Source organism: Schistocerca cancellata, chromosome 7 (assembly GCF_023864275.1).
Source record: "Schistocerca cancellata isolate TAMUIC-IGC-003103 chromosome 7, iqSchCanc2.1, whole genome shotgun sequence".
Lineage (NCBI taxonomy): Eukaryota > Metazoa > Arthropoda > Insecta > Orthoptera > Acrididae > Schistocerca > Schistocerca cancellata.
Genome location: NC_064632.1, coordinates 511,663,057 through 511,951,414, shown reverse-complemented (window position 1 = coordinate 511,951,414; position 288,358 = coordinate 511,663,057).

The window sequence follows — 288,358 nt, the reverse complement described above, 5'->3', positions numbered from 1 at the left end:
GATTATTGCCGCGCCAAAAATAGGCACAGGCCCATTCGACAGCGACAGTTGGGCGCGGAAGCTTAACGGAACGACAATTATAGCCCAGTGTGGCACCTACCGTTTGCAAAATGAGCGCCATTCCCGGCGCGACAAAAATCGTTGACCTTCAGCGGAGAAAATCGCCTAGCGTGGCATTAGCCTCAGAGTACAGGATTCACAGTAGGCCGGAGCAGCTGTGTACACCTTGTGGCGCATTTGACTGCCGTTTGACGGAAGCTATCAGAAGCAGCTCTTTCATACTTTGCAACACATGCCACCCCTATCAGAATAAGAAAGTGATAGACAGCAAAGCACAGTTGAGCGTGGTAGGGGGCGATCCCCGTTACATGCACGCATGGTATGGCTGCAGCAGTAATAGCTGTGTGATTCCTTACTGAACTAACTTCTCGCTCTGCCTTTTATTGTGCTGTACTGAGTATGTTTTTTAGGATCGTAATAGCCTTTTGGTTTAACAAATGCAATGCTGTTCACAATATGGTAGTGTTTCCCTGTTACTTGTTGTTGTTGTTGTTGTGGTCTTCAGTCCTGAGACTGATTTGATGCAGCTCTCCATGCTACTCTGTCCTGTGCAAGCTGCTTCATCTCCCTGTACGTACTGCAACCGACATCTTTCTGAATCTGCTTAGTGTATTCATCTCCTGGTCTCCCTCTACGATTTTTACCCTCCATGCTGCCCTCCAATTCTAAACTGGTGATCCCTCGATGCCTCAGAACATGTTGTACCAACTGATCCCTTCTTCTAGTCAAGTTGTGCCACAAACTCCTCTTCTCCCCAATTCTGTTCAATACTTCTCATTAGTTATGTGATCTACCCATCTAATCTTCAGCATTCTTCTGTAGCACCACATTTCGAAAGCTTCTATTTTCTTCTTGTCCAAACTATTTATCGCCCATGTTTCACTTCCATATATGGCTACACTCCATCCAAATACTCTCAGAAACGACTTCCTGACACTTAAATCTATACACGATGTTGACAAATTTCTCTCCTTCAGAAACACTTTCCTTGCCATTGCCAATCTACATTTTATAACCTCTCTACTTCGACCATCATCACTTATTTTGCTCCCCAAATAGCAAAACTCGTTTACTACTTTAAGTGTCTCATTTCCTAATTTAATTCCCTCAGCATCACCCCCATTTAATTCGACTACATTCCATTATCATCGTTTTGGTTTTGTTGATGTTCATCTTATAACCTCCTTTCAAGACACTGTCCATTCCGTTCAACCACTCTTCCAAGTTCTTTGCTGTCTCTGACAGAATTGCAATGTCATTGGCGGACCTCAAAGTTTTTATTTCTTCTCCAAGGATTTTAATACCTACTCCGAATTTTTCTTTTGTTTCCTTTTCTGCTTGCTCAATATACAGATTGAATAACATTGGGGAGAGGCTACAACACTGTCTCATTCCCTTCCCAACCACTGCTTCCCTTTCATGCCCCTCGATTCTTATAACTGCCATCTGGTTTCTGAACAAATTGTAAATAGCCTTTCGCTCCCTGTGTTTTACCTGTGACACCTTCAGAATTTGGAAGAAAGTATTCCAGTCAACATTGTCAAAAGCTTTCTCTAAGTCTACAAATGCTGTAAACGTAGGTTTACCTTTTTTTAATCTAGCTTCTAAGGTAAGTCGTAGGGTCATTATTACCTCACCTGCTCCAATATTTCTATAGAATCCAAACTGATCTTCCCTGGGGTCGGCTTCTACCAGTTTTTCCATTCGTCTGTAAAGAATTCGATGTAGTATTTTGCTGACGTGACTTATTAAACTGGTAGTTCGGTAATTTTCACATCTGTCAACACCTGCTTTCCTTGGGATTGGAATTATTATATTCTTCTGGACGTCTGATGGTATTTCGCCTGTCTCATACATCTTGCTCACTAGATGGTAGAGTTTTGTCAGGACTGGCTCTCCCAAGGCTGTCAGTAGTTCTAGTGGAATGGTGGCTACTCCCGGGGCCTTGTTTCAACTTAGGTCTTTCAGTGCTCTGTCAAACTCTTCACGCAGTATCACATTTTCCATTTCATCCTCATCTACATCCTCTTCCATTTCCATAATGTTGCCCTGAAGTACATCGCCCTTGTATAGACACTCTGTATACTCCTTCCACCTTTCTGCTTTCCCTTCTTTGTTACTTGTATATCTCAACAATGGCAACAGGAAGCTCACTATCCTTTACACTAACCTGAATGAATCGCGTACTACGCCGTATTCGATACGAAACAGGTGTTAATGTAAATACAATAACCAACAACATTAAAAAAATATATACTGCTTGGTTACTTACCAATCACTTTAGTGTGCCTGTGGAGTGTCATACTTGCACTGAGGAGCATTGCTTAATAATGAAATGAGATTTATTGTGCAATTGCAGTACCCACTATTCAGTCAAAAATACGAGAGATAAATACAGAAATAAAGACGAATTAATGAAAAGGGTAACCGTAACTTTGTTCAGAATGACTTTCTTCCTCGCACTGTCTGGCCTGTCGACCAGCGACTGGAAGTACCAGAGGGCGTATTTTCAGTATTACTCTCTATACTCACTTCAATTTTCCATGTTTCTTAAACACAGATTTCTGTGTAGAGTACAACATTGCTCCAATTCTTTGGCGTTATTTTTGTGATTGCTTTCTCTAAGAGTCTTTGAATTTGTCCCACAAAGAAGCATTTGTTATTTGTTGCCACGTAAAGGTTAATCTGTGAGCAAATCATTTCAATGCCGTTGAAATGACAGTGGTATTCAAAAAATCGCTCTAAGCACCGCAGGATTTAACTTCTGCGGTCTTCAGTCCCCTACAACTTAGAACTACTTAAACCTAACTAACCTAAGGACATCACACACATCCATGCCCGAAGCAGGATTCGAACCTGCGACCGTAGCAGTCGCGCGGTTCCAGACTGAAACGCATAGAACCGCTCGGCGCCAGTGTTATGGTCAGAGCCGAAGAACCCTGTGGCCATATTCTTACATACCCGTCCACAACATGTTCTGAATTTTCACACTGTGGCGTTTCAACAATAAATCAATGTCGGCTTTTTTCGTTGCCATCGTTAGAACTTCATCGTTAATAGTCAAATGGTAGGGAGCATTATCGATTACAATGACAGACAGCCGATTTAAGATTTCCAGTAGTTGCCCCTTGAAACACTTCAGAAAACTACCGTGGTTCATTTTCTCGTAGTACTCGCTCTTTTTCATCGATTTGTAAACCAGGAGACAGTTAGGTACGAAGCTAGATGCAGTCCCTGCGCCCTTTCCCGCGGGAACAGCAGGACTTCCACATATTGTGGCGTCTGTCCAGTCTTTTCTGACGTAGTGACCAGCGTTTATCCAGGTTTCATCGAGTCGCACAGTGTCTTCAAACGGGACTTTAACAATATTTCTCAAAAATCGACAACGCTGCACTACGATGTCACCTCTCTCCATTATAATTTTCCGTCCATTAAATATTTTGTACCGAAAATCGAGGGCTGTGAGAACTGTTAACAGAGACACATTGCTGTTACTGAGTAATTCTGCCACAAGAAAAGAAACACGCACAGCTTTTTTATAGCTGGATGCTCCTTACTCTCTTAATAACCATAGATGTGGCGAAGAAACAGCATTTTGTTGAAAAGTGTGTGTAGTGTGCGTACTGTAAGACCTTCCGTACACACACCATCTGATTATTTGACTTGTCGCTCTAATTAAGTTGTCGAGTGTCAGCAACATGTCTCGTAGTCTTATTGTGATGCGTTTATCTTCTGGCGTTAGGTCAGACGATAGAAATGCCACTTGCACACTTAGAGTAGCAGATTGACGGTGACCAACTTTAAACAGAACTTGAATAATTTTCACACACATTTATTAAAATAATAACAAGCATAAAATTACTTAACTTAATCCTGGATGCTATTTACAATTGTCAATCTGAAGTTCCTTATGTCTTGGTATGTTAATCTTATTCTCACATATTTCTGATACTTGACAAAGTGTCTATACATTTATCTTCATGGCTATATACAGGAATATGATAATCTTATTAGGCGCAGACTGAAACTTGACTATAGACTGGTACAGACTAATGCAGACTGGTACAGACTGGTGCAGACAAATGCAGACTGACTAATCGGAGGTCTGTACACTCGTTATAATACCCTGTGCATTCATGTATCACTGCGCGAGTGTGATCCGTGAGGAGAAAAGGTTCTACGTTAGCAGCGATCTCATTGGCTGCGTTAAATATTAATTCGCTGATCGGCGGAAGCAGAATTTGGTCCATCTCTAAGGCAGCGCCATCTCGTAGAGCGGAGACGGTCGAGCGCTGCGCCTGCGCTGTTGTGCTTAGCGGGGCGCGCTTTAGTGGCAAAGTTGTGTACGCGCTGACTACGCGGAACTATGTACACAACAGTGTGAAAGTGCCTCATTCGTGGTTTTGTTCATCTGTTTTTACTGGGTGTCCACAATCTAGATGAACTGGGCTCTTCCCATTCTGCACAATATTTCTCCTTACAAATTTGCAGCGTTTGCTACCCTTTCGGCTGTCCTCGTCACAGACAATAGAGCTGCAGTATAGTCTCTCTCCTTCTCGAAATGTTTCCGTACGGAGCACAAAAACTCACGCGCCTGACCACGCAAAGCATGGACAGATCACTGAACTTTCCGTCTGGCAGCCACACTTTCTTTTCACGCTTCCACAACAAGCTTCAGACATTCTGTGGCGTAAGGCTAAGCGCAAATTGAGACGCGTACGGCACGTGAGACGCGGCACGACTCTACAGCGTGACGCCCAAGTTCCGCACATGTCGCGCGGGTCCAACGCATATTGACACGCGTACACGTATTTGTACGCGCCGGTTGACGACGCTCTGCGCCGACAGAAACGAAGCACGCGCACACTGTAATCTTTCTCATACGATTATACAGAAACTGTTCAGTAAAAATATTTCATATTTACCTTGCTTGTAGCGTAGCTATGCAAAATTCGATAAGTTTGCAATGAAGTAAAGGGGTCGCTATGATTTTTGGTTCGGTGCGTATTACACCATATGTTGCTGCGTATGACATTTAGCTAACATGTATAATTTTTGTTTAGACTAGGGAGGAGGTCTCTATCTGCCTCCGGTCTCCAGAAAATGGATCCCATGTAGCGCGCTCACTTCCGATCTCACGCCCGCGAGAATGAAATACTCGCAACATCTCTCGTATCTCCTAAACCGCTCGAGACATCGAAACGAAGGTTTGGCAAATGATAGTACACAAGGAGGAGAGTATTTTGCCAATTCGTAAACACACGTAACTTTCTTATTTATGGCTATGTATCAGTACTTATACTTCCCGTTTAGTTTTTTCACTCCAGTGATTGTAATTTTTTAGGAGTTATCGACAGCTAGTGAAACAAGAATTCCCTAATATGAAAATAAACATGAAATTTCTTGTCTTATAATACTACAAACCGACACTATGAGGTTTCTCGTAAGCTCTGGAGCTCTTTGATTACTTATTTAATGAGGCACTCAGTTTCAGAATTCTGTCGCAATAGCTAATATGAGTACGTGCAAATTATACTATGTTTTGGCAAAAGAAGAACGATTAAACCTGCCAACAAGATGTATGTGGCCGTTACTCATAAATGGTGATGCTTCTTCGAATGAGAAAAGGTTAACAACTCACACAAAATTAAATAGCCATTTCTGTTGGAGATTTGGTTGAATCCCCGTAACTCATCGTATTTTTAACACTGAGCGACTGGAACGGAAACTCACCAAAGGATTTTATTCCTTCTCTTTTGATCTGAGCAGTATTAAAATAATGATGAGCGTTCCTTCAGGCGGAATGATGGGCACATGGCGGATGCTGGTTACTCATCTACGGCTTGCCAAACTGGCAATGTGTGATGGCCAATAAAATATTTGTTACTGAGAAAAATAAAGAATTGATCTGTCGCACAACACAATGGTCAGCAGCGGAGGATAATGCGCGTGACAGGAATGCACAAGCTAGCCTTGTGAGCTGGAGTTCGAAAAACATTGTCATGAAAGTATATCTGCCTTTGTCAGCAGAAGATTTCAACAAATTAAATATATCTAATTACCACACTCTTTTAGAATATTCCTACATTCGTAACAATACCGACCATTTTCTTCATTTGTGTAGCCTGTTGTATAATTAGTTTATTAATGCTGATAATGTGCATGTAACAATTGAAATGCTTTTCCTCATCACGGTGGGGCAATTAAAACATTGTTATTTGCGACTAGCTTTTCTAGCTTGCAGTGGACATGTGATGTCCACATGTACATAGTATAATGTCTCTTATTACATCCATATCCAAGTAGCGATAGTGAAACTTAGGTATTTCATACCTTGGACGCTCTTTACCAGAAGCAAAAAGGCGTCATATCTGTGGAAATTACACCTTTTCGACTTTTTGCAACAGATCGTAGAGATACGTCAGCAAAACAGGCAGGAAGTAGATAACCTTCGTCGCTAGGCAATGAAAACCTCGTAACTCAAATTGGTCAAATTTTCCAGGAGAAACAAAAAAGTAATTATAGAAATCACATGGGAACCTGATTAGTCAAATGTAGTGGTTTCTCCTACACAATGTAGATCGGGTCAGTGGTACATAAGACATTATTATGCACTTCAAATTGGAGTTACGAGGTTTTCACAGTTATTCTTTTGGTAGTGATGGAGATAACAGGCATGTAACGACTGTATGGTTAAGAATTGAAATGACTGAATGTTTAATTTGTTTTAAAAAATACGTACTTAAACTTTGCATTATTTGTGTATTATGAGACATCTGTAATGATACATTGTTACAGATATAAAGTAAAATACATAATTTCACATTGATCAAAATATTGGAATCTGTATGTTAATAAATTACAGTGTTTAAAAAATATGGAAACAATTTTTTTAGCTTTAGTTAAACTTTTATTGCTGTAAACGTTTGTGCAGTTTATTAACATTTATTATTGTTACTATTACTGCTACTAACACAATCACATTCATAGGTGGCTGTAGATAAGTTTACTTTCGGCTGCATTTTTTTTTAGGCACAGACATGTTCTCTCATTACAAATGTGAGGCAGTGTGTCATAAAATGAATGCACATCCTTAGGATGGACCAACTTTTGTTGTTGCAAATGCGTAAACTTTTCTGCACTGATCTTTAGTGGTGAACTGTAGAGAGGGGCACTGTAAATGAGTTGGGTATGTTTGACATCCTTCTTGGAAGTGGTTCCCATGTATCGCTGAATTTCAATTTATATTCCATTTTTCCGGAGGGATCATACTTGAGACACCGGATATCAGTCATTGTTGGATCCCCAATTTTGGATCCTGGCCGAATAGACGAATACAACGAGAGTTTATCATAGGACTTGAAAAACGTGTGGCCCAAATAATTGACAACGTAAGGTCTAGGACTTTGTCTTGCAGTAGTACAAACCTGTACATATCCAGCAGGAGAATAAATGTGTCTGTTTTTAACTTCCTTTCTGTGGTGGAGTGCATCGAATCACACTCCATTTGAGTGTGACCTTTCTCCAGAAAGTTTTGCCCTATTTTCATGCCTTTCTGATTGGCGAGGTGAGCATTACTCATGACTGAGTTTCGATTCTGGTACGTGCATCCGTCGCTATAGAAAATAGCTTCTGAATCATTTTCGACGTACGTTTCTATAAAATGCACGAGTATAATGGCAAATTCCGAAGCTGTCAGTCCACCTTCACTCTCCTGCCAAAGGTAACAATAACCATCGTTCCTTTTTAAATCATAGATGGTAAAGTTGTGGACCTTTAGTTTGCTTTTATAATACAGTGCAGATGCTTTTAGTCTGGGTGAAAGCAGAAGTGCTTGAAGGTCCATAGTAAACACTCTAGATGGTCGTAATTTATCATTATTTTTTGCTTCCTTTGCCTCAGTTTTTCGGGCCATATGCAAAGAGTGTTCATTGTCTGAGGTATTGCCTGTCTGGTGAGAACAACAAAGATCGCACTGGTCCTTTTTAGGCGAATATTAGTTAAGATCATTTTCATCGAATACCTCGCAGAACTGTTTGTAAGCAGATGGGATTTTTTCTTGCAAAATTCTATATATTTCCTATGTAGTTCTGATTTACTCTGCCAGTTAGGTTCCAAGTAGTGTTTTGTGGAAGAACGACGGCAGTAATGCGATTCTAGTTTCGGCAACTCTGCAAAAAAATCTGATGCTGATTGTCGTCCACCTGAAACTTTCGTTGGTCTCTCCTGCATTTGAGGCCCTTCTGCAAGCGTTCTTCCTGATGCACTAGATGCCCATGTTCTGACACTACATTCGCCTAAGCACAAAGTATCCAGAAACGTAGTCTTGCAGGCAGTTTTTCTCTGTCTTTCTATTACAAAATTGTAATATAGTGTCTTAGAACAGTGAGATTTATTAGATTCTGAATTATTTATGCGTCTTTTAACTGGAACGTAGTAGACATGGCTTCTAACAAAAACTTTTCTTTCACCACAAGACATATCCTGCCGGAAATGATTAAATATTAGCTGTCTCTGCTATTCTGTAATATCCTTGCAATTCCTATTCCGATTTAAGGAAGAATGTTTAAGAGTACATCGTGGTTTTATTTCCCTCCTACTTCTGCTCATTGTTGGCCTCTTTTTGTCAAACTCATCTTTTTGCATTCCTAAATAATCCTGTCCCCTCATACGTTTTTCTTTCTGCAAACTTTGCAGTGGTTGATTGCTTTTCCTTTCACGGCGCTGCTTAGTATTTTGTACTCCCACATCAACTTCGTCATCGTCGTCTGCCGTGCTGTTGTTACTGCCATGGCCATTTTTGTTTTTATCTGGATCATACACATCACTACTGCCACTTGAGATATCATCCTCGCTGCTTTGTTCGAAAAGACTTTCAAACTCAGAAGTAGAATTCGCCTCTGTATTGGTTTCTTTTTTCGCATTATGTTTAGTGTAAACAATAATGTCATAAATAATATTTAAATAATTTAATCACCTCAGCTTTCAAACAAGGATATTACTCGAAGTTACAACAATATAAACTACGGTTTACCTTCATTTTGTGGCATTTTGTGGCATTTGGTGCAGGACAAGGAGGAACCTAACGAGAATCTTCTTCCGGTGATTTTATACGATATGACCTGTTGTCGGCTTGTTTCACAAGGTGAAGAGTGAATTTACTGTTTTTACCCATAGCTGAAAACAAAGTAGTTACTGTAGAATGCATAGGGCGTAGGATTCTATTAAGTCCTAAAATTAAAACCTCGTATGTACCGAGTGCAGTCTGCCTTACTCACGATGAAAAACTCGTAAATCAACGTTGTATTTAATGAGGTCAGTATTAATTCTGTATATTAAAATACAATACATAAATACCTAGAAATACTAACACGTACCTGTAGCAGTGAAGCAGTGTCGGGTCTGTCAGTCAGAAAGGTTACTATCACATCAAAAAACGTTTTAATCGCGGAGCATGTGTTCGCCCTGCACACTAACAATAGCGATTGACGGAGATGTGACGTTTACAGCACAAACTACATATCGCTGGAGATGTGAGTTTTTCATTATTGCCGCTAGATGGCTACACCGTACAACTCGAAGAAGGAAGGTTTCAAGAGGCTATGTGGCATAATTATCTACATTTAGTAATGGAGTTACGTGGATTTCGTTGTCAGATGGAGTTACGAAGTTTTCATTGCCTGGCGACGCCTTGTTTTACTTTCCTGGCTTGGTTCTAAAACACGTGATTTTATAATATTCCTTACTTCCTTATTCACTACCCTCACGATGAATCGTCTGTCCATTCTTACGATCTGAAAACATTGTGGAGGCAGAAGATATATTCCAAGTGGCTAATGGCTCACCAGTTACTGAACTGTGCATTGCTCTTGACAAAAGAAGAGACAAAAGAAAAGAACTGTATAGTTATTTGTAACTGAAAACTATTACGTACTAACGAAACACTACTCAGTGACAATATAATTCAGTATACCATGAGACTGTTTTACGGACGAGCAATATTTCCATGTGGCGCGCAAATCTGTGCCACATCCACAACGCTGCGCGACCCGGCGCAGGCGCGTGTCTGTCCCATTTGAACCTGAGAAGTTACAAAAACACGTACTGCGCTGCGTCGCCCCGCACGCGCTATACGCTTCTCATTTTGCGCCTAGCCTAAAATAAACTAGCTGCGCAGAGAAACAAACCACACAACGAAACGCATCGCAATGGTTTACGTTACCGGCCGCGAGGGTCGTTTGCAGTTGGTTACAGTCGCCTCTACCTGCAGTAGCAGAGATATTTGACAACGGTGAATGGAACAGCAGGCGCGACCAAGCGTGATCTCTGATTGGCTGTTGCTATGGTAGCAGCCCTGTAAACAGCTAGAGGTCAGTCAGTTTGTTATTGTAGTGAGGTTTCGGCTGCTTTCACAGTGACAGCAGCAGCATACAGGCAACCCGCTCTTGGCTGTGTGGCGCCTCTCGCCGCTGTACGCGCCAGCCATCCGTTGCGGGTTGAATCGCACCTGCAGGACGCCGTTTCCTTTTAGCGAGCAGTGTGTAACGTGTTACAGAGCGCCGGAGTGATCGGCAAAACTGAAACGCTTGCGTGCAGGCCTGTGAAGACGGCTGTCGAAATGTTAGAAGATGGTAGTGTTAGAAGATGGAAATGTCCACAGCGTGCCCATCATGATGGTGCAGAAGCAATAACAGTAACTGAGTATGTTGAAATAAACACCATGGTTCATGATCACGGCAACGAGAATGACTGCGCGCGATATGTCCCCACCATCAAAGAACCAGCATACTCCTATGCATTGCGAATGAAACGGTTCATTGGGACGTCCGTTCATTCGACGCCATCCATAACCCGAAAAGAGGCGAAATTACGACTTGTTAGACCGCACAGCCTGCACTGACTAGTTTCACACTGAAGACATGCAGCTTCATGTGCGACTCAAAGCAATGTCCTTCCGTGTGATATGCGACTCGAAATGTCCAGTGCATGCAGTTCTCATCCCAATGTTTACTCGTAGGCTGGTTCAGATGTACATGGATATACGGACACCAGGTGTTCCTGTCGGGTTTGATATCGTTTGTCATCGGCAGTGCGTGACATCAGTTCTGATCACTGTAGGTTAAGATCCCTTTACGACCATTGTAATCACGCCGTGTGACATGACTGCGAGTGGTACATCATTCTTTGTAAACAGGTAGGTCAGTCCTCGTTGGTACAACGGCATTTCAAGTAGTATAACTTATGCTGTGGTCAGGGGCACATCAAACATTATAGAAAGTTTCTGACGTTCTGTCACGTTTCCACGTGACCCCGACGCAGGTACACAACATGATCTACGTCAGCCGGTGGGGAGGGTCTTGTCCAGTGCCTCATCAACATTTTCTTTTTTTTTCTTTACCTTTTTTTTTGGACAAAAGTATTTATCACTTGCGCCAACCGTATCATATCACAGTAGCAATTACAACCTACGTCATGAATTATGTTCTGGGCGTATTTCAGCCTCTCTTCTCGTCTATAATTTATACCCTCTGCAGCTCTCTCCAGCACCATGGAAGTTATTCAAAATGGTTCAAATGGCTCTAAGCACTATGGGGCTTAACATCGGAGGTCATCAGTCCCCTAGACTTAGAACTACTTAAACCTAACTAACCTAAGGACGTCACACACATCCATGCCCAAGGCAGGATTTGAACCTGCGACCGTAGCAGTGCAATTTATTACCTGGCCTCTTTAAAAGACGTCCTACCATCCTGTCCCTTCTTTTCAGAGTTTTCCATACATTCCTCTTTTCGCTGATTCTCCGGGAGAACCGCCTCTTCCTTACCTTATCAGTCCGTCTCATTTTCAACATACCTGTGTAGCACATATCAAAGGTTTCGACTTTCTTCTGTTCCGGTTATCCGTGAGTCCATGTTTGACTACTGTGCAATGCTGGTCTCCAAATGCACATTCTTAGAACTTTCTGCCGAAATTTAAGACATATGAATGATACTAGTAGACTTCTCTTGGCCAGGAATGCCCTTTTTTGCCTCTGCAAGTCATTTTTTGTGTCTTTTTGCTCCGTCCATCACGGATTATTTTGCTACCTAGGTAGCAGTATTCATTTCCTTCGTGTACTTCGAGACCCCAATGCTGATGTTAAGTATCTCTCTGTTGTTATTTCTGCCTTTATTTCCATTTTTCTTCGATTTACTCTCAATCTGTATTCTGTACTCATTAGATTGTTCATTCCATTCCCCAAATTTTGTAATTCTTCTTCACCGTCACTGTGCAATGCAATGTTATCAGCAAATCTTATCACTGATATCCTTCGCCTTGAATTTTAATTCCACTATTGAACCTTTCTTTTATTTCCATAACTGCTTCAATCCAAGAGCTTCGTTTTTCGTATTCCACTCTTGTTGTTTCAAATGGTTCAAATGGCTCTGAGCACTATGCGACTTAACTTCTGAGGTCATCAGTCGCCTAGAACTTAGAACTAATTAAACCTAACTAACCTAAGGACATCACACACATCCATGCCCGAGGCAGGATTCGAACCTGCGACCGTAGCGGTCGCTCGGCTCCAGACTGTAGCGCCTAGAACCACACGGCCACTCCGGCCGGCTCTTGTTGTTTCCTCTTGGTTCTTGTACGTATTGCATATTACCTTGCAACATTTTACATTGTCGAATGCTTCTTCCAGGTTGACAAATCCTATGAACGTGTAATTATTTTTCTTTAGCTTTGCTTCCCTTATCAACCACAACGTCATAACTGCGTCTCTGTTGCCTTTAGACTTCCTGACGCCAAATTAACTGTCATCTAATACATCCTTAACTTTGTCTTCCATCCTTCTGTATATGATTCTCGTCAACAACTTGGATGCATGAGCTGTTAATCTGTTCGTGATAAAATTCTCGCACTTGTCCGCTCTTGCAGTCTTCGGAAGTGTGTGAATGGTGTTTTTTCCCGAAAGATTGATGTCGTATCGCCAGAGTCATACACTCTAAACACCAACGTCAATAGTCGTTTTGTTGCCACTTCCATAAACGATTTTAGAAATTCTGTTGAAACGTTATCCATCACTTCTGCCTTCTTTGATCCTAAGTCAGCGAAAGACCTTTAAATTCTGATTCTAATATTGGATCATCTACCTCCTCCCTATTGACTCCTCCCCCGCACAGAAGACTTCATTGTACTCTTTCAGACTACCCGCTCTCACGTCTGCACTTAACAGTGGATTTCCCACTGCACTCACACCATCTCCAGCAATCCAAACCGAAATGTCTGCCATTTTAAGGGGGTAGTTAACATGTTCTCCAGTGAGACTTCCGTACGGTCTTAGCTTTATTATCCTAGCCAAGTAATAAGTGCAGTTTTTAATATTTTTGAGTTTTATTTAGAAACAGATTCAATGTTTCCTCCAGCCTCACCCTTGCACGTAGTTAAAATAATGAGATGCCCCCCTCCCAGCTTATAATCTGGGTCAACTCTTTCTAGTTAATTCCCGGCCGGGTTGGGAAGTCTCTCTGCCCGAGGACTGGGTGTTTGTGTTGTCCTCATCATTTCATCATTATCATCAGCATCCTCGTCGTCATTTGTCAGAGTTACTAGATTGTATTGTGAAAAAGAAAGTGGAATGTGTAAAAACTGGGACTTCGCACGGGCGCTGATGACTGCGCAGTTGGGCACCCCACAAATCAAACGTCGTCTTTGTGGCTACCGTGAAGCTCGAGTCATATGTCATACGCAGTGATGGTTACACTCAGAATTCGCAGGTTCTAGACTTACAACTACTTAAACATAACTAACTTAAGAACATCACCCACATCATTGCCCGAGGCAGGATTCGAACCTGCGATCGTAGCAGCAGTGTAGTTCCTGACTGAAGTGCTTAGTCCCGCTCGGGCACCTCGGCCGGCCGTAAAGGTTCATCTAATACAAACTACAGTAGTTAAAAGAAAAACACCGTTCTTTACTTACCTTGTGTACTCCGACGGGTTTCGCCTTACTTTCAAGACATCTTCAGTGGGTGTCAGATCAGCATCTGAATCAATATTTTTAAGCCAATAAACTTTCTCTCAGTTGTTAAATTGGTTGCCAGTTTGCATTTTTCCTTTGCTAAATGTTCAGAACAGTGACCAAAAGGAAACTACAAACTTCCAAGCAGTTTGCTATCTGAGAGAAAGCTGTTTGCCTTAAAAATAGTGAATTAGACGTTGTTCTGCACCCACTGAGGATGCCTCGAAACTAGGCGAAACGCCTTCGTGCGCACAAGATAAATAAAAATGTAAATGTGCAGCTAGCAAAAGGCACTGTTGCGTTGAAGTACTGCAATTTATATACAGATTCTGTGAAAATATTCAACAAAAGAAACTTGTTATTTACCTAATATTTGGCAGTAAGAACACTGGACGAACAAACAAAGTATGCCGTATCAGTGTATGCAAAAGTATCATCCATAGTCTTAATGTAACGGCCACTTAGCTAACACCATCAGCATTACGGTGCTTCAGTTGGAAAGTTCAAGTGAAACAACTACGGTAATTATTCCGCTCGCCGACGATCCTGCACAAAAGAAAAAAAATTTTCCACGGAAATCAGCTTCCAGCTTTTGAGTAAGGTCGTGTAATGCCCCGCTGCCTCCTGGCTGTTGAGCAGGTGCCTCTCTGTTTACTGGCGGTATCTGTCATACTGGCGGCTCCTCAGCCAGTGTTAGGAGGAAACATTTCGCTGGACGCGAGGAGCAGCCGAGGCGACGTGTTTGCTGTGAAGCAGAGAGCGACAGAGTCACCGCAACGGTGTCGGCCCCTTGGAATCAGAGCGAAAGTTCACCGGCGATTATCTCTTCTCCTCCTCGTCCTCGTCCTCCTCCTCCATCCCATTCTCTCTGCCTCCCTATGTTTCCGCGTCGCCGACAGCACTCTCGCCACGGCTGCTCCTCTGCTCTTTGCCACCGCCCGAGTCTCACACCAGCTGTGCTCTCACACAGTCCCTTCTCACATACTTGAGGTTCCACTTTCCTTCTTAGGACTGCCTCTCTCTACACTGCAAGGGCTTTGTACCCTTAGTTTTGTAACAGAGCCTCTCATTCACAATGTATATTCTTAAATCTGTTTCACTTTCCATCCGGAATTGATTTACCAATGCATATTAAATATCTACCGTTTTTATATCCAGTAAATTTATGCTACGTATTAGCTCGGTGCATAACTTCGTAGCGTTTTTGTTTTACACGTTGGCTTTCCGGCTGCGATGTGTTTATTTACCGATTGTCATTTTTTATTTGTAGTTCACTGTCCCCCGCCCCCCCCCCCTCCCACCACCACACAAGAACCATGGGCCATGCCGCTGGTGGGGAGGCTTGCGTGCCTCAGCGATACAGATAGCCGTACCGTAGGTGCAACCACAACGGAGGGGTATCTGTTGAGAGGCCAGACAACCGTGTCGTTCCTGAAGATGGCAGCAGCCTTTTCAGTAGTTGCAGGGGCATCAGTCTGGATGACAGACTGAACTGGCCTTGACTGATCTGGCCTTCCTGTGTTGGTACTGCGAACGGCTGAAAGCCAGGGGAAACTACAGCCGCAATTTTCCCCGAGGGCATGCAGCTTTACTGTATGGTTGAATGCTGATGGCATCCTCTTGGGTAAAATATTCCGGAGGTAAAATAGTCCCCCATTCGGATCTCCGGGCGGGGGAATACTCAAGAGGACGTCGTTATCAGGAGAAAGAAAACTGGCTTTCTACGGATCGGAGCGTGGAATGTCAGATCCCTTAATCGGGCAGGTAGGTTAGAAAAATTAAAAAGGGAAATGGATAGGTTAAAGTTAGATATAATGGGAATTAGTGAAGTTCGGTGGCAGGAGGAACCAGACTTCTGCTCAGGTGAATACAGGGTTATAAATACAAAATCAAATAGAAGTAATGCAGAAGTAGGTTTAGTAACGAATAAAAAAACAGGAGCGCGGGTAAGCTACTACGAACAGCATAGTGAACCCATTATTGTAGCCAAGATAGACAAGAAGCAAACCTACGCTTACCACAGTAGCACAAGTTTATCTATCAACTAGCTCTGCAGACGACGAGGAGATTTAAGAAATGTATGATTAGATAAAAGAAATAATTCAGATAGTGAAGGGAGACGAAAATTTAATAGGAATGCGGGACTAGAATTCTATAGTAGGAACAGGCAGAAAAGGAAAAGTTGTTGGTTAATATGGAATGGGGGTAAGGAATGAAACAGGAAGCCGCCTGGTAGAATTTTGCACAGGGCATAACTTAATCATAGCTAACACTTGGTTTAAAAATCATGAGAGACGGTTGTATACGTGGAAAGATTTGTATAATAGTAAGACAGAAATTTAGGTACCAGATTGTAAATTGTATGACATTTACAGGGACAGATGTGGACTTTGGCCACAATTTATTGGTTCTGAACTGTAGATTAAAACTGAAAAACTGCGAAAAGGTGGGAGTTTTAGGAGATGCGATCTGACAAGAACGGGGGAAAGAAATACAGTAGAAGAAGAATGAGTAACTTTGAGAGAGGAAATAGTGAAAGCAGCGGAAGATGAATTACGTAAAAAGACGAGGGTTAGTAGAAATCTTTGGGTGTCAGACGAGATATTGAACTTAATTGATTAAAGGAGAAAGTATAAAAATGCAGTAAATGAACTGGCAACAGTGAATACAAACGTCTTAAAAATAAGATCGACAGGAAGCGCAAAATGGCTAATCAGGAATGGCTAGAAGACAAATATAAGAATGTAGAGTATGTATCACTAGAGGTAAGATAAGAGGGTTGGAACTTTCATAGTGACAACTATTTCTTTACAGCTCGTACAAAATAGATACCTGTTTCAATGTTTTACTGACCTTCAAATTAGTCATCAGTATTGCGTATAACCCGTTGCCGGCGATGTGGAATTCGTAGGATACTCTTAGCAGTGCCAGTTGTGTTGACAGTTCCAGCGGCGCAGTCTATTGCCCGACGAATTTGTAGCAGTTCTGAAGCGAATGCCGTGAAGTGTTTCCTTCAGTTCAGAAATCGAGTTAAACTTACGAGGGCTTACGTCATAGGAGTTCAGTAGGTGGTATAGCACTTCGCATCCCCATCACTCAAACAAATCAGTAATAGCTTGCACTATACGTGCTTGAGCATTGTCCTGCAAAATGATGGGCAGTCCTGCAGAAAGTGTCATCACTTCTGTCTCTAAGCTGATCGTAGGTTGTGTTTCAGAAATGAACAGCATAGAGACGGAAGTGATGACACTTTCTGAAGGACCTGACCCTCACTTTGCAGGACAATGCTCAAGCACGTACAGTGCAAGCTGTCACTGATTTGTTTGACTGATAGGGCTGCTAAGTGCTATACCACCTACTGCACCCCCTTGACTTAAGCCTTCGTAAGTTCAACACGATTTCTAAACTGAAGCAAACACTTCACGGAATTCGCTTCAGAACTGCTACAAATTCGTTGGGCAATAGACTGCGCCGCTCGAACTGTCAACATAACTGGCACTGCTATGAGTGTCCTATGACTTCCACATCGATGAAACGGGTTATACACAATGCTGGTGCCGGCCGAAGTGGCCGTGCGGTTAAAGGCGCTGCAGTCTGGAACCGCAAACCCGCTACGGTCGCAGGTTCGAATCCTGCCTCGGGCATGGATGTCTGTGATGTCCTTAGGTTAGTAAGGTTTAACTAGTTCTAAGTTCTAGGGGACTAATGACCTCAGCAGTTGAGTCCCATAGTGCTCAGAGCCATTTGAACCATTTGAGCCACAATGCTGGTGACTACTCTAAAGGTCAGTAAAACTTTGAAAATGGTATGTATTTTTTACTAGCTGTCAATAAATAGTTTCCACTATTGAAGTTCCATCCCTCGTAGATATTGACTACAGAAAAATAAAAGAAACCTTTGGAGAAAAGAGAACCACCTGTATGAATATCAAGAGCTCCGGTGGAGAACTAGTTCCAGGCCAAGAAGGACAGGTAGAAAGGTGGAAGGGGTATATAGGGGGTCTATATAAGGGTTGTGCACTTGAGGGCGATATTATGGAGATGGAAAAGGACGTAAATGAAGATGAAATGGGAAGTATGTTACTGCGTGAAGAATGTGACAGGGCACTGAAAGATCTAAGTCGAAATAAGGCCCCGGGAGTAGACAACATTCCACTAGAACTACAGATAGCCTTGGGAGAGCCAGCCATGACATACCTCTACCATCTGGTGAGCAAGATGTATGAGACAGGCGAAGTACCCTCAGAATTCAAAAAGAATGTAATAATGCCAATCCCCGAGGAAGCAGTTATTGACAGGTGTGAAAATTACTGAACTATCAGCTTAATAAGTCACGACTGCAAAATACTAACGCGAATTCTTTACAGACGAATGGAAAAACTGCTGTAAGCTGACCCTGGGGAGGGTCAGTTATGATTTCGTAGAAATGTTGGAACACGTGAGGAAATACTGGCCCTACGACTTATCTTAGGAGATAGCTTAAGGAAAGGCAAACCTACGTTTTTACCATTTGTAGACTTAGAGAAAGCTTTTCACAACGTTGGCTGGAATACTCTAAATTCTGAAGGTGGCAGGGGTCAAATACAGTGAGCGAAAGGCTATTTTAAATTTGTACAGAAACGAGATGGCAGTTATATGAGTCGAAGGGCATGAAAGTTAAGCAGTGGTTGGGGAGGGAGTGAGACAAGATTGTAGCCCATTCCCGATGTTATTCAGTCTGTATACTGAGCAAGCAGTGAAATAAACAAAAGAAACAATCAGTTGTTGTGCTCTTCAGTCCTGAGACTGGTTTGATGCAGCTCTCCATGCTACTCTATCCTGTGCAAGCTTCTTCATCTCCCAGTACCTACTGCAACCAACATCCTTCTGAATCTGCTTAGTGTATTCATCTCTTGGTCTCCCTCTACGATTTTTACCATCCACGCTGCTCTCCAATACTAAATTGGTGATCTCTTGATGCCTCAACACATGTCCTACCAACCGATCCCTTCTTGTAGTCAAGTTGTGCCACAAACTTCAGAGCAGGTATTAAAATCCATGGGGAAGAAATAAAACCTCTGAGGTTCGCCGATGACATTGTAATTCTATCAGAGACAGCAAAGGACCTGGAAGAAGATTTGAACGGATTGGAGGATATGAGATGAACATCAACAAAAGCAAAACAAGGATAATGGGGTGTAGTCGAATTAAATTGGGTGATGCTGAGGGAATTAGATTAGGAAATGAGACACTTAAAGTAGTAGATGAGTTTTGCTATTGTGGGAGAAAAGTAACTGATGATGTTCGGAGTAGAGAGGATATAAAATGAAGACTGGGAATGACAAGGAAAGCGTTTCTGAAGAAGAGAAATTTGTTAACATCGAGTATAGATTTAACTGTCAGAAAGTCTTTTCTCAAAGTGTTCGTATGGAGTGTAGCCAAGTATGGAAGTGAAACATGGACGATAACTACTTTAGATAAGAAGAGAGTAAAAGCTTTCGAAATGTAGTGCTTCAGAAGAATGCTGAACATTAGATGGGTAAATCGCGTAACCACTGTGGAGGTACTGAATAGAATTGGGGAGAAAAGGAATTTGTGCCACAGATTGACTAGAAGAAGGGATCGGTTGGTAGGACATGTTCTGGGGCATCAAGGGATCACCAATTTAGTATTGGAGGGCAGCGTGGAGGGTAAAAATCGTAGAAGGAGGCCAAGACATGAATACACTAAGCAGATTCAGAAGTATGTAGGTTGCGGTAGTTACTTGGAGATGAAGAAGCTTGCGCATGATTGAGTTATATGGAAGGTTGCATCAAACCAGTCTCTGGACTGAAGACCACAACAACAACAGTTCACTGATGCTATTTGATTTTACATATTGTCATTTTATTATTTAGAGACAGCTAGTGGAGCTGTGGACGCTAGAAAATGCAGTGCCAAGTGGAAAAATCGGAACATTCGACATATTGTTCTGAGTTTAGGAGAATGGTGACAGCTGCGGAGCTAGCCAGGAACATTGGCGCCCTGTACGGTGATAATGCTATTGGACAGAGGAAGGGTGTCTCGTTTTAAGGAGGATTGTTTTGGCATTAGTCACTCTCCACGTTCAGGAAGACTTTCTACAGTTGACGAGGAGTGTTTAAATGTGTTGTTCCACACTGATTTACGTCAGTGTACTCGAGAACTTGAGAATGTAATGAACTGTGCTCATTCCACCATCGTGCGATGTTTGCATGCAGTGGCGAGGTTCACATATCGAATGTGTGGTTTCCGAAAGCTCGAAGCCAAAATCACAAAAAGTCGGTGGGTGTCCATATCTACGTTTCTGCTAGTTCAACTGCCTACTGAAAAACACCGACCATTCCTAACCTGTATCGTTGCTTGCAACGAGAAAAGCTGTCTTTATGCTAACATAAGAAAAAGAAAGGAATGGCTGAGCGCAAACAAAGCACCCATAGAAAGACCTTCGCCCAGGCACAAAAGATTATGTTATGCATCTGGTGGAACAGCTACGATGTGGTGTATTACGAATTGCTTCCCCGAGATGTAACCAGCACTGCTGACATTCATTGTCAACGAACTTCCTTTCCGGATGGGAATGCGCTCCGAATATGGTTACAGGAATTCTTCGTGCCAAAACCACTTGATTTCTACAGTGGTGGAATCTAAAAGTTACCCCACCATTGACAGAGTGTTATAAATGGTGACGCACAATATATTATTGATGACTAAAGCCTCTGTTATGCGTATTTGTTGCATTTATTAAACTTACGGCAAAACGCTATGAACTTAGGCGCCAACCTAATACAACAAAAAGGCCACTAATTATCTAGCAGCAGAGCAGTAGAATTCTCTAAGCGTTTATATCTGTTCCTTCTGTTACTTAGTAGACTGCACAGCCAATAAACTATCGGACTAGCGCTTCATACAGAGGCTTTTCTGACTACTTAACACTACACTACTAAACCGTTTTAAAATTTACGTTTGCAGTGGGCACCAATTCGCCTATCTGGTATTGTCATAACAGGATGTGAATCATATCATATGCGTCATACCATTGGAGACCTTATAATTGTAATTAACTAGCGCATAAATTATAAATTATGACTGACTTTACCACGCGGGGTAGCCGCGTAGTCTGAGGTGCCTTGTCACGGCCGCACGGCTGTTCCCATCGGAAGTTCCAGTCTTCCCTCGGTCATGGGTGTGTGTGTCGTAAATTAGCTTCAGTAACATTAAGCAGTGTGTTAGCTTAGGGACCGATGACCTCAGCAGTTTGGTCCCATATGACCTTACCACAAATTTCCAAATGGCTCACTTTGAATAAGATATGAAATAGTAAAATTTACGATAGTTTAGTAACAATACAACATTTTCCCCCTTTATTGTTGTAGGGTTAAAGCTGTTTGACAGCTTTAAGCCATGTATAAAACTTAACCGTCTGATTTAATGACAAATGCAAAGGCCAGTGAAACAATATTTCTTTTATTTTCTTGTCTAGTAGATTTATAATACGGTTTTTGAGAGATGAATCCTTACCTGGCTTCAGTTTCTTTTATCATATAGTTTTGTACCAATGACACATTTACTGAAACAGAAAATTTACAAATCTGGCATAACTGGAATAAATAGGTAACGTCATTTTTAGTAAGAACAAACTCTCTAATAAAGTATAAACGTAAACAACGTTTTACTTACAACTAGGGGACCCACGTGAAACTTTAGCACTTTTATAGTACTAAACAATGACAGTATTTGAAATGAGTGTAGCTGTTGCTGTAAGGGTTGTTGTGGGAAAGAAGAGAAAATATCTTTGAAAGGGATCTGAACGATGTGAAATAATAATCATGAATTTATGATACATTCTTGTTCATACATTTAGTTGCACATCAGTTTGAAAAGAAATGTTCACATAATAATACAGTGCCTCAGTGTAAACGATATTTGAGGTAAGAAAATAATCGTGAAAGTTTTGCTCTTATTGTTCTCTAAGGGATACAAAAATGTTAGCCGCTGCCGTTGCCGTTGAAACCGCTACATACAGTTGTCCGGTAGGAAAGACGGGATTTGGTAAACAGAGTCCTACTGTTTGAAGCGTATTTCCCTGCGACATATCTGTAGTGATCGTAAATGCAATTTTAATAGGCAGTTGTCATCTTCTCGATCGAAAAGTAATGCTTGGACCAGTTTTTCTGTTATATTAAAACAGATTCCCCGGTGTCAGTTATCTGAGCATTAATCGTAAACACGCATAATCACCGACCTAACACAAGAAAGTGTATTTTCTCTGAAAATCAACATGTACAACGGACACAGGTAATGTTGTACCGTAGTGGTCACGGCTATTATCTACGACAATGCTGTACGCAAATTATCCTGTTAATTGGTACTTTAAAACAAATAAAATGATATTTGTAATAAAATAACATCTAAAGGAAATCTCTTATATGTGATTAATAAGTTAATTTTGTAAAATATACGTATGAAGTTGCCCTACGATAGTTAAAAGTATCTTTTAGTTAAAAGTTTCCACAAATAATAAGTTTTAGAGGAAAATCGGTATGCAGTGTGAGAAGCAGAGTAAAAGTCTACCTTCAAAGAGTAGGATTGTAGTTAGCAAATCCTATCTTCACTCTCGGACAACTATGTGAGCTCTTTCAAGGGTGACTAAACGAACTAACATTTCCTGTACGATTAATATGTGCTGAGAAAAATGGTTGTTGACTTGAGAAATAATATATACGATGTAACAATGCATCCACTGGCTTAATTACCTTCCTCTTTCATCCTTAGAGCATTTAAGGAGGATAAATATGCGATAACCGAAGTAATGTGGACATCCGGTGGGCAGTGGACAATGGCTGAAATAGTGGATTTAACAGCAGTTCTCAAGTTTGTTTCGCTATAGACGCTAATTTTTAAAATTCAGCTGAAACAGTGAGTGAGCAACTTGAATCCAAACTACACGGTAATTATGATCTGTGAGTGGAAACCAAGTAAAGAACTACGATATCGTGAGAAACACGGACTGTCATCGTGGATGTCAATTTGCCGTGAGTGATCAACATTGTGCTGCCTATTTGTGCTCAATATAACCAAATGCTGAAATGCTGCGACAATTTTTCGACAACAAATAACGGAACAGGACATTATCAACGCCACTTCACATGGACCATTAATTAATTTGGAACAGAAACTTCGAGATATACGAAGACCAGCTCCCCCATTCTTCGTTCGCGGAACACTTTGGAATCCAGCAACGTGGTAAGAGTTCGCTAAAACACGAAGGTTGTCTGATAAAACGATACGAAATTTTCCTTATTTAAATTTGAGGCGCGATTTGTGTTATAATTATTTTAAAGTTATCCGTGTACCAACAGCCGCTTCTGTCACCAACAAAGCTTATCAACTATGTAATGGGAAGGGTGTCTCATAAAGAATGCAGTTTTTAAATTGAGCACCTCTTTCAATTTTTAGATTGCCGGATGTAAAATTTAAGCGACTGTCATCAGTTGATACTGCGCTTACCAATTATCATTATTAATTGGCATTTATACACTTGTTATCAGCTAAAACGGAACGATATATGATTTTGAAAGTGCATTTTGAGCCGTTCCGAGTCGGTACGTCGAGATACATCTTCCGCATGCCATCTTCGCCTTTAGCGGAGGGCGAAGGAGTGAGTCGCGCGTCTGCAGATGGTGGAGCACAAGTGTGGCACAATGTGTAGTGATTTGAGCCTTGCGATTTCTCTATTGGACGACTAAACTTCTGTATTCCGCCTGGGGCCGCGTGTCCGAGCATGAGTCTTCATCCTGGCGGCTCCGGAGGACGCGGGTTTGCAGAAGCTATTCCCATTGTGGAAGTCCGTGGTTGTGACGCCTTGGTTAAGAGGGAGGCGTGCCGTCTTGGAATTACGTGACGTACCTGAATTCTGTAGAGTGAATTTGGGGACAGCGTGAGCTTCGCAAAGTGTTCCTTTCTATTGTCTTCTCCAGTTCGTCGCCGGCAGCTGATGAGTCTTACCCGCCTTCAAGGATACTGGAACTCTAAAAAATACCTGCCTAATTTCCCTTGGTGCTTAAGGCGCGGTCGTGGCTACGTTGAGCGCGAGTTCAAGAGGCCTACACCTGATTGTACCAACTGCTCGGTTTGTGAGTTTCTGTAATTAGGACATACTATGTTTTTACCTTCTTATGTACCATAGCTTTGTGGACTTTAGTTCAAGTTACCTCATTTATTGCTGTGAGTGGCTATGATGCTTGCTAGTTAATTTCTTAAATCTGGGAGAAAGTGATTCGTGCCAATTGCTTGGTTTTAAGATACTGTCTGCTAATGTAATCGAAGTTCGTTTGCCAACCGTGTGCATCCATCAAAATTTTGTTGATTTTCAGTCCAATATGAGGGTCCCTTGCTATTGGTAAGCCACCGGGCGTTGTGTTGAAACTGAATTGCTGTTGGCAATCGAATCTTCTTATCCCCTTCTTGAGATTTTGGTGTACGTTCAGTAACAAAGCCCGTTTGTTTTAACTGCTATTAACACTGGAGGGCTTGCTTTCTGCAGCTTTATTGGTATGTGGATGTGTAATTACACTCGTAGCCATACGATGTTCAGTTCCGTGACTGAGAGGTTGAAGATAATCTATGATTTCACTATTCGTTGAACTTAAACACCCTTTTTGTTTCCAGTAACACTAGCCGTTACTAACGCTGTTCGCAGAACTGTCTCGATTATCCGGGAGGTTTCTTTGTAATTATGTATTTATTTGAAATGTGCGTGTGTTTCTTTGTGGGGAACTGTATGTAAATATTATGGTCGTTGTTCAAGTTTCCGTTCCTTTCTCCAGTAGTATTGTGCAACATTCTGTGATATCACGCAATTGTAAATCCGTAAACAAGCTGTCAGAAGATACTATATGGTGAATTGCTAAATTGTTTGACACAAATTCTTCTTGTTGTAGCTGTCGTTTTTAAATATAGATACTACACTCCTGGAAATTGAAATAAGAACACCGTGAATTCATTGTCCCAGGAAGGGGAAACTTTATTGACACATTCCTGGGGTCAGATACATCACATGATCACACTGACAGAACCACAGGCACATAGACACAGGCAACAGATCATGCACAATGTCGGCACAAGTACAGTGTATATCCACCTTTCGCAGCAATGCAGGCTGCTATTCTCCCATGGAGACGATCGTAGAGATGCTGGATGTAGTCCTGTGGAACGGCTTGCCATGCCATTTCCACCTGGCGCCTCAGTTGGACCAGCGTTCGTGCTGGACGTGCAGACCGCGTGAGACGACGCTTCATCCAGTCCCAAACATGCTCAATGGGGGACAGATCCGGAGATCTTGCTGGCCAGGGTAGTTGACTTACACCTTCTAGAGCACAATGGGTGGCACGGGATACATGCGGACGTGCATTGTCCTGTTGGAACATCAAGTTCCCTTGCCGGTCTAGGAATGGTAGAACGATGGGTTCGATGACGGTTTGGATGTACCGTGCACTATTCAGTGTCCCCTCGACGATCACCATTGGTGTACGGCCAGTGTAGGAGATCGCTCCCCACACCATGATGCCGGGTGTTGGCCCTGTGTGCCTCGGTCGTATGCAGTCCTGATTGTGGCGCTCACCTGCACGGCGCCAAACACGCATACGACCATCATTGGCACCAAGGCAGAAGCGACTCTCATCGCTGAAGACGACACGTCTCCATTCGTCCCTCCATTCACACCTGTCGCGACACCACTGGAGGCGGGCTGCACGATGTTGGGGCGTGAGCGGAAGACGGCCTAACGGTGTGCGGGACCGTAGCCCAGCTTCATGGAGACGGTTGCGAATGGTCCTCGCCGATACCCCAGGAGCAACAGTGTCCCTAATTTGCTGGGAAGTGGCGGTGCGGTCCCCTACGGCACTGCGTAGGATCCTACGGTCTTGGCGTGCATCCGTGCGTCGCTGCGGTCCGGTCCCAGGTCGACGGGCACGTGCACCTTCCGCCGACCACTGGCGACAACACCGATGTACTGTGGAGACCTCACGCCCCACGTGTTGAGCAATTCGGCGGTACGTCCACCCGGCCTCCCGCATGCCCACTATACGCCCTCGCTCAAAGTCCGTCAACTGCACATACGGTTCACGTCCACGCTGTCGCGGCATGCTACCAGTGTTGCGACTGCGATGGAGCTCCGTATGCCACGGCAAACTGGCTGACACTGACGGCGGCGGTGCACAAATGCTGCGCAGCTAGCGCCATTCGACGGCCAACACCGCGATTCCTGGTGTGTCCGCTGTGCCGTGCGTGTGATCATTGCTTGTACAGCCCTCTCGCAGTGTCCGGAGCAAGTATGGTGGGTCTGACACACCGGTGTCAATGTGTTCTTTTTTCCATTTCCAGGAGTGTATATTAAATTTTTGCATCGCTCTTCTGTCACATAAACGTGTACTAAAACATTTCTATTTGTTAGCGATTGCATGCTTTCTCATTGTAGGAATTGAAACTTAGAGGTAAGTGATTAATTCCTAAGGAACTAGGACAAATTTATTTGCCTCTGTAGTATTTGCTCCCACAACTGTGATAGTTTAGTGAAAAGCTCGTTTTTTTTGTCCCTGAACATAGATATTTTCAGAACCACATACAAAATTTAGGGTTTCCTATGTTTTTAACAGTATAACGCGGGTAAGTGTAACAGTGTATTAATGTCTTACTTGAATGCAAAGCAAACACTGTAGCACATATTTCGAGATGTGCTGATTTATGACATTTAATCACTTCTGAGGCTTGTTGTTGTTGTTGTTCGTGACGTTTTTTTAAGTAATCAGTCAAAGCAAACAGTTTTTTTTTTAAATTGGTTTGATTGATATCGTAGGCATATGTTGTTCAGTAAATACGAGTATTTAGGTCACCAATGATGTTCAACCGGCCGGTCGGAGTGGCCGCGTGGTTCTAGGCTCTACAGTCTGGAAATGCGCGACCGCTACGGTCGCAGGTTCGAATCCTGCCTCGGGCATGGATGTGTGTGTGGTGTCCTTAGGTTAGTTAGGTTTAAGTAGTTCTAAGTCCTAGTGGACTGATGACTTCAGCAGTTAAGTCCCGTAGTGCTCATAGCCATTTGAACCATTTTTTTTATGTTCAACCCTTACTTGAGCCTAGCCCTCCGCCGACTAGGCAACCCCAAGCAGCAGCTGTGTAAAATTTTCGCAGTAGAGCGTGGTCGACTTTGGGTGTAGGAGATTGGTATGGTATTGGACATCAACCGTAGAAGTTTTTTGCATAATTGATGGTTTTAACAAGGCAAGTTTTTGCTTTTTTTCGGTTTTGGTGTTGCATATCCATTGCCTTCCGAATGGAGTCTCAGGCTGTTTGAAAAAGGAACAACTTCAGTATGAATGTAAGATCCGAAGCCCTTTGGATGCTGGGGACGTTTTTGAGTTGAAGCGACTGAAAATGGCGGCGTGTGTTCAGTGCAGGTAGCAGAGGAGATGTGTTGGGTAGGTAAGAGTGATCACACAGCACTGCGCTGGTTCCGTATCCTAACTCGAGGAAAACTTGACAGTTTTGAACGATAGTTTTCTTTCAAATCATGCAGTTTTATTGCATGCACGCTCAAATTTGTCTGCGGAGGATGGAGCGCGATGTCGCAGTTGCTACTGACCCCAGTTGTCAACCTGTTATTGGACAAATCCGCAGCAAAATAATTAGGTTAGAAATTGGTTTGATTAACTTATGGTGCAGAGGCAGCAAGGTTTGTGTGGCGGTAGGCTCCTAGGTTATTGAAGGGAGGCAGTTCTTCCAGGTCCCTGGAGATGGGAGTTGGAGGACGCCCAAGTTCCCTTTGCTGAGTTACCTAATCATTTTTTGCGGGTGTTTCATGGTCTAGGGCGGCTCAGCGTCAATATCCAGGTGGGAGTAGTTGAATTTTTGTGGTTTATTGTGAAGTTAGAGGAGCAAGTTATTGTTTCCCAGCTCTCATGGGAATTTCCAATTGCTGTAACCGTTATCACAAGGGTATTTGTGGGGATAAATGGGGAGGCCCGTAAGGGAGTTGCATGCACGCGTTCTCGGAGAGCGTCTATCGGCCAGAGTTAAGTGACCTTGTTAACGAACATTTCTATTGTGTCCATGATAGTAAGACAGATTGGCTACGTATGTTAATGAGGTGCATACCTCTGCTGTGGCCTTGGTTTGCATCACCCTCAGCAGGAAATTTTTGCCACTAACCCCTAAGATCGGTCAAGAATTTTATTTGCGGAGCGCCCAAGCAATGTGGGACAGATGAGTTAAAAGCAATATGTTAGACATGTGTGACATTAGGATCTGCATCAGTAAACGTTACACTGTACGGAGTAACACGTTTCATATTTTAAGTTGGAAGTGCGAAAATGCATACGTATGCTCCGAAGCTACCAGAATCACCAGCTTCAGCATTGCACAGAAAACTAAAAGGCGCTGCCTATTTTCGTAACAGGTGGCGTGTGGTGCCACAGCCGTTTAGGACATGAAATTGTGTGGTGGAGGTGAAAGAAAATACTTGGGAACTACTAAATGGACTGTCCGCTAGCACTAACACAGAACATAGATAATAAAACTTGGAGACAACCACTGTGTAATGCAAAAATTGTGTAGTAGTACATGCTAAAACTTCCTACTTAATTGGAAACGCCATATATGGGCAGTAAAATATATACAGGCGTGGTAGGACCATACCATATATAGCACAGAACATTGAAGTTGTCCTAAGGAGAGTAAAATGAGAAATAAAACCTGTTTAAAAGCCAAGAGTTGCAAAGTTATGAGGTAGCTGTGTGTAATGCATGAGCTCAGATTATGCAATCTTGCGTAAGTTAAAAGATTTGTAGTGTACCATTAACGAGGTAAAAACATGCAATTATCAAAACCTTTTAGAATATTTCTTACATCTTACAGCCACTGTCAACTGGTTTTTAATGCTCCTTGAACGTCTCCTCCATCATAGTTACTTTTAATTTAAAGACGCGGTGTGCAAACAAATAGAGAGTCTGTTCATGAGACCACCAACAGGCAGTACGATAGCCAATATTTTTATCAACCATACAGAATGTAAATTTTGTAACACCCAATCCATTCATACGGACAGTTTACACGCTTCAAAAGAATTTGTGGAACGGGCATATCAACGTCCTGTATGTTAAATCTATCTTAATACAGGCAAGTCTTACTGCGTGGCTTGAGTCCGTCGATTCCAATGTAGGAAACAGTTAAAACCATTCGCGATCTGTTGGATGTGTTAGACATTAATGGGTCAGGTGACCGCTCAGAAGGAATTGAATACCGATGTCCCATTCCAACCGATGTCCCATTCCATTCTATTGAGGTACACAGAGGGCAGTTGTTATTTGTGGACATTGCGTTCGACCGAGGATGTGCAGTGCGACATCTTAAAGCGGACAAAGTTCAAAAGGCGGTCTGTTTGATCCAGGAAGTGTGTAGACTTTCGGTCGTATTGCTGTAGGTGTCAGTGTCTCTCTCTATGTGTGATCCATAGGTTGTGAACACAGTAGAGGGAGACAGGTCAGTACATAAGGAGAGTTGGACCAGGTCGCCAACACATGACACCTCCACTTGAAGACCGATCCCTGGCTATCTCTTCACCGCCAGAACACTGAAAGGCCAATGGAGCCGCTGAGTCCGATCAGACTATGGTGAACCGATCAGGAGAAAGGACCTTACAACGCAGACATCCTGTTCAACTACTCCAGTTGACACGACTCAGTCTGGCAGCTCGCCATCACTTCTGTTGTTTCCATGTCAACTGACAACTTCGTTACTGGCAAAACGTATATTCACAGGTGGGTCTAGATGTCCTACGATGCTAGGTGATGGCGGTTTTCCTTTTCAACGGCCCGTGGTGATCGTTACATGCTAAATGTTGTTCCGAAATCGACAGGTTCTGTGATGTTGTGGGGAGACTTCAGTGTTGACAGCCATACTAATCTTGTCATTGTAAATGTTTGACTTGTCGCTACGCACTACATCGAACAGATCATGGTGGGTCATTTGATGGCTGCTGCATACGTTCGTGGTCCTGAATTCCTGTTGACGCTAGAGCCCGTTCGGCGGGAGTCAGCTGAGATGTCTTGCGAAACCTGGATACTGAAGTAATGGAATAGCCGCAGATGAGTCCCTACCTGATCTACTTACAGCATGAGCGGCTCATCGCTTGACGGACGTGGTAGTGATCGTCCTGTTCCACTTAAGAGTCCCCAAGACCTCTTAACGGCTCTCGCTGAAGAATTGGTACGGACACCACAGGGTGACCTCCACAGCCCTATTGGATCACGTAGGTGTCAGGGAGTGATAAACGTTCACGGAGAGCATATACGCTACAGAAGCTCTCCAAGTCCAGTGAAAAGCACTGAGGCTAAAGTTTTCGACACTTGTTGCACATTTCCGTTCTTTTTGCGTTAACGATCGAGTACGTAATGATATTTTACTGTCTACTTCATTTTTGAGTGATAAAGGTATCATTTGGCAACTTACCCTTTTCTCAATTATTGCTCATTGGAGAATGGCAGACGCTCAAATTCATGTTCCCCTAATTGTTTTGAGCACTGCAGCGTGCCGCGCGGAGTGGCCGAGCGCTTTGAGGCGCCATGGCACAGACTGAGCGGCCCCTCCCGACGGGGGTTCGAGTCCTCCCTCGGCCATGGGTGTGTGTGTTGTTCTTAGTATAAGTTAGATTAAGTAATGTGTAAGTCTAGGGACCGATGACCTCAGCAGTTTGGTCCCTTAAGAATTCACACACGTATTTTAGTACTTCAATTATGTGGACGACGTTATCCGTATACACAGCAGTACAAGAGAACAGGATATGCAACTCCCACAGGATTTGAACTGTGTACATCCTGAAACAGATTTCGCAATGTAGCATCTGAATAACCTGCCGCGCGGGAGTAGCCGAGCGGTCTAAGGCACTGCAGTCATGGACTGTGCGGCTGGTCCTGGTGGAGGTTCGAGTCCTCCCTCGGGCATGGATGTGTGTGTTTGTCCTTAGGATAATTTACGTTAAGTAGTGTGTAAGCGTAAGGACTGATGACCCATAAGATTTCACACACATTTGAACATTTGAATAAACTGTCTCTTCCATATTTGGACCTAATTATCTCCATACGGGAAACTTGCGCCACTTATGATATCAACACGGAAAACTCAGTCCCCAACGTCATTATGCACAATCCATCTAACAAACCCTAGAGGTATAAAATGGTACCATTTCGCGCCACGTTACAGATACTAAACGATGTGCATTTAAGGGCACAGAACAATGAAAAAAGAAACTTAAAACATTAAATTTCGACTGTACACATTAACGATTGTCCCATACAGGCCATTGTTTCTCTCCGCCAATGTAACAAGGAGTCGTAAGAACGTCAGTTAGAAAGTACCCATACACTCACTGCCAAGAGTAGCCATGTCCAGTGACCATATCCGAGAAGTTAGATAAATGACTGAAGAAATCTGGCTTTGACCCAGATTTCCACATGCCCAGCGGAGTTGGCCGAAAAGACAGACAACGAGGAACTCGCAGCAAAAAATCACACGTGCAGAAGCATATTTACAGACTAAAATGATATGATGGTGATAGTTGATGCTTCAGTCAAACTGAACGCGCGTTTTCTACTTCAAGAAGCGCCAGACGTAAGGAATTCTGAGTTGGACCTAATTAACCATCTCAAGGACTTCAACCACACAACCTCCGATATTGGACAAAAATCTTGATATTCTCCATCTTCAAACCAAAGGAAGAGTCCTGGATCTGCTGGAAGAGCTAGATATCAAAGTAGTCCAGACTGTGCGTCAAATGATCAAACCACGCTCAAACAAAGATCCAGTCTCAAATTTTGCTGCACGCCATGAATCCCCGTCCTTCACTTAGCCCTTCATATCAGAGTAGCTCTTGGACCCTACTTTCTGAATTATTCGCTACAGTTTTGGCCCTTTACAGCTCTCCCTAGTACCTTAGAGCTTGTTTTCTAATGTCATGACAGGTGTCCTATTCTGCAGTCCTTTCTTCTTGTCATTGCTTCCCGTGTATACCTTTCTTTGCCGATTTTGCGGATAGCCTCCTCATTCCTTATCAGTCCAATTAATTTTCAACATTCTTCTGTAGCGCCATATCTCGATTCTCTACCGTTCTGGTTATCCAAATGGTTCAAATGGCTCTGAGCACTATGGGACTCAACTGCTGAGGTCATTAGTCCCCTAGAACTTAGAACTAGTTAAACCTAACTAACCTAAGGACATCACAAACATCCATGCCCGAGGCAGGATTCGAACCTGCGACCGTAGCGGTCTTGCGGTTCCAGACTGCAGCGCCTTTAACCGCACGGCCACTTGGCCGGCCTCTGGTTCTCCCACTGACGGTGATTTACTACCATAAAATGCTCTGCACCAGGCGTACATTTCCAGGAACTTTTTCCTGCGTTCGTTCACAACTGATTTCTCGTGGCCAAGAATAGCCACATTGCCGTTGATTTTCCGCCTTTTGGGTTCTCCACTCTTCATTCTGTAGGGTTACATTGCTTCCAAAGTAGCAGAGTCCTCTTCGTGGCCACCAATTTTGATGTCAAGTCTCGCTATTCTCATTTCGGCTGCTTCTCATTACTTCGATCTTATTCGTGTTTACTGTCAATCTACATTTGTTCTCTTTCGAACATTCCATTTAACAGATCCTCACTTTCAGTGAGGGTAGCAAAGTCATCAACAAATCTTACTGTCGTCCAGACTTTCCCTCAGCATTTTTGTACGTCCCTCTTTCGCATCGATATATTTTCATGTCACCAATAAGTATGATTTCCGTGACTAGTTCAGCTGATGTCAAAAATATCTGTAAGAGCGACAAAATTTCGTAATACCTTGAATATTTCTCTTGTTACCGATAGTTTCTTCGGAGTTGCCTTCGTTATATTTATGTGTAACAGGGTAACATTTGTATTATCCTTTATGGAGGTGTCCACTGCTTTTCACCTAAACGTCAAACGTTCCAAGGACTTCAGCATCATACCTCCCTTCACTCTCATTCTCCCGGGCAATTCTCTTGACCTTAATTTTAAAAAAAATTGATGTGGCTATTGCTGCTGCTGAGTAAGCCTTAAAATCCAATATCTGGTTTCTAAAACCTCGTATGACGAATATGTAATGCAGCTGGAATTACCCATGTCTGTTGTTTTCCATTCTTTTCTTGTGATTCTTGAACCGAGTTTTCGGTATTAGCAGATTGAATTTATTGCTTAACTCAGGTAGTTTTTTTCCTATTTCATTCCTGCTGCCAAACATACATTCTTCTGTAACCATTCTTCTCATACATCTATACGGCGTTCAGCGCATCTATCTGTTTTTGAATATGATTTTCAAATGCTCCGCTCCCAGATCCCAGTCCATTATTTAAGTGCGACCTGGCTGGACAGTACTAATGTCAACGTTGGCTTCAATCGTCTCGTTCAAGCACAATGCCCGGGTTTATCTGTGTATATACCGATGGCTCCAAAATTCCGCAAGAAGAGTGTACAGGCTGCGCTTTTTTCTGCCCTCAGATCCAGATCCGCAAAACATTCAAACTGCCTACGAGCACTTCAATTTTTACGGCGGTGACAGTGGCAGTTTTGGAAGCACTTAAGTTTGTCTCTAGCACTTCCTTCCCCAAGATATTGATAGTATCTGACTCGCAAAGCGTTCTTAAAAACATTCAGTACAGTCGATGGAACAAAACAATCAACAGTTATATCTTGGATGTGATATCTGAATATATTCGCAGCACACGCACGGGCCGGACGATCCATTTGTTGTGGGTACCTTCCCACTCTGGTATCCTTTATAATGATGAAGTTGATGCATTAGCCAAACAAGCGGCAACTTTAGGCACCGTCCTGGATCTGCACCTTCCTTATACAGACTACTTACGTGAAGTCAAGGATCACGCAAGACAACAATGGCAGGAAATGTGGAATGTTTCTCAACAGACAAAAGGCGGTTATTACGCAGTGCTACAACCTCGGATTCCTTCACAGCCGTGGTTCATGAGGACACATCTGGACCGATCCACGATTTCTACCATCATAAGACTCCACTTCAATCATGCCTCTTTCCCACAACATCTACATCGGATCAACGTTTACAGTTCACCAGTATGTGAGTGTGATCCTGAGTCGGAAGCTGATGTCAACCACATCTTATTTATGTGCCCCAGATTTGACCGTGAACGGTTGGTCTTTCTGAAGACATTCCTGAGTATGGGCTACCATCTTCCTTAATCAGCTTCTTCTCTTTTGTGAACTAAAGACGTTCGTCTATATAAAGTGATAGTTAACTTCATCAAGAGTACTGGTTACAATCTGTAGGTTTTAATGGTGTACATAAATTATAAATATGTTTTGCTGATGAAGATATTTCATAATTGGTGTGAATTGTAAGCCAAGACACTTTTAATTATTTTCCAATTCAATTCAATTCAATTTTTAAAACATTATGTACAAAACTGTAACAGTTAAGCTTTTTATTCTTGTAAATATGCATTTCTGTATTTGTTTATTCAATTATGTGTACATTGTCAATATGTGTTGCCGATGGCTAAATTGAGTACACACTCAAAGGCCAAATAAAAAAATAAAAAAATTAAAAAAAATATTCCTTCCCACGCAACCACGTACAGATACCCCACGGTTATTAGATATTCATCTCCTTTTACGTACTGAATAACTATTCAATATCGTCATACACTTTCTCTACCTCTTCATCTTCTATTTGCGACGTCGACGTGGAGACCTGGACTATCATTGTCGGCATTCCTCTACTGTCTAATCCGAGAACCACCCTATCACTGAAATGGTCTATTAGCTCCTTCTCGGTGCTACTTCCCTATTAATAACGAAACCTACTCCCGTCATACCATTTTCTGCAGCTTCAGATATTGTCTGCATTCGTCTGACCTGATACACTTCCTTCCTTTCACTTTACTGACCCCACCATACCAAGATACAGTCTTTTCCTCCCTTTTCAGATTTTTACTAGCGTTCCTACCACCTTTCAGACCACTGACATTCCATGCTCCGACTCGTAGAATGTTATTTTTTCTTCGTTTATTCGATCATTTTCAGTTATTCGTCTCTTCTTTGACAGTACCCTGCCGGAGATCCGAATGGCAATATAAGCCGAAACCTTTTGTCAATGGAGAGATCATACTGACCTTTTACAATTACGGGTCACATGTCCTGTGGGTACATTTGGTGTGTTTTTAGTTCAGTGGTTTCCTTTGCCTTCTGCATTCTTATGCCTTTGATCATTATAGATTTTGGGGCCTATTAAGCAAAATTTCCAAGGCCAAGGGCAAAAACCCGTATTAGCTCCTGCACCCTCTTTAACAAGAACTTTGGAAGAACTAAAATTTCTTGTGTGGGAAGGTTTTGACCACCACTGCTAGTGATCTTTATTGAAAATTGAAGTAGTGACAAGGGTTTGAACACGGAAGCTAGAATGTTTTGATTACTAACAAAAGAAAGATCAACAAATACACGTGGACCTAAACAGTTACGAGTGCCTAATGTAGCTCGGTGGTAAGCCAACGTGCATGTGTCTCAAGATTGGGCAAACTGGTTTACTGTAATACACAGCGTAATATGTCGATGATACACCCACAGATGTACGTATCAACACATCATATCCTGCTGACCGGTTAAAATTGGTGTATCTGAGGTACGGGAAACCCTGCGCTGAAAACGTTAAATATCTTTTAGCGTTTTCATTGTCATACTAGGTTTATATCAGATTGTGGACTCAATATTTGACACCAGTTTTTATTTGTTGTGATTGACACGTTCTCATGTGCTACAACACAGCTGCTAATACGTTTTGATGTCTGCGTGTTTTTAACTTTTTTTGTAATTGACTACAAAACCTTTAGCTTTTTCCAAGTTGTATAATCTATGAGCTCATGTATTACACACACCTAGCTAACGATTTTACCACTCTTGGCTTCCAAGCTGATGTTTCTGTCACATTTCATTATCCTTATGAGAACTAAAAACTGATTTACTATACACGGTGGTCCATTGATCGTGCTCGGCCAAATATCTCACGAAATAAGCGTCAAACGAAAAAACTTCAAAGAACTAAACTTGTCTAGCTTGAAACAGGAAACCAGATGGCGCTATGGTTGGCCCTCTAGATGGCGCTCCCATAGGTCAAACGGATTTCAACTACGTTTTGTTAAATAGGAACCCCCATTTTTATAACATATTCGTGTAGTACGTAAAGAAATATGAATGTTTTAGTTGGACCACTTTTTTCGCTTTGTGATAGATGGCACTGTAATAGTCACAAACATATGGCTCACAATTTTAGACTAGCAGTTGGTAACAGGTAGGGTTTTAAATTAAAATACAGAACGTTGGTACGTTTGAACATTTTATTTCGGTTGTTCCAATGTTATATATGTACCTTTGTGAACTCATGCTGTTACAGCGTGATTACCTGTAAATACCACATTAATGCAATAAATGATCAAAATTATGTCCGTTAACCTCAGTGCATTTGGTAATACGTGTAACGACATTCCTCTCAACAGCGAGCAGTTCACCTTCCGTAACGTTCGCACATGAATTGACAATGAGCTGACACATGTTGTCAGGCGCTGTCGGTGGATCACGATGGCAAATATCCTTCAACTTTCCCCACAGGAAGAAATCCGGAGACCTCAGATCTGGTAAACGTGCAGGCCATGGTATGGTGCTTTGACGACCAATCCACCTGTCATGAAATATGCTATTCAATACCGCTTCGACCGCACGCGACCTATGTGCCGGACATCCATCTTGTTCGAAGTACATCGCCATTCTGTCATGCAATGGAACATCTTGTAGTAACATCTGTAGAACATTACACAGGAAATCAACATACATTGCACCGTTTAGACTGCTATCGATAAAATGGGGGTCAATTATCCTTCCTCCCATAATGCCGCACCATACATTAACCCCCCAAGGTCGCTTATGTTCCACTTGTCGCAGCCATCGTTGATTTTCCGTTGCCCAATAGTGCATATTATGCCGGTTTACGTTACCGCTGTTGGTGAATGATGTTGTGGTGCTTACAATGAATCTTTCACATAATTTGAAATGGGCAGGGAAAAGGCTGGTTGTCCAGAAAATAAATAACAAACTCGTCTGTTGAAAAGGACTATATTTTTGAGGCCATATGTCCTCCAATTAATCTGGTATACATACCATGTCTATAACGTCCAAACGCCGGCCACTGTGGCCGAGAAGTTCTAGGCGCTTCAATTTGGAACCGCGCTGCTGCTACGGTCGCAGGTTCGAATCCTGCTTAGGGCATGGATGTGTATGATGTCCTTAGGTTAGTCAGGTCTAAGTAGTTCTAAGTCTAGGGGACTGATGACCTCAGATGTTAAGTCACGTAGTGCTCAGAGCCATTTGAGCATCTGTCACCAACAGACTCTCCACACCTATCACTCTAGGCCACTCAGTCTCAACCAGAAGCTCATCTGCAACTATCTAAACCCTTGAGAATATAGCGAAGGAGATTGGTTAGTATAGCCCTACTTACAATTATAATTAAGTGTCGTGTGGCAGAGGGACAGGATAGGCTTTCTCGCCTGGCGTAACCACGTCTAAATCAATCATTTTCCCGCGAAGAAAAAACCATTTTTAATTCTTCGCCGTAATTTCGTACTCGATTTTACATATTTCACTTGGCTGCATTGAAGATACTCATTTAGCTTATTACGTCTATGAGGATCGGCTGCCGCCGGCTACATAATCTGCACTCGGCCAACTCATGTCACATTCTCCCTTAAACAAGGGAAATGTACAACTGTTTGTAAACTCTTACCTGTGTATAATGCCAAATACACACATTTCCGCAACAAACGTAATCAAATTACTTATCTTAGCATCAACTGTGACGAACGTTTACACATACTCGGGTCAACTATTAAGAGGATTTTCATATAAAGGTTAAGTATAATTAAACTTTCAAAACACCACTGGTCAGAAAGACGTCAAATTGCAACGGAATATTATCGGAGAAGGGGGAAAACGTATGGCAGAAGAAAAAAATAGTGTGAAAATTGATCAATAGATTGCGCTGTTTGTGTGAGAATACGTAAATGAAAACACCTATCATGAACACGACCCAGTGAAGTTGGTATAAACATGCCGCGTACACGGCTTTTCCTCCTTTCGCGTCTGCGACGTTCGCCATGTTTATCTCAAAGCAGGATGGTGCTCTGCAGGAGGGAAACGCCATGGAACAAAAACATTTAATGACAATTTTACCAATAGCTCGCGCTGTAAGGGTCTGGACGTAAATGGGATCGGCTACAAATAATAGACGATTTTCAATAGAGAGATAACATAGCCAAACGGTAGAAAATATTGTAAAAAATATGTTGTACGACGTTATGGGACCAAACTGCTTAGGTCATCGGTCCCCTAAGCTTACACGTTAAACTAAGTTACGCTATGGACAACACACACACCCATGCCCGAGGGAGGACTCGAACCTCTGATGGGGGGAGCCCAAGTGGACCGTGAAAAAACGCCTGAGACCGCGTGGCTACCCCTGCACCAAATAATTCATTAATACATTTACCTAGAGTTCGACACCTCTATTGATGTATTCATCAGAATGAAAATTTTCATTCTGGTGAAGACATACTTAGAGGAAATTTAGGTACATGTAGTAAACAATTATTTGCAAACGGCTGATTGTGTTATTTCGCCAGTCGACTTGTATACGGTTGCTCAAAGACAGCCATGTTTAGAACTGTAATGACAGATGAATCGCACACCATCCGTACTGTTAACTGATAATGACTGCATAAGTTCGGCAGTCAACAGACGTGGCACTATTAGTTGCGTAACCCAGTCCACAACGGCAAGGTCGTACCACATCGGATGGCAATAACCGATTTTAAATTGTCCTGAGACCAAAACCGGTGTAAATAGCAAAATTACGTCGGATTGTAATTGTAACTGCATGAAAAACAACATAAAAAGCAAAATGACATCGTTCCTTAACCGTCCTGAGGGCATAAACAGCATAAAAAGCAAAATGACACCAGTCTCTAACTGTCGTGAGACTAGAGTAAGACATTTTGAATATGCTGTCACCTCTTTCTGCCACAAGTTAAAATTGGAAATTTGTGGTTAGGTCTGATGGGACCAAACTGCTGAAGTCATCGCTCCCTAAGCTTACGCACTACTTAATCTAACTTAAACTAAGTTACGCTACCGACAACACACACCCATGCCCGAGGGAGAACTCTAACGTCCGGCAGAGGGAGCCACCCGGACCGTGACAAGACGCCTTACACCGCGCAGCTACCCCGCGCGGCTTGCCACAAGTTACAATCGAGAGACAGAATGTCCCACAACAGATCGGAGTGTCTCTTGGGTCAGGTTCCGAATGTATTGCGCGATGTGTGCCTTCAATTCAGCTACCTTCGTAACTGGAGTACTGTACATAACGCCTTTCAGCTAGCCCCAAAGCCGAAAGTCACACGGATTGACATCAGGTGATCTGGACAGCCGTGCTGTAGGCAAAAACAGATGATCGCGTGGCATCGTTCACCGGGTGGCCCCATCCGGGCGAGTTAGTCCTCTGGGTTGCAAGACTTATTTCAGGCGACGCAACATTGGGGATCTTGCGTGTCCGTGATAATGATGAAAGGATGATGAGGACAACACAACACGCAGTCCACGAGCAGAGAAAATCTTCAGCCCGGCCGGGAACCGAACCCTGGCGCCCTGCATGCTAGACAAACACATTACAACTCAGCTTAGCGAGGAGACATTGTGTAGGGAAATAACGGCTGATAATTCTAGCAATTCCGAACCCCCCATACAGCAGCCGTTTCACTAGGTGATCAACGTGCGGACGAGCGCCTTTTTCATAATGATCCTACACACGCACCCACGTTGCTGAGGGGATGGAATGACGCTAGTGCGCAAGAGACTCTCACAGTTTACCAGTGACTGTGCAGGCAACAGGAACCGCAGGACTCGTCGGCTCGATAAAATAGGGCACTACGATAAACGATGCCGTCATACAGTACCGTGCAGTCACCTTTGCTGAATACATCTACATCTACATTTATACTCCGCAAGCCACCCAACGGTGTGTGGCGGAGGGCACTTTCCGTGCCACTGTCATTATCTCCCTTTCCTGTTCCAGTCGCGTATGGTTCGCGGGAAGAACAACTGTCTGAAAGCCTCCGTGCGCGCTCTAATCTCTCTAATTTTACATTCGTGATCTCCTCGGGAGGTATAAGTAGGAGGAAGCAATATATTCGATACCTCATCTAGAAACGCACCCTCTCGAAACCTGGCGAGCAAGCTACACCGCGATGCAGAGCGCCTCTCTTGCAGAGTCTGCCACTTGATTTTGTTAAACATCTCCGTAACGCTATCACGGTTAGCATATAACCCTGTGACGAAACGCGCCGCTCTTCTTTGGATCTTCTCTATCTCTCTCCGATCTGGTACGGATCCCATACTGATGAGCAATACTCAAGTATAGGTCGAACGAGTGATTTGTAAGCCACCTCTTTTGTTGATGGACTACATTTTCTAAGGACTCTCCCAATGAATCTGAACCTGGTACCCGCCTTACCAACAATTAATTTTATATGATCATTCCACTTCAAATCGTTCCGCACGCATACTCCCAGATATTTTCCAGAAGTTACTGCTACCAGGGTTTTTCCGCTATCATATAATCATACAATAAAGGATCCTTCTTTCTATGTATTCTCAATACATTAGATTTGTCTATGTTAAGGGTCAGTTGCCACTCCCTGCACCAAGTGCCTATCCGCTGCAGATCTTCCTGCATTTCGCTACAATTTTCTAATGCTGCAACTTCTCTGTATACTACAGCATCATCCGCGAAAAGCCGCATGGAACTTCCGACACTATCTACTAGGTGATTTATATATATTGTGAGAAGCAATGGTCCCATAACACTCCCCTGTGGCACGCCAGAGGTTACTTCAACGTCTGTAGACGTCTCTCCGTTGATAACAACATGCTGTGTTCTGTTTGCTAAAAACTCTTCAATTCAGCCACACAGCTGGTCTGATATTCCGTAGGCTCTTACTTTGTTTATCACGCGACAGTGCGGAACTGTATCGAACGCCTTCCGGAAGTCAAGAAAAATAGCATCTACCTGGGAGCCTGTATCTAATATTTTCTGGGTCTCATGAACAAATAAAGCGAGTTGGGTCTCACACGATCGCCGTTTCCGGAATCCATGTTGATTCCTACATAGTAGATTCTTGGTTTCCAAAAACGACATGATACTCGAGCAAAAAACATGTTCTAAAATTCTACAACAGATCGACGTCGGAGATATAGGTCTATAGTTTTGCGCATTGCTCGACGACCCTTCTTGAAGACTGGGACTACCTGTGCTCTTTTCCAATCATTTGGAACCTTCCGTTCCTCTAGAGACTTGCGACACACTGCTGTTAGAAGGGGGGTAGGTTCTTTCGCGTACTCTGTGTAGAATCGAATTGGTATCCCGTCAGGTCCAGTGGACTTTCCTCTGTTGAGTGATTCCAGCTGCCTTTCTATTCCTTGGACACTTATTTCGATGTCAGCCAATTTTTCGTTTGTGCGAGGATTTATAGAAGGAACTGCAGTGCGGTCTTCCTCTGTGAAACAGCTTTGGAAAAAGGTGTTTAGTATTTCAGCTTTACGCGTGTCATCCTCTCTTTCAATGCCTTCATCATCCCGGAGTATCTGGATATGCTGTTTCGAGCCACTTACTGATTTAACGTAAGACCAGAACTTCCTAGGATTATCTGTCAAGTCGGTAGATAGAATTTTACTTTCGAATTCACTGAACGCTTCACGCATAGCCCTCCTTACGCTAACTTTGACATCGTTTAGCTTCTGTTTGTCTGAGAGGTTTTGGCTGCGTTTAAACTTGGAGTGAAGCTCTCTTTGCTTTCGCAGTAGTTTCCTAACGTTGTTGTTGTACCACGGTGGTTTTTTCCCGTCCCTGACAGTTTACTCGGCAAGTACCTGTCTAAAACGCAATTAACGATTGCCATGTACTTTTTCCATAAACACTCAACATTGTCAGCGTCGTAACAGAAATTTTCGTTTTGATCTGTTAGGTAGTCTGAAATCTGCCTTCTATTACTCTTGCTAAACAGATAAACCTTCCGCCCTTTTTTTATATTCCTATTAACTTCCATAATCAGTGATGCTGCAACGGCCTTATGATCACTGATTCCCTGTTCTGCACATACAGAGTCGAAAAGTTCGGGTCTGTTTGTTATCAGTAGGTCCAAGATGTTATCTCCACGAGTCGGTTCTCTGTTTAATTGCTCGAGGTAATTTTCGGATAGTGCACTCAGGATAATGTCACTCGATGCTCTGTCCCTACCACCCGTCCTAAACATCTGAGTGTCCCAGTCTACATCTGGTAAATTGAAATCTCCACCTAAGACTATAACATGCTGAGAAAATTTATGTGAAATGTATTCCAAATTATCTCTCAGTTGTTCTGCCACTAATGCTGCTGAGTCGGGAGGTCGGTAAAAGGAGCCAATTATTAACCTGGTGGTAGCAGTTGATATCTGTGTGGATTTTCCGATATCCGTGTTTTGCAGTACTTTGTACTGACATGTCTTTGAAGACGGAAAGGGGCTTCGTCCGTCCACAGAATGTTTCGTGATCAACCATTCTCCACTTCCATGTGAGCAAAAAATTCCAGGTTGAAAGTCTGTCTTGCTGGGAGGTGAGCAGGAAGCAAATCCGGAGCATGGGTGATTTTGTATGGATAGCAATGCAGGATGTTTCGTAGGATTTGATGCAGCGTGCTCGCAGACATGTTCGACGTTCGAGCAATTCTCTGTGCATTGCAAGTCCAGAGATCACCGTTAAACCCCTCCTGCCGTGCTGTGGACACATCTTCGACAGGTGCCGGATCAACTACTTTCCTCCATCTACCACACTGCACTTCAAAAGAACCTGGCTTTTCGAATTCTGTAATCATTTTCTCCAGACTCTTAGCAGACATTGGGCCAATGCCTTCTTTCATCCCCTAGAGTGTCGGGAACATCTGCCAGACTACTGCCGTACATTCACCATTTTTGTAAAAAGTCTCTTACCAGAAGTGCGTGATCCTTCATGGGGACAGACACGTCAGACGACTCGAAAGCAAACTGAGGAACAGCCGTGTGCTGCGTGACTGTTCGGGTGCATATCCTGACGCATACAGTATCATCCATTGGTCCAATTTCCTGATTATTTATTTTTTATTTTCTCTTTATTTATTATTGATAATGCCATGACTCGCCCTTGTAATGGTACTTCAATTACGTAACCAATACGGCACCTCACATCAACCTCTCGATACCAGCAATATTCTACTGTGTTTCTTTAAAATAGTTAACATATTTCTGTGACAACATTCAGATTTGATTTCATTAATGTAGAGGTACTTCGATACATCGATATGTATATATTGCAGTGATATTATTCTTATGTGTATTATTTCTCTTGTCACTATGATCTTTGACGTACTTGTAACTCTGATATTTGGGCGCGGCGTAAGCGGTTATTAGAGAGTCAAGCTTTGGTCGCCATGTTTATGAAATGTGAACTCTAACAGTGAGGAAGATATTTTCAAGTATGTTTTATATTGTGAAGTGATGTTTTGAAACAAGTTACGTGATATTGCAACAAAAGTAATAAAAAGAAGTGTAACTTCAATTCGGAATGCTGATTACTTTTTTACATCGCCATTGTCCTAATTTGCAAAAGTTTAATCTTCAAGAATGGTTTATGAAACACATCTATGAAACTTTTGAATATCGCAGAGTAACACCTAGGCCTCTTTGCATCCGTGCTTGGAATCATCACTACCTAGATTTTCGACGATTGAGCCATGAGTTCGCAACGAGACCAGCGTGGGAAACACGAAAAGATGAGTGCCTAGTTTATCCATTATTTCAAGAAACGACTTTATTAACTGTGCTCTAATGACACCTGCCACATAAAATAACTTTGTTGTTGCCCGAAAATGCAGTATTTAGCAGCGTGAGCAACACTACAATCACAATTAATTTTTTACCTTTGTTGTGGTAGGGTTGTTAGACCCTGCATCAGTAATATGCTGTTCAAATTTAACATCATTCTGAGTAGTCGTCTTCTTTCTACAGCGTTTTCAAACTGGAATATTAATTATGGACATCCTCTACACACAAGCCACTGACGAATCATTTTGTGTCTTCCCTACTTCAGGGAAATGGAAGTTTCCATTACTCTTATACCAAGGGACATCGTTACACTCAAACTTCGTCTTACTTATCTTTCCGCCAACCTGCTAGAAAGTTACAGAAGCCACGTTGGCAACTCCACGTGGTTCATCTTCCGCACACGCCAACGCCCCCGCTGCTCGCCCTTCGGCTTCATCTCTCGCCTTCTGGAACAATAACAAACATGACTGCCTCGTACTCCCTTGAATTCTGCCGCTCCCTTCTCTTTAAAATTCAGATTGAGATGTAACCAAAAATTCACTTTATATGCGACAGCATCAATGAACGGAGATTTTTCCACTGCATCGCTTCAAGCACTGTAAACAGTTGTATTATGATTGGTAATGAGGGTGGGCTGGCGAAGGAAATATTACTGCTACATCTAAGACAGTTCAAATCGCCGCTAGTACCTTTCAGGTTTAGTTTTTCCATTACGTCCCTAAATTACTTATGTCGAATGCCGGGAGGGCTCCATTAAAAGTCACAGCCGACTTCCTTCCTAATGCATCCACCAAGCGAGTATACACTCCATCTCTGATGATCTCTTCATTTGTAACCCCACAGTGTCATAAAAAATTACGGAACCCTCTCTTGTTTAGCCGTCCAAAGTTGTATTCACCCATATCGTTGGGCTTACCGCCAAACTCCTAATGCCACAATATATGACCCTACTTATTCACACCACGTGACTTGCTCGAAGAAGTCTGTCTAGTGAGTACAAAGTGTGGTCCGAAACAGAAATGCAGAACGTAGACATATCTCGCCGATGACAGTATCTTGTAGAATTTTATGAAACATATCGTATGCTACAGTTAGATTGCATCTCTAGAGTGAGATGAAGTCCTACGTAGCGTCGATAATTCCTCTACAGCTCTGTATTAGAGCAGTACACCCAGAGGGCAGAAGAAAGCTGAGTTCGTTCTCACGCTGTTTTTCTTGACTTCCAAAACGCTTTCGGTACAGTTCCTCAGCCACAGCGAATAGACAATTGTGCATACGAAATATTCATATAGTCCGACAGCTGGAATGGAGGCAACCTAGTAAACAGAGCTGGGAGGAGGCATTGCGGATGCGAAGTTATCGTGCGGCCTACATCTAAGCAGTGTAATAGGACCGCTGCAGTACACGTTGTACAGGACGTTTTAGGAAGAAAAGTAAATATTTCAGGAGTTGATCCAGTTTTCTATTGATCATACAGAAACACCAGGTTACAGAGATTTAATTTCGCGTCTTGGTATGTATGAAGTACAACACACTATTCAATTGAAAGAACGTAGTGAACTACTGGACGCAGAATTTCTGCACGTATCGTTGAACCCCATACAAAAATATGGTGAAAATTATGTATGCACAGTCTCTATAAATGATTTAGAATTATAGTATACGAAAACGAGTAAGCAGGACCAAATTGGAACACAGGATAAAAATCCTACTGGTAACGCAAAAAGATATGATGAATCGGCTTTGGTGCAGATGCTGGATACTCTCAATTCAGTTCACTATATATGTGAATTAACAACAAGATATATGCGGTGTCAGTTCTTTTTGACATGTCCGAAAGGACGGACACCAATTTTGAACCAGCAGCCACTGCGAATCAAGACACAACAGATGTTGGATGCGTCTTAACAATGAAATGTTCTTCGAATGTCCTACGTGATCTGTGTGAGAAGCTGCTGATAGGGAACTGAATATTTTCGTAGCTTTGTAAATACCACCTACACAAAACAGGAGAACAGTTTAAAAGAACCTGAGTTGTTCAAATGGTTCAAATGGCTCTGAGCACTATGGGACTTAACTTCTGAGGTCATCAGTCCCATAGACTTAGAACTACTTAAACATAACTAACCTAAAGACATCACACATATCCATGCCCGAGGCAGGATTCGAAACTGCGACCACAGCGGTCGCGCGGTTCCAGACTGAAGCGCCTAGCGGCGCTCGGCCACAGCGGCCGGCGAACCTGAGTTGTGTATTATAGCTGCAAGTATAGATACACCAGTATACAGACACATACAAATGGGAGATACACAGTGACGTACCTTTAGAGTCTGAGCCTTCCATATTCTGCAGAGTTTTCACATGGGAATATAGCTAGTTAACTGAATTTTGCTCTTTTCCTGGCATTCTAAGTACCTGCAACATTATATCAGCGGCCCAGTTTGAGGTTGGCACTGTTGACCAATCCGTACATTAGCCTGTATGTTTCTGTATTGTTGGATGCTAACAAGGTCAAGGCTGGGAGGCTTGTTGTCAGCCTATGGCCAAGAGCCCGAAGATTATTCGCAACGATGATTTTGTGATATGTATTTCGAAGACATTGCGGAAATATATGGATTGGATCTTCTTCCTTTCCGCAAACACATAGGACGGCGACGCTTAGGTTGAGACGATAGAGGAATCTGTTGAACTTCCAGTTATTTAATTTCAGCCACGCTATAATTTTCATGAAGCTCTTTGATGTTGTGCTTTATTATACAATGGTACGCTAGGAAGTGTAGGATGAACTAGTGAGTAACGATTGTCTTTGAGTTTAGATGTCCGCGACCATTGATATTTGTGAAGAGTTCATATTTAATAGTTCCGTACCGAGATGCCTGCTTTGCTAGGGTATCTACTTGTCCATTTACAGGTATAAAGGAGTGCCGTTTCATTCATATCATCACGGAGTTGCAGCAGTTCTTCTGCACCCGAAACACGATGTCGATGGTTGCTGCAACTATGGGGTTGCTACGGTTATTATGATGGGTTCTAATCAGTTGTAGGGATGACATATTAACCAGGGATGACGACTTTTGTATCTCCTGTGTACGTCTATGCGCACAGTGCGGCTTCCAAACTGGCAATCAACTCGGCTGACATAGTAGCAGTAGGTGAATAAAGATTGTCTCGACCTTGTTGTCTGCACTCCACACGTATCGTGATAATCAGACAGGAATTCCATTGCCGTTGTGTTAGTTGAATAGTGATTTTGACATTTTAAACTGGTCCTGGTATCAATATGCAGAGTCGACATATCATATGGCCTGTTGCACTGCGGTATAAGAGGCGTTTTCCACACTGTGCCTTAATGCCTGCATCTCCATACACTCAGCCGCGACGGGGGCAATTTGCTTATTTCTCCAGTATCTTCTGCATGTACAGTAGGATACTCAGTCCCGGATGTATTTAGCAAAGGGCTCATATTCGTCGAAATATAGATGCAGGAGGAATTTCTTGTCGATGAATATTAGTAGGAATGTTTACGGTGGTTCATTCCCTTCAGCCAGTAACGTGTTGCTTGATGTTGACATGAACGTTCTGATAAGTATAGCGAAGGCCTTGGACTGCACAGTGCCGCGTCTTTGGAGCGCGCTATCTGATGCTGATCCGTAGCATAGGCGTCCGTAATTAAAATGTGACCAGTGTAAAGGAATCGCTATCTGCCGATCACAGTCTCGCCATACTCCCGCCAGACCTCTAATGGTATTGCAGACTTTTTCATATCTGATAATAATAGGTCGAGCCCATTTTAGCTCATCACCGATAATCATCCCAAGATATTGAGTTGTTTTCGCAACTGGAGAAGTATATTGTCCCAGTTGCACTGTTTGGGCAAATGGAATCATACGGCGAATAAAGATCATAACAGTAAATTTGCGGTCAGGTAGACCACTCAAGCATCGAAAGAGAGTTTGTGCGCATTTTCAGATGACGGGACTGAAGATTACTGTCTTCGAAATACGGTGATTATTTGTTTGTATTGCATTCTAAAAGCTATACATCTGTATCTAATAAAAGAGGGACACATGCTATATTTGTTGCTTTATTCGAATTAGTTTCTACGAAGACCTTCTAAAATATTTACGTCATGTGATTAGGAAATTGATGTGTCAGACGATACGACGCGGCTGATTGTCAGTAAGTGGAGTAAGTCTCATCTATCACATGTGATTATCTATCCGGAGTCGTATCTGTTGGAGCGACCCTCTAAATCCGAAGGGAGACGCTAGGCGTATGCACTTATTTATTAGAATAACCAAAAGGAATGTAATTCACAGATGAAAGAGATCACTCACAAAACCACTGTCCAGCCATTCCTTAAATACTGTTTGATGGCCGTGGTACCGCGTCATGTTGTACTAGCGAAAGACGTAGAGAGGATTAACGTAAGAGCTGCTACGGTCGTCGCCAGAGGTTCGTTCAATAAGCGTGGGATTGTCATACTGATGGTCTACAGACTATAGTGTGGTGAGCTTGGAGAAAGGCTATCTACGTCTCACGGAGGGCTCTACTCGAATTTAGAGAGCACCTATTCGAATACGACTCAATAAACTTAATTATTTTTTCTGATATGCTTATCTCGTAAAGATCACGGAGGCAAAATAGGAAGAGTTGAGAGACATTCTTTCCACGTTCCAGCAATAGGAAGGAGAGAATGATTATGGGACTAGCAATCGCCGCCACTAAAATTAGGATGGCTTTTGATCTGCAGATACGGATTCAGATGTAAACTCTGCCAAAGGATTATGCGAGAGTAGTAGTGTAGCCCCACCTTTGAAGCGTTTCAAGGATGGTCATTTTGCCCTAAGCGTATTTTTTAGTCGTGCACTTGGCGCCACACATACGTCACTTGTCAACTAACAGACGATTCCACGCTAGCCGTCTATGTTTTCTGGAGCGTTTCGTCTTTGTAGTACGAATCGGCAGCTATGTTTTAAGGGCAAGCGGAAGCTTTGGCTCGTGCCTGCCGACAAGGACTCTGGGTGCGTTTTCATTGCAGGTGGGACGCTTCGTCTAGTTGAAGCACAAAGCATGCCGATTCATGGCACCATGGACCGAGCGATTTACAGTTATATACTCGTGCTTTCGTCATGATCGCATTCGAATAGCAACTCTTCAGCACTGTGGTGAGAGTGCTAGAAACGAAGAGCATTCGTGTTGTATAATAGTTGGTGGAATTCACGAGTGCTTGGTGGTTGTGTATAACAGTGGCCTTTTCGCTTTGAATTTTGCAATCCATGGACGCCTTAGTTCATGCTTTTATCTCTTCAGAAAACGTGGTGATCCGTATCTATTTTTGAATTAAGAAATCCACTACTTAAACTGACTTATGAACTGTTTCTCTCACACGCAAAATAATGTTTGAGAAATTTTTTGCTTTATTTTGTATATTCATGTGCTATGATTTTCTGAGTGGATGTTAAAAGTGTAATCCAATAATTGTAATTCCCATGACGAATAACCTTATTTATATTGTCTTTTGAAACATTATGCTGCATTTATCATACATTTGGCCTTCGCGATTTTATTGACTTGCACCTCTATCTTTTTTCTTGAATTCCACAACGGGTTGCCTACCACCATATGCGAATACATAAAATTAGCAGATTTGCTTCATAAAACCTGCTCCATTCACTTTTATTACTATCTATACAGTGGCTATGATTTATAAGTAAGGAGAACTTGCTACTATCCTCCGTAAGAGCTTTACAGCACTACAGGTATGGCGACGTAAATTCAGTAATCCGAGACACGTGGTGATAGAGTCAACGTCATCAAGAGTTATTTTTTTTTCCGCGGATGAGCTCCTAGCTCTTTTCAGGCTAATAAGTTGTGTAGCTCACAAACGAGAAACAATCTCGTGCCCAAACTAAGCCTATAAAGTCTTATATACACTGAGCTGCTAAAAGTCATCGAACAGCGATATGAACATATACAGATGGTGCTACCATCGGATACACAAGGTATAAAATGACAGAGCTTTGGCTGAGCTATCGTGCATACTCTGCTGACTCACGTGAAAAGGTTTCCGACATCATTATGGATGCAAGACGGGAGTTGACAAACTCTGAACGCTAAATCGTAACCGGAGCTAGACGCACTGGACTCTCCATTTCGGAAATCGCTAGTGAATTCGGTATTCCGAGATACGCAATGTGAAGAGTTTGCCGACGGCCTTAAGGTAACGACAGTGAGCAGCGGCGTTTGCGTACAGTTGTCAGTGTTAACAGACAAACAACACTGTGTGAAATAACCACAGAAATCAATGTCGGAGATACGGCGAACGCATCCGTTAGGACAGAGCGGCAAAATCTGGCGTTAATGGGTTATGGGGGCAGACGACCGACGCGAGTGCCTTTTCTAACAGCACATCACCTGCAGCGACTGTCCAGGGCTCGGGACCATATCGGTTGGACCCAACACGACAGGTGAGACGAGTACCGATTTCAGTCGGTGAGAGCTGCTGGGAGGGTACGAGTGTCGCGCAGGCAATACGAACCATGGACACTGGTTGGCAACAAGGTGTGCAGGCAGGTGGCGGCTCCATAATGGCTTTGGCTGTCCTTACGTAAAATGGACTGGTTCCTCTGGCCCAACTAAACCGATCAAAGGCTATGTTCTCTACTTGAAAACTATTTGGAGCTGATCATCGACTTCATATTCCCAAACAAAAATGGAATTTTTATGGATGACAATGCACTGTGTCACCAGGACACAACTATTCGCAATTGCTTTGAAGAACATACTGAACATTTATAGCGAATGGCATGGCCACTTAGATCGCCGTCATGAATCCCATCGAACGTTTATGGGACGTAATCCCACCCCCATGAACCATGGACCTCGCCGTTAGTGGGCAGGACTGCGTGCCTCGGGGATGCAGATAGCAGTCCGTAGGTGCAATCACAACAGAGGGGTGTCTGTTAAGAGGACAGACAAACGTGTGGTTCCTAAAGAGGGGCAGCAGCCTTTTCAGTAGTTGCAGGGGCAACAGTCTGGATGATTGACTGATCTGGCCTTGCTGTGCTGGTACTGCGAACGCCTGATAGCAAGGGGAAACTACAACCGTAATTTTTCCCGAAGGCTTGCAGCTTTACTGTATGGTTAAACGATGATGGCGTCCTCTTGGGAAAAATATTCCGGAGGTAAAATAGTCCCCCATTCCGATCTCCGGGCGGGGACTACTCAGGAGGACATTGTTATCAGGAGAAAGAAAACTGGCGTTCTACGGATCGGAGCGTGGAATGTCAGATCTCTTAATCGGGCAGGTAGGTTAGAAAATTTAAAAAGGGAATTGGATAGATTAAGGTTAGATATAATGGGAATTGGAGAAATTCGGTAGCAAGAGGAACAAGACTGCTGGTCAGGTGAATACAGTTTATAAATACAAACTCAAATAGGCGTAATGCGTAAGTATAACAATGGATAAAAAATAGGAGTGCGGGTAAGCTAGTACAAACGTCACAGAGAACGCATTATTGTGGCCAAGATAGACACAAAGCGTAGGCCTACCTCAGTAGTACAAGTTTATATGACAACTAGCTCTGCAGATGATGCAGAGATTGATGAAATGTTTGATGAGATAAAAGAAATTATACAGATAGTGAAGGGAGACGAAAATATAATAGTCATCGGTGACTGGAATTCGATGGTAGGAAAAGGAAGAGAAGGAAGAATGGAAGGGGGGTAAGAAATTAAAGCGGAAGCCACCTGGTAGTATTTTGCACAGAGCATTACTTAATCATAGCTATCACTTGATTCAAGAATCATGAAAGAAGCTTGTATACATGGAAGACGCCTGGAGATACTAGAAGGTTTCAGATAGATTATATAATGAAAGACAGAGATTCAGAAACCAGGTTTATATTGTAAGACATTTCCAGTGGCACATGTGGACTCTGACCACAATCTATTGGTTATGAACTGTAGATTAAAACTGAAGAAACTGCAAAAAGGTGGTAATTTAAGGAGATGGGACCTGGATAACCTGACTAAACCAGACGTTGTACAAAGTTTCAGGGAGAGTATAAGGGAACAATTGACAAGAAAGGGGGAAAGAAATACAGTAGAAGAAGAATGGATAGCTCTGAGGGATGAAGTAGTGAAGGCAGCAGCGGATCAAGTAGGTAAAAAGACGAGAGCTAGTAGAAATCCTTGAGTGACAGACGAAATGTTGAATTTAATTGATGAAAGAAGAAAATATAAAAATACAGTAAATGAAGCAGCCAAAAAGGAATACAAACGTCTGAAACATGAGATCGACAGGAAGTGGAAAATGGCTAAGCAGGGATGGCTAGAGCACAAATGTAAGGATGTAGAGGCTTATCTCACTATGGATAAGACAGACACTGCCTACAGGAAAATTAAAGAGATCTTTGGAGAAAAGAGAACCACTTGTATGAATATCAAGAGCTCAGATGGAAACCCAGTTCTAAGCAACGAAGGGAACTCAAGAAGGTGGAAGGAGTATATAGAGGGTCTATAAGGGCGATCTACCTGAGGGCAATATTATGGAAATAAAGATGATGTAGATGAAGATGAAATGGGAGTCATGATACTGCTTGAAGAGTTTGGCAGAGCACTGAAAGACCGAAGTCGAAATAAGGCCCTGGGAGTAGACAATATTCCATTAGAGCTACTGACAGCCTTGGGAGAACCAGGCTTGACAAAACTTTACCATCTGGTGAGCAAGATCTATGAGACAGCCAAAATACCCTCAAACTTCGAGAAGAATATAATAATTACAATCCTAAAGGAAGCAGGTGTTGACAGATGTGAAATTACCCAACTATCAGTTGGTCAATCCATACCAAGTGGTCAAAGAAGAAAATAGTTGGTTGCTTCACTATCTCAGATAAAATTAATATTTGCAGGGTGAATTCCCCAACGTTTAGTAGTCACAAAAATATTTTTTTTTAAAAAGTGAATTGCTTATTGTTTTGAAATATCGGCGTTATTTGTTCCAGGCATCATGCAGCTTTTCGTATCCGCAAGCATCTACGTTTTTTACAATTATGCCGTAGTGGATTATCCTAAGCCTTTCAGATAAAATGCATTTAGTTCAACAAACTCTGGGATACAATTTAACATCATTATCACTTAGCTGAATGTATTCTTTAATATATTTTTAATAGTTCAAATTTGTCACCCACAAATTAAGAAACTCAATTTTTGAACAGTAGTCTTCCAAAGTAAGATTAATTTCTCAGATTCAATGCTTTTTCTGCTATTGCACTGTGTAGTATAGTTCCTTTTTATAGAGTATCAATGGTGAGCAGCTTACACTTAAAAATACACTATTTTAAAAAATGGTTTTTTTTTTCATTTTTTCCCTTTTATGGCCTACAATGTCATTGTTGGTTGACCAAATAAAAATCTGAAAATTTCACTGTTAATAGACCTTTATGATATCAAACATCAGTATAAATTTCAAATTTGAGATTCAATTGGAAGTTATGGAAGAAAGATACGTAAAAAATACGTTTTTTAAAATAAGCGATATCTAGGCTTAGGGAATAAAATACATCAGTTACGGCATATAATTTAACCATATCTATAAGTACTTACTTTTTTTTATTGAAAATAAGCCTACTAAATACATTATATTGTTTTCATGTTAATTGTTTTTAGTACATCGCTGACAGAACATTCGAAAAAATTTTTCACTCAGTTTGGTTGTTAGATTATAATTTCGTGCAGTCACAGTTGTAAATTCCATGGGAGACAGCTTCCTTAGTACATTTTTAAGTGGCATCCAAACTTGATCCCTCACAGTTTTTTTTAAATATGTCCTTGGTCCTGGAGGCTGATAAAATACAACATGTACATCTTGGTTTTGACAGTCAATATTATCAACTTCGCTAGTCCACCACTGTTCATTGTAAACACAAGCCACCATGTCTTTGTTTTGAAGAACCAGTTGTACAAGTTTTTCACTATCAGGTGAAGTTGATGTGATCTTACACTTCAGTAATTTGAGTGAATGGGGTATGAAACAATGAAAAGATCAAGTGCCTTTAATCTTCTGACAAGTGTTGTACCTTTCCTTCAACACATTGTCATAGACTTCTTGTATTTCTTCACATTGTACAAAAACATAGGTAATTCCTTCGTTATTCTTTTCACAGACTTCTAACATATTTTGAGTTTTATGATATGATTGTCATCGGTCCACTGAAGGCTTGCTTCTGTGACAGCTCACTTTGTTGTACCCCTGACACCATCACAAGCATTCTTTCCATGGCATGAAGAGAAAAAGTGTCATTCTACATCAAACCCAAAATCTTCTTTACGAAAGGAGATGTTAATAATTTATTTTTTATATTGACTTGCGGCCCCATCCGAAAAGTAAATCAGTTTTTTTTTTTTGTGGAAGCGTGGTACAGTTCAATGTAGTTTGTTAATTTTAGTTGAAAAATGTCAACTTCTCTAGTGTTGTGTTCCAGGTAGTCACTTATGACACAAAGCTGTGGCTCATTAGTTTATCTTCATCTTTATAATAGAATACAGATGGATGAACTGTGGCCTGTTTGTTTACCCATTGGTGCCCTTGTACTTCATCTTAAACAACAAAGGAATAATCTTCCGAAAAGTCAACAAGAACTAAGCATTCATCAGCTGCCAAGGTTTGCTTTTTGTCTTTCAAAAATTTACTTTGAGCTTTTGCAATAAAATGATGCATTGTCAGATTTTCAAGGTTAGTCACCAACACTTCAAGAAACTCTATTCGTGATTTTATGACCGTCACAATTTCAGTTCTCTCTTGTGTCACCCATTGTTTGTATTTTATATTGTCAGGCATCAAATTTTCTTCTCGGATTCTTCAAACATGTCAAACAAGGCTTGTTTGCCTGGACAAACTTCACATTTTTCCTTGATCATACAATTGTAACTGTCAATGTTGCATACCATAACTTCCAAAACGTCTTTATAGTCTACTCTAAGATTGGCCCCATCTATCATCAACTTTACATTCTGATAATACAAACAAACGCAATTATTATGGGTATCAGATGCCCCTGCAACAGTACACCATCTTGGTCCAAACTCGCAAAAGTTTGATCTTCCAATTTTAATGTCAGGATCTTCGTTTTTAAATCCATTGAATAGTTCATTTAAATTACACAATATTAACCTTTTTTGTCTTTTAAACTTACAACCATTTTCTTTCACAGAAACACAGTCTTTTCTGCCAGACATCAAATGGCTGTTATTGTCATCGTCATAATACTTAGTAACTTTACTGAATGTGTTTTAATCTACCAAATTAGATGCAATTGTCTTTTGTAATACTGGTAAAATTCCCTGTTCTTTTACTAATTGCCTTAACTTAACAAGTAGTTCTAACCTTTAGTCGACACCAAGAATTCGGCAATAAACTGATTATCTTAATTTTATCTTCCTTGTTTGAAGTACTGCATTAAGTTTTTGGTTTTTTCTATCAAATCATCATATTCGGTTGATGAAATTTTAGAACTTCCATCTGTTTTAGTAAAATTGTATTTAGAAATGAAACTTCCAAATTCTTTTTGACTGTAACAGCCACTTTCTCAATTTTTGTATTCAAGGCACTTTGTCTTTTATCTTGACTTAGTTTTCTAATTTTACTAGCAGTCGATATACCCAGGAATTCACAAGCTGTATCTACTGTTTTAATGGTTGCTGATAAGTCACAAAATTCTGTATCTGAAGTTTCACTATCCTTTCTCTTGTGAATTACAAATAACATGTTTGACGCAATGATTTTCCTGGTATGAGATTGACAAAAGGGCTTTTATTTTTAGAATAATGATCCAATGTTATTTCTCACAGACCTTTTGTTATAGGTTTCTTATGTTTCTCAAAAGGGTCCATGCAAGACTGACCAAAAATGTGATTAATTTTTTTAAGTATTTCATTTCATGGTACTTGCATATTGGTTTGACCTATGGGCCGACTCGTAAATAAAACAACACTTTTTCTGCTTCATTGTAATCTTCGACTAAAGTAATGTCTTTAGGATACACTCCATACACACTTTTATGACATGCTTCGTTAATGATAACAGCAACAGAACACTGAGACACCATTTTTCAACTGCACAATTAAAGAACTTCTAGCTAATAAATGTGAGTAGACAATTGTTGGTGTAAGGGGGAAGACAACAGTCAGACTTGTATGGGCTTGTAGATGCAATTGTTAGCATACTGCAACAATTACCACAGCACTGTTTCGACAAATAATCATTAGCTAGTGTAATGGGGTGTGTTACAGTATGCAACTGGTATACTTTATTTGATTAGCCTACCAGATATAGCAGATGTTAGAAAACGTATTTTTGACTTGTGTTTGGAATATTTTTTCAATGACTTCCAACTGAATATCAAAGTTGACAATTATGCTGAAGTTCGATATCATAAAGGTTTATTAACTGTGAAATTTTCAGATTTTTATTTGGTCCACCAACAATGATATTGCAGGCAACAAAATGGAAAAAGTTTAAAAAATAAATTCTTTAAAATAGTGTATTTTTTCAAGTGTAAGCTGTTCACCATTGATACTCTATAAACAGTAACTATACTATACAGAGTAATAGCAAAAAAATATTAAAGCTGAGAAATTAATCTTTCTTTGTCAAACTACCGTTCAAAAACTGAGTTCCTTTAATTTGTGGGTGATAAAACTGAACTATTAAAAATGTATTAAAGAATACATTCAGCTAAGTGATGATGATGTTAATTTGTAGCCCAGAGTGTGTTGAACTAAATGCATTTTATGTGGAAGGCTTAGGACAATCCACTACTGAATCACTGTAAAAAATGTAGATGCTTGCAAATACGAAAAAACGCATGCGGCCTGGAAGAAATATGGCCCCCATTTCAAAATAATAAACAATACATTTTCTTAAAATTTATTTTTTTGTCTACTAAAAATTGGTAAATTCACACAGCAAATATAAATATTTTCTGATATTGTCAAGCAACCAGTGCTGGGTCACTTGGTATGGATTGACCCAGTTTAATAAGTCACGACTGCAAAATACAAACGCGAATTATTTACAGACGAATGGAAAAACTGGTAAAAGCCGACCTCGGGGAAGATCAGTTGGGATTCTGTAGAAATATTAGAGCACGTGAGGCATTACTGACCCTGCGACGTATCTTAGAAGATAGATTAAGGAAAGGAACCTACGATTCGAGCATTTGTTTAATTAGAGACAGGTTTTGACAATGTTGACTGGAATACTCTATTTCAAGTTCTGAAGGTGGCAGGGGTAAAATACAGGGAGCGAAAGGCTATTTACAATTTGTACAGAAAGCAGATGGCAGCTAAAACAGTCGAGAGACATGAAAGGGGAGCAGTGTTTGGGAAGGGAGTGAGACAGGATTGTTGCCTATCCCCGATGTTATTCAATCTGTATGCTGAGCAAGCAGTAAAGGAAACAAAAGAAAAATCGGAGTAGCTATTAAAATCCACGGAGAAGAAATAAAAACTTTAAGGTTCGCCGATGACATTGTAATTCTATCGGAGACAGCAAAGGACTTGGAAGACCTTGAAAGGAGAATTTATGATGAACATCAACAAAAACAAAACGACGATAATGGAATGTAGACGAATTAAGTCGGGTGATGCTGAGGGAATTAGATCAGGAAATGAGAGGCATAAAGTAGTAAATGAGTTTTGCTATTTGGGGAGCAAAATAAATGATGATGCTCGAAGTTGAGAGGATATAAAATGAAGACTGGGAATGGCAAGGAAAGCATTTCTGAAGAAGAAAAATTTGTTCACACCGACTATAAATTTAAGTGTCGGAAAGTCGTTTCTGAAAGTGTTTGTATGGAGTGTAGCCATGTATGGAAGTGAAACATGGACGATAAATAGTTTGGACAAGAAGAGAATAGAAACTTTCGAAATGTGGTGCTACAGAAGAATGCTGAAGATTAGATGGTTAGATCACATAACTAATTAGGAGCTACTGAACAGAATTAGGGAGAAGAGAAATTTGTGTCACAACTTGACTAGAAGAACTGTTCAGTTTTTATGACATATTCTGAGGCATCAAGGGATCACCAATTTAGTATTGGAGGGCAGCGTGGAGGGTAAAAATCGTGACGGGAGACCAAGAGATGAATGCACTAAGCAGATTCAGAAGGATGCAGGTTGCAGTAGGTACTGGGAGATGAAGAAGATTGCACAGGATAGAGCAGCATGGAGAGCTGCATCAAACCAATCTCTGGACTGAAGACCACCACAACAACAAATCGATCGGTCGGTTCGTGCACAAGAACCTGCACCGGAAACACTTTCGCAAACTATGAACGACTCAATATCGCTGCATGAGACTTCTGACGAATTGTTGAGTCCATGCCAGATCAAACTGCTGCACTACGCCAACCAACCAAAAGGAGGTCTAACAAGGTATTAGTAGGTATCCCATGACTTTTTTCACCAGAGGGTATTAAACTTTGAGGAACTTTGAGGGAGAATAGTAGGGTGTTGGCTGTCAACGGATTAATTCAAAGTTGAGAAGTGTTACTTCCAGGTAACCGCTACCCACAAGTCTTTTGCCGTGTTTTTGAATATTTCAAATCCTCCCTAACTTCATTATAGTATATGCCTCTCCGTTACAAATGACGTAATTTGATACTGGACGTACCTATAGTTAAAAAATTCAATGTATTTATCATAGTTTCGAAAATCTTAAGATGTAATTTTGTAACAAGGCACAACTTGATGGGTTAAATCACGATGATAGTTTGATCATGACAATAATAGTTATTATTGGGGCATATTCACTGCATGGGTAGAAACCAGGTTTGCAATCATATTGGAACGCACTGGCTCAGTTTCAAAAGATCGGGTCATCTATATGATACGCCTGTAAACTTGAGTATATTTTAAACTGCAATGTTGCACAAACATCCCCACATATTTTTTGATAGCTCACTGAAACACATTCAATTACGGGCGACCAGATGGCCGCAGGCGTAACATGTTTTCTCGTTGCGACGTAAGGTTCCTGCAGTTCAGGCGGCTAATACACTTCATAAAGCCCGCGTCCGGAATGCGGACCGCATTATTCCGCCTTTTCCTCGCTCTCTTGCGCATTCATGAAACGGAGCACAGCTTTAACAGAGCTACAAGAAAATGCTTAACAAGATGCTGCTACAGCGGGCGTCTCCAAAACTATGCGCAACGGAGTTTGCGAGTAGCACAGTATGCATAAGTAAAGAGCAATGTTTGCGCCGAAAATAAAAAGAGTCGGCAAATAAACTCTGCAGATGTGTTTCAGTTTACCGCGTCATGTAAGTAGGAAAGGAACAATCTCGTCGCACAATGAATGAATCAGGCTGGGATGAAACTGCATGCAGTAAATTGCGGACGGAATTCAGAGTCCACGATGTGGCGCAATAAAACCATGTGATGCAGAAATTACATTTCTATCCTTGTGCTGCATTTGCCTCTCCGTTGCAAATGAGATAATTTGATACTATACGTACGGTAGTTCAACAAATCAGTCACGTAGCTTCGAATATTTTAAGATCAAATTTTGTAACAATGGACGACCTTGATAGGTTAAATTACAGTGCTTGTGTAATCATAAGAATAACAGTTCATGAATAAGACAAACGCTTCCGAAATTAAGTCGAATAAAGATAGGGAAATGTACGTTTACTACCAAAAGTGACAGTTTCCTTCCCCACTCAGCCTCAAGTAAACTAGAAAGTACCAATTAAGAGAATTCTCGTTTACTGTTCCGTCCTATTTGCACATTTTTAACTATATTACATGTTTCGGTCACTCTGAATCATCTTCAGAAACTAAATATGCACCACCTAATATTTTACAAAAAGTAGAAAGACACAATAACTGAACATAAACGTAGACTTTATGTAAGTTGTTGCGTCTACTCAGAACCACATATCAGAGTCCTGTGTTTTGGAGTAGATGTCAGAGTTTTAAATATGTGTATGTTGGAGGAAGGGGAGAGAGGAGCAGATGGGAATTGTAGTGTGGCTTATTGGGAGGAGAGTAGAGAACGCAGAATCTGTGCTAAAATTATGGAAAGTTTATTCGTGTCAAAGTTCTCGCTGAAACACTACCATTGTAGAACAATGGATGGGTAAATGGGAAACGGCATAAAACGGTAAAATTATCTCATGGAGCGAAGGGGGATGAGAGCGTGCAGAGAAGGCTAGGTGGGAGAGGGATAATGGCAGGGATACGATAGGTTTAACAAGAGAGCGTCTTAAACTAAAATTGCAAAAAGGCAGTAATATAAAGAACTTCTGTTAAGTTACCTGAACGTATTCGTAAAACTATAAAATGAGGGTAAAATAGTAGATTACGAAAGTGAAAATAAAACAGCAAAAAATGAATTAGTATCTGAAGATATTCAAAGTGTGAAACATTGTGAATGCATAAAAATACGACTATATAAAGATTTTTTTTGTTAAAGCGTTAAAAGTATAGACCTAGAGCAATGGATGTATATATAGCGAAAGACATAACGATTGTAAAATTACGGAAGTTGTGTTATGTTGAAGATCTAGTACAAAGCCACAGCATCCTTTCATTATCTCTCTATTCCCCACTCCCTTCCCAACCCTCCCTAACTTACTTTGTCCGCTCTCAATTACTCCTCGCTCCTATTTATTTTTTCAACATTTTAATCCCGTTTACGTATTATATACCCACTGTTCTGCACTATTAGCGTTTCAACTAAATTTTTACATAATTAGACGTTCTACGGTTTTAGCACGACTACTGTTGTGAAACTCATGACGTCCATCACGCCCTCTAGGCTTCTTTTCTCCTCCCCCAATCAGTCTCACTCCATTTTCAATTCCCCCTTTTCCTCCTACCTCTAACATACACCTATTTACAACACTGACCGCAGATCCAAAACACAGAACTCTGATACATGGTTCTGAGTAGACATGGCGGGTTGCTGACGAAAGTACTTAAGTAAATTCTACGTTTATATACAATTCTTGGTTTTTCGACTCATTGTAAAATATTAAATGATATATATTTAGTTTTACTTCGACTTAGATCTGAAGATGATCCAGAATGATTCAAAGATGTGATCTAATTAAAAATGTGCAACTGAGACGGAACGATATTTGAAAGTTTCCTGAATTATCTAAACAGATGCTCAATCTCTCAAGACGTTTATGTCGACTATAGTAATAGTTGTCAATTTCTATGAAGGCTCTATGGTCTTGATCTCTTACTTTGGTGGAGCCACAAACCGCAGTCGGCTTTTCACCTCGTCAAGTGGCCCTTCCCACAGCGTTGCGACTTTGGCAGCTTCTTCCTTTGCTCCAAGTATGTGAAGATCCTTGATCACCTGGTCTATCCATCTCATTTTCGGTCTATCTAAAGGCCTCCGCCCTTCGGGTTTCTTCTCTGATACTCCTCGTTACCTTGTTCCTTCCTCTCTTCTATAGACATGTCCAGCCCATCCCTGCCTCCTTGTCTTCACTTCCGCAACAGTACTTGGTTCATTAGGAACCTCCCTGAGATGCCTGTTCTTCTTTTCGTCATTCTTCTCCCTCAAAAATTCGTCCAGATTTATTCCGCAGGATTTTATTTTTGAAAACCTTTATCTTTCTCCCTGTACTTATACCTGTGTTCGATATTTCTGCACCATGTAATAATGCTGTTGTGATTATAGTTTTACATTTCCTGATTTTGTTTCGTCTTAAGAAAAATTTTTATAACAGTAATTTGATGAGCGAATACGACACTTTCGATGCCGCTTTTATCCTTGCTTTTATTTTTTGTTTCTCATCAGTTCTGTTATTTATATACAACTCCCAGATAATCAAACACCTCTGCATCTTCAACACACGTTCATCAATCTGTATGGTTTCCTGCCTTTTTTTCTTGCAATATCTTTCTGTCCTCACGAATTTTGTTTCTTCGTCATTTACCTGTAATTCAGGTCCCTTGCTTTTTGAAAAAGACTTTCTTAAGAGTGTTCCCAGGTTAGCAACCAGGGACGTTGAATAAGACATGCAACAAAGTTCTTGTGTAGGAATGTTGGTTTCATTCAGGATTCATATACGCCATAGTATTTACCATTATTTTTTAATATTATCTCAGTTAAGTGCCACGCCCTTATGCTACCTTACTGGGAGGGCTTCTATGTGCGCATGGTATCATCGCTACTGATGGAAGTGGAAGCAAACGTCTTGCTGCTTTAGTGATCTCCCCATCGTCCACGTACTCCTTCCCGCGGAATGCATCGTTCATAGGCCCAAACGAGTGGATGTGGTAAAGTGCAATACGCGAGCTGTAAGGTGGATGAAGAAGAAAATCAGTCCAATGAAATTTCGTGAGCTCCTTGTGTGAGTCCTTGCGCTATCACGGAGAAGGAAGAGTTCGTTTACATTTTTGTGGTGACGAACAAGCTGAAGTCGTATCTTCAATTTCCTGAGGGTAGCACGATACACTTCATAGTTTCCACTGTTGCGCCACCCCTTCAGAGACCCAGAAACCCGTCACCATGATTTTATCTTTTCCGGTTGAGACTTTGAACATTTTATTGGAGGAGAGGAGGTGTGGTACCGCTTCGTGTATTGCCAATTTTCTTCCAGCTTCAACTGAACCCCGTTTCATCGCTGTGACGATGTCGACAAAAAATTGTCTGCATCAGTCTCGTAACTACTGTCAATTCCGCTCAGATGGTCCTTCGTTGCTCTTTATAGGCTACACATCTTTGAGCACACATCTTTCAACTAGTGAACGTGTGTGTCAACACTACCAACAGAGATATCCAGTTGTGCAGCGAGATGTTTGCGATCCTTCGATCACGTCGAACGACAATGACCGCACGTTCCAACATTACAAGAGTCGCAACTGTTGGCGTTAGACGGGCACGTGGGAGATCGGGAATGTTTGCGCGCCCTTGTTATGGTGATGAGAGACGCGTCGCCCAAAGGCTAACAAAGCTGTTTTTCTGTGCGAGGTCTCGGTACACATTATGTAAGCGCCTGTTAAAATCTGGGATGCTCTGGTTTTCCACTAAAAGAAACTCAATGACTGCTCTATGCTTGGAATGCACATCTGTTATAGACGACATTCTGGAGGCTACGTATATGCCACCCTCTATCTGAACTTCATAAAACTCCACGCTTTTCCAATCGAAACTGGCAGAGAAAAAAATGAGTTGCATTACTTATTAAAAGCCCCTCGTAGACTTTCAACGATTAATGGTACATCATCCGATGGGGCCAATACATTCATCTCCACATATTTTCCCTATCCTTCTGAGTCTTGCAGTGCAACGTTTACAATATTTGTTACCTTCTTTGGTATTCCAAACTCCTGCATCTTCTCTCACAACTTTCCTCTATTTATGCTATCATATTCTTTCGTAAAATCAACAAACAATATTGCCATTGTTTCGTTGTATTCCCAGTATTTTGATAATGCTTAAAAAATCCCGCTCGCTTGACATCTAATATCTCCTTCAAACAGAGTTCCACTCTTTTCTGGAGAATCTTGGAGAACACTTGAAAGACTGTGCTAATTAATGAGATACCTGTTTAATATATGCACTCCTGTTGTTGCTAGTTTTGTCGACTGGTACTCTGAACACTTATTTCCACTCAGATGGCATTCTGTCATCATTCTGAATGATGGTCACGAGTTTCTGTACCTGTTTTTCAATTGTGCTTTTTACGCAGTTCAGTTGTTATTCTGTCTCTGTATGGAGCTTTGTTTTATTTTCATTGTGTCTGCAGCCTCTTTAAATTTTTGTACTTCCATTTTCAACATCTAAAAGGTCCTCAAAATGTTAGTTCCAAATTTACGTACCTTTTGTTCTTTTCAAAACTGTATTGTCATTTTTATCTTTAATGCCACACATGCGTGATATTTATCCTTTTCTGAAGATCCTAATTGAACTGCGACAGTCTCCTGCATTCCCTGCAGCTTTATCCTCTGACTGCGAAGCAAGAATACTTTCTAAAAAATGAAATATCAGGAACATTTACAACGAAACAATACGGCCGCCACTCCAATACTGGAAATTCCACTTTATAACCAATTAGCTATCCCATAATATGACTGGCAAGCGACAGGCAGATTCACTGGAAAAATTCTCAGGAAGTGTAGTACACTCATTTAGGAGGAAACCTGAAAGTCCTTGATCGAACGTTAATATTGCTCGTGACTTAGAGAGCTGTGTCAGAGGGCCTGATAGCGCGTTTCGGCACAGGAGCTCGTTTAGTAAACGCGCAAACGTCACGTGGGTGGTCATACAACTATAGTGACACACAATAAAAAAGAGTCGTTGTGCATCAGTATATGATTCACTGCCAGAATTTCTTGAGCGTATTTTCCTAAAAAATTGAAGAACATACTGCTTCCCCCTACGAATATCTCGTCTCATTCGCGAACGGCACTGTAAAGGGGGTTGATGGGAGTGACATTGGTACACAAAATATCCCCCGCCTCACAGTCAGGGGGATTTCGTGATGCAGATATAGGCATGTATGGGTTGCGTAGTTACCAAACATGCGGGGAACTACGATTACATAAATACTTCAAGTGCATAGGTTTTAATTGGGAACGGGATGGTACACACCAGGGCGTAATGATGGACACTTACTTCAATATTTATTTTACATAGCCTTGTTAACTACACAACTCTATTATCGCTATACGACGTTTATATCATTACAGTCTATCTGGTTCTAATTTGCTCTGTTTCTCTCTTCATTTGAGTCGCATTCCAGTCCGGGTGTACCTCGGTCAGAGCGCATCTTCTGACTCCACATTCGGCGTAGGAGTGATGGTAACAGGCCCGTGTAGCTGTTCTCCTGATCCTCTAGAGCTTCCGGTTGTGCCTTGAAATGAGGTTTTAAGTAGAACAGCTTCCGCCGCTATGACAGCGATGGAACTGGTTTCGTCATTCGAAATTAGCCGTTTCAAATTTTCTTGAGTCTCTGCAGACTCAACATCAATAACGCGATCTGTTTTTGACTCTTCGCTGGGTCGTCATAGTGGTGTCAGGTGAACTGCCTCACAGATAGGTACCATCAGACAAAGCAAAGCAATATTTAACCCATCCAAAGACGTGCCACGAATCGTGTGCTTCGCTAGTGCCCTCGACAAATGTTTCAACGTATTCGTCGTATGAAGTACTGGATACCTTGAGAATTATTTATTATCTCTTCGAATTATATATTCCCGACATTGTTAAGCGTGGTTTCTGTAGGACGTTTTCATTTGTCACGTTGTATGCTAATTTCCCCAATGTTTCACATCTTACTCTGAGTCCACACATATATTATCGATGGTGTGTTCCAAAACCACCAGTAACTGTAGCGGGCCTTTTTAAAAATATTATTATGGGTAACAGGGAGCTGAAAAATTCAAGGAAGGCAAGAAAATTGAGTTTAATCTCCCGTCGACATAGAGATCATTAGAGACGGAGCACAAACTCTGGGTGTATCAAGCACGGGGAAGGTAACCGGCCGTGTCCTTTGAAAGGAACCATTCCGGTATTTACCTACAGAGATTTAGGGAAATAATGAAAATCTAAATCTGAATGGCCAGATGCGGGTTTGACCCGTCGTCCTCCCGGACGCAAGTCCAGTGCGCTGACCAGCGCATGACATCGCTCGGTGGAGGAAGTAGTGTAAGGTTCGAAACACCCTAGAAAAAAGTTACATGCACTAATAATATTAGTGGTGAATAACTTAAATACTCGTACCTAGAAGATAGAATGATCAGATATTTGAAACGTTTATTAACATATATATTACAAAAATAAACACAGCCCATTCAAGTGATGGTACAGGTTAAGACTCTCTATACTGAAGAAAGTTGACCGACCAAATGGCAAGAACTTTCGAGGATTAATGTTACTGGATGCAGACTACATGCTATACTCAAAATTCATTGAAAGACAAATGCGGAAAATTGCTGAAGGCGTCTCAAGGAGAAAAGCAATCAGAATTCAGGAGGGGAAGGAACCATATCAATAAAATAACTAGTTTGATGCAAACTACTGAAAAAAATCGAAGTTAAATAAAGAAAATATTTATATAATCTTCATTTATTTCATTAAATGCTCAGATCGCTTTAAAAGGAACAATCGTCTCGAGATACTTGACATCAGGGGCTTCCCATTACATTTTTAAAAAAGTCACAAAATACTGTATTTATTGCTGGCAAAAGGAATAAAAGAGACAGAGCTTTACCACAGGTTTAAGGCAGTAGTGCAGTTTATCACCTGTGTTTTCTAATATCGTCATAAAGAAAATCATTTTCGAATGTATAACGGAGTTACCGTATAACGATTTCTGTTTTAAAAATCAAAATCGAATAGTTATGATGATCAGGCGGTTATTCCTGACAGTGAGAATAATTACAAAGTGTAATTGTCAGTTGTTAAGGCTCTGAGCTTAGTGTAACTTGCAGATATCGCATAACAAAACAAGGTTGATTGCATTTCATGGGGAACAAATTGTGTCGAAGTTTAAAACAGTTGGAAAGGAACGATAGAAAAAGAGACAGACTTAGCTGCAATACATATATCATACAAAAAATTTATCTGTTATTACATCTTCAAATACGAGACTACGTCGTCATATACTTAAAGTTTACCAGTACATGATGATGTAATCTAATGACAAAGTATGCATGATAAATGATCCGCAGATCAAAATTTGACTGTTATATAAGAACAGAAACGCAATAAAAAAGGAGTGTAAAGCTTACCACAGTAGAAGAGCAAGAAGGCAAACTCAACTTCTGGCTATAACAACGATAAAAAACACAATGATTTCCCCATCTTTTTAATATACAGAAAGCCCACAACAACACAGTAATAAACACAACATCTAACCACCTACATGGTCACAAAGGAACTGACTGATACGTGGGCAACAGACCCGATACGATTCGCTAGTCATTTTTTATTGTCAAACAGATCTAGCCACCATCAAATAGATTTCAATAACAATGATGCAAAAATGCGTGCTTATAAAATTAACATTAAAATAAAACCATATAGATGAGACAAACGAAAAAAAACCGATATCGTCACATAAATACACACACAGAGCCGACACAGACAGAAACGGCAGTAAAAAAATACAAACAGTATGATCACAAGAGAAATGTTTTCAGCGACCAACAACAGTAAATTCACTACCAAAACATAGGAAAAAAGCTGATTTCAAGCATTTCTTGCAAGACGAATAATTCAATACAGAAATATATTCTAAGACTAAAACTAGAACCAATGTCAACTGTCTACGCTCAGTTGCAGAGTTTGTGAGAAAGGTACCTCAGAATGACAGGCAGGACATTGGACCGAAGCTATAAAGAAAAATGGTCATGGGAATATAGTACAGAGTACTAAACAACTGCAGACGAACTTAAACAGGAATGTGGTAGGCCAAGGACAACAGAAAAATAAATAAGCATCATAAGATCAGTGAAAGAGATTCGACAACTTAACAAACTACGTAAAGCACTGAGACATAATAAAGTTATGTTTTATAACTAGGTAAATACCGCAAACAAAACATAATGCAAACTCGTTGAAACATCAGCTGAATGAAAAATAATCCCTTTCTCTCTATTTATCTCTCACTCCCCACCATTTACCTCTACTGTCTCCTCCCGTATCCATCTTATTATCAGCTCACGCTCCCCTAACCTACTTTGCATTCACTGTCAAGCATAGTTAGCCATCATTGACCTCCCCCTCCCCATTTGCTTTCTATTATGTAGATCTTCAACCCGGCCCTCTCTCAACCCAAGGACTCTCATGTTCAGAAGAAACAGAACACCTTGAACGATAGGATGTTCATATTACAGAACATGTACATTAGTACGTTCTCCAGAAATGATTAGCATTGCAGTCACCTCGGTTCAGCATGTGTCCTATTGCCTAGTAGACACAGGGTCTGCCATGAGCCCTGATAACTTGATCCACGCGTGATGGCATTGACGAGTATAAGACGCGAGTCGCATCCTATGGTATAGCCATCCATGCTGCATTAACTTGGTTGCAAAGTTCATCTGCGGTGGTTGGCACTGGGTAACAGCGCTGCACCTGTCGTTTCACCATACGCCACACATTTTCTATTGGTGACAAGTCTGGTGATGTGGAGGGTCGGGGCTAAAGATTGACATCCTGTGACACCAAGAAGGCACGTGTAGAAATGGTGTGGCTACAGGTCGCAGGATGTCATTCACTTAGGTCACACTGGTCACAGAGCCAACTGTGATCTTTGGTAGTACCCGACAGCACCCGATACCATAAAGTGATGTTCCATACGCCATTGCTGTCTAGCATGTTTCTGCACATTCGTCAAAGTTAGGCTGAGAAGTGGACGACGCGCACAAAACCCATCCCTTAACTAACTTCGACGGACTGACGCCCCTGATAGTGTACGATGCGTTTCACTGTTTCACTGTTGCACCAGAGCCGAGGAGGACGCAGATCTTTCCTGCAATGATACTGGGATGAGGTGTCGATCTCGGGTTGGTCTGGGTGGTGTGACGTGACCCGTCTCATCGTGTCCTATACGGATCATTATGAACACACCCGTTGCACTGCCAAAACAATTCGTCCTAGACGAGCAGCAACTTCCCGGATGGATGCACACATTCATGCCAACAATGCGCCCTCTTTCAGACTCACTGGTCTGAAGGTACGGTTCGCGCATACGTCTGAGAGGTATCCTGCACGTCTGCTCAAGTCACACTGATCCATTACCTTCGGTTTACAGCGATAACGAGAGCTGGAGGCACATTTTACCGGTAGGTGGTGTTACACAGCGTTCTCTATGTTGACCTTGAACTCGTGTGCCGGGATGGATCAAATGCCAATCATTTCTGCAGAAGATACTAACATACAACCGAAAACAAAAACTAACAGTTTAGTCGTCAACACCACACACAGACACAAGATTAGTCAGGAGAACGTAAACAGACAGTATAAATGCTGTATGAAACCATATTTCAAGTCAAGAAATGCGTAACGCAGCAAAACAACGAGATCTTAAGCCAAGAACTTTTGTGCCAAAAGCGGAAATGTGCCTAAAATGTGAAATGAGACATTTCTAGATGTAAACCACCAAGAAAGCAATCCGAAATTGTAAATATATTTCCCTTATAGTCCACTGACGGAAACGTATAAGCTAGTACAAATACCTATTTGTAGTTGTTGCAAAGACATACTTTCAATACGCTTAAAAGGTATTGATAAACTAACACAGCCTGGAAAAGTATGACATGAAAGACACGGCACAGTTCTCAACAACTGCTAGACTTCTTACGTTGTTTACACATCTTTAACGCAAGCGGCCAAAGTATACACGACTGAAGAGCCTAAAAATTCAGTTTGTGATCGCAAACACGACTCATGAAATCAGTCGGACCCATGAGATCAATTACGGGCCAGAGACCCAAAATTCACCCATGCGGGTACAGTTTAGGCCTACTCGTGGGGACAGTTGCTATTGCCTTAACCCAAACTATGTGTACCGGAGGCACTGCAATGCGAATGAGATATACTAAAGAGTAAATCTGGTTTCGAAGAGGCAAGGAACCTGGCGCAACTCGTAGATCGTGGAGAACACAAGGTTGTAAGGAAAGTGTCAGAATAAGTGATCACGCACAAGGAACGCGAACAAGCAACGTGAAATGTGGAAGTATACAAGTCAGCATTGCTGCGATGTCAGGATGTTGGTAGACTTGAAAGACTTACTTTTGGAGGAGAAACAGAAGGACCAACCAGATATAAGTAAAGTAACTCCGTGCACGATGCACAGTAGAATATGAATGTTAACCACCGGCCATTAAAATTGCTACACCAAGAAGAAATGCAGATGATAAACGGGTATTTATTGGACAAATGTATTATACTAGAACTGACATGTGATTACATTTTCACGCAATTTGGGTGCATAGATCCTGAGAAGTCAGCACCCAGAACAACCATCTCTGGGCATTGAGTCAAACAGAACTTGGATGACTTGTCCAGGTTCAGCAGCCAATGCAGCTTCAACAGGATACCACAGTTCATCAAGAGTAGTGACTGGCGTGTTGTGACGAGCCAGTTGCTCGGCCACCATTGACCAGACTTTTCAGTTGGTGAGAGATCTGGAGAATGTGCTGGCCAGGGCAACAGTCGAACATTTTCTGTATCCAGAAAGGCCCATACAGGACCTGCAACAGGCGGTCGTGCATTATCCTGCTGAAATGTAGGGTTTCACAGGCATCAAATGAAGGGTAGAGCCACGGGTCGTAACACATCTGAAATGTAACGTCCACTGTTCAAAGAGCCGTCAATGCGAACAAGAGGTGGCCGAGACTTGTAACCAATGGCACCCCGTACTATCACGCTGGGTGATACGCCAGTATGGCGATGACGAATACACGCTTCCAATGTGCGTTCACCGCGATGTCGCCAAACGCAGATGTGACCATCATGATACTGTAAACAGAACCTGGATTCATCCGAAAAAATGACGTTTTGACATTCGTGCATCCAGGTTCGTCGTTGAGTACAGCATCGCAGGCGCTCCTGTCTGTGATGCAGCGTCAAGGGTAACAGCAGTCATGGTCACCGAGCTGATACTCCCTACTGCTGCAAACGTCGTCGAACTGTTCGTGCAGATGGTTGTGTCGTGCAAACGTCCGCATCTGTTGACTCAGGGATCGAGATGTGGCTGCACGATGCGTTACAGCCATGCGGATAAGACGCCTGTCATCTCGACTGCTAGTGATACGAGCCAGTTTGGATCCAGCACGGCGTTCCGTATTACGCTCCTGAACCCACCGATTCCATATGCTGTTAACAGTCACTGGATCTCGACCAACGCGAACAGCAATGTCGCGATACGATAAACCGCAATCGCAATAGGCTACAATCCGACCTTTGTCAAAGTCGGATACGTGATGGTACGCATTTCTCCTATTTACACGAGGCATCACAACAACGTTTCACCAGGCAACGCCGGTCAAGTGCTGTTTGTGTATGAGAAATCGGTTGGAAACTTTCCTCATGCCAGCACGTTGTAGGTGTCGCCACCGGCGCCAGCCTTGTGTGAATGCTCTGAAAAGCTAATCATTTTCATATCACAGCATCTTCTTCCTTTCTGTTAAATTTAGCGTCTGTAGAACGTCATCTTCGTGGTGTAGAAATTTTAAGGCCAGTAGTGTGATATCAGTTTGAACCTAATGTGTACGTGTTGTGTTCGTTGATAATTTGAGCATCAAATTTGTCAACTTGTAGTGCGTACCGTGGTGTTGTTTCACACGACAGTTAATTTTATGATCAGCCAGCCCATGTTTGAATCCAGCTAGAGTTGTAATACAATGCAGCTAGCCTTTTCTTATTCAAGTTGTGGAACAGTTCATTATTTTCGTCTTCAAAAATCTAGAACATTATTTTGTGGGCCAGGTTTCGGATAGCATTTCCATTTATGTTCTTATGTCAGTGAGTCGTTATGAAGCTGTTTTTAGGTGAGAAATTACATCTGTTTTAGAAACTTTTGTAATTATCTTATGAACTTAAATAGCTAATCCAAAATTTCAAATCTGAGGAATGGAAATATTTAGACACTTGATGATGAAATGGCGAAATGAATAATTAAAAAAGAGTTCTTCGATTTAACTTATAACTCTTTTAATTTCCATATTCATGAGTTTTCCCACTCATGTATTCACAGCGGGAGTTTCGCTGTGGGTGGCTGTTCCTGAGATGCCGACTCCGTGCAGTGTAATGCTTCTTTCCTTAGGATCCCGCAGATTTCTTTCCAGGTCTTGATGCATTGTGCTGTTGCGTGTAGATGTTGATAGGAACCCATCAGTTTTGTGTTGTCGAACTCTTGGTTGGCCTTCTCGCTGACATTCAGTGCAGTGGAAGCGTAAGATACGTGCTCGAAAATGACCCAGGGTTTCAATTGGCCCATCGCACAAGTAATAGAAAAGAATACATGCTTTCGTTCTCAATACGTTGAGGCTGTGCACCCCACAAAAATAAAATTTAAAGCAGTTTTTAAAGGCTGTGTCTAGAGTAATCATTAGGAAGATGTGTATCTGTGTTTTCCTTGATTACTTCCATTTTTCATGTTGATCCCATAGACAAATTAGAAGTAGTAATTCCTTGGTGTAGCAAGTGTAATATGGTGTGCGCTTTGTGGGTGACTATCCACGTGGTAGCTGATCCGCTGCAGGCAGGGAAGGGCTTTAAGTCTCGTGCTGTGTTTATTGTTGCGTAGAAATGGTTCGACGCGGTTCTTATGATCAGGCTAGTATCTTTTTATTAGTTTTCCGAACGGCTGTAAACGTCCGTTACAGAATCCTGTGTTCCAGAGTGTCTAGTTCAGTGCACGTGTCGCAGGCGCCTGTCCAAATGACCCGTGGTGCCTCCCAGTTCAATTTTTCATTGGTCGCTATCGTCCTGTTACAAACCTTCTATCATGTGCTGTGGGCTTCTAGTGGTAAGAGACGCATCGAGATATTTGATTCCGTAATATTTTCCATCGGTACTACCGACATTTTGACTCAGTGACATTTTCGAGAGGCGTATCTTTGACCACGTCACAAAGTTTTTTTGCAGTCTTCTCTCCGGAGTTGAGAGCGCTTTCTTTATGTAGTTCTTATGCATGTAGTATTTTCCGAGGTATCTACTTGCAAATGAGGTCTTCGTGTGGTCTATGGGTGGTGATGTGGGCGTACAGAACGAGCTGAAATTCCAAAACTATACATCAGTAACGGAAATGCCTAAACACGATAACGTGATACCGAAGCCATTAAACCTGTCCTATGGAGCAGTAGAAGAAAGTAATTAGTTCGGATGAGTCTTGTTTCACACTGTTTCCAGCTTCTGGTCGAGTTTCCATCGCGAGAGTGAAACAGGGATGGTATTCCGTGGGACAGAGGATTCTTCTGCAAGGTCACAATTACTGCCAAGGATTTTCTGGTCATTCTGGCTGATCAGCTCCATACTATGAAACAATGCTTGTTTCCGAATGGTGATGCTGTGTTCTAACATGGCGGGGCCCCTGTTCACGCAATTCGCATCATCCAGGACTGGTTTTGTGAGCACGAGGATTGTTTTAATCTTCCTATATGATGAGTCACTCCTTCCGACTAAGATTTCTTTTTCAATTTCTTCTCTTTTTTTCCTGTAACCATTTCGCCGTCGCTGCCCTGTACTTTCCATTTATTTCATTCCTAACTGATTTATATTGCCGTATTTCTGTCTTTCACAGAAAATTTTTGTACTTCCTTCGGTCTTCGATCAATTGAAGTACTTTATCTTCTGTTAACTAAGGTTAGTTCGGAGTAAATTCCCTTGTACTTAGGTTTGACTGTCCTACGTCTCTGACAACTGTTTTTAGAGATTTCCTCTCCTCTTCAGCTGAAAGGCCTGTTCTAGTATCCTTTGTCGCATTATCGGGGCATTTAAAGAGTATCTCTTCACTCCTCATTACTTCAGAATTCCACTCCTTCGTCACTGAGTATTCTGGGCGTTTCTCTTAAACGTCACTCCGGTCTTCATCATTAATAAATTGTGATCTGAGTCTTACACTTTACAACCTATCTAGTTTCGGAATCTCATCATGATGCAAGCCAGCTAAAGTCTTCTATTGTCTCCAGGTTTTTGCGCATATACCTCCACCTCCAATGATTCCTGAACAGAGTTTCCAGTGTTATCTTCTGAAATTTATTGCATGACTTAATCATTCTTTCTCTTCTCACATTTGTACTACCAAACCCATATTCTCCAGTAACACATCCTTCTACTCCTTCTCCTACAACCGCATTGCAGTTCTTCATGATTATTAGAGTTTCACCTCACTTTACATACCGAGTTACCCTTTCAATAGCCTCGTATCTGTAGTGTCTAGGAAACCTCCGTTGACGCTGCTATTTAACTCGCTATCATGAAGCTGCTATTGAACTGGGAGTCACCAGCTTATATCCTCTTTACAAAGGTGGCGTAGCTGTCGTATTGTCGTCCTGGAGGGAGGTCCGGCGCATGCCTTTACGCCGTAACAGTATCTTTCTCTATCTGATAATCTTCTGTATGCGACGTCGGTAGGCGTAGCCGAACTATAGTCGGTGTTGATCTGCTGTCGATTCTGATGAGAATAACACTATCACTGAACTGTTCACAGTAGCTCACTCCCTGTCTTACTTTTCTATTCACAACGAACCTACTCTTTATTCTTTTTTAAGCTGCTGTTGGTATTACCCTTATTCATATAAATGAAAAGTTACTTCATTTCCTTCAGGGGAGGCGGATGGGTGCTCTTGGCTTGCTGTAGATTGTAGCCTCCCTGTCGCGGCTCAGCTACTGTTCCCTTAGCCAGCGGCGTCGTAAACCGGGTCACTCACACAAATACAGAACAGCAACGCTTTCTTACCAGGTCAATCAGTGGCGCCGCTGGTGAGTCGCAGAGCGGGCTGTGTGGTTGGGTCTTGTGCCTCTAAATCTAACAGGACACTTCCAGGGTGAGCGTAGCAGATGTAGCAGGTGAGGGGAGACGTCGGTTTCTCGTGTAGCAGTGCTGCGACATCGTGCGGCAACGTTCCTCTCGATATTACGTCTGGCTGTTCCTCTGATGGGTTACGATAGCCGTCTATATATCGCGGTTCAGTCTGCTGCATCCACAACATGTCGGCAGCTTTTTCACACAGCAGCTACTCTACAGCCTCTGTCTGTATAGAAATTTCGATATTTTTTTGCAGTAACCGTGAGCAATATGGGGAAGAAATCAAGTTTAGTTAATGATAAGCTTAAAGTGTTCACATAATTTACCTCCAGATGGCGAGATAAATTGGATTTTATGACTGCTAATATTAGAGAATTGGATGAAGAGCACAGAGAAAAGGCAACGAACCAAAAGGTAACGAATTAATAGCTAATATAAGAAACGTATCTGGAGAATTTAAAGAAACCTTGGAAACTCATCAATTGATAAAAACCTGTTACATTAACTACGCAGGAAAGGTACCTGCTAGTCCACCAGCAGTATCTGAGCATACAAATAACTTTAGTGATGAGGGTAAATCATTTGCTTTCATCAATAGTAGCGTGATAGCGATTAGTTCTGTATCACAATCAACAAAAGCAATAAACCTGAGGCTTTGTTTGCTTAGTACGGATGGGTAAATTTTGCAAATATTATAGTGAATAATAAAAACAGTCAATAATAAGAAGCCTAAGGCAGGTGATAAGGGGTATTGTTATGACGACGAATGGTGATGTTACTATTAAGAATATTCATCATGCACAAAATACTAAGTTGTATGGTATCTCATTATTCATGACCCATGTAAGAGAAACAGATTCTAAGATATCCATAAAGAAGAGATCTGTAGTTAAGAAGAAGCTACCGAGTGACGATTAAATAATAGTAGTTAAATTGATTATATACGATCCAGTAGGAATTGCACATCCGGTTACTTTTTAAAGTTCTTCGAGAAACAATTCTACAACCATTGAACAGAGGTTAAGAGAAATGGGCATATTGTTGCATTTTTAAGAGGAGATGCAATGCAGCGGAATGGGGTGTAAATGGCACTGAGCACTATGGGATTTAAAAACTGTGGTCATCAGTCCCCTACAACTTAGAAGTACTTAAACCTAACTAACCTAAGGACATCACACACATCCATGCCCGAGGCAGGATTCGAACCTGCGACCGTAGCGGTCACGCGGTTCCACACTGAAGCGCCTAGAACCGCACGGCCACACCGGCCGGCGGGGTCTAAATACTTAGATAACTATACGACCTTGGATCAGTTTAAAATAACCTTTGAGAAACAATTTATGTGCCTCAGCGAGGTTAATAGGGTGTTCTAGAGAGAAAACCTTGCTTTGAAAAGTGTTTAATATGTAATGGGAGAGGATCGGTGGCACTGCCTTCCCAGTCTAATTTAAATTCTTCATTACACATCACCAGAATGCCGAAGCTCCCCACGTTCTGTAACAGGACTTCAGCATCGAACGCAAATGGGGGATCCAGCCTGAAACCAAGGTGCCACACTACGTAAGAATAGGTCTCGGCTTCGATCCCCTGACAACACTCGAACTTTCCTCAGTTAGTCATCGCTTCGTTCACCTTTGACAATATTTCTTTATGTGAAAACTGCCAAAATGCACCGTGGTTTGGAATCCACATTAAACTGTAGGTCCAGCAATAAGCGGATAGATAAGTTCTTTTGTCCGAAGAAGGTAACGGCATACTGTCTCCAACAGGCCAATGCCTATAAGTGGGGTTCAAAACAACGTTCCGATTTTACTAAATAGAATGGTGATGAAGATACGAGCCTTTAGGGCAGTATATTCAAGGAAAGTGTGATTACAGGTGGTGATACTAATGTCATATTCTTATTTCAGCATTAGAGAATACTTCCGTGGACGGTAAGGAATATTTAAGGGGAACCTTGAGGAATGAGTACATAGTAAATTAACTATTTTGCGGTTTACCGTCATCGGAAGAAGCAACGTTTATTAGCAGTGTATAGTGTGCACTGGAAGTCTGCTGCTCAGTTGGCAATTTCCAGGTACTAAAGTGGTGGTAGTCCACTGGTCGTCACCGTCCGCTAGTGGGTTTTTCAGCTTTAATAGTAGGCAGTAGATGGTAAGTGTTTCAAAAATATTTTCATTAGGTTTTCGGAAAGTTTTGAGAAAGTATTTGGAAGAATTTTGTTGTTATATGCTTTAACTCAGTATGACCCTGCTTCATACATTTTACAAAGTCAAGTTACCTCCCTATTTTATTAATCAAAGTTTCTATAGAACTGGTGGGTGGTCAGAAAATTTCCTGTCGATAGAGATACAAAAGTGAGAAGTAGGTAAAAAGGGGTGAGCGCCAGTGCACTAAAGCGTTGCTGCATGTTACGCCACCTAATTATTTGGTGGTAATCTACGTATTAAATCAACATTTTCTGGTTGAAAACGAATTTAGGGAGGCGTAAAGCGCTTTAAACTCTGGACTTACTCTATTCCAGCAGTATAAATGGAAAATATCTTACAATAACCGATTCCATCGTAAATAGGATTACATGTTGTTACTTCATTACTATCTGCGGTACATTAGAGTCACCTGCTTATAGGATAAATTTATCTAAAGAAGGAAATGAAGTTAAAGGAATATGTATTCTCGTAATGTAAGAAGTTAGTGGTGTTCGTTTGTTTTCTCAGATGTGGTTATAATTTAGTTGTGATCATTTAAGTTGAATTGCCTTGAGCACGCTTAATGGTTTAACAATAAGACGCTCACAGCTGGTTAAAGGCAACTGTGTACTAGATCACATATCTGTTTTAGAGGGTTTTTTTACTGGGCGAATATCAAATAACGATCTTATTGTGTCGTTAATAAACAGAGAATGCATTTTTAAGTTATTTCTAAAGTAAAATGATAACAAATTCTGAAAATTATAAATAGAAGGGAGACAGCTGTGCAAGTGAGGAGAGGAACTTTTGTATGTGGGTACATGTAAAGATACAGGATGGAATTCATGATTACAGCTCATCTCAGAAAATGATTATGAAGCAATGAATAACCTTGTACAGATACTGTAACCTATGTACAATGTTTAGGGGTGTAAATTTTTCTCATAAACTGGAGTATAACACCATAATGTAGAAAACAATTATCAGTTAATTAGTTCAGCATGGACACTATGTAACGAAGAAAAAAATGAACAAATGTTTTTGAAATAAAAGGTGTTATATAGTTACATGAACTGAATCGTTTTCTGTAAAGAGATTGATTGGGAAGTGGCTAACTATAATGTGGATAAGTGTCAGTGGCACTGAGAATACACAACATGAGTGGTTGTGGAAAAGGAATCGAGACAAACAGGTTGTCCCCAATCACAGATCGTAGAGACTGTAGGAAGGTTATGATAAATAACAATGTAGATAAACGGTATTTTTATTTAACAGGGAGTGTACGACCATCTTCTGGCACTACGAACCTAATCCTTAAGATGAACGGAATATTTTGTGGCTAGCAAATAGAAACTGACGCGGCTGGTAGTGTTGTTGATCCGACTCAGCAGATTAGGCGACTTTACGTCGTCTTAGTGGGGAGGAATGCGACGAATGGCCTAACACGACCATCACTATTCATTGTGAATCCTCGCACACATACTAAGCAATGGAGGCTTCCGTCCACCAGCAGTGCAGAGCAGTTTAGGACGGTCATACACTGAAATCAAATCTATGATCGTCTTTTGCCATTTCCTACGTACCTCTGTATTTCGAAGATTATTTGCTGTAACGGATGCTATGTTTTCCTACCTACATCGAAGTTGTTCCCTTCAACTACTGCAGTGACAAGCTGGCTGAGGTTGGCTTCGGCTTGATAATGGTCTACTGATCAAAACCGATAGCATTGAGCTTTAAAATAAATGAGCATTAAGATAATGAGCTGATGGTCGTCTAAAATGAAATTTTACAATTATTTCGCAGTTGAAATTTCCTGGCAGATTAAAACTGTGTGCCCGACCGAGACTCGAACTCGGGTCCTATGCCTTTCGCGGGCAACTGCTCTACCATCTGAGCTACCGAAGCACGACTCACGCGAGGTCCCCACAGTTTTACTTCTGCCAGTATCTCGTCTCCTACGTTCCAAACTTTACAGAAGCTCTCCTGCGAACCTTGCAGAACTAGCACTCCTGAAAGAAAGGATATTGCAGGGACATGGCTTAGCCACAGCCTGGGGGATGTTTCCAGAATGAGATTTTCACTCTGCAGCGGAGTGTGCGCTGAGGACCGGGCGTGGTCGTGCTTCGGTAGCTCAGTTGGTATAGCACTTGCCCGCGAAAGGCAAAGGTCCCGAGTTCGAGTCTCGGTTTGGCACGCAGTTTTAACCTGCCAGGAAGTTTCATATCAGCGCACACTCCGCTGCAGAGTGAAATTCTCATTCTGGAAACATCCTCCAGGCTGTGGCTAAGCCATGTCTCCGCAATATCCTTTCTTCCAGGAGTGCTAGTTCTGCAAGGTTCGCAGGAGAGCTTCTGTAAAGTTTGGAACGTAGGAGACGAGATACTGACAGAAGTAAAGCAGTGAGGACCGGGCGTGAGTCGTGCTTCGGTAGCTCAGACGGTAGAGCACTTGCCCGCGAAAGGCAAAGGTCTCGAGTTCGAGTCTCGGTCGGGCACGCAGTTTTAACCTGCCAGGAAGTTTCATATCAGCGCACACTCCGCTGCAGAGTGAAAATCTCACTCTGGATATTTCGCAGTTGTAAATCCCCATATCATCACAAAATTAAATATCGTCTTGAGCTGGCACTTCGATCGTTCCAGAACAGAATGCAAACAAGAAGTGAACATTCATATATTCAAAAGTATATAAATTTTTCCATCAGAGATGGCTGGATACTGATTGACTGGAGAGGGGGGTGGGGTTGGGGGCGTGGGAGCAGACTGTAGCCTTGCTTTGAGTGTCAGCTACTTTACTCTCCACCAGCAACATCGCAAACTGCGTGGATCGTTACAAAGACAGAAATCATTGTTATTCCAACCAATAGCACCAATAAATTCTCCTCACTTTCGGCAAGTTCGTCAGCTCAGGATCGATGGTGGATGAGAACCTCCTACAGTCACTTACAATTTATGTGAGGATTAAAAATGAACGTTGATGATCGCATTAGGTGATATGTCACAAATGACAGAACGCAGCCCATCGAATTTGTTGTTTTAAGAGAATGTGGTCATAATTTTATTCTCGGCTGCGACTTCTTGCAGGCAGCACAAACATTCATAGACTGTGCAAGATCAAGACACCAGACTGACGAAGCTATTCCGAGTACATATGACAAAGACTGCTCTGAAGGCTATCTGCCGTTAATGAAATAATCCTGCCATCATTAATGAGATACATCTCAGGCATTAATCGATATTGTTAGTTTAACTGTGAAGCTTTTGTTGATTGTAGGTTCAGCCTCACAAAAAATCCACATGTCAGCGAGCATCATAATTATTTTAAGTGCTCAAGAAAAACTCTGGATGACTAAAGGTATGTGCCGAACCAGTCCACAAAGGGAAAATTGGTCGTACTGTCGAACAGTTGTGCTGTGGCTCCACTACGAAAAACGCAGGAGAGGAAACCGCTGTCAAACTGCCGACAGGATCTGACCTCACCAAGGAACAACGCCGGCAGTTGATAGACATTCTGTGTCAGTTTTCAGATCTGGTGTGGTTAAAAGGCAGCCCAAGCAACCCATGGTAAAACATCACACCAACCCCGGGCACCATCCACCAATTCACCACCTCTCTTATTGAGTGGCGCCACGTGAACAGCTGTTAATCCAAGAGAAGACAATACTTGAAGATGGCGTAACTGGACCTTCAAAGAATCCTTGGTTCTCTCCTGTGGTCATTGTGAGGAATAAGTATAGCACATTGCTCTCTGCCTCGACTACTGATGACTGAACAAAATCAAAAAAGAGATGTCTGCCTATGGCTGCCCATTAATGTCACCCTAACTGTTTGAAAGTAGCAAAATATTTTTCGACTGCGGACATGGAGCGAGTCAAATGGCTCTGAGTCATCAGTCCCATAGAACTTAAAACTACTTAAACCTAAGTAACCTAAGGACATCACACACATCCACGCCCGAGGAAGGATTCGATCCTGCGACCGTAGCGGTCGCGCGGTTCCAGACTGAAGCGCCTAGAGCTGCTCGGCCAACACTGCCGGCTGGAGCGAGTCTACTGCCAAATTGAGTTTCATGAAGCTGATCAGGAGAAACCCTTCCTTAATCGTTCCTCATAGCCTCTATTAGTTTAATGTTATGCCATGTGGATTGAGTAACACTCCAGATAACGTTTGAACGTATGATGGACAATCTGCTTTGACATCTGAAATGGATGGCGTATCTTTCCGATCTGCATGTCGGTATCGTTTTTCCGAAGGCCTTTGAAGAGCATCTGACAGCTGCGTTGAAGTGTTTTCAGACTGTAGGTCTCTACCTGCATACGATTATGTACCTCTTCACAAATAAGAAATAAAAATCTTGGGGCACCTAACTAGTGGCGATGGAGTCTGTCCTCATCCAGAGAAAATAAGGGCAGTCGCAAGTCTTCAGTTTCCTCAGCACATTTGTGATGCAAGAAATTTCGTATTTTGTTTGCACACTACCAGTGATCGATCAAGGACTTGTGTGCGAAGGCATGTCCTTTGCTAGAACTAGAGTTTTTCTCAAACGAGGTTCAAGACTTATATTACTTGTCCTTAAGGAGGCACAAACGTCATGTCAACTCCTCTCATTGTACGACGAGTATGGTGAGACAGAACTTCACTTTTATGCTGGAAGTTATGGAATAGATTAGTTTTAGTGCAAATTTAGGATACTGCCGAACTAGATTAAGTTTGGAAGGTAGGAGACGAAATACTGGCAGATGTAAAGCTGTGAGACCGGGCGTGAGTCGTGCTTCGGTAGCTCAGATGGTATGCCGGCACAGTAGCTCAGCGTGTTCGGTAAGACGATTAGCTGCCCTCTGTAATACGAAAACTGAGTTAATCGATCAACAACGAACTTAAACGGATGTCTTACGACGTCCGTCCCGAGCAGATGGAACGAACTAAAAATAAAATGGTAGAGCACTTGCCCGCGAAAGGCAAAAGTCCCGAGTTCGAGTCACGTTTGGACACAGTTTTAATCTGCCAGGAAGTTTCATACGAATCAGTTTTCATGATATTGTAAATTTGAAAATAAATGTACCTTCAAAAATGTTGAGAAAGTTTAGTGAAGTACTTGCCACTGCTGTCGCTGTGATGTGCACTGTTGCGCCATTTTGATCGCGATTGTTTCGAAAATCAGGACAGCCGTATGCGAATTCGAACCGTCGTCCTCCCGAATGCGAGCCCATTGTGCTAACCACTGCACCACCTCGCTCGGTGACACGTAGCTGGTGCAGTTACTTAATTCTGTGTATTTAATGGAGAACTGTGTGTGAACGAAGGCATTTTAAAGCGAATTTAGAGTCATTTAGAGTCTCTATGTAACACATTACCACTCATTTACATTGTGCAATGTGTATAGCGTGAGAGAGGGCCTACAGTATTTCACCAAGGCTGGAGGGGCATGCTCTACGCTGTAAAATATGTGACATTTGATAGTACTCTCCAGATTCGAAAGCTGCATCTGGCGTAGAAAGCTGTGTCGTCCAGATTATCGTTGATATTGCAAGAGGAACATTATCCTGCACTGATGTGTCACACAATCACAGTATACTGTGTGCCATGTAAGATGTGAATTGAACTAGTTGATAGATTGGCTTGTGTTGTCCAGGTTTTTGAATTCAGTATGACCGCAACGCCAACGCTATGTGCAGGTTATGGAGTCTAGTAGTGGTCAGTGCTGAAACAAACACTGCTGCCATTTCTAATGTGTGACCACGGTGTCACTGCCATGTAGTCGAGTGGTCGAGGTACATACTAAATGGTGTTCACTACAGATAATAGATAAAACTGTTGCAAGGCTTGCCAGATATCAACAACTTCAAAGTGCCATCGGCTTGTGCAGCCATGACTAATACAAACTTCTGCGACAACAGGAATGGTTCTAAGCCCTGAGAGGATGTGATTTAATGATGATCTGAGAAGTGATGCGATCAGCAAATCCCACATTTCTTATTTGACTATTAATATTAAATTCAAAAGTAAAAGAAAACAAAATAACCAGATAAACTTTCTAGCTGTAACAATCAAAAAGCAAAAAAAAAAAAAACATATGTTTGAAGTTTACCTCAAACCCATACCAACCGACGTTATCATCAACCACTCCTCGAACGGCACACACTCACAAAAGTAAGCAGCTTTCAGGCACATACTCCACGGGCTCAACACAATGACAGTCAACAAAGCAAGCTACAAAAAAGAACCTGATGTAATAATGCATACAGTCAAGAACAATGACTACAATAGTAACATAGTCACAATGATAAACATCGAAACTTTAAATAAGAAAAATACAAAACCACAGACAACAACACAGTAGAATCAAACACAATCATGAACATTCAGTAACACAACAACTACACAGAATAACAAGGAAAATATAACAGAAGACAAAGATGGTACACAGTGACATACACAAACAAACTCACACATCAAATCACCAATATTTCCAAAAGACAGGGCTTAAAAATAGCATACACAACAGACAGTTCTGTCCAAAAACACGCACCAAAACCGACAAAAGGCATAGACATGTATCAGAAAGCAGGTATATACCAATTACAGTGTAACACCTGTGATGGCACGTATGTGGGCAAAGGTGTAGAACGTTTGATGTCAGAATACACGAGAGCCTGTAAGAAGGGGCAAACCACTCCACATCTGCAGAACGTCTAAGATAACTCAGCTAAACGACAACTGTACAATAGAAAACATGAAAATAAGTAGGATCAATAATAATAAACAGCTCCTAATCCGGCAATAAAATTACCATACACAAAAAAGCAACACCAATAATAATGCAATGTTTACATTAACAGATAAAATAGTAGAGTAACACACCAACCAGGATTATCATCATAGTGATCTCCAATACCCTTTCCACTCACTGTTGCATGAACACCTCAACCAAACATTTAAACAAAAACTCTAATCAGCTGAACATTCGCGCGCGCGCGCACACACACACACACACACACACACACACACACACACACACACACACAAGATAGGAAGAGAGATATACATAAAGAGAATGCAAATGAACAGACGTAATCTACGATAATGATTGAATCAGAAGAAGTTTCCAGCATATATCTTGTTAGGTTGGCAACACCAAACAGAAACAGACATGAAGTGAACACACAGTAGTTACGATTTTAAATCACACTTTTCGGTAAAGTATTTACTACTAGTGACAGCAGAATAATAGTGCTCTACAGGAATTAGCGCTAAGAACGTGAAAACTGTAAAAATGTTCGTATCGTGAAAGCTTGCTCACGTTTCGTAAGTGAAGTTACAGTGAAACCTCCAGCACATGACCAGATGACAGGAAATGCAGGTGCAAGCCAAAAACTCGAATAAACGTAAGTAATCACTTATTTACATAAACAGCAAGATGAGAACTGTTTTATAATCTACAAATATCGCATACCAAAACAAAATAGTATCATTCTTGATTCGGCTGAAGATGCCTTAAAGAAAATAGGTGAAATGTGTCTGTAGTAGATAAAATACGCTGTAGCAAGAAGAAAGTGGTTTTAATTACGTAATTTTTTATTAATATTTATGAATATATATTTCACCTATGTGGTGTATATTAATTAGAGTGTGCATTTATATGTGTGTGTAATGACTCAGGTATTTACTCTATAGCTGCATACACATGTTAGAGTGCTATATGTGCAATAGTTCTTTATAATTTGTAAACTCGTCGACATGCCAATAGGACAGACTGATGACAAATGAGCACTATTGTTTAAGTTCGGATGAGGTTACTTTCTAGCTATCTGAATTTCACTGCGATTTGACAAAGAATTTTATTCACTGGCACCTCTAACTATAAAGTAATGGAAAAAGGTTTTACCAGGGGGGAGGTAAAGGCCAGCAGAAGAGCTCTGGTGTGGAAGGGGAACCCCAAGGGTAACACAACAGCAGCACTATTCACAACTAAACCTTTTAAAGCAAAATTTATTTAACGATTGGGAAGCTTAATCTGATACAGCAACATTAACTAATTGCATGAATCTATGGTAATGAAATCTTAAAGACAAAAATTTTTTTCCTGCAGATCTCAGTCAGGTTGAACAACCTCAGATACATTTAAAATAATGTTCTCGTAAAAAGTGGATGAAAATGATGCTCTCTTTAAAGAGGGAAAAAATTTTCTTTAACATCTTCTACCATAAACAGCTTTAACAAATCCTTGCTTTACATGTGTATCAATTATTAAGGCAATCAACATCTTGAACTACTACCAACTACCCCAATTCGTACCAAAACTTAAGGCTAACAAATACTCAACATTAGAAAATGATTAAATCTATAACATCTAGAATATCAACAAAAATAAAACCATTAGTCACTTCGTTTCGGAAACAGTCATTTCTCAAGGCACCCACTGGCTAAAGTCGTGAAACGAACCTTGAATAACTGCCTAATAGTAATTTACAGAGACTAAATCGGCATTAAATGAATTCAGAGCACTCACGCAGAATGTAAGGAAGTACTGCTAGGCACACACTTAAATAAAGTTCAGTTTCCAAGTGGCGAGAAAATAAAGCGAGGCACTATAATACAACATTAAACGTAATTACTATAGCACAACTGTTATATTCATAACTTAGTCCATATTGATCAAAATGTTCAAATGTGTGTGAAATCTTATGGGATTTAACTGCTAAGGTCATCAGTCCCTAAGCTTACACACTACTTAATCTAAATTATCCTAAGGACAAACACACACACACATGCCCGAGGGAAGACTCGAACCTCTGCCGGGACCAGCAGCACATTCCATAACTGCAGCGCCCCAGACCGCTCGGCTAATCTCGCGCTGCATAATAATCTAAGGCCAAGGCGCCGATCCGTTCTCCTTCGTCACAGCAGTACTGAAAATACGGTTACTGCTTTGGGCAGTTGGCTTCTTTCATGAGCTGATTGGCCAAAACTATTTGGACCGCCGTCAACAACTTGAATTGCATGTCCAACAACATGGTGGGAAAGAAGACCAACTGCAGGACACGAGGTGTAGTGCTCTGAAATAGACTTAAGTTTATCACACTGTTAAGGAACAATAGTTGGCCACATGGAAAGCTTATATTGCTTAAAGGGGTGCTTGGCATATGAGCACTGACACAAGGTTAAGCTCCTTTATCTGACAAGAATGAAACCTGAATGTATCTAATTACTGTCAGTATGCACCAATAAGTTTGAATATACGTAATTGCAGCAAGCACGACACGGCAAGAGAGCCTTTACAGTTGTGAACACTAACAGACTAGACCCTGCAATTCGGCTGACGAAGCTATACCACAAAGTCACTTGCAGACGTATGGTTGGGCCTATTACATTTGTGACTTCTTCAGCCAGAATACCAGATCCAAGTACTAAACTCCATTCATGAGAAATATTCACAATCAGCTTTCGATCCAACTCGCCACTTTATAAACATTCGTTACACTCAGATTTGTCTGATGTGCAGTAAGGGTCACCGTTTACAAACGCAAAAGTTGCTCCCATAGAGCAGCGTACACAGTGGTATCAATAAACAAGTCAGCAAAGGACACTCGTAGACGACCTATCTTTAACACACTTTTAATCTGCCTGGAAAGTTTCAAATCAGCGCACTCCAAACTGAAGAGCGAAAACTTCGTTTTGTAAACAGCTCCGTTCTGTTTCTAAGTCATGTCTCCCTAAAATCATTTCTTCCAGGATAGCGAGTCCCACAAGGTATGCAGAAGAAAGAAATCTGAAATGTTGGATATGAGGCAGTGCTGGAAGTAAAGCTGAGGGAGTGGGTAATGAGTTGTGCTTGGGTGGCTCAGCTGATAGAGCAAGTACTTCGTCGTGTGAACAGCGAGTGACTGTGAAGGCTATCGACTATAATGCCCTGTGTAAAATTTGTTTCTGAGAGGAGGTTGGATTGTTACAGTTTTCATACAGAAATATTGCTGTTTGCGTTAAATGTGAACCTTCCGTTTCCTCGAGTGCTTTGTGTCATAACTACAGTAAGAACAATTTTGTTGTAATAAATTCAATATCAACGAAGTGTTCTGAAATTTTAAATTGATCGTTAATATAAATTTTTGTACATTATTGATTGTGGAAAGTAAATTACTATCGTTAATAAAATGGCATTCTTGCTTTATACCAACAGACACAGATACTACACACTTATGTAATTCTTCCTCCTATTTTAACACACGAACTTCCTTTTACCGTGAATCTGTGGAGTTCATAAGAAAGTTGACGTTATGCATCGAACTTCCTTCGTTAACAAGTGTTGCTTAACATAAAAGTTTTATCGGTAGGATCAGTATGTAAGCTCGAGTATTTTAATAAATAATACAGACAATTCAGATGTGGAAATAATTAATTGGAGTGTCTATGGAGCTTCTAAATGTGTTACAGAGATCTAACTCTCATTGGTTGTATGTGTTGCTTAAGCAAAAATCTTTGCAGTGGAGCCAATATTCTATTTAAATGCGGAAATAGTTGGTTTACGGGTCTACTGTGATCGCAAAGTGTGTTTTTTGCTAAATATCTTACATATTTCGACAAAAAATACAATTTTAAATTACTGCAGTCAACTAATTTTGATTGTGATCTGTAGTTATACTTGCAAATTATGATAAATAACGAGCATGTTTATGTATGATTTGTGCTCTTCTTTCAAAATCTCCCGGCTGTGTCACTTTCTATGGTAATGTTGTGTCCTAAAACATGTTTCAGTTTATGTGACTCCTTCTTCTCTCCCTTTCTAAAACTAAATTTTAGTTTAAGTGACAGTAACACCTTCTTCCTCCCTTTCTAATATGGTTTCGTTGTAATTGGAAGGAAAATCAGCATTAGCCGTATTTTGATGTTTTATTGTCAGCAAAATCGATTGTCGGTCACTTAGTGACCATCCTCAGTGCTGTAATATGCAATTAAAATTGGTAGGCACTGGTATCAAGCTATAAACACAAGCCTAGAGCGCTCACATTGAGTTTATGTGATCGTTCTAAGCTTTTGGTTATAGCTTTATACGAGTGCCTACCAATTTTAATTGCATATTACAGCACTGAGGATGGTCACTAAGTGACCGACAATCGATTTTGCTGACAATAAAACAACAAAATACGGCCAATGCTGATTTTACTTCCAATTCTATCCACTATTTGGTCGTGGTGCACACAACACGCCATGGTTTGGTTATGTTGTCTGTTTGTGGGTGGGTGGCTGGGTGTGTCTGTGAGTGGTGTTTTACACGGCATATTTTTATAACATATGGGTGCTTTTTAATGACTGATTGTAGAGGCTGTAAACGGGTTACAAAACGCTTTACGAAGCATTAGTACCGATATGATGATTACATTTTTCCAGTCATACAATATTTTGATATCTCCTAAATTCGTGGCGAAAATCAATATGTCATGATAGTACACAACATCAAAATTAATGTCCTTTTCGTATTTACATACCAGTGTTGACACTTATTGATGAGAAAATAATTTATGGGAGCGTGTAACACCATTAGTGCTAAGAAATTACACTCAGAATGGTTGTTTATATGTTGATCCAGTATTTTAGCCAACACGTATTTCCTGCATGGCCAAGTGCCTTTTATCTTTGTATAGCCACTTACACAGAATTGGGGCACGTACATTAGAATTCACCATCAGGTTCTAGATACCAGTGTAATGGATTCGTATGAGTATTGAGACTTGAGGCAAACATTGAACTTTTCGCGTCACTGACATATTTTTGTAGTCCTTTAAACATTAAGTTAACAATACGCACATTTGAAAATCACAGATATGGAAAATAATTAATTTCATATTCCACGGTGCTAACAGAGTGTGGAGCAGCAATGAAACTTTGGACGTTTACAAGTTTAATCATCTGTTGGTAATAGCAAGTAACAGTAGCATAAATTGATTTTATTTCACCTTTTTGTAATTTTTGCGGAACATTATTACAAGTAAAACTCCACTGCGGCAACTATATATTACGATATCCTTAACTACGTTGTACCAGCGAAGCCGCGCGTAGTGGCCGTGTGGTTTGAGGCGACGTGTCAAGGATCGCACAACCCCTCCCGCCGGAGGTTCGAGTCGTCCCTCGGGCATGGGTGGGTGTGTTGTTCTTAGGATACATTAGTTTATGTTAGTTTAAGTAGCGTGTAAGGCTAGGGACCGATGATCTCAACAGTTTGGTCCCTTAGGAATTCACACACATTTGAACATTTTTGTAACGGTAAATCCTACTTTTTACGTATTTATAGAGGTTACGTTAGATATTAGTTCTCATGTTCCATAGCGAGTGATATACACTGACCAGCCAGAACAGTATGTCCACCTTAAGCACAGATAACAGGGGCGATGCGTCATGGCATGGAAGCAATGAGGCCTGGTATGTCACCGGAGGGAGTTGGCACCCATCTGCACACACATTTCACATAATTCCCATAAATTCCGGAGAGGGAGTTTATGTACTCTGAGGCCGCATTCTATCACATCCCATATGTCTTCGATTGGATTCAGATCTGATGAGGTGGGGGCCAGCACATCAAGTGGAACTCACCACTGAGTTCCTCGAACCACTTAATTACACTTCTGGTCTTGTTACATGACGCATTATCTTGTAGGAAAATTCCACTGCCCTCGGAAGAATGATCGTCATGGACGGTTGTACGAGGTCTGCAACCAATCTTCCATATGCCTTGGCCGTCGTAGTACCTTGCACGTACTACACTGGACCCATGGATACCGAAGTGAATGTTTTTCCAAAGCATAATGGAGCCACAGCCAACTAATCTCCATCCCGTAGTACAAGGTGTCAAGGAGATACTCATCTTCAAAGCGACGACTTTGCCCTCGCACCGCCATGATGAAGAAGGTAGAAGGTTTCATCGAACCACCCAACGCTGTGCCACTGCACCAACGTCTAGTGCCCATGTGTCCATTTCAGTCGCAGTTGCCGATGTCGTGGTGTTAACATTGGTACATGCACGGGTCGTCGGCTGTGGAGACTCGTCTTTAGGAGTGTTGTGTGCCTTGTGTGTCAAGACACACTTGCACTCTGCGCAGTGCTAAAGTCTGGTGCTAGTTCCGCCGCAGTTCACCACCTGCCCTGTTTTACCAGTGTGCCCAGTCTATCGTCGTCGACATCTGTAATTAGAGGTGGACACCCCCAACGCACGACATCTAGACATGGTTTCTCCTTGGTTCGGCCACGAGTTGAGGGCACTCACCACAAAACTACCAGAACACCCGAAAAATCTTGCAGTTTGCGAAATGCTCTTGCCAAGCCTCCAGGCCACCGCATCTGCCCTTAGTCGGATTCAAACAGATCGCGCGCCTGCCCATTCTACACGCGAACAGCACGCTCACTGATCCTACATGCGGCATGCGTGTGTGTCTGACTTGCAGTCATTAGTTGCCAGATGACTTTGCTCTCGCCTAAATGGGTTTTTATCGATAGGAGGCAGGTGGTGATAATGTTCTGGCTGATATCGTATAGTTATAATGAAACATATGTGACTGGCGAGACAGTCCATACCAATTTACTGTAGCCAACCATGAAAACATAGCTGATAGTAGCTTTTTGACCTGGCTTCATTTTATGCAGCTGCATTGGAGTTTACGTGTTATTTAACTTCGTGATGACATACTTTAAATGTAAAAATATCACATGTAATTTTTTTAAATGAATTCAGGTCGTTCGAATCTTTTCTATCACCGCCACGATGGAGCTACACCGCTATTGGCCCTTTCGTTTTGATCGCAGCCTAAATACTGATATTTGACGTGAGGAGAGCGACAGGTTACAAACCACAGTTTGGCTAATGCATGACCTTGGATTGTAATTGGCTGTTTTATTTTAATACTAGGTAGTGATTCCCTCTTGAATGGGAAAGCAGAATTAAAGTAGTTCCGTCATCTTCTACTTTGATTGCCTGTTTCAGTTTCAGTACTAGGTTTTAATTGATTCGAAGGGAAAGTGGAAGAGTAGCTGCAGGATAGGAGGCTTAGGGTGCAAAGCACAACTGACCTGTTTCCACTTTTTTGTATTTTTCTGCTTCCTACTGACTTCTGTAGGTCCCCACCACTGCCAGCTTTGACTTCTGAATTTCCCGCCATCAGCTGTCTTGGATTTTTGAGTTTCCCGCCACTACCAATGACTGCAGCACCACGACTGTGGCGATAACTAGCTGCAAAAACGTGAACTGGTGATCGAGGCTCTATAGACTTGCAGACATGCTACTACAGGAGCCCAAGATGTGGGAAAGGTTTTCACCACTCGTTACTAAGTACTCTGTAAAGTGGAGTTTGTGGCGTGAGATTGGAGCATCACAGCCAAACCTCCTAGTTGCGAACGTACCATTTTCTGGCCGCCGTTGTTGTAGTAGGACGTGGCATGCGATGTCATAAATACAAGATGGACTGATGACGGGACACTCTTCTAAGTTTCTGTGCCTGCTAGCCAGTGAGGGGTTTGAAAGTTTCTCGGTCCTCAGCCTCATTTTGTATCAAAGCGGTACACTAGTTGCTTATCAAAACATTATCTAAGAAGTAACTTCCACAGCAAATTTGTAGCTTTTGAAAATGGTATTTAGTAGGTACTTTGACAATAATGCAGCTGCTTCTTGCTACCAGTATAACTATAGTGTAGCGAATCGAATGCAGATCTGTTAAGATTTGAAAACTATTTATTTATCCTGAAGATATGTTCTAGTGAAATTTTTAGACGGTATTACACTGATACTGAATGTAATGTCGAATTTATGAACTGTTCTTCGATATATTTTGACTAAAGTTCAGTCTTGATCACATCATTTATGTTTTAATGATGTAGGTAACCGGTTTCGGTTCTTTTTACAAAACCATCATCAGACCTGTTGATAAATTTTAAGAAATACTAGATACCAATCTTTAAATAAAATGAAAGTGTCTAATGATGTCAAAATTTAACGAGATATAATAAAATTAATTATACCCATGGCTCCCTTAGGATGGTAGGCAGAGCTCTCCTCGCTGCTACGCAGTCAACTGATGGTTATGAGTGCTGAGCACGAGCTTAAATATGCAGAGGCTCCGCCTACTTCCTGTCACACTACTTCACAACTGCCAATCAGCGTTCATAATATGTCGCCATCGTCAAAGTATAAAAGTAGGAAATACACTAATAACATAAAATTAATCCAGTTAAATGTCTGATTAACAGATAGTTAGTATGTGTACAGCTTATTTATATTTTGGATAAAAACAGTGAACTACGATGGGTAATAGTTGTGCCATCTATGGGCAACCTTAATACTATTACAGTGTAAGTTACATCAAAGATGTGAAAGTCATTGGCGTTGTGGTATGTATCTTTGATGTAACTGACACTGTAATAGTATTTAAGTTGCCCATAGAGGGCACAACTATTATACATCGTAGTTCACTGTTTTTATCCAAAATATAAATAAGCTGTACACATACTAACTATCTGTTAATCAGACATTTAAATGAATTAATTTTATGTTATTAGTGTATTTCCTACTTTTATACTTTGACGATGGCGTCATATTATGAACGCTGATTGGCAGTTGTGAAGTAGTGTGACAGGATGTAGGCGGAGCCTCTGCATATTTAAGCTCGTGCTCAGCACTCATAACCATCAGTTGACTGCGTAGCAGCGAGGAGAGCTCCGCCTAACATCCTAAGGGAGTCATGGGTATAATTAATTTTATTATATCTTGTTAAATTTTGACATCAATAGACACTTTCATTTTATTTAAAGATTGGTATCTAGTATTTCTTAAAATTTATCCACAGGTCTGATGATGGTTTTGTAAAAAGAACCGAAACCGGTTACCTATATCATTAAAACATAAATGATGTGATCAAGACTGAACTTTAGTCAAAATATAACAATTAATTGATCACTGTTTTCCAAAAATGTTTACCAATATTGTTCTTCGATAACTTGATTATACCGCTACTTGTTACCCTGTTCCGAAGGATATTTTCATTTTCATAAATTAAACAACGTAGTTCCACGTTTTGCGACTAGTTGAGGCACAAGAGGTCAGAAACTTTGTTGCACTTGCTGGTCAATACCACTGTATGATACACCTCCATGAGTTCACGCTCTTTACGAAATGAACAGCTTCTTCTATCAAATGTCGCGCAGTTTGCTACTACTACAAATTCCCATGCATTCATATCACACTTTCGTATATCTTTAGTCTCTAAGATAAACTATAATCCAAACTAAGCATCTCAAGTTATTCTGTATATCGTTTTGGCACGCGACCTTCTTATTACTACTACTTTAAAAATCTCGGACTGTAACTATGTTTATACCCAATATGGGTTCATACAGTGACCGATTTAGCGTTGAATTCATACAGTGACCGATTTAGTGTTAATAATAAACGCCGGCCGGTGTGGCCGTGCGGTTCCAGGCGCTTCAGTTTGGAGCCGCGTGACCGCTACGGTCGCAGGTTCGAATCCTCCCTCGGGCATGGATGTGTGCCATATCTTTAGGTTCATTAGGTTTAAGTAGTTCTACGTTCTAGGGGACTGATGACCTCAGATGTTGAGTCCCATAGTGCTCAGAGCCATTTGAACCATTTAATAATAAATAAATATCGATGGTGCATCTCTCATTACATTTATGATGAGCACACCAAACACCACCACCAGGCAACGTGCAGATATGTCCATCTCTACAGTCGTAGACGTCATTGCGTCGAAAATACAACTCTGCAATAAATGGTTCCAAGAAAGTTTCTGAAGTTATAAGAGTAAAAATTCTTGTAATGTAAAATATGGTATATTTAAAACATACCTCCTATATTGGTTCAGTTATTACAACTTTACGTTGTAAACTAAAGATGGACGAAACTCTTCCAATGAATTTTTGACATACAGTTCGTTTTCCCACTTTATCATCCTCATGATAAATGCTTCTATTATCATACCGGATAAAATTTTTAGATAGTCTATTACTCTAGCAATTATCGATACACACTGTACTCTGACAGATGCAGGCATTTTCATCGATCCAAATGAATATTGTCTACTATTATTCTGACAACGCTTCATTGCTCTTCATTTGTTCTTTCAGCACATTGGGAAAGACTTCCCTTCGTTACGAAGGTGATCAGGAACAGTTTTGTGAAGAACCTTCACAGTTTCATCACTGTTTACAGTGCACTTACTTTTTGGCAGCGGCTCTTACCAATGCCGACTGACCGGAATTCGATCCTCCAGTATATATATATTTTTATTTTACTTTGCACGTCTGGTTCCGTCAGTCCTAATATAGAAGCGTATCTCCAAGGTCATGGAACAAATCAGTACTTTAAATTACAACAGAAAAGTAATAACAGATAAAATAAAATGTTTATGAATCAAAAGAAACGACAAGCCACAATTTTATGTAAACGCAGTCATCAATATAACACAGGAATCAGCTTAATTTTCTAAAGAACTCCTTGACAGAATAAAAGGAGTTACTCGTGAGGAAAATCTTCAGTTTGGATTTGAAAGCGCTTGTATTACTTCTAACATTTTTGAATTCTTTTGGTAGCTTACAGAAAATGGATGCAGCAGTATAGGGCATACCATTCTGCACAAGACTCACGGAAGTGAGAGCTAAATGTAGTTTGATTCTCTGCCTAGCATTAAATCAGTGAAAGCTGCTAATTCTTGGGAGTAAGCTGATACTGTTAACAATAAACGCCACTAAAGAATATATATATTCAGAGGCCAGCGTCACAATACTCAGCCTGATGAACAGAGGTCGACAGGAGTTTCGCAAACTTACATCACTTATTGCACGAACAGCCCATTCCATTTAAATACAGAAAGTCTAGAGCCCAAATTGTTTACTCAAACCGAGCTTAACAATTTGATTAAGGTTCTGGGCTTAACGAAAGATAGAGCTGATTTGCTTGGCTCTACATTTAAAGAAAAGAAATTATTAGCAGTTGGAGCCAACATAAACATGTATAGAAAGAGAGAGCAGCAATTTTCCAAGTTTTTTCAGCAAGATGGTGATTTAGTGTACTGCTCAGACATTCCCGGTCTCATGAATGAGTTGGGTATTGAATACAAAAAGGAAGACTGGAGGCTGTTTATTCTTCCATCCAAAACTAATTTAAAGGCTGCTTTTATTACACAATGGTAACATGTATGCATCTATACCTGTTGGACATTCTGTATATATGAAAGAAAAGCTATGAAAACCTAGAAATAGTGCTAAATGAAATAGGCTATTCTGCTCATGGCTGGATGATACGTGGCGATCTAAATGTAAAATGCATGCTCCTTGGTCAGCAAGGTGGCTTTCCCAAATTTTCACGTTTCTTGTGTGAATGGGACACTTGGGCTACGGATCAACACTGGTTCAGAAAGAGCTGGCCTTTTAGGGAGTCTTTAAAACCTGGTGAGAAGAGCATTCTACGCAAAAACCTTATAGATCCAAAAATGTACTCCTACCACCTCTACATATAAAGTTAGGCCTAATGAAACATTTTTTAAAGGCTATTCCTGAAGATGGACCATGTTTTAAGTATCTCTGCCAAACGTTCCCTCACCTTTCAGAAACTAACCTAAAAGAAGGCATCTTTCTGGGACCTGATCTTAAATGAGAAAGAAGCATGGTTATGATTCAAGCAATTCGGAAAGTTCTTAGGACATGAAAAAGACCCAGAATATATTTCTATTATAACTACAATGTTAAAGAAGCTTAAAACTTTAGGATGTTTAATGAGCCTGAAAGTTCATTGTTTGAAACAGTCACCTTGATTACTTCCCGGACAATATGGGAGATGTTAATGAGGAGTAAGGAGAGCGTTTTCGCCAGGACATTAAAGTGATAGGACAACGATACCAAGGTGGCTGGAACACCAACATGATGGGGGACTACTGTTGGTTACTTAACCGAGAAGTTCACCAAGCGACTCATCGTAGAAAAAGCTACACAAGAAGCTTCAGAGCAAAAAACAGAAAGAAAATATAAACCAATTGCGGCTGACAAGTGAAACTCGTATTGTTTTAAGTAGCTTACTGTAAATACAAACGATGCTTCTGTTGTAACAAATTGTTTCATTAATTTCCCCATTTACCGTATAACACAGGAGTTTTATACTACATAATAAAAAGCATATTGCTCGAAAACTATGGGTGATACAAAACAACTAATGATATATTTGGTTTTCCTTGGCCTGTGTTATTGGTGATGAAATAAGTTAGGCTTCTCATATCGGACATTTCATTGCCAGATGTGAAGAAGCCTACAATCTCTTGATAGCTACGGATATAGTGGTGCTCTGATCGGTGAACACCAATGTCTTTACGCCGGTCCCCACTAAGACCACACTCTGATTACGGACATCTGTGCTATGGATCAGCTTCAGATAGCACACTCCAAAGATATGCCATTATGCAATACAAAACCTTGCGTATAATTACTTAGACGTTCATGTCAACCTCAACCACCGCATTACTGGCTGAAGCGAATTAACCACTGCTAAAGTTGTGAGGAATATTCCTCTTAATGTCTTATTCCATCGGGAACCGTGTTCACCACGACCGTATTGGCCATACGAAACGTCGACCCTGCAGACTGATGACGGGAGCAGTTGTACGTGTCAAAACCGGGACACAACTAACCCAACGTCAACGGAATTCCTCTCTCTTTCTCATGATGCATGCACGTGTATAGAGAGGGATCCAAGTCTAGTGAAGGTGCTGATAGCACTTATTGGGTACCCTGAAGCAAACAACAAGGCTTATACGAGTTGATTCCACAATCCACTATTATGACAGCCGAGCTGATTACCATTTTGGAAGCCCTACTGTTTGCACAGATGACCACAGCAAACACAACAGTCATCATCTCTGATTGTACGTCAGCCCTATAACTGATCAGAGACCATCGCAATAGCTGTACCAACCCAATAGTTGCAGAAACTGTCAACGTTGGTTTTCGGGTGCAGAGGAACTGCCACAACATCGTGATGGCATGGATGGAAGACAATTTTGGGATACCTGGAAATGAACAAGTAGACGTCCTAGCAAAGCACACACCTCTGCATGAAGCTGCTAAATACGGTAGACTCCCTTTCACAGATACCCATGCTGAGAAATTGGTTGACCTCGGACCTCTAAAATGAAAGGTAGTCACCACGCACTGGTACATCCGACTATTTCTAGAGTATCATGCTATAATAAGGCAAAAACATCAAGGAGTTTCTCGAACATAAAACACGGCTGAAATTTAATCATTGTAATTTCAATAAACACTTCTATCGACTCAAAATGAGGTCTACTCCTCTATGTGCTTGCGGAAAGGAAGAAGATCCAAAGCATATATTTCTATAATATCCTCGGAACACCTGTCACTTAAATGTCCTTGCAATTAATAATCGCCGGCCGCGGTGGCCGTGCGGCTCTGGCGCTGCAGTCCGGAACCGCGGGACTGCTACGGTCGCAGGTTCGAATCCTGCCTCGGGCATGGGTGTGTGTGATGTCCTTAGGTTAGTTAGGTTTAAGTAGTTCTAAGTTCTAGGGGACTTATGACCTAAGATGTTGAGTCTCATAGTGCTCAGAGCCATTTGAGCCAATTAATAATCGGGCTCTGGATCATCATTCCCAAGTCGCCTCCAAACCTTGTTAGCGTCCAAAGATATAGTAATGTATAATCTACTGTACGGGTTCCTTTACAGTGCCAACATCGAGATATAGCTACTTGTGCTGCTAATCTAATGCTCGCGGTACATGTAATGTCAAGGGAAGACCAAAGGACTTTTTACTCTGTCTGCACGTGCAGCTCTGCACAACATGGAACGCTCAGCCTCCAAATGTGTGTCATTATGTAACTCCTATAAGTATGTGTCTGAATACTGGTGTATCTACACGTCTGACTATAATACACTACAGTGACTCTTGTGAAACATTCTCCTGTTCTGTCTAGATGGTGCTTATAGACGTGTATAAATGTTCGGTTCTCTTTCTGCAAGCTTTTGAACAATTCTATCAGGATATACAAAGAACATTTTATTGTTAATTTAGATATATAGCAATTAATGTGGACTGCATAGGGAAGATCCCAAATTTGTACCAACGGTGATTTATTATTTCTTATAGTGTTACCTGTAGGAATTTTATATTATATTTACAGTGTGGATCTCGCGTTCCATTTTCGACTTGTTTATTCTGTTTAGTATACTCTGATTATAAATCTTGTGTTTTGTTGGATCAGTCATTTGTTAATCCTATGAAACTTCTTATGATGGTACATCTTAAAATAATTTCTACCATAAAATGTCAATCCAAATCGTAATATAACTTTTTCTATGTTTAGATGGCTGTATGGGCACTTTTTGGAAGCCAATAAATTAAAAATGAAAAGGAAAAGACAAATAGTCAGACACGAGGGTTTTACACATTATTATTAGTGTATAGACTGTCGTTGATGCATCAATAACAACACTGAAAGAAAAGACGAGTGGAACGAAACGTAGTAATCTTAAAATTTGCGGCATCTGATTTGCCAATGGCATAGTAATAGTGACAGACTTTGAGAAAAAAACTAAATAAAATCCCCATCTGCATCATCATGAGTACCCTGTAGATCCACTAGTTATCCGAAAACTGTCTTGACCAGCTAAATCGACAGCCAACGCGTAATGCAAAATATTTTAGATCTGGTAGCCACGAACAGACGAGACCTCATCGGCGGTGTCAGTGTTCAGACAGGGATTAGTGATCATGATGTTGTCATTACGACTACGGTTACGAAAGTTAAAAAGGCCGTCAAGAAGGCTAGGAGAGTATTCTTACGAGAAAGAGCAGGTAAGCGGTTGTTAGCATCCCACTTAGTAAATGAATCGACTTCATTTACTTCCGGTACGATGGGCGTGTAAGAATTATGGGCAAATTTTAAACTCATTATAAATCACGCATTGGCCAAGTATGTACCGAAAAAGTGGGTTATGGACGGAAAAGACCCACCGTGGTCTAACAGCGCAATTCGGAGAATGCTCAGGAAGCAAAGGCAGTTGCACTCGCGGTACAAGAAAGATCGGGAGAATGAGGACAGGTAAACATTAGTAGAGATTCGTGGTGCTGTAAAAAGAGCGATGCGCGAAGCATTCAACCACTACCACCGTCATACCTTAGCAAAAGATCTTGCTGAAAACCCAAGGCAATTCTGGTCTTACGTAAAATCGGTAAACGGGTCGAACTCTTCCACCCAGTCACTCACTGATCAGTCTGGCCTGGCAACGGAAGACAACAATACGAAAGCTCAAATTTTAAATTTAGCATTTGAGAAATCTTTCATGCAGGAGGGTCGTGCAAACATACCGCCGACTGAGTCTCATACAGATTCCCGCATGGAGGACGTAGTGATAGACTTCCCTGGGGTTGTGAAGCGGCTGAATGGGTTGGAAATAAATAAATCGCTAGGTCCTGATGGGATTCCAATTCGGTTTTACATTGGTTCCTTACTTAGCTCGCATTTATCGTGAATCTCTCGCCCCGTCCCGAGCGACGTGAAAAAAGCGCAGGTGACGCCTGTATATAAGAAGGGTAGAAGGACGGATCCTCAAAATTACCGACCAATATCCTTAACATCGGTTTGTTGCAGGATTCTCGAACTTATTCTCAGTTCGAATATAATGAATTTACTTGAGCCAGAGAAGTTGCTGTCCATGCATCAGTACGGGTTTAGAAAGAATCGCTCCTGCGAAACGCAACTTGCCCTTTTTTCACATGATATCTTGCGAACCATGGATGAAGGGTATCAGACGGATGCCATATTACTTGACTTCCGGAAAGCGTTTGACTCGGTGCGCCAGTGCTGACTCCTAACTAAGGTACGAGCATATGGCATTGGTTCCCAAGTATGTGAGTGGCTCGAAGACTTCTTAAGTAATAAAACCCAGTACGTTGTCCTGGATGGTGCATGTTCATCGGAGGTGAGGGTATCATCTGGAGTGCCCCAGGGAAGTGTGGTAGGTCCGCTGTTGTTTTATATCTACATTAATGATCTTTTGGATACGGTGGACAACAATGTGCGGCTGTTTGCTGATGATGCTGTGGTGTACGGGAAGATGTCGTCGTTGAGTGACTGTAGGAGGATACAAGATGACTTGGACAGGATTTGTGATTAGTGTAAAGAATGGCAACTAATTGTAAATGTAGATAAATGTAAATTATTGCAAATGAATAGGAAAAGAATCCTGTAATGTCTGAATACTCCATTAGTAGTGTAGCGCTTGAACCAGTCACGTCGATTAAATATTTGGGCGTAACATTGCAGAGCGATATGAAGTGGGACTAGCATGTACTGGCAGTTGTGTTGAGGGTGGATAATCGTCTTCGGTTCATTGGTAGAATTTTGAGAACATGTGGTTCATCTGTAAAGGAGACCGCTTATAAAACACTAATACGACCTATTCTTGAGTACTGCTCTTGCGTTTGGGATCCCTATCAGGTAGGGTTGAGGGAGGACATAGAAGCAATTCAGAGGCGGGCTGCTAGATTTGTTACTGGTAGGTATGATCATCAAGCGAGTGTTACGGAAATGCTTCAGGAACTCGGGTGGGAGTCTCTAGAGGAACGGAGGCGTTCTTTTCGTGAATCGCTACTGAGGAAATTTAGAGAACCAGCATTTGATGCTGACTGCAGTACAGTTTTATTGACGCCAACTTACATTTCGCGGAATGACCACAAAGATAAGATAAGAGAGATTAGGGCTCGTACAGAGGCATATAGGCACTCATTTTTCCCTCGTTCTGTTTGGGAGGGGAACAGGGAGAAAATATGCTAATTGTGGTACGAGGTACCCTCCGCCACGCACCGTATAGTGGATTGCGGAGTATGTATGTAGATGTAGATGTAGATTTCCTTTCCTGTTCCACTCGTAAATAGAGGATGGAAAACGACTATCTATATGCCTCCATTTCAATCCTAATTTTTCGTATTTGACTTCGCACTCCTTATTCTAAAAGTATATTGGCGGCGGTGGAATCGTTCTGCAGTGAGCTTCCAATGCCGGTTCATTAAATTTTCTCAATAGTATTCCTCGAAAAGAGCCTCGCCATCCCTCCAGGGATTCCTTTTTGAGCTTCAGATGGATCGCCGTAACAGTCGCTTGTTGTTCGAACCTTCCGGCCTTTGAACTGCTTCGATGTCTCCCTGTAGTCCGACCTGGTGCGGATCCCAAACACTCGAGCAGAACTCAAGAATAGGTCGCACTATTGTCCTGTATGCGGTTTCCTTTACAGATGAGCCACACGTTCCCAAATTTCTCCCAGTAAGTCGAAGTCTACCATTCGCCTTCCCTAACACGAGCCTCACATGCTCGTTCCACTTCATATTGCTTTGCAACGTTACGCCACGTTCTTGATATGACGTGAGCGTGTCAACCACGACACTACTAATCATGTATCCCGACTTTGTGGGGTTCTTTCTTCTCTAATCATCATTAAGTTTAATTTTCTTATATTTAGAGCTAGTTTCATTCAAAATTCTTAGGATCGTAAGTCAGGAGATAACAAAACTAAAATCAGATACAAATTCCAAAAAGACAAAACTCATGGTTATAGACAAAAAGGAGGTGAAGGTAAGACTGTCCTAAGAATAGGCACTGAGAATCTCAAGGAAGTAATGAAATTTCGCTACCTCAGCCTAATGTGATAAAAAATAGTAGATGTATCAGTACCACCGGTCAAGTGTGCATTCTGAAATAAGAAGAACCTTTTCGTGCGAAATACCATCATTTTTCGCATTAATAAACGATCTATAAAGACCTTTGTATTGGACGTCCTGGCAAAAGAGTATGAAACTTGGACGTTAGAGAAACAGGAGAAAGTTCGCGTCGAAACTATGGAGTTCTGGTTCTCGAGGAGAATAGTTACTATTAGCTTGGGTGACGGAAAAACAAATGAGATGTTTCTACAAGAAATAAAAGGAATGAACGTACTGGTGAAAGTTACAGCTCAGCTCGAAGCACAACTCATTTGACGCTTAAGTCAAAGCGTTTTAGAAGTCAGCTTCATAGGGAAGAAAACGAGAGGACCGTCGAGAACTTTGCATTTGAAAAATATGGTGGGATGTTCTTCACACATGGAGACGAAGACGAGCGCTGAAGAGCGGAAGCTGCAACTGCACGGACGATGTTCAGCCTTCTCAAATAAGAAGAAGAAGGTGTTGTTACAGTGAAGTGAACACTTCAGTGCATTCCATCTTATTATAATATTACTTTCTATTTGCGTACAAAAAATATTACAACAAGAATATATGAAGCTCTTCTATCCGTGTTTGCTTACAAACACATTTGTTTTTGGGGAGGGTACGCCGTGAGCAAAATACAATTTTTATCTTTCCTTTATTTCTCAGAGATGTTACACTGAAGTTTCAGCGTCATCAGTGGGCTTTCGTTACCCTTGCATAAAACAGGAACAATGCTGCTTACTGCTTACACAAACATAAATTTTTGTTTTTAAGTTCTACACGGTAGCAGACGAAGAACTGCAAAGAAACCAACTACAATAAATAACATAAAAATCAAAGAATTCCACAGAAAGTGATAACATGGGATATATAGAAAGCTTTAACTATTTTTAAAATTTGTCAATACAGTCTTAAAAACTAAAATTTGTATGTGTGCAAGTAGTAAAGAACATACTTCCTGTTTTATAGAAGGTTATCCAAAGTCCACTGGTGATTCTGAAACTTCAGCGAAAAATGTCTGGGAAATAAGGAAATTATAAAAATTGTCTTCTCAAAGCGAACCCTCTCCAAAGTCAAATCTGTGGATATATTTTTACTAGTTTTAAATGAAACGTTTAGTGTCCGAAATTAGGAATATTTTTAATCGTAAACTGGGCAGCAATGCGGAACAGTGTCAAATATGCCTTACGCTAATCACTTGCTCCAATAATTCTTTGTGGTGACCATACAGCTACTCCACATCCGTAAAGCCTAGGTCGAATTTATTTGAAAATTTTAATGGAATTCAGCAGCAGTTAATTTTCCAGGGAAACTAAACGAATATGTGGCAGCTTACATAGCACCTAATAATCTCTTCACCCATGCTGTCAACGCTACATTGTGCCCCACACTCGACACCAGAATCGTTCAAAATGGTTCAGATGGCTCTGAGCACTATGGGACTTGCTAAGGTCATCAGTCTCCCAGAACTTAGAACTACTTCAACCTAACTAACCTAAGGACATCACACACATCCATGCCCGAGACAGGATTCGAACCTGCGACCGTAGCGGTCGCGCGTTCAGACTATAGCGCCTAGAACCGCTCTGCCACTCCTACCGGCCCAGAAACGTTGTAAAGTTGAACTATCCTTAGGTATACGGAATCAATATACCTGCCCGATGACTTTGACGCAAGGCTTCATCATCAATAATCACGCGTGTGGGCTTCGGAAACACATCCAGTTTTATCTTGGCATTCTGGGTCATAAAATTTTGCCAACACCCTCAGACCTCGAGGAATGTGCTGTACTGTAAAACGCTACGCCACATGTCTGGATTGTGAAGTGAGTGTGGATCCATACGAAGCCCAAAAGGCACAGAGAGTACGGCAGGAAATTTCTGTTGAAGATGTGACTGAAAATGACTGTACTGAGCCAATGAAAAGGGCTAGTGTCAAACGTACCATAAGAAATGGTTCTGATCCTCAGGATAAGGCAAGAGCAAAAAAATTACTATGTACACGAGTATCTAGTAGGGTCATCAGCATGCAGAATGGGGAAGGGACATTAACGCCACGAAATTCGGTTTTTCCATCTGAAACAGGAAAACTCACAATTTCGATTACTCTGCACAAAGTTTCAAATTTCGTTGTGCTTGTGACCACGATAGACAATGCAAAGTCTCATTTCTTCAGTTCACGTGCTGTGCCACAAGTGTTCCGTGAACAGGTTCCTTAGGAAATTTCACAGTGACACGGTAGTGAGGGTATTGCAGCCACCAAAGCCAGCCAGTACTTGTCAAGAAGCTTTCAGGTAAACTGCGCCTTTGTGAGGAGTTCAGGGCAACAGTGGACCCCAACCCCACACACACACACACACATACACACACACACACAGTGATTCATTTCCTTTGCCTCGATGGACTTATAGACCGTTTTGGAGCTGGTCATTGCTTCTCTAAGACTGATTTACGCGACGCCTATCTCCAGACCCCTTTAGACGAAGAGTCACAGCAAGAATTTCTCATTAATATACTCGTGGGACTTTTCTAATTTCTTCGTTTTCCTTTCGGTAGTGGACATGCTACAGCAATTTACCACCGCTGGCTCCAATAAGTAACTGAATCTGTGCCTTCGTGTACGGTTTCTTTAGATGACATAGTGGTACCATGTCGCACATCAGACGAGCCCCTTAGTAACCTGCGCAACCTACTACTAGTATTATCAGAGGCAGGCCTTAAATTCAGCAGAGGTATGTGCTTGCTCTTACAAACGGAGATTGAGTACTTGGGGATCGTAATTAACTCTTGTTTTTATCCGACGCAGTCGCACTTGAGGCCATTTGTGACCCCAGACCCCCAAGGAATGTTACTGAATCACAGTGTTAGGGAAGCTGATGTATTACAACCACTTCATTACGAATGTGCCTCAGCTAGCGGCACCGTTTTGCAACGCCTTCGCCGCCAGAATGTACCCTTTGTATGGTCTCAGCAATGTGACATTGCTTTTAGACAACTCAAAGACGCTTTGCTCAGTGATCGCCTCGTAGTTCATTTTCATCTTACAAACCTGTAATCTTGGCCTTGGCTTTCTCTTCGTACGGCATTGTTGCTGTACTCTCGCTCAGAATTGGTTCTGCTGCCAAATCAGTAGCTTTCGCCTTCAGATTCCTTAACGAAGCTCAGAGCAACTATTTGCAAATAGAACAGAAGGCTTTTATCATGTATGGAGTGAATAAATTTCATCAGTGTTTGTACGGAAGGTCACCTACCACAATCCTTTGCAGCCACTTTCGATCGTGGCCAGGCTCATTCCGAAATACACTGCGCAGAAACTGCAACGCTGGGCTCTCACCTTATTGCACTACCAGTACGAGATAATGTACAGGCCACATCCAAGCATGCGAATGCAGACATGCATACGCGTCTTCGCCGGATGCATAGTTTGAAGATTCAGAAGCATTATATTCCAACATCGATGCACACGACTCAGACACATTGGACCAGTTTCCATCAGAACACTGGAAAATATTCCAGGCCACGGCAGCGGAACTGGACTTCACTCATTTCAGTAGCGCTATGCACACACTGGTTTGCTTCACACTGTGAAACAAATTGTTAGCCCAGTGGTTAGCAGATACTTATCACTTCGGCATGACTTGTCTGTACTAGAATGTATAGGACTGCTAGGCACTAATTCTGAACAATTGCGTCCGTTGATTCCGCTGGTTCTCTACAGACATGTTCTTAGTTTGCTTCATCTGGATCAAAGCGGCATGTCCCCACCAGACAATCAGTTCCTTGACGTTGCACATGGTTTGGCGTGGACTCGCAAATAGAGCAGGTGGAGGCCCAGTGCCATGCTTGTGCAGGACACTGGGCAGACCTTCCTCACCAGTTCTTTGATTGGCCATAGTCTGAAGCGCCATGACACCGTTTGTATCAGGATTTTGCTGGACCCTACTGGAACGCTCAGTGTCTGTCGTCTACACATACAGCAGGTTTTCTTCTGTGGTTCCCACGCACTCTACGACGACAAATCGCTCACATCAATCCTTGCAACACATATTTTTCTTGAAGGTCTACCGGAGTTGGTTGTGACTAACAACAAAGCTAAATTTGTGTCTGTAGAATTTACATTATCGGATTTGAGACCCTGTCCTTGGCTCTTCACCACCATGCTGCATCCATAGGATGCAGTTTCCATTTTTAGATTGGTAGTTCTAGAAAGTTTCTCAGGTGGAGCGTAATGTTCGTTTGGACGTGAACTCTCGCACATAAAACGAAGTTTAGGATTATACTATACAATGAGACAGTTGAGGTTGACTATTGTCATGCACAATCACCATACTTGTGATTATGGGGAACTTCTAAATCCCGCTTGTACCAGGCTGAAGACCACTACAGAATGGATTGTGTTTCTGATGCCTGTGCAAGACTGCTTAGGTATGTGCACTATGACTCGTAGGTTTCTATTCGAGCACTCTGTCAAGGAATATATTTACGTCACTTTGACAATTACTCGTAGTTGTTCAATGCTTTCGCTGCTGTAACAAATCATTTCGTCTCTATTTTCTGTGAATTACGACGCTGATATCACCGTTTCTGCAAGGATATAACACTATTACACTGCAATGTTGTGTCAAACCTCGTAATACGTACAGCCATTTTGTTTAATTTTAGCTTATTGGCAGTCCGAAAATTAACGATGTGGCTGAGGGGTTGATTTTAAATGTATATTTCAGCTGTAGCAACATCAGTATTTTGTAGAATCTCTGAACTCATTTCCAACTGTGAGCCACTAAGTTTCCAAACACAACTACTTCCACATCTACACCTACAAATCTGTATGTTACTGAGAATAACACCTCTTAAATATGTGTTGCGGGATTTCTTTATGATTTATAAGAATTGAGGATGGTCGTATAATGGTGTGCTTACGGTGAATGTCATTCCTTAGACGTTAGGCGTATTTGATGCCTTATTGCTCTTGCAAGAAGTGTGAAATCCTACATGTAATACAACTTAAGTTATGGAGCGATATAGGTGAAACAGTGACAGCAGAATGCACCTATCTCATGAATCGTATACTTTATTTTATTTTTATCATAAACCTCTTTTTCTACAGTTTTTTCACCACAGGGTAACGCTGTATACACCACATTAACCTATATACTGGGAGTAGAGCCAAACCTGTATTCTCAGTGGATTTCCATAGAGGTTGCTGTTCCTCCATCCCTGAATGTACTGGTAAGGCTTGAGGACAGCATGCTACGTTTCGATACTAGATACTAGTTTCATTGCCACTTATGAGCCAGAAAAGTTGGCAGTGTGGGACTTTGACTGCTAAATTGGCGAAAACAACAGCAGCACCATTCAGGAACTGAACCCTATGGCTAAACACAGCTCACGTAGTGATTCGACGGTAGTCTCAGGAAGATTCAAGAGAACAGACAAATACGCAGCCGCCTTCATATGACCAGTTATGTCTTTAGGCGTCCACTGCGGAAAAAAATGAAACCGCAAGCACTATGATGTGCAAAGAAACCGGGCAGTGGAACACGTGGAATTGTAGCGTGATGAGAGGCGTTGGATTATCTTAGCTCTGAATGCAAGATTGGTCTGACAACTGATGCTCATCCAAGAAGACTGAGGAGTAGGCATGCAGTCAAATGGGTTGAACCTGGATAATTTTATATCAGGATCCGTGACAGTATCATATATAGATGTCAGACGCCTTTCATGGAAATAGATGGTAATATGAGGGATCTGTAAAGCTGGGAAAATATTTTCCGAGCTGTTGTTCAACCCAGAAGCCAACATTTTGTCGATGGGTTCGTCTTTCAAGAAGACAATGCTTGAGCACACCAAGCCTACTAGTTATTATAATAGTTAGCTGATGTCTCTGTACATCCGTTTATAATCTCTTGTAAATCATAGCTAGTTGCTGGCACGCACACCGCTCCTCTCAACCTCTAGCTTCAGACCTGCTACCGACTCGCTTCACTTCTCGCTTACTACTGATTCCTACCAACGCTTAAGTGCGTTCTCTCCTGCCAACAATGCTTTCTGGTGCAGACAATATCTGCCCATTACAAAATGTATCAATGCGCGGTCTTTCCCGCTCTTTTCTTAAAATGTACCCATACGCGGTCTCTCCCGCCCTTTTTAAAATTATATCAATTTGCGGTCTCTCTTGTCAACAATATTTTGGTGCAGACATGCCCTGCTACCACAATTATTTCCAACATGACAAATATTAATTATTCCTACTAAATCTTATTAATAAAATATAAAAATCTTTCATAAATTGTGATTTGACAGTAGACAATAGACAATAGAAATATACACGTCTTACAAAATCTGTGATTGGAGTATAGCCATCGGCAGACCGCTGACATGACCTCTGCATCTGTCGCAAACCGTTGGATGCCTAGCAATTTCTTCATGGAGTCAAACAGATAAAACTTCCCGATGCAAGGTCCGGTCTGTGTGTTGGAGACTGGAGCACCTCCTACCCAAATTTGACGATCTTCTCATGAACGGGAATAGCAAAACGGGGGCGAGCACTGTCATGAAGAAGTCTGACACCTTCAGTGTTAATGTAGCGGCATTTGTCAAGAGCGGCACGAAGGAACTCAACCAAAATTTTAATGTAGGCAGCAGTATTCACAGTGGTCTTGTATTCAGCAACACAAGACCAGTAACACAACACGCATATTCCAGAACACTGTCACAAGCACTTTCCTGGCAAAATGAGTGACTGATTTTTTTTCGTACTGGAGGACCAACCTCCACTCCGTAGAGGCCTGCTCGATTTCGAGTGTTAGTGTTAAGCCCACGACTTCTTTCAGAAAATTAGGCCCTTCTGGGGCGTAGCGTGTTAAGTGATTCAAGCTCGTCATGATTCGCTGCCCCTTGTGGTTGTCTGTCAGGCTTTTAGGCACCCAGGGATCATTAACATTAATAAATTTCATTATGTCGTGAACAATATCATATACCGCACCATAGTAAATGTTGAACTGCCACGATAAGGTTCACAACTGCACACGCCGGTCGTTCAAATTTGCTGCCTCATTGGCTCTGACATTGCAGTTACCGCTGTAACCAGCCACTCTGAGCGGGGCGAATCACTAAGGATCACCCGGCCCTCTTCGGAGAATGCACACCACATGGACAGATTGCTACAGTCCATACAGTTGTCCCCACATACGCCTCACACGTATTTACGAATTTCACTCGGTTTATGGCCTTAGGTCCACAAATATGGAACTACACTTCACTGCCCATCGTAAACTGATGAGATTGACATGTGCGCCATGTTTGTTTCGCAGTTCAACTTCTCTCGCTAGAACTGCACATGGAAACAAAGTATGCTCGGCAACGCAAACTTCAATCTACATCGTCGTGGAACTTCATCATTCTAGCTGCAGTACCAGAAGAGAAAACTATTGTGCGTTACTTTCCGATCCTCCATCCTATTTCTGAGAATGTGTATGATCTTATTGAAGGTGAGCGAGTAGAGGAAGAATATACCCCGTAACAGCAAACAGAAATAACTTTACTGTGAAATGGAAACAGAAAAAATAATCAAAATGAAGGCATTAATTTTAATTTTAATAATCATCAGCCTTAGTTGCACCGTTTACCTAGAATTTACCTAGGTTTCAGTCGGGATAACCCAAACTTCTTTAGAATAACAGTAACTACCGTTTTCCATAGTGGACATCGTCAAGCTAAAACTAGAAATCCATAAATTATCGTCAAACTGTAAAAACTCATCTGAAACTGCCTCGGCCCCACTTCGCGACCGCGATACGGCAGCCACGAGTGCTGTACTGGAACTGACCGTAGCGTCATTAGGCCCGCCTAGGCGGATACAATACGTTGAGCCTGCGCATAAACTGTATGATAGTTGTGATTCTTGAGTTTCTCCCGGCGTATTTGATAATCAAAATATCCACGGGTATGCTGCCGGTCTATAGTGTCCAACGGGCACAATATTTCGGCGATCAAACATGTCGCCATCATCAGGTGAACTGACGGACTGAGCTCCTGTGAACGTACCGGCACGGAGATCCGTACGCTATGGCTGCTCAGAGGGAACTGGGTTCGGTCGCGGCGGCGGCCGATTTAAATACCCTCCGCCCGCGGCGCGCTCCCTCCGCCGTCCGCGCCCAGCGCCACGGTCGCGCGGTGGAACAGATTGCGACGGCGTCTGAGATGACGTCGGTGTGATGGCTCTGTCCGCCGTGGTCGTCACAACTATACGTCTGCTCGATTTACTCTTGATTAACCCGATCGCTGGTTCCCAAGCCTTGCTAAGATTATAGCCACAGTCCCGGTTTATGAGGTCGTCATTGGTGCGAATTTCGATGGCCTCTCTAACAACGCTGTCCCAGTATCTCGACGTCTGTACCAGAATCCTCGTGCGGTCAAACTCCATGGCGTGATTTTCCGACAAACGATGTTCAGCGACCGCCGACTTGCTCGGATACATCAGTCGAGTGTGCCTCTGGTGTTCACGGCATCGATCCTCGACGGTACGCATCGTCTGACCAATATACGACTTGCCACATTGACACGGAATCTGGTACACGCCGGCCTTCCTCAAACCGAGGTCATCTTTGGCGCTCCCCACCAGTGCACGAGTTTTATTTGGAGGACAAAACACAGTTCCGACCCGGTGTTTCTTCAGAATGCGGGCGATTTTCCCCGAGAGTGCGCCTGTGTATGGAATAAATGCAGTGCCTACCTCCTCCCTCGTGACTTCATCCATCTCAACAGGTTGTGCTACAGTGGTTGGGCGGAGAGCACGTTGAATCTGCCACTCTGAGTACCCATTTTTTCGAAATACAGTTCTCAGATGTTCCAATTCCTGGGGTAGACTCTCTGCGTCAGAGATAGTGCGCGCCCTATGTACTAGAGTTTTAAGTACCCCATTCCTCTGTGAAGGGTGGTGGCAGCTGTCTGCATGCAAATACAGATCAGTGTGCGTAGCCTTCCGATACACCCCATGACCTAGGGTGCCGTCAGCCCTTCTCTTGACCAAGACGTCAAGGAAAGGTAATTTACCCTCCGTTTCAGTCTCCATAGTGAATTTGATGTTGGGGTGTATGGAGTTTAGATGTGTAAGGAAGTCAAGGAGTTTATCCATACCATGTGGCCAGATGACGAACGTGTCGTCCACGTAACGGAAAAAGCAAGTAGGTTTCCATACGGATGACGACAGGGCTTCCTCCTCGAAGTTCTCCATGTACAAATTCGCTACCACCGGTGAGAGTGGGCTACCCATGGCGACTCCCTCCGTTTGTTCGTAGTATTCTCCATTAAAAAGAAAATACGTGGAAGTCAAGACATGCCTAAAAAGTTCAGTGGTCTTCTCATCAAACTTCTGACTAATCAATTCTAGTGACTCTCGCAGGGGTACCCTCGTAAACAAGGAAACGACATCAAAACTCACCATGATATCTGACTCATCCAACCTGAAGCTATCAAGGCGTTTAACAAAATCCACGGAATTACGGATGTGATGAGGGCATTTACCCACATAAGGACTTAATATTCCCGTCAGGTATTTGGCCAACAAATATGTAGGTGCCCTGATGTTGCTGACAATGGGGCGTAATGGTACCCCCTCTTTGTGAACCTTCGGGAGTCCATATAGTCTAGGCGGTACCGGACCTTGGGGTAACAATTTCTTAGCGTCACCCTCCGGTAAATCTGCGTCTTTGAGAAGCGCCCTCGTCTTGTTCTCCACCTTCTTTGTAGGGTCAACGCTGATCTTCCGGTAGGAATCGTCATTTAGCAGGCTCTGCATCTTATCAGTGTAGTCCTTATGGGAGACAACAACTGTAGCATTGCCTTTGTCAGCTGGTAAGACAACAATTTCAGAGCGCTCCCTCAGATCACGAATGGCCGCCCTCTCTTTACTGCTGATATTTGACTTCATCGGCTTGGATTTCGTCAACGCACGACAGAATCAGCCGAGGAAATACGTCGTGAAACTTGTCACACCGACGTCATCTCAGACGCCGTCGCAATCTGTTCCACCGCGCGACCGTGGCGCTGGGCGCGGACGGCGGAGGGAGCGCGCCGCGGGCGGAGGGTATTTAAATCGGCCGCCGCCGCGACCGAACCCAGTTCCCTCTGAGCAGCCATAGCGTACGGATCTCCGTGCCGGTACGTTCACAGGAGCTCAGTCCGTCAGTTCACCTGATGATGGCGACATGTTTGATCGCCGAAATATTGTGCCCGTTGGACACTATAGACCGGCAGCATACCCGTGGATATTTTGATTGTATGATAGTTACTTGTTGGGACAAGACGCGAACTTAACTCCTGACCTTGAATTTACTAGTAAAGTGAAATACAGGTATAGCTGAGGAGAAGGGCGTATATGTTATCCTGTGCAGAACGTACTTATGAAGTATCCGTTGGTCATGTTATGAGAAAGACATCATGTGCGAACAAGGTGTGGCCTATCTAGAAAAATTTTTTGTGCTTAAGCATGAAGTTTAATCACCTAAAAGGAACTTAGGAGTGGGAAGGATAAAGTAAAGCCAACATCGTCATTATTATGACTAGGTTTAGAAATTTTTAAGACGTAATTGTTAAGAACTTGCTTAGTTATAGTTAAAACGTATGAACATCCTATTGACTTAGCACACAAATGGTACTGATTGAACTTATGAACAAGTCTATATCTGATCTGTAACATCAGGCAATACGGGCCATATAAAATAGATGGTCATTATTCAAGATTACTATATTTGACCTGAAATGGTCTAGAATCAAGTCAAAAACTAATGCACGTGCCTTATTGAGCTTCTTGGCGAAGTTACGGTCATGACTTGCCGAAAACACTATACTAGGGGATAATGTGGCGGCAATGGGGTACTCAATTTGCCTTCACGGAGGTGATCCACACACATACTGTCAAAAACTTTGTTCGGACCACTGCCATCATAATTCGGGCCTGGTAACCACTGCCATTGAACTTAGGGAATGACAGCGGAAGTATGTTTAAAGCTAAAGTGTGACTTGGCGAACATCGCTCCAGTCAACACACTTAAAATAATTAACCGACATTAAAGAACTAGTCTAAACTATGGGAGGATGACGGGAAATGGTTAAATTATTAAATTATTTAATTTTTTGAGAAACTCAAGACTACTGAAGCTATGTTTGCGCATTGCTAGTTGTAAGATTATTGCACGAAGTAAGTCCCATTAGAACGTTTGTAGAACCATTTCATTCAGAATATAATTAACTTTTGCCACCAATATTGCATTTCTAATTATAATCCATCCCAAAAACCATCTACGTAAAACTTTGCAAAATTTTATTGTTGTCAAGAAAAAGTTTAACTATGAATTACGCAACTTGAGTCCAATTAATTAAAGAATAACGTCAGATTTGCTATTAAAGAATAACGTCAGCTTTGGTAATAAATACAGCCACTTATTATGAAAGCCCACCAGCAGATAATAGAATATAGTAAAACAGAGTAAGTATATTCATCTCGCAATTCAATGTAGCAGTCAGATGGCGATCCAGTAACAGTAAAAAAGGTAGGGAACAGTTTTGGGTTATTGCAGATACCGACTGAGGGCCACGACGACGACACATTCTATGTTTCGTCGAAATAATCAGAAAATCACTTTTAATAAGCAGCGATTAAATTTGTATGCGAAGATTGAGAAAGAGAATAAATCTCAAAGGGAAGATTTCATTTGTTATTATTACGCAAGAGATAGAAATGCTAAGGAAAAGTTTCATAGTTTATTGTAAAAGGGAAGGTTTTCATTAACAAAAGAGGTATAGAGGAGACGCGAAGGTTTCACTTGGCGACATCCAATCGGTAAGACTCTTTAGTGAATCTACTGTGAAAATGAATATACTGACTCTGACAATTGTATGAATAAGCTAGTGTTAAGTGGCGCAACGCTTATACTAAACTGTATAACTTTAATTAACAGCCCATCGGCAATTCTGTTTGCTGTACTGATTCTGGGTTGGAAAGTGTTTGTTCAGTGTTGAATCCGCTTTAAACAGTGATATATTTTGTTGCGTGTGCTAATTATAGACAATGTCCCGAAGAATAATTACTCGTTCTCAAAGTGATAAAAGTGTAGAATATTCATTTCACGAATAGACAGAAAAAATACGTGTGAAAAACCCGATAGTGAAACGTTAGGTGAACAGACATTCGAGAGTAGTAATAATATGGAATCTTTTGACGAACAATCAACTTCAGATATGCCAACTGATAATGAGACATTAGTGCAAAATAATTTGTTTTTAAACACAACAGACGCTACACAGCCACAAATTACGCGTAGCAGACTTAATAGTTTCAGTAACGAAACCACTATAATGCAGTCAAACAGTGTGACTCCATTACGTGCCGGAGCAGATTCAAATGGTACACAGCTACACAATCTGCGTAACAGATACCACAGTTTTATTGACAAAAATTCAAAAACACGGAAGAGGTGACATGATTACAATCGTCTGAGGATGTTCAAATGAATACGGATGCACAACCTTTAACAACGAATACAAATACACACAGAAGTCAATCCGAAACGGATCCAATAATGGCATTTTTGCTACAAATGAGGCAAGACATGAATCAAAACTTTAACAGAAGGGCACAGGAATCAGAAGACCTAAAAAACGAAATCATGGCAGAACGCACACACACAGATCAGAAATTAGACGAAATGTACCAAAATCTAAAACAAGAAATCAAAGTAGAATTTCAAGCAGTCGCTGAAAAATCAAATCAAGAATTACACGCCACGATTCAAGAAATAACAGATAAACAAGAAGCATTTGCGGTAAGAAAACGAGAAACAATGACAGAGAACTTTTCTAAACAAAACGCTCACATTGATGAACGTTTTAACAATCACACAGAAAACTGATTGATACGTCACCGCAAACTGGTGCGATCGCACAATAAAGAACGAAAAGAACTATCACAAACAATGAATAAACAGCGACAGGACGACAAAAAGAAAGAGTTTGCTCAAGGAAAAACTTACGTGGACAATCACATACACTCAATTTCAGAAGAAATCGAAACGGTTAAGGAGACAAATATTCAAATACAAGAGAGGCTCACGGAAATGCAGTCACTACAATTGAGGCGAAACCTTCTACACACACTGAAATCCGAGTATTAGGGATAAATTAACAGAAGATTTTCTGACACTAACTGACAAAATGGAACACATAGAAATCAATCAAGACTCAGAAAATTTGAAAGCAGATTTTAGGAAAGTAACCAAAAGTAATCGTAAATTACGAAACGAATTGACAGAAAAGATCAACCAACTCACTACATGAATAGCCCTTTTAGATACTACCAATGACAGTAAATCAGATGACACTACACCAGTCTCAGTTCAACAGATTTATAATAGTAAAGATATGCAAATTACAAATGTGCAACAAACAATAGCAGACCTAGAATCACGTAATAGTTTGTTACATCCGAAAATCGATTCTTTACAGCAAAGGATAGCTGACACACAAGAACCAACTGCAAACAATCAATTCCAACAGAACACACACCATTACGACATGCCTCAGATGCACAATACATATAATATCGGTAGATTTCAGAGAGTAAAAGATCTTAACCAGGCAGAAAGACACATTAATTCATATTCACAACATTACGGAAATAATTACACACAAAGATATGACGGTTTAGACCAAAAGCATTTCCTTTCAGTGAGAAAGTTTAAAACATTTAAAAACGACTGGGCGCAAATACATGCACTGGACTGAATCCAACAATTCAATGCGGCACTCCCACCATCATGGCCAGCTCAACATAAGCTAGAATTTATTATTAGTTTTCTTCCAGGGGAACCAGTGAGAAGAAAGCGACCAACTGCTAGACAGTGTTTTTCAGTAGAAGCATTCCAGGAAGCATTTCTAGCAGCATATTGGTCAGATACCACACAGAATAGCATTAAAGATCTGCTAATTAGTCTGTCAAATTTCGAGAATTCTACTTTCCCAACAATCACACAATTTTTCGAGTATATGGGTGAACAAAACCACCAATACCTCAATGTGCCATACAGTCAATCCGCATTAATACAGCTACGTATTTCAAAAGTCCCCAGAGCGTTAAAAGTGTCATTATTAACAGGCCAGCAAAAGGACAGCGTGTACGCATTTAGAGACATGCTGCAATTGCTAGAGGTACACCAGGCAGATTATGCGTTTGTTAATAAGAACTTTTCACGACATAACGCAAACCAGACAAACAATACTAGTTTTGAGCAAACACGATTTGGCAATAACAATCATAATAAACGCTTTCGCAGCGAAAATGAAAACTTTAATTTAGAATACACACAAGGATTCAATGAACAGCAGTATAATAACAATGTACATTACAATTCAAAACAACAACACAGCCATTCAAATAACACGACACATATACGACAGGAAATGCTGAACCGGTCAAACTTTCACATGACTCATCGCCAAGAAAATGCGACTGTTGCAAACAATTACATGGGTCAGCCGCAAAATACACAAAACGAACAAAGACACCCTTTTCAGAGAAACACGCGTGCCTCGCCGTATAACCACAGTTATGACGACAGAAGGAGAGAAAACGAACACCGACCGCAAAGTACATTCTACAATGATAATTTTCATAGAAATTCAAACAGTGCACAACAACCAAGTTATCGTATGAATGTACCCGACACAAGATTTCATCCGCCATCTACCGCTAATAATCAAAACGGTAGAGCAGTACAGCTCATAGAAAACACACAACACTCCCCAACAGAAATGAAATGTCAGAACAATTATGACTAGAGATAGCCTGTCATGAATCTCTAAATGACGACACTATGGATAAGGACAGAGAAAAGATAACGATAGAGAATGCCATTACATTCGACGACGTGCGAGACACATTGTTACACGAAAAACCGATCGTGCAAGAAATTATATGCCACCCAATATTCCAGATAAATTTAGAGTCACAAAATATTTTAGCAATAATTCATTCAGGCTCACCAATGTGCGTAATCAACGAAGACACATTTAACAGATGCAATAGCGATTATGATTATCCAGTATTCCCGTTACACAAAACTAAAGGTAAGGGAGCATTTCCAAGAAAAAGCATTGAAGTCAAAAGACAGACACAATTAACGTTTGTTTTTGCAGGGCAAACTTTCCACAGCAATTGTTGGATAGTTTCACATTTAACAACTGATATAATATTAGGAATGAATTTTCTCGTACAGTACGACGCCAAGATCGACTTTAAATCGTCATACCTAACATTATAGAAGGAAAACAGTGAAGTGGTAGATTTCAAAACACAGTATCCTCAGAAGAACAAAATATGCACAGGATCGAGATTATTGCAGATTCTAAAGATAACGATTGTTATCTCACACTATACACGAATACACATAATAACGACATGGCAGAGGAACAGGAGTATAATGTATTAGATACAATTACACGCAAGGCTGGAGAGAGTATAGCAGAAGTCGACACAGAACGCACAGAATTAGAAAATATTCTTGTGCAACATAAAACAGTTTTTAACAATGTTCCAGGAACGATGACTGGATTTATGTACAAATTTCAGGTGAAACCACACGAAACTTTCAAAGAAAAACACTATCCAATCCCGCATATATACACAGAAGCAGTTAAGAAAGAGTTACGAGCAATGACTGAACCAGCAGCAAGCCAATATATAAATCCATTACACGTCGTTGAAAAGAAGGATGGATCACGCCGTTTAATTTTAGATTCACGTGAGGTTAATAAAGTAATCATTACAGAAACTGACCGACCACAGACGTTAGAAAAGTTACTGCAAAAGCTTCATGGCACATCTATACATACCACTCTTGATCTCAAATCAGGATTTGGCAAATCCAGTTGAATCCAAATTGCCGAAAGTATACGGCATTCCTTTGCTTTGGTGAATGTTACCAATTTTGTAAACTTCCGTTTGGACTAACAATTTCGTCTGCAGCCTTTATACGAGGCATGAATATAATTCTTCCCAAGGATCTTAAAAACAAAATTACTACATATGTAGATGACATTCTAATCGCAGCAGAAAACTGGGAACAGCACAACCACACCCTTCAACAATTACTGAATACATTCGAGCACAACGATGTAACTATAAACCTCCGTATATCTGAATTTGGAAAAGCCTCAATTAAATTTCTATGCCGTATCATTTCACAAACAGGTATTGCATCAGACTCCGACAAATTGCAAGCATTGAAAGTTATCAACGTGCCAACAAATAAGATGGAACTTCGGAGCTTTATGGGCCTTATTAATTATTTTAGAAAATTCATTCATTATAAAGCATTAGGCACACCCTTGCTATACCAGGTCACAAGTAAAAGCACAATTTGGTCATGGAATGAGGACGCTGAAACTGAATTCGAGAATTTGAAAGAAGCGTTACTAAGGGCACCTTCGTTATCGCATCCTGGCCCAACACAAAACTTTTCCATTGCAACAGATAGTTCAACTACAGCACTAGGAGTACATATTTTCTAGGAAGTAGAGGAGGACGGTAAGACAGTCGTTAAACATATTGCGTTTGCAAGCAGGATACTTTCTCCAGCAGAGCGCAATTACTCTGTAACAGAATTAGAGACGCTATGCGTAGTATGGGTATTTAAGAGATTCCGTCATTATCTATATGGACGACACACCACAGTATATACCGATCACCGAGCAATCCAGTTTTGTTTATCAGCAAAACTTACGCATGATAGATTAAGCCGTTGGAAATTATATCTACAAGAGTACGACTTCACTATTTTACACGTTCCAGGCACGCAGAATATTGTTGCCGACGCACTATCGAGACCTATTCAGCATAAACGACTAGAGAAAGAAAATACCTTCTGCCACAACAACCATAGTATTATGTATATCAAACAAGTAGCTTTCGAAAACTTTATATCATCAGCATTACAGGACATAGAGAGAGAACAGCAGAAAGATGAAACACTAAAAGAGATTGTAAGGCTTTGGCGAGACAAGAGCAACGCAAAAATCAGACATAATTACACTATACATCAAAATATTCTGTTTATTCGCTCGTACCCAGACGGCAACAATTAGCTTTTATGCATTCCACAAGGGATCAGAAACAAATTGATATGGTATACGCACCTAAGCTATGCACATTACGGAGCTAGGAAATGCTTTCTAACTCTTCGACAAAATTGTCACTTCAACAATATGGAAAAACACATTCACAAAATTATAGCATCCTGCAATAGATGTCAGAAAGCTAAATCATCTACAGTATCACGTATTCCACCACTGTATCCAATCATACCGGTTAAGTTAAGACACATGGCAGCAGTAGATCATTTCGGTCAAGTCCCCAGAACAAGTAAAGGTTATAGTTATATTCTAGTAGTCCTAGAACTGACAACCAAATTTGTAACATTTTCTCCACTAAGGAAAGCAACAGATAAATCAGTATCAAGAGCATTTGTAAGAGATTTTTTTATCAATAGTAGGACATGTACAGAAGGTTTTTTTCAGATAACAGACCACAGTTTAGGTCAGACATATGGAAACAAATGTTAGAGAGTAAGAACATAACACCAATTTACATATCAAGGTATCACAGTTCTCCTAACCCGTCAGAAGGAATAATGAAAGAGATCGGGAAACTTTGTAGAATTTATTGTCACAGAAAGCATACAACATGGGACGAATACTTTTCACAGTTTCAGGAAGTAATAAATGCAATACCTAATGAGTCAACGACGATCTCACCAACTGTAATACTGACGAATAAACACCCACCGAATAAACTTACTGAAATCATTACTTTTCCGTAGAAGCGTAGACTTCGTCATTGTGAGATAATAGACATGGCACGAGCGAACATTAAACGAGCTGCAGATCGTCGGAGGAGACAGCAGAAGCAGGTAAGTAGATTACGCAAGTACGAGATTGGCGATTAGGTACTAGTTCGTACCCGTTGTCTGTCGCATAAAGGGAAGAAACGATGCAAAAAATTTGAACTTCTATATGCAGGACCGTACAGAATTCGAAATTTTCCGCACGCTAATGTAGTACACATTGAGACACTCAGAACAAAAAAATCGAGAGGAAACCATCATATGGCAAACATAAAGAAATTCTTAAAATAGAAAAACCTTCTTACAGGGATGCATATAGACCGCGTATAACAATGAGCTTTTTGACACTTTCCAGCAAGCCCGAATACAGTGAGCTACTAATGGGTTATTTACGTGCACAACAGGTCACCTCTATTCGACTGCAGATAAATACACTGAACATTAATAGCAGTCTTAGGAGCGTTCTCACAGGACATTTATTTCACATTATGTAAGGTAAGTGAAGCAATTAACAGGACTACTTTAAATGTAAATGTATAACACGTACAAATAATTTTCATAGAGTAGTAGCAATTAGATGTATTCTTTAACCCGTGCATGCAGCGTTGTTGTCATAGTTCACCAAAATAAACGTAGTTTTAATTATAATATAAGTATTGAATATGGAGAAATGTGGATAAATGCTTTACAGGTCATGCCGATAGCTGACGCGATTTTCCACATGCAGAGAGATGTTGAAGTCATGCCGTGCGCTGACGATTATTAACCATGAATATTTTTGTTATAGGTAATACAGAGAGATATTGAAGTCATGCCGTGCGCTGATGATTATTAACAATGAATGTTTTATAGGCTATGCAGAGAGATGACACGAGGTACAAAGGCGAAAGGAGAATGAAGATGTTAGTATGTAAGGAATATCATTTAGTAATGGTTTATTTTGATAACAGGTGACACAGCGCAGCGCAGCACTACGGATGGAGAAACCACATTAAATTGCTTACTATATGTACTTTGCTATTTGAAAAATTTTTTCTGCGTTGAACATGATATCTTTTACATAGATACATACATAGGAAAAACATATCACAACAAATGTCAGCATACCGATTCGTACTCTACGTAAAATACAAATGTTTTCTCTTAAATAACAATGACGATGTGTGTTACACAAGTCAAACATAATATATAATCGACTGACAATATGACTCGTAACTGACGAACACATTACTGAACACACTGAAGTCACAGAAAGTGACATATTTTGTCATAATGTACTTTCATATTTCAAAAACTGTGAATTCACAACCTGCGAAGTAATGTAACAGTGTCTTTATGTAATTATTTATATGAGCACCAGATTATGATTTATTTAGAGTCACAGAAAGTGACATAGTTTGTATAAAGGTACTTGTCTATTTTATTTAAAATGTTGATGCCTAAATGTACTACTAAATTCCACTTACAGAAATATTTACTTATGTTATTGACTGTCACGTAATGTAATATGTATTGTAGGCTGAATTCACTACAGATGGAAAATGTGTTTTTCATGTAATTGTTTAAAACTATAAACTTTTTCTACAGTCACACAAGGTGACACATTTTGTGCTTTTAAACGTAAAATAAATAATTTTATGAGCACAGAGGAAAGAGATGATGTAGAATTTGGTAATAACGGTATCAACCATATCCGTGAACTTTTTGACAAAATGATTATACCTGTTCCTTAGTTCCTGTGCATCCCATGGTTATCGAGCACAAACAAAGTGAATAGTGAACCACGTTACTTCAATCTACAATGTTTTCTATGAGGTGTCGCCATGCCAAGATGCACACCACAGTCTTGATGTACGTCAATAGCTGCTTGCATACCACGATGCACATCATCACTACTAATGGACAATTGGAGTTGGAACTTGTACCCTATGTACCTGCGGCAACTCAGGCAATTCGATGGTTAAATTAGTATTTGGTTACATTAAAACTATGGATCAAATAGACGACGGAATCACATGGCGAAACCTGGTGTTTTGCTATCTGAGAGAAAGAAATGGACTTTTGAGTGCATTCACAGACAGTTGCCAGTGCTTTGAGCATGCTACCCAATTCCTTTTTTTTCCCTTCCTGGAATATGGTACTAATAGAAGTCAATTTATAATGAAACATAAACTATGTTCAAATTTTTGCCATCCATTACTATTAGAAATATAAATAACTTTTACTACCTGATGTACACTTCCACCTTACTGGCTCATATTATTTGTATATTTTGATGTAGTCTCTTTTGAATATTATTTTTGTTAGACTTACGAAAACAAATTCTTATGGCAGTATATGTATGTGCTTTGCTGAAAGAAATATTCAATCATTAACGTACTTATTACCACACATATTTCTATAATCAAATTTCCTCCATATGTCAAGTCCAAATGACTTAATGACGTAGGAAAATTTTAAGGAAGCCCAGTGGAGGGTTATGTAAGACGTGTATATTTCTATTGTCTATTGTCAAATCACAATTTATGAAAGATGTTTATATTTTATTAATAAGATTAAGTAGGAATAATTAATACTTGTCATGTTGGAAATAATTGTGGTAGCAGGGAATGTCTGCACCAAAGTATTGTTGACGAGAGAAACCGCAAATTGATATAATTTTAAAAAGGGCGGGAGAGACCACGTATGGATACATTTTAAGAAAAGAGCGGGAAAGGCCGCGCATTGATACATTTTGTAATGGCAGCAGGTATTGTCTGCACCAGAAAGCATTGTTGGCAGGGGAGACCGCACTTTAGCGTTGGTAGGAATCAGTAGTAGGCGAGAAGTGAAGCGAGTCTGAAGCTAGACGTTGAGAGGAGCGGTGTGCCTGCCAGCCACTAGCTATGATTTACAAGAGATTATAAACGGATGTACATAGACATCAGCTAACTATTATAATAAGAGGAACTAATATTATTGAATTAATGTTTTGAGAAACTCAAGACTACTGAAGGTATGTTTGCGAATTGATAGTTGTAAGATTATTGTAAAAAATAAGTCCCATTTGAACGTTTGTAAAATCATTTCATTCAGAATATAATTAACTTTTGCCAGCAATATTGCATTTCTAATTATAATCCATCCCAAAAACCATCAACGTAAAACTTTGCAAAATTTTATTGTTGTCAAGAAAAAGTTTAACTATGAATTACGTAACTTCAGTCGAATTAATTAAAGAATAACGTCAGCTTTGCTATTAAAGAATAACGTCAGCTTTGCTATTAAAGAATAACGTCAGCTTTGCTATTAAAGAATAACGTCAGCTTTGCTATTAAAGAATAACGTCAGCTTTGGTAATAAATACAGCCAATTATTATGAAAGCCCACCAGCAGCTAATAGAGTATAGTAAAACAGAGTAAGTATATTCATGTCGCAGTTCGATGTAGCAGTCAGATGGCGATCCAGTAACAGTAAAAAAGGTAGGGAACAGTTTTGGGTTATTGCAGATAACGACTGAGGGCCACGACGACGACACATTCTATGTTCCGTCGAAATAATCAGAAAATCACTTTTAATAAGCGGCAATTAAATTTGTATGCGAAGATTCAGAAAGAGAATAAATTTCAAAGGGAAGATATTATTTGTTATTATTAAGCAAGGGATAGAAATCCTAAGGAAAGGTTTCATAGTTTATTGTAAAAGGGAAGGTTATCATTAAGAAAAAAGGTATAGAGAAGACGGGAAGGTTTCATCTTCAACTGACAGGGCGTATTGAATCTGATACAATGATGGAGATATGTGTGCCCAACGTTGGTGTCTATGTAGAAAAGAAGGTAAAAGATGTAAGTTCGTTTATGATTTGTTTTGTTCTGTCTGTTAAGCTTTTTGATAGTAAATTTATTGCCTACATCCTATCTTCTTTCGTACAAGTGGCGCAAACCTTTCTTGGAGCAATTCAATGAAGACACAGCTGCCGAATATAAAGCAGATTAGGATCACGTGTAGTAGTGCAAAACCAAATGTTAAGCATTTTGTAGCAGTTAGCTGCATTTAGTACCCACGTTCCAGCTTCCTTTAGATGTTACCTTCACCGAGATTTCTACTAAACAAAGCAGTGACAGGGCAACTCGTGACAACCTCTACCACGTGGCCCCTTCCCCCTGTTCCCCCCACTCCTGTTGGCTGTCGCTGCATGAGGTCTGGTAGCGCCATTAGCAACCTCAGCAGGGCCCAGCAGCAGCTGCTTCTAGAGGGACTATAGATGCTCTGGTGCGTCAAGTCTTGCCCAAGCCTAGGGGGGGGGGGGGGGGGACGGAGGGGGTGTGGTTTGATACAGGGTTGTGGGGAAGGGGGTGGAGTCACCGTGGAACACAACGCCCATGCGTCGCTGCGTAGCGGCCAGGCTAGTCAGCCTAACTAATTAAACTCCAGGCCACGGCCGCGTAAGGCGCCTCCCCCAACTGCTGCGCTGCTATAGAAAGTGGGAGTCAAATGAACTGTGGGTGCTCCTCGAGCCACAATTTACAGACGTCATTGAACTGACAACATGTGCTGCAGCTACTACACTGTGGATTCGCCATGGGCCCATACTGCATCTGCATCTGGTAAGTTAAATTATATGGGGAAAAGGAAATACTGACCCTACGACTTATCTTAGAAAATAGATTAAGGAAAGGCAAACCTACGGTTCTAGCATTTGTAGACTAAGAGAAAGCTTTTGTCAATGTGGACTTGAATACTGTTTTTCAAATTTTGAAGGTGGCTGGGGTAAAATACAGAGAGCGAAAGGCTATTTACAATTTGTACAGAAACCAGATGGCAGTTATAAGAGTCGAGGAGCATGAAAGGGAAGTAGTCGTTGTGAAGGGAGTGAGACAGAGCTGACGTTATTCAATCTGCGTATTAAGCAAGCTGTAAAGGAAACAAAAGAAAAATTTGGAGTAGGAATTAAAATCCGTGGAGAAGAAATTAGAACTCTGAGATTCGCCGATGACATTGTAATTCTGTCAGAGACGGGAAAGGACCTGGAAGAGCAGCTGAACGGAATGAACAGTGTCTTGAAGGGCGGATATAAGATGCACATCAACAAAAGCAAAACGAAGATAAAGGAATGCAGTCGAATTAAGTCGTGTGATGGTGAGAGAATTAGATTAGGACATGAGACATTTAAAGTAATAAAGGAGTTCTGCTATTTGGGGTGCAAAACAACCGATGATGGTCGAAGTAGAGAGGATATAAAATGTAGACTGGCAATGGCAAGGAAAGCGTTTCTGAAGAAGATAAATTTGTTTATATGGAGTATACATTTAAGTGTAAGGAAGTAGTTTCTGAAAATATTTGTATGGAGTGTAGCCATGTATGGAAGTGAAACATGGACGATAAATAGTTTGGACAAGAAGAGAATAGAAGCTTTCGAAATGTGGTGCTACAGATGAATGCCGAAGGTTGGATGGGTATATCACATAATTAACGAGGAGGTATTGAATAGAATTGGGGGAGAAGAGATATTTGTGGTAGAACTTGACTAGAAGAAGGGATCGGTTAGTAGGACATATTCTGAGGCATCAAGGGGTCACCAATTTAGTATTGGAGGCCAAAGCGGAGGGTGAAAGTCGTAGAGGGAGACTAAGAGATGAATACACTTAACAGATTCAGAAGGATGTGGGTTGCAGTAGGTTCTGGCAGATGAAGAAGCTTGCACAGGATAGAGTAGCATGGAGAGCTGCATCACACCAGTCTCTGGACTGAAGACCACAACAACAAACATGCGGAAAAGTATACTGACGTGACAAAAGTCATAGGATAGCGATATGCACACATACAAACGGCGTTTGGTATCGCGTACGCAGTGTGTGAAAGGACAGCACATTGGTGGAGCTGTCATTTGTACTCAGGTGATTCATGCGAAAAGATTTCTGAAGTTGTTATGGCTGCACGACAGAAATTAACAGACATTGGAGACAGAATGGTAGTTGGAGCTAAACGCTTGATACATTCCATATCCGAAATCGTTAAGGAATTCAATACTCCGAGATCCACATAGATTTGGCGTTAATGGTATATGGCGGCAGACGACCGCCGCGAGTTCTTCTACCAATTGGACGACATCGCCTGCAGTGTTTCTTCTGGGCTTGTTGCACCCTAGACGACTGGCAAACTTCGCCTGGGCAGATGACTCCCAGAGTTGGTAAGAGTTAATAGCAGCGTTCGAGTGTGTGCAGACTCCACGAATCCCTTGACAAAGTTGTCAACAAGGTACTATACAAGCTGTTGGTGGCCACATAATGGTTTGAGCTGTGTTTACTTGGTATGGACTGTGTCCTCTGGTAGAAAGTATTGAAACTGGTTGTGTTCGGCTACTTGGAGACTACCTGCAGCCATTCGTGGACTTCATGTTCGCAAACAACAGTATCATGTCACTGGGCAACAATTGTTCATAACTTGTCTGAAGAGTCTTCTGGACAGTTCGAGAGAATGATTTGGCCACCCAAATCAACTGACATGAATCCTATCGAACATTTATGGGGTATGATTGAGAGGTCAGTACGTGCATTAAATCCTGCACCGGCAGCACTTTCGCAATAAATGTAAATCTCGTGTGACTAGGGCCTCCCGTCGGGTAGACCGTTCGCCTGGTGCAAGTCTTCGGCGACTTGCGCGTCGATGGGGATGAGATAATGATGATTAGGACAACACAACACCCAGTCCCTGAACGGAGAAAATCTCCGACCCAGCTGGGAAACTTTCGCAATTGTGGACGGCTACAGAGCGTGTGTTCACGCCACGCCGAGTTCATGCACGACGCCGGGCAAAAGGAGCTCCGACACAACATAAGGAGATATCGCACGAATTTTGTCACCTGTGTGTACTGTACAGGATGGTCGCATATACTTACTACGGCATAACCCCATTATTTCACCTCAGCTTTCGAGCCACTTCAAGTGACTGTAGTGTACATCCATGAGCTTTGGGCTGAGAGTGCCCACGATCAAAATATCGGAAGCAATTTGAGCAGTAATCCAGAAACCGAAAACCGTCAGGAGAACAGTGACGAGCTTGCGTATGTTCTCCATCTTTCAGTGACACTGAAAATGAACCGCCTCCTGAGAAGATGTAACATCAGTCTCCAAGCTTCATGGTAAAATACGTGGACTTACGACAGTAGCGAAAGATATTGTAGACCTCACAGCTACCTGTCTACATGGTATATACTATACCATGCGCATGTAGACAATATTACGTCATAGGGACGATATCCATGACGGCATAACGCCAGACTAAATGTAAGAGTTGTGAGGAACTACACTACACAGGAAAATCAGTGGTAGCTAATCAGGATTTTCAAAATGGGAATAAAATGGCACTGGACGTCGTACTCGACATCATTATGTTTAACAGTTTCCGAAATGTCCAAAAAAAGAAACTAGGGAGATTAAAATTTCTGGTAATATTCTCAATAAATTTGGCAGCTTGTACATTAGTGAAAATCAGGTAATATTCGCAATAAATTCGGCAGCTTGAACATTAGTGAAAATCAGGTAATATTCTCAATAAGTGTGGTACCTTTTACATACTGCAGATAGGTAACAAAGAGCGTTAGTTTGTTGGTTGGTTGGTTTTTGTGGGAGGGGACCAAACAGCGATGTCAATGGTCCCATCGGATTAGCGAGGAATGGGGACGGAATTTCGCCACGCTCTTGTAAAGGAACCATCCCGGCATTTGCCTGAAGCGATGTAGGGAAATCACGGAAAACCTAAATCAGAAAATCCGGACGAGGGTTTGAATCGTCGACACCATTAGTGACAGTGAATGTTGTGTACATAAACCACGACTCTGGCAATGCCACACAGGAAACAGTTATTATCTGATGAAAAAGCAAAACTCGATACGTCGAAGTAAATGGGGCTCACTAATAGTCAGATTGTCAAGAAGTAATTGATAATTTCGTTAGATTAGGCGCACAATGTTGACAGAAAGGAAAAATAGCGGGGAAACAGAAAATTATCTGAGCCATAGAAAGGGATACTTTTATGCACAGTAGCACCCACAAACTGTTACTCTTCTCAGCCCTTTGCTGATTTACAGTTGCCAGTAAATGCAGTACCACAAACTTTATTACGTGATAAACGTCTTGTATTCGAGAAACAACTGTAGAAACACGCATTAACACACAAACATAAGCAGGCTAGGTTGGAGTTTACCGAAAAACATCTGTCATGGACTTCAGAATTGGATAAAGTGATCTCTAGTGATGAGAAGAAATTTAATTTAAATGGACCGATTGGATTTCAGTAGTATTGGCATGATCTGAGAACAGAACAGCAGGTAACAGTGACGAGAAATGTTGGTGGTGGAAGTTCGATGATTTGGTCAGCCTTCTGTGACAAGGATGAACCATGTATTGCTTCATTGAACATTATAAAGAATTCTGTGTACACTTAGATGCTAGAAACAGAAATTTATTAGAATATATGAGGATGGGAACGAAAGTCCAATGTTTCGGCAAGATATTCCATCTGTGCATGGTTCTGTAAGAATCAAAATGTCGTTTGAATATAAAGATATCGATGTTTTGTCCTGGCTGCAAGCAGACCGGATTAGAACGCCGTGGAAATCTTTCTAGAATACTTGCAAGACGTGTTTGTCGCAATGGCTGGCAATTTTAGGTCATATGTGAGATGAAAAGAGCGACATGAGAAAAGCGGGCGACAATTTCACTGGAAGAACTATGAACCCTAACAAAATTAGTGCCAATTATTGAAGTAATTTGGAAGAACGGAGTTTGGGCAAAGTACTTACAATGCAATAACACAACAGGACAGTGTGTGCGTTTATAACACTTTCTATCCAGTAAATGCAAACGCCTTATTTTGTTACTCGTGTTATGAAAGAAACTTCATAATTTCGTCAGGATTGTTTATGTCTTATACGTATCTACTACTTTAATAGTAAATAAGATATTTTATGCTTCAGAAATTGCAGTATTACTTTCATGGAAACATCCCTTTATAATGGTTTCCACAACTCTAGTTACTTACTGTGGAACCCAGGTACTGTGTGGTTAAATGTAGCGCGGTGCATGCGGGGCGAAAACATTGCTTTACACGGGGATGAACTAAGATCCAGGAATGTCGCAGTCGGACGATACAGCAAATACATAAGCGACCACTAGATAACGGTCGAGCAACATTCAGCCGATAGTTCATGATACGTGACAGACAGATTTAGCTAGAAGCACGAAGTGGCTTTACAGGGTGTAAGATTCAAATGGCTCTGAGCACTATGGGACTTAACGTCTGAGGTCATCAGTCCCCTAGCAGGGTGTAAGAGAATGGCGTTTTGAAACTTTGGGATGTTGTAGAACATGGGTGGGCAACTAGCATCCCGTGTTCTGAATCCGGTTCATTATCGGTTTCAACCCGTCCCTGGGAAGAAATTTGTGGAAGAGCAGATGAGGCGCTCGCATCATACTCATCCCAGACCGCATTTTCTGACATTTCCGCCGAACATAGGATCCTATCGGGTTTGCAGCTCACATCACAGAGCAGTGAGAGTTTTGGTTACTCCAAGAAAGCCATTTCGCAGCCGACTGATTTGAACGACGAAGAGAGACACACGATTCCAGTCTGCACAATATGTTACAGAAAAAAACCTGCCTATGTGAACAGCCATCAAAAGTATTTTGAACAAATATTTATAAAATATTGTTTTTAAGACATTCACTGTAAAATGCAATAAGTAATGCCACAGAGCGTAAATAAATAAAACCATCTGGAGATGGAGTGAAGATACAATTATTGTGCTCTCAGAAAAGCGTGTTTTGTGGCATAATTTGTTGGCTTGGTGTGTCTGAAGAAGGGTCGCATCGTACCGGTGCGTTACCCCACAAGCATTAACTTCTTTGACGCAATAGTTCTGACTTCACGTGCTAGGAGTGCTGCTGTCGCGTCATGTAACGAGACGGCGCGCGAACTTCAGTACGAATGTGAATCAGACCTGCGCGTCACCAAATGTTGCCTAAGCATGTTGTAGAGGACAAGATTCGGAATAATTGGATATGAGGAACTTGTAGCCGAAAATGGGGAGTAAGGTTTTTCCAGCACCGTGTACTTTCTATTCATTCTGTTGGTTGATTGAAACACCATAATATTGTTGTTTGGAAAACTTTGATTGACAACGACGAACCATGTTTTGTTTGATTCTCTGTAAGATCCTTGGCTGCCCTCTGACAGTATCAAATGCTGCAAACATGCGTCAGGGAGCTGAGGTTCCGTTCCTAATGGTACTGAGTACACAAGAGACTTTACATGTTCACGCCTGCAGGTACCACCAGAGGCGCGCGTTAGACGCGTTCATAAGGGTGTGGGTACGTCCAGTGTCTCACACTATACAAATTTGTTACGTTGAATACACTAATGTATAATGTATTACCTATCAGCCAGGTGCAACAACCGCTGTGAATACAATTTTGTGCGAACCTTCAGAGAGAGATCTTCCTCAACAAATGAGATATCAAATAATAAGTGATTACTTTAGTGTGAAATTATTTTATGTGATCTCCCGTTGTTTTAAAAGAGTGGATTTACGCCATTTTCAAAAAAAAGGTCAATATATTAAAATACACACCTCAACAAAAGTTTGGATTATCATAGGATTTACTACAATGACTTTTTATAGTTTCACAAGTTACGACATTGTCGCGAATTGAACAATGACCCGCATATAGAATAAATTTCATTTAGTTCACCTCTATATTCACAGTTTTTTGTCATCAGACTACCGGTTTCGATCTATAATGATCATCTGTTTTACAAAAAATATGTCCTTGTTACGGTGCACTCATTGAGGGTTGCACGATACTTTATCGACATTATTCCTTCTGAAAACAAGAAATATTTTAGTTAGTTACAAATAAATCATTACAAAACATAAGTGTACATCTTGAAAACAAAAACAGTGAAAATCATTACCTCACCATGGTGACTGTTAGTCTTTAGTGGTGCGTATGCCTTCTCCACACACGAATAAGTTCTACTCTGCGAGGCATACTCTGGATGAGACCTCAAGTTTGTCTTGGGCTATTAGGTTCCACTCCTAAGTGGCAGCTTCAGTGAGATCCTGAAGGTTGTCAGGTGCATTTGCACCTTGTGCATTGCCCACCTTCAGCAGATCCTATACATGCTGTCGCATTCACGTCTGGGGACTGTGCTGGTAAATGCATTCGGTTGTTGTTGCATGTTTGAAGATAACAAACACTGCTAGAGTACTGTGCGGTCTTGGATTCACATCGACAAGGATGAAGTTGTCACCGAGTTCACTGCTGTAGGATCCTACAATCGTCTGAAGTACTTCTTGGATGTATCAGGGACCAGTGAAATTGCCGTAGATGGAAATTAGAGGGGTCCATCATCCCGTCATTAATGCTGCCCAGAACATTACTCTTGTACCTGCAAACGGATGGACTTTCTGAGTGCATCGGCGTTCCTGGTGTCGTCTAAGGCTTCTTCTAACCTTAACACGTCTAGTCTTTGGTCACAAACTAATCCTTGTCTCGTCAGAAACCATGATATTACCCCATTCTGCGATCGTCCAGTGCTGATGTTCAACAGCCCAGGCCCTTCATTCGCGTCGGTTCCGTTGATTAAGTGCAGATTTTCTTATTGGTCTTCTGCGGTGAAGGCCACCTTGATGCATTCTTCTACGCAATATTTGGTCTGAGATACGACTCCTTGTTGCCCAGGAGGAGTCATTACCAATATTTCTGAGAGGTGATGTTGGGCATCTTGTAGCCGACAGTTGGAGGAAACTATCCTACGTTGGTGTTGTCAAACGAGGACATCCACTGCGAGGTCTGTTCTTCACATTTACTTTGTACATGTACTTTCTCCATACCTTAGATGCACCACTTTGAGTGACACGTAACCGATCGGCAACATGCTGTGTATCACTTACTGAAAGTAAAACCACTGTCCTGACTCTATCCAAGTGTTGTATACCTCTAAATGGCATGTTACTGCAGAACTGAACACAAACTGAATGATACCGTTGATGCAGGACTGCTCGTGGAGTGGCGCTCCAGCAGCGGTATGTAAACATGACTGGGGAAGGGCCACAATGCATGCCAGCAGTAAACAGCGCCCAGCACATGGGCTCTGACTGTATAATGAATGAAGTGTTTAGGTCAACGAGATCCATGGTATCGCAAACGATATTTTTGCATTGTATTCCAAACTCTCGTTGAACACTGTAGTAGCCTAGGGCGTTCGAGTACGACCCCTACCCCAGGGCGAGAAACATGAAAGCGGTGCTGCACGCCAAAGAAAAGCATCAATACGTACGCTGTCAAAAAATGGTTCAAATGGTTCTGAACACTATGGGACTCAACTGCTGAGGTCATAAGTCCCCTAGAACTTAGAACTACTTAAACCTAACTAACCTAAGGACATCACACACATCCATGCCCGAAGCAGGATTCGAACCTGCGACCGTAGCGGTCACGCGGTTCCAGACTGTAGCGCCCAGAACCGCACGGCCACTCCGGCCGGCGTACGCTGTCCCACAGTGAGAAACGTAATTCCTAGCACCGGACTGAACATCTTAAATAATTTCTGAGCAAAAGGTCAAAAGGACTCAGGTCAGTGGAGCACCCAAGCTACAGGACTGGTCATCCCCTTCCAATTACTCTCTGCCCGAAGTTCTCAGGTACATCATTGTACTTGTGTGTTTACAGTCTTCCATCAGCAACATCAGTACAACTTCAATGGATGGGTCAGTAACGATACCGTCACCGTCACCAGCTGTGGTGTTCCCGCAACATTCCACGCGGTACGTCACCTGCATTTCACTAGCCACGACGGGCTCTTGAGCTACTGGCGTCAGCGTACTGTATGGTAATAACATTGGAGTCAAAAGAGGCTGCGCTGCCAGAAACTCTCCACACAGGTACGCACACAAAGTTGCAGTTTACTCTAGGTTTTTGTTTTATCCGAAATTTCCTTTTGCTTCTTCCATTTTTCAGACCTCGCATGGATCAGAAGGATTCGTCTGTATGAAATTCTCTATCTATTGATAATGAGCTATCTAACTGTGAGTAGAAGTTATCTCAGTAGGAGGAGTTAACTAAAGCTAGCGAAACAATAGCACGCTCGCCATCATCAACATCATCATCGTCGTCATCATCAGCCATTTGACATATACCACTGGATAAAGGCCCCGTCCAGTCTTGACCATGTGTTACAGTCATCAGCTATTCTCACCCATAAACAAAATTACTTGTTCTACTCTGCAGTTGCACTTTTATACTGCGTTTTGGCTACAAATTTCGGTAGCAAGTTCTATCATCAGGTACTTTGTGGCATTCGCTGTGTTATTCAGTGGTCTGGTATTTAACTAATTTGTAAATGAAAATGATAATCTCATTTTATTACATAGAGTAATTACTAAATAATTTTTCTCCCGGCTAAAGATTTGATCAAGTTGCTAAAGAAATCCAAGTTCACGTCTGTTAAAGTGTTGTCTGTAAGTTGTGTAAGTGTCACTAAATCACAGGTCATACAAAGGATACTATACAACTATGGATAATGATGGAAACAGCTATCTTCAGCAAAATGATCATTAAAACCACCGAATATCAGCCGCGCACAACACTGACGTATGTTACCTGAAACAATATTCTTCGCAACTCGTGCGTAATTAATTTCGGCTCCATACATCAGCTAGAAAACTTTGTTATAACGATCGGGCTATGAGCACTGTTTTTAAAGAACCAATCTGATTCGAATTATTATCATTGAAATGAGTTCGGAACCACCGGTATACATTTATATTTACACATTTGTATTACGTTCGGCATTTATGTCTGCAGAGTTGCGTAATTTGAATTTGCCGCTGAGATAATTGTTAAGATAGCGCAGACAATTGATAGCGAGTTTCTATTGTTAGAGCAAATAAGTGAATATTTCAAATGTTTATTAAACGCTATAAACTATACTTTCATATTGTGCAGTATTTAGACTTCATCAAGCAAACATTTGATTTGTTTCTAAGGAAAACACAGACAAAAACGCGATACAAATCGCTATCATCAATGGCTGCGCTCGTTGCAGCGGAAAGAAATAATTAACACAGATAATGCTTACTGAGAGAGGAATTAAAGTTACAAATAATTATTCACTCATATTTATGATAGTAATAATGAAATCTATTTTCAAGTAACAATTAACAAATAATTACAATTTCTTAACAGACCTCAGTTTGATATGCGTCCGCAACTTACAAAAACCAACAAACAAAAGGTAAAAACAAAGGAAGACAAACGCAGATCATGAAAGGAAATTACAGTTATCATTGTCATTGTATGATACACATCGATATGTCCAATTACATCACAAAATATTATATAAATAATTAATATTTATAAGTTTTCACTGGTTTTTTTATACGTCGAATACATAATGTTTATAACTGTTAGAGGCATAATTTCCTCTCGTCGCACTGTAGCCAAAAATTTATCACGTGGATGTTACAATGCCCCTTGGGCTGAGAAAAAAAATTAGTTTATCTATTGTATATTTTTTTATCAGTCCCCGTAATCGACGTAGATTTGCTACTCTCAAGATGCAACTGTTTACTTTCAATGTTGTATTAGACATGATAAAATTATAGTTGAATCGAGTACTTTAAATGACTTCAGTGACTGTACTATCTCGGAAAATGCTACGGATACTTCCCGGATTAACTTCCCCCCCCCCCCCCCCCACTTTTGGGTTCACTGGACTCGTAAAACCGGGAATAAAACCGTCCAAGGGGCTTCAAGAAAAGACAGACAGCTACTTTTAACAGTCAGACTTGACATGAATATTATAAAATATGCTGGAAAATGCAAATTTATGACTCTGTTGTAAGCACCTGAGATAATGAATGTTTTTTCATGGTGGTATATCATAAAATTTATCGAATGTCATAACAATTTGCTGCTGACGTCGTAAGACCGCCCTCGTGTCGAGCCGTTGGACCGCAGGCAGGTAGTGGCTGCTGCTGGACCGCTCCCGGCCGAGCCGGTGGGGCGTCGGTTGCCGTCTGCTGCATCGTGGTTTGGATCTGCTGCTGGCGAGAAGTCGCGCTGCAGCAGGTCTTGTTTCTCCTTTCCCACGTCCCTCAGTTGAAGATGGGTACATGAAATGTCAAAATATAAGCATCAGTGACAAGATAATTACTATTCTCAGCCTGTGGAAAAGTTCATTAGTGTCCCTTTCACACACGGATGGAATTAGACGTTTTTGGAGTATGTTCTGTATTTTGACACTGTTCAACACAATGTAGTGATTCACATGTAAGTTTATCACAATATGCACATTTTGAACACTGCACCGTTAATCATACAAGTGTCCGTAGTGTGCTTCGTTTACTTAAGCGAAATGTAAATATTTTCGCGACGTGCTGCGTAGCCAACGTTGCATTACTGTTTTGCCGCGCGACTGGCTGTACAGTCTGTCACATTAAATTTGGCACGCGGAGACGCTTCATATCAAACTACTAAATGTCATCAGTTCAAATTAATTATTAATACAGTCAACAGTACTCAACGTTCATAGTGTTGCTGCTAACTTTGACACTGTAAGTAGGCTGTTTATGTTTTCTTTATGTAAGTTTGATGTTTATGTTTTCTTATTGGCAACGTTACGTAGCGCTCTCTGTATGAAAATCACTGGCTGTGCTGTGTGCAGTATGTGGCTAGTTTGCATTGTTGCCTGCCATTGTTGTCATGAACTGCTATAGCTGGATGTGAACAGCAGATTGCGTTGCGCAGTTGGAGGTGAGCCGCCAGCAGTGGTGGACGTGGGGAGAGAGATGGCGTTTACCACCTACTCTTGTACTGAAGAATGAAGAACCTCCGAACAGAATCAGAGAGCTTGTACCTTTCCCGAATACACGTAAACTTCGACACAAAGACATAATTGATTTGGCTCTAAAAAATATAAAATCTGCAGCAGACAAAAGGAGAAAACTACACGGTAAAGCAAATGCAAAGAAATTATATATTGGTCAGAAAGTTCTCATTAAAGCTCATTCATTGTCACATAAGAAGAAACACTTGAGTCACGAATTCTTTCTAGTTTACAATGGACCTTACAGAATCCGACGTATACCACATGATAATTGCGTTGAAGTTGAAACTCTGCGTACTAGGAAGAGTAAAGGTTTACACCACATTTCTCATGTAAAACCATTTATTGAAAGATAATCTGCTTTTTAACTTAGCCTTTGCAATTTTCACTTCACGCTACTTGTACAATTTGTCACACTGAGAAACTGTTAACATGCAACATGCAATATCCACTCAAGAACCAAGAGAACTTATTTAAACAGAAATTACGAATGCATTGTTATTGTGAACAGACGACACAGTGTTATTGTGTGTGTACATTCTTGCTTGTTAGTTGCACGATTACATAACGACTATAAGGCTCACATACTTAGAACATATACTGGTACTGCTAATGAGATTCTAATGCAACATTTTGGTTTACTTGAAAATACATTCTGGATTTAAAGTACTTTCTGTGAGATACCAGATGTGACAGTGGTTAGTCTATGTGACAGCTACACGATTTTATTATGACGCTACTAATGAATGACAATTTACAATGTTGCTTTTGCGATGTTTCTGTTTTATATCTGCACAGTTTTTCTGTATTATTCTGGAAAGTAAAACATGTTTTAGTAGTAACTTTTGTGGTATAGCTACAATGAGACAGCCTTTTCCGTAGCACAACAATACGTTACAGCACAGTAATTTCTTCATCACAACAATAAGCGTAATAAGTATGATATCTATACGCAAAGCATTCCACTTTTGTTTATCATGAGGTAAGTACATTGACTTCTGCAGAACTTAGCTTTCGGAGGACAATAACTACGACACTTCCACAGAGATTATCTTACAGCAAGACACACATTTAGCGCTACAGGACACGTATTTTAGTTATTAATTTTGTACTTAAAACATTTATTTTTAAAGATTTTTGAATTACAAAGAAAGTTTTCCGTGATACATTTCATTCCATTGCTGTAATCTGTAACACCTGAGGGTATAATTACATTAATCCTCAGGGGGGTACACGCCTACTTTGTGTATCATGTGTTTGGCAAGCACAAGGAGCCCTAGCTAATATGGTATTTGCTTATACAACTTTACACATCGGTACCATATTTCTCTAACACATAAATTACACAGCTATCTGATCATTTAACTGAGAGAGACAAATCTTTTTTACTACGTCAGTGACAGATGTTTACGCAATTGCACAGTTGGGTAACTTCACACTTACGAAATTGTATTTTGTCTGTACTGTGTGAACTGTTCATATTTTTTGGTACCATTGTGATACTATGAAAGCTTTGAATGATGTATTTGGTGTGAGATCATGATTTTTAAAGTACGTTTGAGGTAGATGACACTACTGAAATGAGCAGAGAATTTTCTTTAGATTTTGAAACAATTGCAGAAAGCTACGACGTTTTTGAGATTTGACTGAGGTGTTATGGTGTTATTTTTACGATGACTATGTGTATTATGCTGTTGCGGTATGTTTATGATCAATAAGCTGATGCTATATGAGTTATTTGAGTATGCTATGTATCTGTTATGATGAAATATTGAAGAAGTGTCGACGAATAAGGTAAGGAATAATGAGTAGTGGTTAGGGACTCTGGTTTGTGAAAAAGGTTGTTGGAAACCAAGAATCGTACTTTAAGAGTTATGAAATGTATGTAAATGCGTGAATGTATTACAATGCCGACGAAAATTTTTTGGACTCTGTTATGTCAATTGGATTTTGTCTCTACAGATTTGTAACGCAAATTCTTGACCTGTGAAATATTTTTATATGAGACTGTCACTGTAGCGGAAACTGCTGTCGTAAATATTTCCGTAAGAAAGTTAAGTGACCACCTGCACATAATGCGACGTGGGCACCCAGGTGTGTTAGACACCTGGAGAACAAGCCTTTTCAGACGCTCAGGTAGAAAAGAAAGCCATTAGGGTGTGCCAGAGGCACAGGTGGAAGAGAAGGACAAAGAGAGGCCTAGAATCTGTTAATGACATTCCTTTGTAGAGGGCATCGCTAATGCGACACGCTCGTTACTTGAAAACATATGATTTTTGTAATGCGTTGTGGGCACACAGCTGTGTCAAACACATGGAGAATAAGCCATTAGGATGTGCCTTTCATCGCTAATGCGACACCCTCGTTACTTAAAAATTTATGATATTTACTGAAATGCCTAACAAAATGACAAGAAATATTTTTACATCTGCACACCTGATTATGACAAGTGTCTTTCTACGAGAGTTGAGAGCCATTAACTTATGAAATGAAATGTCACATGACTACTGAATGATATTTTTATGCTTTGGTTTGTGTAATTGCTTATTTCATTTGATATCTGGTTTCCAGCTGTGTTGCAGCATTGCTTTTATAAAATGAGATGCATTTGCTAATGTGAACTCTTTCTGTCAACAGATCTATTAAATGATAATTTTGTAATCCACATTCTTTAAAAAAGGAGCACTTGGAAAGGAAAGAACAATAAGAAGTAACTAGTAACAGTAACACTTAATTTTCTTTTCAAGTACATGGTAGTATTTTTTTTACAATCAGTTGTTATGGTGCACCACTTTAATTACATAGACATTAAGATGTGAATATGCATTTCCCTTGTCTGCATTGTTGTTTCCTGTAATATTTTTTCTGCTTGAGCTATGTCATGTTTAGGTATAAGTTGCTGCTGTTTGTCAGGCATAGTGTTACTGAATTTGACTTTGTGTTACTCTTCTAAGCTAGTTTTTCTTGTTTCCTGCATTGCCTTATATTAGTTGTAATATTGCACTTGCTTTGCTAATTTATGCTGCTTGCTTTGCCATTTCTATATTTTGTCATTGATGTTTGTGTTAATTATTTTTTTTTTTGCTGCATTGCCTCGTCCCTTGGTATATATATCTGAGCTCAGTAGATTTAAGTTAGCTTAAGAGGGGGTAGACTATATAAGAAACTGACTATGGAGAATAGGTAAAGAATGCATTGCGAAGAGAGATTTGGGCCCCAATGAGTATTGTACAATCAGAAATAATTATTTTGAAAGAAATATGAATAGAATACAGGAACGAGGTATAGGTAGGATTTTCTTGGAAATAAATGATGAGGTAAGCAATGTGTGAACATATAAATACAGAAAGCATGCATAGATAGAATTTTTTTGGTGCAAACAAAGGATGAAATACGAGGAAAGATATAGGGAATGAAGTTTTGGAGTGGACTGCAGTACCAAATGTTACACTGAAAACAAACCCTGTCCTTTCCTTTGGTGTTATTCCGCTATATGTTTGTGTACCCTTGTGTATTTGTGTTTTTCCTGTCCTTATGTGTTTAGCTGATGACAGCTATGTTGTAGAATTTTTCTAATACTCTGTTATTTACTTTGTAAAGATGCTTAGACTTTATTTATTCTGTTTTGTTTTAATGCTCATGTGTGAAGTTGACGTTTCAAACGTGATTCTGATCTTTTATTTTTGTACTCATGTCATCATTCCTGTAACACTGATGTATCTGTTTATTTCTATTCTTTTGTAAAGCCTGTACTACAAATATTATCTGTATTGTTATGTTTTTAATGAAGTATTTTGTACCTTTGTAATTGTATTCTTATGTTATATAATTGTAATTGACGCCAGTTAATCAAATTAAGTAACTTGAAAGCATTCATTTCACTGCACACATTTCTGTTGGTCATAGTATATGGACAATATGTGAGAAATAGGGACTGATAGTGTTTGCACGTGTGTTACTAATTCAGCAAGGGACTGGATAGCAGCATTGCTGGTTCTAAGGACAATTCCAAAAACTTTGTGAGTGCACAAGTGGTGGTTATGGACTTGCTCTATTATCCGCAAGACTCTTCAATGGTGATTGTGCACCTGCACAGTCGCAACAGATGGCTGCTGGCAATCTCTACCAGGACTACAGTGGGCCTGTCCACACTTTCTACAAGGACTACAGTGGGTCTACACCTCTGGTGGCCCACCAATACCACAATCTCTACCAGGACTACAGTGGGCCTGTCCACACTTTCTACAAGGACTACAGTGGGTCTGCATCTTTGATGGCCCACCAATACAATTATCTCTACAAGGACTACTGTGGGTCTGCACCTCTGGTGGCCCACCAATACAATACTCTCTACCAGGACTGCAGTGGGTCTGCTCAGTGATGACCTACCTACCAATATTCGTCAGAACTTCGAATGACTCTGCTGTGGGTTTGCTCCATTGTGGCCCATTACCTGTCAGCATTTCAAGAGTCAGCACTGTCTTTCCGTTGGAAGGACAACACTACTTCTTCAAGACTGCATGGAATTCCACTACTTCTATGTGCAATTTCTTTTACTAATGAGACATTGTGAAAAACAAAAACTGTAATTACTATTATGATGAACAATCTGGACTGTCTTTATTGACTGTGAAAAAAATTTTAGCTTTTGACCAACATTGTATCAATAAGTGTGTGCATTGGATATCTTTGTTAGTGTAATTATGAAAAATTTTATCAAATCATTATTGGCCACTGGCCAAAAACATTTGTAAAATTTTTTGTGGGGAGCATGGGGGCTATGTAAGTAGGCTGTTTATGTTTTCTTTATGTAAGTTTGATGTTTATGTTTTCTTATTGGCAACGTTACGTAGCGCTCTCTGTATGAAAATCACTGGCTGTGCTGTGTGCAGTATGTGGCTAGTTTGCATTGTTGCCTGCCATTGTTGTCATGAACTGCTATAGCTGGATGTGAACAGCAGATTGCGTTGCGCAGTTGGAGGTGAGCCGCCAGCAGTGGTGGACGTGGGGAGAGAGATGGCGGAGTTTTGATAATCTGTAAGACTGAATGTCAATTATGAATATTAAGGTAAATACATTGTTTGTTCTCTATTAATATCTTTCATTTGCTAACTATCCCTATCAGTAGTTAGTACCTTCAGTGGTTTGAATCTTTTATTTAGCTGGCAGTAGTGGCGCTCGCTGTTTTGCAGTAGCTTGAGTAGCGAAGATTTTTGTGAGGTAAGTGATTTGTAAAAGGTATAGGTTAAAGTTAGTCAGGGCCATTGTTTTGTAGGGGTTATTGAAAGTCAGATTGCGTTGCGCTAAATAATATTGTGTGTCAGGTTAAGCACAGGCTTGTATAATTGTTCTAAGTGGACGTTTCACATGTAAAATTGTTCTAAGGGGACGTTTCAACACTCCAAGAGCGTTCATAAGGTTACGTGATCACAGTTTTTATCACTGTTCATCATTATTCACAATGTAAATCACAGTTCTTCACACGTCCACTAGTTCCTGCGAAACACATCTCACTGTTCTGATTGCTGCCAGTAGTTTTCCAGAGTACTTAACAGACGATCTATATGCAAATGACACTTTTCAAATAATGAGGTCTGGTACACTTGCACATAAGCTCATATTACCATGACTGAATAACAAAATTTAAAATTTTACACTGTCACATAAACATGAGACAATATAAAACTTTCAGAATCTGCTACATTATCTTGACCATGAGATCATTACTGAACTGTCCAGATAACAGAACATTTCCATTTTTATTACAGATACACATATTTATATATTTATATTTTTATTTTTTTATTGGTATTGATTTACCATGTTTTTGGGTCAGATGTCCATGTTCGCTTTATCGAACCGGAATGTTGCTCATAAGAGCATTTTAAATGACTTCGTAACGAAACCGTGTACGTAAATCAGTAAACATTCAGATTTCGCTTCACTAGTGGTGAAAGCAGTTTATTTTATTTTTTATTTATTTATTTTTTTTTTCGCAGTCACACAGCTCACATACCACCAACACTCACTACGTGTGTGGGACTACATGACTCGATCTTACGAAAATATTTTTGTTATATCCATTCTTACACACGGACAAATATATTATTTAAGCATTTTAATCATTTCTATCCTACGTGTAGAAAGGTAAAATTCCTCAGATTTAATGCAACAACACTCAAGTGTTTATCAAGTTATTTATCCCTTTTAGAGTAAAAACACATTATTATAGGGATTCTCTACTCCTTGTTCAAATAATTCAACAACATTACAGTGTAATACTTGACATAAAAGCTTATAAACTAATACATACATAATATTATCAAATTATTACTGCTAATTATTTTACCATAAACATTATATTTACAGTTATGGGGTAGTGCACTTGCTCTTCTGATTGGTCCTTTGTATATTCACTTCGTTTTTCTTAGTCCAGGGGACCGAGTAAGATGCTCTGCAACAGTTCTTGTGCGGATATACTTTCATATTATGTTGGTAATCTTTTATGATTCCAGGGCGTTCAATGAATACTTCGAGGTATCCGGATAATAATTCTGCTAATTGTCTAGCCTCTGAAGCATTAATGCAAGTTGCCTCCTGTACTTTGTCTTCTATTGTTGTGACGATGTCATTCACGTTTTTGGGTCCATCGTTATTTCGATTTTTGTGACACATTTGTGGGTGCCTGTGATCCAACACTAACAACTTCTGTTTGCTGACAGAAAGATTCATTTTTCTCATCAGCGGAAGGTTCGCACCGAACTCCCGATTCCGCATTAATGTTATGGGGCGCTGTTGGTACTTAAGTGCACATGTCCCATGGGCGAGATCAATTACAGCTTCTCTTTCCCAAAGGAACTCAAGACCCAGAAGCACCGGTACTGACAAGTTATCCATTAGTAGGAACGTGCATAATAAGCGATCATTTCCCAAGGAAACTTCCACCTGTGTCTGGTATTTTATACTCTGCGCCTTTTTTCCCAATGCCCCTATAACCTTACAATTTGCAACCGGCAAAATCGACAATCTCGTTATCTCCGATACCTTCTTGAAAAACTGCGTGTTCATAACTGATAGATTCGCACCTATGTCAAGAAGAATAGTAGTTGTTACACCATTTACAGCTCCGGTGACACTTGGATGGATATTTTCCCTTTGTGGCTTATCAGAGACAGCAGGTTCCTGATACAGCTCATCTTCGATCCTGATACCGTATCATGATCCTTTTCTTTTTTTTTTTTTTTTTTTTTTTTTTGTTCTGTCGACCTATTGCCTTCATTGTTGGCCTTGGTCACCTGGCGAAGGGCTACAGGGACCGAAATTAGTTTGTTGGCTTCTAGTGTTTTGTTTTGTTTCCGAAGGTACCTCCACTGTTCTAACATTTTGTGAGTTTTCAGTCGGAGGAGGACTGCTTGGATCCCACCATGGTGTATACTGATTGCTTGGTATAGGTATAGCCTGTACATAATTTATTGGCTGACCTGAATTGATAGAATTTTGCTGCGGCTGCCAATGACTTGGCCCTGGCTGTCGCAATATTCACTGTCACCCCGCATATTTTTAGGCTTGTCTTTATATGGACTGTCTGACCTGTTGTCATTTCGTCTCTTTCGGTTGCTATTATTATTGTTTGGGTTTTCATTGTGGTACGGCCTCCGATTACCATTCGGTTGTTGGTGTTCTTCGGCCTTTTGATAATTACTGTTATTATTATTAGGATAACGAAAATTTTGGTTGTAGGGATTCCTACTACTATTATTATTATTGTATTTTACGTTACTATAAGCTTTACTTTTATTTTTCTTTGGACTACCTTCGCCCCTATTTCCATTATTTCCATTCCATGAATTTTTTCTATTAGGACTATTATTATTGCTGATCACGTCAGAATTTTTTCTGGCGTCTTCTTGCACTAGATCCAGAGAGTCAATTACAGATAGAAATTCTTTCAGATTGGTGTCTGTAACATTAAATAATTTTTCTCTAATATGCATGGGTAATCTAGCTTTTAACACTCGCAATAAGTCTCTGGTGGTTACTGGCTCATCCCAGTACCGGGTCATGTTAATATATTTTTCAAAGTACTTTCTTAAGGAACCTGACTTCGGATTGTACATTTCTGCATTGTAAACAATTTTACGGAGTCGCTCTTGAGTAGACGCTGACCATAATTGATCAAGGAACGCCTTCTCAAAGTCGAAGAAAGTCTTGAAAGTTTTTGCTGCATTTAATGCCCAGAGCGACGCATCACCAGAAATATGTGAAACCACAAACTGTATTTTCTGTTCTTCTGACCATGATTTTGGAAGAACACTTTTGAAGTTTCGAATGAAAACTACCGGATGTATGTTTTTCTTGCTTTCTTCGTTAAATATTCGAAACTGTCTATGCTTAATTAGGCTTTCTTTATGCATCAAAGTAGTTAAGTGCATGGAATTGCTATCATTCGCAGGTGGTGTGGTTACTTTATTACAAGTACATTCTATTCCACTATTATTGTTCCTTGGTGTCACATATTGCTCTGGTGATATCGGTTGATTACCAAAATTTGGTCCTCCTTTTGGTGCATTAAAATTCGCCGTCAGATTATCTGCGATCTTTTCCTTGTCAGTACCAGTGTTGTCATTACTGCATACTGTCAGATTTTCAAAGTTTTGATTTTCAGATCTCAGCACCCTGGCTACTTCTCTTCGGACTTTCTTTCGGATTTCCGAGGGAATGTCCTCCTGCATTGTTTCCACAGCCAAAGCTTTGAATTGGTTCTCTAGTCTATCTACTTCAGTTTGAAGACTATTGACGTGAACTGGAATGTTTGTTAACGGTTCTAATAGTGATTTTACTGCATCGATCTCCCGCTTAAAATGGGTAGTAATAGCATTATCGCGATCGACCAACACTTGATTTATCCTACGGACAATTTCTTTATCTCTTTCCAGAAAAATATTGTTTATATTTTCCATAAATTTCTTTTCCTTTACTTGGTTCCTGAGCTCCTGTTGCTGTTTTTCTATAAGCTTTTCCTGTCTACGTTTTTCCTTTTCCTGTTTCACGCTCCTGTTCTTTAAGCTCGCGTTGTTTTTCACGCTCCTGCTCTTTAATAGTAAACTTTTCAAATAATGTTGTTAGCATATCCTGTATGGACATAGCTTGAGCATGGCTAACTTCTGCCCCGAGCCAAGAAGAAATATTGTCATTAATTCCTAACTGGTTGAATGCAGGAGTGTCAGTTTGTTTTGGCAACTCCTCGGTTTTACTATCTCTTGGGACATCAGTTTCTAAATTATTATTCATAATTAAATTTTCTAATAATTCGACAGAAATCTGGGTAGATGATTCTACCTGAGACTCTGATGTCATCTCTGCATCAGTATGCTCATTCGGTTTATTTTTCTTTTGTTTAACCATTCTATTACCACAATAGCACAGCAAATATATAAATCACTGACAAGCACCAACTGACACAAAATAATCTTATAACTAACACATATACACAAATAACACTCAAAAATATTATTCTCGCAGCCAGAATATTCAATTAATACTACTTATAGCTGCAGGTACTGATTTTGCAATTTTCACGAAACCCCACATCCGGACTGTTATTCGCGACACTGCACAAAAAATCCGTCAGTCGGAGGACGGGCTCTCCAAGGTAATCGCCCTAGTGGAAGGGCTTAGTCAAATATTGTTGTAATGGCGAATGGACCTCCACACCACCACCAGCCCCCTCGGGATCTTGTCACTTGCATTTTTAATGCCAATGGCATAAAACGTATGAAGACGGAATTGAACACCTTCCTCCATGACTATCGTGTGGATGTTTTACTGGTCACAGAAACACACCTGAAACCGGCAGACGATTTCCGCCTTCGCAACATGGTATGTTACCGCTCTGACCGCCACGACCGCCGTGGTGGAGGCACAGCTGTATTCCTCAACAAAGCTCTTGTCCATACCCAAGAGCCCCTCCAGCCAATGGAACACATAGAGGCCACAGCAGTTACCATCTCCACACGCCTTGGTGCCATTACCTTTGCAGCAGCGTATTTGAGCCCAAACAAGCCGCTGCTGGAAGCAGACCTCCGCACATTGTCATCCTTCGACAGGCTCATCATTGGGGCAGATCTCAATGCCAAGCACCCCGCTTGGCATTCTCGCGTGTCTAACCCCAAAGGCCGGCTCCTCCTTGACCTGGAGGATACTTTATCACTATCAGTCTATGGCCCCCACGAACCTACCCATATCCCAGTCCGTACTAACTGCCAGCCAGACGTTCTGGATGTGGCCATCTTCAAAAACATCACCGCTCAGTTTTCACTGGAAGTTCTCCACGAACTGGCCTCTGACCATGAGCCAGTACTCTTGCACCTCACCAATGCTGCCCTTTCATTTGATGTTCGTTCCTCTGCGACCCTCACCAATTGGGACAAGTTTGCCAGGGTACTAAATAACACCACTCGACACGACCTCAATTTGACAACACCGGCCAATATAGTCCGTGCTGTGGACTACCTTACTGCCAAAATACAGAAAGCAGTGAAACTCTCCACCTCCACTGCACCTCGAAATTTAACACCCCTGGACGACTTGTCCCCTCTGTTACGAGAGCTGAAGGTGCAGAAGAACCGCTACCGCCGGAGGTGGAAGCAGTTTCGTGACCCTCAGGACAAACGCCAAATGAAACGCCTCCAACGCGAATTCAGCCACCGGCTCGCCGAATGGAGGTCTGAACAGTGGGAGGACAGGATGTCCACTTTCCTACTCCACCAAAAATCTGACTGGGCTGTCATTCGCACCCTGCGGCGTTCTAAGCCAGCGACTGCTCATCCTATTCGCACAGCAGCGGGCTTGTCTTATGATACCCTGCAAATTGTGGAAACGCTGGCAGATGCGTTCGAGGCCCAAAACCGCCCTCTGGTCCAGGACCTTTCTCCGAACGAATTACAGGAAGAACATGAAGTCATGACAGCTGTTGCTGCTTTCCGCAACCACCCACCCCAGTCTGCTCCCCGTCTTACGTCCATGGCAGAAATACAGCGCATCCTTCGACGGAAACGTGGCCGGTCGGCCCCTGGATTAGACGGAATTTTAAATGAATATCTTTGCCACCTTCCCCGCACACCACTCATCTTGTTCACCAAGATTTTAAACTGTTGTCTCACATCTGGCCTTTTCCCCCCTCAGTGGAAACAAGCCAAGCTGATTGCGATCCCCAAGAGGTTCAAGGACCCTACAGTCCCCACCAACAACAGGCCCATCAGCCTCCTAAACACTATGGCGAAGGTCCTTGAATCTGTGATCCTTCACCGACTTTCCCAACCTCTTGCAGCAGCTGGGACGATCCGTCCTGAACAGTTTGGATTCACTTCGCACCTCTCTGCTGAACTTCAGGTCCTACGGATCACTGAACACATCAGCAAAGGCTTCAACACTGCCAAGTCGACAGCTGCCGTTTTTCTGGACTTGCAAAACGCCTACGACAAAATCTGGCAAGACAACCTCGTACACAAGATGCTGACACAGACCCCTATTCCGGATATTTATGTCAAGATCGTTGATGACTTCCTCCGTGGCAGGACTTTTCTAGTGGCTCAACGGGGAATGCGTTCTGGCATTCGCCAATTGTCGGCAGGCACTCCGCAAGGATCGGTGCTATCTCCCATCCTTTTTAATATCTATGTCAATGATATGCCGGTCATCCCCGAGTGCCACCTTGCACAATACGCTGACGACACAGCACTATACACCACTGGCCGCATTACTGAGGCCGTCGTCGCCCGCCTCCAGCGACAGGTGGACGCCACTATCACCTGGTGCCGGACAAACAAAATAGCTCTCAATGCCGCCAAAACTACGGCAGTTTACTTCACGAAACGGCGCCCAGTCCTCCGCCGCAATATCTCGATTGCAGGTGTACAGGTGCCCTGGTCCCCGACAACCACCTATCTCGGGGTCCAGATGGACCACAAGTTGCTCTTCCACTGTCATGCGGAGTATGTCAATAACAAGGGGCAAAAGCTAACCAGGGCTTTGTACCCGCTCTTTCGTAGTAGGGAACTTAACCTGCAGACCAAACTCCGCATTTACCGAACAGTTATCCTGCCTGCCCTCACGTATGGATCTGCTGCATGGGCCACGATTAGTGTCACCAGGATGCGGACATTGCAGCGCCTACAGAACAAGGTGCTCAGGTGGAGTCTGCACGCCCCGCCACTCACGAGAATTGTCACTCTCCACGAGGAAGCTGATATCGTCCCCCTAAAGACGACCATACGCAACAACGCGCGGCGGCTCTATGAGAAAGTGGATGCCTTGCGGGACACTGTCCATGGGTTACGCCACGTTGGGACCACACTTCCACGCCGCTGGCATCGACATCCGGTTCCCCTAACCATCCTAGAGGAATCGGATTCCGACCATGGCTAACGATAGGTCTGGCACGCCCACCACGGACGCATCATTTGGCGGGACTAGCCCCCATTCTACGTCCAATACTTTCCAATCATACCTGCCCACGTTAGGCTAAATTTTTCTGCCTGACTCATGGAGTACTGTCACCGTCAGAGGGTGGTACGGGACTACAAGTCCCACCGCCACACCTCCAAAGTGAATTGCAGTGACGCAGTCACTGCCCTGTAGATAAATTTACTGCCTCACCAACACAGTTAGACCGCAATAGACCGGTGATGCTGTATTGTAACATATCACAAAAAAAAAAAAAAAAAAAAAAAAAAAAAAAAAAAAAAATTTTGCAAATTATGGTAACGCTGGCAAATGCGTTCGAGGCCCAAAACCGCACTCTGGTCCAGGACCCTTCTCCGAACGAACTACAGGAAGATCATGAAGTCCTGACAGTTGTTGCTGCTTTCCGCAACCGCTCACCCCAGTCTGCTCCCCTTCTTACGTCCATGGCAGAAATTCAGCGCATCCTTCGACGGAAACGTGGAAACCTGGATTAGACGGAATTTTAAATGAACATATTTGCCACCTTCCCCGCACACCACTCATCTTGTTCACCAAGATTTTAAACTGTTGTCTCACATCTGGCCTTTTCCCCCCCCCAAAGGAAACAAGCCAAGCTAATTGCGATCCCCAAGAGGTTCAAGGACCCTACAGTCCCCACCAACAACAGGCCCATCAGCCTCCTAAACACTACGGCGAAGGTCCTTGAATCTGTGATCCTTCACCGACTTTCCCAACCTCTTTCAGCAGCTGGGACGATCCGTCCTGAACAGTTTGGATTCACTTCGCACATCTCTGCTGAACTTAAGGTCCTACGGATCACTGAACACATCAGCAAAGGCTTCAACACTGCCAAGTCGACAGCTGCCGTTTTTCTGGACTTGCAAAACGCCTACGACAAAATCTGGCAAGACAACCTCGTACACAAGATGCTTACACAGACCCCTATACCGGATATTTATGTCAAGATCGTTGATGACTTCCTCCGTGGCAGGACTTTCCTAGTGGCTCAACGGGGAATGCGTTCTGGCATTCGCCAATTGTCGGCAGGCACTCCGCAAGGATCGGTGCTATCTCCCATCCTTTTTAATATCTATGTCAGTGATATGTCGGTCATCCCCGAGTGCCACCTTGCACAATACGCTGACGACACAGCCCTATACACCACTGGCCACATTACTGAGGCCGTCGTTGCCCGCCTCCAGCGACAGGTGGACGCCACTATCACCTAGTGCCGGACAAACAAAATAGCTCTCAATGCCGCCAAAACTACGGCAGTTTACTTCACGAAACGGCGCCCAGTCCTTCGCCGCAATATCTCGATTGCAGGTGTGCAGGTGCCCTGGTCCCCGACAACCACCTATCTCGGGGTCCAGATGGACCACAAAATGCTCTTCCACTGTCATGCGGAGTATGTCACCAACAAGGGGAAAGGCTAACCAGGGCTTTGTACCCGCTCTTTCGCAGTAGGGAACTTAACCTGCATACCAAGCTCCGCAATTACCGAACAGTTATCCTGCCTGCCCTCACGTATGGATCTGCTGCATGGGCCACGATTAGTGTCACCAGGATGCGGACATTGCAGCGCCTACAGAACAAAGTGCTCAGGTGGAGTCTGCACGCCCCGCCACTCACGAGAATTGTCACTCTCCACGAGGAAGATGATATCGTCCCCCTAAAGACGACCATACGCAACAACGCGCGGCGGCTCTATGAGAAAGTGGATGCCTTGCGGGACACTGTCCATGGGTTACGCCACGTTGGGACCACACTTCCACGCCGCTGGCATCGACATCCGGTTCCCCTAACCATCCTAGAGGAATCGGATTCCGACCATGGCTAACGATAGGTCTGGCACGCCCACCACGGACGCATCATTTGGCGGGACTAGCCCCCATTCTACGTCCAATACTTTCCAATCATACCTGCCCACGTTAGGCTAAATTTTTCTGCCTGACTCATGTAGTACTGTCACCGTCAGAGGGTGGTACGGGAATACAAGTCCAACCGCCACACCTCCAAAGTGAATTGCAGTGACGCAGTCACTGCCCTGTGGATAAATTTACTGCCTCACCAACACAGTTAGACCGCAATAGACCGGTGATGCTGTATTGTAACATATCACAAAAAAAAAAAAAAAAAAATATTTTGAATTGAACACGCAGCGAATGTTGTTAGTGTGCTGCTATGTAATTACAGAACATGAACGTCTGTTCCTACCTGTATTGATTGTGAGTGGTGGTGTGCACTGCTTATATGAAGCTACTCGTGTGTCTCGCACCAGACAGATACAGATTCGTACAGCAGTTCGGTAGGAAGATGTAAATGCTTACGAAACAGGTAAATAAACCACGATTAATAGTTTGTTTTGGTACTCTGTACCTGTAATAGATCACAATTACAATTATTGAAATGAATAAATGTGCATTGGTGGCCCCACGTTGGGCGCCAGTTTGGCGTTCGCTGTGTTATTCAGTGGTTTGGTATTTAACTAATTTGTAAATGGAAATGATAATCTTATTTTATTACATTGAGTAATTACTAAATAATTTTTCTCCCGGCTAAAGATTTGATCAAGTTTCTAAAGAAATCCAAGTTAACGTCGTGTTACAGTGTTGTCTGTAAGTTGTGAAGTGTCACTAAATCACAGTTCATACAACGGATTTTATACAACTATGGATAATGATGGAAACAGTTATCTTCAGCAAAATGATCATTAAAACCACCGAATATCAGCCGCGCACAACACTGACGTATGTTACCTGAAACAATATTCTTCGCAACTCGTGCGTAATTAATTTCGGCTCCATACATCAGCTAGAAAACTTTGTTACAACGATCGTGCTATGAGCACTGTTTTTAAAGAACCAATCTGATTCGAATTATTATCATTAAAATGAGTTCGGAACCACCGGTGCACATTTATTTTTACACATTTGTATTAGGTTCGGCATTTATGTCTGCAGAGTTGCGTAATTTGAATTTGCCGCTGAGATAATTGTTAAGATAGCGGCAGACAATTGATAGCGACTTTCTATTGTTAAAGCAAATAAGTAAATATTTAAAATATTTATTAAACGCTATAAACTATACTTTCATATTGTGCAGTATTTAGACTTCATCAAGCAAACATTTGATTTGTTTCTAAGGAAAACTCAGACAAAAACGCGATACAATTCGCTATCATCAATGGCTGCGCTCGTTGCAGCGGAAAGAAATAATTAACACAGATAATGCTTACTGAGAGAGGAATTAAAGTTACAAATAATTATTCACTCATATTTATAATAATAATAATGAACTCTATTTTCAAGTAATAATTAACAAATAATTACAATTTCTTAACAGACCTCAATTTGATATGCGTCCGCAACTTACAAAAGCCAACCAACAAAAGGTAAAAACAATTGAAGACAAACGCAGATCACAAAAGGAAATTACAATTATCATTGTCTTTGTATGATACACAACGATATGTCCAATTACATCAGAAAATATTATATAAATAATTAATATTTATAAGTTTTCCCTGATTTTTTTATACGTCGAAGACATAATGCTTATAACTGTTAGAGGCATAATTTCCTCTCGTCGCACTGTAGCCATAAATTTATTACGTGGATGTTACATGTTCTATGAGCAAAAACTCACAGTACATAGTTAAATTAATACTTCAAGAAGCATTTACAAAATATTTCTTCTCTGCGAAAGCAAATGTATAGCATACAGTGCAACCTTAAAACGTAGGATCCTTGCTTAAGAAGTAAGGCGGCTCCAACTTTAGTAATCATTTACAATATTATTTTCTTCTCTATGCTAGCGAACATTTGGTATACAGTGCAAACTTAGAAAACACTCAGCACCTTGCTCCTTGCGCGCCGCTGTCAAGTCCACTTCCCAAGTATCTAACTTGGCGGTGTGTAACATAACTACGTTGGTGCGTCAGGAACAGCGAGCTGTACTCGAGCTTCGAATTCGAAGAGTTCTTCCAGACATGGAGTACCATCTCCTTCTGCAGGAAAACACCAGACCGTACACAAGCACTGAGTCATCTACAACCACCCGACGGCTCGGGTCCACTGTCATCGATCATGCTCCATACAATCCCGACTTGACCCCATCCGACTTTCATTCGTTTCCAAAAACTTAAAAAAACCACTTAGAGGACTTCGCTTGAATAGTTCTGAAGCTCAGCAAGCAGAGGTAACGTTGTAGCTCCGTCAACAAAGTCAAACATTCTACTGTGAAGAGAAACACTGTTCGTCACCGGGGTGAATAGGTTTGAAAAATTCTCGTAAACATGTAAACATCAAGAATAAGAATTTAGTATGTTAATAAAATCACTCCGTCTTCAGGCCACAAGAGGCCCACAGGGACCATCCGACCGCCGTGTCATCCTCAGCTGAGGATGCGGATAGGAGGGGCGTGTGGGTAGCACACCGCTCTCGCGGTCGTTTTGATGGTTTACTGCGACCGGAGCCGGTACTATTCGGTATAGTAGCTCCTCAATTGACCTCACGAGACTGAGTGCACCCCGAAAAATGGCAACAGGGCATGGCGGCCCGGATTGTCACCTATCCAAGCACCGACCACGCCCGACAGCGCTTAACTTCGGCGATCTGACGGGAACCGGTGGATCCACTGCAGCAAGGCCGTTGCCTGTATGTTAATAAAGCATGTTGTATTTAAAAATCCTTAAGTATTTTCACAGAACAAATTCAGAGGCATTTCTTTTGAGCCCATATACATGGGACACAACAATCTCGTTGTCTCTTCTCCACCTGTGACCACAGTAACGGGCTCTGGTACTTAACGTTCCGGGTTGTTCAGTTGGTTGAAATGTAATCATCAGTCACGTTGCAGTAACTTGGTATTATTTCCCCAATTGATGCAGGTGATAGGAACACTTTATCCTCCATGAGCAAGTAAGCTTCGGCATTCCGATCTTAATGAGACCTTTTTCCGACCTCTGGTATGCTCTACATCTCATAACAATAACGATGTGAATAAAGGTGTTACGGAAAGAGAAACAAGAGTCTTTCATCAGAAGATCTGTTAAGGAATGACTAGTGGAAATCGAACGAACATTACAAAGTCAGAGCAAAAACATCTTCAAAAGTGACTAAAAGGCATATTGGGTATAAATAATGAAACAAAAACGTGAACTCTGTATTGAAAACCGAAGAGATAAAATAACACAGATAAAACTCAGAGCACAGCACACAGCGGAGAAATATTCAACAGCTGAGACTGTAACGGAACAGAACTCATAACTACAAGACAACGAGTTAAATATCAGATTGCGCAGCACCTCTTAAAAAACGTTTAATCGTTGATGCAGAAGTGCAAGGTATCCCTCTGTCATCAAGATATATACTCAAGAGCGTCTGTCTCATATAAAGTCACTGAAGAAGGCTAAATGATTTCTCAAAGCGTTTAGTTCATTGTATTGGAAGCAAAAGTAACAGGGATGGAAATATCGTCTCTGATTGGCTGGCACACACATTTATTATTCGAGATGGTAAGGAGACGAGACCGATCAAGCGAAACAGTTGATTAAAACGACACACAACTGACGGATGGAGGACAGGTCTCACAGTGCCGCTTCACATAATCAGTGAACTCTGCTGCAACGCTTTCGGTTAATAGGTGCACCTCTGTAATGCCTGAGGCAATTTCAGGCAAACTGGGTACATATATCACTTGCAACATGGAAAAAAATACTGTGACAATAATATACCTCTATCACTAACATGTGGCAGATTCCTATTACTTCCATTGTACGAGGCCAGTTCAATAAGTAATGCATCACATTTTTTTTCTGAAACAGGGGTTGTTTTATTCAGCATTGAAATACACCAGGTTATTCCCCAATCGTTTAGCTACACAACACTATTTTTCAACGTAATCTCCATTCAATGCTATGGCCTTACGCCACCTTGAAATGAGGACCTGTATGCCTGCACGGTACCATTCCACTGGTCGATGTCGGAGCCAACGTCGTAATGCATCAATAACTTCTTCATCATCCGCGTAGTGCCTCCCACGGATTGCGTCCTTCATTGGGCCAAACATATGGAAATCCGACGGTGCGAGATCGGGGCTGTAGGGTGCATGAGGAAGAACAGTCCACTGAAGTTTTGTGAGCTCCTCTTGGGTGCGAAGACTTGTGTGAGGTCTTGCGTTGTCATGAAGAAGGAGAAGTTTGTTCAGATTTTTGTGCCTACGAACACGCTGAAGTCGTTTCTTCAATTTCTGAAGAGTAGCACAATACACTTCAGGACACATCTCGAACGAGTGTGTTCGCACGCTCCGCCATTGCAGGAGTCACAGCTGTGCACGGCCGGCTCGCACGCGGGAGATCAGAAGTCTTGCTTGACCTTGCGGCGAAGATGACACACGCTTTGCCCAACGACTCACCGTGCTTTTGTCCACTGCCAGATCACCGTAGACATTCTGCAAGCGCCTATGAATATCTGAGATACCCTGGTTTTCCGCCAAAAGAAACTCGATCACTGCCCGTTGTTTGCAACGCACATCCGTTACAGACGCCATTTTAACAGCTCCGTACAGCGCTGCCACCTGTCGGAAGTCAATGAAACTATACGAGCCGAAGCGGGAATGTTTGAAAATATTCCACAAGAAATTTCCGGTTTTTTCAACCAAAATTGGGCGAGAAAAAAAATGTGTTGCATTACTTATTGAACTGCCCTCGTATAACGTCTTTTCTAATCTTATTAAAGAATCACTGTAATATTACTAAAATTATATGAATATGGCACCATACAACTAACTGTAATAATGGTGTGTGGTGCCAGAATCAGTTATTTTTCCATAGAAACACCAGCAAAGGGGGTATAAGTATTATACATAAGTGTTATATTAAAGCCGGAGAAACACATTTTATCAATCTACGACGTAGTTCTGTGCAGTACAATCAAATATAGATATTGACGAATGAGGACTGATTCCCACCAATAACGTTATTTTACAGGTCTTACGCAAAAGAAGAAACGTACTGAACAGGATTAAATCATACCCTATTAAAGAAATAAGTCATAAGAGGCAAAATTCAAATTTTCAAATGCTCTCAGCTAGAAGAAAAGCTAAAAGGAACAGACCCAATTGCTAAAGCCATAAAAGAGATGCTTGACAGGAAACAAAGTTAGATTCGCGAATTCGAGAATATACCTGGTTTGAATTTGTCAAATTAATGTTTGGAAAAAGGATTAGATGGTTTGGATGTAGATTTTAATTATTGAAACTACACGAAGCAATGGTAAAGAAAGAGTGTGTGTAAATTTAAATTCATAAAATTAAAGAAGTTTTGGTACTAAGATGGTTTCAGTCTTCTTCGCTATACTGCCAAAAGAAAAAGTTCTAAAATGTTTCCTATAATCGTGATGTACATGTGTCTTTCGGAAGTTGTTGTTGTACGGTAGTGGAAAGTCAGTTCCTAGAATCAAGTGCAATTCTTTGAATCATATCTGCGAAACACGACGTCATGATAAAAATATATTTCGTCTTACATGAGATGGAAAGTAAGCAATGTATAGTTAAAGGTTCAACGGCGAGGTTTATTTGACTACTACTCTGAAGAATTTTTTTATCGGCGTTTCCCTTATATTGTCGTCATTAACAAACAAGTGTCTTCGAGACATACAGCGCTTCTAATTAAACAGTTATTACATCAAAGTTTGGCGATCGTCCAACTAGAGCACCCATTATGTACACGGTCGAGGGTAGTTCTTGTCCCGGAACTACACACATGGTGCTGGCAGGTGTACGAGGTGCATTCAAGTTCTAAGGCTTCCGATTTTTTTTCTAATTAACTACTCACCCGAAATCGATGAAACTGGCGTTACTTCTCGACGTAATCTCCCTGCAGACGTATACATTTTTCACAACGCTGACGCCATGATTCCATGACAGCGGCGAAGGCTTCTTTAGGAGTCTGTTTTGACCACTGGAAAATCGCTGAGGCAATAGCAGCACGGCTGGTGAATGTGCGGCCACGGAGAGTGTCTTTCATTGTTGGAAAAAGCCAAAAGTCACTAAGAGCCAGGTCAGGGGAGTAGGGAGCATGAGGAATCACTTCAAAGTTGTTATCACGAAGAAACTGTTGCGCAACGTTAGCTCGATGTGCGGGTGCGTTGTCTTGTTGAAACAGCACATGCGCAGCCCTTCCCGGACGTTTTTGTTGCAGTGCAGGAACGAATTTGTTCTTCAAAACATTTTCGTGGGATGCACCTGTTACCGTAGTGCCCTCTGGAACGCAATGGGTAAGAATTACGCCCTCGCTGTCCCAGAACATGGACACCATAATTTTTTCAGCACTGGCGGTTACCCGAAATTTTTTTGGTGGCGGTGAATCTGTGTGCTTCCATTGAGCTGACTGGCGCTTTGTTTCTGGATTGAAAAATGGCATCCACGTCCCATCCATTGTCACAACCGACGAAAAGAAAGTCCCATTGATGTTGTCGTTGCGCGTCAACATTGCTTGGCAACATGCCACACGGGCAGCCATGTGGTCGTCCGTCAGCATTCGTGGCACCCACCTGGATGACACTTTTCGCATTTTCAGGTCGTCATGCAGGATTGTGTGCACAGAACCCACAGAAATGCCAACTCTGGAGGCGATCTGTCCAACAGTCATTCGGCGATCCCCCAAAACAATTCTCTCCACTTTCTCGATCATGTCGTCAGACCGGCTTGTGCGAGCCCGAGGTTGTTTCGGTTTGTTGCCACACGATGTTCTGCCTTCATTAAACTGTCGCACCCACGAACGCACTTTCGATACATCCATAACTCCATCACCACATGTCTCCTTCAACTGTCGATTAATTTCAATTGGTTTCACACCACGCAAATTCAGAAAACGAATGACTGCATGCTGTTCAAGTAACGAAAACGTCGCCATTTTAAGTATTTAAAACAGTTCTCATTCTAGCCGCTGGCGGTAAAATTCCATCTGCCGTACGGTGCTGCCATCTCTGGGACGTATTGACAATGAACATTTTAAAACAATGCACATATTTCTATCTCTTTCCAGTCCGGAGAAAATAATCGGAGGCCTTAGAACTTGAATTCACCTCGTAACATCCGAGTAAGTAGAAGAAAAATCTACCTTAAGAAAAGAACGTGGAGCATGTTAAGATGTTCTACAAAGAAATGCATATGTTATAAACGAGAAATACCTCTAGCACTGTGAAGTTAACATGGATAGATTAGCAGTTCGCTACATTGGACCAATGGTTAATCTTCATGTCTCTAATGTTCCACTTAACAAATACTGATTAAACAAATGTCGAGTTAGTCGCATTTTAGTCCACTGTATCAAACGACCATGTAAAATTCTGCTTCATAATCATTTTACTTGTAGCATGAAACATTGCAGCGCCTTCTGCCGCATCAAAGATGTGATGAGCAGCATTTGTTTGGGATTACTATTGTTAAAGATGGCGAACACGTATTGGATCATGTGACGACTATATCATGAAGGGCATGCTGTTGTTCTGTTCACTAAGATCACGGTAGAGGAATAGACATTTCTGATCTGATAGTGTATGTCATCAGAGGATGATGAGTTTTAGTACATATGACAGCTGAGGACTGTTCAAGTGCTGCTACGGAAAAAATATGTCACGATCATCCAATGTCGATAACGCTTCATTTCTGGAAATGCTTCCAACGATTAATAGCAGAGTTGTAAATGTTAGGTTGGTTCTTAAGTTCCAAGCGTTTTTTCTATGAGTTTAATAAAAACAGAAGATATACATAATAGAGATCTTAGATATCAGTAGCATAATCTCATTCACTATTCACAAAAATCTGTTAAAGCTGGGGTTCTTTTCTATTCCGCGACAGTAGAAATCACCTGGCTCTGAGGCAAATAATCAGTCGAACCATGTTCGGAACGCATTTTCATCCAGAAGGGAAGTTCCGTGAAGATTTTACGGTAAGAAGCGAAAAAAGTGAAAATTTGTGGGCGCATGATCAGGTGAGTAGGTGGGTACGGAATGACTCCACATCCCAACTCCTGTGTAGTGTATTTTGTCAGTTCAGCAGAATGCGGGCTAGAGTTACCGTGCAGTAGCATCATTTCGCTCAGTCTTCTTGGCCGTTGTTCTTGGAGTGCGTCTGCAAGACGTGTCATATGTTGACAATAAATGCGAGCAGCGGTTGTTACACCTCGTGGAAGCAATTCCTAATACAACGCACCGTCGCTGCTCCATCAAATGCATAACATTATCTTTTATGAATACACGTAGGTCTTTGATTGAACTCGAGCATTCCTTTCTTTTCCTTGTGTTAGCGTAAAGACAACGTTTCTAGTCAACAGTAACTATAAGTATGGGAATGGCCGTTGTTCGCATGCCGATGGATGACGAGCAACCAGAGATGCTGATATGGTTATCCGTTGACATCTGTGATTTAGACTTAGAGCATGCGGTAGCCACACACCCGATTTATGAACCTTCTCCACTGCCTGGAAATGTCGTACGATAGTGGAATGATCAGAGTTAATTACATCTGACAGTTCTCGAGTACGTCATCGAGGATCATTGTGGATTAATACGTGTAAAGGAAGTATTGCCTGAACGTGGAGAGTCACTAACGTCAGAGCGATTCTTCTTAAAATGTAAAACCATTCTCTTGTCTCGGTCTGTCGAATGGCGTTATCCCCGAACGGGACGCAAATGTTTCAGGCTACCTTCGCCTCTGTCTTCCCTCTTGTTGTGTACATAGTTCCGCGTAGTCAGTACCAGTCTGTACGAGTTCTACATTTTGTAAGTAGGCTGTTGATGTTTTCTTATTGGCAACGTTACGTAGCGCTCTGTATGAAAATCACTGGCTGCGCTGTGTGCAGTCTGTGGCTAGTTTGCATTGTTGTCTGCCATTGTAGTGTTGGGCAGCTGGATGTGAACAGCGCGTAGCGTTGCGCAGTTGGAGGTGAGCCGCCAGCAGTGGTGGATGTGGGGAGAGAAATGGCGGAGATTTGAAATTTGTAAGACTGGATGGCATGAACTGCTACATATGTCATGATTATTAAGGTAAATACATTGTTTGTTCTCTATTAAAATCTTTCATTTGCTAACTATGCCTATCAGTAGTTAGTGCCTTCAGTAGTTTAAATCTTTTATTTAGTTGGCAGTAGTGGCTCTCGCTGTATTGCAGTAGTTCGAGTAATGAAGATTTTTGTGAGGTAAGTGATTTGTGAAAGGTATAGGTTAATGTTAGTCAGGGCCATTCTTTTGTAGGGATTTCTGAAAGTCAGATTGCGTTGCACTAAAAATATTGTGTGTCAGTTTAAACATAGTCATGTATAATTGTTCTAAGGGGACGTTTCAATTTGTCTGTACCTGTCTATAGTCAAGTTTCAGTCTGCGCCTAATAAGATTACCATATTCCTGTACATAGCCATGAAGATAAATGTATAGAAACTTTTGTCAGGTATCAGAGATATATGTGAGAATAAGATCAAAGTACCAATAGCAAAGGAACTTCACATTGTCAATTGTAAATAGCATCCAGAACCAAGTTAAGTAATTTTTATGCTTGTTATTACTTTAATAAATGTGTGTGAAAATTAATCAAGTTCTGTTTAAAGTTGGTCACCGTCAATCTGCTACTCTAAGCGTGCCAGTGGCATTTCTATCGTCTGACCTAACGGCAGAAGATAAACACGCCACGATAAGACCGCGAGACATATTGCTGACACTCGCCTACTTCGTTAGAGCGACAAGTCAAATAATCTGATGGTGTGCGTACTGAAGGTCTTACAGTACGTACACCACTCCATTATAAGGCTCAAACAAAAGAATATGACTGAAATGTCTGGATTGATTGGCGACTCCTTAGAGTGTTGTGTGCACAACGACCATATGATAAATAAAATTAGAAGGAAGGTCAGCATTCTCCGCAATTCTGATGATTTATTAAAAGCAAAATCAATTTTAGATCACATAATGATCATGTTCACTGCTGGAAGTTAAACATTTCACATAGCAATCAGTGAATAAAAAAAAAAAGACCACAAATACACCTGAGTGTAAACCAACTGTTGGAAGAACATACCTTTAGCGTACAAATTAAAGCTCGTAGGCATTGGTGTCTAGTTATTAGCAGTTATAGAACCTATGAAACGATCGCAATAACTGAAGCCGCTCTTTACATTCACCTATACAGCAGACCTCGGTGTGACAGGGGCTTGGAACGCCCTCTATGTGACATGTGTCACGTGAACACTTAACATTACTTTGTTTGGCAAGAGATTACCACAAAATACAGAATGTGCACTTGCAACTCATTAATTGAATATATCAAATTTAGAACTGTACATTAAAAAGGCATAGCAAAAAGGAAGGGGGAATGCATATCTTGCCAACACACACTGGCGTGTTATTTTCAAAACAACTTAAAAATACATACAAGGTAAATTATAAGGTGACAGATTACAGGACTAGTGAAAAAGAAAAATATACAACTAACATAACATCAAATATAACAGAATTTGTTACAGCACAGTAACCGCCACCTAGCGTGGAAAGCCAGAGGTGCAAAGTTATTAATTTACGTAAAATATTACGTTGAAACCAAGAATCCAAATAGATAAATAGTGGTGATTGTACAATAAGCCACGATTTAACAGGTTTAAATGTCATTAAACACAATATTCTTTATAAAAAAATTTTAAGGTGTGGACTAACAATTTTTTATCGTATTTAACGACATGATGATATACACACCTCATTCGTCTCGTTCGGACATGTTAACACATTATAACTGTTTCTCAGGCTTAATTACGAAAAATCATCGTAATTATGAAAAGCAAAATAACATAAAAGCACATTGTGGATGCAGAGGCCATTTACCGCGCTCATCAGTAAGAGCTACAGTTACAAATTGCAAAGAATTTGTGATATGTTAGCTAGAGACACAAGTGTACAAAATACGCTAGCCTAGTAGAAATCTCCAGTACCACACCTACTATTTATAGAAAAAATTTCCTTATATGATGCAGGCAGAACTTGGGTATCAGGAAACAGTTTTCTTTTTAAAGTACAAAAGCTTTGTCCCCAAGAAATACATCGGACTCTGGTTATACACTTTTGCACAACCACTGGGTCAGAACCCATCATACATACATTTTCAGTTGATACAACAGAAATGAAAACTCAAATAGTGGCACTGAACTACAAATAAAAACTAACAATCGATAAATAAGCCGACAGCAAGCGGAATACCGACATGCAGAACAAAAACGCTACGAGCCAAGCTAATGTTGTTAGAGTCGATCCGTGTGAAGTGCTTGGCGTTTACACAGGTAGTAGCTTGCTACACATTAAATAATTATCTGTACGGCTGCCCACAGAGGCCCACTGCTTATGTTGCTGAGCGAGTGATAAGCGTACGGCGATTGGTGGATGCGTGGGCACCCGTGGTGGGGTCCCCTTAGCGTGAAGCGGCTTGTATTATGTATACGTCGCGACCGCGACACTGGCTGTGGTGAGGCGGCCAATACCACGAAGAACCATGCACGAGCTAGAAGATGATGATACGTGGCCCTCTCCCCGACAGTGTTTGCTTGTTTGGAAAAAAAAAACTTAGTAATTACTCCTATGGGAGTTGTTTAAGCATTAAATATAGGTTTCACTCGCGCTGATATTGTTTTCTGGTGCGAGCACAAATTCGCCAGTTTTTTTTTTTGAACATTCCTGCCTCATAAATAAAAAATGAGTTGGTGGATGACCTTAGAAACTAGCCGGAACTAGACAACTGAAACACGGCCAGCCTCATTTCTTACCATACGAATAATTATGAGAGAAGTGCCTGCAATAAGAAAGGGGGACCTAAAAGTCTGTTAAAATTTGAAACTTCAATACTTCACAGAGTAATTTAGGTAGAGAGGCTAAAATTTTCACACCTGCTTGAAGCAACAGGGGGTTTCACGGAAACCAAAAGAAAATGCAGAAAATGACCAACAGATGCCGGCCGGGGTGGCCGAGCGGTTCTAGGCGCTACATTCTGGAACCGCGCGACTACTACGGTCCTGCCTCGGGTACGGTGGTGTGTGATGTCCTTAGGTTAGTTAGGTTTAAGTAGTTCTAAGTTCTAGGGGACTGATGACCTCAGAACTGAAGTCCCATAGAGTCATTTGAACCATTTGACCAACATATGGCGCTTCATGTGATACAAAAGAAATAATCCGCAATGCAATTGATTTTTAGTAAAGACGATGTTCTTTACAGAAAATATTCAATATGTCGACCATCAATCATCAACAATACCTTTGCTCGAGGGAGAATATCGTTAAGAGCACAGCACAGCAAATTAGCAGTATGGTGAGAAATAGCCATCGGATGTTGTCGTTTAACGTTCCTAATGATGTCGGACGATCGACATCGACTTCATAGAACCACACTACAAGTAACCACCTGGATTGCTGTTTCGGGACCAGTGAGCTCAAGTATGATGAAAGTAGCAGCTCAGCACGCGCTCCTCACCAAATAAAATGTGCAAGACATGTTTCACACGTGTAGCTGTGTGGGCTGGAGCGCCATCATGGGGTGATTTTTGGAGTATTTGTATAGATGTAGATGTGATGCTTATCTCATCCTACGCGACTTTCAGTTCTTCACTTTTAATTCACAGAGGTGAGGCACATCTCGCAAAGGTGGTAGTACTAGTCCGTGAAGTAAATCTGAAACGCAGCCTTTAAGAATCATGTCAAATTACACAAACACAGACACGAGTACATCCAGACAGATACTTACTAAACAAAACTGAGTATAGCCTGGAGGTGATGACGTTGATAGTATCTCCCTGCTACCGCTAGACTGGACCGGTAGCCAGACTGGTCCTGCGGTGGAGAGGGAAGCCCACATCCATAAGGTGTCAAATGACTCAAAATTGGTTCAAATGGCTCTGAGCACTATGGAACTTAACATCTGTGGTCATCAGTCCCCTAGACTTAGGACTACTTAAACCTAACTAACCTAAGGACATCACACACATCCATGCCCGAGACAGGATTCGGACCTGCGACCGTACCAGCAGCGCGGTTCCAGACTGAAGCGCCTAGAACCGCTCAGTCACACCGGCCGGCCATAAGATGTCAATACTCATACAGAAAAACACGGGACTGACAAAAATCGCGCACATTCAACATACACATCCATCATTAATAATAACGCCTGATGCTTACGTTGTGGTTCTCTGTTGATAAGTGATTTCATCCATTCACCTCCATCGTCATTTGGCGCTTAGTACATTACGACCATATTCTGATATTTTATTCTCCAATTCAGTATCAAGGGCATCTGGAACAAACGCACATCATAAGCACAATATACAAGCGTAAAAAGAATAATTGTACGGAATGAAGACATAATGCTACTACTACCTACACATCCGATTCTCTGCAATCGGAGCGAAACTACAGGAACTTTTTGGTTCAGAACTGCGTCAGAATCACCTTCCCGTTAACAGACTATGAGGGCAGCGATCACTCTGCTATCGAGGAGCGTTACTTCTTATTATTTTCTTATTTTTTTTATGGTTTGTCGAGATGTGTTGTTAGGTTTCATCTTCACATAACGCCATCACTTAACATGTATTTGGTGAATCTCTCTGATACGGCCGTAGGTATACCATTCTCGAAAACAGATGCAAGCAAAATTCTTTGCATGCAGGTATCAAACTGAGATGTTATCCATTTATATTATTTTACATTCTAAGGTAAATAGAATATACTAATCGCCGATTTTTCTGTATACTTTCCTCTGCTGGAATCAAAATGAAATTACAATGTATTTTCTGAGCAAGAACGTTGTCCAAACATGTCTGATATACCACATATCTAGATCTGGTTGCCTTAATAGAGACCTATGTGTTTTACGCAATCATTTTCAGATCTATAAAGCATAAAGAAGAAAGTTTGAGTGATCGTCTATCTGAAATACGTAAGATACACGGAATATAATGGAATTACAAGCGAACATAACATAAAAAATCTTCACTACAGCTGATAGCACATCCCTTTACGCTATGACACTGCAACTGGTGTGCATGTATGGACACCGTCTTAAAAAGCAGGCAATCGAATATCTCTTAGATGGTGCATCGGCTATCGCTGTTACTATGGTGTCACCGCCAGACACCACACTTCCTAGGTGGTAACCTTTAAATCGGCCGCGGTCCGTTAGTATACATCGGACCCGCGTGTCGCCACTATCAGTGATTGCAGACCGAGCACCGCCACACGGCAGGTCTAGAGAGACTTCTTAGCACTCGCCCCAGTTGTACAACCGATTTTGCTAGCGATGGTTCACTGACAAAATACGCTCTCATTTGCCGAGACGATAGTTAGCATAGCCTTCAGCTATGTCATTTGCTGCGACCTAGCAAGGCGCCATATTGAGTTACTATTGATGCTAAATCATGTACCGTCAAGAGCGACGTTCACCATTAATGGATTAAAGTTAAGTATTCCACCAGCTACGTCCGTTTTTTCTAAATTCTAATTTCCTTGTCATGTTCCAGACCTCACGCCAGCCTGCGTGAGCTAAAACGCGTGCCTTTCGGCTTCCTCTAGTAACACGGTGTTTGCTCTCCTGCCAACCACAACAGTTACACGATTGATTAATCCCATAGGAAAGTCCTCCACGTCAGAAAGAGTGAATAGGGTACTAGTCCATCTAAATGAGCAAGTTGACGCATTCGTTTCATACACAAAACATCATAAAATGCAAACTATAAATATGTTAAAACAACACACAACATTTAAATACAAGACGTGTATCAGTAAACATTGCCTGGACGTTGCACGGTGTACTGGTACTCCGTGCACCCACCAAGAGTGGCCTTCTAAGGCGTGCTGCGGGCGTACTCAGTTTCTGTAGAGTGCAGACTGATCAGGAGCGGAAAGCCTCAGTGTTTCTTCCATTTTATGACAGGTAATATCGAATCGCCTACTGCCCATCCTATTTCAGACATCATAAAAGTATCACACTGTCAATGTGATTGGATGAACAGGGAAACGGGCGTTTCCATTAAGGATACGTACGTACTCGGTAGTCCCTCTACTCAGTCTGTCGTTGACTGAAGCCACACGTACCGCTCGCCTGGTGCCACTGCGGCGCTTTTGTCAGACGCCCGCTTTCAACTGATTGCAAATGGACGCTGTGTGCTCGCAACAGCAGGCGCAGCGCCGGCGCTGGTTGACACGTTACGTGGCGCCATCTGCAGCAGACACCCTCTTGCTTAATCGAACGGCAAGTTGCGCGTACATGCTCTACGACCAGTGCAGTGAGTTGGGCGGAAAGGGGGAGGTAATACACGAGAATAGGAATTATTGCCTTAGGAGTTGGTTGAGTCCGAAAAATTTATTTGGTGGTTTCCAGGAACTGACGCCCTTACGTTGCGAGAAACAACGTGATGCGCGGTTTACAGTAAAAAGCGAGTCCGTGATAGGTATCAAGCATAATTATTTAGGCTGGTTGTTTGCACTAGAAACGGTAAATATATAACAAAATTATGAATTAAGTCCAAAAAGCTGCTTCTATTTTCATATGTTTATTTAATCACGACAGGCCTGTTTCAACACTATTTCCATCGTCAGGCGACCTGAAAGTAATGCTTTTATTACACTACTGGCCATTAAAATTGCTACACCACGAAGATGACGTGCTATAGACGCGTAATTTAACCGACAGGAAGAAGATGCGGTGATATGCAAATGATTAGCTTTTCAGAGCATTCACACAAGGTTGGCGACACCTACAATGTGCTGTCGTGAGGAAAGTTTCCAACCGATTTCTCATACACAAACAGCAGTTGACCGGCGTTGCATGGTGAAACGTTGTTGCGATCCCTCGTGTAAGGAGCAGAAATGCGTACCATCACGTTTCCGACTTTGATGAAGGTCCGATTGTAGCCTATCGCGATTGCGGTTTATTGTATCGTCACATAGCTGCTCGCGTTAGTCGAGATCCAATGACTGTTAGCAGAATATGGAATCGATCGATTCAGCAGGGTAATACGGAACGCCGTGCTGGATCCTAACGGCCTCGTATCACTAGCAGTCCAAATGAGAGGCAACTTATCCGCAAGGCTGTAACGGATCGTGCAGCCACGTCTCGATTCCTGAGTCAAAGCGATTGGGACGTTTGTAGGACGGCAACCATCTGCACAAACAGTTCGACGACGTATGCAGCAGCATTGACTAGCTCAGAGACCATGGCTGCGGTTACCCTTGACGCTGCATCACAGACAAGAGCGCCTGCGATGGTGTACTCAAAGACAAACCTGGGTGCACGAATGGCAAAACGTCATTTTTTCGGATGAATTCGGGTTCTGTTTACAGCATTACGATGGTCGCATCGTGTTTGGCGACATCGCGGTGAATGCACATTGGAGGCATGTATTCGTCATCGCCATAATGGCATATCACCCGGCGTGATGGTATGGGGTGCCACTGGTTACCCGTCTCGGTCACCTCTTGTTCGCATTGACGGCACTTTGAACAGTGGACGTTACATTTCAGATGTGTTACGACCCGTGGCTCTACCATTTATTCGATCCCTGAGAAACCCTACATTTCAGCAGTTGCATGTCCTGTACGAGCCTTTCTGGATACAGAAAAAGTTCGACTGCTGCACTGGCCAACTCATTCTCCAGATGTCTCACCAATTCAAAACGTCTGGTCAATGGTGCCCGAGCAACTGGCTCGACACAATACGCCAGTCACTACTCTTGAACTGTGGTATCGCGTTGAAGCTGCATGGGCAGCTGTACCTGTACACGCCACGCAAGCTCTGTTTAACTCAATGCCCAGGCGTATCAAGGCCGTTATTAGGGCGAGAGGTGGTTCTTCTGGGTACTGATTTCTCAGGATCTATGCACCCAAATTGCGTGAAAATATAATCACATGTCAGTCTAGTATAATATATTTGTCCAATGAATCCCCTTTTATCATCTGCATCTTTTCTTGGTGTAGCAATTTTAATCGCCAGTAGTGTATATACTTTTTTTCTAGGACAGATGGTAGTCTACTTGTCATATATGAGATCGACAACCATTCATTTATGGAATTCTTAACTTTCCTATAACATCGCTGGTTAGTCTCCCAAGCGTTTTCCTATACACGACTTCTATCGAGCTGCGGGTCCATTGGAAACAAAATATAACCTAATGACAACAAACAAGTACGAAAACTGGTGGTCGGGTAACGAAGATGAATTAATTGCCCAATAGCAACAGTCATCTCTGGTGATGAAACAAATGTAGGATGTATTTGAGATTCACGAACCTGACAAGAATAAGATTTGAACCTATGAGAACAAGCTCATATTTTTATGATGTTACTATATGCGTCAGGTATTTTTTATAGTAGTTAGAAAAAAATATTTCCATGAAAGTTTTCAGCGTACTGAAATGTACGTGTGTGCATCACATCATCAGAGTATTTCAAAGATGTATTTAATGATTTTTTTAAAATGTTAACTCTCACTCATTGTAACAAAAATTAAATCGCACGAAGACTTTTCCAGACAGTTAATCATTGACATCTAATCAGAATAATTGCCAACATATTCTTCCCAAACCGTTAATTAACGTTCCTTAGTTATTAATCTACAGGAAGTCTTGCACGTAGTTTTGGTCTTCTTGTCATATTTTTGGGGACGGACCTCACATCTCCTAGCTTTCTTCTGCCTTGGTTATTCCACTCCAGTGATGGACCGCACAGCAGATATGATAAGTGAGGGCAAGCGTTTCTTGGTGGTGCAGATTTTTCCTAAGAGCGTCATCATTTACTCAACAATTTGCTTCAGATATTGCAGTCACTTCTTCTGAATCATCACTGTCTACAACTTGCTCAGCACCTTTATTACGGTCACATTCTGACATATTGTTATCACCGTTCTCAGGTTCATTATTTATTCTGTATTCATGTGCGCAATGTTCTACGTAGAGTGTCATGCATTTTTTTTATGTTCGAATCTGCAATTGATTCCCAAAGTTCAGGCTACAGTGTATATTTAATCGCACGAACTGGGTAATTTTTAGCAAGTCACTAGAAGACAACCCCCCCCCCCCCCCCCAAGAACCATGGGCCTTGCCGTTGGTGGGGCGGCTTGCGTGCCTCAACGATATCTCGCCTTGTAACACTAACCAATACAGCCTTGCTGTGCTGGTACTGCGAACGGCTGAAAGCAAGGGGAAACTACCGCCGTAATTTTTCCTGAAGGCATGCAGCTTTACTGTATGATTAAAGTTGGGTAAAATATTCCGGAGGTAAAATAGTCCCCCATTCGGATCTCCGGGCGGGGACTACTCAAGAGGACGTTGTTATCAGGAGAAAGAAAACTGGCGTTCTACGGATCGGAGCGTGGAATGTCGGATCCCTTAATCGGGCAGGTAGGTTAGAACATTTAAAAAGGGAAATGGATAGGTTAAAGTTAGATATAGTGGGATTTAGTGAAGTTCGGTGGCAGTAGGAACAAGTCTTCTGGTCACGCGAATGCAGAGTTATCAATTATTTGCTTGACGTATTCCAATCTCTGTCTTCCTCTACAGTTTTTGCCCTCTACAGCTCCCTCTAGTACCATGGAAGACATTCCCTCATATCTTAGCAGATGTCCTATCAACCTGTCCCTTCTCCTTATCAGTGTTTTCCACATATTCCTTTCTTCTCAGATTCTGCGTAGAACCTCCTCATTCCTTACCTTATCAGTCCACCTAATTTTCAACATTCGTCTATAGCACCATATCTCAAATGCTTCGATTCTTTTCTGTTCCGGTTTTCCCACAGTCCATGTTTCACTACCATACAATGCTGTACTCCAGACATACATCCTCAGAAATTTCTTCCTCAAATTAAGGCCGGTATTTGATATTAATAGACTTCTCTTGGCCAGAAATGCCTTTTTTGCCATAGCGAGTCTACTTTTGATGTCCTCCTTGCTCCGTCCGTCATTGGTTATTTTACTGCCTAGGTAGCAGAATTCCTTCACTTCATTGACTTCGCGACCATCAATCCTGATGTTACGTTTCTCGCTGTTCTCATTTCTACTACTTCTCATTACCTTCGTCTTTCTCTGATTTACTCTTAAACCATACTGTGTATTCATTAGACTGTTCATTCCGTTCAACAGATCATTTAATTCTTCTTCGCTTTCACTCAGGATAGCAATGTCATCAGCGAATCGTATCATTGATATCCTTTCACCTTGAATTTTAATTCCACTCCTGAACCTTTTTTTTATTTCCATCATTGCTTCCTCGATGTACAGATTAAAGAGTAGGGGCGAAAGGCTACAGCCTTGTCTAACACCCTTCTTAATACGAGCACTTCGTTACTGATCGTCCACTCTTATTATTCCCTCTTGGTTGTTGTACATATTGTATATGACCCGTCTCTCCCTATAGCTTACCCCTACTTTTTTCAGAATCTCGAACAGCTTGTACCATTTTATATTGTCGAACGCTTTTTCCAGGTCGACAAATCCTATGAAAGTGTCTTGATTTTTCTTTAGCTTCGCTTCCATTATTATCCGTAACGTCAGAATTGCCTCTCTCGTCCCTTTACTTTTCCTAAAGCCAAACTGATCGTCACATAGCGCATTCTCAATTTTCTTTTCCATTCTTCCGTATATTATTCTTGTAAGCAGCTTCGATGCATGAGGTGTTAAGCTGATTGTCCGGTAATTCTCGCACTTGTCAGCTCTTGCCATCTTCGGAATTGTGTGGATGATGCTTTTCCGAAGTCAGATGGTATATCGCTTACTCATATACTCTACACACCAACGTGAATAGTCGTTTTGTTGCCACTTCCCCCAATGATTTTAGATATTCTGATGGAATGTTATCTATCCCTTCTGCCTCATTTGTCCGTAAGTCCTCCAAAGCTCTTTTAAATTCCGATTCTAATACTGGATCCCCTATCTCTTCTAAATCGACTCCTGTTTCTTCTTCTATCACATCAGACAAATCTTCACCCTCATAGACGCTCTCAATGTATTCTTTCCACCTATCTGCTCTCTCCTCTGCATTTAACAGTGGAATTCCCGTTGCACTCTTAATGTTACCACCGTTGCTTTTAATGTCACCAAAGGTTGTTTTGACTTTCCTGTATGCTGAGTCTGTCCTTCCGACAATCATATCTTTTTCGATCTCTTCACATTTTTCCTGCAGCCATTTCGTCTTAGCTTCGCTGCACTTCCTATTTATTTCATTCCTCAGCGACTTTTATTCCTGTGTTCCTTATTTTCCCGGAACATATTTGTACTTCCTCCTTTCATCAATAAACTGAAGTATTTCTTGTGTTATCCATGGTTTCTTCGCAGCTATCTGCTTTGTACCTATGTTTTCGTTCCCAACTTCTGTGGCGGCCCTTTTTAGAGATGTCCATTCCTCTTCAACTGTACTGCCTACTGCGCTATTCCTTATTGCTGTATATATAGCGTTAGAGAACTTCAAACGTATCTCGTCATTCCTTGGTACTTCCGTATCCCACTTCTTTGCGTATTGATTCTTCCTGACTAATGTCTTGAACTTCAGCCTACTCTTAATCACTACAATATTGTGATCTGAGTCTATATCTGATCCTGGGTACGCCTTAAAATCCAGTATCTGATTTCGGAATCTCTGTCTGACCATGATGTAATCTAATTGAAATCTTCCCGTATCTCCCGGCCTTTTCCAAGTATACCTCCTTCTCTTGTGATTCTTGAACAGGGTATTCGCTATTACTAGCTGAAACTTGTTACAGAACTCAATTAGTCTTTCTCCTCTTTCATCCCTTGTCCCAAGCTCATATTCTCCTGTAACCTTTTCTTCTACTCCTTCCCCTACAACTGCATTCCAGTCGCCCTTGACAATTAGATTTTCGTCCCGCTTTACATACTGCATTACCCTTTCAATATCCTCATACACTTTCTCTATCTGTTCATCTTCAGCTTGCGACGTCGGCACGTATACCTGAACTATCGTTGTCGGTGTTGGTCTGCTATCGATTCTGATTAGAATAACCCGGTCACTGAACTGTTCACAGTAACACACCCTCTGCCCTGCCTTCCTATTCATAACGAATCCTACACCTGTTATACCATTTTCTGCTGCTGTTGATATTACCCGATACTCATCTGACCAGAAATCCTTGTCTTCCTTCCACTTCACTTCACTGACCCCTACTATATCTAGATTGAGCCTTTGCATTTCCCTTTTCAGATTTTCTACTTTCCCTACCACGTTCAAGCTTCTGACATTCCACGTCCCGACTCGTAGAACGTTATCCTTTCGTTGATTATTCAATCTTTTTCTCATGGTAACCTCCCCCTTGGCAGTCCCCTCCCGGAGATCCGAATGGGGGACTATTCCGGAATCTTTTGCCAACGGAGAGATCATCATGACACTTCTTCAATTACAGGCCACATGTCCTGTGAATACACGTTACGTGTCTTTAATGCAGTGGTTTCCATTGCCTTCTGTATCCTCATGTAGTTGATCATTGCTGATTCTTCCGCCTTTAGGGGCAATTTCCCACCCCTAGGACAAGAGTATGCCCTCCGCCCTCTTTGACAAGGCCGTTGGCAGAATGAGGCTGACTCCTTATGCCGGAAGTCTTCGGCCGCCATTGCTGATTATTTATCAAAATTTAGGCAGTGGCGGGGATCCCACCCGGGACCATAGACGTTTTGATTATGAGTCAAAGACGCAACCCCTAGACCACGGTTATAAATACAAAATCAAATAGGGGTAATTCATGAGTCTGTTTAATAATGAATAAATAAATAGGAATGCGGGTAAGCTACTACAAACAGCAGAGTGAACGCATTATTGTGGCCAAGATGGACACGAAACCCACGCCTACTACAGTAGTACAAGTTTATATGCCAGCTAGCTCTGCAGATGACGAAGTAATTGAAGAAATGTATGATGAAATAAAAGAAATTATTCAGATAGTGAAGGGAGACGAAAATTTAATAGTCATGGATGACTGGAATGCAGTAGTAGGAAAAGGGAGTGAAGGAAACGTAGTAGGTGAATATGGATTGGGGCTAAGAAATGAAAGAGGAAGCCGCCTGATAGAATTTTGCACAGAGCACAACTTAATCATAGCTAACACTTGATTCAAGAATCATAAAAGAAGGTTGTATACATGGAAGAAGCCTGGAGATACTGAAAGGTTTCAGATAAATTACATAATGGTAAGACAGAGATTTAGGAACCAGATTTTAAATTGTAAGACATTTCCAGGGGCAGATGTGGACACTGATCACAATCTATTGGTTATGAACTGTACATTAAAACTAAAGACACTACAAAATGGTGGGAATTTAAGGAGATGAAACCTGGATAAACTGAAAAAACCAGAGGTTGTACAGAGTTTCAGGGAGAGTATAAGGGAACAATTGACAGGAATGGGGAAAAGAAATACAGTAGAAGAAGAATGGGTAGCTTTGGGAGATGAAGTAGTGAAGGCAGCAGAGGACCTAGTAGGTAAAAAGACGAGGGCTAGTAGAAATCCTTGGGTAACAGAAGAGATACTGAATTTAATTGATAAAGGAGAAAATATAAAAATGCAGTAAATGAAGCAGGCAAAAAGGAATACAAACGTCTCAGAAACAAGATCGACAGGAAGTGCAAAACGGCTAAGCATGGATAGCTAGAGGACAAATGTAAGGATGTAGAGGGTTATCTCACTAGGGGTAAGATAGATACTGCCCACAGGAAAATTAAAGAGACCTTTGGAGAACAGAGAACCACTTGTATGAATATCAAGAGCTCAGATGGAAACACAGTTCTAAACAAAGAAGGGAAAGCAGAAAGGTGGAGGGAGTATACAGAGGACTTATACAAGGGCAATGTACTTGAGGACAATATTATGGAAATGGAAGAGGATGTAGATGAAGATGAAATTGGAGATACGATACTGCGTGAAGTGTTTGACAGAGCACTGAAAGACCTGAGCCGAAACAAGGCCCCCGGAGTAGACAACATTCCATTGGAACTACTGACAGCCTTGGGAGAGTCACTCCTGACAAAACTCTACCATCTGGTGAGGAAGATGTATGAGACAGGCGAAATACCCTCAGACCTCAAGAACAATATAATTATTCCGATCCCAAAGAAAGCCGGTGCTGACAGATGTGAAAATTACCGAACAATTAGTTCAATAAGTCACGGATGCAAAATACTAACGCGTATTCTCTACAGTCAAATGGAAAAACTGGTAGAAGCTGACATTGGGGAAGATACATTTGGATTCCGTAGAAATGTTGGAACACGTGAGGGAATACTGACCCTACGACTTATCTCAGAAGCTAGATTAAGGAAAGGCAAACCTATGTTTCTAGCATTTGCAGACTTAGAGAAAGCTTTTGACAATGTTGACTCGAATACTCTCTTTCAAATTCTCAAGGTGGCAGGGGTAAAATACAGGGAGCGAAGGGCTATTTACAATTTGTACAGAAACCAGATGGCAGTTATAAGAGTCGAAGGACACGAAAGGGAAGCAGTGGTTGGGAAGGAAGTGAGACAGGGTTGGAGCCTATCCCCGATGTTATTCAATCTGTATATTGAGCAAGTAGTGAAGGAAACAAAAGAAAAATTCGGAGTAGTTATTAAAATCCGTGGAGAAGAAATGAAAACTTTGAGGTTCGCCGATGACATTGTAATTCCGTCGGAGACAGCAAAGGACTAGGAAAAGCAGTTGAATGGAATGGACAGTGTCATGAAAGGAGGGTATAAGATGAACATCAACAAAAGAAAAACGAGGATAATGGAATGTAGTCTAATTAAGTCGGGTGATGCTGCGGGAATTAGATTAGGAAATGAGACACTTAAAGTAGTAAAGGAGTTTTGCTATTTGGGGAGCAAAATAACTGATGATGGTGGAAGTAGAGTGGATATCAATTGTAGACGGGCAATGGCAAGGAATGCTTTTCTGAAGAAGAGAAATTAGTTAACATTGAATATTGATTTAAGTGTCAGGAAGTCGTTTCTTAAAGTATTTGTATGGAGTGTAGCCATGTATGGAAGTGAAACATGGACGATAACTAGTTTGGCCAAGAAGTGAATAGAAGCTTTAGAAATGTGGTGCTACAGAAGAATGCTGAAGATTAGATGGGTAGATCATATAACTAATGAGGTGGTATTGAAGAGGATTGGGGAGAAGAGAAGTTTGTGGCTCAACTTAACTAGAAGAAGGGATCGGTTGGTAGGACATGTTCTGAGGCATCAAGGGATCACCAGTTTAGAATTGGAGGGCAGCGTGGAGGGTAAAAATCGAATAGGGAGACCAAGAGATGAATACACTAAACAGATTCAGAAGGATGTAGGTTGCAGTAGGTACTGGGAGATGAAGAAGCTTGCACAGGATAGAGTAGAATGGAGAGCTGCAACAAACCAGTCTTAGGACTGAAGACCACAACAACAAGAACAACTAGAAGACACAACTTTACTGAAAAAGCAATGCGGGAATCTTGGGAACTAACATATTGTTAGAAGGAGGGACAGTTGGTTGAAAGGTAAATGGAAGGTCACAGTTGTAGACTTTAGCTAACAATTTACCAACATATAAAAATTACAGTGGACTATGTTTCACCCTACGTTTGTGCATACGGGATAGTCTATATGCTATCATAGCAGTCAGTAGGAAATATTCTGATCTTGGATACACTCTGAAGATTGTCTACAGCAAAACTCAGATATAAAGAGTATTCGGCGCTTGATACGTTTACGCTGAGTGTAACTTCACACGCCTTCAATTCTTCATGAAATTAAATTTCCCGTAACAGTTTTACATAATAGTAGTCTCATTTTCGATCTATAATTTGTTTTTGCACGTTATACATATAACTCAAGTCTGTAGACGCTAAAATAATAAATAATATGGCATTCAATCAACGTTTTGTGTCTGAACAAGTGAAGGACAGAAACTGAAATGCCAGTGTCCTTCTGTTACAATTTTTGTCATTGACTATACTTTCATAATAATTAGTTTCTGGAGACTTTCCTAGCAGGGTTACATCTTATAAGCATTGTTATAAGACGAGAGAACTAAATGTATCTTGTTATCTTCATGTAATCAACTAGCCAGTAAAGGCAATTAAGCACAATACATAAGGAAGTTAAGGGAGAAACATTCACTGTGATCCCACAATATTATCTGAAAGTTTCTTCCATAGCAAAGAATGCTGCATAGAAGAAAAAAGCAAAATCGATACCTTGCCGACAAACAAAAGCTGCCTAAAATAAAATTTTCTGCAATTTTAAAAACAAGATCTTACCAATCAACTTTTCATTTGTTGTAAAAAAATTCGGTCTTACATAAAATCAGTCAGTTGATTAAAGTCCAGACTCTTATTATACATGGTGACACTGAAACTGAAGATGAATAAATGGAGATTCAAATACTCCGTTATGTTCGTGGAGGTATGTACCGTCTACGCAACTAAATGAACAGACATACATGACATGGCACCCAGACTGTCAGTCCTGGTTATCATGCCTTCATTTAGTTGCATAGACGATACATACCTCCACGAAATTAAAGCAATTAAAGGAAAACACGGAATACGGATAAAAATGACTCAATTATGTCTTTCTAAATCAAACAAAACTGCATCGTAATCCGCTCTTTCACCCGTTATCAGTATGCGAGAGTGACAGATACGAAAACAAGCAGACGTGGAATTGAAGTACTACAAAAAGCCGATCCGAGAGTAAGATTCTGAATACAAAACACAATATGGTTGTGAAATTTGACTTTTCCTAGAGTAGGAGTGCCCTACTATTCTCAAACCATTAGCCCTAAGTCATTCAGGTATTTGCAATCACCCACAACCCTCCTGCTACCATCCACTCGCCCACCATCACCTACATTGCGCCTAACTAAACTATAGAATGAAACATAATATTCTTTGCACGTATCTGTTTTCAATAATATTTCGTCTTTGTAGATCATTCGTTAAACCACGAATTAATGAGTAAATGAGACAACATGCACTCTCTATTTCTAACAACCTTTTCTATAGAATAATGAAAAAAATTCTCAGTACATCGCAAGTGTTACCTACAACTCCTTATCAGGAAAAAAAGCTAATTATCCACATCCAGGGTAGGCATTTGTTGCAAATTATGTCTCATGCCCACCACTCCTCTCCCTACAGACACTCGCTAAACTTACGCTATACAGTCCGCATCTCGTGGTCGTGCGGTAGCGTTCTCGCTTCCCACGCCCGGGTTCCCGGGTTCGATTCCCGGCGGGGTCAGGGATTTTCTCTGCCTCGTGATGACTGGGTGTTGTGTGCTGTCCTTAGGTTAGTTAGGTTTAAGTAGTTCTAAGTTCTAGGGGACTGATGAGTATAGATGTTAAGTCCCATAGTGCTCAGAGCCATTTGAACCATTTCACGCTATACAGCCCATTAAGAAATTCATCGAAGTTAAAATATGTTTATTACACTTAAATATCTAAATGAGAGCATAAGATAATAGTAACTATGTGTCTACATTGCTGAAAAACCTATACAGTATAGCAATAATAGGAGAAATAATAATAAAAATAATTATTATTATTTCTCTTATTATTATTATACTGTGCAGGTTTTACAGCAATGTAGACACATAGTTCCTATTATCTTGTGCTCTCATGTAGATATTTTACCTGTTGAGAAGTCAATAATGAAGCAACTTCTGGTGCGTTGCAACTCGGAGGAGCCATATTCATGAGGTCTTTAGGAATATGTGGTGTATATGTCCCCCTTTTACTCTCATAGGTGCATGGTACGAACTACGAAATGCTTGTATAGTAGGATTCCCACGGAAGGAAGACATTGGTCGTAGATCGGTTACACAAGCTGTAATCTGCACCATATTCTGCGACGCGCTAATGCCAGTATCTGAAAAAAATTTCATTATTGATAGTCTCTACAACCAGCTTTGCAGTTTCATGTAACGGCGATATTGCTAATCATCTTTTAAAAATACCCTCTAAGACAAAAAATAAATAAAAAATATGTGCAACGAAAGAATTATCCGAAGCCGACGGATATGGTTAATGTGTGAGGACAAACAAATGATAACAGTTTCAGAAAAATTGGATGATTTATTCAAGAAAAAGAGCTTTACAAATTAAGGAAGCAAGTAACGCTTTATGCTTATCCATTACGGATATTTTAGAACCGGGACTGTATATTGAATGTAAATAAGTTGTACACAACTGAAACCAGTCACTTTTTTCAATAATAATGCTTTATTACATGAACCGGTTTCCGAACCTTTTCAGGTTCATCTTCAGATGGTTTCGGGAGGATGCGGGAAGTTACATCATTACTGGTAGTAGCATAATGCTGGGCGCTGGTTCTATGGCAGAAAGATGGGTCACACTTTAATGTATCGACATGACTATAGCTTATCTGTCGATATGGATGTAAATTTAGTTTTTACTTACGGCGACAGTATAGGCGGTGTTTTTCGTATCTGTCGGCCTCCATTTTGATGTCCAGAACACTTTCACACGAACTATATTAGTTCACACTTTGACAGTGACACTTTACCAGCATCCAGCATGCGCTTTACAACTGTTGCTTGTAACAAAGATCTTGACAGATATGGCATAAGACTACTTTGTACAGAGACGTTATTTGTTGTTCTTTACATGTGTTACAGTCAATATAAGGGCAAGTATTTTAATCAGAATGGCGATAACATGAGAGCACAAGATAAAATAAATAAGTGAATTACTACAAGAACAAATTTCAGGTGATCTGATATCTTATTTCTACTTGTATATTACACGCAGTTTTTTAATTTAATATATTTGTTATAGAAATTATCATGTTTGGCATTAACATGAATCCCAAGGAATCAATAATACAGAGTTATTGTATCTGCAGTGAGGTGCAGCTGTCTGTATGACTAGGACCTGTATATTTAAATTAATAACAAATCTTGAGATGAACTGTTGGCTTATTTCTGTTGTTACATTAACAAGACCTGGGGTATTATCAAGAGCAGATTCTGTTTATTTTACCTAAAGGTATATGTATAAGAGTTATAGTGATTGTAATGGATGAAAGCTGTTTGTATGGCTGTACATTTAATATTTAAAAAATCATGACACAAATTCTTTAACTGTTGACTTATTTTTATTCTAACATTAGAGTGATCTGGGATATTGGTAAAGGCAGCTTCTGTTTGTTCCAGCTAGAATTAATATGTATAAAGTACTGATTTATGTTAGCAATGGAGGGCTTTAACATTTAGAGATATGGTACATGTCTTATTCTGTGGTAGTATATTACATTGACACCGGTGTGTTTGGGATGTAAGGAGAGGGAGGGGGTGGGTCATTGTAAGGGGGGGGGGGAGTTTGGGGAGCCGGTGAGGGTTCGTTGGGTGATTACTTGTTTTGAACTAGAAGACCTTCAAAGTTCTGAAGGAAGAATTTGTTTCTCAGTTCAGTTTGATCATTGAGTAGGTAGTCAGATGCTGTATTTGTGTAGACAAATATTTCAGTTTCTTCAAGAAGGTCATGTATTGTGCCTTTGTTGGCAAAATTTAGTATTCGGAGATTCTCTTCTATGTTCTTTGCAGAATGATTGTGTTGGGCAAGATGTGAGGCAAAGCTGGACTTGTTCAGGTTGTTAAGATGGAGTGCATCTATGTGTTCTTTAAATCTTGTTGTGAAGCTTCTACCAGTTTGTCCAATGTAGAAGCTTCGACATGAGTTGCAAGTGTGCTTGTACACACCTGACTTTTGATATTGTTGTATAGTGGTTTTGGTGCTGTGTATGATTTTATTTTGTATTTTGTTGTTGGTGAAGAAACTTATTTTTATGTTGTATGTCTTGAAGAGGTTGGCAATTTGGTGAGAAATCTTCCCTAAGAAAGGCAGGCTAACACGTGAAGCCGGTGAAATTTGTGACGATGAAGTATGTACAGTACACTACTTTGGCTCATTGCACTGCCTCTACCGATGTCACGGGAACTCATGTGTAGGTTCACGGCAACAGCAGCTAACAAACCAACTGCACCTGATTGTCCTGTGATGGGTTTGTTACGGGCCCGTTTGCGTGTACGACCATAAATGTTGCATACAATTGTTTGTAGATGTTTTCAAATGAGCGGTGCGTTGGATGATCTCAGTCTGGGTACCTTTCTGCATACAGCCTGCAAGCTGATGCTGCATTTTGTCTACATTCACCATAGATGAGTATCATCTCTGCCTTTCCAGAGTCAGAATAAACCGTTTTCACATTTCTTACAACACTGTACACACTGTTGTACTTGCGACCTTCTCACGTTCCCACTGTGCGTACTTCTGTTCTTACTTGTGTACAGAACACTATCTCAGACGTCCGGTAACACAGTGTACTACTGATATTCTGAGTACAAGGACTAATACAGACACCGAGACAGCCAAACTCGTAAACATCCTAGGCTTCGTAAACATACTCCTACGGATCTTGTTTGTTACAACACGTGACTGAACGTCTGAGGTTCCAAGCGTCAATTTTGCGTTACAAATTACGCCGAATGTGCTTAACATTTTACAGTGTAACAAACGACATTGATTAAATATTTTTTCTCTTTTCAATTGTGCTAAAAATAATAACAGGTTTCCATTTAAAAAAAACAAAGGTATGTGTTGAAAATCATACTTCCGTGCATTCTCAGTGGTCTGTATTAACCAATTCCACCAGCCCCTCTCCTCACTTTCGGCCTGTGGAATTGTTTATTCAGTGTTCGTTGTGGTCTGGGAGGTGTTTCCAGTGAGAAACACTGTACACATTTATACATGTACATCACATGTACCAACTACCGTCCCAAGTGGATTTAGTTTCTTAACCAAAATACAGTCAACCCCTCCGGTTTTTACCAACGAGAAAAATGAATTTACCTCTCAGAGGGTAATTACCACCAGGATTTGAACCACTGCCCCATTAAAATTCTATAAGTTTACCCATTCAGATGAATGTAAGTTAAAATATTATAAGTGCGAGAAAATATACAGGATGGGTCAGGAGGAATGATATGTGGTTTCCTAACCTCATCCTTCATGCAGCTGTTTGAAAATCGTGGATGTCAGTCCCAGTCCTGCGTCACGAATACTCACATGAGAAGACAACTAAGGCAACATTAGGCTACGTAGTGTTATCTTTACTGCCCATTTAAATGAACGCCGTGCGGTAATTATGACGGCAAACTCGTCGGACCAGTAGTTTTCGATAAACGACTAAATGGAGTACGATATCCTCATTACGAAAAACGCCATGATTCAAGTACAGTTTTATAGCTGCACTGTTTATCTATTAACTCACAGTGGTACAAGTTACATGTCCAGCTCATTTCGGTGTTTTGCCATTGTCTAGGGTACCTGTGAAGATGGTATAATAAGTATAATACTCTTAATGTTCCTTAGGTTCATGTCTACATATGGCACGTTTTGCTTACGTCTTAACTGGTATGACGTTGTCCATACGGCATCTACGACCGTAAATGTCTGTTTTTTTTTGTGAATGTATTTGCGTGATCTTGCTTTTAATTTCATCGACTGTTGGTTCGACTTTTATATATGCTGAGTCAGTTCTTCTGAAGATCATTTCTTTTCCCATTTCTTCACATTCTTCAAATAGCTATTTCGCCTTAGCTTTCCTGAATGTCCTATTTATTCCATTCCTTAACGACTTGTGTTTCTATATTTTTGAATATCCCTGAACATTTTTGTACTTACCTCTTTCATCGATCAACTTTAGAATTTCTTCTGTTACCCATGGTTTATCCGCAGTTACCTTCCCTGTACCTATGTGTTTTTCTTTCTAACTTCCACGATTGCCGTTTTCAGAGCTTTCCATTCCTGTTCAAATGAAATGTCTACTGAGCTATACCTTATCTCAGTATCTATAGGCATGGAGAACTTCAAGCGTGCTTCTTCATTCCTTGGGGCCTCCTTATCACACTTCTTTGCTCATTGATTCTTCTTAACTAATCTCAGCCTACTCTTCATCACTACTACATTGTAATGGTTCAAATGGCTCTGACCAATATGGGACTTAACATCTATGGTCATCAGTCCCCTAGAACTTAGAACTACATAAACCTAACTAACCTAAGGACATCACACAACACCCAGTCATCACGAGACAGAGAAAATGCCTGACCCCGCCGGGAATCGAACCCGGGAACCCGGGCGTGGGAAGCGAACACGCTACCGCACGACCACGAGCTGCGGACCTACATTGTGATCCGAGTGGGTACGCCTTACTGTCCAACATCTGATTTTGGAATCTCTGACTGACCATTATGTACTCTAACTGAAATCTTTCCGTATCTCCCAGCCTTTTCTAAGCATACCTACTCCTCTTGTCATTCTTGAACAGAGTATTCGTTATTACTAGCTGACATTTACTGCAGTACTCAGTCCTTCTCCTCCTAGTACCAAGTCCATATTTTGCCATAACTCTTTCTTCTACTTCTTCCCTTACAACCGCATTCCAGTCTAATAGACTAATAGATTTTCAGCACCCTTTACGTACTGCATTATCCGTTCAGTATCCTCATATATTTTTTCTGTCTCTTATCTTCCACCTGCGGCGTCGGCATGTATGCCTGAATTATCGTTGTCGGTGCTGGTTTACTATCGATTCTGATGAGAAGAAACCTATCACTGAACTGTTCACTGTAACTCATTCTCTGTCCTACCTTTCTACTGAAAACGAATCCTACCCCTGTTACTACATTTTCTGAAGATATTGCTATTACCATCTAGTCATCAGATCAAAAATTCTTGTCTTATTTCCAGTGCATTTTACTGACACCCTCAGGATCTATATTGAGTCTTAACATTTCCTTTTCATATTTTCTAACCTCCCTAAGACGTTTAAGCTTCTTACATTCCACGGCCTGACACGCAGAACGTTATCGTTGCTTTGGTTATTCAATCTTTTTTGAATGATCCCATCCCCTTTGGTAGGCCCCTCCCAGAAGTCTGATTGAGGAACTGTTCCGGAATCTATTGTCAATAGAGAGAATATCTTGAAACTTTTTCAGCTCGAGGCCACGTGCCCTGTGGATACACGTTAAGTGTATTTAATGCAGTGGTTTACAATGTCTTTGGCATCTTCATGTCGTTAATCACTGTTGATGCAACTATGCGTCCAATACAACCCCAGCAATAAATGTTGGAAAATATTAACTAAGAAAATCGTTCCTCAGAGTACCGCCCGGAGACGTAGTGGGACACCGAAGAGCTTCCATATGTAACATGCAGAACAAGTGGAGTTTTCATGGCATTTCACAGAGAGAAGTAGAGCTCCGCCTCTTGAACAAAATAAGCCACTGGGAATACATATTTATAACAAGGATCGAAGGAAAGACATTTGGAACTAAAACCCACATAATTAGCAACAGCTAGTTATTGAATTTTGTGCGACTTTATGAAGACTCTAACCAAATACCGCGAATACCAGTCATGTGCAACTCAGTTTGTTGTCACTCACTAGCTGTAGAAAGCCTCAGATATTGGAACGTATGGGTATGTCTGTTACTATATTTCAGGAATGGCTTCGACAGGTTTGTACCGTCGCTTTAGGCATATCGGTGTGAAAGTGGACATGAGATGTCTTAGTAAAGCATTTCTTATATTGTCAAATACGTCATTTTCAACAGGGAAGTAGAGGCTTCCACCCTGCCTCAGGGAGATGCTTCAGTAGTGTAACTTATCACGATACCTGTAAAGGCCACAACAGATCATTTTTGCAGATTTCTGACACTGTTCTCAGATTACGCTTTTGTTTACAGAGACATAACGTACTTTAAAATAAGAAGAATGACTTTCAGGTTTCCAAGGGTGGTGTGAAGGTGGCATTTCACATTCAACATACATAATCTGTTGCATTTGTTTACTCGTGTAAAGTAAGCAGAAAGATGACACTACTGGAAATAAATTAGTAAAAACATGACACAGTACGTCGGCAATGTTTGAAAGGCCAAAATACAGTATTCGGTTCCATATCTGTTGCATTAAATTTCAGTAATGCAGTTGTTAGATTACAATAATAAAAGTATTTGAAACAGTAAAAACGTTTACTTTTTAAAGGCAAAAGTTTCTTCTACAATATTCAAAATATCTATTACTTCCCTTTGAAAACTTCCCACAGGAGTATGCCCTGATATGCCTAGAAGATTCTACAGCAAATTGGGTTGGAAAGAATTTACTGATATCCGGCAATTATCCCAAAATTTCATAGAATAATCTATGCTTATATGAAAGAGGATAAGTGGCTCTCGGTTGAAGTGTGGATCGCCCGTGAGGCGTATCGAGATAGTCCGTGCAGTTGCGATAACTTTTGTGTCCCGGATGGCGCAGTGGTTACCGCACTTGCCTGGTATGCAGGAATTCCTGGGTTCGAATTCCGGTCCGTTATACATTTTCGTACGTCGCAGCTGATTCCGCTTAATGTCCCTTTGAAGTTGACAGCAGTGATCCTCGTATCCTCGTTCAACTTACGTATAACAGTCGATGCGTCGGGAAAGCTTGGAATGTCGAAAAAATGTGGAGGTTGTCAGAAGAGACAGCGAAAGCAGCACGCGGAATATTAGACTCGCCATCTTCCTCCCAGCCAAAGTCAGCACTGCACCAACCACTCCCACTGTACCAGACGCCTGTGGCTCTACAGGGGTTGGACAAAATTACGGAATCACAGGAGAAATGCATGCTTGAGCATAAGTGCAGATGATGTCTAAGAATACAGATTTTGCTGTTGTGGTAGACCTTGAACGGCACCTGTGCTATGTCTACAGTACTTTGGAAGTGTCACTGGTGGTCGGAACAGTGTTTTGTGCAGTTGTGAGTACATTATGTCGGAGCTAAGTAAATTTTAATAGGGGCAAATTGTTGGTGTTTGTGTATTGGGTGCTTCCGTAGTCAAGTTAGCCAAAGTTTTGATGTTGCAAGACGTACTGTACCAAAGATATATACAGCATATAGGAAATGCGGAAAATCGCCATCCGCTAGGTCATATTGCGCACGACAGTGCGTGTTGAGTAACTGTGCCAGGCGGTCAGCGAAGAAGATTGTAGCCGGCCGTTGTGACCGAGCGGTTCTAGGCCCTTCAGTCCGGAACCGCGCTGCTGCTACGTCTCAGGTTCGAATCCTGCCTCGGGCATGTATATGTGTGGTGTCCTTAGGTTAGTTAGGTTTAAGTAGTTCTAAGTCTAGGGGACTGATGATCTCAGATGTTAAGTCCCACAGTGCTCAGAACCATTTGAATAAGATTGTGAGGAAAAATAGCTGCAAATGTCTCTGCAGAACTGAATGTCACACTCCTGAATTCTGTCTGTGCCAACACAACACGTAGGGAATTCTATTAGAAGGGGACTGCAAGGCCAGCTGGAACTTCAAAAACAATCATCAGTGATGCAAATGTCTGTAACAGGAAAACGTAGTGCCGAAGTCGTAATATTTGGAGTATGGGACAATGGACGAAAATCATTTGGTCCGATGAGTCTTGTTTCAGACTGTTTCCAACATCTGGCCAAAGTTACGTCCCAGCAGTGAAACATGGTGGGCTTTCGGTGATGATATGGGCTGCCATATGACGGTACTCTGTGGCCCCCTGGTTAATCTGCGAGGTCGCTTTTTTCTCAAGAATTATGTGAGCATTTTAACTGATCACGTCCATGGCATCTTCAGTGTTGGCTCCCCATCGTGATGCTGTGTTCCAAGAAGACAGGGCGTCTGTTCACACAGCTCGTATCGTCCAGGACTGATTTTGTCTGTACGAAGATGATACATCGCATCTTCCCTGCGTGCCATACTCGCCAGACCTCAGTGTTATTCAATCTTTGTGGTTCCCTTTTGAGAGAAGGGTGCGTGATGGTACCCACCTCCATCATTCCTGAATTGCCACTATTTTGCAAGACCTATGCTATAAGATTCCCTTGAAAATCATACATGACCTACATCTATCCATCCAGAGATAATTTGCGCCTGTTTCGGTAGACAACCGGGTTTATATTAAGCATTAGGCATGAAAATGTGTTGCATTTTTGGTTTCCTGTACATCAGACACCTCCAAAACATCCACCAGTACAACACGTAGCGGGTAAAGAATATAAACTCTTCTCGACAAAACGCCTTTGACTGAAAGGCGCCGGCCTGAGTGGCCGAGCGGTTCTAGGCGCTGCAGTCTGGAACCGCGCGACCGCAACGGTCGCAGGTTCGAATCCTGCCTCGGGCGTGGCAGTGTGTGATGTCCTTAGGTTAGTTAGTTTTAAGTAGTTCTAAGAGACTGATGACCTCAGAAGTTAAGTCCCATAGTGCTCAGAGCCAATTTAACTGAAAGGACCTCATATCAGTTCCTTCTCAAACCCATATTCATCCCCTCCAGAGGCATAGTTTACACCTAAGTGGTCAGCAATAGTCGTCTTGTTAGTAAAGGCAACCAATCTCCTCTTTGGTCCGCGATCATTGTGAATACTTCGTGTAAAAATCGACTAAGTAATGTAGTACCTGTCTTTATTTACAAGGTCACCTCGGCTACTGCCATCAGATGAAAACCTGGGTGAACTGGTTAGGTGACGTTTTACTGCTACTGGCGCTGAGACTTGTTTTACGAGTTCTTCGTTTCGATTTGATGATGGCAATAGCTGAAACTACATTACCATTAAAGACAAATATTAAGGGAACTTAATTTTATTCTCGAATTAGCAGAAGTCGTCGTTCTCGTTTTCTATGATGGAACCCTCTAATTTGCCCCTTTTGCGATGTGATAGAGAACAAATGTTACTTAGAACCGATTATGTGTTAAGTATTGTGACACCTTAAAAGATTGCCTACTGGCATTTCCACGATGAGTGCAGCTGCAATGTCCTTTTTCTATGCCCAGTCAGTATTCTTCACCTCCTCGAGATACGTGAAAGAGAGTCAATATTTGTTGATTAATAAGTTTATATTAAATTATTAGCATCGGCTAACTACGATGTTTATCTGTTGCCGCAAAAAGATGCTCATTAACAGTTGATACACGGCCGATTCGCGTTTGTAAATGAATTAATAACTTTGATTTGCCTAGCACATATACACCGAATTAAGGTCACAGGGTTCATTTAACACAGCGCGGTATTTTGTCCGTTGAAAATTGTTCCCTTTAATATTACAATGTAATGAAGTATTATTAACGTTATTGTTATTGTTCAGAGATAATCCAATACACGGTTCACTTATGGTGGTACTGTGTAAGAAATCGTAGGACACTACATTTTTCCTTAAGTAGGTTTTTGTTAAAACATTTTTTTTAATATCGTTCAGTACTATGGAGGTCACCCTGGTGCCCGATAATAAATGTCCAAACAGTGTTTGTTGTGGGTTGGCAGGAGAGCCAACACCGGGTACTAGAGGAAGCCGAAAGGCACGCGTTTTAGCTCACGCAGGCTGGCGTGAGGTCTGCAACAGGGCAAAGAAATTAGACTTTAGAAAAACGGACGTAGCTGGTGGAATACATAACTTTAATCCATTAATGATGAGCGTCGCTCTTGACTGTACATAATTCAGTATCAATAGTAACTGGTAATGGCGCCTTACTAGATCGTAGCAAATGACGTAGCTTAAGGCTGTGCTAACTATCGTCTCGGCAAATGAGAGCGTATTTTGTCAGTGAACCATCGCTAGCAAAGTCGGTCGTACAACTGGGGCGAGTGCTAGGAAGTCTCTCTAGACCTGCCGTGTGGCGGCGCTCGGTCTGCAATCACTGATAGTGGCGACACGCGGGTCCGACGTATACTAACGGACCGCGGCCGATTTAAAGGGTACCACCTAGCAAGTGTGGTGTCTGGCGGTGACAACACAGTGTCAATAATTGAAAGTAAAGTTGTGAAACGATGTTAGAATAATAACTTCGCCAACAACTGAAGTTCTGAGATTGGAATTAATGATATCATTCTTTTATCGGTTGAGATGTTCGCTTGATGTTAGCTTCATCTCAGTTCTGACAGGTTTCATATGTTTGACAATAAATTAATCGTACCGATATTTACTAATTGATGAACCCGGCTTCCAGTGAAGTTAACCGTTTCACGCAGTGGCGCATGAACTTAAGAAACTCGAATATTCAAGACACATACGCTAAAAGCTCAGACGCTAAAATGTCAAACGCGAAAGACACCCAGACGCAGAAGACAACCAGACGCTAAAGACGTTAGCAATACGTGCGTTGTGTATATACAGGGTGTGTCACTAACTATTGTCACCAAGAATAACTCAGAAAGCGCGAGAGTAGCTGAAACGTTTGTGGGACAAAAGTTGCTTGGGACAACGGGGACCATAATATGACGGTTTTTTGTTGCTAGGTGTCGCCGCTTGAGAGATATGAAGGTCAACTTTTTTTTTAATGGGATGCTATAGTTCGGTACGTATTTTCTAATAGCGGCTAGCGAGATGAATCCAGTGATGTGTAACAGTAAGGTCTTTGAAGATCAACTAAGGTCACAAAGGTGGCATGAACGTCCATTTACAGAAGGTGTTCGAAGTGATGATCATTAGTATCAACGCAGTGCTGCATTCTTGTCATGGATTGAGTGGTATTCCTTATCATTTCGAAACATATCGAAGCAGATGCTCTGACCATTCTCTATCGCATATCATCAAGCGTAGTTGCAACGTCTTTATAAACCATGTCTTGTACGAATCCCCACAAGGAGAAATCCAGTCGAACGAGTGGGCTACAACATATCTCCTCCGCGTCCTATTCAACGATTTGGGAATTGTCTCTGCAACTCATTTCTAGCCATTAGCGAAAAATGTGCCAGATACCCATCGTGTTGATACCATATTCTGTTCCTTGTTCCTAAAGGTATATCTCCCAATAACAGACCTAAGTTTTCTTGCAGGTATGTGGTGTACGTCCTATCATTAAGATTTCTTTCGATGAAATAGGGGCCTATAATTCTGTCCTCCAGGATCCCACACCATACATTCACCGACCAAGGTTTATGGTGTGCAACTTGCTACAGCCAACATGGATTTTCAGTTGTCCAATAATGCATGTTATGGAAGTTAACATTTCCATGGTTCGTGAATGTAGCCTCGTCAGTAAATAAAATCAAATTAATAAATGTGTCATCCCTCTGAATCTGAAGTTGAGCCCGTCGGCAGAATTCAGTGCGACGCATGCAAGCTGTACCAGTTAGTTCTTGGTGGAGAATGATATGGTAAGGATGATATTTATGGCGATGCATAACACGAAAAACACTACTGTGGCTCATGCTAGATTCCTTTGCAATTTGGCTGCGAACTAAGACAAGTATCTCGAACCACACTGGCAAGTGTACCAATTTCCGTTTCCTCATTAGTAACTTTCGTATCCTGGAAATGTTTTCGATGCGTTAAACATCCATTTCTCAATTTATCACACACATATTTAAATGTACGACGTGTAGGCTGAGTACTTTGAGGATACCTTTCAGCGTATTAGTCTCCAGCTCTCACTGAAGTTCGTTGGCATTATCCGTAAATGAGAAGCATATCGACTTGTTCTTCAAAGGAATACATCATTCACATTCGCTTGATTCGACGATACTAGTCTTACCGTTCCTAATAGTGTTGCATTGCGAAACCGTCGAATGGTCTTTACATCTCAATGGCACGTGAGATGGATACCCCGTATTCGGCCAATTCTTACTATTTGCACGATATACGAGAGAGAATTGTCAGAGCATGTGCTTTGATAAGTGCCGAAGTGATAAGGAATACCACCCAATCCATGATAAGATGATTCCAACACTGCACTGATACCAGCGGTCATCACCTTCTGTAAATGGACGTTCATGCCACGTTTTTGACGTTCGTTCAACTTCAAAGGTCATACTGTTACTGGATTCGTCTCGATATCCGCTATCAGAAAGTAAGTACCAACCTATAGCATCCCATTTAAAAAAAACCAAGTTTTCTTCCGTATCTCTGACGCGACCCCACCTAGCAACAAAAACCGGACGTGATATTATGGCCCCCGTTGTCCCATGCAACATTTGCGCCACAAACTTTTCAGCTACTATCATACTTTCGGAGTTATTCTAGGTGGCAATAGTTAGTGAATCACGCTGTATAGTAGTTGTGAAACAGTAGGGACATTCGTTATAAACTCCTTGTATAAAGCCCCTTGCGACTTTGCGTATAACATTCTATCCCATTGGCACTTATTATTGATTTAATTTTCTCTGGCTTAAAACGGACATTCGTGATTTTATATGGTTCTAACGGCACTTATTATTGATTTAATTTTCTCTGGCTTAAAACGGACATTCGTGATTTTATATGGTTCTAACGGCTCTGAGCACTATGCGACTTACCTTCTGAGGTCATCAGTCGCCTAGAACTTAGAACTAATTAAACCTAACTAACCTAAGGACATCACACACATCCATGCCAGAGGCAGGATTCGAACCTGCGACCGTAGCGGTCGCTCGGCTCCAGACTGTAGCGCCCAGAACCGCACGGCCACTCCGGCCAGCTGATTTTATATGAAATATGGGAATTGTTCATGGCCAATTCGAATAAATTTTAGTTTAAAAAATGACTAGGTACGTAACAATCCGGTTGGTGGGGCACATTCTGGGGCATCAAGGGATCACCAATTTGTTATTGGAGGGCAGCGTGGAGGGTAAAAATCGTAGAGGGAGACCAAGAGGTGAATACACTAAATAGACTCAGAAGGACGTAGGTTGCAGTAGGTACTGGGAGATGAAGAGGCTTGCACAGGATAGAGTAGCATGGAGAGCTGCATCAAAGTAGTCTCAGGACTGAAGACCACAACAACAACAATAACTCGACCATCGCAGGAAGCGAGCCTGTTTGGATAACCACTACTTGTCTATGTTGTAGACTTTGTGGTGAGCCCTTTCCTCCAATGGACAATAATTTTGTTCTTAACTGGAGTGTCAAAAACAGCATACTGGCTCGTTTCGTATATAGCTGATATTTGTGGTCGTTCTTCCTATATTCTCTCGTGAGTGAAGGCGCTCATTTGTATTTTTCTACTGGGTTGTAATTAGCTGACTGACTGGACTCGTATTCATTATTTGTGGTGAACTTGGATTTGGAATTTCGATTTTTATTCCTACTTACCTCGTTACTGGGTAGCATGACTTGGAAGTGTATGCATGCGCGCATTTATCGTTAAAATTTTTCTGTAAGCTACTTTCCTGGTGTATAACTTACTCAGTGCTTGCTAGCCTGATTTTATTTACATACGTATATCTGCATCAAAGATTGGACCTTTTGCTCTGTTCCGTCTCCTTCAGAACTAGTCAAGCCATCTCTTCATTGCCCGTCCGAAATATATTTTACCTCTTGGCTTAGACTGTCTTAGGGCTTTAGTGATTCTTGTATCTGGCATACGGTCTATATGTTCTTTCCATTTTAACTGATATTGTTTTGTTATGTCAATTATTGTTTGCACATGCAGTTCAGCTCAGATGTCATCATTTCTCTTTTTATTTGTCAAACTGTATCGAGCCACCTACCTGAGGAAATTGGCTTCAAATGCTGCTATCCTCTTTTCATAGCTCTTCTTAAAAGTCCAGTTTTCGCATCCATAGAGCAGTGCTGGTATAGTCATAAACTTATAAAACTTTGGTAGAGTACATCTGTGGACTTTTTTTCCAATGTTCTGAATAAATTTCTACAGAAACAATTACATGAGTCTAATTTATTTCGTATTTCATTATAAGCCCTGTATGTAATACGGCACCCTAAGTATTTAAATACGTTAACTTTCTCTATGATCTGCTTGTCAATTTCAGTTTTTACTACCATTGGATGGTGTCCTAAAATGCTAATAATTTTGTGTGTGTTATGGAGAATTTCGGATTGTATTCTTTGTCTATTTTTTTTTTTAACTTGAAGACAGCTTCTTCCAAGTTATTTTCATTCTGACTAATAATTACTTGGTCGTGAGCGAAAAATAGTGTACTAACATCCACATCGTTAATTTTAAAATGTTATATTGTCTGTAACAAAGTTATGGATACGTCGTCGAGATACATCTTACAAAAAGTGGGTGATAGGAGATATCACTCCCTCGCTCCTTGGTTTATTTCAGCCCTATTTTGTCTGCTGCCTGCAATTTTTATTTGCATTTTGTTATACGTATATAAACCGTGCATAGCTCTTATAAGATGAGATGGAATCTCTCTGCTTCTTAAAATTTTCCGCAGAGTGTTTCGATTTACTTTATCAAATGCCTTTTTGGAGTCGGTAAAAGCAAGAAACATTGGTAAATTGAACTCACGGTATTTTTCTATTAATTGTGGCATGGTGAAGATACAGTCCGAACGAGATCTGCCTTTTCGAAAACCATGTTGGGCATCAGGCAGTAGAGTTTCAGCGATTGGCGACAGTCGTTCCGTTAAAACTCTAGCATACAATTTATAACATGAATTCAGAAGGCTAATACCTATGTAGTTCCGACATTCACTTCTGCTTCCTTACTTATAGCACGGCATATCTAGGCTATATTCTATTCTTCAGGTATATAACCAGTTCGCCAGCACATACAAATCGAGTATTCTTATTTTTCAGTTCTTATTTATTGGTGTTCCTTTTTTTTGACAATAATCGAATTTAATTATGCTTGTGTGTGTGAGTGTGTTTTACAAGACAGTTTATCCATTACTTAGTATCTTGTTTTCTGAATTCAAGAGCGAACGCGAAAATGGGCCCCACTATATGCTTTAAATGGTCTTGTGGCTTTCATAAATTCCTCGTACATTTATGGAAGAGGTACGTACTCTTATAATACAGAAGGCAAGTTCATTCCAGTAAATCTGCATTTCTTTTTATTAATTGTTTATCGAACTAGCCATCTGTGTATTTGTTTGTTTGCGGTTTCTGCCCACTGGGCTCGGCTAACTCTTTCTGTATATTTGATCAGCTACAGACGTTGTTTGCTTGCCTGTATCCCCCTGAGGTTAAGTTCTTGCGTTATTTTGGCGTACTATATTTCAGCTGTAGACGATACTGACCAGTGAATATTTATATTTACATTTAGTTTCTCTTATGATTTAATAAATTCCACTTCAATAAATCTGACCAACAACGTCTAGTTAGTGCAGATTTAGTTTGGCCGTTTTCGGCATTCTGTATGTTCTACGCAACTTACCGTGACGTCGTCCTTGTACCTGATGTTTTTGATCAGCCATAGCACTGTTAAGGCTCTCTATGTTTATAAGCGTGTTAGCCTGTCAGTCCTCTGAGGCGTATTTGAACATAAGCGTATAGCCCTATTAAATAATTAGTCATGTGCCTCTTGTACTCTTAATAAGACTTCGTGTAAATACTAAAGAACGTTCACCCATGTATCTCTTGTTTCCATTGCAGCCGGCTGTTGATTCGGTTGTTCTGTATCTGTCTTAAATGTTTTTCAAGTTTTTTGAGTACTGAATTTTTGAGGGGAGAGGCATCTTGTTGCTTAATGAAATTTGTATGTAAAATTTTTTTACTTAAAAGATCTTTGCCGTGGTAGGTGGAATTTATTATTCGGCCTTAAGCCGTTTGTGTCATTGCTAATAGTAATTATTTGTTTCATCAGTTGCTGTTCATGACCTTTAATTGTCTGCCAACGAGTAAAGCCGTATGGGAATTAAGAATTGTAGCCGCAACTGATTACTACTTTGAATTATTTTGATAAGAAAAGGAAGGAGATTTAATTTTAAGTCCTACATCTTGCGTTGATCTGTTTTTTAAAACATTACCTTGCACCCATGCTTTTGAAGAATCGTATTTATCGTTGTAACGAGTCTTGTGTTTAGATGCCTCACTTAAATTGTGTATATTACTAATTGTAAAGTGTTCGATTGTTTTTGATAGTTAACTGCCGTTCAGCTATACACAGTTTTATTACCGCAACACCGTATTACGCTCCTAACATCTCCATACCGCCTCACGTGCATACAGCACACTTGGACAGAAATTCTCAGCACACTGCAGAAATTTCGGAAAGAGCTCACACATGGCAAGGCGCAATACGGTAAACGATGACATTTTCAGTTTCCACAACTACACAAAAAAATTATATTTGTTCCTGTATCTTCTTTGTTTCTGTAAATTACCTAAATTATTGGAGAAGATTGCTGGAACTGTTCCTTTCCGAGGACGCAGCCTAATACTTCCCCCCTTCCCTTCCAATCGAGATTCCTTCTTTAATAACCTCGTTACCGACGGAATATTAACGAGGGCGATTAATATCCTTTTCTTCAAAGGATCCAATTATATATTTCTGAAGCTTATACATAGAAATGATCGTCCATATCCACAATGAAAGTAACCTTATACTGCACTTCCGACCGCGAGAGTCAGTGGTGTCGCTGACGCCGCGCACAATAGTTCTTTCCAGTCGCAAAATGGCTCTGAACACTATGCGACTTAACTTCTAAGGTCATCAGTCCTCTAGAAATTAGAACTAATTAAACCTAACTAACGTAAGGACATCACATACATCCATGCCCGAGGCAGGATTCGAACCGGCGACCGTAGAGGTCGCTCGGTTCCAGACTGTAGCGCCTAGAACCGCACGGCCACTCCGGCCGGCTTTTCCATTCGCAGTTTGACATTTTCGTCGTAAGTATGACTGCTCCTTTATGGAATTGTCAAGATTGCCAGTAGGGTTTAGCGTCGCGTTTGTATTGTTAATAACAACATCCCAGAAGAAATAGGAGGTGGAACTCGGTGGTGGCACACATCCTAATCCTCAAAGGAGATGGGCAATTTTCGTAACATCATTCGCCAGAGGAAAGCGTGATATGTCTTCATCTCATGTGTCACTTACGATGCAGCCCGCGATATTTCTGACAGTTCTATTCGGAAATGTATAGCATCACCTCTTGTCCCCATTCCATTACAAATTTTTCCACCGCCAGTTGTAACGCCGGCCTGTTAATAGCAAATGAGTGTGTGTGGGCTTGGCGAAGGAGGTGCGCAGCTAGACAGAGATCAAAATTCATAACGCAGCGGACTCTCCAGAGCAGAAGTTCAACAGGGAAGTTGGGGGTCTTCTGCTTTGTATGAGTACGCAGTAGTGTGCTAAAGGCTATAAACTAAAGCGTACCCGGCCTATTCCATTCCAATTGAAAGCTCCAACCCACGCTCTCCCTACTTAAATATATTCTACCAGCATGTTATCACCTATATCGCTTCTCTTGACCCTTCCTAGGACTCATCGGGTAATTTTTTCTCATATACGTTGTAACCGCGACCGGAACGGCCGCGGGGTTCCCGAGAACACAGCGCGGTGGGACCAATCGGGAGCGGCCTGCGAACAAGCAAACGAATGGGAAAGGACGGACACGAACAACGACGGACGGCCGAGCAAGACCTTACGAACAACACACAAGAAGCAATGGGTTCACAAGCGACAACCCCACGAATCCAAAACGTCCACTCGTACAGTGAAACAAAGTGATGAAGTAATGGAAACTCGCTGTCTGTAGGCGAGATGTCGATAGACTCACGCGAATATCAGACGGCCTCGCTGAGCGGGAGGTAGGCACGCGCGCAGCCACAGCTTACGGTGCGATGGCTGCAGAGAGGTCTAGTGGTTGTCGAGGTCCATGCCGTGTGGCGCGGCTTGGAAACCCAAGGCGCTCGGTACCAGATCCCTCCCCCCTGAAACTAGCCTAGCGTGTAGGGGCGGAAACGCACCAGACGGAGCCGAGGTGGTCGGCGGATGGGAGAAGATCCTGGCCCCCCAACCGCCGTTGGCGGGGAGAAAGGGACGTCCGAGGTGTCCATGACAGCCGAGCCAGTAGCCAGGGCGGCGGAGGGAGCCGCCGATCCACCTGGGGGGCGGGGAGGGCCGGCGGATAGCCTGCGGGGAGGCAGCAATCGGGGGCAGCGGCGGCAACTCAAGGAATAAGTCTGTACCTGAAGGAGGTAATGGAGGAGGAGCCGGCGGCGGGAGTCCTTCTGGGACATGCGTGCGGAGCTGATTATGATGGCAGCGCTACAACACTTTCGACATCTGCACCGACGTCACACGTCGCTCATGGGCCGCGCCGTGCCGACCGTCGTGGGCGTCCAACCTGACTTGCTCCAGTACATGTGGGCCCACACGGCCGCGCTGGGGGCGTAACGCTGAGAGGACCGGTAGTTGCGGCGGGAGGGGAATGGCATCATCAAATAGAGCACGGTCCGCGGATGTCGCCCATGGAGGAGCTCCGCTGGACTAAATCCGTCAATTTTTCATGGTGCAGTATGTGCTCAAAAAGAGGGTGAGGGCCGACGTGGTTAGAGATGTGTCGACTGCCTTTGTGAACTGTTTTTTAAATGTGCCGACAAGCCTCTCTGAAGCGCCATTGGAGGAAGGGTGGAAAGGTAGGCTGTGGATATGTTTGATACCGTTGGCCTGACAGAAGCCGTGGAAAGAGGATGCCGTGAATTTTGGGCAATTATCGGAGACCTATGTGTGAGGCAGGCCCTCTATGGCGAGAACCTGGGCCAGGGCCATGAGTGTGCCCTCCGTGATGGTGAACGCCATACGGACGACATATGGATATTTGGAGTACGCATCAGAGATAAGTTATCACATGGACCCCAAAAATGTGCCCGCAAAATCGAGATGAATGCGATATCAGGGCCGGCGAGGCACAGGACAGGGTGTGAACGACTGAGGGCGGCTTGCCTGGTGATGCGCACACACAGTGCACGCGCGGACCAGAAAGTCAATATTGCCATCGATGCCGGGCCAATACACGTGCCGGCGAGCCAAAACTTTCATTCAGGACATACCCCAGTGCCTGCAGTGTAACAAACTGAGCCATAGACGCCGCAAATCCCGGGGGATGTCAACCCGATAGGCATCTGATTCCACGGCCGTCAGAAGGACATCATCGACCAGGGAATGCCTGTGGGACAGGTGGCGCCAGGGGCTGAAATCGGTCCGCATCCGACGAGTAATATAGGAGAGCCACCCATGAAACACGTAGCGGAGAACCTGCTGCAAGATAGGGTCTCGGCGTGTAGCCGTGGCAACGTGGGGAGCCATAAGAGGCAGACCGTTCAGTGCATCCTGGCAGGCTGAATCACTGTGAAAGCAGAGGGAGAGATGACAAAGCGTCCGCATTTGCATGGCAGGCGGTGGGTTTATACCGGATGGTGTAAGCATAATTTCGTAAAGATAACGTCTAACGCTGGAGACGTTGAGCCCTCCACTCTGGAAAGTCAGAGTGGGGTCCGAAAAATGTAACCAAGGGCTTATGGTCCGTCAGGACAGTTTCCTTTGCCCCAAAGAGACAAGAGTGAATATTTTGGATGGCGAACACGATCACCAGGACCTCCTTTTCAATCTGGGAGTACTCCCGTTATGCGGGGGTCAACATCTTAGATGCATAAGCGATGGGCTGTTCTGAGCCATCGGCAATCCGATGCGCGAGGACAGCCCCAATGCCGTATGCCGACGCATCAGCCATCAGACCCCATGGGCCTTCCGGAGAGAAGGGAGTAAGGCAAGAGGCGGACTTCAGCATCGTCTTTAAACGGAGAAAAGCCTGGTCACAGGCAGGAGTCCAATCAAAAGGCACTCCTTTGCACGCAAGTGATTGAGGGTTTGAGCAACAAAGGTAGCCTGGGGTAAGAACTTAAGTAATAAGTAACCTTGACCATAAACACCTGGAGTTCAGATAAGTCCGTGGGACGAGGAAGGGCCCCAATGGCCCCGACATTATGACCCGAAGGGCGAATGCCATCTTTGCTAAGCCAGTGGCCTAAGTATTCCACTTCTGGTTGAAAGAAAAAAAAACGTTTGTCCAGCCGACAGTGTAAACCTGTAGATTTCAGATCGTGAAATAAAGCGCTCAGGTTTTGAAAATGTTCCTGGTGGGAACACCCGGTGCCCAAGGTGTAATCCAGATAATTCACGTAGGCGGCGATAGGCTGTGTAAGCTGCTCCAGGAACCGCTGGAAAACGGCAGGCACCGAAGAGGCACCAAATGGAACACACTTGAACTTATACAATCCGAAAGGTGTATTGATAACCAAGATGTTCTGGAAATCAGCATCCAAGGATAACTGGTGGTATGCCTCAGCTAGATCTATCTTTTGTACGTACTCTCCCCCAGAAGGCTTGAAGAGAAGGTCTTCCTATCTGGGAATGGGGTAAGTGTCTATGAGGGACTGAGCGTTGACAGTAGCGCCCAAGTCCCCACACAGCTGAAGGGACCCTTTGGGTTTCCGTATGACCACCAATGGTGTCGCCCAGGCACTGTATGTCACAGTCTCCAGAACGCCAGCGGCATGGAGCCAATCAAGTTCCTGCTTGACTGCCGGCCGTAAGGTGTCGGGAACAGAAAAAACGAGGTTGCGCATCTGGCCGAAGTATGATGTGCCCCTGAAAATCATAAACACATCCGAGAATCGTTGCAAACATCGAAGCAAAAGCAGAGCACAGATTTTCCAAGTCCTGAAAAGGAACGTGCCATGGAAACGACAAAAATTGTTCAAATGGTTCATGCAGTATGGGACTTAACATCTGAGGGCATCAGTCCCCTAGACTTAGAACTATTTAAACCAAACTAACGTAACGACATCACACGCTCCATGCCCGAGGCAGGATTCGAACCTGGACTGAAGCGCCTAGAACCGTTCGGCCACAGTGGCCGTCCCATGGAAACGACCTTAGCTTCATCGTAAATTGGAAAGCCAAACAGTTGAAACGCATCCAGGCCAAAAATATTCGAAGCTTACGGATGGTGGAAGGAAGACAAGGATTTCTGGTCAGATGAGTATCGGGTAATATCAACAGCAGCAGAAAATGGTATAACAGGTGTAGGATTCGTTTTGAATAGGAAGGTAGGGCAGAGGGTGTGTTACTGTGAACGGTTCAGTGACCGGGTTGTTCTAATCATAATCGACAGCAGACCAACACCGACAACGATAGTTCAGGTATACATGCCGACGTCGCAAGTTGAAGATCAACAGATAGAGAAAGTGTATGAGGATAGTGAAAAGGTAATGCAGTACGTAAAGGGGGACGAAAATCTAATAGTCATGGGCGACTGAAATGCAGATGTAGGGGAAGGAGTAGAAGAAAAGATTACAGGAGAATATAGGCTTGGGACAAGGAATGAAAGAGGAGAAAGACTAATTGAATTCTGTAACACGTTTCAACTAGTAATAGCGAATACCCTGTTCAAGAATCACAAGAGGAGGAGGTATACTTGGAAAAGGCCGGGAGATACGGGGAGATTTCAATTAGATTACATCATGGTCAGACAGAGATTCCGAAATCAGATACTGGATTGTAAGGCGTACCCAGGAGCAGATATAGACTCAGATCACAATATAGTAGTGATGAAGAGTAGGCTGAAGTTCAAGACATTAGTCAGGAAGAATCAATACGCAAAGAAGTGGGATACGGAAGTACTACGGAATGACGAGATACGTTTGAAGTTCTCTCACGCTATAGATACAGCAATAAGGAATAGCGCAGAAGGCAGTACAGTTGAAGAGGAATGGACATCTCTAAAAAGGGCCATCACAGAAGTTGGGAAGGAAAACATAGGTACAAAGAAGGTAGCTGCGAAGAAACCATGGGTAACCGAAGAAATACTTCAGTTGATTGATGAAAGGAGGAAGTACAAACATGTTCCGGGAAATTCAGGAATACAGAAATACAAGTCGCTGAGGAATGAAATAAATAGGAAGTGCAGGGAAGCTAAGACGAAATGGCTGCAGGAAAAATGTGAAGACATCGAAAAAGATATGATTGTCGGAAGGACAGACTCAGCATACAGGAAAGTCAAAACAACCTTTGCTGACATTAAAAGCAACGGTGGTAACATTAAGAGGGCAACGGGAATTCCACTGTTAAATGCAGAGGAGAGAGCAGATAGGTGGAAAGAATACATTGAAAGCCTCTATGAGGGTGAAGATATGTCTGATGTGATTCCATCAGAATTTCTAAAATCATTGGGGGAAGTGGCAACAAAACGACTATTCACGTTGGTGTGTAGAATATATGAGTCTGGCAACATACCATCTGACTTTCGGAAAAGCATCATCCACACAAGTCCGAAGACGGCAAGAGCTGACAAGTGCGAGAATTATTGCACAATCAGCTTAACAGCTCATGAATCGAAGCTGATTCCAAGAATAACATACAGAAGAATGGAAAAGAAAATTGAGAATGCGCTAGGTGACGATCAGTTTGGCTTTAGGAAAAGTAAAGGGACGAGAGAGGCAATTCTGACGTTACGGCTAATAATGGAAGCAAGGCTAAAGAAAAATCAAGACACTTTCATAGCATTTGTCGATCTGGAAAAAGCGTTCGACAATTTAAAATGGTGCAAGCTGTTCGAGATTCTGAAAAAAGTAGTGGTAAGCTATAGGGAGAGACGGGTCATATACAATATGTACTACAACCAAGAGGGAATAATAAGAGTGGACGATCAAGAACGAAGTGCTCGTATTAAGAAGGGTGTAAGACAAGACTGTATCCTTTCGCCCCTACTCTTCAATCTGTACATCGAGGAAGCAATGATGGAAATAAAAGAAAGGTTCAGGAGTGGAATTAAAATACAAGGTGAAAGGATATCCATGATACGATTCGCTGATGACATTGCTATCCTGAGTGAAAGTGAAGAAGAATTAAATCATCTGCTAAATGGAATGAACAGTCTAATGAGTACACAGTGTGGTTTGAGAGTAAATCGGAGAAAGACGAAGGTAATGAGAAGTAGTAGAAATGAGAACAGCGAGAAACTTAACATCAGGATTGATGGTCACGAAGTCAATGAAGTTAAGGAATTCTGCTACCTAGGCAGTAAAATAACCAATGACGGACGGAGCAAGGAGGACATCAAAAGTAGAGTCGCTATGGCAAAAAAAGGCATTTCTGGCCAAGAGAAGTCTACTAATATCAAATACCGGCCTTAATTTGAGGAAGAAATTTCTGAGGATGTACGTCTGAAGTACAGCATTGTATGGTAGTGAAACATGGACTGTGGGAAAACCGGAACAGAAGAGAATCGAAGCATTTGAGATGTGGTGCTATAGACGAATGTTGAAAATTAGGTGGACTGATAAGGTAAGGAATGAAAAGGTTCTACGCAGAATCGGAGACGAAAGGAATATGTGGAAAACATTGATAAGGAGAAGGGACAGGATGATAGGACATCTGCTAAGACATGAGGGAATGACTTCCATGGTACTAGAGGGAGCTGTAGAGGGCAAAAACTGTAGAGGAAGACAGAGATTGGAATACGTCAAGCAAATAATTGAGGACGTAGGTTGCAAGTGCTACTCTGAGATGAAGAGGTTAGAACAGGAAAGGAATTCGTGGCGGGCCGCATCAAACCAGTCAGTAGACTGATGACAAAAAAAACTGATGGTCAACGACGAAGGAGGTAAGAAGCTGGGGAACACGTTCGTACGTCGCTCCTAGACGACGAAATGCCCACGAGGGGGAATGGAACCATCTCCCTAGACGGCCAAACGCTGAGAGGAAGGTGTCACCTCAGGAGGGCCCGGTCCCCATATTAATCATGGAGACTGTGGCCCCAGTGTCGACCTGAAAACTGAAATCCTCAGTGAAAAGGCGGAGCGTGAGGAAGAGCTTCCGCACTGACGGGTTCCCCTGTGGGACGACCGATTGCAGAGCATGGACTTTATCTTGAGGCCCAGTTCGGGCTGGTGCGAGTCGAGCGACTACGACAAACCGATTGGATGTGGCCCACCTTGCTACACAGCGTGTACGTTTTCCAGCGGTGCGGACAATGAACTCAAGAATTTGTAGTAAAGCACTCTGGGCAAGATGGCAGTGGGCCGCGCGACCGGCGACAAGGGGCGACCAGAGGTGCCGATGCCATAGAGACGTCGGACGGTATCATGAGGCCCAGGGCAGTACTGGAGTGAGTCCCGACGGCTGTGGTCCCTATCGGCGGGGCCACATCGACTTCGATAGGGCGGAACCCGCCAAGTCGGATCGATCGCCGCCACTTGAGGCTGCGCCATAAGACGCTCGTTAGGCGCTTGAGCAATTTCAAAGGAGTGTGCAATGCAAAGAATCTCTTCCAAGGAGGGGTTATCGAGTTTCAACGCCGCAGTGCGGACCTTAGGATCGGGAACCAGCTGAACCACCATATACCGGATCAGGGAGTCCACATACGAAGCCTTACACTGCTGACTGGAGCACGTAAGATATCATCGATGGCTGAAAGCCTGCAAGTCCGTGACCCAGGAACGATAAAATTGACCAGGCTGTTTATGATACTGGTGGAACTCCAGCCGAGAGGCGACCACACGGTAGCGTTGGGAATAATTGTCAGCAAAAGGCATATCTCCGGGAAAGAGAGAACTACAGGATCGGACAACGGTGCCAAGTCGCGGAGAAGAAAAAACGTGTCTGGCGAGGCGCAAGATAAAAAAAAACAAGGAGTCATCTGTGACTTGAAAAACCGTGAAAAGTTGTTTCAGCCGATGTAAGTCTGTTTCCCAGTCTTCTCTAGCGTCATTAAATGCTGGGAAAGACGGCGGACGTGGGAAAGCATCGGACACCCGAGGAAGCTGTTGTCCATTACCAACCGCTGCGACTGCTGTAAGATGTCTAACTGGAGCTGTTGCTGCTGCATGAGCTGCTACTGTTGCTCCAGAAGACAGGCCGATTTCACTTCCTTGCTATCAACTACCACCATTTACCTCGTCGCCAAAATGTTGTAACCGCGACCGGAACGGTCGTCGGGTTGCCGAGAACGAAGCGCGGCGGGACCAAAATTGAGCAGCTCGTGAACAAACAAACGAAAGGGAAAGGACGGACACGAACAACGACGGACGACCAAGCAAGACCTTAAGAACAGCAACACGTGAAAAGCAACGAGGTCACAAACCTCACGAATCCACAACGTCCACTCGTACACGGAAACAATGAAGTAATGTAAACACGCTGTCTGTAGGGGAGATGTCGATAGACTCACGTGAATATCAGACTGCCTCGCTGAGATTTTTTTTTCTTTATTGTTATTTTAATACCTGAACAATCAGGCTGTCAGCGGCATGCTACGCCGCTCTTCAGCCATAGTGTTGACAATAACAGTACAAGAATGGAGAATGACAATGAACATAGTGACGGGAAAAAAATAGTGGTCACAGATACACAAAAAACACGGAGCCGTTCACACTAGACGATAACGACACTGAAAACACGTTGACACGGCGCACATAACACTAATGAATCCGACGGCACAAGTGAATGTAGAAGCGTGACGGCGGACACTAAAAACACAAAACGACGTCACACACACGAGACACTGATGGTGATGATCTCCGGCACGAAAGTCCACGTAGCGTGTGCGAGTCCGGGGACCTGCCAAGAGGGGAAGAAGGGTGAGGGGGGTGTGGAGAGGGTGGAGAGGGGAGAACAAAGATATCAATGGCTGAGGAGATGGGAGGAGGAGTAGAGGGAGAGGGGAGAGGAGGGAGGTGTGGGGAGAAAGGGAGGAGGGAGGGATGGTGCCCAAAGGAACAGACACAGGAAGAGGGAGGGAGGATCAAAGTTGGTAGGAGGGGTAGAGATGGAGACCCGGTGGGACGTGGGAATACAGGCGCGGCAGCGGGCAGGGGTGGGAGAGGAGGGGTGAGACAAGCGGATGAGGAGGGTCGAGTTTGCGGGAGGTGTACAGGATCCGTATCCTTTCAAGGAAAAGGAGGAGGTGGGATAAGGGGATGAGATCATAAAGGATCCGCGTGAGGGAGGGGAGACAGATGCGACAGGCGAGGCGGAGAGCATGGCGTTCAAGGATTTGTAGGGATTTATAAAAGGTAGGGGCGGCGGACATCCGGGCCGAATGGGCTTAACAAGGGATAGGGCGGATGAGTGATTTATAGGTGTGGAGGATGGTGGAGGGGTCCAGACCCCACGTACGGCCGGAAAGGAACTTGAGAAGACGGAGTCGAGAGCGTGCCTTGGCTTGGACCTCGCTGAGCGGGAGGCATGCTCTTAAATACAGGATAGTGTACGTTGCTATTGGCTGCTGGGACCACGTGCTCCATCGTGGCGGCCTCAAGTTATACGCGGGCCACGAACGCTCGCAGCACGGCTTACGGAGTGATGGCTGCAGAGACCTCTGGTGGTAATTAAGGTCTGCGCCGTCTGGCGCGGAATCGAAACCCGCGGCGCTAGGTACCAGATACGTAATCTCCAATCCCTTACCAACAGAATGTCATCTCAAACCCACAAAATCGTCATTATCATAGATTCGATAGTACATTACCAACATACAGCCAACCCTGAGATATCTCTTTGAAGTGAATCCGTCTGTTCGTTCATCAGTCGAACTTCCTTGTGTGACAAAACAGCATCAGAATTGAATCACTAATAACTACGAGACTAATAATGCGTAAACAATCGTTGAGTCCACAACGGATTGATCATCTCCGAGCGTGCTTGTCGGGCAGTATTTGTGTTTTCTGTAATGTCATCAAACCAGTCTAGGAGCATGCGGGTGACGATTACGAATTACCTTTGTGTAAAGTTACAAACTGGTGTAACATGGAAACGCTTTTAGACAGGACATTTGTTTGGTTGCCTTTGTGAAGAGTTTGTGGAGAACTTCAAGCGTCCAAAGTGAACAATTAAAATATTTGCAGGTGTATCCACTATGTGATCAAAAGTATCTGGAAACCTGGCTGAAAATGACAAGTTTGTGGTGCCCTCCGTCAGTAATGCTGGGTGCTTGAATGTTTCTTGGGGAATGGCTGCCCATTCTTCACGGAGTGCTGCACTGAGGAGAGGTATCGATGTCGGTCGATGAGGCCTAGCACAAAGTCGGCGTTCCAAAACATCCCAAAGGTGTTCTATAAGATTCTGGACAGGACTCTGTGCAGGCCAGTCAACTACAGGGATGTTATTGTCATGTAACCACTCCACCACAGGCCGTGCATTATGAACAGCTGCTCGATCATGGTGAAAGATGCAATCACCATGTCCGAACTGCTCTTCAACAGTGGGAAGCAAGAATAGTGCTTAAAACATCAATGTAGGCCTGTGCTGTGGTAGTGCCACGCAAAACAACAAGAGGTGCAAGCCCCCTCCATGAAAAAAGCGTTCACACCATAACACCACCTCCTCCGAATTTTACTGTTGACACTACACGACGTTGACAGATGAGGTTCACCAGGCATTCGCCATACCCACACCCTGCCATCGGATCGCCACATTGTGTAACGTGATTCGTCACTCCACACAACGTTTTTCCACCGTTCAGTCGTCCAATGTTTCCGCTCCTTACACCAAGCGAGGCTTCGTTTGGCATTCACCGGCGTGATATGTAGCTTATGAGCTGCCACTCGATCGCGAAATCCAAGTTTTCTCACCTCTCGCCTAACTGTCATAGTACTTGCAGTGGATCCTGAGGCAGTATGGAATTCCTGTGTGATGGTTTGGATAGATGTCAGTCTATTACATATTATGATTCTTTTTGACTGGCGGCGGTCTCCGTCAATCAACAGACGAGGTCGGCCTGTACGCTTTTATGCTGCACGTGTCCCTTCACGTTTCCACTTCACTATCAGATCGGAAGCAAAGGATCTAGGGGTTTTTTTTTTTTTTTTTTTTTTTTTTTTTTTTTTTTTTTTTTTTTTGTCATCAGTCTACTGACTGGTTTGATGCGGCCCGCCACGAATTCCTTTCCTGTGCTAACCTCTTCATCTCAGAGTAGCATTTGCAACTACGTCCTCAATTATTTGCTTGACGTATTCCAATCTCTGTCTTCCTCTACAGTTTTTGCCCTCTACAGCTCCCTCTAGTACCATGGAAGTCATTCCCTCATGTCTTAGCAGATGTCCTATCATCCTGTCCCTTCTCCTTATCAATGTTTTCCACATATTCCTTTCGTCTCCGATTCTGCGTAGAACCTTTTCATTCCTTACCTTATCAGTCCACCTAATTTTCAACATTCGTCTATAGCACCACATCTCAAATGCTTCGATTCTCTTCTGTTCCGGTTTTCCCACAGTCCATGTTTCACTACCATACAATGCTGTACTTCAGACGTACATCCTCAGAAATTTTTTCCTCAAATTAAGGCCGGTATTTGATATTAGTAGACTTCTCTTGGCCAGAAATGCCCTTTGCCATAGCGAGTCTCCTTTTGATGTCCTCCTTGCTCCGTCCGTCATTGGTTATTTTACTGCCTAGGTAGCAGAATTCCTTAACTTCGTTGACTTCGTGACCATCAATCCTGATGTTAAGTTTCTCGCTGTTCTCATTTCTACTACTTCTCATTACTTTCGTCTTTCTCCGATTTACTCTTAAACCACACTGTGTACTCATTAGACTGTTCATTCCGTTCAGCAGATGATTTAATTCCTCTTCACTTTCACTGAGGATAGCAATGTCATCAGCGAATCGTATCATTGATATCCTTTCACCTTGTATTTTAATTCCACTCCTGACCCTTTCTTTTATTTCCATCATTGCTTCCTCGATGGTTCAAATGGTTCAAATGGCTCTGAGCACTATGGGACATAACATCTGTGGTCATCAGTCCCCTAGAACTTAAAACTACTTAAACCTAACTAGCCTAAGGACATCACACACATCCATGCCCGAGGCAGGATTCGAACCTGCGTCCGTAGCGGTCACGCGGTTCCAGACTGTAGCGCCTAGAACCACACGGCCAGCTTACGCAATGTACAGATTGAATAGTAGGGGCGAAAGGCTACAGCCTTGTCCAACACCCTTCTTAATACGAGCACTTCGTTCTTGATCGTCCACTCTTATTATTCCCTCTTGGTTGTTGTACATATTGTATATGACCCGTCTCTCCCTATAGCCTACCCCTACTTTTTTCAGAATCTCGAACAGCTTGCACCATTTTATATTGTCGAACGCTTTTTCCAGTTCGACAAATCCTATGAAAGTGTCTTTATTTTTCTTTAGCCTTGCTTCCATTATTAGCCGTAACGTCAGAATTGCCTCTATCGTCCCTTTACTTTTCCTAAAGCCAAACTGTTCGTCACCTAGCGCATTCTCAATTTTATTTTCCATTCTTCTGTATATTATTCTTGTAAGCAGCTTCGATGCATGAGCTGTTAAGCTGATTGTGCAATAATTCTCGCACTTGTCAGCTCTTGCCGTAATCGGAATTGTGTGGATGATGCTTTTCCGAAATTCAGATGGTATATCGCCAGACTCATATATTCTACACACCAACGTGAATAGTCGTTTTGTTGCCACTTCCCCCAATGATTTTAGAAATTCTGATGGAATGTTATCTATCCCTTCTGCCTCATTTGACCGTAAGTCCTCCAAAGCTCTTTTAAATTCCGATTCTAATACTGGATCCCCTATCTCTTCTAAATCGACTCCTGTTTCTTCTTCTATCACATCAGACAAATCTTCATCCTCATAGAGGCTTTCAATGTATTCTTTCCACCTATCTGCTCTCTCCTCTGCATTTAATAATTCCCGATGCGCTCTTAATGTTACCACCGTTCCTTTTAATGTCACCAAAGGTTGTTTTGACTTTCCTGTATGCTGAGTCTGTCCTTCCGACAATCATATCTTTTTCGATGTCTTAACATTTTTCCTACAACCATTTCGTCTTAGCTTCCCTGCACTTCCTATTTATTTCATTCCTCAGCGACTTTTATTTCTGTATTCCTGATTTTCCCGGAACATGTTTGTACTTCCTCCTTTCATCAATCAACTGAAGTATTTCTTCTGTTATCCATGGTTTCTTCGCAGCTACCTTCTTTGTACCTATGTTTTCCTTCCCAACTTCTGTGATGGCCCCTTTTAGAGATGTCCATTCCTCTTCAACTGTACTGCCTACTGCGCTATTCCTTATTGCTGTATCTATAGCGTTAGAGAACTTCAAACGTATCTCGTCATTCCTTAGTATTTCCGTATCCTACTTCTTTGCGTATTGATTCTTCCTGACTAATGACTTGAGCTTCAGCCTACTCTTCATCACTACTATATTGTGATCTGAGTCTATATCTGCTCCTGGGTACGCCTTACATTCCAGTATCTGATTTCGGAATCTCTGTCTGACCATGAGGTAATCTAATTGTAATCTTTCCGTATCTCCTGGCCTTTTCCAAGTATACCTCCTCCTCTTGTGATTCTTGAACAGGGTATTCGCTATTACTAGCTGAAACGTGTTACAGAACTCAATTAGTCTTTCTTCTCTTTCATTCCTTGTCCAAGCCCATATCCTTCTGTAACCGTTTCTTCTACTCCTTCCCCTACAACTGCATTCCAGTCGCCCATGACTATTAGATTTTCGTCCCCCTTTACATACTGCATTACCCTTTCAATATCCTCATACACTTTCTCTATCTGTTCATCTTCAGCTTGCGACGTCGGCATGTATACCTGAACTATCGTTGTCGGTGTTGGTCTGCTGTCGATTCTGATTAGAATAACCCGGTCACTGAACTGTTCACAGTAACACACCCTCTGCCCTACCTCCCTATTCATAACGAATCCTACACCTGTTATACCATTTTCTGCTGCTGTTGATATTACCCGATACTCGTCTCACCAGAAATCCTTGTCTTCCTTCCACTTCACTTCACAGACCCCTACTATATCTAGATTGAGCCTTTGCATTTCCCTTTTCAGATTTTCTAGTTTCCCTACCACGTTCAAGCTTCTGACATTCCACGCCCCGACTCGTAGAATGTTATCCTTTCGTTGATTATTCAATCTTTTTCTCATGGTAACCTCCCCCTTGGCAGTCCCCTCCCGGAAATCAGAATGGGGGACTATTCCGGAATCTTTTGCCAATGGAGAGACCATCATGACACTTCTTCAAATACAGGCCACATATCTTGTGGATACACGTTACGTGTCCTTAATACAGTGGTTTCCATTGCCTTCTGCATCCTCATGCCGTTGATCATTGCTGATTCTTCCGCCTTTAGGGGCAATTTCCCAACCCTAGGACACGAGAGTGCCCTGAACCTCTATCCGATCCTCCGTCCTCTTTGACAAGGCCGTTGGCAGAATGAGGCTGACTTTTTATGCCGGAAGTCTTCGGCCGCCAATGCTGATTATTTATCAAAATTTAGGCAGTGGCGTGAATGGAACCGGGACCGAAGACGTTTTGATTATTAATCAAAGACGCTACCCCTAGACCACGGATACCACTTTTATGAGTATGGAATTCCCGCGTACAGCCGTATGACACAAGTGACACCCAATCACCTGACGACGTTCGAAGTCCGTAAGTTTCGCCGAGCGCACCATTCCACTCTCTCACAATGCGGGGTTAGGGATTTTCTCTGCCTCGTGATGACTGAGTGTTGTGTGCTGTCCTTAGGTTAGTAAGGTTAAGTAGTTCTAAGTTCTAGGGGACTGATGACCATAGCTGTTAAGTCCCATAGTGCTCAGAGCCATTTGAACCATTTTCTCTCACGATGACTAATGACTACTGAGGTCGCTGATATGGAGTACCTGGCATTAGGTAGCAGCACAATGAACCTAATATAAAAAAGGTATGATTTTGGGGGTGTCCAGATACTTTTGATCACATAGTGTAAAGATAATCGCTATTAAATCGAAAGTTACAAAATAATGAGGGATGTCGCCTCATATGATTTGCAAATATCTCAGAAATACGTGGAACGCTAATCACAGGAATATTAGTAGTGAAAGGTATCCATAAAGCTTAATAAGTCCAATGCCAGCGAATGAGAGAGCAACTGCACTGTCGAAATCGAAATGAAAGAAAACGTCACAATGCAACTAAGTAAGTGGCTCATCTGGTATGCAACATTCAGCGACAGTCCGAACTTGAAATTTATCTGTTCTGTGTAATCCTTAAGTACACACATCTCAAGAAGTTACATAAAAACTCACCTGGGTTCAGTTTGACCCAGGAAAAAATTAAGCCGAATATATATGTCTTGTATCAGAAAAAAAAGAGTTGTTATGATTTATGGACTATCCCAGAACATCCACGAATTGAAACAGGATGTAACGTAATTTAATGACACTGTGGTTTATTATGTGGAGAACAATGAAAATGTAACCAAATGCTAAAAATATTCTGTACACCAATATTATAAAGATTTTGTGGTACTTCTGTGCCTCTCACCGTCTTTGACTTATCGTGGCTTTTTCGGTCTGGTTTTTTAATATCAGCCAACAGACAAATAATAATAGATAATGATACTAGTGTGTGATCTGAGTATGTTAATAAAAACTTTGGGCGCTTGCCAATGGTTTTTTGTGTAAGGTCTGTTCATTCTAAGTTTGATTGTGAGTGATTTTTCTGAAATGTTTCTTTATAGGACTTCGTAGATTGAATAATTCCAAAGTTTTGGCTCGTGCTGGTCCATTTGTAACACTTAACCTTTAGCCATGCTAAGATGTTCGATTGGAACAATAGCTTCCAACATAAATGAAACACAAGATTAAATAATATCACTTTACTCACAAAATATTATACTAAATTACATAGACACATTAATTCTGTTGCTGCAAACGCCTAGTGATATTGCAAATATAATAATAGTGGTGTGCCAAATAATTATTTGCAGCGATAGCAGATATGCGTCCCATCAAGACGGATTCAAGAACAAAACAGGTGCTGTCTTCTCGGCAAGACAACTGAACTGCGTAATTATTCTGTTTAATTATTAATGTTTCAACGGATGCACGCCACAATCGATACAACAGCTTATACTAATTAGTTTCTTAAGTAATTCTTATTTATATTTTGAACTTACCTATGTTTTTTCAGTACATCCACGCCTATTTTGCAAATGTGCCTTTAAACATCGGAAACAACCTTATTCTCTCCCTAAAATTGTGGGGAATATAGCTGTTAGCAATCTTATTGACAACACACTTCATGATAAGTTTGCTCACAGATTCGTTCAGAAATATTCCTCTTTGTACCTATTGACTAGTGTTCATCTTGTAAATGACTTATGATTTTAGTGCAGAGACGTTTATAAAGTGAAATAACACAGCATCACCTCCTTTTTCTTCAGTCATGACTATAGTTGTTGCATAGCTGGTCACAAGTGTTTACTTCTCTCTTGGTGCAGTTGTAGAAAGTATCAGTTCCTGGTTTTTATCACCACCTGTCTCTGCATCTACCTAGGTATCACTGTTCGTTGATGATACTAGCACTACAGGGTATGGTTTCCTGGGAACACACGAGACAACTCACATTTCTTTCGTAAAATAAAAAACTTGGACTCACATTCCTGTGTTCACTGGGCTGGAACTCTCCTCTTATGTCCTTGCCCCTTTTGCTGTGCCTTGAGCTCCAGGTTGATGTGTGGTTATACAACCATATACAGAAAAATCAGAAGACCTTGAATGAGTAGAGATAGGACGTTCATATTCACAGGACATGTAGGGATTAGTATGTTCTGCAGAAAGGATTAGCATTTCACCTAAGTTCAGCTTGTATCCTGTTGCCTAGTAGCCACAGGGTCTGCCATGGGCCCTGATTACTTGTTCCAGGCGTGATGGTATCGACGCGTATCAGGCGCGAATGGCATCCTGTGGTATAGCCATCCATGCTGCATTCACCTGGTTCCAAACTTCATCTGTGGTAGTTGGCATTGGGTCACAGCGCTGCATCTTTCGCTTCACAATATCCCACACTTTTTTCGATTTGTGAGAAGTCTGGTGATGAGGTGGGCCAGGGAAAAAAGCCTGTATCCTGAGTGTTCGTGCAGCATCACATGGTCGTGCATTGTGTTGCTGAAGAATGGCATCTGGCGTGTTATACAGAAAGGGTATGGCTGCTTGTTGCAGGATGTCAGTCACGTAGGTCACACTTGTCAAACTGCAGTGGGCACGCACTAACTGTGATTTGCGTTTGTACCAAATACTTTCCCGTACCATAAGGCCTAGATTTGGCGCTGTATATATTGTGCCAATGCAGTCACTCTGACGCCGCTTCCTCTGTCTGCGGCGAACCAAAATGCGGACATCATTTCCAAACAAACAGAACCTGGATTCGTCCGAAAACACTATCTACACCTTTCCCCCGTGATGTCGTTCCATATCACTGGTGATAGTTGTTACAATGTTCCTCTATTGTGCCAAAGCCGAGGAGGAAGCATATATGTCCAGCAATGCCTATCGGAGGTTCTGGGTGGGGCGACCTGACCCATCTCCTCGCGTGAACCATTCTGCACACACCCGTTGCACTCTCGAAACACTTCGTCCCACACGAGCAGCAATTTCCTGGTTGGCTGCATCATATGCTCTCTTTCCAATAACACGCTCTCTATCGAATTCATTGATTTGACGATACAGTTCTCGCAGTCGTCTGCGAGCATCCTAAACGTCTGTTCTAGTCACACTGATCCATTATCTTCGGTTTGTAGTGACAGTGAGAGCCCTAGTAGTTTAGCCCTTGAACTTCGAGGCCGACATCTTTCAAGTGCTAATCATTTCTGCAGAACTAACTAATGTGCGTGTTCTGCGAGTAGGAACGTCCAATCTCCAGTCGTTCAAGGTGTTCTCTTTCTTCAGAACACGACTGCAACATCATACCTTCTACCCGCAGTGCGGCCTTTCTTGCTTAAATTTCTGTTTGTTCCATTTGCCACTGCCAAGAAAAAATTACTCTTTTTAAGTCACCGTTGCGTCACATTAAGCTGCACGTAACGTCGCCATAAGCTGCAGAAATGTCGTAGTCAGTGTCGTGTTCAGTTGTTTCGTCATTGTCTGCATCAAAATCAGAGAATGACCCCACAGAGTCAATATCATCTTCGCGAGATAATTCTGCAGTAATTTCATCGTCAGTCATTTTTTAGGTAAAACTGTAAGGAAAAAAGGAAAGTCATGTCACTTTGCGCTCGACTAAGAGAAGAAAATATGATATAAAAATAAAAAGGGTAAATAGGTTGATTTACTTACGCAGAAAAGAAGAAATACACTTAATTTTAAATCTTGTAGCCTCTGTATTTTATGGCTGAACACACATATTTGAGTCGGACCACCGGTACAGAAACTATGTCACTCTCGTTGTGTCGGACTGGCGATAATGCCAGGGCACCAATAGCGGCTTCGTATAAAACACCCAATAATGGCACTTTGATTTGAAACGATTAAACCAACAATGACTCCGAATACACTATCTGAAAAGGCTCAACAATGAGAGAAAGTACATGCTCCTGGAAAGTTTCAAAACGTCACTTGCCAATGAAATTAACTAAAACAAAAATCTCTCGGGTCATTCTGACCCGAGGCGACTACTTAAGCGGTAACCATTGTATTAGATTCATAATTAAAGTACATATCTAATACGACATACTTATGATTATTTCATTATTTTCTGCCGACGTTTTCACGAAACATTGTGTTCACAGACTTTTTATTTATTGCTATCACTGTGTTTGTACGTATTTCAGTTCTTTTATTGAAAGGTTGAAGAGAAGCAACGTAGCCGGTGCCGCCTCACCCCCCCCCCCTCCCTACTTGGACAATTTAAACTGCAAATAAGTGAATAGGATAAAGATAGGTGAGGCGGTCGTATTTTCTGTGACAGTAAGGCATTTGCTGTACATCTTCCCTTACAATAGACATGCCTTTCGAAGCTGTATAGAGCTGAAGCATGGAGAACGACTTTGGAGTATACTATGAGTTACCATTCACGAATCTAACAGCTTCGAGCAGTGCATTTTTGCCTACAGGAAGAAAACATCAGTTTTCTCAATAGAGTACAAGCCCAGTGATCCTATCCGACAAATTGCCCCAACGCCACGTTGAGAACGTGATATTTGTCGCAGCTTATTAGACATACGATTTTCCTTCTTTCTTTGAATACCTAATTATGATGGATAACGATCAAGAGAGAAAACTCGCTGTAGACAAAGATATCCAGCACTTCGAGCGTCACATTAGTAAGCAAGTGTATGACAATGTTTCTGTGTAATAACTGAAAGAGAGCATAGAAAATTTAAACAGGGTGACGCCTCATCACCTTCAAATTATCCGTCTCACTCTATCCAGCGCGCCTGTCAACATTAAAATTCAAGTTATTCATTATGTACCTTATTTCAGACGTAACATCCTGTGACTCTAAACAACTCAGAAACTTTTTGCCTTCATTTCAACTTAGGATCTCATGCGATAGAAACGCCTTGTCGTATCACAAAGCAAAATGTCGCCTTTGACATGCAAATCCCAAACGGAACTGGAATTCCTCCACATCAAGTTGGAGAGACGTCTGACGTGAAGGAAGAGGAAGTTTGTCCCTAATCACCTCCCTGTTGGAGGAACGGCAACCCTGTAACTAAAGGGTATCGAATGCAGACACACAGACATGCTTAAATTCCATCTCAACAGCTTACTAAATGGGGATGAGTATAAGGAGAGAAGTGTAACTAGGGCAAAAGACAACTGTAGAGAAATTTCAGTGATTTACCTGAGAAAGGAAATACAATGGCTGAGGGTATACACTGCCTCATCAAGGGTAATTTCACTCGTTTGCATCAGATGATTATCTCTTTTCACCGAATTGTAAGAAGGTTCTGTCACTTAAAAATTGTGTTTTAAAGTGAAAATACACTCATTTTAGGATTCCGTACCTCAATCGGCAAAGATGAAACCATTAAGGGATAACTTGGCTATCTGTCTGTCTCTGTCTGACTGTTAACCTCCTTGTTCTCAGGAGTGGGTTGACGTACCAAGTTGAAATTTCATGTTAAGGGCCAAAGTGTCATGGCTGTGTAAAAACTTTAAGGTTATAAGTCAATGTAATCAAAAGATATAGGAATTTATGTCGAACGTTTTACACCCCCAAACTCACTCATCAAAACGACGATTTGGAGACACTCAAGTTTTCGTAGTACAACTACAGAAAAAAAGAAAAAAAAATCCGGAAATTATTAATTAGTAATTATGTCAAACGAAATTTTTTATCATTTGTTTTCCAACTGTCTGTCCGACTGTTAAACCCATTTTTATGAGGAACGGATTGATATATCAAGTTGAAATTTATGTCTTACACTGAGTAATAAGGTCCCTTAGCGTTATAATCCAATGTAACAAAATATACGGCCATTTGCGCCACTTCTCGTTGCCTGCAACCATGATATCTGGCAAAAAACACGAAGTACAGGAGAAACAAAGACAAAAATCATTAATTTTTACTCGTAAAACCTTTGTTTGTGTGTGTGTGTGTGTGTGTGTGTGTGTCTTATTCGACTGTCTGTCTGCCCTTCTGTTAAGATCACTTTTCTCAGAAATTGTTAGGCATTTTCTTGATTCCCGGGATCGTGGAACAATTTCCATGCGAAATTAAGTTTTTATGGAACCCTACGTGCGCTAGTTTTGCTCACACTTATACGGATTTTGTAAAATCATCTCCATCTATCAATTTCATTCTTTTTCATCAACAGTCCTTATAGATTCTCGTTATTGGTATCATACAGGGCGTAGAGGAAGAATTAAAATTACTAGTAGTTACAATGAAAATAGTTATAGCAATGAACATTGTGATAAGTACACTTCCTATAATGTAATGTGCCTATTAAATTTAGGTATCGATATGTTAGACGCAAGGAAAGCAGAAATTGTGAAATAATCAAAAAATCGTATCTAGAATTTTAGAAGACCGATAGCTAATTATGTGGTAAATATCGCATAAAAAGTAACGAGAGTAATTATATAATCCATAAAAAAGGGAGACGGAAGAATAAGAAAAGAAAGAGGCAGAAGGAAAAAAAGCTGAAAAAGTTTTCTTAAGAGGATAAAAAAAATGCTTGATGTTGTAGAGGAAGAAAACGTCGGGGGCATATTAAGAGAGGAACTCGGTCAAAGGTATCAGAGAAAGCCTCATAATAGTCCTGAAACCAGCGTAGTTTTTAATCTTACGCTTTTTACTGTGTTCGATGTTCTAGAGACATATAAATGGTATGCAGACGGGAAAAGATTTAAAGCAACGCATGGAAACAGCAAATCTAGTATTGCAGTTACGGAAAAGCGATGGGTGTTTGATACGAATTTCGAAGTCTAGAGGAGTGGAGTGACAAAATTTATGTTGAGGAACACCGATACTATGAATATATAGTCACTGTATATGCCCTAACTGAGAACAAGAAAGACCAATCTGGTAAAACCATCACATGTCACACACGTATGAAGAGCTAGTATTCATGGCTAATTCGAGTCGCGTAGCTTTCTCAATACCACGTGGTTATGATTAAAGTGCAGCTACTCAGAGAGGTCCAGTGTGGGCTGTCATTATTGTATGGCAGTGAAACTTGGCAGATTATCGAATGCGTTAATTCGGATCCGATTTACGCTGGAAAAAATAGGTTCCAATTTTGGCCAAAAGGTCCGAATCTGGCATTGTGTATGCAAGAAAGACGTATAGCGATTTGCCGTATGTAATGGATTAGGAACGAGATGTGGGTAGAAAATCTCAAACAAGTGACAACTGCATAATGTTGTTTTTATTATTATTTGCCGGGTTCAAGATGTCTTTCGATATGATCACTGGTATGTTGACGAGAGTCTATACTGCACCAGATTTTCTCCTGATGGCCCGAACTGGAATCATTTTTTCTATCTACATACCTCACAGTGATTGTGGTTTTGGTTTACATGTTCAAAAATCCTTATTCTTTCAGCCATTCGTACAATACATCAATGGTGGAGCAGCCGTAACTGTCTCATTATCATGTTCAAAAATCAATTTCCCTTTACTGATCTTCATTCGTTCTCTTTGTATTCTCTACTCTCGATTGCAGATACTAGAAACTGTTTCCTTCTATTCTATATTTTAGACTTCTCCTTGTGTCCCATTGAGACAGGATTGGGTTCTATAACAGAAAATGTAGATCGAGAAACACATACACTGGTGAAGGTTTAATGCTTGTATAGTCTGTTGGAACAATGATTGCACTCAGTATTCTGATACACGTCCAAACAATAGCGTGAAGTACCTACAGGAATTGCAACTAACAGTAAGTCCTGCTTGAACTGTAATGACTGTCTGATAGAAAGCAGGGGGCCGAGTCTGTTACATCTGCACTCATAATTCTATATCAAATAACAGGCTACGGACGTAGACCAAAGATTCTGCAGACTCGAACACTGTAATCAGAACGCTGGATCCCGAAAAAAAAAAAAGAGATTGGAGGCTTCTTGAACTGTAAGGTAACTTCATTTTCATCCATGGCCAGCTAATTATCAGTGTGTCCGATAGACATAACCACCCCTACCATTCTGTGGCTTGTAGCTAGTAGGAATTGCGACTTCCTCACGGAGGACGTCACAGTGCTGCTTGTTAATGCTTCTTCTACTAGTTGTTACCTATTTAAATGAAGATGATATGTTGAAACGTTCCCTTTTGAAGAATTGTATACGGGACTGTGCTTGTACTGACACACAATAGTTTTTAGCGCAACGCAATCTGACTTTCAGAAATCCCTACAAAGGAATGGCCCTGACTAACATTAACCTGTACCTTTCACAAATCACTTACCTCACCAAAAATCTTCGTTACTCGAACTACTGCAATACAGCGAGCGCCACTACTGCCACCTAAATAAAAGATTCAAACTACTGAAGGCACTAACTACTAATAGGCATAGTTAGCAAATGAAAGATCTTAATAGAGAACAAACAATGTATTTACGTTAATAGTCATAATATATATAGCAGTTCATAATATCCATTCTGTACTCAAAAATCCGCCATCTCATTTCCCACATCCACCACTGCTGGCGGCTCACCTCCAACTGCGCAACGCTACGCGCTGTTCACATCCAGCTGCCGCTGCCCAACACTACAATGGCAGACAACAATGCAAACTAGCCACAGACTGCACACAGCACAGCCAGTGATTTTCATACAGAGAGCGATATGTGGCGTTACCAATAAGAAAACCTAAACAGCCTACTTACAATGTTGTGGGCCAATTTCAGCGTGTTTCAGTGTGTATATACTTGTAACGATACGAATTATGGCAGCCACTATTCTGAAGACAAAACAACCCGATCTTAATCGGTTCAACGTTCAAAACAGATAAATCCTAAGTTCTAAACTTTGTAAAAAGTTCGACATTAGTAACTGTATTTTGAAGAGTCAAATGTCTTTTTGTCTTTTTAATTGTGCGACAATAGTAGGAGAACTATCTTAGTTATATTATAAAAAAATGAGGTTCATACCGATAATGGCTCTGAGCACTATGTGACTTAACATCTATGGTCGTCAGTCGCCTAGAACTTAGAACTACTTAAACCTAACTAACATAAGGACAGCACAGAACACCCAGTTATCACGAGGCAGAGAATTCATACCGATACCTCTGTAATGAACACTGTTATGAAGAGAGAACAAACACCATTGACTTTGTCACAATTCATCTGGTATAAACAGAATTAAGTCACCTCAAACTGTTTCGGAAATAACTGAGGTGGACTGCATTGCTCAATTACCCAGAGTAGTATGAACGGGAAACCCACCGACAAATTCTCGGAGGTTCGTGAGGAATATTTTCTCAATATTTTGGTACGAGGGGCACACAGTATCCAGTAGCTCGTTACGGAGTGGTCCGAGCACGGGGCTCACAACCCGAACCACACGCCACTGTTAAGCACTAATGAAGGACTGGGTCCCTTACTTCGATTGCACATAATTCATTAAGGTCAATCCAACATGTTTATTTCAAATAACATAAATGAAGTTACATTTGAATCTGTCTGACATTAAACAGGAATAAAAAAAAATTTCAATATCAGCTGATTTAGTGCGTGAAGCGCGAGTTAAGCCAATAACCACATAAACTAAACAATTCTCCGTAATTCAAAGAAGGAGAAAAACAAAATTGACTCAATGCACCCCACTGACAAACATCCAAAAAACCTTACAAAATCACTGAAGTTGGGAGCAGACATTCACCCGACAGAACACTTCAAAATGAGTTCAATAACACAGCTGCATGCCCCAGAAAACTGCAAGACATTAAATACACTTCATTTGACGAATCACAAATGCTCATTAACATTACGCCACTCCTGTTTAAACTGCAGTGTTCCAAAGAAACAGGCGCTTATTCTGAAAGAACAATATTTTTATATGTTTAAATTACAGCCTTAAGGAATTCCAAAAGATGTCCAATCATTTCTAGGCGGAGGCTGAGCCAGAAACACAGAATGCCACAAAAACATAGTTTTTCTGTTAAATCTTACAGGACACCCGGCAGCAGTAACAGACAAGGGGTCGGCACCCACAAATAACACAGGCTAAGAGTCAGGCTGGGAGCACAACCTACGAGAACTTTTTCACACTATGCTCACCACAAACTGTAGACATTCCGGCAGAACATCCGCTTGCGGTGGCTGCCAGAAGGACGAAGCAACCAACAGGCCCACGCCGTGCTTCTCACACAGGCAACACAATTTGTATAAAAATCTAGGCCACCACCAACTCCGGACTCCCCTCTCACTGCGAGGCTTGGCACAGTTTATATGAAATGCCTTCCAGGCAACCAGTAACCGCCGCAGGAGTTTCACGATTAGCAAACAGCTCCAGCGTAACAGATATCACACATGTGCTTACGCCCGATCCACAACTCCGCCAGTCTCACCGGCCGCCCAAAACCGACTGCCTCTCGCCGTCCCGCGACCCCCAGCCGGAAACGCAAAGATGCTGATACCCGGGGACGCGCCAAAGATAACAAGCCGATCTGGCTCACGGAGTAATAATGTGGTTAATATGTATTCGGATTCTGTGAAAAAGCCACACAATAGTGAAAAAGCATGTAATATGTGGTCATTAAAAAATGGCTCTGAGCACTATGGGACTTAACATCTGTGGTCATCAGTCCCCTAGAACTTAGAACTACTTAAACCTAACTGACCTAAGGACATCACACACATCCATGCCCGAGGCAGGATTCGAACCTGCGACCGTAGTGGTCACGCGGTTCCAGACTGTAGCGCCTAGAACCGCACGGCCACTCCGGCCGGCTGTGGTCATTAAAACGCTCAATAAAAAGCAGAGGGTAATTTAACAACCTTGTATACAGATTCAAAAATACTTTGTGAACTGGTTGCCATCGCAGCGGAAGCAGCTCTGCGTGACATTGTTGGGTCTTTCTTTCATTGCGTTCATGAAGACGCTTACGAGGGATGTGTCGGTTAATTCTTCGTCAGCATCAGTAAAATTCTCCGTATTGTTGTGTGCCACTGTTTTGTACGTATAACATTTCCAGAAAAAACTGATCCGTGACAGAACAGTCCAGCAGTGAATGCAAGCTTGATGTGAACAGTAGAGAGGATATTACTGCTGTCGATATGAAGTACCATTAGTATTTTGTGTAAGTTTAAAACAAGATACACAAGACATACCGTCGACATAGGTCTCACTGCACTACAGATAAAAATGGAGTAATAAACCGGACCAAATACAGTTACCAGTTACTTTGCAATGAGCCACTGAAGGTGATGGGTCTCTTTTACGAAAATATTGAGAAAACATTTCCGAACGACTTCTTAAATTTCGTTTTTGGAATTAGGAGTCACCATGTACATTTTTAACCTCAAACAAGTGATCGCCAAAGTTTTTTGCTCAAGATCCCATACTGAGATTGTGGGGCATCACGTCGGGCCGCAAATGTACAGATTATTGATTGATAGCCTATATAAATTACTATGTTAAGAGCGTTCAATGAACTAGCTACAATAAAGGGCACTGTAAGCTGCCCGCTGGCCAACGAGTACTGATCGAGGAAAGTCGGAACTAATCGGAACACTTTCTGTCGACTGTTGTATGTTTCACACTACTACCACCCTCAGTGACGCAAAATTTGTGGCACTGTAATTGTATGATGTAGTAAGTGAATGATTAACTGATTAATGACAGCAACTGTACATTTTTCAAATGCATCATTCAATATGAGAAGCGATGACAAATGTTAATTCAATGTTTTGTTTTGTATCCCGCCTGGGAGGCGGCTCGTGGGTAGGAACTGGAAAAGGTAATACAAGTCGGTACTGCAAGAAAATGGTTTACTGGTGCAAGAAAGAATACATTACTTTGTACATAGGTGCGGTGCTGAACCGAAGTGTCCTGGCTGGCTGCACCTGATGAAATGGGGGCGAATCTATAGCGATGCTCGTAGACCTCTCTAGCGCCGGCTAGAGGGCACTGTCGTCGGTGTCTGTCCTAGTGCCAACCTAAGCAGTGGCATCGTAAGTATCGACACCACATATAGAATATCATTTTTATTCTACTCACTGCTTCTATCACCACAGTCCTAATTTAATTTCATATTCCTTGCCACAGATGTGCATCATATTTTAAGATGACCCTCTATATAATGTGTGTTCAAGAATCTGTTATTTTGCAAAAACAGACATAATGTCTTATGGGATAACAGCAATCAGTGATTTTATAATGTTACTTAAAATCCGTCTTGATTGCAAATTTTTTTTATTATTCATATGACCGGTTTCGGTTCATTCAGAACCATCTTCAGATCTGATATTTCAGTTACAGGAGTAACCCGTCCAGATCCAGCAACTTTCACATGCTACGTCACATATATGACACATATGTGACATAAAAAAAATTTGCATTCAAAACGGATTTTAAGTAACATAATCTGTTATTTCCATGTCTAAATTTATAGCGTAGCAGTTGGCCGACGCGAGTCGCGCACGCACGTGAGCTCTCGGCTCTGCAGCACAGATAATGAGACACTCCTACTCTCACATTTTCCAACCCTGCAGTGGCCGCGCTATTCACCTCTCTACCCCAGATGTCAGCGGCCAGCTTTACTTATCTACGGTCGAATTCACGAACGTCTATTGAAATTAAGCACATATTAAAATATTACTGTCGCTGTATGTATTTTCGTTTGTTACTTAGCTGGAAAACCGCATTTTTAAGAAAATCTTAACGTTAGTTGAGGCTACTTGATTGGGCTGTTATTTTCTAGATGCATGTCGTTATAAAACACCGATGAGAACCGCAGGCCGCACGAATATTGATGCCGGACACATGCAGCCCGTGGGCTGAAGTTTCAGTTTGACGACCACTGCCTTAGGCGACAGAAACTTCAGTGTAAACCAGGAAGCTAATAAGAGGAGAACATAGACAAATAAACACGAAAAAGCAAAACTAATTTAAAGTAGCTAGTACGAAGTTCTACGGCTGCGGCGTAATGCGGTGACATAAATTCAGCCAGCCTCACAAGAGTAGCAACAGCGGGCGAGTTCCCTGCAGGCGGCGGCGGGAGTTTTCTCTGGCGTCTGGGGGAGACGGCCGTGTCAGCCCGCGCCTCGCTGCAGGCAACCCGCGACACACTGGGACCCGCGCGGCTGAATGCGCGTCATTAGACGTGCGTTGCGCCGGCACTGTGCTGCTTTGTGCCGGACTCTAACAATGCGTGCGCCAGTCCACTGTGCGCGCCGGCCAGCTCTGCTCCACGTGCGTACGACATCTGCCTGCAGCAAGTTCTCAAAAAGCGAACAACTTCGAAGCAAAGAGTCGGCCTTCGGTGCACAAGACACATTCAGAAAAGCGTTCTCTGTTATTTCGACAACAAAGCTGACCCAAAATTTAAATTTTCCACTGAGAGTTATTAATTCACTTTGGTTATATCTTGTTTTGTTCCAGCTTCTGCCACGTAATTCCAACGACAGGATATTTCGTCCCATTTACGCTACTGGCCATTAAAATTGCTGCACCACCAAGATGACGTACTACAGACGCGAAATTTAACTGACAGCAAGAAGATACTATGATATGCAAATGACTAGTTTTTCAGAGCATTCACACAAGGTTGGCGCAGGTGGCGACACCTACAACGTGCTGAGATGAGGAAAGTTTCCAACCGATTTCTCGTAAACAAACAGCAGTTGACCGGCGTTGCCTGGTGAAACGTTGTTGTGATGCCTCATGTAAGGAGGGAAAAGGCGTACCATCACGTTTCGGACTTCGATAAAGGTCGGATTGTAACCTATCACGATTGCGGTTTGTGGTATCGCGACATTACTGCTCGCGTTGGTCGAGATCCAATGACTGTTAGCAGAATATGGAATCGGTGGGTTCAGGAGGGTGATACGGAACACCATGCTGGATCCGAACGACCTCGTATCACCAGCAGTCGAGATGACAGGCATCTTATCCGCATGGCTGTAACGGATCGTGCAGCCACATCTCGATCCCTGAGTCAAGCGATGGGGACGTTTGCAAGACATCAACCATCTGCACGAACAGTTCAACGACGTTCGCAGCAGCATGGACTATCAGCTCGGAGACCATGGCTGCGGTTACTCTTCACGCTGTACCACAGACAGGAGCGCCTGCGATGGTGTACTAAACGACGAACCTGGGTGCACGAATGGCAAAACGTCATTTTTTCGGATGAATCCACGTTATATTTACAGCATCATCATGGTTACATCCGTGTTTGGCGACATCGCGGTGAACGCTCATTGGAAGCGTGTATTCGTCATCGCCATACTGGCGTATCACCTGGCGTGATGATAAGGGGTGTCATTGGTTACACGTCTCGGTCACCTCTTGTTCGCATTGACAGCACTTAGAACAGTGGACTTTACATTTAAGATGTGTTACGACCCGTGGCTCTACCCTTCATTCGATCGCTGCGACACGCTTCATTTCAGCAGGATAATGCACAACCGTATGTTGCATGTCCTGTGCGGGCTTGTCTGGATACAGAAAATTTTCGACTGCTTCCCTGGCCAGCACATTCTCCAGATCTCTCACGAATTGAAAACGTCTGGTCAATGGTGGCCATGCAACTGGCTCGTCACAATACTCCAGTCACTACTCTTGATGAACTGTGGTATCGCGTTGAAGCTGCATGGACAGTTGTACCTGTAAACGCCATCCAAGCTTTGTTTGACTCAATGCCCATGCGTATCAAGGCAGATATTACGCCCAGAGGCGGTTGTTCTGGGTACTGATTTCTCAGGATCTATGCACCCAAATTGCGGGCAAATGTAATCACATGTCAGTTCTAGTATAATATAATTGTCCAATGAATTCCCGTTTATCATCTGCATTTCTTCTTGGTGTAGCAATTTTAATGGCCAGTAGTGTATTATTCTCAATTTTTCTTTCTTACTGTTGACATTATTGCACTCGCATTCCTAATGTCTTACTCTGCGTCAACAGGAATTCGAAATACACCTACAAAATTCATCCAGATACACACTTCAAGCGTGTATAATTTACTTAATAATAAAAAGTGTCTGATAGTGAGATTGGAATCCTGCACGTCATAAATTGCTTTATTTCTAACTTCAAAAAATTTACCACTACTGCACTATCATCTACAACGTGCTCTACAATAATCAAATATATATGTTCGAGTAATTTTGTTTCCGATGAGTTTACGTTACTCACGTATCTAGTCCAACTATAGAAAGCAGGCCTTGTGAAAATGAATGAAAAGTTTCATTCAGTTGCTGAATTTTCTCGTAAATCTATCAGGCTATTAATTATTTACTTCACTCTGCTGTTGGTTAACGCTTTTTTTGTGGCAATCAGAGATGCGAGTACGATGTTAAGGTCTTCCCTAACACAAATTAATTCTAAATTTTCTTACGTGTATGGCACAGATATCATGATTTATTTCTTTAAACAGCGGAGATGTAAGCAACTCTCGTGTTAAGTTGATTAATTCTTCCATTTCTTCTTCGCAGAACGGTTTTACTTTTAGGGTTGATATGCAAACAAACCCCATTTTGTTCCACTTCAGTTTGTTTATTACCAAGCGGTTTTATACTTACTGGGAAGTCATCAAGTGATAATAGACTAGCGTTCGCAAGAGATTCCATTGTGCACAAACAAAAACTGTTTCGTCATGACATTAGATCAGCAAATGCCGGATTGAGTGCTCATCACTGGCATTGTGTATCAAGCTCGTTACAATTGATAGTAGACCATGGAGGGTAGGAAAACTGGAAAAACGGAATCGAACTATTTAGGAATGTTGCTATAGAAAGGCACTAAAAATTAAGTCCACTAATAATTTAGAAATGATGAGCTCCCCCCCAGGATTGGCAATTTAAGGAATATGAGGAAACACTGACTAGCATGATAACATGATAATACAACATTTGTTCAAATATCAGGTAATAATTTCCAAGTAATCAAAAAGTGGTTCAAATGGCTCTGATCACTATGGGACTCAACTTCTAAGGTCATCAGTCCCCTAGAACTTAGAACTACTTAAACCTAACTAACCTAAGGACATCACACACATCCATGCCCGAGGCAGGATTCGAACAGGCGACCGTAGCGGTCGCGCGGTTCCAGACTGTAGCGCCTAGAACCGCTCGGCCACCCTGGCCGGCTCCAAGTAATCCTTCTATGAGTTTGGCACAGGAGAGAATGTCGTTGGGAGTAGCATCAAACCATTCAAAAGACTGATGAGAAAAGGATAACAACGGTGGCTCAGTGTGATACAACTACGTGGGACGTAAGTTAAGAATAAAAGTGGATTAATTACAATTCAAATTGTACATCATTATACATATGTGATATGTCTTTGTTTGCTAATGCATTATACGCGTTGAAAGGATCAAGAGAGAGTGAATGGTTATCAACGATAAGATTCGCTGATGACGTCGCTATCGTCAGTGAAACTGAAGAAGAGTTACAAGACGAGTCGAATGGAATGAACAGTCTAATGAGTACAGAATATGGACTGAGAGTAAATCGAAGAAACGTGAAACTAATGCAGTTTGGGGGAAATGTGAATAGTGAGAAACTTGACACCAAAATTGGGGATCGCCAAGCAGACGAGGTAAAGGAATTCTGCTACCTTGGCCGCAAAATAATCCATGACGGATAGAGCAAGGAGGAAATAAAAACAGAGTAGCACTGGCATGGAGGGCTTTCATGGTCAAGAGAAATCCACCAGTATCAAACATTGGTCTTAATCTGAGGAAGACATTTCTTAGAATGTATGTTTGGAGTACAGGACTTATGGCTGTGAGACATGGCCTGTGGATAAATTACAACAGAAGAGAGCAGAAGTATCTGAGATATGGTATCTGAGATGTGGTGCTACAGAAGAATACTGAAAATTAGCAGGAGTTGTAAGATAAGGATTGAGTAGGTTCTCCACACAATTCGCGAAGGTAGGACTATCCGGAAAACACTGACAAGAAGAAGGGTCAAGGTGATAGGACACCTGTTAAGACATCATGTACGGTACCAGAGGGTACTGCAGAGGGTAAAAATTGGAGAGAAAGGGAGAGTGTGTAATACATGCAACAAATAACTGAGGACACAAGTGCTACTCTGAGATGAAAAGTTTAGTGGTGAGCCACAGGCTGCATCGAAGCACTCAGAAGACCAAATGACTGAAGAAACACAAGTTACTATTAATAGCTATAAACTACCTCGCTCACATTGCACTATAAAGGGCTTGAAAAGTAAAATGAAACGACGTTACAGGCCGCGCAGCGTCTTATCAATAACGTCGTGACCCCTTATCATAATTATGATGTCACAAGCCACAAAGTTTTTCTATGCTGTCACATATGTTGGAAATAAAATAATACAATGGTGAAACAAAAAATCCGTATGTATCTGATATGTTCAATACTAACGATCAGTATTTTCTTTTAAGTACTAAGATTCAACTTCAATTGTGTAAAATGGTGCAATGTTAAGAAAAAAATATTGCCTATGCTTTAAACATTTTCAAAAATTATGTAAGCTTAACTTAATTTGCATAAATTTCCACTATTCATCATAGACACGCACGCGCACGCGCACACACACACAAACACACACACACACACACACACACACACACTGCAAATTATTCTACCTCTTTTCTTTCTCTCCGTTTTCAGATTTTGCTAAAAAAATAGAAAAAAAGGAAAAAAAATCCGTCCAGTACTGTACACGGTCCGGTCAATTTATTGTGACCACTAATTAAGTCACTCACAGACAGCAAGTGGCAGCACTAGCGGTGGAGGGGATACAAAGCGTGTAGGGTGGAAAGAGTGCAGTGGTTCTCGGAATGCGGAAACAGGGCAATTTTTATTGATATCCGGAAGGGCATGATCATTGCCCTTTTGGCCAAGGATGGAAGCATTTCCAAAACTGTTAGGTTTGTAAACTGTTCTCATGCTGCCATGAGTAAAGCAGGGAAAACTGTCGCTATCCAAAAATGGCGCCGAGGCAACAGCCATTGAAGGTAGGGGTGAATTACGGCTGTGGATATGTTTACAGGCGAATAGACGCCCAGATGAACCAAGGGGCTACCAACATTGTCTCCTCAACGACTATTCAGTGAACATTGCTGCGTAAAGGCTTCCCCAGCAAGCGACAGGTTCATTCGACCGTACTGACCGTTGTTCACCGACGACAAAGGTGGAAATTGGCAGGCCAGTACAACAACTGGACGCAAGCTGAAGGGCGATAGGTGCCCTTTTCAAATGAATCGCATTTTATTTTGTATCGGACAGATGGCCGTTGGCGTGTACGGCTTGAAACGCCTAAAAGCAAATATGCTGCAACAATCGAGGGAGCATTATGGTCTGGGGAACGTTTTCGTGATATTGCTTCAATGGTCTCGTCTTTCTGTATGTCACAGTGGGTCGACACATGTATGCAACTACCTTCGGGCATCATGTCCGCCCCTATGTGCAGTTTGTTCTTTCTCGTCACTATGGCATCTACCAGGAGGCCAATGGAACGTGTCACATAGCTTGCGTGGTTCTAATAGCACTAGGATGAGTTTTCCATACTCCCTTGGTCACCAAACTCCCCGGATTTAAACCCAGTCGAAAATCTATGGCACCACCTCGATCGGGTTGTTCGCCCCATGAATCTTCAACAGAGAAATCTAGCGCAGCAGGTCATGCAAATGGAGTCAGCGTGGCTCCAAATCCCTGCCGGTACCTTCCAGAACCTCACTGATTTTCTTCCTGCACATCTGGCAGCGGTATGCACTGGAAAAGATGGTTTGACCGGTGGTACATTAATGTCACTGGGTAGTGTACTCGCACGTGCACTCTCTCTCTTACAAGGTCATACAGGTGTGGCGTGGTTTTATCAAAACCCATTAATTTGTACTACAACTTCGAACTTCGTTTTCTTTTCTTCATATGCACATGCTCACACACACACATATACACACACACAAACACTCACACTCACACACAACTGAGAAACACATTATACTTCTGTGCAAGACTTTGGCTATTGGAGTAAACCTCCTCTGGTCAGCGGTCCAGCGGCTGATCTCATACGAGCTGCAGGCGGTGCATGATAACACATGCCTCTCGTTAGGGAGAAGCCAGTACACAAATGCACATTCTCTCTCTCTCTCTCTCTCTCTCTCTCTCTCTCTCTCTCTCTCTCTCTCTTTTACAAAGTTTGAAACAAACCCGGCCATTTTACAACAGCTTTGTTCCATGCTAAAAGTCGTGGCATGTTATCTTTCAGCGGTTACGATCTTGTTTTGATCTCTTAATCTGTTGAATATGTCTATAAACCAGGGTTGGGATGAAGTCTTTCTCGAAAAATGACAGACATTTTCTAATTCTAATAAAATTACCGACTTTTAATTTTGGTTTCCGTAGATCTACGTTCTTATATTGCTGTACAGAGAAGAGAAAATGGTGCTACTTTTCACATTAACTGTTATGATATTAAATCATTATATTATAACCAGTTTCCCCGCATGAACTTTGCATCCTAAGAGATGCAGTTATATCAGCAAGAATGTTGCGAGTCAGCAACAACAGAAAGATGTCGTCAAAATGAGGTATCAGCAACAAATTATTTCCGTGTATAGTATGTTACACAGAGAGAGAGAGCAGACAAACAATGAACACCTGCCAGTTTTTGTTAAAGTTGAGGAAGGTAAATATTCAACCATGTTACCATTAAGAGTTCTGTTGAATTGCAGCACAACTTAAGCTTTCCAGGTGGTAAGCGACTAGTAATTTATCTTGTGCTTTTTTTCAACAACTTCATGACGTGAGTACTGTAAAATTTCGTACCTAAGTCTGTGTATGTTTCGGAATCCTATTACTTTTTCTGCATGTTTTTCTAAACACATCAGAAACTCCACTATCAGTTTTTGTCCTTAGAGCAGCGACCATTACGTACTTAGAGTACACATCATTTAATGTTAATCGATACGAATATTTATAGACTGAATCGTATTTTGAGTATGCAATCAGGTCAAACCAATCAGCTTGATTATTGTCACAAAATTTTTTCGTGATAACCAGTTTTCTCGCATAAACATTGCATCCTAAGAGATGCCGTTCTTTCAGCAGGAATGTTGCGAGTCAGCAACAACAGAAAGATCTCGTAAGAATGTCGTATCAGCAACACATTATTTCCATGAATAGTATGGTACACAGGGAGAGAGCAGACAAAGAGAAGTACTTTGTATATATATTTTATTATATATGAACTCCATTCTTCAACAACAAGGTCCATGCAGCTCATAGGCGTAAAAAATATAAAAATCGAAAAATAAAAAAAACCTCTTTGATTCTTCAACAACGAAGTCATTCTGCTCATTTCTGTGACATACGAAATCTCGTACATTACAATCGCGCAACCATTGATCCAATAACAACACATTTAATTGGTTCGTTTGAGTTAACACGCATTTTCAGTCAGAACGAATAAAATTAGGGCTGCCCTCGTCCTCAACATTTTGAACGTCAAATTATTGCAAAAAGTCCTTAATCCACTTCAAGTCCATAACGGGGACACAAGGACACAGGGCTCTGGTGCAGTAACTGAGCATAAGCCATTCACTGCCGTCTCCAATTGCACGCTGGGACTGTGCGACCTTCCCCTTTTCTAACGTTTACTCCACTCAACTTTCGGCGTATTCTTCTACGGCAGATCACACTTCTCATAGGGCGAAATTAAAGTAATATTCAACTGCAAACCCAAGCTGGAAAAAAAATTTATTTTAAATTTTTCAAAAATATTAGGGAAAACGATCTAAAAAGTAATTACATTATTCCCTTCCCTTGGGCATTGCTGATTGAAGCTGCCTAATTTATTTACAAACTTTCTTTTAAACTTATATAAAATTTAGTATCTTCACTATCTTGAAAATTTCAAAATTTGCATCTCCTTTACAATGTGTTTCACAAAATTATAAATTATTTGTCGCTGTGGAGAGTGTCACTATCTTGCGTTGTAAATTTTCAGTTAACTTTTTATTTAGCTACAGCAGCTTAGGTTTGGCGTTCATAAATTACTCCCTATGTATTCTATACTAGTCAAGTCCTTAATCAGATAGTGAGAATTTACCAGCGAATACGTTTTCCATCTGTGACTACACTCATATATTCCTCTGTATAAACACGCCACAAATTTTACTTTTCATTTCTGGCGCGAATTATAACGTTATTCAGTAGCAAATATATGACGAAAAAATCATGTGTAACATGTCACTAGGACGAAAATAAATAACATTCAGTTATGATATAGCTAATTACTAAAGCAAATTAAATTAGTTCTAGAAACTAATATATTGCAAACATGATTCTTTACAACTTCAGCACCATGTCCGAGTATCTTCACAAGATAGTGGTTCGCCTTCATACTGGAGCATTCACTCACAGCATTCAGAATTCAGCCAGTAATTGAGAAATGATCCGAAAAAGTAGGCAGTTTATCATTTTAGAATTCTTGCTTTCTGCGTAATAGTTGCTAACAACAATCTAGGAATTTTCAGTGTATTACTCCGTATGCCTCGTGGAATCGTGATTAAAATCAAGTTACTTACATAGTCACTTTTTTCTCCAAATTTCGCGTAAAACACACTCTCGTACGAAACATAATTTTCTCTTGGCTGTAAACACTGAATATTCACCCAAAATATATCTTTTCATCAGAGGCTGGTTTAGTACTATCTGTCTCGACCCCTTCTATGTACCAGTCTCCCTCCAATCACACAGACACAGAAGCTGTACTACGTCACTTTTGAATAAGCAAATCACTCGTTAACCCAGTGAACCACACTATACTCGTATGTCAAATAAGTACGTCAGGGTATAAATAAACACCTTCCTACCACTGGTCTTCTTAAGGAGTCACAATGAACACATGCCAGTCTTTGTTTCAATTGAGGAAGGTAAACTGATTTAACAAGCAATCATGATCACTATACACTAGCATATTCTCTGCATCGTATTATAGTAGGTATCAGTTCTCATCATCAACACATCTACCGAGTGTAGTACGGAACTATGTTCATTCAATTGATCACACACACAACTTTGTGAAAGAATCTAGTGAGCAAACCCTGTACGCCGTGCTGCACTGTGGCCTAAAATTTCCGTAATGTTACATCTTCTGCAATGGTTTCTCAACACCTACCAAATAATTCATTTTTTATGCAGTTGGATTTGTTTCTCCAGTCCATAGACAGCTTTGCTTCAAGTCCTATGATTATTTACTGTGGATATAATACAAGAGTAACATATTTAATATTTTCCGTTTTCGGTTTCTCGTGTATCTCATCTCCACTGAAACAGTTGTGAAGCTCCACTTGTTTCCATTTTCTCCAGTATTCTTCAAAAAATTCTGTTTTTAACTTACATTCAGTGTCATGTTATTTAGCAGTATTAACGCACCACGTTCTTGTTTCTCTTAAAAGTTTTCATGTGATCATATGATGAACCCGATTTTTGACGATCGGTCCCCAACCGAAGCAAAATGTTCTCGATCCAAAATTCCTTATGACAAATATTACCAGCTGGCCCAAAACATAAAAATTAGCTATTAGTAACGTACTCCATTTGTGACCACTCCGCCACAAGATTGTAATCAATACCAGACGTACCCATTTCAGCTTTGGTTAATCTACCATACAGACTACTAAGTGAGTCAAAACTTTTTAACAAGTTGTTCTACAACATTTTTGGCTACATTCACGCTATCAGACATATTCTTTTCCATTTCTTACTTTCAGTGGCAATTTTGCCTCCAAGTTTATCGTGAATGTTTTTATAATTTTACCTACGGTATCAACCTGACTTCCCACTTTTTTCATATTCGGAGGACTTCAGTTAGTATTTGTATGTTATCATTAAATACTCGACACATCTTCTCTTTTAATTTACTTTTCATACCACCAGATTGGCTGGTGTCAATCTGAGACAATCTTTTTTTTCCATTTTTCCGTCAAACAAACGCAAATCGTTTTCCCACATTTGTTTAATTTCGGAAGCTAGACATTTCATTTTTTCATTAATCTCCAATTTCAATTTCTTAAACTTCCCGTATTAAATTATTAATAGTGCTGTAAGTAGGCTGTTTATGTTTTCTTTATGTAAGTAGGCTGTTTATGTTTTCTTATTGGCAACGTTACGTAGCGCTCTACATGAAAATCACTGGCTGTGCTGTGTGCAGTCTGTGGCTAGTTTGCATTGTTGTCTGCCATTGTAGTGTTGGGCAGCGGCAGCTGGATGTGAACAGCGCGTAGCGTTGCGCAGTTGGAGGTGAGCCGCCAGCAGTGGTGGATGTGGGGAGAGAGATGGCGGAGTTTTGAAATTTGTCATGAACTTCTATATATATTATGACTATTAAGGTAAATACATTGTTTGTTCTCTATTAAAATATTTCATTTGCTAACTATCCCTATCAGTAGTTAGTGCCTTCCGTAGTTTGAATCTTTTATTTAGCTGGCAGTAGTGGCGCTCGCTGTATTGCAGTAGTTCGAGTAACGAAGATTTTTGGTGAGGTAAGTGATTTGTGAAAGGTACAGGTTAATGTTAGTCAGGGCCATTCTTTTGTAGGGATTATTGAAATTCAGATTGCGTTGCGCTAAAAAATATTGTGTGTCACTTTAGTGAATGTTTGAGTACGTTCAGCTTTGCTCAGCTGTTTGAAAAGCAAATAGTGTAAGAGGTTTATCAGCACAGTAATTCAGAAATTGTTCAAAGGGGACGTTTCATATGTCGACCCTTAGCCTAGGATACCTCACTGGAATCTTCTGATTTTTTCTTGTAGTTTGTGTAATTAGTGTAGCTTTTGTTTATTGCTAGCGCGTAATTATAGAGAGAATTTCCTGTGTAGTTGTAGTTTTTCGTTGTTGTACACAGTTGTGGCATGCATTTAGATTTGCTCCAAGTATTTCGCAGCTGCGCTTGCAATTAACTACATATTATTTTCAGTGCTATGTTAATGTGTTCTCTTATTTTTGCTCTTCAAATTGTGCTTTTCTGTGTTATCGTGTGAAATATTGTGACAATAATGGCGTGTGAAAAACGTAACACTAGGCTTCAAAGTAAACTGAGAAATAATAGTGACGACGAGCGTAGCTTATCAGCACCACTGTGTAGTGAATTAACAGACATTCGAAGTAGTAATTTGGTAATTGTGCATAGGGAAATGGAGCGGGCGGCAAATAATGGTATAGACAGTGAAACAGGTATTGAACAAGGAAGCATTATCGATCGATCGGTCGGCAACAGCTCCCCTCAGGAATCCGAAATGACAGAACACAATATTGCAAATACTGTAGACTTAGGTTTTTGGTCCTCACCGTTTTCCCAAATGAGTCAAGACACATTTTCTGCTTGTCAAAATGTGAATGCTGCCGGTGAAAACGCACTGCCAAAAAGCATAGAGAAACAGATTCCAGACACTAATACATTATTATTGCAATTAATGCAAAAAATGGAACAAAATCAGAAACAAACACAGCAACAGTTAGACACAATGGAACTAAATCATCAAAAGTTAGACACAATGGAACAAAATCTTCAAAAGTTGGACACAATGGAGCAAAATCTTCAAAAGTTAGACACAATGGAACAACATCAGAGACAAACACAGCAACAGTTAGACGCAATGGAACAAAATCTTCACACCACGCTTGAACAAACACGTGAAGATTTAACTACTGAGTTACATAAAATAGAATCGAAGTGTCAAAAAGCCTGTAATGACGTAAAAACACAAATTTGTGAGCATTTCCAACCTATTTTTTCGCGTTATGAAAATGCATTACAGAATCACGAAGCAGCCATAAAAGAACTGCAAACTATTGTTCATGAAAATCATGAGCCTTGCAAGCTAAAATTGACTCAGTTGCGACTACCGATTCGGTTACGCAACTTGCTAAAACTCAGGAAAACTTAAAGGACACAGTAGAAAGACACATGTAGGAAATTAGTTCATAATCAGAGAAAGTAGCTGAACTTTCGGATCAGCTAAATAATTTATCTACGAAGGTAAATGATAATCTGAATGACACAAAACCGGTAGTCTTTAATGACACAGAAGAGTGCAAACAAATTAGGAAACTGAAACAAAATCTGAATCAAATTAATACGCAACACCAAAGAGAAATCCGGGAAGTACAAGATCAGCTGACACAGGTAATACAAGAATTACGTATTTCAGAGGACACTCGCGCTCCAATACGGGAAGAGGGACATAGAAATACGGAACAGCCACAAAATAATAACACAGGACACTTCGGAAATTATGAAAGAAATTGGCAAGGTACACCGAATTTTGAGATGGAACCGCCGAAAAGACGTAACAATGACCGACATGCGACTCGCCGACATGATGATTTTGACTATAAGCTGTTCATTACTACACGTAAATTCAAAACGTTTAAGAATTCTGCCAACGACATTCATCCACAAACGTGGCTCCATCAATTCTCTCATTGTTTTCCTCCCAACTGGTCATTATAGCACAGATTAGAATTTATGTGTGGCTATTTAGAGAATGAACCAGCTGTAAGAATGCGATCGGTCATTCACGATTGCCACAGTGAAGGAGAATTTTACCATGCCTTCCTCTCAGCATATTGGTCTCAAGCTACACAAGACCGAGTAAAACATAGCATCATAATGATGAAACATTTCGAACAATCTGAATTTTCCAGTCTTGTGAAATATTTTGAAGACATGTTGCACAAGAATCAGTACCTGTCAAACCCATACAGCCCCTCAGAACTCATCCGCATTTGCTTAATCAAATTACCTGAACATTTACGACATATTATTTTGGCAGGACGTTGCAAAGACGACATTGAAGCTTTTAAGGGACTGTTACAAGAACTGGAAATTGACACTGACAATCACGGAACGCGAAAACAGGAGCACAACAATTACAGATCACATCCGTCACAATTCCGTGATGACAGAAATAATATACGACAAGGCTATTCTTTCAATGTAAATCGTGACCGAAACAGACACCACCCGTATGACAACCGTTGGCAGAGTAGTAATAATTACAGGGAAAGATCACCTCTCCACGGTAATGACTATCAGAGACACAATCTGAGAAACAGACAATATGGGAACCAAAATAATTATTATCAACGGAGACAGAATAACTTTAGACGCAACGGTCCAGCACGCAGTTACGACTCAGGGAGAAAGTCTCCACCACATGACCGACAAGAAAGAAACTATGGAATCTACCAACATGACGACAGACGATATGATCGTAACGACAGACCTGAATTGCATCAGAACGGGCGGTGTTTAAACAGGGCTGGGCCCTCTGGCGAACGTGAATTTGTAGAAGTTAGGTCTCCAAATCCCAATAACGATGCGCGCCAACAAAGAGACAATAGGCAATGACTCACACCGCTGGCAGCCTCAAAACGTACTTATGAAACTGACGACGCAGCTGCCGTAGCTAGTAATTACGTAAAAATGGAAGACATTAGGGACATCTTACTCCAGGAACACGACGTAACACGTAACAATATTGCATATCCTGTGATTCACATTACTGTAAATGACGTAAAATTTACGGCAGTACTTGACTCTGGCAGTCCCATTTCAGTAATTAGTGATACAGCTTTTAGCAAGTGCAACAACTCGGACGATTGCCCCACCCTTCCGTTACGTAAGATTAAATTACAAGGTGCAATCTTTGGAAAAAGTGTAGATGTACGCCAACAAACCAACTTAGAATTCTTTTGTCAAAGCCACAGCTTCTTTATGAACTTTATTATTGTTCCATTATTGTCGACGGAAATTATACTGGGAGTAGACTTTTTGAATGAATACAAAGCAATCTTAAGCTTTCACGATGCTGTAATAAGTTTAGAGAAAGAAGGTAAGTCAATAGCTTTGAAATTTGAAGATTGGCTCTCAAACCATGACGAGGAAATTAATCGGCTTTACCTTCTGTTAGACAACAGTTCGGGATTTTCTACGGAGCTAGACACCAACAATCACTCTGCAAGTACTGACAGGGATGATATCGACGGCATATTTGAAATTAATGGGTTAATTCAGAATAAAATTCAAACAATTGAGAATTCTAATGACACTGATGGGCAGGACCTTTTTGAGATTTTACAAGCACATTCCACAGTTCTTACTCACAAAACAAGAACAATCAAGGGATTTCAATACCAATTTAGTGTTCGTGAGCATACTAAATTTTGTGTTAGACCATATGTAATTCCAGCACATTATAGGGACCGTGTTAGAACAGAAATACAACCTATGCTTGACGAGGGCATTATTGAGCCTGCAGTAAGCTCATACAACAATCCGTTACATGTTGTTGAGAAGAAAAATGGATCGATCAGGCTTGTCTTAGATTCGAGACAAATCAATACTATCATTATTCCTGAAACAGACAGGCCGCAGACGATGGAAGAACTTCTTCAAAATTTTAATGGTGTAAATGTGTTGTCTTCCATTGATCTCAGATCCAGCTTTTATCAGTTCGAATTTCATCCAGAATGTAGAAAATACACAGCTTTCCTTTGTTTCAGCGTTTGTTATCAGTTTCGGAAACTTCCTTTTGGTTTGAACATTTCTTCGGCAGCATTCATTCATGGGCTAAATTCCATATTACCTGAGTTCTTAAAATGTCACATCACCTTATATGTGGACGATATTCTGATAGCAGAAGCCTCATGAGAACAACACAATCGCATCCTCAACAGCGTGTTACATATTTTTGCAGAATATGGAATTACAGTTAACTTGGAAAAGTCTGAATTCGGTAGGACAAAGGTGAAGTTTTTGGGACATATTATTTCTTCTGAAGGCATTCAGCCGGATCCTGAAAAGTTAGAAGCAATCAGAGCCATTCCAGTCCCATCCACAAAAAAACAAGTCCGCAGTTTTCTAGGTCTCGTAAATTTTTACCGTAGTTTTCTGAATATGCAAATTCTAGTTACACCAAAACTTTGTTCTCTCACTGGAAAAAATATTATTTGGAACTGGGACGAACAAGCACAGTTGGAATTCAATTCTTTGAAAGAAGCGTTACTTCACGCGCCAATACTAGCTCATCCAGATCTGTCACAAGATTTCTGCCTTAGCACGGATTCTTCTAAAGTCGGTCTTGGTGCCCACATATTTCAAGAAGCCATAGTAAATTACACTACTGTTCAGAAAACCATTGCTTTTGCTAGCCGAGTGCTAACAAAATCTGAAAAAAATTATTCCGTTACTGAATTAGAAGCTTTAGCTAGCGTTTGGGCATTTAACAAATTCCGTTTCTTTCTTTCTGGTAAGCACGTAAAAGTATACAGTGATCATCGTGCATTACAATTTCTTATGTCTTCAAAATTAAATCATGACAGGTTAAAACGTTGGGCATTGTTTCTGCAAGAATTCCGCATCACAATAGTCTACATTCCCGGCAAGGAGAATATTGTTGCGGATGCGGTGTCACGCGCACCGGCTGGGCTTGACAAAAGTAACACAGAAGGCAACCTCGATAAAAATTTCAGTATTCTTTACATTCAGAAAGTCGCCTTTGAAAACTTCATCACCACATCTTTAAAGGACATTGCTCATGAGCAAGATAAAGATCCGATTTGGAAAGACATCAAGAGCAAATGGCATGAAAAGACACACACACAGATTCGGCATTATTATCTGGTTAGAAACAACATACTGTTCAAACGCTGCACTGTTGATGACAAGCTATGGGTACTTTGCATTCCAGACGATTTTGTTAATAAGCTCATTTGGTACATTCATTTCAGCTGTCCACATTTTGGCCCACGAAAATGTTATCATATTCTTCGAACGACTTGTTATTTTAACAATATGGAAAAGAGAATTCGATGAGTCTTGTCTATTTGTAAACTTTGTCAAAAGGCGGAACCATCTACTATCTCACATCGTGCTCCGTTGTTTCCTATTATTCCTTCTAAATTAAAAGAATTTGCTGCTGTTGATCTCTTGGGACCCCTTGTCAGAACATCGAATGGATTTTCGTACGTTCTAGTCGCTGTTGAACTTACTTCAAAATTTGTTTCTTTCACTCCGTTACGTAAAGCCACTGGACGGTCTGTAGCCAACGCCTTTGTTAAAAATTTCTTACATGAAGTTGGACACGTTAGTAAAGTCATTTCAGATAACGGACCGCAATTCAGATCTGCTGTTTGGTCACGCATGCTTCGGAATCATAAAATCAAAGCTGTTTTTATTTCATTGTACTCACCACATTGTAACCCGTCTGAACGGATTATGAAAGAAATCAATAAACTTTGCAGACTTTATTGTCACAGAAATCATCAGCATTGGGGCAGATATTTACACTTATTCCAAAATGTGCTGAATGAAATGCCTCATGATTCCACTGCTTTACCACCTACTCTTGTACTAAAGAATGAAGAACCACTGAACAGAATCAGAGAGCTTGTACCTTTCCCGAATACACGTAAACTTCGACACAAAGACATAATTGATTTGGCTCTTAAAAATATAAAATCTGCAGCAGACAAAAGGAGAAAACTACACGGTAAAGCAAATGCAAAGAAATTATATATTGGTCAGATAGTTCTCACTAAAGCTCATTCACTGTCACATAAGAGGAAACACTTGAGTCACAAATTCTTTCTAGTTTACAATGGACCTTACAGAATCTGATGTATACCACATGATAATTGCGTTGAAGTTGAAACTCTGCGTACTAGGAAGAGTAAAGGTTTACACCACATTTCACATGTAAAACGATTTATTGACAGATAATCTGCTTTTTAACTTAGTCTTTGCAATTTTCACTTCACGCTACTTGTACAATTTGTCACACTGAGAAACTGTTAACATGCAACAATGTTTTGAAGTTCAATATCCACTCAAGAACCAAGAGAACTTATTTAAACAGAAATTAAGAATGCATTGTTATTGTGAACAGACGACACAGTGTTATTGTGTGTGTACATTCTTGCTTGTTGCACGATTACGTAACGACTATAAGGCTCACATACATAGAACGTATACTGGTACTGCTAATGAGATTCTAATGCAACATTTTGGTTTACTTGAAAATACATACTGGATTTAAAGTACTTTCTGTGAGATACCAGATGACACAGTGGTTAGTTTATGTGACAGCTACACGATTTTATCACGACGCTACTAATGTGTGACAATATACAATGTTGCTTTTGTGGTGTATCTGTTTTATATCTGCACAGTTTTTCTGAATTATTCTGGAAAGTAAAACATGTTTTAGTAGTAACTTTTGTGGTATAGCTACAAGGAGACGGCCTCCTTCGTAGCACAACAATACGTTACAGCACAGTACTTTCTTCATCATAACAATAAGCGTAATAACTACCATATCTATACGCAAATCATTTCACTTTTGTGTATCATTGACTTCAGCAGAACTTTGCTTACAGAGAACGATAACTACGACACTTCCACAGAATTATCTTACAGCAAGCACATTTAGCACTACAAGACACGCATTTGAGGGCTTAATTTTGTACTTAAACAATTTATTTTTCAAGATTTTTGAAATACAAAGGTTTTCCGTGACACATTTCATTCCATTGCTGTAATCTGTAACACCTGATGGTATAATTACATTAATCCTCAGGGGGGTACACGTTTACTTTGTGTACCATGTGTTTGGCAAGCACAAGGAGCCCTAGCTAATATGGTATTTGCTTATACAACTTAACACATCGGTACCATATTTCTCTAACACATAAATTACACAGCTATCTGATCATTTAACAGAGAAACAAACATCTTTTTACTACGTCAGTGACACATGTTTACGCAATTACAGAGTTGGATTACTTCACACTTACGAAATTGTATTTTGTCTGTACTTTGTGAACTGTTCATATTTTTTTGGAACCATTGTGATACTATGAGAGCTTTGAATGATGTATTCGGTATGAGATCATGATTTTTAAAGTACGTTTGAGGTAGATGACACTATTGAAATGGGCAGAGAATTTTCTTTAGGTTTTGAAATTATTGGAGGAAGCTACGACGATTTTGAGAGTTGACTGAGGTGTTATGATGTTATTATTACGATGACTATGTGAATTATGCTGTTGCGGTATGTTTATGATCAATAAGCTGATGCTATATGAGTTATTTGATAATGCTACATATCTGTTGTGATGAAATATTGAAGAAGTGTCAACGAATATGTATATATGTAATAAGGTAAGGAATAAGGAGTAGTGGTTAGGGACTCTGATTTATGAAAAGGATGTTGGAAACCAAGAATCGTACTTTAAGAGTTATGAAATGTGTGTGTATATGCGTGAATGTATCACAATGCCGGCGAAAATTTTTTGCACACTGTTATATTCATAGAATTTTGTTTCTAGACATTTGTAACGTAAATTTTCGACCTGTGAAATTTTCATATGAGACTGTCACTGTAGTGGAAACTGGTGTCGTAAATATTTCTGTAAGAAAGTTAAGTGACCACCTGCACGTAATGCGTTGTGGGCACCCAGCTGGGCGACAGTCGCCTGGAAAAAAGCCATTAGCGTGTGCCCCTTTCAGAGGTACAGGTAGAAAAGAAAAAAAAGGGAGGCCATTATCCTAGTTTTTGACATACCTTTGTAGAAAGCACCGCAAAAACGACACGCTTACATCTGCACACCTGATTATGACAAGCGACTTTCTCTAGAATTGAGGGAATTTTTACTGCGTTATGAAATGCCATATGGCTAATGAATGATGTTTCATGCCGTCCTTTGTAAATATTTGTTCATTTTCTTTAATATCTAGTTTCTAGCTGCACTGCAGCATTGGTCAAAATAAAATTTAATATATGTACTAATATAGTTATTTTATGCCTACAGATCCAGTCAATAAGAAATTTATGGTCTACTTCCAAGAAAACGAGGGCACATAAATAGACATTTCCCTTCACAGGAATTGCATAAATAATTTCTTTACGATTTGGTAACTTATCTGCTAAAGTTCTCGTGATGCATCACTCTAGTGTTAAGATGTGACATAGGAATTAGAAATGGCCATTTTAGTGTAATATTTTTTCTGCTTGAGCTATGTCATGTTTAGATATAAGTTTTGTTATTTGGTGCTGCTGTTTGCCAGGCATAATGTTACAGAATTTGACTTTGTATTACGCTGTTAAGCCAGTTTTACTACGGATTTATTTTTCTTGTTTGCTGCACAGTGCCTTATATTTGTTGTAGTATTGCAATTGCTTTGCCAATGTGAATTTTTTTGTCATTGCTGTTTGTGTTAATTATTTTGTGCTGCTGCATTGCCTCGTCCCTTGGTATATATATCTGAGCTCAGTAGATTTAAGTTAGCTTATGAGGGGGTAGACTATATAAGAAACTAACTATGATGAATTGGAAGAAATGCATTAAGAAGCTATAAGAAAAAGGTCTGGCAAAAAAGGAGTGTACAGTGGAAAAAAACTATTTTCGAAAGAGGATGTGAAGAGAATATAGAAAGCATGCTTGGATAGGATTTTTTTAGGTGGAAACAAATGCTGAAATAAGAGGAAAGATCTATGAAATGACGTTTTGGGTTGGACTGCAGTACCAAATGTTACACTGAAAACGGACCCTGTCCTTTCCTTTTGTGTTATCCCACTATGTGTTTGTGTACCCTTGTGTATTTATGTTCTTCCTGTCTCAGTATGTTTATCTGATAAGACTTATGTTGTAGAATTTTTCTAATACTAAGCTCATTCACTATGATGAGGAATACTGTTATCCTCAAATATAATTGGCATTAATAATATGTTATTCACCTTGTAAATATGCTTAGACATTATTTATTCTGTTGTGTTTTAATGCTCATGTGTTAAGTTGATGTTTCAATAATTATTCTGATCTTTTATGTATTTACTTATGTCATAATTCCTGTAACACTGATGTATATGTTATTTCGATTCTTTTGTAAAGCTTGTACTACAAATGTTATCTGTATTGTTATGTTCTTTAATGATGTATTTTGTACCTTTGTAATTGTATTCTCATGTTATAATATTGTAATTGACACCAGTTCCTCAACTTAAGTAACTTGTAACTTCCATTTCACTGCTCACGTTTCTGTTGGTCATAGTATATGGACAATATGTGAGAAGTAGGGACTGTTAGTGTTTGCACGTGTGTTGATAATTCAGCAAGGGACTGGATAACTGCATTGCTGGTTCTAAGGACAATTCCAAAAACTTCATGAGTGTACGAGTGGTGTTTTATGGACTTGCTATATTGTCTGCAAGACTTCTAAGGACAATTCCAAAAACTTTGTGCGTGCACAAGTGGTGGTTTATGGACTTGCTATCTTCTCTGCAAGACTCTTCAATGGTGATTGTGCACCTGCACAGTCACAACAGATGGCTGCTGGCCATCTCTAAAAGGACTACAGTGGGTCTACACCTTTGATGACTCACCAATACCATAATCTCTACAAGGACTACAGTGGGTCTACTCTGTGATGACCTACCTACCAATATTCATCAAAACGTCGAATGACTCTGTGGTGGGTTTGCTCTGTTGTGGCCCGTTACCTGTCAGCATGGCAAGAGTCAGCACTGTCTTTCCGTTGGAAGGACAACACTACTTCTTCAAGACTGCATGGAAATCCACTACTTCTGTGTGCAATTTCTTTTACTAATGAGGCTTTGTGAAAAAAAACTGTAATTACTATTATGATGAATGATCAGGAATGTCTTTATGGACTGTGAGAAAATTTTAGCTTTTGACCAAGATCGTATCAATAAGTGTGTGCATTTCATTTCTTTTTTATTGTAATTACGATTATGAAAAATTTTAACAAATATGTATTGCCCAGTGCCCAAAACAATTTGTAAATTTTTTTGTGGGGAGCATGGGGGCTATGTAAGTAGGCTGTTTATGTTTTCTTTATGTAAGTAGGCTGTTTATGTTTTCTTTATGTAAGTAGGCTGTTTATGTTTTCTTATTGGCAACGTTACGTAGCGCTCTATATGAAAATCACTGGCTGTGCTGTGTGCCGTCTGTGGCTAGTTTGCATTGTTGTCTTCCATTGTAGTGTTGGGCAGCGGCAGCTGGATGTGAACAGCGTGTAGCGTTGCGCAGTTGGAGGTGAGCCGCCAGCAGTGGTGGATGTGGGGAGAGAGATGGCGGAGTTTTGTAATTTGTCATGAACTGCTATATATATTATGACTATTAAGGTAAATACTTTGTTTGTTCTCTATTAAAATATTTCATTTGCTAACTATCCCTATCAGTAGTTAGTGCCTTCCGTAGTTTGAATCTTTTATTTAGCTGGCAGTAGTGGCGCTCGCTGTATTGCAGTAGTTCGAGTAACGAAGATTTTTGGTGAGGTAAGTGATTTGTGAAAGGTACAGGTTAATGTTAGTCAGGGCCATTCTTTTGTAGGGATTATTGAAATTCAGATTGCGTTGCGCTAAAAAATATTGTGTGTCACTTTAGTGAATGTTTGAGTACGTTCAGCTTTGCTCAGCTGTTTGAAAAGCAAATAGTGTAAGAGGTTTATCAGCACAGTAATTCAGAAATTGTTCAAAGGGGACGTTTCAGTGCCAGTCTCCCTATTTTTTTAGATGAATGATGTTCTGTCTTACAATCTATTTTATTTACTGTGAATATTAAAGCAGAAAACAGATCTTTTGAACCTTCTGACCTTTCTATTTCCAACCCTGTTCAACAGGCAGCAACCCCGTTCTAACATCTCCCTCTAAAGCTACAGTACATGTGCACAATAATCTGTATCTGCTGTATCAGTTGAATCAAATCATTCACCTAGGTATCATACAATTATTGTATAAACACTCAATCGTAATTTACTCTGTACGAGATCCCTGTTTCAGTGCCAACATCACAACTGGAGGTATTTGGTACACAATTCGACTGAAACATCTAAATTGGCTAGTTGTTCAAGTTGCTTCTGTTCGGGAGTGCTCGTCTAACTCGCCTTCATCGCAAAATGAACTGTCTCCCCCTTGTTTATTACCACCAAATTGTCAAAACTCCATTTTCACTAATCATTTCGAACATGCCCACACCAAACCAAACCGTTTCATGTAGATGCGTCATGTTTTCTCAGCGGGTCCGCCCCCGAGTTCTGCTGTACCTTTTACCGGTCCCCACCCTCCCTTACTTGTCATCCACATACTTAACAGATATCAAGTGTATCTGGCTATATTATGACATATAACATGTAAACAGCGAAATAATAGTTGTTGTGAAATAAATCCGCTCTATTATGAAAAGATTGTAAATCTTTACAATCTTCGACTTTGAAATTATTGGTATATCGGAGCATTACTTAAATAATTTGACAACGCAGAGGCTTCCTTTACCAGGATACAGATTAGCTGGCTGTTTCTCAAGGAGTTCTTTGCTGGGTGGGGGAGTGGTTATGTACGCAAAAAACAGTATTCCATTTGAGTCAACAGACGTATCACGACACTGTACTGAACAGATCTCCTAAATTCATATGATCTGATGCAGACTGTGTTTTTCCCAACTGGGGTGCAGGGGAACAGTAGCATAGCCGTAGACAATATTTTTATTCATTCTTCATTATTAGATGGGCACTCTGTTAGTAAAAGCGTGAATGGCCTTTCAGACCATGATGCACAAATTTTTAACACTGAAAAACTTTTGTACTCAAACCTATTTAGGAAAGTTAATCCAACAGAAATAGAGAGTATTTTAAATTTTGTCAAGGAACAAGAGTGGCAGGATGTTTATAGTGCTGATAACATAGATGATAAATACACTGCTTTCCTTAACACATTTCTCATGCTCTTTGAGAGCAGCTTTCCATTAGAACGTTCTAAATGGGGTACCAGCAGTAATAGGAAGCCCGAGTGGCTGACTAGTGGGATAAGGATATCTTGTAGAACAAAGCGGGAATTACACCGAACTGTTAGAAGTAGTCACAATCAAGCTACAATACCCCATTACAAACAGTACTGTAAGGTGCTTAAAATGTTATTAGGAAGGCAAAGAGTATGTGATATGCAAATAGAATAGGTAAGTCACAGTATAAAATTAAAACCATATGGTCAGTTGTGAGGGAAGTGTATGGTCAGCAGCACAAGGTCGACGATATAAAGGCAGTTCGCAGTAAAAATATTTCTGTTACTGATAAATCAGATATATGTACAGTATTTAACTATCATTTTCTGAGCACTGCTAGTGAATTAAATAAAAATTTAGTTTCTACAGGAAGTCATATAACTTTGTCGGCAAATGCCTTTCCGAGATTGGTGTCTGAAATAGTCCTCTGTGATACAGACAAGAGAGAGACTGAGTCACTAATTAAGTCACTGAAGACTAAGAACTGTCATGGTTATGATGGAGTGTCTATTAGAATATTAAAGTACTGTGCAGTACACGTTAGCCCTGTATTTAGCCGTATTTTTGTAATTTTTCCTTTACGAATGGTCTGTTTCCTGAGCGATTAAAGTACTCAATAGTGAAGCCGCTTTATAAAAAGGGAGAAAAAGATAATATATGTAATTTTAGACCCATTTCTATGCCATAAGTGTTTGCGAAAGTTATTGAAAATTCTGTCTGTGTAAGGATAATTGATCATTTTATATCACACGATTTGCTATCAAATGTACAGTGTGGCTTCAGAAGACGTTTAACAGCTGAAAATGCTATATTCTCTTTTCTCTGTGAGGTACTGGATGGGCTAAACAAAATCTTTTGACCGCTTGGCACATTTTTTGATTTAACTAAGGTATTTGATTGTGTTAATAATCAAATATGGCTCCAGAAGTTGGATCACTAGAGAATATGCGGAGTAGCTCATAATTGGTTCACCTCTTTCTTTAGCAACAGGCAGCAAAAGATCATTATTCACAATATTGATAACGGCTGTGATGTGGTGTCTGAGTGGGGTACTGTCAAGTGAAGGGTACCCCAGGGATTAGTGTTTCTTATTTATATAAATGATATGCACTCTAGTATTATGGGTAACTCTAAAATACTTCTGTTTGTTGATGACACTAGCTTGGTAGTGAAGGCAGCTGTGTGCAACATTGGCTCGGTTTCAAATAGTGCAGTACATGACCTAAGTTGATAGCTTGTAGAAAATAACCTAACGTTAAATCACAATAAGACTCAGTTTTTACAGTTTCTAACACACAATTCAACAAAACCTGACGTTTTCGTTTCACAGAACGGGCATATGATTAGTGGAACTGAACAGTTCAAATTTCTACGTGTTCAGATAGGTAGTAAGCTGTCGTGGAAAGCCCACGTTCAGGATCTTGTTCAAAGACTTAATACTGCCATTTTTACTATTTGAACGCTATCAGAAGTGAATAATCGTTCGACACGAAAATTAGTCTACTTTGCTTATTTTCATTCACTTATGTCGTATGGTACTATATTTTGGGGTAGCTCTTCCCATTCTAAAAGGATATTTTTGGCTCAGAAACGGGCGGTTCGGGCAATAAGTGGGTAAGTTCACGAACCTGTTTTCGACCTCTGTTCACGAGTGTGGGTATTGTAATATTTGCCCCTCCTCTCTCTCTCTCTCTCTCTCTCTCTCTCTCTCTCTCTCTCTCTCTCTCTCTCTATATATATATATATATATATATATATATATATATATATATATATATTCCTTAATGTCATTTCGTATTAACAATATTAGATTATTCCCAAGAATAAGCAGCTTTCACTCGGTTAATACTCGGCAGAAATCAAACCTACATTTGGATCGGACTTCCTAAGCTCTTGTGCAAAAAGGTGTGCAGTATACTGCTTCATCCATATTCAATAAGCTACCACTCGAATTCAAAAATCTTAGCAGTAATCCAAGTGCTTTCAAATAGAAACTGAAGAGTTTTCTCATGTGTCACTCCCATTCTGTCGAGGAGTTCCTTGAAAAAGTGAGCTTATTCTTATTTTATTGTTGATTGTGTTTACTTACACTTATGGACTGACATTTTTCGGGTTCATAAACATTTATTTTTATCTGTTACTACTTTTATGTTGTAATTTCATGTACTGACACGTTCCATTACCTTGGAGATTTGCTCCTCAGTCTAGTCCTACGGAACGTGACGTGTAAATAAATAAATAAATCTGAGAAGTAACTTTTATTGGTTTGCTTAAACGGTTACGCACTCAGTACACTATTAATTGTTCTCTTGGTGAAAATTTTACATGAATTTGGAGACAAGAATTTAGAGCTTTCGTGAGGTTCCAGTAACTTTGGGAAAAAATTGATGACAACGCATAAATTGACTTAAGTTAAACACATAGTTTATACAGAAGTCCGTATAATGTTACTATTGGATGAGTTTGCATAGTTCATTGGCATGTCACGGTTCACAGTAAGACGGTGCGATGCTAGATACTACACTTCGTAATCAAGGGCGGGCGACATGGCGCTTATAGGTATGGCACACGTGTTGCCCCCGCGGTGATATGAGACGTGATATGGCACACGGTGCAACTCTCCGTACGACTGACATCCAGACAGCATGAGCCACGTTTCTGTTTCAGTTTCAGTTGAAACCATGTGCTCCTCTGAAGACGAAGTTAGTGTGGCTTATCATTATTTAGAGCTAAAAAAAACTCCAAAAGAAACGTAATTCAGCTGTGGTTTCTCATGCGGTCGCCCAACACGAAAAATTCCACAACTTCTACAGAATGTATCCAGAGAGTGTCCACTATTTGGAAAAACTTTTATCAGCTGTTCTGACAAAGCAGGACACAAGTTTCAGGCTTGGTGTTTTTCCTGCTGTGGAGCTACTAATTACAATAAGGTAAGCTGGTTAAAGTGCGTGAATGACTTTAACAATCCCAACGTTAAAAATGGCGCCATGAGATGTTTATTCTGATAAGACAACCCTCGATGTCACTGTGTTCAGTTTGGTACATACATAAATACTGGTTACAAATTAATGAATCTAAGATAATATTTTACAGAATGGTGAATTTCGCTAAATACTGTATAATTCATCTTGATAAGTATTCAGAAGAAACGTAGCTGCATTTGAAAGATCAGCCGCCATCGATAGCTTAGCAATGGGTGGTGAAGGCTGCTTAGGAGAAGACAATGTATCTGAACTACTGGAAGAAGCCTATGACGATAGGAAAAATCCCAAAATGTCCATCTCGCCTTCATCCAACTGCTAATTCAAAAGTAACAGGAAATTAGCTTTCAGAACTCTTTTACGCCTCTCACAAAATCTCCTGAAATCGGTGACCATAGACTGGAAAAAGCATCCAGTCAGCATCATCAGTTGATGACTCCCAGTTTCTTTTTATTTCAGTAAGTTTTTTATTCCTGTATGGAACGGAGACCTGGACAATTAACATGAAGCAAAATTACAAGCTCTAGAGTTGGACTTTTGGAGAAGATCGGCAAGAATCTCCAGGAAAGAAAAGATAAGGAACACCAAGTAATAAGGAGAACGGAAATAAAAGAAAGAATATATGACGTAATGGATAGGAAGAAATTACAGTGGTACGGGCATGTACGACGAATGGAGGAAGCCTGAATACCAAAACTGATACTGGAGTGGGAACCGGACGGGAGAAGAAGAAGAGGACGACCTGTGACCACCTGGCTCCAAAATGTACAGCACACAATGAGGAGAATGGGGCAGAGGAAGAGGACACGCAAGATCGAAACACCTGGAGAAATATTTTGAGAGTATAGTTTAAGAACGTTTATTGTTTGTATTGTATTTTCCAAGTAAATTATTATGTTGGAGATAAGCCTCTGTAATGAGGAAAAGCTCAAAAAAAATAAAATAAACTAAGTTTTTTATTCCATTCTTGAACTTGCATCGGCTGCATGCGAAAAACTGAAACACGCGGCACCTTCTCACACCCTCGCAGCAAGCGTTAACAGCGTCGAGTCGAGGTGCGTAGCTGTCACCTTCGTTGGAGAGAACTTCCAATATCTGTCACATATCTTCTCGAGAATGGAAGGGGGTATCTTCCTCCTCCCACCCTTAAAAAACAACTTCGATATGTCAGCTACATTTCGTATGCAGCAAACTATGACCTGAGACCCACGAAATTTAACCTGACAGTGATTACATTCTTCATTGTAAAATTTTCAAAATATGCTTGATTGTTTACTTATTTGAGAAGTATCACAACCAGATCTCCTCGTCGTCATCGTAGTCCTTATGCCGGACTTCCTAAAAGATTTAATAATAATGTCATCTCTCACTCATATCATATATACAGGGTGGTCCATTGATAGTGAGCAGGCCAAATATCTCACGAAATAAGCATCAAACAAAAAAACTAGAAAGAACGAAACTCGTCTAGCTTGAAGGGGGAAACCAGATGGCGCTATGGTTGGCCCTCTAGATGGCGCTGCCATACGTCAAACGGATATCAACTGCGTTTTTTAAAATAAGAATCCCAATTTTTTATTACATATTCGTGCAGTACGTAAAGAAATATGAATGTTTTAGTTGGACCACTTTTCTCGCTTTGTGACAGATGGAGCTGTAACAGTCACAAACGTATACGTACGTGGTATCACATAACATTCCGCCAGTTCGGACGGCATTTTCTTAGTGATACACTACCCATGTTCCGTTTACCAATTGCGGAAAACGTCAATACCGTATTGATGTAAGGCTATTGTGATCAAAATGACCAACGGGCGTGTGCTGTGTATGCTGTTCGGTATCCTGGACGACATCATCCAAGTGTCCGGTCCATTCGCCGGATAGTTAAATTATTTAAGGAAAAAGGAAGTGTTCAGCCACATGTGAAACGTCAACCACGACCTGGAACAAATGATGATGCCCAAGTAGGTGTTTTAGCTGCTGTCGCGGCTAATCCGCACATCAGTAGCAGACAAATTGCGCGAGAATCGGGAATCTCAAAAACGGCGGTGTTGAGAATGCTACATCAACACCGATTGCACCCGTACCATATTTCTATGCACCAGGAATTGCATGGTGACGACTTTGAACGTCGTGTACAGCTCTGCAACTCCGCACAAGAGAAATTACGGGACGATGACAGTTTTTGGACGCGTTCTATTTAGCAACGAAGCGTCATTCACCAACAGTGGTAAAGTAAACTTGCATTATATGCACTATTGGGCAACGGAAAATCCACGATGGCTGCGACAAGTGGAACATCAGCGCCCTTGGCGGGTTAATGGATGGTGTGGCATTATGGAAGGAAGGATAATTGGCCCTCATTTTATCGATGGCAATCTAAATGGTGCAATGTATGCTGATTTCCTACGTAATGTTCTTGCGATGTTATTACAAGATGTTTCACTGCATGACAGATGCGGGCAGTATTGAACAGCATATTTCATGACAGGTGGATTGGTCGTCGAAGCGCCATACCACGGCCCGCACGTTCACCGGATCTGACGTCCCGGATTTCTTTCTGTGGCGAAAGTTGAAGGATATTTGCTATCGTGATCCACCGACAACGCCTGACAACATACGTCAGCGCATTGTCGAAGCATGTGCGAACATTGCGGTAGGCGAACTACTCACTGTTCAGAGGAAAGTCGTTACACGTATTGCCAAATGCACTGAAATTGACGGACATCATTTTGAGCATCTATTGCATTAATGTGGTATTTACAGGTAATCACGCTGTAACAGCATCCGTTCTCAGAAATGATAAGTTCACAAAGGTAGATGGAACAACCTAAATAAAATGTTCAAACGTACCTAGGTTCTGTATTTTAATTTGAAAAACCTACGTATTACCAACTGTTTGTCTAAAATTGTGAGCCATATGTTGGTGACTATTCCAGCGCCATCTATCAGAAAGCGAAAAACGTGGTCCAACCAAAACATTCATATTTCTTTACGTTCTACAGGAATATGAAATAAAAAATGAGGGTTCCTATTTAATAAAAACGCAGTTGATATCCGTTTGACCTAGGGCAGCGCCATCTAGCGGGCCAACCCTAGCGCCATCTGGTTTCCCCTTCTAAGCTAGACAAGTTTTGTTCTTCAAAGTTTTTTCGTTTGACGCTTATTTGGTGAGACATTTGGCCCGGTCACGATTAATGGACCACACACATACACACACACACACACATACATACAGGGCTATTACAAATGATTGAAGCGATTTCATAAATTCACTGTAGCTCCATTCATTGACATATGGTCACGACACACTACAGATACGTAGAAAAACTCATAAAGTTTTGTTCGGCTGAAGCCGCACTTCAGGTTTCTGCCGCCAGAGCGCTCGAGAGCGCAGTGAGACAAAATGGCGACAGGAGCCGAGAAATCATATGTCGTGCTTGAAATGCACTCACATCAGTCAGTCATAACAATGCAACGACACTTCAGGGCGAAGTTCAACAAAGATCCACCAACTGCTAACTCCATTCGGCGATGGTATGCGCAGTTTAAAGCTTCTGGATGCCTCTGTAAGGGGAAATCAACGGGTCGGCCTGCAGTGAGCGAAGAAACGGTTGAACGCGTGCAGGCAAGTTTCACGCGTAGCCCGCGGAAGTCGACGAATAAAGCAAGCAGGGAGCTAAACGTACCACAGCCAACGGTTTGGAAAATCTTACGGAAAAGGCTAAAGCAGAAGCCTTACCGTTTACAATTGCTACAAGCCCTGACACCCGATGACAAAGTCAAACGCTTTGAATTTACGGTGCGGTTGCAACAGCTCATGGAGGAGGATGCGTTCAGTGCGAAACTTGTTTTCAGTGATGAAGCAACATTTTTTCTTAATGGTGAAGTGAACAGATACAATGTGCGAATCTGGGCGGTAGAGAATCTTCACGCATTCGTGCAGCAAATTCGCAATTCACCAAAAGTTAGCGTGTTTTGTGCAATCTCACGGTTTAAAGTTTACGGCCCCTTTTTCTTCTGCGAAAAAACGTTACAGGACACGTGTATCTGGACATTCTGGAAAATTGGCTCATGCCACAACTGGAGACCGACAGCGCTGACTTCATCTTTCAACAGGATGGTACTCCACCGCACTTCCATCTTGATGTTCGGCATTTCTTAAACAGGAGATTGGAAAACCGATGGATCGGTCGTGGTGGAGATCATGATCAGCAATTCATGTCATGGCCTCCACGCTCTCCCGACTTAACCCCATGGGATTTCATTCTGTGGGGTTATGTGAAAGATTCAGTGTTTAAACCTCCTTTACGAAGAAACGTGCCAGAACTGCGAGCTCGCATTAACGATGCTTTCGAACTCATTGATGGGAACATGCTGCGCCGAGTGTGGGAGGAACTTGATTATCGGCTTGATGTCTGCCGAATCACTAAAGGGGCATACATCGAACATTTGTGAATGCCTAAAAAAACTTTTTGAGTTTTTGTATTTGTGTGCAAAGCATTGTGAAAATATCTCAAATAATAAAGTTATTGTAGAGCTGTGAATTCTCTTCAATCATTTGTAATAACCCTATATATATATATATATATATATATATATATATATATATATATATATGTACAAAATTTGCTTTACCGAAGCGGATGTAGCTTCTTTTTTTTTATTATTGTTTTGGCGCATCGTGTTACTAGAAATTTCCCTCGCCATGTGCAGTGCGACACAAGCTGCACTCCATATTGCGCTGGGAGATGCGACACAGATGCGTGTCGCCGTCGTACTGCTGCCGTTCCAGTGCCACACGTTTAAGTCGCTTCCGCTACGTTTCTACGTGCTCCGCCCTTTCGGGCCGCATCTGCATCGTATCGCGGCTCGCTTCGCGTATCGAGCCGCGTATCGTATACGTTGTTCACAGCCGTCGTACTTAACAATGGTGGGAGTTAGCGCCGACCAGTTCACAAACATCGCAACTGCCGCTGTGAAACGTGAGTTACTCTCAACAGTCGCTAAATTCCTACATACTGTTGCTGTGCTGGCTGATGCTGATACGCTGCAACACCAGCAGAGCTCCCGTATTTTGCGGACTATAGGACGCTACCGACTATGAGACACGCCTTAATTTTTAAGCAGTTTTTGGAAAAAAAACAACATTTTTATCATTTTAGTATTAGAGGCCGAATTAAAAATTTTATTAGTTTATAAAACCGAACTGATCTTTACAATCCCTGATCGTCATCTCAACTTCTACTTTCTCTTCGTCGTCATCGTAGGCCTTTCCATGTATAATATGATCTTCACTGTCATCGAGGCCGTTACTTATGCCGCACTTCTTTAAAGATTTAACAGTAATGTCATCTCTCACTATACACCATGACTGTTTCATCCAGTGACCCACTTGTTTGATTCAAGGTCGTTTAAAGCTCCTTCGGCGTGAATTCATGTTGGTTTTAATCCCTCATCCATTTGTTCCATTCGTCTATCATATGCACTTTAAATGGTTTATTTATCGAGACATCTAGAGTTTGCAGTTGTGAAGTAAGTCCTCCCGACATAACAACCGAGCGAGATGGCGCAGTGGTTAGCACACTGGACTCGCATTCGGGAGGACGACGGTTCAATCCCGCGTCCGGCCATCCTGATTTAGGTTTTCCGTGATTTCCCTAAATCGCTCCAGGCAAATGCCGGGATGGTACCTCTGAATGGGCACGGCCGACTTCCTTCCCTAATCCGATGAGGCCGATGACCTCGCTGTTTGGTCTCTTCCCCCAAACAATCCAATCCAATCCGACATAACAGCAAGCTCTGTAATTCGCTGTTTCAGTTTCTCTTTCAGGCAGTTCTTCAAATGACTACTAAACTGATCTAGCACAAGAAGACAACTCGTCTTCAATAAATCACCTTCCCTTCTCTCCCACACTCTGTTAATCAATAATTTCGTACAATCCTCCTCCATCCAGTCCTTTCCATGTTCGTGAGCGACACCACTGCCCATATTTCAGAAGGTTTCGGCATTGTTTTGCGCTTGAAAATGGTCACTGGATTGCCGGCCGGTGTGGCCGTGCGGTTCTAGGCGCTTCAGTCTGGAACCGCGTGACCGCTGCGGTCGCAGGTTCGAATCCTTCCTCGGGCATGGATGTGTGTGATTTCCTTAGGTTAGTTAGGTTTAAGTAGTTCTCAGTTCTAGGGGACTGATGACCACAGATGTTAAGTCCCATAGTCCTCAGAGCTATTTGAACCATTTGATCACTGGATTAAGTTTAGTACCGTCAGCACAAAATGAAACGACAACAGTGTCGTGCATTTTTTTTCATGTCCAATTCTTTTTATAGTTCCAGTTTTAACACATTTCATGGCAGTAGTCCTGTTACTGCACACATCAAATATCGGGGGAGTTTCGTCCATACCAGCTATTTTCCCTAGTTCCACACTGGTTTTCTTTCGAAGTTGAATAACAAAGCGATGGAAAGATAATATTTTCTCTTTATACTCTAGTGGCATTTTCTGAGATATCTTGGTTTTCGTTCGCATGCTAAGTCCATGACGCATCATAAACCTGTAGCACCAACCAACTCCACCTTGAAGTCTGTTAAGTTCCACTGTAGACCAAGCTTAAGAGCGTGTATTTGAATCACCTTTCTATTAATTCCAATTCCATTTTGACGATCTCCACGAATCGGTTTAAATACGCTTTGCCCATTTTACATTCAGTCCTTTGTTTGCACATTTAGACTTGCTCATCCTTTCTCAGTTTTTCTTTACTAGCCCGCCAATCACGAATGGTTTACTTTCTGTTGCTGGAGGGCCGAGATACCGCTCAGCTGCCCTGTTTCGATGTTCTTCCGTATATATTATCACTTTCAGTTTATAGCCCGCATTATATGAATACTTTTCTTTTCAGAATGAGATCTTCACTCTGCACCGGAGTGTGCGCTGATATGAAACTTCCTGGCAGATTAAAACTGTGTGACGGACCGAGACTCGAATTGGGGCCTTTGCCTTTCGCGGGCAATTGCTCTACCAACTCCCGGGGCGGGAGTCGTGCTTGGGTAGCTCAGTTGGTAGAGCAATTGCCCGCGAAAGGCAAAGGCCCCAATTCGAGTCTCGGTCCGGCACACAGTTTTAATCTACTTTTATTTTCTTTACGAAGCTATATGTACATCTACATCTACATGGATACTCACAAATCACATTTAAGTGCCTGGCAGAGGGTTCATCGAACTACCTTCACAATTCTCTGTTATTCCAATCTCGTATAGAGCGCGGAAAGAATTAACACGTATCTCTTTCCGTACTTGCTCTGATATCCCTTATTTTATCGTGGTAATCGTTCCTCCCTATGTAGGTCGGAGTCAACAAAATATTTTCGCATTCGGAGGGGAAAGTTGGTGATTGGAATTTCGTGAGAATATTCCGTCGCAACGAAAAACGCCTTTCTTTTAATGATATCCAGGCTATATCCTGTATCATTTCTGTGTCACTCTCTCCCATATTTCGCGATAATGCAAAACCTGCTGCCTATCTTTGAACTTTTTCAATGTACTGCGTCAATTCTATCTGATAAGGATATCACACCGCGCAGCAGTATTCTAAAAGAGGACGGACAAGCGTAGTGTAGGCAGTCTTCTTAGTAGGTCTGTTACATTTTCAAAGTGTCCTGCCACTAAAACGCAGTCTTTGGTTAGCCTTCCCCATAACATTTTCTATATGTACCTTCCAATTTACGTTTTTCTTAAATGTGATACCAACGTATGTTGTTGAATTAGACTCATTTATCGTGTAACCGAAATTTAACGAGTTCCTTTTAGCACTCATGTGGATGACCTCTCACTCTTCATTATTTAGGATCAGCTGCACCATTCAGATACCTTTTCTAAATCGTTTTACAGGTTTTTTTTGTCTTCTCATGACTTTATTAGTCGATAAACGACAGCTTCACCTGCAAAAAACCAAAGACGGGTGCTCAAATTCTCTCCCAAATCGTTTACATATATAAGGAACAGCAAAGGGCCTATACCGCTAACTTGCGGAACGCCAGAAGTCACATCTGTTACTCGATGAGTTTCTGTCAATTACCACGAACTGTGACCGCTTTGACAGGAAATCCAGGAAATGACAAATCCAGTCACGTAACTGAGACGATATTCCACAAGCACGCAATTGCACCACAAGCCGCTTGTGTGGTACCGGGTCAAAAGCCTTCCGGAAATCCAGAAATATGGAATCGATCTGAAATCCCTTGTCAATAGTACTCAACGCTTCATGTGAACAAAGAGCTAGTTGTGTTTCGCAGGAACGATGTTTTCTAAACCCATGTTGACTGTGTGTCAATTGTTTTCTTCGAGGTATTTCATAATGTTCGAACAAAATATATGTTCCAAAATCCTGTTGCATATGGACTTCAACGATCTGGGCCTGTAATTTAGTGGATTACTCCTTCTACCTTTTTTGAATACTGGTGTGACCTGTGCAACTTTCCAGTCTTTGAGGTAGGGTTCTTTCAACGAGCGAACGGTTGTATATGATTTTTGAGTATGGAGCTAATGCATCAGCATACTCCGAAAGCTAGCTGCTAACAAAGATATTGTGGTGTTACCGATAGTACAAATCGCTTTCAGTTCAAGTCTGCTGGCACCGTACACTCCAATGACGCATCACAGGCTTGACAGTGTTCTGGATTTAGTGATGTTGGGGCGGGACGCAGACAGTGTTAGCTTGCTCGTGAATCTCCGCAACTCACGTTCGTCGCATCGGTGCACTGCTGCTGCCTGTTGCCTCCAGTGTTGCTAGATAGAGGCAGGTTTATCGCGGCGTCGAATTTATGGCCATTTTTGAGACAGGCGGGGAATTTAATTCAAACACTGGACTTCTTACATTAATCTCGATTATAAGAGGCACCTGAATATTGGAGACCATTTTTCGAAGAAAGAAGTGCGTCCTATAGTTCGTAAATACGGTAGTACTATGGTGGTGGAGATTTTCCATTAACCATCCAGCTCATAGTAGGGCGCTGTGCACTCGAGAATGAAACCAGCAAAAGCAACTACCCTACTTCGAGCACCATCCAACATCCGAAATGCAAGCTCCTGTAGAACAAACTAGTTGTCTCTTTTACGGAATCCTTACAAGGCTCTGCGAAAAAAATAACCAATGAGTAGTTTCAAAGTGCCAAAAAAATTCAAGAAGGATTCCCTCATCTTTCATCACGTGTGCCTTCTACAATACGCACACAACAGCGAACTGAGTCGCAACTTATATATAGCTACCAGATGCGTCCGCGATCGAGGACCAAAATCAACATACTCCTAGGTACTAAAAATGGACGATATATATGTTTCTAGAGAAAAAAAGAAAACGTAGCTATGGGCAATAAGTACATCTACATGGATACCCTGCAGTCACATTTAAATGCCTGGAAGACGGTTCATCGAATCATCTTTACAATAATTCTCTATTATTCCAATCTCGTACAAAGCACAGAAGAAACGAACACCTATGCTTTTCCGTGCGAGCTCTGATTTTCCTTCTTTTATTATGATGATCGTTTCTCCCTATGTAGGCCGGTGTCAACAAAACATTTTCGCATTCAGAGGAGAAAGTTGGTGATTGAAATTTCGTGAGAAGATCCCACGAAAAACACCTTTGTTTTAATGATGTCCACCCCAAATCCTGTATCATTTGAGTTGACTCTCTCTCCCATATTTCGCGATAATACAAAACGTACTGCCATTCTTTGAACTTTCTCGATGTAGTCCGTCAGCCCTATCTGGTAAGAATCCCACACCGCCCAGCAATATTCTAAAAGGGGACGGACAAGCCTAGTGTAGGCAGTGTCTTTAGTAGATCTGTTATATTTTCTAAGTGTCCTGCCAATATAATGCAGTCTTTGGTCAGCCTTCCCCACAACATTTTCTGTGTGTTCCTTCCAGTTTAAGTTTTTCGTAATTTTAATTCCTAGATATTTAGTTGAATTTATGGCCTTTAGATTTGATGATTTATCGTGTAACCGAAGTTTAACGGATTCTTTTTAGCACTCATGTGGATGACCTCGCATTTTTCGTTATTTAAGGTCAAAAAATGGTTCAAATGGCTCTGAGCACTATGGGACTCAATTGCTGAGGTCATTAGTCCCCTAGAACTTAGAACTAGTTAAACCTAACGAACCTAAGGACATCACAAACATCCATGCCCGAAGCAGGATTCGAACCTGCGACCGTAGCGGTCTTGCGGTTCCAGACTGCAGCGCCTTTAACCGCACGGCCACTTCGGCCGGCATGTTTAAGGTCAATTTACGATTTTTGCAAAATACTGATAGCTTTTCTAAATCATTTTGCAATTTAGTTTGATGTTGTGATGACTTTACTAGTAGAAAAACGACAGCGTCATCTGCAAACAACGTAAGGCGCCTGCTCAGATTGTCTCCCAAATCGTTTATATAGATACGGAACAACAAAGGACCTGTAACACTACCTTGGGGAACGGCAGAAATCCCTTCAGATTTACTCGACTGCTTTCCGTTAATTACTACGAACTGTGATCTCTCTGACAGGAAATCACGAATCCAGTCACATAACAGAGACGATATTCCACAAGCACGCAATTTCACTACAAGCCGCTTGTGTGGTACAGTGTCAAAAGCCTTCCGGAGCTCTAGAAATACGGAAAAAATTTGAAATCCCTTGTCAACAACACTGAACACTTCGTGTGGGAAAGGAGTTAGTTGTGTTTCACAGGAACATATTTTTTAAGTCCATGTTGACTGTGTGTCAATAGACCTTTCTCTTCGAGGTAATGCATAATGTTCGAATACAATATATGTTCCAAATCCTGCTGCGTATCGACTTTAATGATATCGGCCTGTAATTTAGTGGATTACTCCTACTTCCTCTCTTAGATATTGGTGTGACCTGTGCAACCTTCCAGTCTTTAGCTACAGATCTTTCGTCGAGCGAACGGTTGTACATGAATGTTAAGTATGGAGTTACTGTATCAGCATACTATGAAAGAAAACTGATTGGTATACAGACTGCACCGGAAGACTTGCTTTTGTTGAATGATTTGAGTTGCTTCACTACACTGAGGATATCTATTCTGAAGCGCCAAAGAAACTGCTATAGGCATGTGTATTCAAATACAGGGATATGTAAATAGGCAGAATACGGCGCTGTGGTCAGCGACGCCTATATAAGACAACAAGCGTCTGGCACAGTTGTTAGATCAGTAACTGCTGCAACGATGGCATGTTATCAAGATTTAAGTAAGTTTGGAACGTGGTGTTATAGTCGGAGCACGACCGATTGGACACAGTATCTGCGAAGTAGCTATGAAGTGGGGATTTTGCAATACGGCCATTTCACGAGTACTGTGAATCTCAGGGATCAGGAACATCAAATGTTCCACGTCGTGGCAGCCTGAAAAAGATCCTGCAAAAACTAGACCAACGACAACGGAAGAGAATCGTTCAACGTGACAGAAGTGCAACCCTTCCGTAGATTACTGCAGATTTCAAAGCTGGGACATCAGCAAGTGTCTGCGTGCGAACCATTCAACGAAACATCATCGACTTTAGCTTTCGGAGCCGAAAGCCTACTCGTGTACCATTGATGACTGCACGACACAAAACTTTACCTCACCTGGGCCTGTCAACACTGACATTGGACTGTTGATGACTGGAAATACGATACCCGGGAAGACGAGTCTTGTTTCAAATTGTATCGAGTGGGTGGACGTGTCCGTGTATGGAGACAACATCATTAATCCATGAACCCTGCATGTCAGCAGGGGACTGTTCAAGCTGGTGGGGGCTCTGTAATGGTGTGGGTCGTTTGCAGTTGGATTGATACGAGACCCCTGATACGTCTAGATACGAATCTGACAGACACGTACGTAAGCGTCCTGTCTGATCACCTGCAGCCTTTCATGTCCATTGTGCATTCTGAGAGACTTGGGGAAATCCGGCAGGACAATGCGACACCTGCTGGCCTCGGTGGCCGAGCGGTTCTAGGCGCTTCAGTCTGTAACCGCGCGACCGCTACGATCGCACGTTCGAATCCTGCCTCGGGCATGCATGTGTGTGATGTCCTTAGGTTAGTTAGGTTTAAGAAGTTCTAAGTTCTAGGTGACTGATGACCGCAGATGTTAATTCCCATAGTGCTGAAAGCCAATGAGACACCACACACGTCCAGAATTGCTACAGAGTGGCTCCAGGAACACTCTTCTGAGTTTAAACACTTCCTCTGGCCACCAAACCCCACCAGATATTAACATTATTGAGCATATCTGGGAAGCCTTGCAACGTTTAGTGATTTGCGGAGAGCCCTGCAGGATTCATGGTGTTAATTCCCTCCAGAACTGCTTCTGGCATTAGTTAAGTCAATGCTAGTTTGTGTTACGACACTTCTGCGTGTCCGCGGGGATCCTAGAGGACATTAAGCAAGTTTATCGGTTATTTGGCTCTTCAGTGTATTTCTATGTTACTCATGTTTGCAGCTGAGCTTGGTTGGAATTCTGGAATATTTCCTTCATCTTCTTTGGTGAAGGAATTACGGAAGATTGTGATTAGTCTGAGGACGTGGGATACCCAAGACGTTCCACTGTGCTCTCATAATTCCGTCAATCGGTACTCCATGACGGCAGGAGTAACATCGCTGCATTTACTCACCAAGTTTTTGAGAGAACTACATTTTTCTTTCAAGTGTTCCCAATTATGTTTCCTGCCCACTTTCTTAAGGTTTATACCATCTTAGCATCTCTGAATTCATTCAATGCTTTTAACAGGAATTTCCAATGCTGTAACAATGGAATTGTTTTATTTTTTGTCAGCAGAATTGCTGTTTTTTTTTCTAATCTCAGGGTCCTATGGATGCACGGTAACTTCCCCATATAATACACTACTGGCTATTAAAATTGCTACCTCACGAAGCGACGTGCTACAGACACGAAATTTAATCGACAGGAAGAAGATGCTGTGATATGCAAATGATTAACTTTTCAGAGCATTCACACAAGGTAGGCGCCGGTGTTGACACCTAAAACGTGCTGACATGAGGAAAGTTTCCAACCGATTTCCCATACACAAACAGCAGTTGACCGGCGTTGCCTGGTGAAACTTTCTCGTGTTGCCTCGTGTAAGGAGGAGAAATGCGTACCATCACGTTTCCGAATTTGATAAAGGTCGGATTGTAGCCTACCACGATTGCGGTTTATCGTATCACGACATTGCTGCACGCGTTGGTTGAGATCCAATGAGTGTTAGCAGAATATGGAATCGGTGGGTTCCAGAGGGTAATACGGAACGCCATGCTGGATTCCAACGACCTCGTATCACTAGTAATCGAGATGACAGGCATCTTATGCGCATGGATGTAACGGAACGTGCAGCCAGATCTCCATCCCTCAGTCAACAGATGGGGACGTTTGCAAGACAACAACCATCTGCACAAACAGTTCGACGACGTTTGCAGCAGCATGGACTATCAGTTCGGAGACCATGGCTGCGATTACCCTTGACGCTGCATCAGAGACAGGCGCGCCTGCGATGGTGTACTCAACGACGAACCTGTGTGCATGAATGCAGAAACGTCATTTTTTCGGATGAATCCAGGTTCCGTTTACAGCATCCGTGTTAGGCGACATCGCGGTGAACGCACATTGGAAGCGCGTATTCGTCATGGCCATACTTGCGTATCACCCGGCGTGATGGTATGGGGTGCCATTGGTTACACGTCTCGGTCACCTCTTGTTCGCATTTACGGCACTTTTAACAGTGGACGTTACATTTCAGATGTGTTACGACCCGTGGCTCTACCCTTCATTCGATCGCTGCCAAATCATACATTTCAGCAGGATAATGCACGACCGCATGTTGCAGGTCCTGTACGGGCCTTTCTGGATACAGAAAATGTTCGACTGCTGCCCTGGCCAGCACAGTCTCCAGATCTCTCACCAACTTGAAACGCCTGGTCAATGGTGGCCGAGCAACTGGATCGTGACGATACGCCAGTCACTACTCTTGATGAACTGTGGTATCGTGTTGAAGCTGCATGGGCAGCTGTACCTGTACACGCCATCCAAGCTCTGTTTGACTCAATGACCAGGCGTATCAAGACCGTTATTACGGCCAGAGGTGGTAGTTCTGAGTACTGGTTTCTCAGGATCTATGCACCCAAATTGGGTGAAAATGTAATCACATGTCAGTTCTGGTGTAATATATTTGTCCAATGAATACCCGTTTATCATCTGCAATTCTTCTTGATTAGAACTATTACAAATACCCTTAGAGACAAACAAAACTACGGACGACGAAAGAATTACCCGAATTTGAATGAAATAGGTAGATGCTATCTACATGTGGAGGCAAACAAATGATTATACTCTCAGAAAGAAAGGTATGATTTATTGAAGAAAAAGAGCTTTACAAGTTGAGAAAACCAAAAACGCGTTGGTTCACCTCTGGCTACTATGCAAGCCGTTATTCGGTTTGGCATTGATTGATAGTTTGTAGTATGACTCCTGAGGGATATCCTGTTATATTCTGTCTAAATGGAACGTAAGACCGTCAAAATCCTAAGGTGGCTGGAGGTTCCTGCTCATAATGCTCCCAAAAGTTCCCGTATGGGAAGAGATCCAAGTACCTTGCTGGCAAGGTAGGGTTTGGAAAGCGCAAAGACAAGCATTAAAAACCCTCGGCGTGTGTGAGTGGGCATTATCTTACTGAAATGGTAGGCCAGGATGGCTTACCATGAAGGGCAGCAAAGCGGGCATACAATATCGTCGACATATCGATCTGCTTTAAGGGCCTTGCTACGAAATGAGGTCGTACCCCAGACCATAATTCCTGGTTGTCGGGCCGCATGGAGGGAGAGAGTCAGGTTCATTCAAATGTGTGTGATATCTTATGGGACTTAACTGCTAAGGTCATCAGTCCCTAAGCCTCGACACTACTTAACTGAAATTACCCATGCCCGAGGGAGGACTGGAACTTCCGCCGGGACCAGCCGCACAGTCCATGACTGCAGCTCCTCAGGCCGCTCGGCTAATCCCGCTCGGCGATCAGGTTGGTATCAGCTGCCTGGGGCATCTCGAAACATGTCTCCACTGGCTGTTGGGGTCAGTTGGAAGAGAGACTCATCACTGAAGAAAGGTCTACTACAGTCAATAACATACCAAACCGAAGACGTTTCTTACATATACGTACATCACATCTACCGACTTTGGTTCCATTCGAATAATCCATCGTTGTGTGTCTTCTTTTCTTGTTTTTCTATTTTTCCCCCTTAGAGTGCAGTAATTAACAGAGCAGCTCACGTCGACCTACGTTCATCAGCGCCTTAAACTTAATAGCCGGAAAGAAGAATTACCTATTACATCTACTGCTTAGTGGCTGAGCGCGGACGGCGCCAGTGTTCTCGCACTTACAGTGGCATCGCTGCCATCGATTATAGGGTCACCATCTTTGCCTTCCGCGATTGAGGACGGTGGTCGGGTAGTGGAGATTCGCAGGGTCGGAGGTGGCTTGTTGACGTTTACCGTGAGGCCTGTGGTAAGACGCCTGTACGCTATGGGCAGGGTCAGCGAGAGATCCCGGCAGTGACTTGATGGACCTTGGGTTTGGTATCGCGGTGGTGCACTGTTGAGTTTGGGACTTTTCTGTTGGGAGGGCATGTATAGGTTCTGGTTACTGGCCATTTAAATTGAGATGTGTCTATTGCGTGACGGGGGAAATGTGTGATGCTCGCCGCTGTTGCACGTGAAAACGCTTCGTCTGCCCTGTGTCTCTGCAGGAAATTATGTGAAATAAATAGCTGATACCACGGCGACGTCTTGCTCTCACGCGTTGTTGAGTATATTTCGGAATTACTGAATGGTGAAGATATCGCACGTGTAAAGCAAATGAAGCCATTTGCGCCATACTAAGGTACAGTTTCATTCTGCTCAAATCTGTGTCAATTATATGTGCAGTTATATGCCTTTCTTTAGCTGCAGAAGTTATAGAAGTGTGAAAACAGAGAGCTATATGGAAAGGGATGTAAAGCTGAAACTGTTCCAATAAGTGAATACACTCGAACTCTGTATTATTTAAGGTGCCTTTCCATACCAGCACCTACCTTGGGTAATAAGTGTTATTCGGAGGTTGTCATGGTACTATAAGTAATTATTATACACAAAATTCTTTATTCTGATTATACTAAATTGGAGATGTAAAGTCGGTAGTGTGCCGCTGTAAATTACTATTGTCTCCTTTGTGTGGCAGCCTAGCATTGTCAGTGGCTTCAATCATTATTCCTGTCATATTTCGAGTTTTGTATTCGCGGGTTTGCTTAAGCTGACACTGTTGAGTTGCAAGACCCAAAAACAGGCAAGTCGAACTGAGTATTCTATGAGCTCAAGACGATATTCTATTACGTGGTAGCTTAGTTTGTTATAGGTTAGAAGTATTTTGCGTGTTATTAACATTCTGCCGTTTGCTTTGTCTAAAGGAGCTAGTTCTGTGAAGTAGTCGCTTATATTTTATTAGTGTGTTACGCGTTGTGCCTTTTCATGTTAATCGGTTTTAAGCAGCTACTAATGACTGTGTATGTTGCAGGTAGCTGAAACTGACGTGTTTACGGGGTTCACGTCCTGACGGGGTTGATAGTGACCCCTTTTTACTACGACACATCCGGCTATCCTCCTTCAGTACATTTTTCTCGCTTATATCGTTACTACGTTTGTCGAGTGGAATTAGGGCTTACTGTAATCACCTTACATGTTGAAGTTAAGAATCTCCCTTGCCAGGGCGCGAACTTTCGTGGATATAGTCGTATTCTCATCTGTAGAGATTGATAGTGTTATTCATTTGTTCCCGTCACATGTATGGGTATTTATCTTGTTATATTTAATGTCAGTAAAATGTAAGTGTTAGCGACGTCCGAATTGGGACGTTGTATCCTCTTGTGAAAACAAATGTGACTTTATTCCTTTTTTAAGTAGCTTTTAGATGCCTACGTTTTGCCTCCATGTTTGCTCTTTTTATGGTTTCCACGTTAATTAAAATTACAATAATGGTAAATTTGTCAACGGAGGGTTTCGTGTATTTATTAGATGCTAAGTGGATCCTACGTTAAGTGCAGGAACCTACCAGTAGCTGCCTAACCATCAAACTGTAATGGTCGCCTGGTCGTAGATATTGCTAATTGCTATAATCGCACAATTTCACTCCCATTTACGGAGCTTGTTAGCACTTGATGTTAGGTTGGCGCCATTAAAATTCATTGTGTTGTGGTAATCGCTGCTACTTGCTGGATCGCTGCTGTCTCTCGATGCTGATGCTGGCTCTAAATCTGGTTGTCTAGGGTTAAAAACATGAGGTCCCGTGTTTTTTATATGCTTTTGATGATAAAGAACGAGCGAAACCAACAAATATGTAAACTTCAAATATTTATTACTCTGGTGGCCATCTTAATTCCACTGTCCACCAAAGACCATGACTCAACACAAAGTAGTACTGCCGTTACATGTTCCTTGCATTGTTTATCCACCTCAAACAATAACACACAAACACACTTTACCAAAGTGACATTCCGACTGCCTCCCGACTGTTCTTGCTGCTTGTATTTATAACATTGTCAAAGAACTACTAAAAAGAGATACAGTTTACAAGTCACATGTACATCTGTTATCATAATTTGTGCAGAAAAGTTATTAATTTGCATCGAGTGACATAATTTAACATGTTATTAAAATGACAGACAGATTTGTTGATTTGACAGAATAATTCTTTGTTACAAAAAGGCCGTTTTTTAGAAGTTTGTCAATTGACTTCTCTAATTTGCATAAATAAGTAAATAACATGAATTATTAAAAATTACATTGGTTTTCGTCTAAAATAGGATTGATTTCGTGAATACTGAGTGAAACCGCTCCTAGTGAACAAATAGGTTTCACTGGGTGATTTTTATTTAAGGAGATCAAAAATACCTAAGTTGGCCACTATTTTTCGTACTTCATATTAATTATTTAAGATGAACTTAGTGTTTTTACATGATGACATTTGCTGTTTCAATGATCAAGTGATATAAACTTTTGTGTGGGTCAGTTATTCAGTATTATTTAATGGGTTGACTGTTTATGGAGACATGTTATGCAATCATTGTTAACATACACAATAACTTTTCTATACTCATAAATACTCGTTAAACTGGTTGAATTTGGAGGGTATCGCATACTTCGGTTCAGTAAAGCCTTTAATATGTTCCGTTACAAAACGCATCAGAATGCATCTTATTCTGTGGGTACATAAATGATTCCATAGCGAGTATAAACAGAAATCTGCGGCTGTTTGCTGATGATCCTGTGGTGTACGGAAATTTGTCGTCGTTGAGTGACTGTGGAAGGATACAAAATGACATAGAAAAATTTTCTAGCTGGTGTCATGAATGGCAGATTGCTCTAAGTATAGAAAAGTTAGCACATGAGTAGGAAATCAATAATAAACGTTTTTGTACTAGGAGAATGAGTTACCCCAAGAAATGATCATGTATGAGTTATGGTACAATACTGAGGGAAATATGCCAGCTTTTCATTAATTTTGTAACACCTTTGTCTGACACCATGGGCATCTGAAATAAAGATTTATGTAGTATCGGAGCATCTTGAATTCTTTGTGCTTTGGTGTCTATTATGGTAAAAAAGTATATTTCATGATATTCTGTAGGAATTAGTTTTTAATTTTTATTAATTTGTAATCTGAAGTTTCTTATTTGATATGGTTTAGTCGATAATGTGAGAAAGTGTATATTTATTATTTTAATAAATCAATGCGTACAGAAGGCACTTTACGTTGTGGAGAATTTACCAATGAAGAGCGCCTATAAACATTTGACATACCGTTACTCTTTCCGTTATTTTTGTTGTGAACGCAATATCTGCGGATAGTGAAGCTTTTTCATAGTAATTGTATCGTCTAGGCTCAAGCAGCAGGTAGAAGGAAACACATTGTAATTATGCAACGCCGCAACCCCCTCTCTCTCTCTCTCTCTCTTTCCCTCTCTGATAATTACATCGCTTATACCAGCGTGTAAATATTTAACAGGTGTATTACTGAGATGGAACAAGTTAGTTAAAAGATTATATTCCGTTACCGTACGACATAAAAAGCGGAGTTAATTGCACCCTGCGTTGTTACTTTAGGGGGAACTTCATTAAGCTGACGAGTTAAGTTCACATCTTTAATCACATGAGCGCGCTTAGTCTTTGAACGGCCATCCTCATTTTGCCGGGCGTCAGGTTCTTTTTATTTTTACTTTCTCTCTCACTCTGGTGATAACGTTACAGAAGATTAAATGTGAACATTGCAACCTTCATAAACACGCTAGTGGAGGAACAAAGCGCTCTGTTGCCTCAATAAACTGGGCGTGCGGAAACAGCAAATTGCGGCTTGAACGGGACGCACAGTTCCATGGTGGGATAAACGTTTCATCGCGAACAGTGACCAGCGATAAATCAGCCCCGCATTTCCAGAGCAAACAGTTTTAAATGAAAGAACCGCGCTGTCTCTGTGTCGCACATTACGTCTGATGCCGCCGGTCCCTTTACCGGTCAGCCAGACTGCGCAGCAATAAAGCTTCCGAACTGTAGTGTCGGTCCCGTAACTCAGTTGATTTAAATCAGTTTCAGCAGACGTTTTGCGCTCGGAACGATACACAGTGTTGGGACAGAATAAAATGAAAGTCCAGTTAATAGGTCGCAGCGCTACCTTTGACATGAAAACAGTTTCTATCGCTATGGGCTTCGTCGCATATAAACCCGGAATTGTGTTCAATTGGATTTTCTTCCGCTCTTGGCAAAACACTGCTCCAGTCGCGTGAGAGGAAATGTAGAGCCATAGAGAGATCGTAGTGCGTCGGTAACATACGAATCGGGGGTAATGTAGAAACTACGGAAAACGTATTACGTAATCCTGAACTTCATATAATCCATAATGAACACCTCTAGTTCTGTGAGTTTCAGTACTTTTCAGAGACCCGTGTCTTACATGGCTGAACAGGTTTCATTTATTTTTCCACTTAGTGTGACGATTTACGCCTCGTAAACCATACCATGGTCACACACACGCTATTACAAAACCTCCACCATCTGTTAGGGTTGAAGGAAAGCAGTTGGCGTTATAAACATCCGCTGGTGTTCTCTATACGTAGGTACGTCTCAACTTTCCTCTAATCAACAAGAAGGTAGTATCAAATTCCACACATGTTACGTATTTGAAGCGCTCTTCCACGGCTCTTTCCAGTACCACAGAAAAAGTTTATGGTTCCATAAGAAATGGACCAGTGCCATAATTACGCAACTAACAGTGTTCTAAATTACTTGGGAAAGTCAGAAAATTTCCTGCTACAACTTAGCGAAAAGCGCAACTGAAACACTGAAACGTAGTGGGCGAGGAGCTTCGAATGGAAACGACCAATAAAACGCATAATACTCCCCTCCGAAAAAAAGACCCTCGAAGTCAGTACCGTACATCAACAAAAATAACATTTACACACGTATGTTGGCTTAACAGAAGTACGTCATTAGAATCACCAGCTCCACAGGCTCTGAAACAATATAAGACCTTCATTAATTCACCAAGCTCACAGTTAGTAGCTACCCTCTGTTAACAACAATCTCTATGTGCACAACTTCTGGTATGATATAATTTTACAGTATTTCTTGGGCGCTGAACTGGACGTACGTGGCAACTCTAACTTTTAAAACCTTTCATAATACGTGGAATTGCATAAAACATCGATAATAATGAAGAATTCGAAATGAAACAATTTCACACTAAAACATACAGAATGCTTAGTAGCATTAGGTTGCAAAATCGCTGTCAGAATGACGCATAAAATAGTGTGCAGATATGTGGATACATAAACAAGAAGTTCAAAAAATTTTTTTTGAATACTTTGAGAGGTGGCAGTACTCATCGAAAAATAAGTCTACTAAACACCTTTCTAAGGGTCGTTTACCAAAGAATTTACAACATCTGTGAAGAACAAATTTCTTCTACATACTTTGGTTTCAGAAATTCATTTGGCACGCGCGAAGCATTATTTAGCATCCAGGTACTATTTCAAAGGCGCAGAGACATGAATTGCGACATTTATGAGAGCTTTATTGATTATCGGAAGGCTTTCGACAGAGTAAAACACCAGAAGATTGTTGACATTTGAAGAAGCATTGGTTTGGATGATAAAGATCTACGTATAATTGTGAACCTATATGGGAACCGGTCGGCTTCTGTGAAGCTAGACAGAGAAAATACAGGGGACATAGACATTCTACGAGGTGTAAGGCAGTGTTGTATATTATCCCCACTGATTTTCAACGTCTATTCAGAACACATCTTTAATGAAACTCTTGATGAAATGGAGGTTGGGGTGCTCTTAAACGGAAAATACATCAACAACATCCGATATGTTGACGACACAGTAATATTTTCTGTTAGTGAGGATAGTTTTCAGTACCTTGTCGATAGACATGCACAAAAAAGCTCTGAATATGGCCCAGACGTCAACCTTCAAAAAACGAAAACAATGATAATTAGTAAAAACAGAGGCCCTGCATGTCACACTAAGATAAGCCAAAATCAAACAGAGCAGGTACATAAATACACTTACCTTCGCCGTACAATAAATGACCAGTGGCAACTTTCTGATGAGGTGGGAACTCGAATTGGAAGAGCCAGGGCTGTCTTCAAGAAGATGAGTAACCATTTTTAAGAATAATGAGTTAGCAATGACGATGAAGATCACATTTCTACACTGCTACGTATTTCCCACCCTATTCTATAGTGTTAAGTCATGGATTCTGACAGAATCGTTGGGTAAACGGCTGCAGGCTTTTGAGATGTGGCTGTAGAGGAGAATGTTAAGAATACTGTGGACAGCACACGTCACAAATATCGAGGTTCTACGAAGAATGTAGAAAGAAATGGTTCAAATGGCTCTGAGCACTATGCAACTTAACTTCTGAGGTCATCAGTCTCCTAGATCTTAGAACTAATTAAACCTAACTAACCTAAGGACATCACGCACATCCATGCCAGAGGCAGGATTCGAACCGGCGACCGTAGCGGTCGCTTAGCTCCAGACTGTAGCGCCTAGAACCGCACGGCCACTCCGGCCGGCAATGAAGAAAGAGAAAGAAGTACTGGCCACCGTGAAAGCAAGAAAGATCCAGTACCTGGGACACATCATGCGGAACAACAACAGATACCACCTCTTCCAGATCATCCTGCAAGGAAAAATACCAAGGAAGAGAAGCATTGGCCGGAGAAGAATATCCTGGCTTAAGAGCATCAGGACGTGTACCTCTAAAACATCTACAGAGCTATTTCGAGCTGCAAGTGCCAGGAAAACCACAGCCAAGATGGTTGCCAACATCCGGAATAAATAGGAACCAGAAGAAAAAGAAAAAGGAAATGGGCCCGAAAATATATACTTTCTGAGATAAGTCCTGTAAACTTGGGTCCGGAAATGCATGCTTTCTGCCATAAACACGTGTTTACCGGTTATGATCAAAGTGTCGTCCATCCATGACAATGCACCCGTTTCCCCTCTGGCGTAAGAATGACGCATCCTTTGAAGTACACCCGGTTGTTCTTGCACTTGTTGGCACGTACTGAAGACGAGACCTTGTAGTGTCCGCACAAAGTGGACAAAGTGGCGTAGACCAGGTGCTTGAAGTGTCCCCGTAACAAAAATTGAGGTCTGGGGAACGAACAGGCGAATGTGTGAACAACACCCCCCCCCCCCCCCCACTTCCGGCAAATGTTTGCACACATTGTGACGAAAGTGTGCTGGTGCGCCATCATGTAACACATTTGTATTGACTGCTGCAGTAGCACAGCCTCTAGCAAGGTAGGAAATAAATTACTGAGAAAGTCTGGCTAATGCACCCCAGTTAACCTTTTTGGTAATACGTGTGGCCTTTTTCATCAATCTCCAAGTACACCTGCCTATACGTTCATTGATAATCTGTGTTGATGCCGTCTTTCCTGAGTTGCTTGTGGATTTACATCTACTCGTGCAAAGTGATTATAGAAAACGCAACACCATCTCTTGTGAACCTTGCCTCATCGGTAAATACAATCATGGATGTGATACACAGTTGTGCAACAGCCATTGACAGAGCCGCCTTCTGCCATGATAGAGTCTGAATGTGCTGTAGATGGTATAAACTAAACTCTGTCCGAACAGGGCATGAAGGCCGAACGGTACCAATCGGCCGGCGTGTCATCCTCAGCCGTCACTGGATGCGGGTATGGAGGGGCACGTGGTCAGCACACCAGTCGTATGTCTGTAGATGATATAGGTACATCATTGTTCATGAAGTATCCCCCAGATAAGAGAGTAAGGCACGCCTTAAGCTGTTGCTAATCGTCGCACTCAGATCCCTGGGGTTACTTCCACGGAACGTAACCACACTTCTCAATGTCAGGCGTGTGGATTGTGCGAGGCCTTCCATTGTTGGTCTTCCGAGGTGCAAGGGTGTCCTTGATACGCTGGAAAAGTCTGCCGGACAACTTATCAGAGGATATTTTTCAGTGTAGAGGGCCCGGACATCAGGCTACGTCCATTTGCTAATCCGTAGAGGCTATCATACCCTCCATTTCACAATTCGAGTACTCGGCAACCGTTGCTAACAAGTGGTGGAAGAGAAAAAAAGTGCATTTGTACGTACAAATGGCGCAATAACGGTAAACAAATAAGTGAATCGGCGTTTGGAAGAAGGTAAAACACCATGATACGTACCCTTGATTGATAGTACTGTGCAACAAGGAACACAAACAGGATGAAGTCTAACGTAGCCTACAATAGAATCGAACCACACCACTGACTGCAGACCGCCTAATAGCAGGCAGAGTACTATGAATAAGACAACATGATACTCTGCCGACGCATTTGACGAAACGCCAGTGCAAGGACTGTGCTATTACCCGCAGTCCTTCCTATAAACTCGTCTTCATCTCGGAAAGTACTTATTTTTCTTGTTTCGATGAGTACTACTACCTCTCAAAGTATTCGATACTTTTTTTGAACACTCTGCACCTATATAGAAATACTTCTTAAACCTAATGACAGTAATTTAAAACATATTTTTAACTTACTGACAGGGTAGTTATAATCAGTAAAATGGGAACACTGTCAGAGCCGCAAGGCACTGCATCGATGATGAAACAACAATTGAAGCTTGGAATTTTAGATCAAAATAAGGTAAGGTCCATCTTGCAATGAGCGCGAATATAAAGTCACCTCACTGAGGTAGGCAGGGAAGCTGAAAACTTTTTGTATTTAAATGTTTCTCACCAGATAAAATTTTCTTGGCGATGCATTGAACAAAGGAGGCAACTGCTAACATTTTACGCGCAGCCTCCACTGGTCCGCCACTAGCCCGACGCTTCAGAGCATAGCATGCTCAGACTGAGGTTTATATACAAGCCTTACACCCTGTGTCTCCTCCAATGGTGAGGAAGGTGGAAATATCGGAATCGTGTGCCTCAAGTTCACAGGAGGTAGACAAGGATTCCAGGCTTCACAAAAAACACCAAAGAAATATAGCTGTGTCTCCATGGAAGTAGCTGAATCGAGGTTGCTAATAGTTTTGCAGCTACCAGACATAAAGAGAATAAACGAACAAACACTAAAAGCAACACTAAACCTGCAGCGCTTCTACACTGAAGAGCCAACGAAACTGGTACATCTGCCTAATATCTTGTAGGGCCCCAGTGTCCACGCAGAAGCGCCGCAGCACGACGTGGCATGGACGTGACTAATATCTGAAGTAGTGCTGTAGGAAAATGACACCATGAATCCTGCAGAACTTTCCATAAATCCGCAAGAGTATTAGTAGGTAGAAATCTGAACAGCATGTTGCAAGGCATCCCAGATATGCTCAATAATATTAATGTCTGGGGAGTTTGGTGAACATCGGAAGCGTTTAAACACAGAAGAGTGTTCCTAGAGCCACTCTGTTGCAATTCTGGACGTGCGAGAGGCCGCATTGTACTGCTGGAACTGCTCACGTCCGTCGGAATGCACAATTGACATGAATGGATGCAGGTGGTGAGACAGGATACTTACGTACGTCTCACCTGTCAGAGTCGCATCTAAATGTATCAGTGGTCCCATATCACTCCAACTGCAAACGCCCCACACCATTATAGACCCTCCACCAGCTTGACATGCAGGTCCATGGTTCATGCGGTTGTCTCCTTGTCCTTACACGTCCATCCGCTCGATACAAATTGAAACGAGACTCGTCCGACTAGGCAACATGTTTCCAGTCATCAACAGTCCAATGTAGGTGTTGACTGGCCCAGGCGAGGAGTAAAGCTTTGTGTTGGTTCCGAAAGCCCATATCGATGATGCTTCGTTGAATAGTTCGCACGGTAACAGTTGTTGATGACCTAGCATTGAAATCTGCAACAACTTGCGGAAGGTTTGCACTTCAGTCACGTTGAACGATTCTCTTCCGTCGTCGTTGGTCTCGTTCTTGCAGGATATTTTTCCGGCCGCAATGATGTCGGAGATTTGATGTTTTTCTGGATTGCAGATATTCACGGTCCACTCATGAAATGGTCGTGCGGGAAAATCCCCACTTCATCACTACCTCGGAGATACTGTTCAAATGGTTCAAATGGCTCTGAGCACTATGGGACTTAACAGCTGTGGTCATCAGTCCCCTAGAACTTAGAACTACTTACACCTAACTAACCTAAGGACATCACACACATCCATGTCCGAGGCAGGATTCGAACCTGCGACCGTAGCAGTCACGCGGTTCCGGACTGCGCGCCTAGAACCGCGAGACCACCGCGGCCGGCGGAGATACTGTGTCCCGTCGCTTGTGAACTGACTATAACACCACTTTCCAACTCACTTAACTCTTGATAACCTGTCATTGTAGCAACAGTAACCTATCTAACAACTGCGCCAGACACTTGTTGTCTTATATAGGCGTTGCCGACCGCAACGCCGTATTCTGCCTGTTTACATATCTCTGTACTTTAAATTGCATGCCTATATCAATATATGCCAATACCAGTTTCTTTGGAGCTTCGGTGTAATTAAGGCAGGTGTGGTATGATGTGCACTTTCCCGGGAAGCTATAACACTCTTTTCAAGATTGCAACATGCAGCGACAGAACAGAGTGAAGATCTCTATCGATAGTAGGTTCACGAAAAGATAAACGTCTCAATATTCACTCGTTCTGGAGTTACTTTAGGTGGCCTGTCTCAGCTGCTTTGCTGTATAGGAATCTTCAGCTGAAATCACGCACACAGGATGATCGGTTTTCAAGGGGGAAACCTCATCCACACCCACGGAAATGCACAGTTTGGCTGCTGAAGAGCGTCGAAGTCTGAGATCTAACGATTGTGGCGGTTTGTTCCAATTCGTTTTTGTGTCTGAATACAAACGGTATGCAACTCTTTAGCCATCTCTGCACTTCGGATGGACGACATAATCCTAATAAAATTTCTGTGCAAGCGCTGCATTTCTCCACACTTCCCTTCAGTATATCCCACTGCAGAACTTGTGTGGCCTACCAGTGCAGTAACGTTGCTAAGAGCAGTGCGACTTGTACCAGTACACAGCTGCGGAAATGACCGATGTGGTGCTTGCATACAGCAAGGCGGATTGCAAGTAGAGAGCTGCTGCAAGACTGTATGCAGAAGCTTTTACAAACGGGCGTACCGAACATCATTTCACTTTTGCGACCGTTGAGAGACGCCTCAGAGTAACCGTAAAAATGCGCGTGGGTATGTTTTGTCTGAGGTGTGTTCACTGTACCGTAAATTAGTAGCACTTTGTACTTGGTGCTCGCGAAACTATCCCCAGTCTACAGTTTGTGCTCTGGCAGGTGCCGAAGCGTGATACGGGTCGCCTACGTTCGGCTCGAACACTACAGCTGGAGGACATGCTGACAGTGCCGCAGTGCTGGCAGTGCTTGCGATCATAAACCGGTTACTGAATCGATGATTTCAGCCGTAAACAGTAATATTAAAAAAGGTAGAAAGATTTTTCTCTTTAGCAAAAGTGACAAAAAGCAGATTTCAGAGTACCTGATGGCTCAACACCAAAGTTTTGTCTCAAGTACAGATAGTGTTGAGGTTCAGTGGACAAAGTTCAAAACCATAGTACAATATGTGTTAGATGAGTATGTGCCAAGCAACATCGTAAGAGATTGAAAAGAGCCACCGTGGTACAACAACCGAGTTAGAAAACTGCTGCGGAACCAAAGGGAACTTCACAGCAAACATAAACATAGCCGAAGCCTTGCAGACAAACAAAAATTACGCGAAGCGAAATGTAGTGTGAGGAGGGCTATGCGAGAGGCGTTCAATGAATTCGAAAGTAGTTCTATGTAATGACTTGGCAGAAAATCCGAAGAAATTTTGTTCTCATGTCAAAGCGGTAGGTGGATCAAAACAATACGTTCAGACACTCTGTGACCAAAATGGTTTTGAAACAGAGGACGACAGACTAAAGGCCGAAATACTAAGCTGAAAGCTGTTGAAAGGTGGCTACACGGAGTCACAGCGCCAGAGATTGCGTCAAAGAGTATTATTCCGCCGCCTCCTTCGGCGCAGTAGTTGTTCAGAGAATGTCGAGGGCAGTGGTACTTCAGAGGTTGCCGTGGGCAGTGCTTGTTGAGAGGGTGGAGTGTTGTACTAGTTGAGAGCGTGTTGCGTGCAGTTGTTCTTCTGCTGGCCGAGAGAGTTGATGCTGTTCGGTTGGTGTAATGTATATATGGAAGATGTTGCAATGATCACAGTGTATTTTTCGACAATATATATGGAGGTAACTAAGTTTTTTTATTTCAAATATCCTAAATAACAATGCCTCTTGGTCACGGGTTCAGTCAACAAAGCATCTTGCTCGTGTTCACGTATTAGACTTGTAATTCTGATTTCTATGTGCAATTATAGTATTTCTGGCTTTTTAATTACTTCATTGTAAATGGTGTTGAAAATTTTTTGTCGTATTGAGGAAGAACCGTGGCAGATACATGTACGCTGAACCACACTACCACACACAGAACAGTTATACTTGTGCTTTGTTGTTTCGTAGCTTTTATAGTTGCAGGGGACTTAATTAATCAATTGTGTTCACGGAAATTTCCTTTCATTCTTTATTGTTATTCTATGCAGTCAGATTGTGTACTAATACTACTCAGGGCCAACCGGTTACGAGACTTCGTAACCGGACACACACAACTAACAAAATTATATTTTCGTTATATAATTAAGCCCCCATGCACTGTTTCACAGAGGAAGACTGCACTGTAGTTCCTTCTCTAGATTGTCGCACAGATGACAAAATCGTAGATATCGAAATAGACGACAGAGGGATAGAGAAACAATTAAAATCACTCAAAAGAGCAAAGGCCGCTGGACCTGATGGGATACCAGTTCGATTTTACACAGAGTACGGGAAGCAACTGGCCCCCCTTCTTGCAGCGGTGTACCGTAGGTCTCTAGAAGAGCGTAGCGTTCCAAAGGATTGGAAAAGGGCACAGGTCATCCCCGTTTTCAAGTAGGGACGTCGAACAGATGTGCAGAACTATAGACCTATATCTATAACGTCGATCAGTTGTAGAATTTTTAAACACGTGTTATGTTCGAGTATAATGACTTTTCTGGAGACTAGAAATCTACTCTGTAGGAATCAGCATGGGTTTCGAAAAAGACGATCGTGTGAAACCCAGCTCGCGCTATTCGTCCACGAGACTCAGAGGCTCATAGACACGGGTTCCCAGGTAGATGCCGTGTTTCTTGACTTCCGCAAGGCGTTCGATACAGTTCCCCACAGTCGTTTAATGAACAAAGTAAGAGCATATGGCCTATCAGGCCAATTGTGTGATTGGATTGAAGAGCTCCTAGATAACAGAACGCAGCATGTCGTTCTCAATGGAGAGAAGTCTTCCGAAGTAAGAGTGATTTCAGGTGTGCCGCAAGGGAGTGTTGTAGGACCGTTGCTATTCACAATATACATAAATGACCTTGTTGATGACATCGGAAGTTCACTGAGGCTTTTTGCGGATGATGCGGTGGTATATTGAGAGGTTGTAACAATGGAAAATTGCACTGAAATGCAGGAGGTTCTGCAGCAAATTGACGCATGGTGCAGGGAATGGCAATTCAATCTCAATGTAGACAAGTGTAATGTGCTGCGAATACATAGAAAGAAAGATCCCTTATCATTTAGCTACAATATAGCAGGTCAGCAACTGGAAGCTGTTAATTCCATAAATTATCTGGGAGTACGCATTAGGAGTGATTTAAAATGGAATGATCATATAAAGTTGATCGTCGGTAAAGCAGATGCCAGACAGATTCATTGGAAGAATCCTAAGGAAATGCAATCCGAAAACAAAGGAAGTAGGTTACAGTACGCTTGTGCGCCCACTGCTTGAGTACTGCTCAGCAGTGTGGGATCCGTACCAGATACCTTTGGTAGAATAGATTGAGAAGATCCAACCGAGAGCAGCGCTTCGTTACAGGATCATTTAGTAATCGCGAAAGCGTTGCGGAGATGATAGATAAACTGCAGTGGAAGACTCTGCAGGTGAGACGCTCAGTAGCTCGCTACGGACTTTTGTTGAAGTGTCGAGAACATACTTTAACCGAGGAGTCAATCAGTATATTGCCCCCTCCTACGTATATCTCGCGAAGAGACCATGAGGATGAAATCAGAGAGATTAGAGCCCACACAGAGGCATACCGACAATCCTCCTTTCCACAAACAAAACGAGACTGGAATAGAGGGGAGAACCGATAGAGGTACTCAATGTACCCTCCGCCACAAAGCGTCAGGTGGCTTGCGGAGTATGGATGTAGATGTAGAAAGAGGACCCTGCCACCAGCACTCGGCAGGCGCTGCACATGGGTAAAAGTGCCGTGTGTCATGTTGTCCATCAAGAACGGCTCCACCCATAACATGGACGGATAGTACAGACATTACTTGAAGAGGATGGATATTTGTTGCGTGGTGGTTATTTACAACAATTCATACTCCAGACACAATTTCTGAGCTTGGTACTATTCACGGATGAATGCACGTTTATAAAAGACGGTATATTAAAGTTTCACAACATGCTTGCTAGGCTGGACGAAAAATTGTGTGTGCATGTGATTCAAAATCACAATCACACGGCCAGTATTAACATCTGGGATAGCGTAATTAATGGGAAAATCGTAAGACCATGTACGTTGCCAAAGACACTAAAAAGAACCATCTACCTCTCACTTATTGGAGGTATTTTTGGGACCCTCCTGGATGTAGTGCCACTAAATGTTTGAATGGACGTGTAGCTACAACGTGACGAAGCTGCAGCAGACTTTGATGTCGATGCGTGGAATCACCTCAGCATCGCATATCCCAGTCTTTCGATTGGTAGAGGTCGACCAGTTCCATGGCCACCATTGGGTGACATCTCTACTATACGGAAGTGTGTGACATGTGATGGCACAGCTGAACACTGATCGTTCCTGGGTAGGCAGATCTGGTCATTATTTGTGTTGCCACAAGGCCGCTTCCACATCACTGTTATCACTCCCGCTGCCTTGCCACTCGGTTGAGTGTTCACGTGACTCCTCGAACGACCGCGATTTCCTAAATTGGGGGGCTTCGAATAGGTCAACGTGGTAATTTAATCGCTTAGCTGGCACGGTAGCTCAGCGTGTTCGGTCAGAGGGCTGCGAGCTCTCTGTAATAAAAAAAACTGGTTCAAGGAATCAACGATCAGCTTGAACGGATGTCTTGTAACGTCCGCCCAGACCAAACGCAACGAACTATATCGCAAAAAAAAAAAAAAATGGACAGCGTCTTTGGTTCATAATCAAAACGTATTCGCTCCCGGGTCGAACCCCGCCGCTCCTTAAATTTTGATTAATAATCAGCATTGGTGGCCGAAGACTTCCGACATTCTGCCAACGACGTTGTCAAAAAGGGCGGAGGAGCGGACAAAGGTTCAGGGCACTCTCTTGTCCTAGGGGTGGGAAATTGCCCCTAAAGGCGGAAGAATCAGCAATCGGAAGAATCAGCAATGATAAATGGCATGAGGATGCAGAAGGCAATGGAAACCAGTGCTTTAAAGACACGTAATGTGTATCTACAGGACATGTGGCCTGCAATTGAAGTAGTGTCATGATGATCTTTCCTTTAGAAAAAATTCCTCCGGAATAGTCTCCCATTCGAATCTCCGGGAGGGGACTGCCAAGGGGGAGGTTACCATGAGAACAAGATTGATTAATAAACAGAAGGATAATGCTCCACGAGTCGGGGCGTGGAATGTCAGAAGCTTGAACGTGGTAGGGAAATTAGAAATCTGGAAAGGGAAATGCAAAGGCTCAATCTAGATATAGTAGAGTCAGTGAAGTGAAGTGGAAAGGAGACAAGGATTTCTGGTCAGATGAGTATAGGGTAATATGAACAGCAGCAGAAAAGGGTATAACGGGAGTAGGATTCGTTATGAATAGGAAAGTAGGGCAGAGAGTGTGTTACTGTGAACAGTTCAGTGATAGGGTTGCTCTTATCAAATGGTTCAAATGGCTCTGAGCACTATGGGACCTAACTTCTGAGGTCATCAGTCCCCTAGAACTTACAACTACTTAAACCTAACTAACCTAAGGACTTCACACACATCCATGCCCGAGGCAGGATTCGAACCTGCCACCGTAGCGGTAGCGCGGTTCCAGACTGTTGCGCCTAGAACCGCTCGGCTACTCTGGTCGGCGCTCTTATCAAAATCGACAGCAAACCAACACCGACAACGATAGTTCAGGTATACATGCCGACGTCGCAAGCTGAAGATCAAGAGATAGAGAAAGTGTAATACAGTATGGAAAGGGGTATAAAAATCCAATAGTCGGGGGAGACTGGAATGCAGTTGTAGGGGAAGGAGTAGAATAAAAGGTTACAGGAAACTATGGATTTGGGACAAAGAATGAGAGAGGAGAAAGACTAATGGAGTTCTGTAAAAAGTTTCAGCCAGTAATAGTGAATACACCGTTCAAGAATCACAAGAGGAGGAGGTATACTTGGAAGAGGCCGGGTGGTACGGTAAGATTTCAGTTAGATTGCATCATGGTCAGACAGATATTCCGAAATCAGATACTGGATTGTAAGGCGTACCCAGGAGCAGACAGACTCAGACCACAATATAGTAGTGTTGAAGAGTAGGCTTAAGTTTAAGACATTAGTCGGAAAGAGTCAATACGCAAAGAAGTGGCATACGGAAGTACTAAGGAACGACGAGATACGGATGAAGTTCTCTAAGGCAACAGATACGGCAATAAGGAATAGCTCAGTAGGTAGTACAGTTGAAAAGGAATGGACATCTCTAAAAAGGGCCATCACAGATGGGAAGGAATACATAGGTACAAAGAAGGTATCTACGAAGAAACTTTGGGTAGCACAAGAAGTACTTCAATTGATCGATGAAGGAGGAAGTACAACAATGTTCCGGGAAACTCAGTAATAGAGATATACAAGTCACAGAAGAATGAAATAAATAGCAAGTACACGGAAGCTAAGACAAAATGGTTGTAGGAAAAATGTGAAGACATCGAGAAAGAAATGATTGTCGGAAGGGCAGACTCAGCATACAGGAAAGTCAAAACATCCTTCGGCAAAATAAAAAGCAAGGGTGATAACATTAAGAGTGCAACGGGAATTCCACTGTTGAATGCATAAGAGAGAGCGGATAGGTAGAAATAATACCTGAAAACCTCTATGAGGGGGAAGGTTTGTCTGATGTGATAGGAGAAGAAACAGAAGTCGATTTAGAAGAGATAGGGTATCCAGTAATAGAACAAGAATTTAAAAGAGCTTTGGAGGACTTAAGATTAAACAAGGCAGAAGGAATAGATAACATTCCATCAGAATTTCCAAAATCATTGGGGAAAGTGGCTACAAAACGACTATTCACGTTAGTGTGTAGAATGCATGAGTCTGGCGACATACCATCTGACTTTCGGAAAAGCATCATCCACACAATTCCGAAGACAGCAAGAACTGACAAGTGCGAGAATTACCACACAATCAGCTTAGCAGCTCATGCATCGAAGTTGCTTACAAGAATATTGTGTAGAAGAATGGAAAAGAAAATTGAGGATTCGCTAGATGACGATCAGTTTGGCTTTGGGAAAGGTAAAGGCACGAGAGAGTCAATTTATGACGTTGTTCTTAATAATGGAAGCACGACTAAAGGAAAACCAAGACACTTTCATAGGATTTGTCGACCTGTAAAAAGCGTTCGACGGCGTAAAATGGTGCAAGATTTTCGAAATTCCGAGAAAAGTAGGGGTAAGCTACAGGGAGAGACGGGTCATATGCAATACGTGCAACAGCCAAGAGGAAATAATAAGAGTGGACGACTAAGAACGAAGTGCTCGTAGTAAAAAGGGTATTAGGCAAGCATGTAGCCTTTCACCCCTACGATTCAATCTGTGCATCGAGGAAGCAATGATGAAAATAAAAGAAAGGTTCTGGAGTGGAATTACAATTCAAGGTAAAAGGGTAGCAATGATACGATTCGCTGATGATATTCCTATCATGAGTGAAAGTGAAGAAGAATTACATCATCTGCTGAACGGAATGAACAGTCTAGTGAGTACAGAGTAGGGATTCAGAGTACATCGAAGAAAGACGAAGGTAATGAGAAGCAGTAGAAATGAGAACAGCGAGAAACTTAACATAAGGATTGATGGGCACGAAGTAGATGAAGTTAAGGAATTCCGCTACCTAGGCAGTAAAATAACCAATGACGAACGGAACAAAAAGGACATCAAAAGCAGACTAGCAATGGCAAAAAGGGTATTCCTGACCAAGGGAAGTCTACTGATATCAGAAATCTGCCTTCATCTGAGGAAGATATTTCTGATAATGTTCGTCTGAAGTACAGCATCCTATGGTAGTGAAACATTGACTGTGGGAAAACCGGAACAGAAAAGAAGCTAAGGATTTGAGATGTGGTGCTACAGACGAATGCTGAAAATTAGGTGGACTGATAAGGCAAGGAATGAGGAGATTCTGTGCAGAATCGGGGAGGAAAGGAATATGTGGAAAACACTGATAAGGAGAAGGGGCAGGATCATGGGACATCTGTTAAGACATGAGGGAATGACTTCCATGGTACTAGAGGGAGCTGTAGAGGGCAGAAACTGTAGAGGAAGACAGAGCTTGGAAAACATCCAGCAAATTACTGAGGACGTAGGTTGCAAGTGCTATTCTGAGATGAAGAGGCTAGCACAGGAGAGGAATTCTTGGCGGGCCGAATCAAACCGGTCAGAATACTGATGACGAGAAAAAAAGTATGAAGAGTATGGTTGTGACATCCCCGTAACGTAAGTGGAGAAACTTTTTGCTCGAGACCACAGAGCGATTGAAACACTTGAAAGACAACTTCATGTATTGGCTCATGTGTGTGAGGCTCAGCAACGCCGATACCTCCCTACTGATGCAGGAGGTACACAGGTTGATGTCAGTTTGTAATGTAGGCAGCACGATGTGCTGCTCATGTTGGCTTTATTGACGTAATGTGGGACGCTCTCCTGCGTCAAAGCCGTGCACATCCAGATTATGTGTTCCTTCTTAAAAACTGATGAGTGTGCATTACCACACAACATACAAAGCGTTGTCGGTTTCTTTTTATAGGGGGGGGGGGTGAGGGAGGGCGGACTAATAACGTTTGTGTGTATACTTTGTTACTCCTTCATGTAGAAATGCTTATACGGATTTGAAAGACATTTAGAATGAACTTAGCTTATACCCTGAGTTAACACATAGGCTACATTTTATACCGCAAGAAAAAAGGAAATCATTTGCCGTGGGTTGGTCAATGTTACTATGTTCTATGAGACGGGTGAAGACACTAAAAAGTTATCCATGAATGTTAGCTAGAAATGAGTGCATTAAGTTCAGCGTAGAGAGAAATTTTTAACTGTTTTCACAAATAAAATAAGTATGTTTATAAATGTAGGACAGCACAAGTATTTCTGTAGGATAAAGTCGCCACTTAACTCCGTAACAACGTAATGTATATAAATGTAGGACAGCACAAGTATTTCTGTAGGATAAAATCGCCACTTAACTCCGTAACAACGTAATGTATGCATATGAAAATATATCACAGCTCGTAGAATCTTGTGAACGTATAATGGCTTTTGATATTATTGGGATTTTTAAACACTGACTTCGCTTCTATAGTTAAGAAGAATTAATGTTAAGAATTACTGTGGACGTGTATTGTACTGTGATATTATAGTGATTCTTGAACCCAGAGTAGAAATATCTTTGGACTGAGTATTCAGTTGCGCAGAATAGATTTTATGTCGCCAACATACATTGGTTACCATGCTCACATGATCTCGCAGTGGCATATTTGTACTCATAATTCTTCCTACAAATTTCGAATGTAATTGTATCATTTTGCACAGACAAATTCCGTTCATAGCTGCTATGAATTTAGTATGGGCGTTTTCAGACACCATGATAATTGGCATTTGATAACCTGGAATAAACAGGATTCTTAGCTTTGAAGAGCAAAATGAACGAGCAACACGTCATGGCACAAACATGTAAGTGTGCTTTTACACGTATGTCACGTTACGTCGCGTCAGTTCGCTTAGCACAGTACCAAATGGCTAAAGTGAAGTTATGATTCACTATCCGTGACAAAATAGGTCAGAGTATAGTATCGTAATGGAGGAACTAATAACAACCAAATTTTCTAATAGCTGAAGCAAGCTTCATAATGTATGTTCCTGATCATTTTTGTTGGTAAAGTGCTGATAAGTGAAACAACATTTCAAAATTCGACAATTATTTGCAGGGGAAAATATATCCATACAAACACATCAGACAATAGCTACAAAGGAAGAAATTAAGCCTGTTTACCTTATCCATTACGGTTTTTTCTTTACTTCACTAAAAACGTAATAAATAACGGCAGTTTTCTCCTTCTTTAAAGATGACTTTCTTCAAGTAAAACATTATGTAACATAAACTGCTTCGACAGCTTATGTTCCTATTTATATACATACTTTGTGGACGTCAGTTCTGTCCCATTGTTGTAGCACCTATGTAATTTTTCACTTTCAGTAATCTGAACTCGCTTGCGTAAGAAAACGCAGTCTAAAAAATATCCAAGCCAGTACGGAAAATTTGCAATTTGCTACGAAAACAAAACGTTATAATGAAATAAAAATTACAAAGACACAAATTCACAAATGCCACTACTATAACGCTTGTGAGCGTGGCGATAATACTAGTAGGTTAGATTACGATGCAAGCAGATGGCGATACCATCAAAACTTTCTCCTTTAGGAACTTTGACGTGACGTGCTGTGACGTGACGTGACGGCCGGTTGACGACCTGCATGAATGCCGCCATTAGAAATGCATTGGAGAATGTTTTTACTTGACGTAACGTGACTTCACGGCCTATGTGAACCGGCATTAAACCAACAGCGTCGTCCCGATATCATGTGATAATTCCAGCTTCATACTGACAACATGCGCAGAACGCAATCATCACTCCAGAAACATTTCTGCACTATGTTCTTGAACACTGACTTACCTGTCTTTTTGCATTCCATTGATTCATAGTTTCTTTCGTGATTCTGATTGCTGCTGAATATTGAAAGCCTGCTTTTCAGAAGTTAACGGCGGTGGACAGGAAAAGCGGAAAGAAGGAGGTGGGCAGAGAAAGGAAAGAACAGCAGATGGACAGAAAGAGGAAGGTGGAGGAGATAAACCAATAGAAAATATAAACAAATATATACATGGACATTTTCTATAAATAACAGCTTAACCAAAACTCCGCCAAAGCCGGTCTAAAGCCCGGTTGAAAAAATGGGAGGGGGAGGAGTATACATCGTTAAAAAATCTTTGGTGATATACCTCGTGATGGTCCTTTGCCAGGGAAACGGTGAAGACCTCAACGGCAGTGAAGATGGCAATGAAGATCATCAGAACGGTGGAACTGGCGGAAAAGGCCGGCTTTTGTTTAAAAGGACCAGACTGTAGCGTCTGTTCCCACAGTGGGCGGCTACAAAAGGCGTCTGTTCCACATGTTAGTGGGGGCCTCATTTAAATTTCTAAGATAAATGTTTGAGTTTTTATCATGGAAAGGCTCAACTACCTTTCCCCAAACTAAACTTTAACCTCAGACATGATGGTGAATTTGAAACGGAAAACTACTCTAGGAAATAACCAATCTTCCATCGTTAGTCATGGCGGTGGAACTAGGCTTTGTATTCTGGAGAGCCTAGACATCATGGAAGGAAGAGTCGGAGCTTCCTAGAACTTCTTCAAAGATAAGACAAAAAACACCTACTGGGGCTCTGAACATCAACACACTTATGAAAGTTGGAAAGCTAAAACACCTAACGGACACTATCAATCAACGCAACATATATTAGCACTTCAAGAAACAAGGTATCTCGATGAAAATGCGTTTGAGTCAGGTGGATACAGGATCTACAAAGGAAAACCAGCCATTAAAAATTCCCATTATACGACTATATCAGGGACAGCGTTTACAGTCAAACAGCATCTTACGGAATCAATAACAAATTTTCAGAATAAATTTCATTTCTGACGCTCAAGTGAGGCAATAAACGTTACACCATTATAAATGCACATACACCTATCAACCAACATAAAAGAACAAATGCTGACAAAGAGGAAGATTTTAGGAAATGCTAGAACACGAAACATCCAAATTACCAAAAGAACAGATCAAAATTTTAGTGCACGACTTTAAAGCACAAGTTGGCAAAGGAATAAAATATACGGAATCGGATTTTGGTTTAAAAAATCGACTTTCGTTTTATTAACGTATTGTATTCCACCAAGTTTCCTCTTTAAAATGAGGTATCATACATAGATCTACTAGAATTATAACTGTTTTATTTTTATAGATTTGTGAGATAGAGTATTGCGCTTTAGTGATACACGTCTCACATGGCTGACCATAAACTTTTTGGCAGCACATTTATGTGACATGAATTCAGATATCCCGATTTCCAGCTACTCTTTATGCACTCCTTGTCCGAAAATGTTTCCTCTGGTTTTCTCAAGTTACTCTTTGACTTTGTGACAGGATTGTTTGTAAACAAGGTGCTATATGAAAGTTATTGTTGTCGAGTTATTTCGTATTTATAAATTCATTTTTCGCAGCGAAAATGCCTAGAGCTAGAGCAAAAGTGTCTAAACAGCGTCTGAATTGGCCAAAGAAAAGAAAAGATGATTCATTAGCAAAGCAAAGCAGTTCTTCATCATCACTGTAGGAAAATGTGAGTCCACTTACTACTGATTTGCCGAACGAACTTACTCCAAATGAAAACAGTGCTTCTCATAAAAAAACTAAGAGATTTGGAAGAGAAATATAATTTACTTGATAAAGGGAAAGAAGTTTTTGAACTCACTGATACGAGTATATTGTGCGAAGCTCTTGAAAACACGGTGTGCTGCAAAAAATGTCAAGGAAACGTTTCTCTGGACGTAGAATCCCAAGTTCGCCGGGCTGCCCCGTTTAATTTAATATGCAGTGTTCTTAAGTACAGCTGGTAGTTTCCAAGTTCTGTTTCAGTAACTGTAAATAATGGGTACAAGGAAACAAAAGTTTATAGTGTACATATTAGGTTAGTTTATGGATTTCGAGCAATTGGTAAGGGCAAAGCAGCTGGAAATATGCTACGTGGAGTTCTAAATCTTCCAAGTGTACCTTCAAAGTTTGATACTTACAACTATGTACTAGGATCTACAGTTGAAAATTAAGCACAGAAGTCAATGCAGGTGCTGTGGAAGAAGCAGTGGAAGAAAATGATTGCAATCGTGACCTCACAGAGGCTTCTGATGGTACGCGGCAAAAATGTGGTCACACCTCCTACAATGGTCTTATAACAGCAACTAGTGTTGATACTGGCAAGGTTATTGATGTTGAAGTAATGACTAAATACTGTAGATGCATAGACAGGCTGGAAAATTAACGTAGTGGTGACTGTGTTGCTAATTATTATGGTAGTAGTGGTGGCATAGAGGTAGGTGGGGTGAAAAAAATTTTTGAAACTTCCTGGCAGATTAAAACTGTGTGCCCGACCGAGACTCGAACTCGGGACCTTTGCCTTTCGCGGGCAAGTGCTCTACCACTGAGCTACCGAAGCACGACTCACGCCCGGTACTCACAGCTTTACTTCTGCCAGTACCTCGTCTCCTACCTTCCAAACTTTACAGAAGCTCTCCTGCGAACCTGCAGAACTAGCACTCCCGAAAGAAAGGATATTGCGGAGACATGGCTTAGCCACAGCCTGGGGGATGTTTCCAGAATGAGATTTTCACTCTGCAGCGGAGTGTGCGCTGATATGAAACTTCCTGGCAGATTAAAACTGTGTGCCCGACCGAGACTCGAACTCGGGACCTTTGCCTTTCGCGGGCAAGTGCTCTACCACTGAGCTACCGAAGCACGACTCACGCCCGGTACTCACAGCTTTACTTCTGCCAGTACCTCGTCTCCTACCTTCCAAACTTTACAGAAGCTCTCCTGCGAACCTGCAGAACTAGCACTCCCGAAAGAAAGGATATTGCGGAGACATGGCTTAGCCACAGCCTGGGGGATGTTTCCAGAATGAGATTTTCACTCTGCAGCGGAGTGTGCGCTGATATGAAACTTCCTGGCAGATTAAAACTGTGTGCCCGACCGAGACTCGAACTCGGGACCTTTGCCTTTCGCGGGCAAGTGCTCTACCACTGAGCTACCGAAGCACGACTCACGCCCGGTACTCACAGCTTTACTTCTGCCAGTACCTCGTCTCCTACCTTCCAAACTTTACAGAAGCTCTCCTGCGAACCTGCAGAACTAGCACTCCCGAAAGAAAGGATATTGCGGAGACATGGCTTAGCCACAGCCTGGGGGATGTTTCCAGAATGAGACTTTCACTCTGCAGCGGAGTGTGCGCTGATATGAAACTTCCTGGCAGATTAAAACTGTGTGCCCGACCGAGACTCGAACTCGGGACCTTTGCCTTTCGCGGGCAAGTGCTCTACCACTGAGCTACCGAAGCACGACTCACTCCCGGTACTCACAGCTTTACTTCTGCCAGTACCTCGTCTCCTACCTTCCAAACTTTACAGAAGCTCTCCTGCGAACCTGCAGAACTAGCACTCCCGAAAGAAAGGATATTGCGGAGACATGGCTTAGCCACAGCCTGGGGGATGTTTCCAGAATGAGATTTTCACTCTGCAGCGGAGTGTGCGCTGATATGAAACTTCCTGGCAGATTAAAACTGTGTGCCCGACCGAGACTCGAACTCGGGACCTTTGCCTTTCGCGGGCAAGTGCTCTACCACTAAGCTACCGAAGCACGACTCACGCCCGCGCAATATCCTTTCTTTCGGGAGTGCTAGTTCTGCAGGTTCGCAGGAGAGCTTCTGTAAAGTTTGGAAGGTAGGAGACGAGGTACTGGCAGAAGTAAAGCTGTGAGTACCGGGCGTGAGTCGTGCTTCGGTAGCTCAGTGGTAGAGCACTTGCCCGCGAAAGGCAAAGGTCCCGAGTTCGAGTCTCGGTCGGGCACACAGTTTTAATCTGCCAGGAAGTTTCATATCAGCGCACACTCCGCTGCAGAGTGAAAATCTCATTCTGGAAAAAAATTTTTCATCGCTCTTCAGAATGGTATAATGTTCTCTATGTCAAGTATCTTGGAGATGGTGACTAAGGCATTCAAAGAAGTTTCGGAAAGCAAACCATATGGGAACAGTGTAAATATAAGCCAACTTGAATGTATAGGACATGTGCAGAAGATAATGGGTGCCAGGCTGAGAAGCTTAAAAACAGTTATGAAAGGAAAAAATCTAGGTGATGGGAAAACTTTGCATGGCAAAGGAAGATTGACTGATTCCATAATAGACCATATTCAAATTACTATGACCTTCCAATCGGGTAAAATGCAGGCAATCTTCAAGAAATGAGGAAAGCTACATGAGCATTGTATTTCCACACCACATTCACAGATGAGCATCTGGAACATGGTTTGTGCCCCATAGGTGAAAAGAGCTGGTGTAAATACAGAAAGAGACTAACAACTGGAGAGAAATGCATTCACCACCACAGTCTACCATTAACCACCATGGAAGAAATAAATCCCATTTTTAGAGATCTGGCTGGCAGAAGTCTTTTGATGAAATGTCTTCATGGAAAAACGCAGAACCCCAACGAGTGCTTGAATAGAGTAATATGGCATTTTCTCCCAAAAACAGTGTTTTTCGGAATTAATACTCTACATTTTGGTGTCTATGATGCTGTGGCAACCTTCAATCATAAGAGTATAACCAAACGCCAGGTCCTTCAAAAGTTGGGTTTGCGTGTTGGTACCCACACAGTACGTGCTATGTTGACATCCGATCAGCACAGAGTAAGGCATGCTGACAGTATTATCAATACATCAGTGAAAAAACCAAGACAGGTGCAGAGGGATGCCAAAGAAGATTTGAAGATGATTACCAAGACTGTGGGGGGAGGGGTATTACTATGGATCAGGAATGTTTTAATTTTTTTCTCCGTTTCCCATAAG